Raw genomic sequence first — 253915 nt, 5'->3', positions numbered from 1 at the left:
CCCAAAGCAAATCTCAGGCTGCATGAACCCATGCAAACTTAAACTAAAGAAAACATTCTTTTAACCCTAAACTAAGTGAAACCAATGTGCATTACACAACTTTAGTTGCTAGACAGATTCCATGCTGATGGGCACATTACAAAGACAGCACTAAAATGTGTTCTCCATTAAAAGGGTCTGATTTTTCGAGTGTGGGTGCTCAGGACTTTTTAAAAAGTCTGGTTCCTTTAACATGTCTCAAATCAGGCACCCAAAATTGAGGCACCTGGAATCAGTAGTCACTTCTGGAAATGTAGGCCACATAGATTAGATTTGAATGAAATGTGGGAAGTTGATATTTACCCTGAAGAAGGAAAGTGAAAGACATTAAATGGATCATTTTAAAAGCTCTGGTATATAGTAGAAATGGACTCAGCCAGAACACTGGATGTGAACCCCTAAAATTTGCAAAAGCCTCAATCTGGATCAGAACTTTAGGGGCCAAGTCTATCTTGAAGGGTCTGAGTTGTAATACCAAATCTGGACCTTTGTGACCATGGCAGCAGTTCAGATCTGGAGACAAACTTCATTGTTCAAACCCTAGCTGATAAAAAGAGGGATGTAAATGAGATGAGACAGAAATGCACTGCACTGATAGAATCTTCTTGTGAAGAGAGACAGACCTAGTAGGGGTTTGACTTTGTGTGTGATTCTCTTTGAATCTGCTGATTTATTATTAAAAAAAAAAAGTGCTATAAGAGAAAAAAAGCATATTAAAATAAACAATAATTACAGAAGTTATAAACAGATCCTCTTCTGTACAACTTCCATTGCCATCCAAGAATGAGTTAAGTCATCTGGAGATCTATCTAATTTAGAGTTTATAGTGCTTCCCATCACCATAATGTCCGAGCTCCTGGTTCAGGCTTACAAGCAATTCTGTATCACTATTGAGTCAGTTGCCTGAAAGTACCAATATTCCCACTGTGCCGTGCTATTTAAGTTATTTTGCATACCCAAAACCTAAAGCCAGGGTGCATTGGGGTAATAGAAAACAGAGGATCCAGGACTGTATTAATGCACTGAGCTAGTGGGAGTAGGATGCAGACATACTATTTAAATACGTATGGAGTGGAAAGGTCACCCTATTATGCAAAAGAAATATTGCTGAGAGACCACTTGAGAGAGATGCATAGTTAGTTTGGGGAATGCAACCATTTCTCTGAGCCAAATTCACCTATGATGTAACACCAGATGAGTTTCAACGTAATCACAGTCGGGATGAGTTTGACCTTGTGTTTTTAAAACTTAGCCACTCTTTAGAAATTTTAGTTGTTGTCCTTAGAATATATGCTGAATGTGGACTGTGGCAGGGGAGGGCATCTGCATCTCTTGCTTTTCCTTCACAGACTCTTGAAAAATCACGGCGGTTTATCTTCAGATGAAATGTAAACACATGTAACATTAAGGTCAAGCATCTATTTGGAAACAAGTGCATTGCACACTTTATCTGAATTAATTAGATAAGAAAAAATACCAGAAAAACTATTTAAAATCCTTGTACAACTGTTTTCTTCGAAGGGTAAAAAATCAAGATAAAGGACACAATTCAGGGTTTAAAATGGGCTTTCTATGAGGTTTGCAAGAGCTTAATCAAAACCCAGCTATCCTCAGACTTACTGGGAATACAGTATGAGAAGAATGTCAAAGGGAAAACAAAGATGTGCAAACATTAGAACTTGTAGTGGGGGAGGGGAAGGGGGAAAGACCAGCTGTGCGATATATAATAGGCTTCAGCATCTTGATTTGCAGTGACTGCATTTCATGCTTGTCACAGGCAAACTGGCATTTTAAAGATGTGCTCTTCACTGCTTTTTCATGTCAATATCTTTGTTCAGGTTATCTGAACTGATGACAGGAATTTCAATTAAAGGAAAAGCCTCTCCTTACTATACTGAGCTGCACAGGGTGGGGGCAGAGGGAAAATGGAGCAGGACTAGCTCTGGAGAGAGTTTTTCTTAAGGCGTCTTGCTGACACACAACAAGATAGCTTAGGAAGGCCTGGGGCAATGCATTCTAAAGTATAGCTTATTGTTCCTTTAACAAGGGCCAACGTGCCATCATCTTAATACCTACTGCCTATGGCCACATACCATAACAGGCAGGGGGGAGAAGAGTTTAATAAGCCCCTGTCTAGCAAAGCAGTTGCTCCTTTGGCTTAGCGCTCAAGAGAACAGCAATCTGGAGCCATACCCAGGTTCTACATAGCTGTGATTCAGGGGTGGTGAGAGAGGATGGCTATGCATGCTTGCAACAAAGGTCAGACTTTTGCCCTAAGAATGTAAGCAATGTTGCTGGAAATGAAAGGGATTATAGATCAATAAGGTTAGGCTGGGAAGAACTGGGATGAAGGGTTTGTGAAAATCTCAAGAACAAGAGAAGTGAGAAATAAATAAATCTGAACACAGAATATAGGTTCAGGAGAGAGAGAGGATACAGGCTATGTCTTCATTACATGTTAAGCATGGGGTAAGCAATCACAGAGTATATTAATACATGGTAGCCTAACCTGCAATAACACAGCCACAGTACGGTGGTGTCCTGCCGCATCCTCATGGGTGCTGTATCTGGCCAGGACAGCAGCTAGCTGGGCATGTATCCCAAGATTCATGTAGCATAATACAGTCTTCAATCTCAGAGCGTTGTGTCTGCCCACTCTGGGGATTTATGTGTTTGTGTGGCCAGGTGGCTGCATGCTATTACATGGCTTGTTAGTGGGAATGGTTCTGCTGTATCAAACACTGGGGATGTGTGAAGCAGGAAAAACTACAAGCAGGAAGCAGAGAGGAGGAAGGAGCTAAATCGAGGCAGATTGGGAGTCCATGTCCAGTCAGGAGCATGTAGCACTATACGTGAAGCCAAGCCTTGAGTCAAGTCCGCAGAGAAGACAAGCCCTCAGTGAAAACTAAAACCACCCATAGATCTAGATGTCAGCTTGTTATCTGGGTAAAATAGGGAAACATTTTTTCTTTTAAATATATGTGGTGGATCTCAGCTACCAGATTCTGATCTCTGTATCTACCTGATGAGCAAACAAAACTAGAAGAATGGGTTGTTTTATTCCTTAGAAATGTAGAAGTCATATTCATATGTCACATTGTTTTTATGGGAAAATCGAGATGACAATTGGCTTACTTTTTTTGCACCATTTCATTCCCCCCACCTTCTAGAAAACGCTGAAAAAATGTCTTTCATTTCATCATATCACCTCCAGGAGGCTTTTAAGGTCAGTGGAGATGAGTCTCAAGTTTCCATTCATATGTTACAGTCACGTAATTTAAACAGAAAAGTGCATTTAGGCTTATGCAAACTACTGTCTATTAAGATTCAACAAGGCTTTGCTGACTCTTGTGGAAACAGCCAAAATGACATTTAGATACTTAAAATCAAGGAAAATTAGACTCCACACTTGATCTTTAGGCCAAATTCTGCTTTCTGTCTGTGTAAATCTGCTGCCATCAACTCAAGTTTTACTAAAAAAAAGTGTATGCAAAAAAAAAAAGTAGTAGGTTTGGGGGTTATTTTAATCTAAAAAACGTGTCTATTTTCCTCCGCAAATAACTCAAACCCTGGCGACTAGCGTTTCCTCAAATAAGAAACAGAAAATCACCAGTCACTAATAATAAAAAGACAATCGCTTGACTCAGTGAAACGTTAAGTACATCCGAGATCCAGATTCACCAGTACTCCACTAAGATGTGTGCTGCCATGCAGACTTCCGGCACCAACTCTCATTCTAACCAGGGATAATCAGTCTACCATCTTTTCCTCTTCCCTCCCCTGCCTTTTCACTGTGGCAGGCTGCAAGAGGGGCCTCAGTGGGAGCCATGATCTGCTGTCCTTCCTGAGCCTGTTCCTCATCTTTGTGAGCCTCAACCTCTTTGGCTCTCTATTTTAGTGCTCAAAGGAGCAGATAAAGGAAGCCCATTAATGCTTTTTAGGGCAAAAAGGGTATGAACAGAAGGGAAGAGACTGCCCAAGAGAGAAAAACTGCTGCAGGAAATCTCCTCGTTCCCTAGCGGTAAGACAGGCTTGGGGTGGATTGAGACAATGGAGAGCCACTCAACAGCAGCCTGGCCACAATGAGAGAAGCAGCGGCTGCGGGGTGGGAGTTGAAGAGGGCTGCTGACCATTTGAACCATCCCCTTCTGGCCCCAGTGAGAGAAGCTGTGGCAGCAGGGGGGAGGAAGAATATTTTCTGGAAGTAATTTTTTTCCATTATTACCATTGGTTGAGACCAAACGTGGACAAGTTCAGCTCAAGGGGAATGATTTTGGGTGAGTTCTGAACGGAGAACAGTCTACAGTGGGCGCTGAGCTGCGCTGTCTCAACATTTATTTTGCTGTGGAAGTTTGAATTCCCAGCCGCTATCTTTGTATCAGTGCTCTCTGCACAGGGCCAAATCCTGAAGTCCTTACTCAGTCCTGGGAGATTTGCCTGAGTAAGGGCCTCCAGATATGGTCCCTCATGTCTAGAGGAGCAGCACAGTATGGTCTACATGTGCAGTGCATGTAGAGTTGCAAACAGATACAGCACTGATTGCAAGGGCTTTGCTCAGGTCAGCTCTGTGCTTTTATCAAGCACTTATAATGCTCATTATTCAACCCCTCCCTACCTCCATATACACAACTCACATCATGATGGCTTTAGGCCAGACTGAAGTGTGTTTTCCAAGACCTTCAATTAAGATGCTCACGGACAGTCAGCAGGTGTCAGTGTTGAACAGCAAAATGTCCTGAACCCCCCTAATTTCCAGGCGCTGATCACTTACAGAATGAATGGCAGACGTTGATACTGACACTCCCCAAAAGGGATTAAATGTTTCTCTTCTTTCTGACTCATCTCAACAGAAAAAGATAAACAAATATTTACCATCGGATGGGAAAGTAGTGGGAAAATGACTTTTCCCCCCTCCACAACATGCTGTGCAACATCTGCAATCGCATGTGTGGTAATTTAAGGGAAATGGGCGTGTGTGCAAGAATTGGCTTTTGAAGAGCACAAAAAATTACACTGAATTGCCCCAGACGTTGAGTCTTTCCTAGCATTTTGCATACCATTGGCTAGCTCCTCAGCAGATCTGCAAACCTTTATGTAATATGGAATTGTTTAACTGAAGTAACTTAGGAGTTCTTCATACCTTTGTCTGAATGACATGGACATTTAAAGGGTTTTGCTCAAATGATAGTGCCAGCCTTGTTCTCTCTTTCATATGGGGCAACCTCAACTAAATACATGCTAGGGCAAAAGTCTTCACTTCAGTCTGTATTGTGTATCTCTAATGCTGTTCTGAGCGGCATGGGACTATTGAACTAAAGAACTGTTGTTTGCCATCAGCAATTTTAGCCCTCTTGCAGATAAGCCAATACAGGGTTATATATATCACAGAAACTTGAATCACCTGACATTTTATCCTGTAGTGTGTGGTGTTTCGTAAACTGTATTACAATTGTAGGCTGTCACCTTAAATTTCAGGGTTTTTCCCCAGCCTTGCTTGCAGATTAGGATCTAGGCCTACCAGCAGTCAGTCTGAAAATACCTTGGAGCAAGTTGGGGTGCGTTAGGAAGCAGCCTGTTTTGTCTCTTTCTATTTTTGCGTTGTTATGTGTTATTGTTCTGACTTCTAAGAAATAAAGTAGTGTTATGTTGCAACCTTCCAGCAAGAGAACTTTATGTTTTTATCTAACTTCTCTGAGTGTATGCCATGAACATAACACAGAGGACAGTGGCGATAAGTGCATACACACACTGGCTAGTGCAAGACCACCCGATTTATGCTAGGGGCAGCCCCACACATAGAACAAGGGAATCTGTATTGCGGTTTTTCTGCAGGATCCTTTTAAATCCTGTGCTTGGCTACCTTATGAGTCTATCTGGGATGTGGGAGGAGAAAAATGGAAAATGTCTTACACTGTTGTGTCATGTCCCCAGGCAGGTCTATTTGTGCCCCACTAACATTCTATTGAGTGGATGGAATTTCAGACTTGCCCAAGTTTTTGTGGCTGGCTGACCCTAGAAACAGACCTACAGCCAAGATCCTCGATAAACCCTATTACTTCACTGTACTGGGGATTCTTCTTTAGCTGAAAAGGTAGAGATCAGTGTTTCAAGTAGGAAGATCATACGTTCTCTTCTCTATTGTGCTATTTAGTTCAGAGATGGAGCTAGACCAAAATCCCTAGACCCAAACATCCCTTGACTCTCATCTCTATATAATAGGTCAAACTAAAATCCAGATGCGAAGATCCCTTAATTATGGGGATGTTTGTATCTGGAGACAAACTTTGCAGCTTTGGGTGGCTTTCTAGTTTAACTAATAATTGTGGGGTACATGCAAACACCTCCTATGTCTCTTTCTCTTCCTCCACCAAATGACCAGCTAACAGACCTAGAGGCAGATCTCCCGTTAGTGTAAATTGCCATAGTTCCATTGACTTCAGCAGATGCTATAACTTCAGTGGAGCTGTGACAGTTCACACCCGCTGAGGATCTGCCCTCCCCTCCCCCCCGGGGCTGTCTTAGAGCACAAGAGCTTACTGTGGGGTTTACATGTGGGAGGCAGCCAAACAGTGAGTATTAGACACCTGCTTGCGTCTACCTCCCGCCACAGTATTTGTTATTCAGTTACACAGCAGAATCTGAGTTGGCTCATACTCAGGGAAGATTGTTTATATCGCTACATACTTAATAACTTCCCAGTGAATGAATGGATATTTCACCTCCTCCTCCTCCTCATTCTCTACCCACTCTCTGTATTTTTCTCTGGTTAGCATTATCATTTGCTAAATATATCACAACACACTTTTTGCCTTTGACTGCCGTTTTAAGTCCTTAGTGGGGCTTCCTCCATTCTAGGAATTTCACAAATCACCAATGAGTGGGATGGTAAGTGGGCTGAATAACAGCTTCTTTGGCTCGAGCATTGCATCTGCCATAGCAGAGAATTAGCACCAATGAGTGGCATTTTCCCTCTGTGCCACAGCTCATGAGGATCCGATGAATTCATAGCTCTATGAAACGTCAAGGGAGTAATCATAATATTTTACCTTTAAATAGCACCTTTTAGATGAAAGATCACCAATTGCTTTACAAATTATGTACAACTAGCAACAAGTTTAAAACTGATAAGAAAGAATGACTTCTATAAAACACATAATTAGCCTGTGAAATTCATTTTCACAAAATATCGTTACCCCCTTTTTGACCTAAGTGGTTAGCCAAAATTCAGAGACCTACAGGTTGCATATGTTAGAAGAAATTGATGAGTGGGGGTCAGATATTTATTTGATGCAATCCTGTTTACTTATAAAGAATGTATAAAGTCCAGTTTCCTTAAATACAGAAGGAATCAAACAACAGGAGATAGGTCCTTCACTTACAGTTCCAAGCCTCTTTCAGCCAGCACTTAACCCAAAAGCGCTCTCTCTCAGCTCTTTCTCAGCATTATGCTACCACTGCCTCTGTCACTGTGACCTGGTTCCACAAAGGGACTTAGACTTTTAGGTGCCTAAAAAAATCACAGGAATAACAATGTGATCCATAAAGCCTGAAGTAGGCCCCTACATTCCCTATGCAATAAATGGGGAAAGACAGACACCTTACTCTGTTATCCACAATAGCCAGTATACCAGATGGAGAGTTTCACCTAAACTAGTCAATAGGAGATGAGGATGAGCGGTGTGTTTCTTAAGCACCTCCTCTCTCTTGGAGATAGACACCTAAGGCTGGGCTGCTCGGAGATGCCTATCACTGCTTGTGATCCACAGCCAGGAACCCCTCTTCAGGAATCAGGTGGCTTCGACTCCCTACGTTGTTTCTTGTGAGAATGAATTAGGCACCTGACACACACTGCACAAAAGGGCCAGCGAAGGAGAGATGCTGCTGCTGCTGCCATCATCCTTATAACTTTTAGCCCAGTGGTTGGGATGTGGAGATTGAGGTTTAATTCCCCCCTCTGCTTGATGGAAAGAAAGAATTTGAACAGGGCTCTTCCACTCCTCAGAAGCATGCACTAACCACTTAGCTATGGAATTTTCTGCTCTGGGGCTCCCGCAATCTCACCTGTGGAAGCTGTTCCACTTTGGCTAAATACTTAGAGTCACAAAGCAAGCACGAGAATGACTCTGTAGCCCAGTGGTTAGGCCACTCACCTAGCAAGTTGGAGACCCAGGGGCCAGTCCCCCTACTCCAGCGACTTCCTGCTCTAGCCAGATTTTAAATGGGACCTGATCCAGTAAGAAGTCTCTGAGTATGCCTACCAGATTGGGCTCCCCGGGTGAAAGAGGAGCATGTATCTTTCCCAGGTTCATAAATCACTCTGAGAGAAGATAGGCATCTGGCTATCTGAAGTGAGGCAGCAGTGTACATACCCAGAGGCAGAAACTTAGGCACCTTTCAGAACTTTTACAGCAAATTGTAGGTACTGTGTGAGTTTAGGTGCCTACAGGATTAGGCAGCAGCTGGGCAAGAGTTTTATGGTGCTTAGTGGAGCCTAACCCTGCTTAAGTACCTTTAGGGAGGTAGGCCTGTGCCTGGTGCTTCCTTGCTGCCTTCTCTGTCTGCATCTGTGGTCTCTTTTCCGCAGCCACACAAATCTTCACCAACCACCACCTAGAAAAAAACCTCTACCCACACGGGCTTTGCATCTGTTTGGGGTGGAGGCTGCTATTGTTTAACCCATCCTATAACAATATAATTGAGGCTAGGGCCTTAAAAGGATTTTTTTTTTTAATGTTAGACATTTATAGTGATACTGGGAACTGCCACCATTGAATTAGAGAGGATATAAATCCTCGGAATTTTGCAGTTGTCTGAGGTTAGGTAGAAACTCTCTGTGTAGGTAGAGTAGTCCATAAATTGTTCATTGCAAGGTTTTTTGCACCTTCCTCTGAAGGATTTATGAGACAGCATACTGGACAAGGTGGACCACTGGTTTGATCTGGTAGTCCTATGTCCTTATTTGAAAGGACTTCTAATCTGGTACAACAGTGAATGTTCTGTTGGCCTGCAGCAAAAGATGAACAGATTATCCAGATCTAGTGTAAAGCAGGAGGAGGTGCAAGTAGCTGTTCTAGTTTTCTGAACCCACTGTGTCTTGGTGGCAGAAAACAATGAAAACCTTGCTGGAACACATAATCAAACTGTTTCCTTTAAGCTTGAAGTAAGACTCGTGTTTCACACGGGGAGTGAGTCTGATTCTCTTCTGCTATTAAAACAAAGGTTTAATAGTGGCATATTCAGGCTGCTACAGTCATGGAAGGATAGAGAAGTCTGTCATTATTTCTGTTATTACCTGAAAATCTTGGGAGGAAAAGTATGTTCACCTAGAAGATGTTAGGGCCAAATTTAGCCCTTGTGTAACTCTGTTGGATTTTCTTTTGGTGTTTGTGCAGTTGAATAAAGTATAAAATACATCATAGTGGTCAGTGTTCTGAGTCACATTACTGTTCTGTGAGTGAGTATGCTAACAGAAATGTTCACAGTCATTTGCTGGTGAAGTAACATTAATGAAATTAAACAGCAGCAGTGTGGAGGGTAATAAACAGACACAAAATCAGCCAAGTTGGGGTGATAGTGGATTAACGTTAAATAAACAACCATATAAGGCAAAATGAGTGAGAAGTTTATTAGTTATTCCGTATCTTCATGCCAGATGCATGTTAAGGGGTTTGCTATTACTTCTTTGAAATCACTGTTTACTGAAGTGCATCAGATAAAGCGAGTGTTTATTTTTTCCTCAAGGGGCTAGAACGCACAGATTCTGCCAAACTAAACTTATTCTGATAACCTGCCAGCATGCTAAATAAAGTTGTAACAACAAATACAGAAATTAAAAATGACCATCTTCAGTTCAGCTTTTTAGGACTAACACCAAGTTAATGATAAACTACTTGATAATTTACTGAGAACAGATTAGGGGTTTGAACAAGTAGATGAAATCCAAATAACATGTTAGTCTGCTATTGACCTCTACCTATGAATCAAGAGTAATTGCAAGAATTTTGTGAGGATTGCACTGTGCTCAGGGGCAATTAGGAGATAGATTGCTTTGGTAATTAAAGTCACAATCAGTAGGTAATAGAAGACCAGAACCCATAAGATTCAGAATTAGGGCTAGAATGTCTGTTCTTTTTGGCCATGTTAGCAAGATGTTACCTCCTTCTCACAGGTAATCTGATTGATCTGAGTCAAGTCAGGCATTTGGAGTCTGAATTAATTGCCAAAAATGAATGATGGCAATATGTTGCATTCTCATAAGGAAGATGTAAGTTTGGCACTGAAGGCACTGCTTGAAAAAGGCTGGAGGATACTAATGGCACACTACTCTGAGCAGTCTTTGCTCGGTCAATCCAAGCAACATTATTAAAGCCAGATGTGGCTGCATTTACAGTTCATTCCACCATTCCAGCAGGTGGGGAAAATACTGCAAAAGTGGGAAGCAAAGAAAAGAGGTTGGACAAAATCAGGAAGACTTGTGAAAGAGGTAGAAATCCACTAATTGAATAGTGAAGATAAATATAAACATTGCACAGCTCTTGAACTGCACCTCATCCAGCCTGTGCACTGAAACTAAGATCCTGCAAACCCGAGGCCTGATTCTGCACCAGAGAAATCAATGCTTCACGTTACACATGAATAGTCCCAATGAACTCTTCTGTGCCCCCAAACTCCACAAAATAGGGACTGTATAGCTTTATTTATGTTCAACACCTAGTGCAATGTCACCCTGATTACTTAAATAAAATAATAGGACAAATTACAGAATATTTTTTTTAATTAAGTTTTGTAATCTTTGAATAGTATGTTATAATTCTGGGAATGAATGGTGAAAACATGTTAATTCCACTAAGATTTCCTAAAATGTCACTTTCTTTTAGCCCATCCATCTTCTCCGTTGTAGAATCAAAATTCAATATGTTAGAGAGAAAAGAAAAACTTACTACCCAAAGAATTTCAGTACAATTGATTTGCTGCTTATCCCAAATGCACTTATTAGTTGCATTAAGAAGTGATGATAAAGTTAAATCAATTCATGGAAGATGCCCTGAAAATTCACCATAGATGATTCAATATTCATTTACACAATGCACTGGGCTGTTAGCACACTTGCTCCCCCACAACAATTCAGTACATTAGGACTGTACAAATGTCCAAACTGAATAGCTGTGAAATCTATTTTGAATATAAATAATTCTGAATGACAAATTATGAGCCCTATCCTGCAAACCCTTATTCACACAAAAAGGCCTGCTGAAATCAAAGTAAAGGCCTACAGGATTAAGGGCAAATTTCCTTCCTTGCATTCTAATAATCATTAGCCTCCCAATGTGGGAAAAACACTCTGTTGCATTCCCAGAGTTTTCAGGCTGCTTCTTCCTGTGCAATTGACTACACCCGTGTGCCATGTCAACCCTCTGTTTTCCTCCCAATAAACTTTGTTGGACATGGGTTGATCTTCAAAGGGAAATGGAGAAAGCCCACTTGCTTAAGTCATTTACACTGGCCTGAACAAAGCACTTGAGAATATACTGTAGAGCTTAATCCTTCACTTGAAAGGGAATGGACTAAATATTTAATGTGTTTACTGTGTTCAATTCCTGTGACTGACTCCCATCATCTAAGTTCAAGTCCCCGGTATCCCTACCGCAGAGGGATCTTTCTTCACAAATCACCATTACTTCCCATAATTCAAAAGAGGAAACTCTTTAAAATTTATACATATCTATATATGTTTTCATGCCATTATGATGTTGAAGTTGGGGATATTTTGACATTTTACTTGTACAAATTAGCCAGATTTTGGCTTTGATCCAGCAAAGCACTTGAGCATGTCCTTTAACTTTAAACAGTTCCATTAAAGTGACTAGGACTGTTCACATAGTTAAAATTATGCACATGCTTTGCTGGATCAGGATCTTTGGGACCTATTCATGTGATCACAGCTCTGAGCAAAACTTCAGCCACTCTGAAGGGAAAGAAGCTTCAGAATGGAAGTGTTCACAAAACATGAACTTGGTTATGATGCAAAACAAGTGAACAACCAAACAAAAATTAGAATTTGGCAGAAATGCAAATTTTTATAGGATGGGAATTCCACGATTTCACAGAGTTCAAATTTCCACCACTTTGGCCTTATTTGCAGCTGTTTTGTTCTTAGTAATTAACAGGAGGACTATTTTTGCACCTTGGCCACATTGGTGTATCATGAGAGCTTGATGCAATCAGTGTGTGGCCATCTTTACAGGGCTATGACATGCTGTTTTGATTTACTTCAAAAGCTTTTCAAACAAAAAAATCCAAAACCCTGAGCTAAAGCAGCCTAGGGCAAATTCACAGGGCCTGATCCTCTTTCACTTACACAAATTTGCAACATGAATGTAACTCCCTTGAGCCCTCCCTATCCTTTCATCAAGTAATTCTCATTTAGGTCAATTATATTCTGGGGTGAAAGATTCAGACCCACTGACCTAAGTGGAATTGCTTCTGAGCCAACCCAGTGTAAGAAGAACATCAAGCCCATCCATGATTTAAATGGTGGGGTAAATTACACACAGGGAGCCAGAACCTTAACTTGCATTAAAGTCAGTGAATCTTTGCTGATTTACATCAGCTAAGGATCTGGTAACGGGTGTAAATAGAGTGGAGAATGGGTGTAAGTGGTAAAGGAATGAAATGTCCACCAATCTGATATGCAGTGGGTGTGCAAAATGAATGTGATCTACCTACAGGGCTGGAAGGTATGGTGTATCAGGGAAAACAACTAACACCAAGATATAAATTACTGGGAGCAGAAGAGCTGCCTCATTGTGCATACCCTCTTATTCCCCGCCCTCCCTCCCCCTGCAATACCCACTGAATGCCAGCTTGGTAAAAGTTTTACTGCTTTCCCATTCACTAGTCTTTCCTGACCCTCGCACGTGTACCTTACAGCACTAGTTATATCACCTCTGAATTTGACCCAAAGACTTTAATAGGAACTATAGCTGCTTCCACCAATGACGTGTTTGGCCCATTCTGATCTGAGTTTTACCGCTAACTTGATTTGAATGAAGTGGAGATACTCTAGATTGACAGTGGTGTAACTGAGACCAGAATTTGGCCCACACTCTCTGATGGTGGACATCACTCAAGAAAGCCCAAAATAAGCTTGACGACTCAAGCTTATGGAGAAAGTCACACTGTGTGATGTTAACAATTGCTGTGTCACTGAGGCTTCCTTTAGTGGGTGAATTAAACAAATAAAACTGAAGAGCCATAACACGGTTTTCAGATAGAAACCTTTGATATAAAAGAGAAGTTTACTTGGGCCATATCATGCCCTGGATCCATGTGTGCAGTCCCAATGACATCAGGGGCAATGCTGTGTCCCCCCACCCCCTGCCACTGCCAGTACCGTACTAACAGGGCTGGGCTGAGGTAATACCATTCTTAGGTCATGAGGGAGGCTATCAGATCCTCTTGCCAGCCTCCCAAACTCCTGAGGCATGAAGAGATTCTAGCACTGGGCACCGCCTGTCGTATCTTACTGCTTAAACAATATTACAGGAAACAAATGCTTGAAATCCAAAGACAATTGAAATGCTAATTGCTTCTAGGAGGATGGTAGCTCAGACAGCTCCGCAGTTGCCTGACTGGTGGGGTGGTGGAGGAGCCCAAAGGTAGTTATTTTTCTGGAGAAAATTTGGATCCCAGTTACACTGGTGTAATCCAGATTAACTCCACTGACTTCAGCAGAGTTACTTTGGGTTTATTCTGGTGTAAACAAGCCTAGAATCTGTTTCATTCACTAGTACAGCCTAATGTGAAGAAACCCATGTACCTAGACAAGAAGTCAGCCACGAAATGTACAAATTAATCTGGGAAGGGAAGCAGCCAGACATCAACATGAATGCCACTATACTTATATTTTGAAGGAGGGCATAATTCCAGCGGATCATTAACGGGAGGCATATTCTTCCCTCAGTCCACATGCAGAACCCTGTGGGCTAAATCATGCAGTTGTTCCATGTGCCTGCCTTTTAAGTAACTGGGAATTTGTAAGCGAAAGGACTGTAGAACCAGTGCCAAAATTTGATGTCAAGAGACATTCTGAACACCAGTCACGAGCATGCTGTGACCCTAAATATACATTGCTTTGCCAACAGTAACAGAACAGTAACATACAGGACTGGAAGTTGTGTTGTGTCAGGGAAAACAACTAACACCAAGATATTAAAGAGGACTTTAATAACTCAGTCATAGGTTAGAGGTTTATTACAGGAGTGGGTGGATGAGGTTCTGTAGCCTGCATTGTGCAAGAGGTCAGACTGGATGATCATATTGGTCCTGTCTGTCCTTAGAGTCTATGAGTCTAATACATCTTCTATAGGTTGCTTTTCCCTAATTTCACTCTAGCCATTGTACCCAATAAACATATCATGCTTGATTATTGTAGATTTTTTTTTTTTTTTTACACAGAAGTTATCAGAAAATCTATACTGTATATGAAATCTGTAAATAAACAATGGATTAGTTATGTGTGTAATACTGACGGGAAGGACAGATTATGCAATGGCTGGAAAACAATATAATTACATGCATAAACAGAAGCATGCATCCTGCTATTATAAAGAATCAGCTTTTAGTGGAAAAGATTCTCATTACAGCCTCAAACCAATTCATAGATTTTTTTTTTTTAAATTTATGAACTTTTATGCAACAACTGTCAGCACATTTCTTTACGGAAGACACTGTTGTCGCCAGCTGTTACTCAACCACTAGCATTAGGGACATTAAAGGTGCAGGAAATGTAGTAGATCTTTTGCGTAGTTTGGAAGGAGTTGGTTTCCCGATTACCCTGGAAGCTAGATTTACTGCTGGGCAGAAAAACCACAATTCACAAAGGAAGAGAATAGTTGATATATGAATACCCACCTAAAGTCTGCTCATCAAAACAAACAATGTATTAGGAAAAACAGTCACTTGACGTCATTGCTTGAGGAAATTACTCATCAGAATACTGTATTTTTTAAAGTAACATGAAAAACACTAGAACTTTGTTGATAATTGGCTCTTATGCTTTGATATTAAGTCACTTTACAGTAGGACAGACTGTAAGGTCCAAATGTCTGGTATTGACTGATTAACTGCCTGCTGAATTTTCAAGGTTAACATGTCAGAATATTATTTGATTTTAACTGATGATGCTTTGTTTCCAGATGTTACTATACCTTACACAAGACTATAGGTCAAAGTGCACATGATTGCTAGCAGACTCAACATCTGATACAAAAGAAAGGAAGGTGAGGAAGACAGAAAACTGGGGCATGGGCAGAGGCAAGCATGCGTCATGCATGGCACAGCACATCATTTAAAATCTCCAGGGGCAGTAGCTTCCTTTTGATGAACATCAGGCCATTTACTAGAACAGTGAGATCTCCCTTTCCTTTTCCACCCACTGAGTTAATGATCATTACTATTGTGTGGCATGATTATCTGAGAAGATCCTGGGCCAAATGCTGTTGTGAAATAAACCCAGAGAAACGCCAGTTGCTCTATGGGAATTAAGCTAATGTATACTCTTGTACTGCAAAGCAAAATTTGGCACTATACATACACTGTAAGCTACAAGTAACAGACCATACAGCATACAAATTCCTCTGCAGATACACTTGTAAATTGGAGACCAGTGTGTATAATGATCCAGGATGTGAATTTTTTTTTTCCCAACAAAAAAGCCACTGAGTGAAATGCTGGCCCCATTGAAGTGAATGGAAGTTTTGTCACCAGAGGAGGAATGAATGCAATGGAGGAGGAACTGCTGATTTTGAGTAATGGAATTGGGATTTTCAAAGGTTTTGTTATTTTTCCACTAATTTGGTTGATTTTTGTATAATTCTAAAAAACCAGAGCACACTTAACATCATGTTGCACATTTTTACTGCACTGCACATTTCTGGGCCCCATTTCTGACATGACTCCTTTTTTCTTTTGTTACTTACAATTATATACTGAAGTCTAGTAAATTAATATCATTGCAGACTTCCAATTTTACAGCCAAAGATCCTGGCTCAAATGTTTTAGCCTCAGCTTTGCATCTGTAGCTCGGAGATACAGAGCTCAGATCTTCAGTTTATCAAGTACCCTTCTCAAGATCAATGACATTCAGGAAGATAGCCAGTATTGCCAGTAATACATCACACTGTAATGGCATGTCGCTTAGTAAGTTGGCAATCACAGCCAAACAGTTTCTTTGTGTAAACTAGACAAAAGGTCAGTGCACTGGCGAGCACACAGGAATGTCTCACTGCTACAAGTGACGTGCAGGACCTGGAAAATGGATCAGTCTCTAACTACAGTGAAAATGCAATCAGCATTTCTAATGCTTTGGCAGGCATTACAACGTTCTCTGCACGTTTCCACAGGCCACCCACTTTGGGCACCTTTTTATATGATCAAAGACAGAAGTTGAAGGTTTGAAATCCTTTTGATTTTTTTTTTAATTTAAATGTTCTAAAATGTGGATATTTCGTTAGAAAAAAACTTGGAAAAAAACCTATTCCCCTCGCCCCAAGGAAATGACTCAATACAGCAGAAACATATTTGTAAAATAAATAGATGACTTTGTGAGGAATAAAATAAATAAAACATCTCAGATTTACAGTTGTTTTGGCTGGATCTCCCAACACGCTCTTCTTTGTCTTATGGTTTTCTTCTCTGAATCTCATCCTTCCCTCTCAACTTTCCTCTTTCACTCTGAGTGCTGCATTTTTTTTAAGGTTGCTTAATTCAGGAAAACTAATCAATTGGTACAAAAAGTTCTGAAAGGGCTTTTGAGGGACTGCCTAGAATTTGATCAGTTTCAACCTATCTCAGGATACAAGAAACTCCCATTGAGCTTTCATCCTCCTGAGCGAGAATAGGATTCTGGGGTTTATATGCCCTGAAAAACGTGAATCGCAGTCATCTTCTACTACCCTTGTGAATGTTGGCAGCCGCTTTATAATATCCTTTAGGGAAAAAAAACCCTACAAAGTATATTGAGCATTAAGTATTATCCTTTTGTCAGCCTATCTGCAAACTTGTTCCTACACCAACTAAGGGAAAGATTCCTCCAGCCTTACTCAAGTGAGTAGTGAAATAAATGGGCCAAGCCATCAGTTCCCTCTTTAATGTTATACTATACTTGACATCAGTGCATGATGACGTCGGTAACTACTGTGGCCGATAATCACTTCACATTGGACTGATAGAGAAATGGCTTGAGATCCCAAAGGGGCATCCACGCTTTTTTGGAATTTACCTGCTTTTTGCAAAATTAGACGGCTTTAGGGCTGCTGTAACTTAAGATCACAGTACTGTCAGATAGCAATGAGGCCTTCGCAAAGTCTCAATATGCATCTGTTCCTGGAATTTACTTCATTTCCTTCCTGAAGTGTTTCGTTTCCTTCCTAGGCCATGCCATTTTATCCATTTTCTGCTTTTCTTATGCAGTCAACACCTAGTTTCATGAGGCTTGGACTGCAGATAGTAATAATTTCACTGAAATGAAATTTCATGGGTATATTATTTTCTCTTAGCAGTCACTAACTCTCCTTCACTGCATCTAGAAAGTATCCAGACTTCAGTAAATAATGGAGGATGCTTTACGGTGCATGTTGCTTACATGCCTACCTAAGTTACAGCTACAGGTTGTAACCAGTAAAATAAACAGACATCCCACACTCTTTACCTTAGATAGATAAACCACACAGGAAGCAGCATCAGTTTTGATTTAGGTGAGAGATGGCCCCAATCAAAATCCCAGAGCCAAATAAGCCTGAACTCTGGGGAAGTCCAGATCTGAAGCCAAATGTTGCAGCTGTCATTTATTTCCATAAAGGGCTGAACTGAAGTCCTGGCTCTAAATACCCTTGGAATTTTGGAGATATAAAGCCAGACCTGGATCTGGATCCAAACATTATGGCTTGGGACCATTTCTACCTTAGATCAGTTACCTCAGCTGGGTTAATAAATTCATTTTTCCCCAGGGGAATCCATTTTCAAACAATCCTCAGGTATTTGGTTTGTCACCAGCTTTTGTTTTTAGTAACACTCTCAATATACATGTGACTAGCTGACAGATTTCTTCACCAAATAGTTACTGAACCAACAAGAGGTGAAGCCATTTTAGATTTGGTATTGGTGAGTAATGAGGACCTCATAGAAGAACTGGGTGTAAGAGACAACCTTGGTAATTCAGTTTAAACTAAATGGAAGGATAAACAAAAATAAGTCTGCAATTAGGGTCCTTGTTTTCAAAAGGGCTAACTTTAAAAATTAAGATAATTAGTTAGGGAAGTGGACTGGACCAAAGAACTCAAGGATCTGAATGTGGAGAAGGATTGGACTTACTAGTCAAGGTGGCAGAAGCTATCTGAAGCCTGCATCTCAAGCAAAGGAAAAAAATTCACAGGGAAGGGCTGCAGACCAAGCTGGATGAGCAAGCATCTCAAACAGGTGATTAAGAGAAAGCAGAAAGCCTACAAGGAATGGAAGACAGAATGGATCAGCAAGGTAAGCTCCCTCTTGGAGGTCCAAAAGTATAGGGATAAAGTGAGAAATGTCAAAAGCCAAGCAGAGTTGGACCTTGCAAAGGGAATTAAAACCAATAGTAAAAGGTTCTTCAGCTATATAAATAAAAAGAAAAGGAAAGAATAAGTGGTACTGCTACCACGGCAGATGGGGTGGAGATTAAAGATAATCTGGGCATGGACCAACATCTAAACAAATACTTTGCCTCATTTTTAATAATAGCATTTTTAGCATAGCATTTTTAATAATGCTAATGAAGAGCTTAAAGGTAGTGGTGGGGTGGCTAACGGGAAAGAGGATATAGAGGTAGAAATGACCACATCTGAGGTGGAAGTTAAACTCAAACATCTTAATGGGACTAAACTGGGGGGCCTGGATAATCTCCATTCAAGAATATTAAAAGAACTAGCACATGAAATTGCAAGTCCAATAGCAAGGATTTTTTAATAAATCTGTAAACATATGACTGAAGTATTGCTAATATAGTTCCTATTTTTAAGGAAGGGAGGGAAGTGACTCAAGAAACTACAGGCCTGTTAATTTGACCTTAATTGTATGCAAGGTCTCGTAACAAATTTTGAAAGAGAAAGTAGTTAAGGACATAGAAGTGAATGGTAATTGGGATAAAATAAAACATGGTTTTACAAAAGGTAGATCATGTCACACTAACCTTCTTTGAGAAGATAACAGATTTTTTTTAGACAAAGGAAATGCAGTAGATCTAATCTATCTGGATTTTAAGGCATTGATGCAGTTCCATGTGGGAAATTATTAGTTAAATTAGAGAAGATGGGGATTAATATGAGAAATGAAAGCTGGATAAGGAACTGGTTAAAGGGAAGACTACAGTGGGTCATACTGAAAGGTGAAATGTCAGGCTGGGAGGGAGATTACTAGTGGAGTTCCTTAGGCATTGGTCTTGGGACCAATCTCATTTCATATTTTTATTACCGACCTTGGCACAGAGAGTGGGAATGTGCTAATAAAGTTTGCGGATGACTTAAAGTTAGGAGGTATTGCCAGTACAGAGGAGAATCAGAATATTATGCAAGAAGATCTGGATGACCTTGTAAACTGGAGTAATAGAAATGGGATGAAATTTAATAGTGCAAAGTCATGGATTTAGGGACTAATAAGAATATTTGCTATAAACTGGAGGTGTATCAGTTGGAGGTGACAGAGGAGGAGAAAGACATATGTATATTGGTTGATCACAGGATAACTATGAGCCATCAATGTGATGCAACTGTGAAAAAGGCTAATGCAGTGCTAGGGTGCATCAGGCAAGGTATTTCCAGTAGAGATAGGGAAGTGTTAGTATGATTATACAAGACACTGGGGAGACTTCATCTGGAATACTGTGGGCAATTCTGATCTCCCATGTTTTAGGAAAGATGAATTCAAAGTGGAACAGCAGAGAAGGGCTACTAGGATGATCAGAGGAATGGAAAACCTGCCTGATGAGAGAAGACTCAAAGAGCTTGGTTTGTTTAGCCTAAGCTAAAGAAGGCTGAGGGGAGATATGATTACTCTCTATAAGTACATCAGAGGGATAACAGATGATCTGAACCACCATTGGCCCAAGATTGTTGGGACACACACAGCACTCTGTAATCACCCCCTCCCTTCCTGACTCCTCTCACCTCTAGAAAGGCCCATATGCCTGGGGTCCAGAAGTAGGTGACCTGGGGCTAGACATGACTCTTGTATCCCCTATTCAGGGGGGATACGGAGCTGGCTGTCCAAGCCAGTCTTTCATCCCCTTTCTGCCACTGGATCTGGGCCAAGAATCAGGCTTCCAGTAGCATTTGTTGCGCTACTACAGTAGCCAAGTTTTAGTTTGGGGATTTTTTTTTTTTTTTTTTTAATGTCATGCTTTGAAGAAAGCACTGTGGAGTTATTTTTGTAAAAGTGTTTTCCATTCCCATGTAGTCCTTCAGGAAGGCACATTTTCAAAACAAACACACACTGGAGGCATTGGGCCAAACCTCCTCCCAGGTCCCAATTCAGTAAATTGACTTCACTGGGACCGTAACATTTGCTTTAAGTTAAACATATGCCAAGTTCTTTGCTCAATTGGGGATGGTAAAGAAGTCCACTCACCACAGGTGTGCCTCCTTGTGGCAGGGTCTGGGAATTAGGTTTGGCCCTATCTGGCACCCCCTTCCCTCAGTTACTGACACTCTGGCCCCTCAGCCCCTCTTTCTCCATGACTTCCTCTTTGTGACTCAGCCCTCCGGCTTCATCACTGTATTGTCCCCCACTCACAGAGAAACAAAGTTCCACTAGACAAGTTGTCCAGATGCTGCCTCAGACACTCTTCTGTTCCACATCTCCAGGTCCCATGCCCTCTTTCCAGTGGCTGGTAGGGGAAGCCACACCCTCCTTCTACACTGGGTTCCAGCCCAGGGAGCTTGTAGCTAAAGTTTGCACAGCCCCACTCCCAGTTGCTGTTTTCCTGGGCTTTTTCCTAACTGGCCTGCTCAGGCTTTCTTCCCCCTAACTTCTCTGAGTCGACCATTCTTTCAGAGCTAGGATCCTAGGGCTTATTTTCACCCTCCTACTCACCCCACGTTACCACTCTGCTCCCAGAGTATGCCTGAAAACTCCCTCTCTATAGTCTCTTCTTGTTTTCAACTTCCTGTCTTATAATCCTAGCCCAGTTCCTCCCCCAGCTGGACTTCATCTGCCATTAGGTCCTATCAAGCCCTGGTTCCCCTCCAGGTGCACCATCATAGATTAATTGGTCCTTTCTGGCCCCCCCATTAACTCACTCATGACTTGTGTGGCATGGATGCCCCCTCACAGAGTTTCACAAAGTTACTTAGCTAAAGTCAGAGGCCCGGATCCTCAGCCAGCATTAATCAGCATGGCTCCAGCTGAGGATCTGGCCCAATGCACTTCTTCTGGATTTATACCAGGATAACTAAGATCAGAATATGGCCTCTTATTTTGATTATTCAGTTGTTATAGCAAATGAAAAATTAAAGTCCATAAACCAGGTCTAGTCCATTGCATGTATTAGTGTCATTCACTAAAACCATCAATAAATATCCATTTGTTACAGAATTGTTTTGGGAATCAAAAGTTATCCCCTTATTAACATTTTGCAATTTCCTTAGCCCCCCTCAGTGACTTCTGCATACTTGCCTTCACACTTGTGCAGGGTCCAAGCATAATTTTGGGGGGCCCAGTACAAACTTGTAACATGGGCTCCTTCCCACACACATACCCATGTGGGTTGCAGCCTGGGCCAGGCCCCCCAGGGCCTCCAGACCCCGGTAAAGTATACCCTCCCCCCCCCCCCCCATGAGGGGGCCCTGCACTTCTGCAGTGCATCTTTCCTGTATCTATACACTAGAGGCCCTAACCTTACTCATCTGAACAGCCCTACTGCTATCCTGGGTGAGGGGAGCACGAGGTTTGTCCAGTCTCCGTGGTAACACCATTTGGCATTATAGTTCCATTTCCCCTTTCAACTCACTATATGCAGAGATTATTAACTAATTAATCCTCACAACACTCCTGTGAGGTGTATTCTATATCCTTTGTGTTTATAGATTCATAAGGCAAGAAAGACCCATTTGTGATCATTTAGTCTGACCTCCTATATAACACATGCCATAGGACTTCTCTGAATTAACTCTTGTTTGAATTAGAGTTGGGTTAGTCTCTGGGCAATGAGAGAAATCAGAAAAAGGGGCATGAGGGAGGTAAACCATGAGTAAGTGACGTGACAGTAAACCATGATAAAAAGTAACTGTGCCTTGCTTTGTGAGAAAACAATCTGTTCTGAGGTCTTACTTCACTATCTTATGCACTAATGTGTTTCCCTTTGACATCGGGTATTGCTGCTTTATTTACACATGTGCCATTTTGGACACCTATTTTATTTTATTATCAGTCAGTGTTGTTTGCACTCTTGTGTTACTTGGACTTGACTTCTTTTTCACCTGGTTCTCTCTCTCGGACTGCAGACTGGAAAAATTGCCAATGTGCACTGGGTATCCCACGTTGACAAATACCAAATCTGTTGTAAAGTTCACAGAGGAAGAATGCTACTGACTTTTACCTTCCAAGCTATAGCACAGAAACTGAATGCAAATGGAAACCAAGCCACTCACGCGTAGAGAGGGAAGTAAACATTGTATGCAGTAGTCGAATAGGAGTGATTAGATGACCTGTTCTGCACTGATAAATAGCACAAAAAATAAAATGAGTGCTAGCAAAATCCCAAAACTGAAATATGCTGTGGCAATCTGCTCCTGTGGATAATGTACTTACCTATTGTAGAAGAGACATGTAGCATGATCCCTGAAACACAGTTAAGTGTGAACTGCATTAATAATATAGCCTGAATCCCATGCAGTTAGTGAGTATATATTATAAGTAGGTGCGAGGCAGTAAGCCTACTGATTGGAACAAAAGCCGGCAACCTTGTTTGTAGCAGGGCCAAGGACAAGCCATTCGAAGATGAACTAATAACACAAGAATGGCTATACTGGGTCAGACCGATGGTCCATCTAGCCCAGTCCTGTCTCTGACAATGGCTAGTGCCAGGTGCTTCAGAGGGAATGAACTGAACAGGCAACCATCAACTGATCTATGTCCAGGCCCACCTTCTTGCAGTCAGAGGTTTAGGGCCACCCAGGGCATGGGGTTGCATCCCTGACCATCTTAGCTAATAGACACTGATGGACCTAGCCTCCATGAACTTATCTAACTCTTTTCTGAGCCCAGTTATACTTTTGGCTTTCACAATATCCCATAGTAACAAGTTCCACAGGTTGACTGTGCGTTGTGTGAAGTACTTTTGTTTGTTTTAAACCCGCTGCCTGTTAATTTCATCAGTTGACTCCTACTTCTTGTATTATGTGAAGGGATAGATAATACTTCCCTATTCACTTTCTCCACATCATTCATGATTGTAGAGACCTCCATCATATCACTGCTTAGTTGTCTCTTTTCTAAGCTGAAGAGTCCCTGTCTTTTTAATGTCTCCTTGTATAGAAGCTGTTTCATACCCCTAATCATTTTCATTGTCCTTCCCTGTGTTTTTCCCAATTCTAATATATCTTTTCTGAGCTCAAGCAACCAAAACTGCATGCAGTATTCAAGCAGTGAGCATACCATTGGTTTATATAGGGGCATTATGATATTTTCTGTTTATTATGTATACCTTTCCTGACGGTTCATAACATTGTTAGCTTTTTTGACTGCTGCAGCACACTGAGTGGTTGTTTTCAAGGAACAATCCATGGTCACACCAAGATCTCTTTCTTGAGTGGTAACAGCTAATTTAGACCCCATCATTTTGTATGTATAGTTGGAGTTGTTTTTCCAGTGTGCGTTACTTTGCTCTTATCAACCATGAATTTCATCTTCCACTTTGCTGCCCACTCACTCAGTTTTGTGAGATCCCTTTATAACTCTTTGCCGTCAGTGCTGGGCTTAACTATCTTGAGTAATTTTGTATTGTCTGCAAATTTTGCCACTTCACTGTTCATCCCTTTTTGCAGATCATTTATGAATACGTGGAACAGCATTGGTCCCAGTATAGATCCTTGGGGGACCCTGCTATTTATTTCTGACCAGTTACTCCTAACCTTTGTTTCCTATCTTTTAACCAGTTACTGATCCATGAAAAGACCTTTCCTCTTATCCCATGACTACTTACTTTGCTTAAGAGCCTTTAGTGAGCCTTGTCAAAAGCTTTTTGAAAGTGCAAGTATATGGTGTTGACTGGATTACCCTTGCCTGCCTTGTTCCCTTCAAGAATTCTCATAGATTGGTGAGCCATGACTTTCTTTTACAAAAGCCATGATGACTCTGCCCCAACATACTGGGTTCAGCTATGAATATCTGATAATTTTGTCCTTTACTACAGTTTCAACCAATTTGCCTTGTCTGAAGTTAGGCTTAGCAGCTATAATTGCCAGGATTGTCTTTAGAGCCTTTTTAAAAAATATTGAGTATATAATTAGTATTTAGACTTCTAGCGTTTGTGTATAAGCACGTGTACATTTTATCAATATTCACTTCCTTGCCTCCATGTGTGATACTTTAAATTTAAAGCAAAAACAATGTTGCTCTTTTCTTTGCTGCTTCTTTTTACCACTTCACATTAAGAACATGCTTAAATCCCATTAAAAACTTAATCACATTCTAAAGAGGGACTTTGCTGAATAGAAATGGATTTAAATATGTGCTGAAGTGCTTTGTTGAATCATGCCTATAACATGTTGCTCACTATGTCTCCACACGAGCCATCTTTCTGATGAGTTTAAATTCATTGGGTTGGTTTACTCACTGGGCTATGAGAGAAGACATATCCAAAATAAAGAAAGGGGAGTCAGGAAGGAAAATAAAGGCTTGAGGCACCCACAGGACACCAAGATAAACCATAAATAGCCCTAAGATTCTTTTTCATTTCTTATTTAAAAAACGGTGCTTTTGGTACTCTTGTGGTATCCACAACCCGCTCCGGAGGTGACTGCATCTTGCTGGAGGATGAAATGGTCTCTCTATATATGTATAGTTTGAAATTGAGAAAAGAACTTTAAAGGCAGCAAATAAACAATAAAACATTACATTATGCATATCAATATACCTTTCTCTCCCATTTAATTATAATGTGTAATGTGTGCACATTATAGCACTGTACTAATGGAACCGGCTACATTTCCTCTGGTTGTTTTTACTACTAGAAAACTGCAGTAATTCATTATAAAAACCATGTATTAGGGTCTGATTTAAATCAACAGTAGAAATGCAAGTCAAAACTAAAGCTCTGTCCTGAGTTCACCTCTCTGTGCTATGACATTACTGTACATATGGGTTGAATTATATGCTATTCTTGTTGTACACATGGAACAGATCACATGGCACATACTATACATATGGATAAGCTGACAAGCTGTTTACAATGCATAGGCAGATTAGGGTGATTTAAGGGTTGCAGAAAACCCTCCCAAAAACAAAAACCACCAAAACCATGGCAGCAAGTCTCAGCGCCTGGGTCAACTGATTCAGGCTTCTGCTGCAGGGCTAAAAATAGCGATATATGTCTTCCCATTCAGGCTGAAGCTCAGGCTGTGAGACCCTTCCCCTTCGCTGGGTCTCAGAATGGGACCCTCCCCGTTTTGGAGGATTGGGCCATATGGTGGATGTTCAAGAGTTTTGTATTTCTGTAGTGTAAGCAAAGCACAGAAATACGATATCGGGGCAGCTCAACTTTGACCATTATTTTGAAGTTTAAAAAGTTTCCTAAAAACGTACTGCTTTAATTTTCATGGCAAGCCATTTTAAGTGAATGGGATTTCTTTATTTGGCCACTCCTGAAACCCTATAAAGAAGTGGAACCAGAGGGCACTTAGACATTATAAAAGCGGAAGGAATAAATGGATTAGTCTTGGATTTTTTTCCCCCGGAAAGGGAATTGTCGTACCCCGATCACCATGGAATGAGTCAGTGGGTACAACTCCATTGAAGTCAGCTGAGTTGTGTTTTCTCAACACCAGCAGTGAATATGTCATGAAGCCCAACACCATTTGTTTTTCAAAGGCACTGCTATTCTGTATATAAGATTCCAGCATCTACCTTCCTAACATCCATCACTGAAAATAATACAGGAATATAAAGGCAGCTCAGAAAGGTCAGTCTGGTAAGACAGATGTGGCTCATTGGTGAAGGGCCTTGAATTTTTTGTTTTTCCTTTCTTTATGTCTCTACTCTGTTTTTTTTAAATTTTGCCTGGGGTGTATTTGCAAAATTATCATTTTGGGGGAGAGAGAAGGGATTTTTGGCTAAAAATAAAACAGGCTGTGACTAATGTGAAGCAACCTTCACAGTGTTAGGCGTTTGATATTCTAGTTTGTCTCTCAACATGTTTACACAGCTAGTTAGCTCCTGCTGAAACATATTTTCTCATGAGGCAGTGTGGTCTAGTGGAATGAGTATAGATCTCAAAATCAGGAACTCCCAAGTTGTAATTTCAGGTCAGGCACTTTGTAGCCTTGGCCAAGTTACTTAACCCTGCTGCATGTCAATTTCCCTGTCAGTAAAATAGGTTTAATGATACTTACCTACTTAGCTCACAGGGATGTTGTGAAGATTAATGGATTAATGTCTGTACTGTGCTTTGAATATGCAAAGTGCTGTGTAAATAGGCAGCCTTCTGGTATGGATGAACTTAGTGGGGGCCCATGTGTGGTTCAGAGGGTAGAAAATACACCCCTTAATCTGTACAGTAAAGGCAGCCATGGCTCCATTTCATTCTTTTCCACACCCACCTCTTGTTGGCTAGACTCAGCCAAACAGGGACTCAGAAATAATGTGCATGTGACCAATCACAGCCCACCAGTCCAGCTCCAAATGTAAATAATTAACTTGGAGGTGTGCTACAACAGTGCTCCTCACAGCACAGGAGGTACAATCACTCCTGTTTTGCAAAGGGCTTGTGAACTGAAAAGCCGGCACATTTCAGTGAAAATGTTTAGCCTAGAAGTGCACATGATACGAAAAAGGAAAAGGGGGAAAAAGGCACCGGTGCACAGGAAGAATCCAGAAATTTTAATCCGCAGGCAATTAATCAGGCAATAGGACTGCAGGAGCCACAGACAGAATGGCCAAATACATCTACCCTGAACTGTTCCAACTCTGATTTTTACTAAGTGTAAGTCTCTGTATTCCTTCCCCAAGCTGTGCTCCCTGACTGTCTCTCGAGGGTCTGACACTGCAGGGGCATGGGGCACTGCCTACTCAGTGGCCCCAAGATATGGTTATGCTAAGCCTCATCTGATTTATAAATAATTATGGCCCAGATTCAGAAAAGCACGCTGTGCCTAAATCCTACTGCGGCCAATGGGACCTAAGCCTCTCTAATGATATTGGCTGAGGTTGTAGCCTCCCATCTTGACAGTGTTATTCCTAGGCTCGTCATTTTGAATCAGGTATTCCATTTTGCATAGCACAGCATGGGGATTAGTGGATAGGCTTCACTTCTGAGCCAGAGAGACAATATTACATAACCGAGTGGAAACCAATCCATATAGCTGCTGGGTAATGCTGATCAGATCAAACTAATCCAACTGTAGGAGGCACTTGCTGGCAGCTAAATTGTTCTCTAACCTTCTAATACCTTCATTGTTGGCGTCTTCTCCCACTGTTAGGGCTGGTAACGGCTGTACTTGTGTTTTATTGTGTTGTTACAATGGTTTTATTTGATGGAATATTGAACAATAGCCAGGAAAAATACTCCGATTCAAGCTACAGCTGGCTTGTTTGTTTCCTCTTCATAAGTGTTGTCTCCTTCCAGAAGGTAATAAAAAAGCATAGCCACTCCCACAGAGTGGGGTGGATTGGCCTTGCCTGTCAAGTACAGTTGGGAACGTCCCCAGAACTCCAGGGGAATTTGTTTGGGGCCATTTTAAAGATTTGGGGCCTGATCATCTGCCCTCTGTAAGGTCACTTGGCTTTGCTACAGAGGATTACCCTGGTGTGAGGGAGCACTTGGGTGGTATAAAGCCACCATGGCCAGTCTTATGCCACTCATGCCCCAACTTCAGACTACCAGGAGACTTGGGCGCACATGGGCATGGGAAAGGGCCATGTCAGGGACTAGAGGAGGCAGAGCTGGAATGCAATGTGCTCAGATGTTCCTTGCCCAGCAGAACAATCCTTTGGGGTACATTCCATACAGTGTATGTTAGAGCAGCCCTGTGGCTGCTCTCATTTGCTCCGGGAGATGGCTGAGCCTCCTCGCCTGGCTCAGGATCTGGGATAATGTAAAAGGGTTTGTCTACACTGCATTATAAACCCAGGTTTATGGGCTCTAGGTTTGTGGAGTGTTTCTAAGCCTGAGCTTGAGTGTCCACACTGCACTGTAAACATGGGCTTATAACTGCTGAACCTAGACCTCACAGCCATGTTAACGACCCCATACTACACTGCGTAGATCTTCTGACTTGGCTCTGCAACGTGACCTGTGTCCACATTGCAAAATGACAGGGCCTGGATCCAAGTCACAGCAATACTTTGGCATCCTCCTAGCTGGTCCTAGGACCACGTCCTGAGCGTTCGCTGACCCAAGTCAGACTGATCTGTGTGTGGACAAAAGGAGGGCATGGGCTCAAATCTGAGAGACTAGGCTCAGGGTGCAGAGTAGGCATACCCAGTGGTTTAGTTTTGCCTCCAACACTCCTTAGCTGTGCTGATCAATAGCTTGACACAGCTGGGAGTTAAGACCAAGGCCAGTTGTGAAATTCCAAACCTGCCCTCATTGCCCAAAGGGTGTGAGTATTGGGTGGTTTTGGTTCAGTCCCATCTCTAGGTCTATACAAGGGGGTGCAAACTAATGTTAGCTATGAACAAAAATTTTCTGAAACCTCACAAATGAAGGTTTTGGTTCACATTTACTTATATAAAAACAAGAAGAAAACTCTGAAAGGCCTTTTATCACAATGCTTTTAGACACATTCTTTTCTGGATTGTGGATCTGAATGGCAAGGAAGTTTTAGCCTGGAGGGAATCTTTAGCCCAGTTTTAGAAACCCATGAAAACAGGAGTTGTTAATGGTTGTGTTGCTAGATGTTTGCTCCAGCTAAGGGCTCCCATATACAATCTAGGAAGATGGGCAAGTAGAAAAAAAAATTCTACAGATAAAGAAAGACAAAAAATAAGAATCTGATATCTGTTACTTCCAGCTCTACTAAAAATGAGCTGCCTTATGATGGCTGAGTCTTGATTTAACTGTTTAAATATCTGACATTAAACATTAATGTGTCTTAGCGTAATCTGAGCTATGATGACAATGCAATAGAAATCAGCAAAATGTATGGATTTAAAGCAGCCTTGCAAAATTGTCATGACAGTTTACCAGCATAGGCACAAAATCTACTCAGCTGCCCTTTATCATCACAATGATGAACTACAAATGATGAAATTTTACACGCTCATCAAAAGAAATTCCTCGCCTGACTTTAGCAGTTATGCGGAATGTTGAAAGTTTGCTATAAAGTAGCCACATATATAGATAGAGAGACAAGGTGGGTGAGATATATTTTATTAGACCAACTACTGATGGTGAAAGAGACATGCTTTGGAGCTTATGCAGAGCTCTTCTGCATAGCTATGGCACTCAAACACTAATATCTGTCTATAATGAATTAGGTTTTCCTTCTAGTAGGTTTATTCCTATAACTGAAACTTGCTTCTGTGGGTTTGCTACTGTATTTCATTAGCCAGAAGATATATCCAGGTCAGATTTGGTAGGTCAGCACAGAACCCCACTCCCTCAGCAGGATCTGCAAATTTAGGTCAACTAACGTACTTTGTTGAATATTTAGAACGAAAATAAATTGAAGCGACAATATCCACTAACTCTCCAGTGAGTTCACTGACCTCAGACCATGAAGGCCATGAAAAATATGTTAAGAAGATGAACAAATTCCATCTCAGTGCCCCTTTAGTTTAAGCATCTTTATGTAATCAATAGAATTATAATTTAATGGTATTGCACCACTTTGATCTTGCTTTTTACATTCTGACTAAATAATGCGTTTCGCAGGAATTTCATCATTTCGAATGCGCCCTCAGGGCCATTTTTTTTAGAAGTTGAAAAATGTAATAAACTGATGATAAACAAAATAAATCCTTTAAGAAATTTTCTTTGCAAGCCCTTAATCCTTTAGTTTTGGGGCTGTATAGACTGTTTCACTTGAACATTTTGGGCCCGACCTCTTTCAGCAAAAGGGGAAACTATTTCTTTTTTAGGGTAGGTGTGAATCTTTAGGGGCTGAGTTTCATGATCAAGTGCTGTTTGTTAGAGGAAGCCACATGGGGCATGTCTCAGCTGATTGGAAAGGCCAACCGTTATGACACCTGCGCTTGGGCATGAGAGAGAGGCTGTCATTAGTTGGGCATTGTAAGGCAAAAGTCCAAAGAGACACTTTTTGTTGTTGTTAAGTAAGGGCTAGGTTGTGTCTTCAAGGCCCCTGCATTGGGGGCAGTACAGAGTCTCACTGATCCCGGGAGAGTTCAGGGCAGGATTGTGCCTGGCCGGCTCTGCAAGCTGGTGCAGGCTCCTCCTTCTTCCACCCTCTCTGCAGCAATGTGTGCTCCACGGCACATATGGAGAGGGCCAGGCCCTTGTGCCCATGGGTGCAGGGGTTGCAATTGTGACTGGCTCTCAAGCTGGGTCTGCAAAGTGTGGGAAGTTCCTTATTATCCTGCCCTCACACACAAAAGACAAATCGCAAAATGGCCCTAAAGGTTTCCACATCGTCACTCAATTAATTTCCCTTCATGGAGTTAGGGAAGAAGGCGGGCAGAGGGATGGAGCAACACACCTTCACACGTTCCTCATTTTAAGGAACATCACTTAATTTAGTCCACAAGTTCCACATAAACTTGGTGTCCCCTCACTTCTACGGTTTGAGAATTATTTACACCAGAAATAAAGAACCATGACACTAAGACTACGTCTACCCTACAAGTCAAGGGGGTGATTCCCTAGCTTGTAAGATAGATGTAGATGAGAAAGAGCGAGCAATAATTTGACACTAAGGAAGGAATCCCATAGCATTTAATATCTGTTGCACTTGTAACTTGGAGCGAGAGAGTTTTGAAGGAGGTTAGGAGGTCTAAATTCCACTAATTCCTTCTGTAAGTAAGTGGAAAGTATTATGAGCCAATTTCTGCTCTCAGATACATGGTCTGAAGCCAATGTGAGTTGTACTTATGTAGGGGGAGATTTTGTCCTGTATGTTTATTTTGTCCTCAGCCATTTGCTTGGCCACACAAAAGTAGCAGGCCTTAGAAACGTTTGTTCCTTAGAGACAATGTACCTGACTATCTAGCCAGCAATTCCAGGTTTAAGTGGAAAATACTATATAATGATTTTATTTTGAAGGCCAAAAGTTGCCTGCCAGTTAGGCCACACACAGACCTGTTTTGGACTGTGAGCAAGGAGAAGAGGGCAATAGTAAGCAGGGATGGGCAAGGCTCCTGGGGTTAAAAATGGCGGGAAACAATTTTGGGGGGGAATAGTAGGGTGCACCAAACTAATTCAACTTCTCTAAAAACTTTTCTCCTGTTACTTAAACCAATCTGTTTTTTGAGGGTGTTGCAGTTATTTAAAAGCCACATTCTTAGCTAAAAATGGGACTCTGTGTTAAGCACTAGTGATAAAAGCCTCCCTCTCACCTCCCAAAAGCTAACTTGGGACAAGTGGGTCTCCTATATAGTATATGTATGCTGGGATACAGTTCTAAACAGTAGCTTTATTTATTTATCTGCACAAGGAAACTCTGGCTGCAATGTGTACTTGGACCTCTACATTTTGCTGCAGCAGTAATGATTATTGCACTCCCGCACTTTTGCATGTGCATTTTTTGTGTGGCCCCCGTGTTGACAACTTAAAAAACTGGGACCCAAATGGCACATTTTGTATATTACCAGTGTTTAGTGTCAGTCTATAACTGGATAATAAATTTTCCCATAGTTAATGAAAAGATGCCCTATCAACCTCTGGATGTGATCCAAAATCCATGAGCATAATTCAAACGATTATTTTATATAGCACAGAATAAGAGACTTGTAGAAAGACGCTGCCATGTAATTCCTACCAGGAACACCAGGAAGGTGTTCAGACTATTGGTGCATACAGGATGGCGGAATTCACCTCTATTTGTTCCAGTAACACACAGTTTGGAGAAGAGAATAAGGAATGCAAATGACTAATATTTCCGGAACTCTGATGGTATATTGATGGAACTGTGAAAATCAGGCCACTTCTATATAGGTGCCTAAATAGGGGTTTAGGAGTCGGGTTTGGAAGCTTTGGCAGTACTCTGACCAATTAATCTGACTAAGCCAATGAGAGTGTAGATTGTATTACCCCTTCAAATGAATGTCATATCAAAACAAATCAGTGCTACTGTGGGTACTATAGGAAAATCGAAGCACACTGAGCTCTGCTTGCTTAGCCATTCATTCCAACTACTCCATTCAACTGCATCACGCCTATGCCCTACTGATTAGCAGTGGAATGTTCTTAAGGGACTTAAAACACTTAAGGGACTTTGGGGGTCCGACTTTTGTTGGTGCCTAATTCTCTTAGATGCTTTCAGAAATTCCACCCTAAATCCATTATTAACACTTCCTGAGCAAACATCCTCTGATCATGCATAAATAAAAACCCTGCTGACTGAGAGAAGCCCAGAATACAAGCAAAGAACTTCCACTATCAGGGATATTGCTGTAAAAACCTTTTGCAGGTTTTCTTTCCAGGCACTTCTATTTGTTAGGAATTATGTAAACCCATTAGAAAAGAACAGTAGGTGATGTAATGCTCTGAGCAAAGATTTTTGGTGTCTGAATTTCACACTCACGAAAGGTCCACTTTTGACAATTCTTCCCCAGACCAGATATAACACAGGCAGTGGCAATACAAGTTTCCCTTTTCTACGCTGACCCACCGACATGCCACAGCACTAACATGGATGACCACTCCTAGTGGTGAGAGGGTAATTCGGTCTGTATACACTTCTTGTTTTCTCTGGTCAGCCAAGGGGTCAGTCAATGACAGTTGTGGTTGAGATGTTTGGATAATGGTCCACTGGGAATTGTACTGAGATCACCAAACTCATTTCACAAAGCCCACTGAACAGTCAATAGATGGTCACAGCTTTTGCTCACTATAATACTGACTTGGACTGCAGTATCATTGGTGACTCAGAGACAGATACATTTCCATAACCCCCATTACCAATCTCCTGAGCCATCTCATCCTCTTGGACACAAATAAGCATCAAACGATTTTCAAAAAGTTCATGACTGCATTATCTCACTGCTCAGCTCCCTCACGCCATCAATGCACAAACAAACTCTGAGCCCTGCTCAACCAACCAGTTCATAAAGAAAGTGAATAGACAATGGGAGAATGAAGTATGTATACACAAAGGGCTGGATTCATTTCACACTGGGACCGGGTCCCTGGCAATAGAAAGTCCTCTGGGAAGGTTGCAGCAGCTTAAGGGGGCCACAAGTAGAATAGGTTGAAAAATTGGGTGAGGGGAGGTTTCCGTAGGATATTTTGAGAAATATGAAAAAAAAATTGTTTTCATTTATATTTTCCATATAAAAATAAATTTTTGCAGGGCAGAAATCCAAATACTGAAAAATTTGGCCAAAATCCAAAATATTTTGGCTGAAAATCAAAATATTTCACTTTGGAAATGCCTGTCACCTGGGTGTTATAGTTTGGGTATCTCAGGCTCCCATTCTCCTCAGCAGGCTGAACTCCATGGTCAGACTACATCTCCCATGATGAACTATGGTACGTCCTCTTGGAGAGGAAAGGGGTTGCATCACTGGAGTTCCTGGACATGGTGTATCATGAAAGATGCAGACCTGCTGGAGAGTCAGGCCCATGGAGGAGAATGGAGACGTGAGGCAACCATACTACAACTCCCATGAGGCACGGCAGCAGCATTGCCAAAAGAAACGGTTTGGGTTACTGCAGTTGTGTCAGAAACAAAACAAACAAAACCCCACAAAAAGACTTTTTGTGAAAAATTTCATTTAGACAAAAACCCAGTTTCCTATAGTAGAACAGTTTCAATTGAAAAAATTTGACCAGTCCTAGCCACAACCTAACTTCCACCATTGGGACCTGTCACAAGCAAGCAACGCTCAGTCAATAGGCAGTGCTGGTCAATGAGGTGCTGGCTGATTAAGTACATTCCAATTCCCTACTCTGACAGTGGAATTCTTATGGAGCCCCCAGCAGAGGTTATATCTGTTCTCCATGGGCAGAGTGCTGAACAAGGTGCATGGCTATGGAAACACTACCCAACCTGCATTAGGAATGTATGCCCTACAGGGTAGCATTCTTCACTGGTGCAGAGGTGCAATTTGCAGATTCTTGTGCCAGCAAGGCAAATCCTGCTCACAGTGTATAAACTACATAAAGACATACAGCACACAACCACTGAAGAGGCAGAGTGAAAGGGAAAAGTACATTACATACTGTATATATAAAAAGATTTGTAAATGTCATTTGGTATGTTTGCGGGAAGGATGTTTGCAGATTTTGCTTTTTGTTATAGGGCCTAAAGGGGATTAGAAACCATTGTGTTACTGCCCTAGGAAATCGAATTAAAATGATCACAGAAGTGTATGAATTAATGCAGAATGAATTGTACCATAATGAAACACTGTACAGAGAGATACCATCTATGCCTGATGAGCAAAACTTATTCCTTACCTAATAAAAAATTATGTTTCCCTAGAAGTTATTTGTAAAATAGAGATCTTGCACTAACATTTACATCTCTCTCTTTTTGGACAATATTTATGTAAGGAAAACATGCTTAAGTCTTCTTGATCTAGGATTATGAAATATTGAAATGTGTTCCTATACTGATCATTACAAAGACTAAGACAAGACACGACCCATCTTCTGATTTGTAATCATGAATATCAAAGCCTTCTGTTTGTGCCAGCAGCATATCACAGTTACTTATATAAAGACATGAATTAACAACAGCTCATGACATTTTTATTTTAATGAAATTTAAAAAGGCAGTTATTAGATATACATACACACAATTGATTCTGTAACTGTTAGTCATAAATATATAACATTCAGAAGTACAAAATACACTTTATCCACAGCACAATTTCACATCAATAAAGAGTTTAAACAGATAAGTAACCAAGTGCCTAACTTGACAAGAAAAGCCCATTTTTTGGCATTATGTTAAAAAACATTAAGCAAACTGGTCCATATCCACACAGCTGTCAACCCATGAAAACATGCTCAAGTTTGGAGTAGGAGGCAAGTGCCCCCAGAAAGGTGATGGTATGCCTCCCCTTTTTCTCCTTTTCCCCATTTTTGAACACACCCTCCTCCAACTGGCAACAGTGAAAACACAATCACCTATATATATCTCAATTTGAGCACCGCCATGAAAACAAAAATATCTGACCTAAAAATTAACCCACTGGATACCTTGCAAACCAAGGAGCAACAGCAGTATGACACTGATAAGGCATTAATGATTAAGTGGCTGTATCACTCTTGAAAAAGAGTACACCTATGTATAAAAATATATGTCATTGCAATTGCAAACACTATATAACACTGTGCCAAAAGTAATTAGGAGTTAAAAAAAGGCAGTACTGCAAAAAGTATTTACAGTTTCAGACTGGACTTCAAGAAAAAGAAGGCAACAAAGCTAGTTATGGACACATCTGGTTAAAGTTTAATTGTAGACACTGTCAGTAGTGCCTTTAACAAGTTATGCAATACAATCACTCCTGTAAAATATTTAATGTCAGGAAACAGGATTGATTATATGAATAAGTAAGTAAATACCTCAGCATATTAAAATGGCCCCAATCTATAAACCTATTCATTGAAGTAACTTACTCAGCTTGTTAAACTATCATTTGTAGTTTCTTGCTCAATTGATTTAAAAAGTAGAATGCTTCAGTTCTGTATTTCTCACTGTTCTCAGAAACACTGTTTGCAATACAATCTGATCAGAAAACACAACTCTGCTTGCAGGTAGAAAAAAATCTGCATGTAAAATCCACAAACCATGCAAGTTGGCAGCTGAATTACAGCAGGAGTTATGCTAACCACACAAATAAAAAAGGACATAGTTTTAAAATGCACTTAACAACTTTAGTTATATAATGTCAGTTGTTCTATTACCATCAAGACACACACAGAGTATAGCTCCACTTATGCTAAACAGTCTTTGCTGCCACAAGAATTAGAATGAGAAAGATACTTCAAAAGAGATAGCCAGTGGCATGGAGGCAGCCAAGACAGTGCAGGCACCCTAGCGCACTAGTGAATGCTGGACCTGCCTGTTCACTTGGTTTCAGGATTTAAGGTTGCCAACCATAATGCACTTTAAGCACTCCCTTCTGGCTTGTTTGTGGAGTGAAACTAACAGCACCCTCAGAAAAGATCATCCACCTCTGCCCTTCCAATCTAGGGAAAGCAATGTAAAGATACCCTGGGTGCAATCAGCTGGAGGGGATGCAGGGAGAACAGAGAAACAGGGAGAAAAGCACTGGCTCAAGATATCAGAATATAAACAATGGCCCAAAGTGAAGTGGGTGAAAGCCTTGCACTCTTCTAGACTGGCCTTTAATTCCCTTTTGTAGCTACATGGATGGGGAGGACAGAGGACAAGAAACAGTCCTTGCTGTGATGCCTTGGGCATACTGGCTTCAAACTAGTAATACTGTATTTTAAAAAAATAGACATGCTTGAATTTCTTTTAACAAAGAACTTTGAACTGTACTACCAAATACTGACATGATAAAAGCCTTCTTCTACATACCTATAATATAAAAAGACAGTGATATGTAGAGAAACTCTGGGCTGGTATTGGAAAAAAACATTTTCATACCCACACTATTTTAGACTGAATTCAGGAACAACAAGTACACATACACGCAGCGCAACCTGTCAGGTAGATTGCAACATAGGAACACCATTTTCCAATCCATTTTTACTTTACAGAAAATCCTCATCTTTAAATTTAAAAAAAGCACTGAATGTATCATGCCAAGTGCATTATATAAAGAGAGAAAAATTGCTAGGCCACTCCCTCCTTCCCCCATTGTTAGATCTGTCGCAGAATCAGGATCATTTACTTCTCCTTTTACTATCATTCCCCATTGCACAGATGCTAACAGCTCATCTCACCCACACAGCCATGCATACCGTACCGGCATCTTTTATGAAAGCCAGTGAATTCAACTGATATGCTCACTACAGAGAGCAGAGCTTTTCTAGTCTGACTTACCGATCAGTTTTGTTCATGCTGTGTGTGTGGGATGGGGGGATTGCAAGGGGTGGCTCCAAGAGAATTAATATCCAGGTGTTAAAATAAATATTGCTTAAGTGCATGATTTCCTCAGCTAGCTGAGTACTCCCCTCATCTCAGGAGAAGAGGTGCCCATTTTAAAAACAGGATGTCTGTGAGGCAAGTATAGTCCAGAGATCTGAGGCCCCTACAGTTCTTTATCTAGATTAGAACTAGATTCAGTTATTATTAAGAAAACAAACAAGCAAAAAATACATACACACGCCACCCCTCCAATGGCACACAGGGCTGGGACTGGTCCCGGAGAATAAAGTGAAAAGAAAGATTCTCACTGAACACTGAAGACCACTTACTCCACTATGGGACGTACAAGGAAACAGAGTCGGGTAGGAAAAGACCCAGTCATATGATTGCGGTTGGGAGCAGTGTCTCGGTGGCCTGCAAGCTTTGGTCCAACAGCCTGTTAAAGTCTCTCTGGATGAGACCTATGGGGTCAGAGCAGGCCACAGGTTATGGAGATGGCTGCTCTCCATGGTATCATCCACCCAAGGCACCGCCGACAAATACCCATCTAAGACAATGCTGACAAAGTGAGGACTGCTGTATGCCGATTGTCCTCCCTGCTGGAAGACACCTCTGAATTCAGAGGGAGCTTCAAGTAGCCAGGTCATGGCAGCATGTGAGCTGGCAATCTGTAAAGACACTGGGCCTCTGGCTGGATGGCCCTGAGTTCTTGTAAATGTCCAGAGATCTGGATCCCTGGGCATACACAGGTTTAGGCAGCTGGACCCTATGCCCCTTTTCCAAGGGGGCTGGGCTGCAACCTTCCCCAAAGGATTTAAAAGCAGCTCAGCATATGGAAATTTTGAGTTTCTTGTTCAACGGTGATTTTTTCCCCTCAAGTGCAGACTATTTGGCCCTAAATCTTCATTGTACATCAGATCTCTGTAACCCAACCGATGTGAGAAAATAAATAAAGGAACAGAAATTCTAAAAGTTTCTGATGGATACGGTAGGCAATAAGCCAAAAGCAAAGACTTTAACTCAGTGCCATGGAAAAGCATGCACCATTCTGGATGGCCCGAGTCTCCAAAATGTCCAGTGAACCGAAACCCTTATACAGTGGGTTTAACAGAAGTAGGTGGATGCTCAGCAATTTAGCATTCAAGTGAAAATTCAAGTTAATGCCACTGTGTTTCTGGCAGACAACAGCTTGACTGGTTCCTATTACAAATTAGTTTTAACAACATTGTTTGGCACATGAAACGAACTAGCCCATTGCTCTCAATAAATGAGCCTAGATGACTGTTGTAACAGGGCACCTCTTTTAACTGTTAAAATGTCACGTTGCACAGGATATAAAAAAAAGTGTTCACAGAAAGGAAATGCAGCTGGTGCTAAAACAGTATTCTTGATATGTTGTACACTAATTTTTATAAAAGGATCTTTTGGGGATGCAATAATAGAAGACAAAAAAGAAAATAAAACCAGATAGTGAGAAAATGATAGAAATATAGACCTTACTTAATAAATTCAATGAAAAAAAATTACAGCTTGTATAAGTAAATATATGGCATAAATCAGAATTATCTGAATTAATCAATTAGTGTTATTTCTAAGTAAAGTGATGCAGAATCCTGCAACATCTAAGTTCTGCAATACATTGTCACCATTTTCGGTACACTCTGGAATGGACCCTTTTTATATGTTAAAAAAACCCCTAACAATACAGGAAATCACATCATACAGCACAAGATATACATACAGTACTAAAATGTACACATATTCAAGTTTAACTGGGTTAAGAGATGGAAAAAAGGTGCTGAATCTTCTGGTCAGAGAGGACTACATTATGCTGTATAATCAATCTCACATTCAAACTGACCTAAAAATCTCAAGAATCAAAGAAATCAGAATACGGAGTCTGTTTTCAGAAATTTAAGACTAAAGCAAGGCATTGAAACTGCACAGTAGACCCTGTAACTGGACGTTACCTTACCTTTTCTCTGTTAGTCTTTGTTACTTCATTATCTATTTAAAAATTACCATTCAAAGGGAGCATTAGGAATTGTTCACATTCAAATATTTAGAACTCAGAGATTTTTCACAATCAAGCTAAGTTTTTCATCTCTGAGGTAGATGGCAAGAAAATACAAAATGGATCTGTCAATGAACACCACCAAGTGGTGTCACTTCTTCATCAGCACTTGCACACTGGAAAGAAGAGAGAGCAAACTCCTATATCACTATCTGAAATATGAGAAACATGACTTCTTGTTAGTAGATTCTACGGTAATGCAACACAGAAAAAGCAGAGCCAAAAACACACTGAAATGGTTTTGTTGAACTTCATTTCACTGGGTTTTTCTGCTTTGTAAATTACTCAGAAAATGGTGGAAACATGCCCAAATCAGCAAAATCTTCAATGTTGTAATTGCCAGTGCCCTGTGTTGGATCTCCCGGCATAGGCAGCATGTCCTGTATAAGGAAAATCAAAGTGTAGTGTCAATTTATAACATGCTATCCAGGCACAAACTTGTTTTCTGTTCATCTTTTTAGCTTATGCCCAGAAAAGGCCAAAGGCTGGAAAAATAAGGTGAAATTCACCCCATGCAGAGGGTTAGCTTGAGGCCTCTGCACTGTTTAAGTCTCACTTATGTCCTATTTCAAGGGCTGAACCAGGACATAAGCAGTGGGTAGAATTTGTGCTCGCTCTCTGCACAGGTCTGACTGTCCCCCATGCTGCAGTCTTCACTGATCTAAACATACACCATTTATTACAGAGGGTGATTTGTGATAATATGCTAAGATAATGGCTCATCAACTGCTGAGAGATGATCACAGCACCTATTGCAAGGATGCCGTTTGGAGCAGCAGTTGCTTCCTGGTGGCTGTTGACAGCAACAAGTTAAACAGACATTTCAAACTAAAACAGAGAGTAAACACAAAGGCATGAGCTGCTTTGCCTTTCCAGGGGATGCTTCCTCAGCAATAGGCAGCATATATCCCTTGATGAAACCAATACATGAAGGGCTTTAACATGTTTGTGGTTTCTATCTACGTGTCTCAGTTATTCTTCAGAGTGGAGTGATGTAAAGTCAACTCAGGGCCTTTATATAGAGGATGGGAACGAGCACTGTGGAACAGAAAAACTTACTAGAAATGACTAATTATTCCTCTTTCCCTTCCCTTCTATGGCCCAATCTGGCAATATTCTGAGACCCTTCTGAAAAATGCAGAGAAGTCTCATCCCTCCCTGAAGCCAATGGAAGTTGCAGAAATTCAACACTACTAAGGAGGAGTTCAGCCCTCGACAGGAGCCCTTCCTCCCTTCCCACAACCTAGACAGCTAAATAACTGAGCAGCAGGCAGGGGCCATGGAGCATCATGTGATTTGTGTGTCTCTTAATATCACTGAGCTCCTTTTAATTTGGATCGTGCATCTTTTCTGAGGTGCTATGCTGGGAGCATTGGAGGGAGTCTCGCTATCAGAGTTCTGTTGGTATGTAGCTGAAGTATGGCTCCTGGTCCCAGCCCACATTTCCACTTCTTCCTGAGCAGTGTTCTGTAAGCAGGGGCTACGTTTATTATCACTGCACTGATTATCCACTGAAGAATGCTGGAGTCTTTCCTCCGGGTCAATGAGCGGAGCAAGCAGCCTCCACAGAGTTCAGAAAAGGGAGTGGAAGTCGATGGTAATTCTCTGGTAAAAGAGGAGTTTCAGGGCAACTGCTCCCAGATTTGGGAGGTCCCTGCAGGACACTTGGAGAGGATAAACCTCCTTTTCCCAGTCAGGGACAAAGCCAGGGGGAAGAGGTATCCCCTGCTGGGAAAACAATCATGCTCTCCTTTCAGCTCTTAGAATAACAGGCTCTGGCAGAACTTGGGTTTTGTAGCAGAACAGGGGCCATAATAATAATAATAATACAAAATCTAAGCAACAAACAATATGATAGCAAGTCGGCTCAAAAAATCTGCTCTCAGGAGGAGGAACTACCCTCATCCAAGTGCACCATAGTCAGGATTCACCTCAGGAGAGGGCAAACTTTAAATCTAACTGAGACTTGCTAGATCCCCGAGTGGAACTGGATGACGGGATGGTCTGAAGAAGCACATTTCCAAGCTGCTTTAGCCAGTCCTGCGTTCTTGGCCAATGCTACACATTTCAAAGGCTGCGCTTGCTACCTGTGGGGCTCTTTCCTCCCCCACTCAACCCCAGTGAAGGGGAAGTTGCAGCGGTTTTGTCCTGCTGAAATCTCCATCCCCTTTGGGGATTTTCTGCTGTTGAGGCCCTGTGCCAGGGACTACACTGGTGAAGGCCTTGCAATGAATCTGGCCCTTTGCATTTACTGATGTCTTTCCCTTGTGTATACCTACCCACGCGGCTCTTTTGTTGGTTGGGTTCTTCATCTAATTTAAAAGATAAACAGATTATAAAGGGATAAGGGACCCATATCAGCTTACTTGCTTTGTAATGTGCCATGCTTATCTACAGTGAATAGATATAAGAGTATTTAATACTGCAAAATAACAATTGACGATGATTATTTGCCACTCACATGGTTTCTTAATAGTCAGAACATTTTAAAAAAATTCTTTAGTCAGTATCTTCTCTGAAGAACCAGCCTACTCTCCTCCCTGACTTCTCAAGGGGAATTAGACCAAAGTTTAAAGGGCCACTGCTGGATGTATAGATCTGGGCCAGGGTATAAGGAGGGACTTCTAGCCATGGCTATCTACTGGTTTCTCCCTAAAATGCGTAGCCCCTGTGCTGAGGAAGCAGGAAGAAGAGAAAACCTTTCAAACCACAGCAGCTTCTGTGTGCTGGCAGAAAAAATGCTTTGAGTTCTACCAAAGCTTTCCTAAACCCAGCTAACATCACTATAAACTCCAGAGTAGCACACATCAAACTGAAGGATGATATTTGTCATGCACACTGTTTCCACACTGGCTGAGTTTGGCTAAGGTTGTTGTTAGGGTAAGAAGACACTGACTTCCTTGTGATAACTGTCGAAACAAAGAACCCTTGACTCTACTCACTTGGAAAACTTCAGTCTGACTGGGCTGCTGGTGAGAATGCTGGTCACTGCTTTGCTGGTTATGATGCTGGTTTTGCCACTGGGACCAGACCTCCGAAGGTCTCCCTTGGAATTGTCCACTGCTTTGGCCACTCTCAGCTGTAAGATTCAGATTTACACAGACAGTTCCTTTAAAAGGCGCATACGTGTTTTTGAGACTTTTTCTAGGAACGTCACCGTTCAGAAGTAAATTTTGTAACACAATATACTCAGCAAGGACCCAGTCTGGCTATTTGTGGAGTCTCTTTCTAAGATTTTCACGTTTCATAATATTTTGGACAGTTTCTGGCTGTTGTTGCCAAGTCAGGAAATGCAAAATTTAACATTTTTGCTAGATATGCAACTGTGTTTGAGCCACTGCTGACCCTTCAACAGCACTGCACAGCATTTCCTTAGGCTGAGATAGGAGAGGGAAGATGCGTCTCCAGTGAATTGCTCAGGAAGTAATACAAGTGTTTATTTTCAGTAGTGGGTGATGCATGTCTTGCTCTGTGAGTTAAAAAATGTATCTGGCACATCTGAAAACCATTTTTTCCCAAAACATTTCCCTTTTATTGCTTCTGTCTTTTATTGCTTTGCCTTTTTTCTTTCAGACACATAAATCCAAAATTTGGGGGTAACTGGTAGATCAGATTACTGCAGCTCACAACCACTGGCCAACTTCCTAGCCATTACTCCAGAGACATGTGATTCTGCATGCCATGTTACGCTAGACTCCTGACAACCAGAAACCAAAATTTCCACACAGAAAAATAGAAAGAATGGCAAATGGAAGTAGCTAAAATGCCTTACTCCACTGTTTGTCATTTCCTCATAACTTACAAGATCACAAACATCTCCACTTTGACTCCAGCCCATCTCTACTACCAGCTAAGAAATGTGGTATAAACAGTAAGCAGTTTCCCAGAAGACTAATGAACTGTAATGGCATGTTTCTGTCACATCTGGGATGGACAATTACAACTCGTTCCCTGCTGACATTACCGTAACAAATAATTCAGCTGACTCAGAAATCCTGCAGCCACACTACTGGTCACAACAAAGTTCATTTAAGTTACCCCCTTCAAAGAAAGCTGCATCAGTTTTGCTCAGTACGATGTGCCAAAATTTACTCAGAGAGACATATGAGCCGTCTGTTCTGCAAGACAGAGGCTGTCAGCAGAAGGTTCAGGCTGCTCCTCTCAGTAAAAACTGTATTTAGAATAGATCAGGAAATATTTCCCACCAGATGAACAGGTCCCTTGCCAAGTAGTTTGGGTCCCCAGTGCAGGTTTTCTTATGAAGAAAGATATAAAGCCCAATGGAAATGGTGTCATGAATAAACTCAATGGGAAGTTTTTCATTTTGATGTACACGTCCCTCTACATTGCTGCTGAGTCCAGGGAGGGCAGCATAATGCTAGTACATGAGGCCTAAAGAGTGAAAAGGGCTTAAAATGAAACTGGTCTAATTTCTTTCACAATGTTGCATGAAAAGCAAAAGCTAATAAATTAGCATGAAGAGCAAAAAGAAAAATTAGTGTTTTAAAATGCCATCTATGGTACTGAGAGTAACTTAGGGCAGGGGAAGCAGCTACTTCTGCTCCCAGTCACATCTGCAATCTCACTGACTGCAGTGGAATGTGGGCCACTATTTTTATTTTGTTTCTCGAACAGTCAGAATACAGTGCTGAGGAAACTACGTGGAACTCACTGCATTAATGGCTAGATCCAAAGCTCAATTAAGTCAGTGGAAAGACCCCACTGACTTCAGTAAGCTTAGGATCAGGCCCTAGCTGTAAACAAGTGCTGACTATGAACAACATGTGATTTTAAATCTTTTGCTTAGTGTGTGTCTATAAAACTTTTATGACCTTGGCCAAGGATAGCTGAGTGCTCTTTCTTCACCTTTTGTTCCTGGCAGCCTACCTCACACTTCTGATTCACTGACTGTCCTGAACTACCAGCATGTTGTGCTGGATTTAGTGATGTTGCTGTTATGTTTGCTGGCTGTGGAAGTCCTGAACTCAGGCCTCAGAATCAAACCATATTTTATACTCTCTCTAATTTCTACCGTTGACTACGTACATTCTCGTAGGCAACTTACTATCAAGGTCACTGTTTTAGAAGGTGCATGTGGATGTATAGGTAGAAAGGAATAGGGAAGTGTTCTTACTTCATTATTTTTGTTCTTATTTCACTTATTGATTTTTTTTTTCTGTTAAAGCGCTCCTTTAGGACCAGCCCATGCCAAAGGCATAACCTGAACACTTACTGAAGAGACTGTGAACAGCACAATTATCCTTAACAATTCTACTTAGCTATGTATGCAGTAATGTAAGCAGCAGTGGAGTTTCACATATCTCAAGTATGATCATAAGGCTCAAGTCTGAGGGCTTCCAGCAACCAATAAGTATGTTTACAACATCAGGACTGAACCCTCTCAAAAACATTCATGCATTAAGGAAGTGGCAATGTTTTGCTGAATTCTGACCCATGCACATGTTCTCATTGTTCCAAAACATTTGATTCTTGCCACCTGTCCCAAGATACTTGTGTTGTTGGATAGTTTCCAAAAATATCAAAACGTTGATTTTCCTGTACTCTTGTGCAGATCTAAGACACTCCTAAAGTTTATCATGCTGTAAAGGTATATGGGCACCGGTCCTTACAAAGACACTGCTAATGCTACTCACGTTCTGGTAGGAGTACGTACAGTGTGCACTTGGATTTTTTTCAGATTAAATTTTTTACAAAGTATAAAATATAGGTGAGGCCTCATATTACCAGCATGTATGATTACTGGCTGCTTTACAATTTTACAATCACAGCCAGATATGGAGCCTTCCAGACATTCTGTAACAGATCGTATATTGTACAACAATACAGTGAGTTTTGAGAAAGGGCTGGCATTAATATCTTTACTCATTTTTATTTGTTTTTTAAAATTGAAGGACACCAATTCTGCCTTCCATGTGTGTCATAAAACTCCTCTGACTGTATGTAACCACAGCTTTGGTAGATGACCAAATCTACAATCAAGTGCTTCTAATTCTCCATGTACTGGATCATTCCATTAGAATAAAAAAGAATCAAACAGCAACATGTACAGAGAAGGGCCAGTAGGATGTTCAGGGGATTGGAGACTCTATTTTACGATAGATTAAAGGAGCTTGGCTTGTTTAGCCTAGCAAAATGAAGGCTGAGAGGGGACACGATTGCTCTCTATAAATACATCAGAGTAAGCACCTGGCAGGGATAAGAGCTATTTAAGCTGAACAACAATGCTGGCACAAGAATAAAGAGGTCTACACTGGCCATGAATGAATTTAGGCAGAAATTAGAAGAAGGTTACTAACCATCAGAGTAGTGAGATTCTGGAAACATCTTCCAGCAGGCGACTGGGGGCAAGAAACCTAACTGGTTTTAAGATGGAGTTTTATCAGTTTATGAACGGTATTATGTGATGCGGTTGCCTGTGATAGCAGGGGACTGGACTTGATGATCGAGGAGACCCCTTCCAGTTCTATGTTCTTAGTTAGTAATTAAAACAACAAAAAATGTTGTTACTAAAATGGGGAAGGCTGCAGAAAAGAAAGCATACAGAGTATAGAGTCCTTAATATATATTTTACACTATTTCACCGTCTTGGACTAAATCCCAATCTTCAAATCACTGAAATATTTTTTTAAAATTTTAATTAATCAATGTCTGATGATGATATAATCCTGCCCAGGCAGAATTAGAGGTGCCCTGGCTATACCTGTTCTCTTATATACAGTCCAAAGATATGGTCAGATCTTAGCTCCTGACTAGATCCCATAGGGGCAAATCCTAACGTCTCTAACTCAATTCTCACTCATTCCTTACTCAGGGGTGAAAAGAAATCTACTGATTTAATTTGAAATCTTAAAGTCAGTGCAGTTTTGCGTGGGTAAGTAAAAGTAATGAGTAAAGACATTAGAATTTGAGGATTGATTGCTATTCTCCTACTACAATAAAAATAGGAAATGGACTATTGCCATGTTCTGCTTTTGGACAGTAGCTGAGAAAATGCACATTAAAAATTAGGCTTAGTGAATGTGAAGTGTTCTGCTAAGAAACACACTTAACCACAGAGAGCAGTTTAAAAAGGGAATTGTTTAAACACACAGTATGAATTGCAGAGGTAATCATCTGCGTGCGAATGGGAGTGAGGGCGACAGATGATCTGCACAGAACGAGAAGTGATTCTCAAGAACCCTGGGACAGGAGCAGTGACAGGTCTGTGGCAGGACACCATTTCACACATTCGATAGGTTTAAAAAAAACGTTCAAGCTCTGGACTGTGCCATTTTGGGACTCTTCTGAGTAGGAGCTGAGCTGCCTAAAAGGACGTTTGGGAGGGATTTTACCTCAGGAAGGCAGTGCAGTGCATTCTTTTGGATGGTGGAGGTGGAGCACAGAGGGAGTAGTCCCTGCACTCATGTCAGGGTATTGCGCCAAGTAAGAGGAAGCAGAGCTCCTTACCTTTTGCCCTCCCCACAAACCCTCCCCACCCACACAAAGGCCAGAGACAATCTCGCCCTTGGCATACATAAAAGAAGAGAGAAGCAGGTCTGACGATTTAAAATACGGTTAGCATTTCACTTTTATGTTCCCTTGTGAGATACATAATCTGAAACCTACCAAATCCTGCACCTCTGTTTGCTAGGCTAGAGTAGGCGTTTCCACTGGGGGAAGAGGTGGCTGGGCTAGAGAGAGGGCTGTACGATGATGGATCAGCTGGATAGGTGTGACTGGTTCCAATTCCAAAGGGTGACGATTGAGCCTTGCCAGACTGTGACGGAATTTGCTGAGGGGGGAGAAAAAGAAGAAATTATTTTTATTGCTGACATAGCAGCACAGCAGCATGATAGACCCAAGTTTTAACAGTGTAAAATCCACTGCTAAATAAACATTGCAGATAAGATTAGGCATATTATTTCTGTTTCAACCATATTCAATTTCTGTCAACATGGATTACAGCTATGTAAGTTTAATGAAAGCAACAGATTACAACTGAAAAATATAACAGGTCTCTTAATGATTAATATTCTCCATGCATTCAGAAAGAGAATTATTATTGTTGGTTACCTGCCGTAACTTGGGCTTTTTTTCACCTCTAATAGGGCATAGGAACTAGGAGCAAAGATTAAAAATATATAAACAATGCATCTTTATTTGCCAGATGTCCTGTTTTTATACTACCCCAGTTATCTGAATGCCTTGTAGGATATACCTAGTACTGTCAGATAATTAGGGTTTTCGATAATTGGGAGAGCTGGCGCAAGAGGCTTCAAAGTGAATGCAAAGCCTTCTGGGTTTTCTTGCCTGATTTTGGAGTATGCAAACCAGCTTGCCCAATGGATACCTGGAGCACTGTGAATATGTTCTGTTTTGCCTTGGGCAAGCAGTCAGCAATGAGAGTGCGAGAGACTTGGTGGGGATGCCCAGCACTACTCCTTCAGGCGAAAAATAACCAAACTTTGCTTAAAGGGGGTGGGTGCAATTAAATCAAGACCAAATAACACTGTCTACTTCTATAATGACTTTAGAGGATCTCAGAGCATGTTACAAATAATTAAAAAGTACAACACCCGTGAGATAGGTAAATTGAGACAACAAGTGGGTAAGTGTCTCGGCCGAAGTAACAAAATACATTAGCAGATAGCGCCAGTAATAGAACCCACTTACCAACAAAGCATTCCTTTTTCCCCTCTTAACCAGCCCACAGCTCCACAGAAGACTGATTTTTAACAAGTTCTGCTCTTTGAAATTAAAAGCAGTAACATCTCTAGATACATTTAATGATGTGCATCTTATAGGCAATCAATGCACTGAAGTGCAGCTAGTCTCTTGGGCAAATGAGGGGGAAAATAGATCCCAACAGGCAAACAACATGATGAAAATGCAATTCTTCAGTTTAGTTTCTAGCTAAGAAGTAATTTAGCTTTGAAGGTTCCCACAATGATAATGACAGCAGGATAGGGCATTTCTGTAAGACTTTATTGATTTTTTTAAGATGGTAAAACACATTCTGAGTTCCCAAAATTTGTCCTCTGGTGATGCAGACTTGACCAGGGCTGATGGTTTAGGTTAAGGGGAGATGTCACATTTTTTATCAGTAATCACAAATATCTTTTCTATACAATGTAAAAAATGAAAATATGTCTACCCATTATTTCAATTTGATTTGTTTAGTATGTGGAATATATCTGGCAGAGTAATTGATGTAAAGTGAGGACTGGTCAGCATGTATGTGAAACTAGGAGACTAAAATGGAAATTCATCTGCTGGTAAAATGTTTGAACACATAACTTCAAGTGCTTTTATTGACTATATAAGAAAATGGAATGTAAACAATTATTATTAAAACAGCATTAATAATAGTCTTATTTAAACCAATTAAAACGAGAGCATTTAGTGATTGAGTTGCTACTCAGCCCTTAACACACTGGCTTCTGCACAGGCATTTCAATGTAGTCAGAATGACAGGTGATTTGAAGACAGTATGTTCTACACAGACTGTTTATAGTGGAGTCTGGACACAGTCGTATGTCTGCAGCCTCCCAGCATGGATAAACAGACTTGGGCTAGCTCCACTTGAGCTAGCGTGCTAAAAATAGCAGTGTGGACTTTGTGGTTCAGGCGGCAGCTCAGGCTCTCAAGCCCACCTGGCCCAGGTCTGAGCTCTGGTGGCTACCCCAAGTCTTTGAGTTGCAACATTCACACTGCTATTTTTAGTGTGCTAGTTTGAGCAAAGGTAGCATGAGTCTATCTATCCGGACTGGGAGGCTCGCTCCCAGCTGCAGTGCAGACATACCCATTTAAGCCTCCATCCAGCAGAAACTTAATTTGCAAGTTTAAATGTACATAGTCCTGTTGATTTCACTTAAACACACATTTGTGCAAGACTGAGGCCTTAAACTGGGATTTCTGTGGTGGTCACCTATGTATACATACATACAAAATATTTTCCCAAATAACCCTAGTTTTCCTTTACAGTTATGCAAAGGCGCATCCGGCCACGAGCTTTTATATTTTGACCAGATAAATCAGAAATAGAAGAACTGATTTAATTATCATTTGTGGTTTAAAAAAAAAAAAAGTACATTTTACCAAATTCTAACCAGCATGTTTGATTTCTTCTTTTTGTAAAATCTGCAGGGGTAGCAAACCCTTACTTCAGTAAAAACCCTTTAATCAAACACACACACCTGTCCTGGAAATGGTGGACGACTCCCTGTCCAGGCAACTTGACTCTGATTTAACTGACGCGAGATCTGTGTCAAATTTTGGCCTGTTGAAGAAGAGGACTGGATATCGTTCACACCCGGCACGTGTACCACAGATGAGCTGAAGGGGAAAGAACAGAAAGTGACTTGTAGGTGATACTACGGTATTTATGATGCATAAATTGTATGCCAGACACTGAAATTTTGTTAATCATTCCATTAAGGCGAGTTTTCCAGATTGTCCGCATAAGGACTAAATGAAAATGACATGATTTCAGTATTAAAACTTTCACGCATTTTGAAATTCTAAAATGTCAGACTGATTATGCAGACACAGTGTGCCAAATTCCTCTTAGTTAGATCCATGCAATCTCATCCATAGGGCTTGCACAGTAGTATAACCAAGGACAGGATTTTAGAAAGAAGTGTAATTAAATTATTTTCCATATCGGTTTGGCCCCCAATTCAGGAAAGTATCTCTCCTCAGGACCACACTTAAGTATGTACTTAACTTTAAACATGTGCTTAAAGTCAGTGGTACTTAAGCACATGCTTAAATGCTGTCCTGAATCGAGGCTTCTGAAAGGATGCTGTTCATAAATATTCTTTAACCTGTTTCTTGTCAGTGTTGCATTCTTTCTGTAAAAAGAAGAAAATATGTGTTATGGAACAAAGATGTATGTTTGATTAGTTCCTTTTAATTCTTGTTTTCTCCCATTGGTGCTAAAAAATACCACAGAGTTACAAATCAAGGTGAAAGAATCAAACAAACTAGTCTCCTAAGCCCTGGAACAAAACGCAGAAAAACACAAATAGGAAAAAATGATTCCCAACAGAATTTGTGTAAGTTACAATTAATTGTTTCCCAGTTCTACTTTATAATGAAAATTATATTCATGAGCATTCCAGTTTACCTTTTGTTTGTTCAGTGTTCTTTGTATGGAAATATTTGGACATAGTGGCTATACTATCTATAAAACACACATTTGTACATAAATTTAAATACACATCCATCAATCCCAATATTTTATCTGAAAGAGAATGTTTGAGTACATATATCAGTTCTCAGGTATGGTCTGCACTTCATAGGTAATTTGTTGTTGGGTTTTGCCCAGGGATGGAAAGGGAGAGCATCTGTAGTCATTTTTTATCTTTGCCTCTCCTCTTTCTGTATTAATTATTGATATAACTTGCAAAAACAAATAGATGCCTGTCATGGATTCATGTATGTCTTTACGTTTCTGTATCAACTACAAACTCCATTTTGCTTTTGTAAACGCCATTTTGATTGTAAAACTGTTGTCTTTTTACCTCCATCTTGGACGGGATTCCAAGAGAAGTTAGCAGACGGCTAACAACAACAGAGCAATCAAGGGTCATTAACCTGAAGTGTTTCTCATTCACATGCAAGCATCTTAAGACAAGGAGTTAGCTGCAGCCCAAGGAATCAATTCAATTAGATGAGCTAGTAACCACGTAGTCCCTGATGGGGGACTTGAAGTCACTGAGGAAAGTCACCTGACAAACAGGACTGCAGCTATTTTGGAGGAGGAGAGGGAAACAGATCAGGACCAGAAGGTTGAGGAGAAAGGTTGAGAAGAGGAGGAATCCTGGTTCATCTGAAAAGACACTGACCAAATCTCAAAGGGCTCTTGGAGTGGTGGAGAAATTGAGGCAGGAATTTGCATTCAGGTTTTGTTGTTTTTTCGTAGATCTTGGTATCTCCTGAGCTATTTAAATGTAAAGTGTGTGTGTTTAGAAATTCTTTTGCAGAGTCTGTACTACTTGATTTCACTGTCACATGTCTCTGAAGAGGGTCACAGGAAGCCAGAGGGTTCACAGCCTGGGTGGAACTGTAGAAGCATGCAACAGCTATTTGGGAGTCTTGGGAGAGATGGCACTAGTTTCTGGGCCTAAGCAATTGGACGATGGGGTCCCCACTGCCAAGAAGGGTGTCAGGCATGGGATCTGCACCTGGAGTGTGAGAGTAGAGGCCCAGAGGCAGAGAGACTGTGTGCCACAACTCTGCTCAGCCCCAACAGACCAAGAGCATGTGGGACATAAGAAAATAAGAACAGCCATACTAGGTCAGACCAATGGTCCATCTAGCCCAGTATCCTGTCTTCCCACAGTGACAAATACCAGGAGCTTCAGAGGGAATGAACAGAACAGGCAATCATCAAGTGATCTGTCCCTTGTTGTCCACTTTCAATTTGTAGCAGTCAGAGGCTAGGGACATCCAGAGCATGGAGTTGCATCCTTGACCATCTTGGCTAACAGCCACTAACGATCTTATCCTCCATGAACTTATCAAATTCTTTTCTGATACCCGTTATAGTTTTGGCCTTTACAACATCCCCTGGCAATGAGTTCCACAAGTTGACTGTGCACTGTGTGAAGAAGTACTTCCTTTTGTTTGTTTTAAACTGCCTGCCTATTAAAATCATGGGGTAACCCCTGTTTCTTGTGTTATGAGAAGGAATAAACAACACTCCCTTAGTCACATTTCCCACACTATTCATGATTTTATAGACCTCTATCATATCCCCCATTAGTCATCTCTACTCCAAGCTGAAAAATCCCAGTCTTATTAATCTCTCCTCATATGAAAGCTGTTCCATACCCTTAATCATTTATATTGTCCTTCTCTATATCTTTTCCAATTCCAATGTGTCTTTTTTGAGATGGGGCAACCAGAACCGCACCAGGCTACTATACTGGATCCAAAGTTTGGGTCCAGTATAGCAGCATGTTGGGTGTCCTCATGGGGGAGCCCATCAAAGATTGTCACAAAGGTGTTTATCTTTGTGCCACTAGTTGATGTGGCAGATTACAAGCAAATACGAAGTTACACATTAAATTTCAAGGAGACCAACAAAATAAAAATAATAAAACATGCCAAATGTCAAGATGGCTCCTGGCAATTCACATGCTGAAATACCATAGAAGATCTAATTAAAGAACACTTGTGATATCATTACCAATTACAAGTTTAAGAACACACTGGTTTCTATAAGATTATATCATGTATTTTATTTCTAATTCATAGACCTCATAACCAACCGTTATTGCATTTGAATGGTTGTTCCTTTATTTTCAAAACCTGGGCTTGGTTCAGTAGTCCCCAAACTTTTTACCCTGTATCCCCTTACCGCTGTCCGTGTCCCTGTGGCCCCCCCCCAGCTGGGGCTGGGAGCAGGGCCACGGTTGGGGGGCTGCGGCACTCTCCCTGCCCCCCCCCCCCGGGGACTGGCCCGCTCCCGGCCTTGCTCCCTCAAACGTTCCTTTGTGGCCCCCCCCCACCCCCGTTTGGGGACCTCTGGCTTAGTTTAACCTAGGGGAAAACTCAGTTACAACAGTTACATGCACACACAGCTTGGGATTTCCTTAAACAGAGTTCATTGCCATACAGTTGCTCAAGACAGTTTCTCTTCGGTCACTCTAAACAACTGGAGGACAAAGAGGAACAGATTAGCCTTCAAGCAGGTAGCTTTCATGAATGACTAGACCATTTAGTACGGTCATAAATCATCTTGACTAAAATAGGACTAATGATAATAAAAAAATCTAACCACAATGGCTATAGATATCACAAGAAGCCATTGTAAGTGTGTGCTGATTCTTAAACTTCAAGTAGTTTTGTCAAACCTATAGTATCCGCTAGTAGTATGAAGACTCAAAAATATTTCAGAAGCTACTAAAACACCCAAATTATATATGTTTCAAAATTACCTACTGTAGACTTTGCCTACAGACTGATTTTTCCTGATGAACTTTTGTGTGGGAATCAAGTGGACGCAAAGGAAGAATAATTCATGTTGTAGTGGAAATGTGTTAGTGTTACCTGTATTCTGTCGCCACAAAATCATAATGTAATTCTCTTTCATGTACGGAAGCTCTTGATGCTGCAGTTGGTACAGTACCTGAAAGCCTTTCCTGAATGTCCTGGCTGGAATGGGCTTCCCTGAGAGTAAAGCTGTTGGTTTCCTGCCGTGGATGCTGAGGCCATCATTTTTTTATCCGCTATAAAAAACAATCAAAGAAAATCTTGGGAATGATGAAATAAACTAATGATTGTTCAGTAGAAAATAACATGTATACAAACTACACAGTGTGGGTAACATTCTCCTTTTTAATCCCTAATGGGAAGGTCCTATGGAATATAGTACGGATGAAACCAACAGGGCTGTATGGAAATTAAACAAGGTTCAGAAGCATTTAATAGCATTTTAAAATCACCCCATAGGATGTAATAGAGAATTCTTTCTCTGCTACTGAATACAATAGGTTGGCTTAAAAATTCTACAGAAAGGTAACCATTTCCTATTACTCTACAGGTCTTTTCTAGAAGGGATTGAATTAATGTTAATGGAGGTTACACATTTGCCTTGTGAAGGGACTATATCCTTCTGGATATACAGAACACATATTTCTTTGAGATTAAGGCTTATTCAGTGTGGTCTAAATTTACCTCGGCATTAAAAAGTCTTGTCCTATCCTGCAGAGCTACCAAATCTGTAGTATTAGTGACTGGGGGCTACTTGTTTCTTGTATAGGAGAGCTATTTTAATTATATTTTACTAGCTATTTTTTAAGAGGGTTCTAAAAGAAAGACCTCTATAGTTTGTATAGCGGGGTGCATAATTTTGTACAATCTACTCTCCTCAGCAGTAGTGGGAGTTATATTCCTGAGTCTTCCAGGCATTATAGTGGAATCTTGCTCACAAATCTGGCTGATTTGTGGCCCTTTAAATACACATTAATCCCACTGTACTCAGTAGGAATTTTATCTCTGTGAGGTCTGCAGATCAGATCTTTATATGTAAGTAGTAATTTAAGGCAAAACTGAGTCTCTCAAGGACACAGTGAAGCTAGCTCTCTTTACTCTCACAAAAAATGATGCTTGAGAGGGCCATGAACTAGGCCTTGAGTATCCTAATAGAATTAAAGATTAGCAAAGTCATACAAAGGCACTGTAAATGAGACACATACAGAGATGCTATTGACTTTTATATTCTGTTCTTATACTGTAATAAGCACGTTTAGTCTTGTGATCAGCCTCTTCGTTTGCTAAAACAACATAAGGCAAACACCCGGCCATCCAAATTTTTAATACAACGTTCTCTCTTGTGTAATTCTGACAGCTGACACACCAGGGATTGAACCAAGGGCCTCCAGTGTTGAAAACATGAGTGCTACAGCTTGAACTAAAACATGCCACCTTGGTAGCTGGGAGATGTAACAACTCATATCCTCTGCAGACCAGCACAGAGGCAGACCGTTAGGATACACTCACTAGTACATTGCGAATGGTATCATGACTGAGACACAGCATAAATTAACTTTGAATTTATATTTTGCTAGCCATCTTGACTGGTACTTTGAGAAGAAATGGCAGGTCTCTGGTCTGAGAATCCACTAAGAGATCTGAAACTCTTAGACTCAGTATACTATGGAACGTCCCTTCTGCAATGTTTGATTATATTATAGGGTTGCCAACGCTCCAGGAATTAAAGATTAATATTTAATCTTTAAAGATTTTTAAAGATCTTTAATCTCTAAAGATTGTCAGGAGACAAAACATCCAGGAATACGTCAAAAATCAAAATTGGCAACCTGAATTATACAGCTACAACTGCCAACGCTTCTGGCAAATCTCACTTCCCCTTTAACAACATAAAAGACCTGCTCCACCTTTCCTACTCCACCTCCACTCTATCTTCCCTCACCACCTTCAAGTGCAAAAAAACTGCTGACCTCTTCATAACTGTCTGCTGCCATACACCTCTGACAGCTCTCAAACCAGGCACACCCCTCCTTTTCCACTGACTTCACGTGATCCTCCCTTGGTGATCATCCTCTCGGGATTTAAAAAGAGTGGGTCAGATCCCTAGATGCGCTTCAGCAGCTCTGGGACACGAAGCTACTCTAGATGTTCTAGAACTGGCTTACCTCAGCCAGCTCAAGGATTCCCTAGATGAAGGGGAATTCCTCCGGATGGCACAGAATTGGCGTAGAGGTGATGTCGCAGCTCTTATGCGGGTGCTGGGACTGGGTGGGGGTAGCTCGGTGGTGGGTCAGCACAAAGGGGCTGGGATGCTACAACTGGGACTGGCAAGGGAGAATGAGGCCAACACTGCTGAGAGCCTGGAGCAGTCTGGACAGCAGAACCTCCCGCAGGGAGCAGGAAGGAGGCAGGTCAGGGGGGAAGCAGGGATGGGATGAACTCTGTGGGGAGTCCCGCTCACCAGTTCTCCCCCTGCTTCTCCCTGCTGAGCGGGGAAACTGCCCAGCTTGTCCCAAAGGTGACCAGCCAATCCTGGTGGCACTGCATTAAAAAGCTCTTTATCTCAAAATGGCTGCTGCTCAAAATGCATGGATGGATGAAGCGTGACGTTTTTTATTTTAATGAAATATGTGGCTGATGGGAGCTCTGCATCCGTCCCACTGTATCAAACCTGTCAGCCCTAAACTATTTTTATAAACCAATCTGGAGAAAGACGTCTAGTATCAACAGAATGCAAGCGTCTGCAAGCAGCACGCAGGTTTGTCAATATTGTTTTTGGACACCTCAGCACGTTGCTAACTGAGAACCATCCCTTTTTATCATTAAAAGAGTCCTTGATCATGGCTCCCATGAGATATTCACACAGGGAGCGCATCCAAAAAAAAGCACAGCTTGTAAATTGATAAAAATGAAAAGAGAAATGGCATTTCCAAGAGCACAACTCCCTAACTAACCTCACAGCTTGCCAGACCCTTAACCCTGACCTAGCCACACAAACAGTTCAGAGCTGTTTGAATATTAGCCAATAAAGCAGTCAAAAAGCAAGATGTTCTTGCTTGGAAAACATCGTTCCAGTGTTTAGGGTTGGAGTCTTGCTACCTTCCAGCAGACCCCCTTTATGGCCTCAGACACTGACTTCACTATAAGAGTAAACTGACAATGATGAACAGGAACAGCAGAAGCCTCAGAAACAGAGAGACAGAATATCAAGTCTACATTGAAGTTACAGCGCCTTCTCAGTTTGAAAAGGTCAAGCTGTACATAAGAAACCCATGCAGCGAGGTCATCTCCTTATACCTCTGTAGTTAAACACAATGGATCGTTTCCTCCCTCACTGCAAGATACTTGCACATTGATTTATTTAAAAGAAACGTAAAACTTTTTCACTCTGGGGGGAAGTGGGGAAGGTTCAGAACATCAAACAATTAAAAAATAAACAAAGGAAAATATTACATCTAATAGCAACACACACCTCTGAAAACAACATTTACAAAAATAGATTTCTGTTTTTAAAATTGCAAGCCAATCTTACACAGCCTTGCTAGCATTACTACTGCAATCCATCTCAGTGAGGCATACTGACACACACTGTTTCTGTATAGTTACCTTGAGAAGCTGGAAGATCTATTAAATATGTTTACTTACTTTTATGAGTTGCACGTCAAAGCGTACTTCTGAAAAAAGGATGGCTACTCTTCAAAACTGCATGGGAAAGATGTGGCTACTAAGTGAGAACAGAGGGTGGCTCTACGTGGAGACGAACAGCCTATCAGCCTGTTCTCTAACCGTCTGAGTAGTGTTCATCTTTTTGGGGAAATATTGACTTCCAATATATTCTATGCAGCGTTCTTTGAGACTCATTTGCCTAATGACTTCTCTGCCACAATGCTTTTCGTTTTGTTCTTTCAGAACAGTTTTATATTATGTAATAGCACTTAAAGTCAAGACTACAGTTTACAAAGACAGTATTAAAAATTAAATACCAGAGGCTCTCACTTACAAGCAGTTATTCCTGCAAACATCTCGGCAAACCTAGGATCCCTCTCCTGGGAGAAGATAGTGTCTGGCTTCTCTACTGGCTTTCCACCCTCATGAACATTAGTTGGTATATTTGGAACAGGTACCTGTTGTTGACATACACAAAAAAGAATGTAATTCTGTCCCCCATGTTTGACAAAATGAGCTCAAGTATAGTCAATGTGTTTTTGTTTTGTTTAGATCCTCAATCACTTTGTGTTTAAAAGATCAGAGACAACAGTATAAAAAAAATCTGTTCAGAAATATCACCTGAGATAAATCATAAGATGACAACCCATCTCTTTGATGTACTTCAAGCTCGGCTTGCTGTTGCTGAAGTTGTCTGCAAATACGAGAGGAAATGACTAAAGTTACAAAAAATAATTAAGAAACAAAAAGGAGCAGGCTTGGCTCTCTCCTTTAAATTCCCATAACAAATGGCAAGCAAATTTAACAGCTTTCAGAGTATCTGTTGACAAGCCAAAATATTTTAAAAGATTTTTCATTGAGAAAACTTCAAAACACAGTAATGTTCTTGCTGCGCATGACAGGGTTAACAAGGCCTTGAACAATAAAACTCCCATTGACTTCCAAGCAGTTTTTGGCTGTCTCCTGCATTCCTTTCAAACTCAATTTTTTCATAAATGAGATTTAGGATTTATTTTTAAATAATCTTTGCAGATTAAAGAACAATACGCAGGGCCTGGGTACTGTGCCTGCTGAAGTCAATAGTAAGGTGCCCAATGGCTTGAATAGATGCAGCATCAGGCCCATACCAAGCAACTGGTGGAAAAATTATTTCTTCATTTTATAATCTGGTAGATTTATGTACAGATTATGGCAATATGATTGTAAAATTATTACTAATAAAACTCATATAGTGCTTTACATCAGTAGATCTCGAAAGCATTTCAAAATCTTTTAGTGTATTTATCCTCACAATATCCCTGAGAAATATTATCATTCCCATTTTATGGATGGGAACCTGGGGCACAAAGAGGCTAAGTGACTTGCCCAAGTTCACACAAGAAGTCGGTAGCAGAGTACAGAACTGAACGCAGGTTTGTCAAATCCTAAACTATTGCCTGAACCGCTGGACTGAGCTTCCTCTCTAAATAAATTAAAAAAAAAAAACCAGAAGCTGATATCTGACCAGACAATATAAACAATGGATGGGCGGGGAAAGAGGCGGTGCATCAAAGCATATACTTCCATATTACAGCTGTGAAGAGTTTGGCAGGGAAATAATTAAAAAAAAGGAAAAAGTATTGTATACGAAACCATTCTTAATAACCAACCCCATTCAGCATAATTTGGTTCCATTCTCCTCTACATCATAATCCAGATTCTATTTATTTTCCAGAAGCTTTGTACAGCAGATGGCCTCCAGAAATAAATTATTTTTACATTTACTAGAAGACATCCTTGATAGAATCAATTTGTGTGGACAAATGCTGCAGAAAATGAGTAATTTTAAACATGATTAGACACAAAAGAAATAATTTAAATAAAAAAGAATCACTGTAGATCTATTAAATAAAAATTAGGGGAAACATGCCACAATGAGGAAGTACAATCTGCCAAAAATTTTCTGTAACTCCCTGAGACACGTCAGGCACTGTTACGTAAGCATGCCAAATTAGTGAAATATCAGCAGATACATTTGAAAACCATAATTCATTTGACACATTTATTGTCTATAAAGCCTTGTAGGGACACTCCTAATACATAATTAGTTAATCTTATTATCATTGATTAACTAAATTTGACTTACAAGTCATATGGATTAACATTTTACAAAATACATCATTTATAGAAATGCACAGATCTTTTATACTGTAAATTAATATATCCATGAAGGTATTTTTGCACCTGTATCTTCACCCAGTGTGTTTTTTAAAAAGATACAAACCCTCAGCACCTAAGCAATAACTTCACAAATATTTGAGCCAGCTAGAGTAGCTCATACTTCACGACATTTAGAAGTTCAGAAACCAGATCACTATAATGCCAAATACATTTCCAGAATCAATCTTTCCTCATTAGAGCTAGTATCTGATCCCACTGAAGGCAATAGCAATCCCCCCGCCCCCTTCCCTTCCCCCCAACTGCAACAGGATCAAGATTTTGTCTCTAAAATCTCTTTTACACAAGCCTTGACTTTTAACTAACTGTCTGCATCCCCAAACCAGGTAATTGGAAATCTTATTCTAAATTCTTACATGGCACCCACGGCCGGAGTAGGAGAATCACCCAAGAATTACGAACGAAACATCAAACACCTCTCTCTCTTCCTACTCAAAAGATCAGACTGTTCTATGACTAGATTGTTAGAATTGTGTGTGTTTTCCTGTGTGAGGAGCTTACCGAGGGAAAGCCAATTCAAAGAGAAGTTTACATTTAGTTCTGAATATGGTGAGGTCACTGGTCACTCTTCTCTCTGGATAATGAGTTCTATAATATAGGCCCTGCCACCACAAAATTCTGTCTACTGTGCTCCCAAGTTTCATATGCTGACAAATTTATGATTCCAGTAGAATGTAGCTGCCATGGGCGAGTGGGGGATTAAGGGGTATTGATCATGGAGGGAGAGATGATCCCCCATGTAAACAGGGCCCAAACCATGGATGTCTTTGAATACTAGGACAAAGACCGTGAAATAGATTCTGTATTTAATGAGGAGTCAGCCCTGAGACGGGAGCAGCTGGGTGGCATGTTCTGATGATCTATTTTGCTTAGCAGATGGACTGCTGTGTTTTGTACCAGTTGGAACTGTTTCAATGTGAGTGGCTTCATTTCTATTTATGGACTGCAATAACCAAGCCTGTGGGACAAAGGCATGCAACACCATGACCAGGGCTGTGACCATTAGAATGGGGACACAATCTTTCGGGGGCCAGTTGCAAGAAAATTGGAATGGACATTTTTACTTTCACACCTGGCATTGGCCACTGTCAGAAGACAGGATACTGGGCTAGATGGGACCATTGGTCTGGCTCAATATGGCCATTCTTATATTCACAGCTATTTGGCCATCAATTAGCACCAAAGGGAAGGAAGGGTGCAGACTGACAAATATCTGAGGAAAGATGCCCTTGATGATGTAGGGTTCCAGCTTTATCCAGCTGATCTTCATCCAAGTACAGTACTGATTTTGGCTAGCGACTGAGAAAGCTGGGAGACAGTGCTGTTTACGCTGAACATAAAGGAGACGCAGAGCTGGGTTTTGTCCGTGCGCTGCTGTCATTTCAGCCTGTGTTGGCTCAATGGGTCTCCCTACTGTTTATGCAGATGTTGAATAACATAAGGAAGAAGCTTGAGCCTTGGGGGACTTCTCAGATCAGGGCTTTGGAGGTGGAAGAACACTTCACTTGCCCATAATAAGTATTTGGGTTTGATCTGAGGTGAATGACCTGAATCACCCAAGGCTCAAGTCTCTTAAAGGTGGGAGAGGAGCATTTGATGTCAGTGATGACAAATGCTGCAGGCTACAACCCCTCCTTAAATTAATACTGTTTCTACAGAATATCAGCATTTATATGATTTTTTTTTTTTTGGGGGGGCTTCTGATGGCTTAAGACAATTTAGAGGTAAATTTGGCTTGCACTATGCTAATGGTTTCTTTCTGTCTCTTGGTTGCATCTAGTGACACTGGTTATGGCCTGAGGGGCTCAAAGGCAGGCGACCCATTCACTGTGGTCTAATGCTTACTATGACTTGTACCCAGCCACCAGTGATATTTTTCACAGGCAGGCAGACACCAAGGCTGTGATGTAGAGGTGACAGCAAGACCAGAGTTGGATTGATAGGAAAGTAGGCCATCTGTAAATAATACCCAGTGCTTTGGTGATAACATGCCCCTGGCCTCCTCTTGAAGGAATACGAGACTTCATAGACTGGAACTGCAAACCATTGAGTCTTTTTCTCAAGCAGGAAGAGATTACAGATGGATGGGTGGTAGCAGAGATAAAAAGGGGATTTCAGATACCAGGGAGATGAACCTCAAATGTCTGGATAATTTGTATAAATTCTGGGCTGACCCAAAATGTTAGATTCTTATCAATCTTAAAATCCTATTTTATAGTTGATTCAAATCCTAAACAGCTGGTGACACATGCTGTATAACATAGAATAATTTTTGTATCATGTGTAGCAAACAGAAAAGGTATTTCCCAAGTATTCCTTGGACCACGGGTTCTCCTTAGTAAGTTTATCAAATAGAAAATGAGTATGTCTAAAACAACCACTACTGCATGCAAAGGGATTCTTTATTCAGTAAGTATATAATACATGCTTTTCCAACAAACCTTCAGGAAGCAATTTAATCACTGAAAATCTACGGGGAATTTTTTCCAAACACCATTGTTTGGAAGATAAACACCCATGAAATTGTGTTAACGTGAAAGCTACTAACATCGTTTCAATTGCTTTTATTACAGACTATAAGGTGCATGTGTCAAATAGAACTTCATGTCTTTTCTATTCAATGTAAAGTGTGTTCTCTTGATTCAGCCGTAGATATACAAATGAGGCAAACAAAATAGCATACTTAATTAGCTCTGTTTGTTTGCCAGCACTTGTCTAACCTGGCACTCCTCCACCTCTCTCTATCTGAAGAGACTCATCAGTAACACTTGTTAAGCTACAATACAAAGTAAGTGCTACACTAGAACAGTTGCTTACAACGCAAACTGTACAAAATCCAACTACCTATAAAGAAACATTTAAATGCATCTTCTCTGCATTGCATTGTACTGTAAGTGAATTTAAGTTTAAAACCGGGTTTGGGTTTCTCATTTTGACTGCAAATGTTAACGTCTCAAATGCTCTTTTAGCCCTTTAAGAAAATATGCAATGTTTCGGAGACAAGCCAAACTCGGCACAGTTGAATCTTGCTTTTGGGATTAATTTAGATACTGCCTCACTGCCTGCCCTTTAGAACGGGTGATTATTACACATGGATCCCTTTAGTCATTAGATTTCCAGATCAGATGTGTAGCAATGGGACAAGTCAGGGTGGTTTTGGTTTTGGCAAAGTTCAATCATCTTGTACTGTTTGCAAGTGAAAGCCAAAACTGACCCTGTTTTTGATTTTAGGATTCATGGCTTAGAGGAAGCACTGAAAGATGATTTTTCTGGTTCAAGAGATGATACCCACATAGCAAGTGGAATATTGTCTGAATCAACTGAGAACTCCCCAGGTAACTGCTGGAATTCCTGGCTCATGATGGGAGACCCTGTGAAATCCTCACTGTGCTGAGGATGTTCTGTGAACCTGAAGGATTTAATTGCCAATACAGATTTATCTAAGCAAATATCAGAATAAAAGACTCTGTACAAGTTTCCTTTTGAAACTGGAAAATTTTGTAGTTGAACATGTATGTCTCTGTATAAACTCTGGAATCACTAGCTTATTATCCTGGTTTCAGAGTAGTCAAGAAGAATTCAAACTTTAGAGTGAGCAGTTTTCTTCTTGGGGAGAAATGAGTGGATGCAGAGTTGTGATATCATCCCTACTCTGTTTTTATTAGTAATAGATGCACATAGTCCCAGTTACCATTCTGAAAGTAAGGCTGTGTGATATCTTCACTATTATGGGCAAAAATCTCACTGAAGCAGCTGATTTCACAAGTTCTCTACTACACCTGAATCAGAATCAGTAATCTAGCACACCAGAGCAGTCCATTGATTCATCCAGAATTCTGTCTCTGGTGGTAATGTGCACCAGGATCCTTCTGAGGACTGCAATTCTACCACTAAAATATTTCAAGACCAATAGAAGTCTAGGATTCATAAATACACATAAAATTCATTCAGGCTCATTGAAAATGAAAACATCAAAATCTCTAAAGGTCGGAAAACAACCCATTTCTGCTGTATGTGCATAAAAAAATCAGAAACTGTCCATTCAGCCAGGGTACGAGGTTCATTCAAAGGCAGCTCAACCTGTTAAATAAATGTTAGTCAATTTTTTCTGGAACTCAAAGAGGAAGAAGATATGGGGAGGTGATGTGCAGGGCTCTCCTCTACAGCCGAACACAGTACACATGCTAAACATTAAATGCTTCATTTCTGCAGGAAGTTTCTTTTGGATGATTACGTCCAAAAGAAACCAAGCTAACTTTTTGTTTTTTTGGCAAGGTACTAAGTGAACATTTGAACCCAAAGTTTAATTATCCTTCCACACAGCAACTAAGCTGGGAAAGTCAACTGCTTCAAGTTCCAAAGAAATATTCTAAAAAACAATTATGACCACCACTGCCCTCTACAGTCCTATTGGAAAACAAACTGCATTGACAGGACAGTGCAAAATGAAAACTTTCTATTAATAGAGCGCACTGACAGGTAAAACAGATTTCCCTCTAAATTCAGCTGATATATAGATACATGTAGATAAGCAGATACCAAATCAAACATATTAATATAGTGTCTTAGCCTCGGTCATAGTGCCTATAAGATAAATACATGTTTTAAAATTAATACAGCTCAGTAAAATGAATACAAATTTTAAAATTAAAAAACTTAAAAAGCAAGATCAAACCTTCCTCCAAGATCTTTAACATTATCACCCTGAGACAAAATCCAAATATAAAACAACAAGGGTTAGAAATATATTATCTAAGCTAAGTCACATATTTTTTCTTGATTTTGTGGCTGATCAGGCAAACAGGGCGACAGCCCATACAATCAAAACATTTTCACGGCATAACAAGTATTTTAGTTTTTGAGCTGGTGTGATAAAAGGCATCTGAGCCAGAAATGGGGCTAACCAATTATTTTTCAGATGACCATACAAGTTATAAGAAAGTAGAGCATGTGATACATTTTCAATCTGGCCAGACCTGCATGGACAAAGACAATCATGTCTCTCAATACCAGCATACCTTCTTTCAAACTCTGCAGAGTTTGAAAATGCAGGGTCAAAAAGGCCCTCTTTAACATATTATTGTTCATTGCTTCCAAATATGGATATTTTTTACAGGACAAAACCACGAGGACACACTTGTTGTGTGAACAACTGTCAGATCCAGTTGTTTGCAAACATCTTCTGCTCCAAGTTTGATTAAAAATACAGACAGACAGACATTGTAACCAGGATTTTAAAAGGGACATTGTAGAAATATAAAATAGAAGTAAATATATATTTACCTGGTACCTTGTCTCAAACAAACAATTATGGCCAAATTTTTACGCAATCTTGTGCCAATATACTATGGTGATAGATGCATTATAAAATTTACAGACAAATCATAACCTGATTTTGCATATAGAGTTGACTGCATTTGTAAAAGAGAATATGCACCCATTGTATCTTCAAGTAAATCGGCTTGTTGGGCCCAGAGTTCAGGTGCAAATTACCATCTGTGCAGGCAAAAGAGATCCACTGATTCAGATACAATTAGATATGCAAAAATGGGCATGCAAATCAGAGGTTAATTCTGAAAAACTGCCCTTAATAAGTTGAGTGTCATGTATATACAAATGGCAAGGGAGCAGAAGTCAGTAGAGCTGTGACCATTTACTCAAGCTGAAACTCTGCCCCAAAGTATCCAGAAAATAATGTACCCATAGCGTAACAATAGCTAGGAAGCCTTACAGTAAGAACTGCACTTTGCACGTGTGTATGGAGGAGAGAAGATATAGGGGGAAAAATAGATCAGTGGAATACCACATTGATAGATATATTCTGTTCCTTCTCATCTAGTACTTAAATTTACAAGCTTTTTAAAAAAAATAAAAACAAAAAACAAGATTTTCACCTCCCCAAAGAAAGAGGGAAGGCAAAACATATTAGCAATATCATCTTGTATAAGAGAGAACATGGAAACATCATCTGTCAGACTAACTGCAACCAGTCTCCATATTAGGACAACATCTCTGATTTGTTTTTCAAAACCAAATAAGGATAGATATGACAGTATCCAGGTATTGGCACAATTTTATTCATCCCAGTATGTGCTAGTGAGCCAATATGGCTTGAAAAGGAAAATATGGAACAATTATCAACACTACTTAATCTATAGCTCAAAACTTAGATCCCTGAACTTTGGGAACAAAAACCAATTGTTTCAGTTGGCATCCAGTTATCAGCAATTGCCTATAATTTTATGTATGCAAATGATTATGTGCAATAGTATGGGTGTGCAACTTTTTAAAAATATATATATATACATATAAATATTTGGGCATGCAAATCAGGCAATTGAATAACCAGCTCCTTGATTCCAATACACAAGATTTGCTTGCTCCAAATGGGCAATATGTCCACTTTTTCAAGCACAGTTGTTATGTTACCAACAACGGTTTTATCTGGCAATTAAAGAGACCTCAGAGCCAATTCTAAACATTTATTCTAAGTGTTATTAGTCAGTGCATAACAGAAAATGCATACCACGATCTAGGAAATCCCCCTTTGCAGCCTGATCACCAACAACTTCCACTGGTTGACTCAGTTCTGAAGCAATTTGGTACAATTGTAGGACAGTTTCACTGTCACTTATGTCCTCCTTTTTCACAGAGGAACATCTTATTTTTAATAACTTTTTTTGCCCTTAAATTTCTAGTACATTTGAACATCTCTTCATCTGATTGGTACATCAAATTTTTGCTGACTTAAACTAACATTATACTTGTTTGTTAGGAAATCTCAAAAACAATATTCTTTGCTTAATAATTCTTGTAAAGGTTACATCTTTCTGGTAATTTTTAGCAAACTAGAATCTTCTCTTCTTAACAGGACTCCCAGGACACTTTGGGAACCTAACTCATAACCAAGATATAGGTTTTATAAACTCTGGTGCATAGGTTAATAGGTATGATGGGTAAAAATGGGCATTTTGAGGGTGTGGCTGGGTAGCAAGTGTCCAAGTCTGGATCAAAATGCTCCCCTAAGCAACAAGGTAGAATATAGGATGAGATCAGTTGAAACAGAGGAGAACGCTTACCGTATTTATAAAATCAAAACTGCAAAACCACAGGAGAATTTGTTGTGATAGCGAAACTATCAGTGCCCATCTACATTAGTTAAGTGCCTGTTCGGGATCTCCATTACACATTCTAAAAGATTTATAGGATAGATCTCAACTTTTCTTTTGAGTTAAAACTTGTTTAAAAAGCCCAGCATAGTCCAGAAGCACATTTTAAAATATTAGATTACTATTTTATTGTGAAAAGATCCATGACAGAAGAAAACATTTAAGAAGTATAAAGTAATGGTTTAATCCATCTCAGAGTAGCTTCTGCAGCTGCTGGCTCTCACACTCTGTGTTATGAGGTTATGTGGTAAATAAGGCCGCACTGGATTCTTAGGGGAACTTGTCATTTGGACGCAGCTCTGTAATACCAGTTTGGGGATTAACATTCCCCTAAAACAGCCCCTTTCTCATGGATGTAGTCACTGATTGTGCCCAGAATAATTTACACTCATAGTGATTGGAGCACATGGCTCTAAAGGACCGGGGAGGCATTAAGCTGCCAACCTAACACAAACTGCTGCTGTGGTCCTGCCAATGAAAAGAATTAAAGAAGCCGTGCAGCTTTGTAACCTCTGCCCCAACTCCAAATTAAGTGTTAAGTGCCAATCTTCTCCTACTATGGTCCATTCAGGAGTGACTCTAGCTAGCTGCCAATGGCTGCAAGGTAATAGGGGTACGTCAAGAAGAAGAGGACCCAGTCTAGAGCGTGGACACTGTTACAGTGCACAAGAGACAGGAAACTTGTTTACATGAGCTTGCCACCCCTTTAAGTAGCTCTGCAGCTTTCCCTTCGGGCTTACCAACTGGGCTAACTTTTTTCTAGTCTCACTACTGAACTGAACTGGATTTAGACTAGCTACCAAGAGGTGAAAATTGCCAACCCTCATTACTAATTCCTCAGGATATCCTGCTCTGGGCATATGTTCTGCTGCTGCAGGCTCTGCGCGAGGCTGTAATGCAGGGTGGATCGAGCCCGTTGGTTTTTTCTGATTTCATGCGTTATAGCAGGTATTTGCTTTTTAATCTGTTATGTGCCCATATGCTAATGACACATTGTATGTGCTACTACATACATTAAATGGAAACATTTATTTGTGAGCACTGGTAGTGTACATAATCCTACTACAGTCTGGGGTAAGGCTAAACGAATGCAACTACATATAGGTCACCATGAGAACCTGAGCTTGAGTTTTTTGCATTGATTATATCAACATGTTTTTAGATTAAATTCTTTCAAGAAAGCATATATGAATTCCATGAAAAACACATACTTAACATTAGTGTTGGTGCAAATGATGTATTCAATCTCATCAGAATAAGGATTCTGAAAAGTAAAGCTGCTGGTCCTGATTAACATCCACTCCCGGTTTTTGGTCCGAAAACGATACATCACAGATAGGACTTGGCCTTTCAGTTTAACAACCTGAAAAAGTATTAATAAAGGTTAGTGGGAGCAGACGGATATGTGATGTGGAAACAAATAATACACCACCAATAACTGGGGGATTTCAGACTGAAACTGTGCAAAGATACAGACACAATTGGGATGTATTCTTTATACAAACCCAACAACCCAAATCAACTTTGTGTTTGCAATTAGCCCCTTAAGAATTAAATCTACACATCCTGGATAACAAAATACTCTCTTCACATTTACATATAATGACCAATGGATTGTGTTTTTATCCCAATGGGAAGGCATTACAACAAGGCTTTAATGTAGATCACATATCAGTATATTCTGAGAAAAATAAAACCACAGCCTCTTTTACCAGAGGAATATTTACAAATAAATAATCACAAAACAAAATTTGCACAATGTATAAAACAAATGTCTAGACTAAACACTAATCTTCATTACGTTGCCTGACTATCTCTAGTTCCATTTGGATTCCTGGCTACCTGTCATATTAGCTTTTCTTCAATCATGCTAGAAGTCAGACACACTTCAATTGCAATGTCTAAATTTTCTATCAGAGGTGGCATGCCAGAACACCTGATTCTGAAGTACCTCTGTCTGAATGTGTGCCTACAGCCATTTAAATTCCTGAATGTCCACCTCCATATCCTCCCGAGTAAAGTCTATCAATATATCGCTAGGTTACATCCATTCTCCTTGGATGTATTTGAAAGACAGCATGGTCAAAGCAGCTTGAGCTCATGCAACTGTTCATTACAGCCACGTCTTTTGATGTCTGGATAGTCAAGACATATCTGCCCACCTTCTGGGTTGGAAGATTCTTTGTTCTCACGTAGTTCGCGTGTTCAGACACAACAAGCAAGATTTATCTGTAGGCTCCGAACGTGTCACGTACTCCCTCTTCTGATCACCACCACCCAAATATAAGGTTCTTCAAAAACATCTATTCTCTCTCTCAAGAAGCATTCATTCTTATCTCAACATGTGAGGAAGTCACATACATAAATCCTTAAGCTCTGAGAACAAAGGACTCATGGGACTTATGGACACATTGACGATAGGCCCTATGGCCAATTTTTAAACAGAAAAGCCCACTGACGTCAACTGAACTTTAGGAATTTTTAAGTCCCCTTTGTTTTGTGCTTTAGCTGGGGCTGAGGATCTGGCTCTGTGCCTCAGAGTAATGACCTGCTCCTGTTTTCCTTTTATAGCCAAATCTTCCATTGGACTTTCTTTCACTTGTTCTTAGCAGTGACAGTGAATGTTTTAAAATTTTGTCTATTTCTTGCCTGCACGTAGGTAGGCACAAAATAACAGTTTATTTACATTTTTGTCTCCATTGTACCATCGTCATAAAGGAAAAAAAGCATTACAGAATAGCACTGAATTCATCCAGCTGCTTTTAAACTCCCATATAATATAACAATTCTCCTATAAATGAGTGAGGGCTTTGAAGGAATCCCACGAGGAAGACTCTAAACACAGATGATATGAACAAGCACCAACAGGAAAATATTGGCCAGGATAAAGATGATGAAAATTCCAAAGTCACCCCACTAAAGAGGTGAGACAATTGCTGAGGGGTCCAGGGGGAAGAAACAAGAGAGATTTGAATGCAGAAATAAAAAGCACTGTTTGTTCCTGTACAAGGTAAAAGGAACAAGCTGGGAGAAGAAATCAGGAAGACCATTACAAAACTTTTCCAAGAAAGCCCTTGAGCAAGAAACTCTGCAATAAGAACAAAAACTACAGAAAGGAAAAAGTTTAACTGAAACGCTAGAAAAGACAGGAAGGACATGACAGGGACAAGATAAACTAATTAGAGAAAAGTGAAAGGCAAAGACAAAAAATCATGAGGCGGCATAGGGTGAGCACATTGCCCCGACAGATACTGCTGCAGGGAAAAAAAGTCTCTGTCTCCAGTGCGCTAGGCATGAACACACCTGAGTGGAATATATGTCTGCACCAGCTCGAAGAAGAAATATCACTTCTCCAGGTTTTGGTATGACTTACATCTTTTAAGGAGACTTGGACAAACAGGCAAAACAACAAATCAAGACAAACGACATCTCTAAGACTGGGAAACATTAGCGTGGCAGCGTGCCAAAAATTTCGCAAGAAGTAGGGGTGTAAGATAAGTTATTTTTATAGTAGAATGAATACCATGAATACCTGCTTCATTATAATACAACTTAAAGCATTTGTGACAAAAGACAGAGTAACACGTTAATAGTTTGTAGGGATTACATACTTATACCTAAACCAGAATTGGGATGTCTGGTAATATAGGGCCAAAATTCTACCCTTGGTTGCACAAGTTCCACTGAAGTCCGTGGTAGTTGTATGCGTGTAATAAAGGAAGAACTTGTCACAAGAGTGGAACTTCGTTCTACAGGGGATACAGTGGGGCTTTGATGGTGATGATGAGGTAGCAACATTTGGTCCCAAAATGGACCATCAGATCCCAAACTTCATGAACTCTGGAAAGCTTGGAACTGGATCCGAATTTTGTGGCTTGGGCCCATCTCTCAGTGTGACATGCCCAACTGACTTTAAAATAGAAATAAACTGAATAAAGTCTAAAGAACCTTTCCTTTCATAGCTATACTGTGATCATGTCATGTCTTGTCCAATATCTGATGGTCTGGCTCTTATTCAGAAGAAATGTTATGTTCCTTGAGGTCTGGCTAAGCCATTCACCTGAGCCACATGCAATTATTTTCTACAGTTGTACAGCAGGCTAGGTCATGTAATGCCTCGGGGAGGGAAGGAGGAGATTCTGTGCAAATAAATGCTGCATGTCCTTGTGGAATCCTAATCCTCATCCATTAGGGTTTGTTGGTTTATTAGTAGTCTGTAGCCTGACTTTTCTAAAAGGAGTTAACCTAGCAGAAACGTGGCTGCTGACAACAGTTGGATAGGGCGAATTGCTCCACCCTGATATTTTCAAAAGGTTGTATTTTAAACTGATCCATTGTTACACAGAAAGAACATAAGGAAGAGACGCAAACTTCAGTAATGTCTGGAACAATAAAACCTATTCATCCTACTGGCTATCTGAAAACTCAGGGTTAATGTTTTATTTAAAATACATCCTTTTGTAGTTTCAATCCAATAAACCATATCCTTTTATCAACAATTTTCTACCACCACACCCACTGTAAAGAATACAAAAAAGCTTATGTTAGTGTCCATTCTGAACGTTTTCCTAGTGGATATTAGATAGTTGTCCTCTGGAACCTTTGATATAGAACTCTATTTGTTGTTCTTGGCCTTGAGAACATATCATTCTGGCTTAATTTTCCCACCCTGATGAATGAATTTATCTTCTCAAGGAAGTAAAGGCTCTGAGATGTATGCTGGCAACCAACCAACAACTGCAAATCCCTCCCATTCTGCTATGCACCAACCTGCTTTTGACAGCGTCAGCAACTTAAAAATGTCAGCTTTACAAAGGATTTTAAACAAAGGCCACTGGAAATAATAGTTACCGTTTTAATAAAAAAAATTCTGACGGCCAAACTACCAATAACAAAACAAACTGTAGTGATCTATTGCTCTGCAATCTGAATTGAGCAAACATTAACTTTGTAATAATATATAAAGCATGAAAGTCTTTGGTGGGAAAAACCTAAACTGTCTTAAGACAGTGCAACACAAACAGGATAACAAGAAGATTCAAAACTAATGTTTAACCTCTTTTTTTTTTTCCCCTTAAATTCTTTGGAAATAAAAACCACTTGGTGCACAGCTAAATTGTTTAGTTCACTTTTAATCGCTGGTGGAAATAATAGCCTGGATTGCATTGCTACTGTACTGAATATAAATATTCAAAGAAGGAATTCTCTACTAAAAATAGAGGCAAATTGAGTTAGTGGATTGAACATTGAATGCAAAGCCTGGAACGACTCACTTTTAATCTCTGGCTCTTCCACTAGCTTGCTGTGTGACCCTGAATGAGTCACTTAGTCCCTGATCCATCAAAATACTTAACTATAAGCACGAGTCGTTCCAATGGAGACAATGGCTAAAACTCCCACTGACTTCAATGGAGCAGCATCAGGAGGCCCTTATGGCTGAATCTTGGCTATTCTATCTGGCTCCCATGTGGAGCAGGTGGAATCCATTTTAAGGCACTTGGAGTGCCTAAATGAGGTGACTTTTGATACGGTTTCTCACAGTATTCTTATCAGCAAGTTAAAGAAGTATGGGTTGGATGAATGGACTATAAAATGGATAGTGAACTGGCTCACTGAAGTCACTGGGTGCCTATTCATTAACTTCCCTGGCAGCTGGATTGGGTGCCTCTGGGTACGTCTACACTGCACTCAGGAGGTGTGACTACGGTATGTGCAGACATTCTCAAGCTAGCTTTGATCCAGCTCTCTCGCTAAGAAGAGCGGTGAAGCTGCAGCAGCAAAGGACATACCCATCTTCCTGGGCAGGCTTGTACTTGGCTGGCTAGCCTGTGCTGCTGCAGCTTCACCGCTATTTTTAGCTAGTGTGGGGATGTCAATACATGCTGCAATCACACTCCCGACTGCAACACAAACACACCCTCTGAGCTGCAGATTTACTGTCTATAAAATGGGACTAAGTCCTGTGCTCATTATCTTCCTCATATAGGTTTAGTGGTGTTTAATTAGTTTTGTGCCATGCTTTAAGTACATGATCAAGTCTATAAGTCCACTGCTAACCTGAATCCAGACTGAGAACCACTTCCATAGGTTGTGTGTCTTTTGTTACTTTATTCTGTATTTCATTTCTTTAAATGATTTATTACAAATTCACTGCTAGGTAAAACTGGGATCTCTCCACCGAAGTTTATGGAGCTGTGCCAATTTACACCAGCAGAGAATTTAAAGCATAGGATATATTACAGATGGTATTTTCAACAGCACTCAACACTGGCCTGTGTGCATTCCTATAGAAGTCAATGGTAAAATTCCCATTGACATTACTGGGAGCTGAGTTAGACCAGCCCTGAGTGTATCTGAAAATTCCTCTCTAGATATTTGTATGCTTGGAACTGTTTCTGATTAGCTGTTTTAATGTTTTCCTCTTAAATATTTGGTTTTAAAGACATGGAAATGGAGCCAGTTTCAACTCAAAAAACCATTCTTGCTGAAGACAACCCCTTGTAGTTCTCATTGACTTCAGTAAGATCTATGCAGGCATATCTGGAGGCAGTATATGGTTCTAAATGGGCCTTGAATATTCATTTTTTCTTTAGAAAGAAGAATGAAAAGAACATTTAAAACAATGCAACTTTTCTGAAAATGTAGCACCCTGAAGATATGTTTGTAATCCAGTTTAAACTACTGCTAGAGTAGGATTTACAGAGATTAATATTAATAGGAATTATGCCATATAATATCCCTTGCTTCTGGATATCAGAACTGACCCCTTGTATTGAGGAATGAATGCTAGGTTCTGTATAAAACTAGAAGTAAATAAATGTAGAACAGTACCTGTTGGAAACTCTCTCTCAGATGGCTTTGATCTTCTGGATGGCAGAATTCTAAAATGTCTTTTCCCAGGAGATCCTAGAGCACAATATACAATTGTAAAAATACAACGCCATGTGCTGATCCCACAAGGCTTTAGTTACAGAGAAATCCTTGCTCACACACGCAGTCACATTACTTTCAGTTGTACGACTCTTCTGAGTGAGGGTTTGCAGGACGGGTAACCTACATTGCATTTAGGCTGTTGCAAAGACATACATATTTTCTTTAAAAACAGTTAAGTAAATTTTAAATGCTTGTGAAAGGTGCCAGGTTGATAGCCCTGAGGACACTGAAATGCTCTATTGATCCATTAACATTCACTTTAATATACTGTTTTGTTTGAAGAACTTACAGTAAAGCTAATTCAAATCAATATGAAAAGGCAAGTAAAATGATCAGGTAAGGACAAGATGTCTTTCCTGTGAACTACAATTGTTTAGCTATGAGAACTCTACACTGTTATTTGTGACAAAGTTGTCATATAGAGCTCATTTGCTATCCAATTATATTACTCTAGTCTTTATTTAAAGGAGCAGACATGAGCCTCAAGGAAAATAAGCTTCATAATGGAGGTCTACTTCTTGTTCAATAAATTGATAGAGAAGTTAAAATTTACAAATGTAACGCTCACTCAAAGCAGAATTTATATTGCTTTAAGAGAAATGTCTTAATTTGAAAGAAAGAATCTGAAAATTGCCTAGGGTTTGAACGAGCTCAGTGCTAAAACTCACTGAATCCAAAAAGGATACAATGATATCCCCTGTACTTAAGGGGAAAGATCTTAATTCTAAAGATGTGTAAACAGTATGGCCAAATAAATAACACTATACATGAGACTGTGATAAGATACAGAATATGGACAGATGGAGATCGGCTGAACTCTTGCAAATTTTGGAAGTTACTTTTTATTTGCAAACATAGGTAGAGAATGTCCTTAATTAGTTCTAACCAATCTCTCAGTTTTAAAACTATGAACTGACCTGTGGTTGGTAGCCAATCACACTGATACATCTTGGATCAACAAATGTGATTATTCCATCAGAATTGTGTCTAGACAAAAACTCAGTAGGAACAGACATTCCATTCATGTCCATACACACAGGTGAGCTAGTTACCTAGGACAAACAGATAAATATAATTTGGAAAAGGAACAGTCACCGTAAGTAGAAGCTGCTTTTCCATGTAAAACAACAAAATCTTTCAGGTTACTGCCTACTATTTAAAGGGCCCATAAATAAAACAAGGACACAAATAAAACAAAACCGAAATGGCTTCAGTCTAGTTTGCAGCACAAACACATCAGTCCATTACACGCACCTTGGACTAACAGAACAATATGAAAACAAGCCTATCAAAGGTGTCCCACAAAGAAGGTTCTAACAGCTAACACAAGTAAGTTCCTAAAGTACTGTGACACAGTTCTCTCCCACTGGGCTCTTACGGTATGTCTACACTGGAAGTGAAGATGTGATTGTAGCACAGATATGCCTCCCCATGCTTCAATCACACCTTCACTTGCAGCACAGATAGAACTTTAAGGGCATAATTCTAACAGAGCAGATGATCACCATCAAAAGAAAAACAGATTTCCTGTAAATTCTCCTTAAGGTTTTTCAGAAAGAACGAAGCATTTCCAGGTTCCTTCTTCAGATCTATGCAGCCAGTCCAGTTAATCTACTTCTATTCATTTCTACTTGGGCTAAGAGTGAGAACTATCTTTGCTCTGATTTTCTCTTACATCCTACACAGCCAGGTCTGCTAATGAGGCACAAGCAATCTGTACAAAAATCTCTTTTTGGCCTCTGCTCTGTAGCACAATAGTATCAAAATGCCAGTTAATAGACCAGGGAGGTTACTGGCTGTCACTTTATGGTTTACTGCTTAGCGTGCGGTTTTAAAATGTGTACTCCTTTGTGATTATACTTTTCCCCTGGGCCACTGCTTGCCTGACTTTGCCTTCATTCACAGAGGGCCTGCTGGCTATTCTCTTATGGAACAGATGTTTCGACGCTCCACATGTTATTAATGGGATTTCTGGGCAAGAGTCTATTTTGGCAGCTGTAACACCTGCAAACTCCATAATTTCCTTCTCTTCACCATTTGAGTATTTTATATTTGAACATCGTGTGAAAGTGAAAAATGTCATAGCAATGCCACAAAAATATTGTATCACTCAGAAGACACTATCTGCAGAAGTGATAACATTTCCAGCACGATGCAGGCTGCTCATATGAACTCATATTGAAGCTGAAATGAAGTAAAAGCGATGCTCTAATGACACTGTCATTCTACCTTTAAGAGGGAACAATGCCATCTTAACAGATGGGCATGAGTGAAGGCCAACAAGAGACCATTCATTAGGATCAAACGTTTTTGCTAATGGCATGATTCCCAGACAGGAACATAAAAACAGCTTGCTTATTATGATTGAAAAGGTTCACCACTGCTACTCCAGCACCAGCTCAGAACATTCATCAGCAAGGAACGAAGGGAGGCAAAATACAGTATACACAAAATGCCTCAAAAGTGGATATAAAATCCTATTTACACCACTTTCTACGGACTTCTGCACATAGATCGGCCATACAGTATTTCAGGAATATTAAGTGCTTGTGCGTGTAGGATAAAGTTATGCTTTGTAAAGCATTTACTCGGGGCCTCTTGACGGCATTAACTTTACTGTTTTCAAATTAGCGTTTGCAACTACAGTTTTCCCAACCAATTAATTAGCCTTTTAAATCAGCAACTAGAGAATATCTATTCACATCGGTTTCCACCCCCAGATGTTTCCCTCTTGTCAGATGCTCAGGAAACTTCCAGAAAGCATCATTTCTGCAGCCCATCGACTACGAAGTGAGTCACTTGGCTGGAAGCAGACACCATAGCCTTGCGCTTTCTGTAACATGGCACAGACATTAATCTTCTAACCAGATCCTGTCAGAATCTTATATAAAACTGTACTACAAATTGACTAATGTTTTCTGCAGCTGTGTACGCAATAAAAGAGCATCTTTACCTGAAGCCTCCCTATTGCCACAAGGCAATATTTACTACCTTGTCCCACATCCGCATCTTCTTCTGGTATAGTCATTCCTAAAATAAACAACAGCAGCAAAACCACTGTTACTGCTAGGAAGGGTGAACAAACAGACTCAATCAGTTATAGTATATACCAAATATCAGCTTTAAAAGAAAGGTACAACATGGATTACACACCAACTTCATCATTTAGACTGTCTTTGTATTAAATGGATTAGTTTCCTTTATTATAAAATATCTAGCATGCTTTGTTATGCTGAAAGGAAATAGACTGAAAAACATGGGCATTTTATTAAACTCTATTTGTTTTCAGTTACTCAATGGGATTAACTATTACAAACATGAATAATATCAAAGCATATGTTTAGGCTATTTTCCACTCCAGTATCATCCAAATAGAAATGTTCTTCACGTGAGTGTTGTTTACATATTATTCTGGTAAGCTTTTAGTAAGTAGATTTCTCAATCTAAGTTTTGAGTTAACAACTTCCTGTGATACACTTTGGAAAAACTCTTCTATTGGTAACATTGTTAATTTATTTTAAGCTGTTTACAAGCTCTTTTCCCAATGCTTGATGGAATTAAGACACAGCAGAGAATGAATCACTTAAAAAGCAGTTTCATGCATTAGTGAAGTTAATTGCATAGCCAGCTACAGTTTCTGAAACAATCATATTCAGACGTTAACCCCAAAACATTTATTCTTCCTAATATAAGTCACTCACGCTGCATGCGTAGTGTAGCAGAGAACTGGATATAACTTTTTTTACATGATGCATGTGAAAAATGACTGGATATACTGATAATTTTACTGACGAGGTTTCCAAGATAAACTTTTCATACTAATAAGAACTCAATCTTATTTGACCACACAGTTTCTGAACATTACACACAGCAAGTATTTTCCATTTTCCCACAGTTATAAAAAGTAGTAAAATATACATGAATATGCAAGAAAATAATGAATATTTTGCACAATATACTCAATCACTGTTGTCACTTTGTTCATTGCTTGTAGTGAAGGTTACATTTTGAGACCCAAATTCTGACTCTCAGATTATAATTAGCTCTAATTTCACCTGTAGATCTCAAAAGGACTTTACAATGGAAAAGATTTATTGCTCCCCTTCTACAGATGGGGAAAGTGAGGCACAAGTGATTTGCCCAAAGTTATACAACAAGTTAGACACAAGGTGGATGAAGTAATATCTTTTACTGGACCAACTTCTGTTGGTGAGGGGGGGAGAGGGGGGAAAGAGAGAGAGAGGGAGAGAGAGAGTGTTGTGTAGCTCAAAAGATTGTCTCTCTCGAACAGAAGTTGGTCCAGTAGAAAATATTACCTCACACACCTTGTCTCTCTAATATTCTGGGACAGACACAGCTACTACAACACTGCATACAAGAAGTTAAAGACACAGCAGGAAATAGTACCCATGTCTCCTACTCAATGCAGCATCCTTCCTCTTAATGCATACACAGATCCTAATTTGGCCCTTACTGAGCTTTTACACATTTAAAACTCTGATGTTCCTGAATAAAAGCCATACACTTCCTTTGACCCATGCTCCCAAATTCCATGCAGAGACCAAGTTAGTATATGAATTTAAGGGTACACTTTAAAGGAATCACACATTAAATAAAGTGTTTTAAAACACATTGAGTTCCATTTGTCCATACTAGTTTTCAAATAAATAGTTTATTTTGCAAACTTGGAAAAGGCAATTTTGGTAATTTAGGATCTGATTCTCATTTTCACTAAGGATCCTTACACAACTTAGGCAGGGTAAAGAACTCTTAACATGAATATAAATTATATTTGCACCTACTTCAAGGCCCCTTTACACTCTGATTAAAAAGTAAAGCCTTTAGTAGAACAAATATGACTAATCTATAACAAATATAATTATAATCTCTGTTCTATTACAACTACATATCCCACGCAGCCTGAAGAGTATTCATATCCATATATAAATGAGACACACATTAAAACACAAATGCAACAAGGATAAAATGAAGCACTGATATGAAAATAGATATAGCAGAGACATGGTGTAGGGTTTTTGGTTTTGTTTTCACTGCTGTGTTTATGCACAGTGGAATAAGTCTTTCTCAAGTCATCATCTGAAGACATAAAGCAACTTAAAAAACATACAGGGACAAAGTCTGGCTACCTCTTGTGAAAATGCAGATAACTATATTCTGAAAAAGAAGGATCAAGCACACATACTTAAAGCTTTGTACACTGACAAATAAAATTCTGGAGTCAGGCTATTAGTAGAGGCTGGGCTCCAAAAACGTACGAAAAAACCTTTACATGTGCACACTGTATTTCCTCACAGAGGCTAAAAGTGGTTCACCTGGGAACTGTGTGAAATCTGCAGGGGATGTTAAGCAGAATCCATTATCCCTTTCCCCTATAATGCTGTGAACGATAAACTGAAAATAGAATTGTATGTAGGAAAAACCAATGTAATTGCCATGATGGACAAGGAAAGGAACAGAAATAGCAGGAGGAGCATATACATTCATCTCCAAGATTATTAATAAAACAGTATAACTTATTTTGAGCTGTGCATGCACAAATGCCCCCACCCACATGCACTATATTTTAAAAACATAATGAGGCACCTCTGCCTTGAGGAGTTTATGGGATTAATTTCCAGAGGTGCTGAGCACCTGCCTTTCCCACCGACTTCAATGGGACTAAAGGGTGCTTAGCTCCTCTGACAACCAGTCTCTTTAATCTAAAATAGACAAGATAAAAACACAAAAAAATGCAGAATTATAGGGCCTCATGCAAAGCCCATGGAGATCAATGGAAAGATTCCCAATGACTTTAATTAGCTTTGAATCAGACCCACAGTGTCAGTATAGAAAGGAGGGAAGAATCACTCATGAGGAGAAGATAGCAAAGTAATAGGTTTTTAGGAGAGAATATGCCTGGTGGACTGTTCCAGGATGCAGGGGCTGCCTGACCAAAGCTCTGATATCAAGAGGAAGAGAAAGAGATGAAGTGATCTAAAAGGTAAGAGGAAGGGAGGCATAAAGGGAATGAGACTAGAAACTGGAGGAATTGAGAGAAGAAATGTAAGTGGGTGAGATTATGTAGGGGCTGGATACTGGGGACCAGGGAGCCGAATTTTATGCAAGAGACAGAAGCCAATGACAAGATTCCAGGTTGGGGAGCAGAGGGGTAAGGATGACACAACTGGAACAACAGGAGAGGAAGCTGAATTTAACAGGTCAATTCTGGATAGGCTGTAGGGGAAAAGTAGGGATTGCCTTCCATGGGGACACTACTGTAAGTCCTCAGTTGTGAACATCACATCAAGACAATCTTGCAAATCAAGGTCTTGCAGCCACTATTCTTTGCTCAGACAGGAAAATCAAACATTTTCAAATCTGGTGCCCAAAATTAGGCTTCTAAGTCCATATTGAGGCACCTAAACATAAGCAGACTGTTTTTTAAAGGTGCTGAGAGCATCTACACTTCCCACTGATTTCAATGGGATTTGCTGGTAGTGGCTCAGTACGTCTGAAAATTAGGCCACTTATATTTAAGGGCCTAAATATGGATTTAAGATCTTAAACTGAGCCAGTCAGGTTGGATAATGTTGGTCAAAGGCTCCCATTTTTCGAATGGTGTTTTCAATTTTAAAAGAAAAATTTGAAGGCATTTTTTCTCAATTTCAATGAACTTTCTTATAGCTTCCTTAAGGACACAGCACACCACGAAAGAAGACAAAAGCTATGCAGCTGGATGGTTTCCATTTCTCATCATCTTTTTGCTGATGTGTTCAACAACACTTCCCTTTTTTGGAACTTGGTTCAAGTCCACGACTGCCCAAATAAATCCACAGCAACATAAATAATTTCCCACATTAAACCTAGCTAAGAAATGCCATTCCTGATGGAGCTCCGTGTTGGCAAGTGGAGCTGTTGTTCTAAAAAATCACTGTTTTTTTTGTTTGCAAGGTGGATTACATTAAGTCCGTACAACACACTGGAAAATTCATTAGCTGGTTTATCCCACAAGACACACTATGCATAAACCAACTGCCTGGAATTAATCAGTACACGACCCAGTGAATTGCTAACCCTTGCCAAAGCTTCTAGAGCAAAAATATGACAAAATGATTACCTGCTCGCCTGCTCTAAATAATTTAGGTGATATTACTAGTAGGATTCCAAGCAGTATATTTTTGTTCTGGATGGAAATCATTTTCCCTACTCTCTCACTAATGCTTATAAAGATGCTACTTTACACCACTGTGAACGTGCGTAGGGGATCTGTACATTCCCTATAATATATTCTCTACTAAATGTACTCAGATAAGGATAGGTGAATAAGATCTATGCACTGGTCCCATCACTACTTCATCTAACTCTTAGCACAATGTGATTGGTTAGAATCTTGCATTTGCCTAAAAATTAGTAACTCCAAGAGTTCCAAAATTTGTACCCAGGAAATAGCCTATGAAACTGGCCTCTTAAAAACAGCAATAAATTGAACACACATTATTCACATTCTTAACATGTACCATTAGAGAGCTTGTATTTCTCAACACCACAACATATGCTTCTACTAATAAATAAATGTAGCACTACACTTGTCCCTGTTAACATCAACAATTTACAAAGCTAAACATGAAAATGAAAAAAAAAAAATCACAAATAGAGCATGGCAACCAGAGGTCATGCTTAATTTAACACTTGTGCACTAACAAGCAATTTCCCATAAGGTAAAGGCATGTGTTTATGTGGACATAAGGAAGTAACTTTTGAAATAATGCCTGATGAGCTTCCAACTTGGTTCCAACAACAGAATGCCTTATCTCCTGTCATCCCATAACCCTGTACTCCATGTGTATGTATAGGGTGCAGAATAATGACTTGTGGATTAATGGTTTTACTATATTAAACAGGAAAATAGATATTTTATGGTTGTTCATAACAGTGGAATTAAAAAGTACATGATGTACCATGCATGGCTACACCTTATTTTATACCTCCATTAATGTGCATGACACTTTATAAGATCATAATGTCTCTTGAATAGGTGTATGCAGGAACCTAAGTCCCCAAAAAACCAAAAAGGGCCAAAAAAATTGTTGGTCTTAAGATTGAAAAAAGAATAATTGTGAAAAACTCCAAAGACCACTGAGTTGTTTTTTCATAAAGCATTAAACCCTACAGTGCTGTAAAGAGTATTCAAGCAACTATTTTGTTTTGTATTGTAAAAAGGAACAGTTCTGCACAAACGTCTAGATTCAGGCCAAAACTTTAAAATAACCTAACTACTTTGGCATTTTGTGGCTAAGTAGTTACTGTAAGTCTGACATGGAAGACTAGAAATGAATCAATAATTGCAAGATAAAAAGCTAAAGGGATAGACAAATAACAAAAAAAAACCCAAAACACCACCCAAAAGAAATAAAGAATTCTCTATTATTTAAAACTTTACTAGGATTTTCTATCTTAAATGCACCAGGGTACCCATCTATTTGACCCTTTTGACAGCAATGACTTCCCTGCAGTTTTCCTTTGGAAACACATTGGTCCTGGATTTGATTTACTCCTTACAAAACCAGTAACATGCTGACATGCTGTAGTTTCTCTCAACTAAATATTTTCCGTTGATGGTTATGTGATGAATAAAAATATTAGGAAAACATCATGTGGACTGCATAAAATTTATTTCCTTCCAGGAATATGATGCTTTAATTGAAAAAAGGCAAATGCTGGGCTTAAATTTAATTTAAAAATACAAGATTGGAAAGAAATAGAACTGGTATGTTTTGTACGTTTGGTTATTAGTTACAACACTTCTCATCAGTCAGCAATCAGAAGCACAGGTTCTTATAGCCAGTTGGCAGCAGACAAAACAAAAACAGGATCAAAAACTGGAAAGGGTAAAGCTAGATTAAAAAGTGAGTCTTTTTCCCTTACTGAAAATATTTCAGCACTGTATTTCACTGTTTAATATAACATACATCACATACAATAAGCAAATAATACAACTCACTGGAAACCATAGTTTGGATTTTCCAAAATAAATTTTTTCATTTAGTGTTTGATGAACAAACAGCTTTGAGAAATTTACCCTGTGCAGACAGTCTGCACTAGGCCAACATCCCACTTGCTCCTAAAAATAGATCCACATTTTCCCTACAGTTACTTACCCACAAGCCAAAGACTGATGGCCAGGTTATATAATTTGTGATCCTACCCAGTTTAGGAGTGGTGTGGCATTGCATTGCCCCATGGGGAGCCCTAGTTAGGACTGTCATGCTTCCTCCCCCGAGAGAACATGTGGAGAGTTTGCAAGCTGCCCCATACCTTGGGATTGCACAGCCTACTCCTCCTAATGTGCCTAACCACCTTTCCAAGAAAGTGTGAAAAGGGTGGGTGTGGGTGACTTCTCCTGGAGGTGCACACATGCAAGGACTACAGAAGTCCCCAGCTCTCCCATGGGGTGCAGTGAACACTTTCTGTTCTCTCCCCACACCCATGTAAGGGCTAGGGACAGATGGTCTGATCCTGAAAGAACAGGTAAACCTAACTCTGCCTTGAAAGTAAAAAAAGATTTGGGGTCTGACAGACCATCTAGGCACAGGGGCAATATAGTTATTTCATGATGGCAATCAACACTTGGGACTCAGACCTGCAGTCCTTATTTAGATAAAGCACCCCATTAACTTCAGTGGTGAGTTTTGCTTGAAGGAAGACTGAAGAACCAGTCTGACCAATTCTCGCTGTTAGAATTTCCTTTATTCTCTAGACAGCAGAGAAATTAGGCTCTAAGGCTTGGTCTACACTTACCTGAAGATTCAGTGGCAGTCGACGGGAGTTACGCAAGCTACGCAGAGTAGCTTGTGTAACTCCAGTCGACTGCTGTACTTCTGTTCTGTGCGGTATCTTCACTGCGCTGCGCCACTTGAGGAGGTGGTTTCAGTATGTCACCTTCCTGATTGATTGAGCGCGTCTACACTGACCGCTCAATCGATCCAGATAGGTTGAGCTAACGGTGGCAACTTTGCTGCCATCAGTGTAGACATACCCTAAACTGTGACTCTTTGTTCCACACTTCCCTCCCTAATAGCACATTTCAATGGGGTGCAGATGTACTGGGAGTGTAGGGGAAGACCTTTCATATTATTTTAGGCCTAGTCGGGTAATTAAATATTGATTTCTCTTTAAATACCTAAAGGTCCACATCATCATTTGTATTCTGTGGACCAAATTCTCTGCTGAAAATCAACAGAATTACCAGAAGATAATTAGGCCCTGTACTTTTAAGAGAGGGATCCGTATCTAATCTCCCCTCCCACCCCAAACATAGTCAAAGTTAGCGCTAATTAACAAGATCAGGGGCATTTTCAGGAGAAGGAATGAATGAGCCTAAACTAACTGGCCCTCCAGGTCCCTGCTGAGGCATATTAACAGGGAATATTGTCAGAGAAGCTTGCCTACTGCTGTTGCTCATGTCGTACCCATTGTCTGCCTAAAGAGAGCAGTAATGTGTTGCCAACATACTATCAAGGGATTTCTGAAAATAATAATAAATACAACTACTACTAATAATCTCCTTCCCCTTGTCCTGTAATAAACCCCAAGTCCCAAGAATGCAGGTCTTTCCAGACAAAGGGGGTGAAAATGTTTTGATTATTTTGTCATTGAAAATAAAATGCTCTCATGTAACCCCAACCCAGAAGGGAGGCAATGCCAGCTGGCAAACTCATCCATGTTAAGTACATAGAAAGAAATGTTTATATTTTGTTCCAGAAAATTCTACTTAGATGGACAGCATAGCTGAGAGTCCAGCTTACAAAATCTGAAGGGGGCAGAGAGGCCTTTATTAGAGCATCCATATGGCAATGTATAAGCGTATGAAAATCATCCTTTCCCCCAGAATATTTTAAACACCTATTATTTTGGTGCAAACTTGTTTATTCTAAAGGCTTAAGAAAGCATGCAACAGCTAGGTGCCTGCTGCTCTCAAAATGTGGTTTTTACACAAGTAATTTCTTTACAGGGTAGAGAAACTTTAACAAATTCAATTTCCCCTGCATTTATGTTACTTTGTTTATTTTGCATATTATAACATTTCTAATGGTTAACATGCTAATAAATGCAGTTACATTGCCATTGACTACCCAAAACCTATTTAGGGGCCAAATTCTGCTCTCAGATAAAGCCATGAAATTCCCAAAGGCAAGAGGTTGCATGATACCCTTCTGCACAAAAAAGTACAAGGCAGGACACAGAGTAAACATGCAAAATTTACCACATGGAAAAGGAAACCCTCCTGTGCACAATCTGACCTGAAAAAGACAACACGTCATATGCTGTTGGTCTGAGCAGTGGGAATGTGGTTAAAAAGAAGACTGTAAGAGCACATAAAAGGCAACTGAAATCCCATTTAAAAATGCTAAAAGCCAACATATCTGTTGGATCACAGCACCTTGCTCATCTTCTCTGAAGGAGGTAACCAAATGCGGCATTGTTGTCAGGTTACTTTACGCCATATACTGTGTTTGACAGCACTTTGCTCCATTGACCCTGCTTACATATCAGGTTATCACTGCGTGGTCCACTTCAATGTGTCTTTTTCACCAGTGTAGGGTCTGTAGTGATGGGTGCCAATTAATCATCTGCTAAGGTGCTGCAACTTTCAGATCTTAACCACCTAAGGAATCTATGTATCCCATTAAGCATGGCTGGATGTGCTTCTCTGGGTATCTATTTTGTATATTACAATTTAATTCACTTGTATTTGAAAGTATCAGGAGAAAAAACCCTGAAAACTGAACTTCTCTTAAAGCAAAAAAGAACATTTGGTTAGAGGACTTCAGGCTTTTATTTACTCTGTTGGGAGATTAAAATGACTTTGAAACATTTTGACATTCACAGTATACTAATTTACATTGTATCAGCTTTAGCAATCTTATTAACAGCAGTTGGGAATGCAAAGAGGGACTTTTATACTCCTTTGTGGTTTCAAAGTATGACATGTGGTCTGAATTAAGCTGGTTTGAAGGCAGATGAAATTCCAAAAAGATGCATCATTTGAATTTTTGTACGTATCTCTCTCTCTGTGAGAGAAAGATGATAAACATTATATAACCTTTGAAAATATAAATTAGCAGAGAATCAGTAAGAAATATAAAGCTGAATGCTAAAATCTGCACTAACAAACAATGTATGGATTTAGTGTAATGGGATTTTTGGCACTCCTGATCTCTGGAGTCGCCTGAATAATGTCTGTGGTATACTCAGCCTATAGTCACGAAAGGGTAAGATACCTCCGGTTTTGATTCATGTCAACAGAAGTTGAAAAGAACCTCTTCAACTTCTGCAAATGGCCCTTCATTATGTTGGACTGTTTCCCTTTGTTCTCAGAATCCTCACATCCATAAATATTCTCATTTGTAATACTGAATTACAGTAGGTGAACAGGTTTTTTTATTGCATTTCAAAGCAGCATGCAGCCTTGTTTCCCAAAAACCCACATTCAAAACAGAATAACTTAATCAAGAGGCAGAGATAGTAATATTCTCTACTAAGAAAACTACTTTTAAGTGAGGATCCACTTACCTAAACTGAAGCCAACATTTTCAAACATGGACATCTAAAAATAAGCACTGGCTTTGGCTAGTTTTTCAGAGGTGCAGAGTACCTGCTATTTCCATTGGCTTCAATTAGAGCTGCAGGGGCTCAAAACCTCTGAAAATTGGACTATTTTAAGCTAGGGACCTACATTTGAAAATCTTGGCCTCAACTTCTGTAGTTATATGGTACTCTTATTCTGAGTGTGCAAGTCCTGAAGAAGACAGTTAATCTGCCATTTACATCACCGGTGGTTGTATGTCAAAAACCAGGGCAGTATATTGAAAGATTGAGAATACAGATGCACATGAAGTGACTTTCTGATTTCAAGGAAAGTGCAAGTGCTGCTTTCCAAACTGAAATATACACGGACTAACCAGTTGAAATCAGTCTGATTCCACATGACTGCTCTATGTTTTAAATTTGATTTAATTCAAAGAGTATGATCAGCTTTTCTGTAATGCTCAGCAATGCTAATTTTAGAATGTCATAATAAAACCTCATGAACCAGAGCATCACTTGCAAACCACAGGGAGCAAACTTGGTCAGGAGTTTTATGGTTCCTTTCACCTTCCTCTGGAACAAGTGTAGGAGACAGGACACTGATGGACTGTTGGCCGGATCTGGTGTGCCAAACTGAACAAACGTAGTAAATAAAAATTGCATAAGTGAGTTGAACACACTGAGCTACTGGTTGAGATGATCAATTTATCAGACTAAAGTTGAGATTTACAAAGGAGCGCATGGGAGTTAGGTAAATCCCACTGCCCGTGGGCTCCTAACTCCCTTAGTCTCTTTTGAAAATCCAGCCATAATGTCTAACTAGCAAATTGGTCAATAGATTCTAGAGATCATTTTTAATTTGGTCTTGCACACATTACTGTTGCCCTTAATGGAACTTTTACCTGCTGGTGGCCAGGCCTTGATATATCCAGTGCAGTGGACTACAGCATACTGTGCTTCTCCTTCTTTTACTGGGCCTAGGCCATTCCTAAATGAGAAGAAACAATAATTTACTAATTACACTAGTAATAATACATAGCACAGCTCTTACATAATATTCAACATCTCAAGTGCTGTATAAGCCATATCTAATTACAGGAAAGCATCATTTTATAGATGGGGTTAACTAAGGTAGAAAGATTAAGTGACATACCCAAGGCCCCTAAGGTCTCTGTGATAGAGGCAGGATTAGAATTCAATGGTGAGCTTCCAGTGCTGTGCTCATTCTACTCGGATGTGATCTCAGGCTATTTGTGAACCATGAGTCGAGTCTAACATACGAAGACTTGTGCAGGTCAAACTGGGAGATTTAGCTCCAGTGAAACAGACAACTAGAAAAGTTAATTATGACATACTGTAGTGGCAACTGAAACAAACTCACCTGTATCTTTTTCGCATGGTGGTTATTCTGTTCAGAGGTAAATGATCCAAAGGAGCATTTCCACACCTAAAAGGAAGCCAGCATTTTGAAAGGGCACAACCAGATAATATAAAAGCTTAGGGGGAGGAGGAGGAGAGAATTTGAATCCTTTTTAAAGATACATATTCAAGTAATATTGTGTGTTTGCTTTTGATTGAATGTCTTAGAAAATTCTTCTTTTCTAAGAAGTTGTTTTTACTAAAACCCACGTGTTCTGTTTGTTTGTATGTTTATTTTACTTCTTAGTGCCCCAGGTATTTTCAAGATTTAAACAATAAAGAAATACTAAGAAAAATATTGGCTCACAAAAGAAAATCCTACAGTTAAGATGAGGCTAAACAAGAAATAGAAGAGAAAAAAAAATAAACAGCCTGAAACAGAAAATTCCAGGATTGGTTTAAGCAGAAATGGACTGCAGCAGACCACAAACACTTTAAAAACAAGTATGAAAACTAGACAAACATACAACTTAGACCCTCAAATAAACCATCCAAACAAAATAATTCCAACTTCCAGAGGATTTATTAGCACAGAGAAATCACACATTATATACTTGTGTATTCATCAGTTACTTATGTATTGGACACTAGCCATTTGTATGTACACCCACATATAACAATGCTGCCCCTCACATGGTATAAACCTTTCTGTGGGAATATAAGATTGGTACATCAAATATCTACAAATCCTAAACTACTTACTCAGGTATTATCCATGTAATGCCACAGAAATTTGTGTGTATATACTGGCCCACAATGTTACTGTACTGAATAACCAACTCCCTGCTATTTGTGTTCCAAACAGAGCTGGGCAGAAAAAGGTTCTCCCATCCCACAAAACTTTCTGAGATTTCAAAACTTCCCCCCCGTTTTGCACTGGGATGAAACCAAAACCTTTCAAAAGGAAAAATAAGTCCCCCCCCCATCCAAAAACAGAGAGACACACCTCCTCCCTGCCAAGAATAGGCAATAGCCCAATGGGTAGGCCACTCACCTTAGATGTGGGAGAGACCAAAGGCTTAGGTTTTTCATGTGAATGTCTTGATCATTGGGCTAGACTGTCCATCTCTTTCTCTGGCCCAATGAAATATTTCATTATTTACAGAGTGGAACAGCTCCAACATGAGAGAGACCCAGCCCAGAATAGCCAATTGCCTGTTAGTTAGGGCACTAATCTGGAAAGTGGGATAGTCAGGTTCAAGTCCCTGCTCCAAATCAGGCAGAGCAGGGTCTAGAACCTTGGTCACCCACATCCCAGATGAGTGCTCTAACCACTGAGATATTAGCTATTCTGTTCTGTCTCTCTTACACGCTCTCTCTCACCCATCCCCTAACATTCCATCCTGGACTTGAGGAACTTGACAAAACTAACTTTGTCAAAACTAACACATTCCTACAAAAAGTTTTGGTTTTGACAGACGGGCATTTTCCAATAAAAAAAACATTTTGTTGGAAAACTCCTGACCATCTCTAGTTCCAACTGACTTGTACTAAAATCAGCTTTGACTACCTAATGCCTGACCAACAGCTGACTATTAATGATGCCAAGTAACTTTCTGTTTACAACTTTGACTTGTATACCTGTGTGTCATTATTTGTATTTCCAACCGCACAGTTAGTTGTGCAGCCACATGTAATTATCCTTTCAAAGCCAAATAAATGGTTTGAAAAGACAAAACTGAGTTTATTTTAATTTAAAAAAGAGGAACTATATGACAAAGAAAGAAGAAATCATGCAGCAAACAAGGCAATCTCAAATAATTTACAATATCTGAGATGTGTTGGAGTTCAGGTACGAAGGCTTCCTCCCCACTAAGATTTTTTTTGACTGATCACCGCCAGGAAGTAGGAGGGGAAAGAAACAGTAAAAAAGGTTTAGAATTAGAAACATAATGGGACTACTCACATGTGCAAGGTTACTCATGCACATTAGTGTTTGCAGGATCGGGGCCTTAGTAAGTAACTGTGATTTGGATGGTTGTTTTTAAAAGCTGGGAAACAACTGTAAACTGGATATTAGATCTGGCTCTGTTTGCTCAAAGACCTCATCACATGATCAATAAACGTGGGCCAAAGGATAAAGAGGTGCATCCTAAATGACGAACATCAGACTGAATAGTCTTACTAAGGCAATATTTGCCCGAATTAATTAATTTTATATCATTACAAATCAATAATAGTCTTAGAGGTACATGAGAGGACGTGTGCGATACTGGTTCCATAATTCCAAAGCCCAAACGTAACTCCTGTCGCGTAGTCAGATAACCAGGGGGTTAAGTTGCAGCTTTGAGCACTGTGGAGCACTGGGAGAAGGAGGCAGTGTGACAAAAGGAAGCATTCAAGCGGTTTGCGATACTGAAAGGAAAGGTGAAGCCTGATCTTCCTCCTTGCTGAACAGTTTCCTGTTCTATCACTCTGCTGCCAAGCCAACACTTGACCCTTTATGAATAGGGCTAGAGTCTTTCTGTTGTGCTTCTCAATGCTAGTAGCCAAATTTGGGCAGTTGCCTGTGTAGATCAGCAGGGCTGGTAGACTGTCTTCATCTCTACAGGAGCCATGTAGGGTCAGCATAATGTGGTCTATAGTACGTAAGTGACTGTCATATTTATACTACTGTTATGGAACTTCCAAAGCACTCTCAAGGATCTCCAGGAGCTTTACACACCAGAATTGATTAGATTTAATAATTATATGTAATTAGGATGTGTGTCACTTTAGATGTTCAAAACACTATGCAAATACAAATTAATCAGGCAGGCGGGTCTCAGGCTTAATTTTACCTTTGAACCTTTTGGCTAATTTCTGTCTTTTTAAATCATAAAAGTTTTTGCATCCTTTATTCTCAGCATACAAATTGGAAAGAGGCTGCAAACGCGACAGTGTGCTTGTCCCCTTCAAAGTCACATTGATGGACCTTTCACTATGTTATAGCTACTTAATGTTATTACTACAACTAATCATTTCTATTACAGGGATGCCCAAAGGCCACATTCAGGATCAGGCCCCATTGTGCAGGTGTCTCATGTTAATCACTTTCTTGTGTTAGTTGAGAAACTAACAACAGAAGAGTCACAGAAACTTACCAGAAATTTGAAAATTGTGAAATAACCCTTCCCACCCATCTCACATTTACTCATGTATCAGGAATTAACTAGTTGATCAGTGTTAAATCTTACATTGCTGGCTAACTCAGGAACTAAATTCCTGCTTGTCTGCAACCTATTTTTAGTATTATTGGCTTGTTGAAAAACAAAAAACAGAACAAAACAAAACACCCCAGACAGCCTAGTTTCCAGTCCACTTTTGAAGGCTTCTTTCCAGAAGTATTGATTTAAATAATCAAACTTGAAGAGACATTGGCTTATATTCCACTGGTTAGGATGGTCTGAGGCTCTCTGGAATAGCGCACAATAATGCACACTGGTACGGATATGATTTAATGACTTTCTTGCTAATTACAGGAAGATGCAAATTACAGATTTACATTAGATGCAAAAGCATGCATACTGGGAAGGTTTAATCAGAGTATGTCAGTACACTCCATATTTTTAAACAAGGTCAAACCTGACGAAGTGAGCCAAAATCCTGAGGTGTGAGAAGGGATAAGTATATAGAAGGAATAGAGAAATATGTACCTCATCCTGCAAATGAAGGAACGTCTTGATCCCATGCACATTCTCATTGAGGACTGCTGACCTTCCTTCTTTACTGTTCCAGTCTTCAAGTCCAAAATTCGCCCTAGAAAAACCAAGGAGAGAAATTCACGTTTGGTGCAGTATTTAATCTCAGATACTCCAAGCTAAAGAGACAGCAGGCTCATAAAAGATATACTTCTGAAGCAACTAGGGTCACATATTTAAAATAAATGGTCCTAATTCTTTTTTTACACAGTTATGCATTGCTGCAACCATTGATTTCTGAGAAATTATTTCTGATTTACAATGGTCTAAGTGAGAGAAGAATCACACCTAGTGAATTTGCTGTATGACCCAGTGTTTGCCTGCCTCGCTAGTTTGGGAGGTGAAGTGGGGTGATCTGAGGACAAAAGATGCAGTAAGGACAAGTGAAGCTTCCTGACTGGATCCATTGCATGTCTCTGGGTCAGGCTGCAGGTCTCTGGTTTAAAAGCTGCCTTTCTTCCCTCTCGCCCTCATTACCATTATTCTTGCACCTAGGCTGACTGCCAGAGGAGCACCTGTGGTGAGGCCCCACAAAGCTGCCAAAGGATGGAAAACAAGCAGCATGTAAAAAAAAGAAACAAACTAAGTGGAGGAAATGAAAGAACAGTGACAAAGACAGAGAATAAAGGGGGTGGTGGAAGAACAAGGACCGAAAAAGAGAGAGACAACAGCAACTGTGCCAAGGCATCCCGAGCGGAGATAGAGTAGGAGGAAGCTTCCATCGGTGAGTCTATCAGTGAGGAGGAGTCTCCAACAACAGATTCCAGCTGATAGGGGCAGCTACAGAAGCAGCCAAATCAGGAGCAGCTGCACTGAGGGGAGGGGGCAAAACCAGACCCAGCAGGGGTCGCCTCTTCACACTGTATCCCCCTAGACTCAGAACTGTGTAGGGGTCACCCACGCACCCACACACACACAGTGGAAACCAGAAGCCAGTTGATGCCTCCCCTTCTGACCATTATGTAGCCTTGGGGGAAAAAATATACAGAGAGGAACCAGCCAGAGATTCCAGCTGGAAGGAGCCGACTCAGCCAAAAAGAGCACCTTTGGACATTCAGGGTATGTCTACACAGCCAGCAGCAGCAAGCCTCTAAGCCTGGGTCACCAGACTTGGGCTTATGTGCTACTGTGCTAAATGCAGCTGCGTAGACGGCTCTTTGAAGTTGCAGCTCAGGCTTCATTCCCCTGCTTCACTCGGCTTCGGAACCCGAGCGCCAGCCTGAGCCGCAAGGTCTACATGGCTCTTTTTAGTGCTGTAGTCTGTCCATCTTGGCTCGGAGGCTCCTCGCCACAGGCTGTGCTGCAGACATACTCTTAGAGAGCTTTTGACATGTTGATTGGACTTCCTCTGTGCACATGGGCTGTTTGCGCCAACTCTCTCCTCCTCCTCCTCCTCCCTGGTCTCTCCTTAGCTTCACTCCACATCTACCTCTCCCTTCTCCCCTGCCCTGCCCCCCTCAATGTCTTTTCTCCCTTCACTTTCTCTTTCTATTTAGCTGATCCTCTCCTAACTAACACCATTCCACCCAAAAAAAACTAGGGCGCTAACATGACGTTTGCTGTCATCACAATGTTCACTCTGTGTTATATCCCTTTCCCCAGCCAGTCTCTGTTTTGTCTATTTAGACTGTGCGCTATTTGGAGCAGGGACTGCCTGCTGCTCTGTTTGTGCAGTGCCTAGCACAGCGGGCCCCATCCTTACCTAGTCCTTAGGCACGATCGTAATAAACATAATTAATTAGTAAGAAACAGAGGTGAACCAATGGCATAAATATACATCTATGTTCCCCTGAGAGAAAAGCATTAAGTAATGGTCAGATGCATAATGTCATGGAGAAATTTGGATCAATAGTGGGTTTTCATGATACTGCTTCTTGCCTGCTAAGAACTGACACAAATTAATTTTACATGAGCCACCAAACACCCACCAACAGGTAAAAAATTCTGGACATTAACACCACAGTATGGAAATGAACCAATGATACAGAGATTAAATGCTTCATATAACATTAACACTCTCTTCTCCCCCATTTTTTTCAATGAGTATCTTTCACTAATTCAGGCTATACAATTTTAATAGACAAGCTTTTAAAAAAAAATCAACTATTTCTTTTTGTGTAGCAAGTTAGCATAAAACAAGATGCAGCTTTGTTGGCATAAAACAAGATGCAGCTTTGTTGGCATTAAAATGAATGGAAAATCTAAAACCAAGTGTCTCTCACTATAAACACACGACTTAGTTTGGAAATGAGTTTATTTCCACAAATTAAGCTCTGAAATTACTGTCAGATATTTAGATCCACAGAATTATTTTACTCCCACAGGGAAAAGGAATTAATTGAAGACATGCACATCTGTGAATGGGAGTAAAATCTTTACAGAACACTTTAAAGATGAATATGGCAACAGAGAGCATTCCCAATTAACTATCACGGTACATTAAAGGTTGCTGCTGTAGGAATGTTATCCTTGCTAACCACGGCCTGCATCATGCCTTCAGGCACAGCCTTGAGCAAGGGATGGTACGTAAACCACACTAGCCCAGATGTAGGCCTGGGAGGGACTGTGATTCAGAGACACCCCTCAAAGGCATAAATTCTCTCCCTGCTCCTGCGGGTTGCAGAAAAATGGTGGTAATCTGATGCAGGCCCCTGCTAGCAGCAAGTTATGACACCATCTCCCCCAGCTCAGCTGTGCTGGCCGGTGTGTTGGAGGGACTGGGCCAAGCCTCAACCATTCTCCATCATCCTGCAGTGCAGAGGGATTTCAGTGGGGAGAGTCTTACTCCTCCATTCTTCCTGCACAGCCTGTTTTCCAAGCCACAATCTAGCCCCCCCAAATTAATAATTAAAGTTTAGAAAAAAAAAATCAGACAAGCAGCAAGTTGATTCACAGATAAAAGTAATAATATAAGAAAGTGAAGAAAATTCATTTTAGACACTGTAGAGCATGTGTGAATGAACTATTTCCCACCCTTTTGATCAGACAAATCAAGGAGAAAAGTTGCCTTCAAGAATTTTTTTTTTTTAAAACCCAGAAATAACTAATATAAATTCCTTCAATGAAGCTATTAATAAAAACCAGGAATAACTATGCCTTTAAAAAGGTAATAGAAATCTCTCTGCTTTTATCACCAAGCAGCATATGAAAAGTATATGAGCACCCACTACAGTAGTAGATGGCTACTAAGTTTAAAGCTGTCCATGTGTGTTCCTTTGGCACGGAGTGCTTCGACAGAGCATGCTCCCCAAAAGTCACCATTTTAACTGTGGTGGTTCACTTTGTAATGTCTTCAGAAGATGTGTCAAGGAATACTGAATGGGCCAGATCGTGCCCTGACTTACACCCCCGGTAACTTCAGTGACATGCATGGCAAGTGAGTCAGAAAATCATTCTGAGGAATAGATATTCTGACCAAGCAGCTTGTTTCAATTGTCACTCAAATGTTTATTAGCTTTGCAGAGCTCTCACAATACATGGTACAGCTTCTGTAACACAATCAACACAAAGTACTCGTTGTTTATTATTAGAGTTTATGAATGAACTTATAATATTAAAATAAAGGAGGTGGGTGGGTTAATTTTAAACAAACAGATTAAAGGGTCAGGCTTTCAGCTGGCCTTCAACTAGTCTCCAAAATTGTGCTCATGAATATAAACTCTCTGGGGCAAGAACTGTCTCCTACTAGCACAACCAGGTTGGGTTCTCTAGGTGCTGCTATAATACAAAAACAATAATAATAAATAGAACAACGTTGGGACCGCAGAGCATGTGTGAACGTCATCTGGGCTGATGCCTCCCTACCCAGCCTGAACATACCAATGAGTTTGTACACGAGCCCTGGTGCAGGAACAATTGTGGGCACAAGTTGAAAGGCTAGTTTTGAAAACATGAACCATGTGGCATTCGGAGTCCCACATGTTCTGTATATGGTGACATCTCTCTCTCTCACGCAGACACATGCCCACCCACCCAACTATAAGAGGGAGGTCTTGATTTTTAATAGTGCCAGTTAAGACACATGCTACCCAGATTACCTGGTTTTTTTCCCTCAATACTCTTGAAAAATATGCTTGGCCACACACACATCATTCCATCTTACAACCTCTTTTACATCGGTAGCATTCAGCCTTTATTAGCACTCCTAATGTGGAGAGTCACAAAATAACCAAGTCAAGCTGACCTGATGCTGTATCACAATGACTGTCATGATATTTTCTCAGTGTGATGACACAGGACTGCATCAACACAATATCACCAGGTACTGATGCAGCAAGAGGTACTCATCCCGCCCCCCCACTCCATTCTTGACTACGTGGATGGAGCAGCTCAGATTGCTCCATTCCTAACTGCGCAGGGGTTAAGAAATGAGGGTCCTGGCATATTTTACACTGCTGGATCCAGCTGGCACTCCCCGCTTCGTCTGGCACACACTTATCAGGCAGCTTGGGCAGCTCATCAGCCACTGTTGCTCTACCTGGTAGCAAGCACCTATCAGATGTGTGAATCTCTTGGAAAGCCACAGATCTGCTCATAGCTCACGGATCAGTAGCACCGACGGCCACCTCCTTTATCATCTCCAGAACTACAGTTTGTTTCAGTTGCTCACGTAGTGGACCCTGGAGTATCCCAAATTGCAACCAAGCCCATAGTAAACAAATCACAGCTGCGTGCCATATGAGCAGCTGAATACAAGACGACTGTAAACTCCATATTCTGATGATAATTCTGTCATAGGATCATAAAACATTCATCACTCTGTGTGCTCCTGCATCTGTTACCCCAATACAATTTCCCTGGTGATATATTGCTCATTTAGAATCGCCCCGCAGGAAACACATGTGCAAAATACACTTGATTCTGATGCTGGCAACAATATTCTGATTAAGAAATCTTTGCAGAATATTAATTTCAAATTACTACAATATAATACTATACACAAAATGTGCATCTTTTCTTTTTTTTTTTCTTAGTACATACTGTAGATCAGTTTGAAGAGAAAAGGTCCAATAGGGGTAACACATCAATGTTACTGTCTGGATCACTGATCAGCTTTTGCAGTAAACTGCTTATTGTGTATGTGGTTTATTTTAGTTTCAAACTAAATCCCACCCTCCCAGATCTAGCAAGCATGGTGCCTATTTCCCAGCCACACCGCTCTGAATGCCACTTGTGCCTCATCATCACTATCGTAGCTGCACAGCTTTAATTACACTGCAGTTTGCTTTGCAGAGAGAATGAACGAAGAACTGAGCCAACTGCATAGTAAAACATATACATTGCTTGGATTTGGACATAACTGATAACTTACTGAACGTTCCCCATTACAGTTCAAGTTCAAAGTGCAGCACTGCTTAAACCAGTGTGAAGCAAACTCACAGCCAAACCAGGGTTGCTTGCTCAGCATGCAGCAGCAATGTATCACCAAGCAGAGCCTGGGTCAGATAACCCCAGGCTCAGGTATTTCCACAATCCCAGCACAACTGCAGATCAGTCTGAAGAAAAGCGCTATCTGGCCAGGAACCCAGACTCCCTCCCCCGCTTTGACAAGGGATCAACCTGCTTCCAGCCTTGTCTCCACATCCCCATACCCCCCTGCACCCCGCCTCCAAAGTCTCAGATTCTGACTAACTGGTTCCGACCTTCAGCATGTATCCGGACTCCAGCTTCAGCATTGACTTAGCTTGTCTTTGGACTCTGACCACCCAGCTTCAACGTCTGGCCTGCAGCTGAACTCTGGCTAGGTTCGGATTCTGGTTTGGCTACGGACTCCGAACTCGGTAGTGACCCCGGCCCTCGATTCCTTGGCCAGGGCCCAGGCCCAGGCCCAGGCCCAGGCCCAATCCTATGCCTATCTGCAACCCATACTCCAATCACCAGGCCTGATTATTGGAGGCAGTGCCTGATGCCATACAATAAACCATCTGTCCCCTGAAAGCAAACCACAATACAATCCAGGCTCCTGATGTCAGTTGCTACTGCTGTTAGGTGCTGCCAAAATCATTAAGTGTGACAAGGGACATGGTTCAGAAGATGAAATATCTGTGTAAAATTAGAGAGCCATGCAAGGATCTCATCACTAATGAGAATGGCAAGTAACCAGTCCAAAGCAGTGACGATACAGGCCACAGACACGCCGATACTGAGACAAATTTTCGAACAGTTTCTAAAAAGGTTCCATAATGGTCACAGGTGCATCTGTATACAAGTACAAAAACCTGATCCTGGCATGTGCAAATGGGTATTTGTGCATGTACCAGCCCATTTTGCACATGGAATTGCCATTTTGATATTCAAATCCTTTTTTCACATCAGAATATTTGAGATGGACCTAAGCCACAAAGTTCAGACCCAAGTCTGGAGTTTCTCAATGTTCAGGGGGTTTCCAATCTGGGATTTTGGCTCAAGCCCATCTTTATACAATAGCTGCAGGCCCTTCAAAAATGTGGCCCTCTGTGTTTAAACGTTGCATGCCAAATTTTATAGGCTGATAATTAGACAGCCTATGATTTCTTACTTTTTCCTCATTCTTTCTTTCGTGCATTTGATTCCCACTAAAGAGCCCAGGTGGTTGAGGTAATATATTTTATTGGACCAACTTCTGTTTGTGAGAGATAAGATTCCCACTAGACAGCAAAACCTAATTTCTAATTCTGTAGCAAGCTTTTTTTTGTCCATTTGATTCCAAGATCCTATAATATGTCTTCCTACAGGCAGGAAATTAAGGATAAAAAGAGGTATGGCATAGTAGAAGGGTTCTTCTTATTTCTTCAGGAATCCTCCCTGCAGAATGTCCTTCAAGTGCAATTTCCTCCAAATGCCCTTTTTCATAAAGATACAAATTATCATCATCATCATCAGACAACATTATTTCCACAATGACCAGCTGAGGGATTGAGGGTCTGCTGCATGGCAGCGTAATACCCCTCTTGAGAACGAAAAGGCCACCTCTTCTCTAAAGCCAGGAGAGATTTCTTTTCTCTCAGTCCTCAGGAACGTACAATAGACAAGGTGCATAATGGGGCTTTCTACCTTCCCTGAAGCATCAGGATAGGTTGCTGTCAGAAGCAGAATCTTGGACTTGATGGAACAATGGTGTGATCTGGTACAACAAATCTTACATTCCCTTGGACATCATCACTAACAACAAATATCAAGCTTCACGTAGTAGAACAGAGAGTCTTGTTTTCAAAGGACAAAGTTTAGCTTTTTTACAATTAATCTCAGCCCCTTGATTTTCTAAATATTCCATTTTTTCCCCCTGTAAAGATAAAATAAATGACAAAATTAAAAGTTTGGTTTGGCCAACATAACAAAAGATGATTTTGTGCTCCAAGAAAATACTCCACATGCTGCTCAGGGAAGACAAATAGAACACAGGAATCTGCACCAAAAGAATCCTTATGAAAACCAAGAACATCTTTATTGTGGTATAATAAAAAAGAGCAAACCAGGATAGGGCTGCAGGAAAACAAGAGGAAATGATTAACAATAAAAGCAAAGTGATGGTCAAGTGACTGATGCTATCAGATGTGGTTCCAAATATACAATGACCGCTGAGTTTAGGAGTCAATGGAGAAAAAACTCTATTCCACAATTGAGCTAATTAGAATTTTAAAACCTTTAAAAGGTAACAGAGCTGATCTTAAAGATTATGTGCACTGAGAGGAGTCTCAACTAAAACTGCTAGTCGCAGCCCTACCATACAAAACAGCAATGGTCACAAATGAATTATTATTATTACATTTGTACTGCACTAGCACATCGAGCCCCAGTCATGGAGCAGGGTCCCATTGTGCTAGGCACTGTACAAATAATGCTCCCTGCTCCAACAAGTTTACAATCTAAGTAAATTCTTGGGAGAATTTCAAGAGCATGATACAAAATGAAGCACACATTGCGAAGTTCTCTCTATTACAGTATCTCAGTCAAAGAACATGAAAGGTTTGGGTGCAGAGAATGTGATAGAAGAACTCTCCTGCTTCACTGAAGCCCATGGGGAGCAGTATCAAACCTGTAGTATTCCTTATGAGTAAATGATTAATTAAGTTCCATAAAGCTGAATTTTTGCAGCATTGCTGAGCAATCAGAACAGATTGTCATGGCATATCTCTCTCTGGCAGAGCCTTGCTTATGTGCTGTTCATTATAACACCGCTTTACGCTCCCTCTGCAGCTCTCATCCCCTTTTCTCTCTTTAACCTGTGACAAAACAACATGAATTCTTGATTATGTTTAAAATACATGGAGGGGGGGCCATGAAAAATGCATGCTTCTTAAACACACTCTGAAAAACGACAAGCTGAAGAGACAGATAAAGTGTGTTAACCCTTGATGCTTGACTTCTTCACTGCAAACTTTTGCCACACACAACTTCTGCAAGATGAAAGTGGCATTCTTTGAAATGCCCGCTTTCCATTGATTCAGACATAACACGTACAAGATGATGCACAGAACACTAGCAGTGCTACATGTAATTGATATATAAGTTTTAAAGAAATATTCACATTTTTAATTCAGAAGAAAAAAAAAAAAGGTGTCAGTAGCACAATGGGTTGTACCCAAGCCTTCCACCCTGGAAGATGCAGGTTCAAATTCTAGCTAAGGGTATAATTAAAATGAGCCTCATCCCACAGGCATTTGGCCACCATAACCAGCATGAATACAGTCCTGCTTCAGAAAGGATCAGAAACTGAACAGTGAAGATGGTAAAGGAAGAGAGGGAAGGGCTGGTTCAGGTCAGCCCTGAAATGTACTGGCCGAGGCAGATGGGGGGGGAGGGAACTTGATAGGCATTATGCCTGACTCCTGCCAATGCTCTTAGTTTCTCATTTTCACGAGGATTAAATTAGCCCACAAATGAAAAAAAATAGATGAAAAGTTACAGCTAGTGAAAAGTAAAACGTTAGGTGCAAAGACCACAGGATTGTGTGTTTGACATGAAAATGATCATCCCAATGAATACAAATGCAAAATGAATCAACTTTCTTCACATTGTAACAAATCTGTAACGACATATGATTGCACAATTGTCACTGCACTGCAAGCCATGGCAACACAAAACCACATGGGGACAGCACAGATAGAACTCAGATCCTCCTGATCCAAAATCAGAGGTTCCTCCTACATAAGTGAGAATCTTCTTCAGTTGTGAGCATTATGGGGCCTATGAAACAGCTTAACAGTTCTAGTTCCGCCCACCAGGGAGCAGTGATATAGACACAGACCATACATTACAATATCATGAGTTCTCATTACACAGTGAGTTTCTCTGACTGCAGATGATAATTCCCAATAGCCTAAAATATGATTTACAAGGAGTCCTAATGAATTATAGCCATATCTGTACACAAATAGCATAAGTAAGAAATATACATGCTCACTGCTTGATATATAAAAAAGTACAGGCTGTACTGTTGATTTATTTTTCTTCACAACTACGGATATAATCTCTTAATCAATGAGTGGAGCAATTGTAGCATGTTAGCTCCAAATAAGTGAGAAAAAATCTCACCTTATCAAACCACCACCCCTTTAAATATGCTATGAATGAACACATGTTCTATACTGCACATTTTTCCTCTGTACTAATTAAAAATTCCTCAACTACCCATCACTTCATGATGGACAATGCTCCACTTGAGTAAATGCAAGCCAGCAAAAGCTGGCCTTCTTCACTGGCCCAGTTCTCAGTGGAACTATTTTAAGCTCTGTGTTGGTGTCACAATGTTTACCTCATTAATTATGACAGATGTTGTAGAAGCATTAATGTCATGCTATGGCATTCTTACAATAGAATGAAGTGTGGATTCATACCAACACCAATTAAAGGCAAAAAAAAAAAAAAAGAGTAACATGACTGAAATGCAGCAATTTTTGTAAATTTTTCTTTCCTCTATTGGCGAAAGGGAAAGCTGAGCTGTGGTAAGGGAATTGTAAGGGTTTTTCCAAATGAAGTAAAACAGCCCATATTGCAGATGTTTTCCTCATTTAACTTCTCCTTGCAAAGCTCTTAAGGCCAAAAGGTCTCTGTTGTGTCTGCCCTCACATTTGACCAATCAGTCTGCATGACGTAATTCTCCACAATGTAGGGCAAACATGCATCATCACAATGACATTAAATAGGAAACTATGTGGGCTTTTTGAGTCTTGCAATGGAGTTATTTTTAAAAGGGTAGTTTTAAATATCACATGTGAGCTTCGCAGCAGATAAAGCCTGCCAAAAGTGGAAAGGAAATTAGTAAATAATTCAAATCACATGTTTACAACAAATTAGGATAAAAAACAATAAAAAGGAGAAAAAAGTAGATCTTTTAAGGGCAATTCTGCATTCCACGTACACATGTAGGTTTGTACAGTGCTTAGCAAAATGGTCTCCTGATCTCAGTAGATCACAATACAAATAAATAATAATAGGGGTTAATGATTGCATCTCCCCTATGCAAAATGAGATGGGCAACTGAATTGTGTGTTTTATAATAGCTTCCAGATGAATTTCAGGGAAAGCCCAAGTAGGGGAAAATTACAATAGTCTAGCCTGTAGGTGAGCAAGGCATGAAAGACTGTAGGTCCACATCAGATAGAAGGAAGACTTTCCAGAGTTGGAGATGGAACCCAAGTCTCAGAGATGGAAATAACTTCCCCAAAATGCTTTCTTAACATGGAATTCTACGCTGGGATAATGCTCGGGAGTAACTTTATAAAAACAGTGTAACTCACAGATTAAGTGATATATATTAAACCTAAACCACAGAACAAGATGTGAACCACAGGCAGTTTTATGAACTGCATGAACATTCCTCCACCATCAAAATAAAATAAACAATAATTTTTAATAGAGGCAGGTCACATTCACATTAAACTCTCTGCCCGCTTCAGGGCACAACTGGAAGGTCTGCTGAGAAATACTGCTGCTAAATGAGCTCCGGTTTCTTGAATTTCTATTGCTGCTTTTACTGGGTCATCAAGATCATGTCACAAGTAATGTTCCTGGCTACAGGATTTTCACAGGTTTTAATTCTATTAAATAAAGACCAGCTTAATCTGGTACCAGAATGTATCTGGAGTTTTTCTGTCAATGTAAACTGAGTTTAGATTTAAGACTCTCTAATGATTTCCAAACTAATCATCAGGGGACACCAAGCCACAATCTGGGAGTGACCATGCCATGAGGTTCTACTCCACGGTGGCAGTCGTTTTCCATCAAAAAAAAAAAAAAAATGTAGAACAAGCTAAGTCTTCGAACAGGCTGGTGAGAGGAGAACCTGCCAGGAATGCTCACTGTTCTTTTAGCCCTGCCTTTAGCTGCTAGTAAATCATTAGCAGTAAGGGAGAGTTTCCACACTGACCAATGCTGCCACACTTGGTCCTTGCACAGAATTCCCTTTTAAATGCATGCAAAGCAATGGTAGCGCCCGGCCCTGCAGCATCAGTCCCACAGAGGACCTTTAATGTTATTTCTGTTGTTTCCATTTAGCTAACATAAACTTCAGTTTGTCCCTTCTATTGCGAATCTCTTTTTAAAATGCCTCTGCATTACTGAAGTGTTGTAAGCCCCCACTTTATCTAAAGGCTGGTCTTACATGTGGTCAGAAGCATTAAAAGATTAGACAGCTACAGTCTACTTTTCTGATGTGAAGTCTATGGCAAAATTTACGTTGACAATTAAGATAGATGTTTTGGCCCCGATTCTACACTCACTTACACGGTCACTCAGCTGACGTCAGTGGAATTACACTGGTGCAAAACTGGTGAAAGAGGAGAATCAGGCTCTTTATTTTTAAGCTATTCTTTCCTCATGAAATGGAGTTTAGAAGCTTTTTCTTTTAAACTTATCCACCGAAAGCGTTGGGTAACAGTGTCTTTCCCTCGGTCTCGCTGATCTGCCATTAGACATTTGTTCTCATGATGCAACGATTCTAGCTTGTGTTTCGTCATTGTGAGAATAGTCTCACTCTGTGCGCTACAAGAGAGCGTAGTGGGTGACATTTAGAACAGAACTCCCTTTCTTTCTTATGCAGCGTCCATTAAACTTATTTTGAAATAATCTCTCTTAATTCAAACATGGCTTGTTTTTCTAATCTGCCTCCAGAGAGTTTTATACTTGACAGAGAATCATAGAAAGGTGGGGCTGGAAGGGATCTCAAGAGGTCATCTAGTCTAGCTCCCTGTGCTGCGGAAGGACCAAGTACATCTAAACCATTCCTGGCAGGTGTCTGTCTAACTTGTTCTTAAAAACCCGCTAATGATGAGGATTCCACAACCTCCCTTCAAAGCCTATTCCAGAGTTTAACTACCCTCATTGTTAGAAGGCGTCTCCTAAAATCTAACTTAAGTCTCTCTTGAAGGCGAGTAAGCAGGTTACTTCTTGTCCTACCATCGTGGACATGAAGAACAGCAGTTCTCTTTAAAACAGCCCTTAACATATTCGAAGACTATCCTATCGCCACTCAGTCTTCTTTATTCAAGACTAAACATGCCTAGTTCTTTCAATCTTAACTCCTAGATCAGGTTTTCTAAACCTTTTATCATCTTTGTTGCTCTCCTCTGGACTGTAAATCATCCACATATTTCTGTGTGGCATGCAAAACACACACTGATCAAATCATCCACTGTAAATCATCCACATATTTCTGTGTGGCATGCAAAACAGGACACAGTACTCCAGGTGACGCCTCACCAGTGCGAAGTAGAGCGGATACATATGATACTCCTGTTAATATACTGCAGAATGATATTAGCCTTTTTCACAACTGCATCACATTGTTGGCTCATTCAATTTGGGATCCACTATAACCTCCAGATCTTTTTCAGCAGTACCACCACCTAGCCAGTTTTCCCCATTTTGATTTGTGCATTTGATTTTTTCCTTCCTAAATGTAATTCTTTGCACTTACCTTTACTGCATTTCATTTTGTTGATTTCAGACCAAGTCTCCAATTTGTCAAGGTCATTTTGAATACTAATCCTGTCCTCCAAAGTGCTTGCAACCCATCCAGGTTGGTGTCACCTGCAAATTTTATAAGCATGCTCTCCACTTCGTTATCCAAGGGATTAATGAAAATAGTTCACAGTACCAGACACAGGACAGTCCCCTGGGAACCCCACTAGATACAACCTCCAAGTATGACAGCAGACCATTGATAACTACTCAAAGTACAGTTTTTCAAAGTTATGTGCCCATCTTATAGCAATTTCATGTAGATCACATTTCCCTAGTTTGCCTATGAGAATATCATGTGGGAATTTGTCAGAAGCCTTACTTAAATCCAGATGTATCATGTCTACAGCTTCGCCCCTAGCAATTAGGCTAGTAACACTGTTGAAGAAATAAATCAGCTGGTTTGGCATGATTTGTTCTTGATAAATCCATGTTGCCTGGGCTACCTTTTGGCTTGGCTTACCTGCCTGTGAAGGCGCATAAGGGTGAGTAAGATCTCTCCCCACCACGTACCCCTGTGCAGAATGCCATGTAGGAGTAAACGGGTGTAATGTGCCTGCTACTCCCAGTCCCCAAACAGGTACGGGAGAGTTTAGGGGAAAGGAGGGGAGTGGGTGCGCACCGGCCAGTGGAACGGAGCCAGTGCAGGAGTAGGGGAGATAGCTGATGGCAGGGACCAGCAGCAAACAACTACTCCTCTGGAACAAGAGAGGAGTAGAGATGGAAAGGTGCCATGCCAAGGCACTATTCCTTTGTGGGGCTGCTCCTGGATCAGCACAGTAGTGGGTCACCCCCCACACTGTGTTTGCAGCATAATCACCATTGAGAAGGCACCAAACTGAAGTTAGTTTGAGAGAAAATTCCCCTCTCCACAGGGAAGATCTTGAGTCCAACATTCCACTTTCCCAACATCTGCGGAGCGCCCACGGAGAGCAGTGAGCACACAGGGATTACAGAGGACTGAAGGTGATTCTGCCGTACGGGGTGAAGAGGAGAACTTTGACTGCTTTATCTGCAATATGTTAATGAAAGCAGCGAACTTGGACATTTATATTAAGTATTCATGAAGTTTACAAAAACGTAGGAAAAAGATTGCTCAACTGTAGATATTTTCATCATGCTATGAGCATAGGAAAGTGAAACAAAGGAGACTGAATAAACATTTAACAGCAAAAAGCCGAAATTGATCCCTTTAAACATCTGTGATAACAGACGTACATAGATTGCAGTTTCCAAGTGGGAAATTCACAGTGTGAACCTTACAAAGAAACAACCACATGATGGTTATGTTCATACCCCAACACCTTCTAAAAAACTCCTTATTAAATGCATTTGCTGGACACCTAAAATTATTAAACTGCAATGGGTCCATCTCTGAGGGTTCAGTCAAAGCTACATCCTCTAGCCACCTTTACATCCAAATGTCAGAATTAGCAAAGTGGTTTTGAAAACACAACGGATCGTCATTTTTTCTCCCAGACTTGTCGCCGAATGAGGATATTAACTTGAAGTAAAACCCATAGCAATGAGGATGGCCACTGCATCGCTATATTTGTGCAGGAGTTTTTTTAATGAACAGATTGATCCACTACTCATTTGTTCCAACACTTGGGATTTTATTTTTCCAGCAACAGCCCCAGAGACCAGAGCAACACAAAATTCTCTTCAAACAAATTAATGAGATCAAACAGTTCCTTGTTCCAACATTTAAATTACAATCATTTGCGAAGTCAATTACCGTGGCGTCTCTTATCTCTTGGAGACCAGGCTAGCTTCTTCTACATGGCAGTGATAACGTTCTATGAACCATTTGGTAGCAAGTGGATTAGAAAGTTTGCGTTTTTGTTTGCTATACACCCAACACACAAAGCCAGATTCTATCCTCGGTTTCATCTCTGCAAGTTCACTGAGGTCAATGAGGTTACATGGCAGAAACTGAAGGCAGAACTTAGTTTTACAGTGTGCACGTTGGGCAGGACAGATGGACAACTTACTGTTAGCAGAAACCCTAAACTTCTACCTACAGTTGGAGGCACAGAATATTTAAAAGCTTTCTTATCCTTCTTATTGCATCCTAGTATAATCATAAAATAGGGCACGTCTCACCTGTTAACTCTGCTGTTTGGTCACCTGGGACAGGAACCTGCTCTAGCTGAATCAATAAATGAATCAACAGCAGCTGGAAATATTCAGGTTTGAGCTTCATTTTGCTAATGGTTTCTAAGTGGGATGTCCAAGAGCATAGACTTCTTGTTCTAATCTGCTGTTCTCATTCATCTGTTTGAGATTATCATGGAAAATGGCAATGCCTTATTTCTCTAGCCTAAACTAGAAAGCCTACCACTGAGCATAGAGAAGCTGAAAGGCGCTAACTCTGATACTAAGTTGGAACTAACCAAAGATGCAAATTCAAAGGCTATCTGCACCATAGCAACTTTCTTGCTACAAGAACAAATAGTTCACAAAGCTCTAGGTAACTTTTGCACTGGAAAAACGGCAGTGGCAACTGGCGGGGGTGTGTGGAAATGATTGCTTTTAACATTCTTTTATTTATACAATATGCCAGGAGGGTCATAAAACCCATAAGTTTGCTGAAAAATAGTCATCACATGCTGATTTGGTAGTGTCGGCCGAATGAGCCAAATCTCCCCCAGATTTCACAGTTTTAAACAGGATAAAATATCTTGCCAGGACTGACTACTTCTACAGCAGGCTGAAATCTGAATCCTCAGTGTTCACGGTCATCACTTTTGTAATCGTCCTTGGAGAGAATGTGGCGACTGTGCATTCCAACACAGTCCACATCCTGACCAAGAGGGATGGGTTAGTGTGGCAGCTTCTGCTTTTAAATACCTCAGTTCCCCGGAACCAGAGGTTTGAATCCTGGCATGGCTGACTCGTCCCTTCATCCTTCCAAAGCAGATGAACGGAGTATCTACAGGCCTGGGAGTGTTTTGGATGAGAACTTAAAAGTGGAGGTTCTGACTGCTCTGCTTGGACACTAAAGATTTCATGAAACTTCTCATGAGAGCAGTGTTTTTCTGTATGTAAGCTTCTGCTCCTCCTCCTTTTGGGCAACATGCTATTAACTGTTTAGTTGCCAGCATCCACTGCAGAGGCAGCTGCAGTTCATTGACATTGTATGAAAATAGTTTATGAGGAATAATGGCTTTACTTCAGGACAAAAAGGCATTACATAAATGTAAAATACTCTAACTACCAATTCGCTATTAGTTACTGACAAAGTCTAGCTCCTCCCTATGTGCCCACAGGCCGATATTGTCATTAGGTCAGGTCAGCCACCTGGCGATAAGGATCTATGGTCCAAGTATAGAGATCTACATTTGATTCACCTCTCCATCACTTCCCAGGCTGCAAGGCCTGGGAATCTTACAAAGGTACATGGAGCCTCAGAGTTTCACTGTGTACATAAAACAGCTCACAGAATCCAAAAGCGAAATAAACGATTGCCCCTAGAAACAAGATTACACACTGCCAGCACTATACCATCTCTGTGGTATGGAACCAGCCCTGATAAACATGTGCTCCACAGCACCAAATACTACAGAACAGATTCCCAAAGCAGCTTCATTACCGCTTTTGATTTTGCTGATTGTCTCACAATCTCAACAACAGCATGTTTATCTGAACAGAACAGAACTTGGTTCCTTTAAGGCGTTTCCCTAACATGAATGTGACACTTAAAAGCAGAAGGAAATCTAGAAGAGCTTTATCTTTGGCCACACCAGATAAAACCCACTAGGGAGTTCATCTTCGGAGCCAGTCCTGATTCCCATAACAGCATTCAAAGAAGACCTCCAAGGGCACCCACTATATTGTATTTTCTAGTGGAAAACTTTTTGCTTCTTCTGAATTTCAGGCACTGGAGTTTATTTTTTAGCAGGCTTGTTTGTATGGCCAAAGAATCTAAACCAATTCTAAACTATCACTGGATCAAGAAAAAAAATCGCTTCCAGTTATGGTGATACATTGTGGAAGACATACTGTAAATGAAATTTTTAAATTTTGTTTTCAATGGATGTGTCCATTGACTTTCATTTTCCATTCATTAATTTTTATTATTATTGGCATGGTACCATAAGAGGGTCAAACAGGGGGATTTTCCAGCATCAGATTTTGAAGTAGCTTCAAGTGGGCCTTCAGATGTACTCACCCACTCTTCCGTAGGCAACTGAATAAGGGTCTCATCCCCTGTTTAAGTCAGCAAGAGTCTTTCCATAGACTTCAGTGAGAATTGGATCAAAGCAGAGTCTACAAACATGAGCATGCACAATATCCACATATGCATCCACAAATTGTTGTTTGTGCAAAAGAATATAGGTGAACAAAGTCAGAGGACAGAGCTGGAAAGGTGACACTAAGTAGAAACAAGAGCCCTAACGCCCAGCAAAGTCCTGACTCAAGTTTTCAGAGAAACCTTATTTGATCTAAAGGAGACTATACAGTGTTGTTGTAGGCATGTCGGTCCCAGGATATTAGAGAGACAAGGTGGGTGAGGAAATGTCTTTTATTGGACGCACAGAAATTGATCCAATAAAAAATATTACCTCACCCACTTTGTCTCTCAAAGGAGAATTGGTATGCCTAAATTTCTCTCTCATATTGTGCCACTTATTGCCTGTTGAGCACTGATCATGTGTTCAGTGAGGTACAAAACATCTTCCTTACCTCCTCTCTGGTAGCCTTCTGGCAAACAGTATTCTTCTGATGATTTTGCCACTATTTAACTTGTTTATTTTCAAAGACAATCTGACTCTGTCTATAACACCTGGACTGTGTGCACACATGCCTGGGAACAGAGTCCTTTGCAACCGGACATGAAACTAAGTATGAATGCTGCTGCTGAAGCCATCATTGTATGGCAAATTTACCATTTCAGAAACTGTAAGACAGGCTCTCCAAGCCTGTTGTCTAGCCCCCCAAAAATACTTCCACAATACTAAAGAAATATATTTGTGCACAGCTGTCACAGAAGATATTTTCTTTAATTCTATAAAGGCATACAATCAGGCCAGAAAAAAGGTCTGTCACTGTTTCCATTATAAAGCCCTACTTCTAGTTATAAAATCTGGCTGTAAAAATCTATGCTAAGATTAAACTTGGCACATGAGTCCTCTGCCCAGAAGTAAAATTAAAGGTAGCAACTAAATTCACTTAATCACTGTTAAGTCACATGCCTGCAAAAGATATAGATGTTTTCTGGTTTTGATATTTTATTTTCCTGCAACTTAAATCAATTTCATTTCTAAAATGAAATGTTTCAAACCATGAGCTTAATTTTGATCTCACTTTCAAAAGATTTACAGCACTATAACTCCACTGAACTTAATTGAATTCTCTTGATTTACACAGTGAAAGATCAGAATTGGGTTCCATTAGTTCAGAATGAGGATTATTCATTTTTGGTGTATTCTCCCCCTGATCCAACTTTTTAAATAAAAACATCAGATCAGCCTAATATTTAAATTCCAGGTTCTGATAATATAATATCATTTTTGTCTACAATTGTGCACATATTATCAGTTCTGCATATGCTTCTGGTGTCTGCAGCCAATTCACGTGTGCAAGACGGGAGCATGCTCTATTTTATAGGTGTAGTTTTACACACAAACATGGGAGAGACCATCTTTAGACAGGCTGCAAATTTCGCCCTAAAACAATTAAACCCTTGATTTACTTTAATATCACCTGGAAGTTGTATGCTAATCTGATGCTGCAATGAAGGGAGCTGCAAGTGTGGACAGAGAGCAGAATTTTTCCCTTACTTTTTCCGGGAAGGATGGCACTGAACACAAACAATAGCTACTTTGCATCAAAACTTTTCTATATACCAAACTGAGTGCTGATGAGGGAGTTATTTGGATTGAAAAGGATCATTCAAAACCTCATTTTAAGTTAAAACCAAGTGGAGCTTATATTAAAGTCTTGGCAGAACATTGGCCCAGTTTATTTAAAGGTTTTGAATATTTCTTAAAGAGGAACTGCCTCTTTTGTGAAACACAACACACAGTTCAGGATTTGATCTCCTAAAGTTTAGAAAAACACTTTAAACACCCAATTTTTATTTTTCAAAAACAAATACTGTAATTAGTATTTTTCTTATTTTCTCTCCCCTCCCTCTATCACAAGTTCAGAGCCAAATTTAGGAACAGAACCCACATGGCCAGGCTACTTAGCACACTAGTCCATACCCTCCCAGTTACCCCAGTAAATCTCACTTTGGAAGAGGCATGAACTTGGGTGTTCATCCTGCAAAGTCAATGCACTTAATGGATCAGTTTGCATCCCTTTCAGACCAAGAAGCCCACCTCTTTAACCATTTGACTAAAAAGACCAACAAGTGGTATATGGTTAGAGACATGCCTCTTGTTAAATTGCTTCCAAAGAGGCAGTCATCTTGTGATTCCATACAGATATTTTTAGGCAGTCATCCTCCCAGGATTCAAGGACTTCGACACGGCTTTTAGAGACTCACAGGCCCAGAATCTCAGTCCCCTTACAGCAAATTTCAGTGGCTAGCTGAGGACTCCCCTGCATAGGCATGGGGAGGCATAAGGCCATGACAGTGCTGCTATGCTGCTCTCTCAGCCTTCTCAGGTGTAGGAGTCAAGGCTAAGGGAAGGGGGCATGGATGGAGCATGGTCAGTCAGGTCTCTTGGAGTTTGGCTAACCAGGTCTAACTCAGAGAAGTTCTAACTTACACTGCAGACCAGGCTGGCCCCAGAGATCAGGGACCCCTCAGCCATGCCGAGCAGATCTTTGATGCACCATGGGACCAGGCTCACAGGTTCACAAAAAGTACTTCAGGATAACCATATACAGGTACTGGAAATATTACTCAACCCTTTTCATACTCAGTAACACAGCCTACCTAGAAGAATTAGATTGACAAACTGGAAAGTAGATTGACAAGTCTCTCTCTGTCTGGCGATACACCCTGCATTACTGTATTTTAAAGTATATTCTGCTGAACATACTTTCCTCGGTAATTTGTAGGAGAGTAGGCATGTTATTAATTAATTGCAGCACTTATTCTTTCTTCATGCCTTCTCTATCCTCCAGCATTGTTTTTGATTTGTATTAAAACAGCATCCAACTGCAGTCAGAATCGGGGCCCCATTATGCTGAGTGCTATATGAATATATGACAAACTTTGAGTCCCTGATCCCACATCAGGATCAGCTAGTGCAGACCCCTGCATCTGTACAATATCATTAATTACAACTGGACTCTCCAAGAGCACAGGTTTGACCAACTAGATTTTAACTGAGGAGCCTTTTTTCCTGTTTAGATACAACAAAAAAGAAAAATACTTTGATTATTCTCTTGAATTTCTTCCCTCTTCAGAATTTACACACTCTAACACACATAAATGCCTTCTTTAAGAGCACCATTTGTCACTATCACATTTCAGTCCTTGTCTTTCCTAGCCCATGTTGATCCATACTTTATTGTTGCTACAATGTGTTATCAATTACCCTGCAATAAACATGCAGACAACTGCTCCATTCCCAGACAAAAAAATAAAAAAAAACTCCATGAGTATGAAATACCAGAAATCAACAATTTGCCCTTCATGTGGAAAGCCAAACAGATACAGCACTCAACTAACTCTCAAGAAAAATAAAGGGCAAAAGGCGAAGATGACCCTCTTTACCACTGGAACTTGTTTTTGTCTATTTAATTAGACACTTCCATGATGCCCGTTGCTACAACATCTGTAGCAGCTCAAATACCATCACATTTATGAGCCTTTGCAGAGAGTTATGCACCCATATGATCAACAACAAGCCAGCTGCCTTCTATGGTTTGGAAGACTGTAAAAGACCATTACGGACCTGACCAAGTGAATCAAGTGCTGAGTAAGTTTGTGTTTCTAGTTACACCTTAGATCAGTGGTCCCCAAACTTTCTCTCTCATGCCCCCTCCCTTGCCAGTATTAGAATGTGCCCGCGTCCCATCAGGCCAGGAGTGGACTTGTGGCTGGGAGCCAGGGCTCCAATGACTGGGAGCAGGGTCAGACCCTCCCCAACCCATTGTGGGGGATGGCCCAGAACCTCTCCCCCCCTCCCCCCCCCCCCGATGTTCTTCTGCACCTCCTAGACCACTGCCCTAAATAATGAATTACACTCATCTCTTCCATACCTGCAGTTTCAGTCACTGGGAAGAAGTCACTAATCATCTAAAACAGTGTTTCTCAATGACCAGTCCATGGACCAGCACCAGTCCCTGAGATCTCCCTGACACAGTATAGGAAGCTGGTCCTTGGTATCAAAAAGGTTGAGAAACACTGATCTAAAACATAGGTGGAAAGTCCTCACTATCTCTGCAACTTCGTGCCTTTAAACTAACTTAGACTATGGGAAAAATCCAGTACTACAGAAATCTCATACCATCTCTGTTTCCTCCAGTGACTACTCAGAAAATATTTGCTAGTCACATTTAGTGCTAACAGTACAGACTCCATGATGCACATGAGGGAGGCATAGGCACACAAGGATGAGGCTGCAGTCATTCTCACAGCGACAGAGAGAAGATGCAGCTCGGCAGATTGGCTCCTGGTTTCAGAATCCTCTTCTGTTGGAATGCACTCTCTGGTCAGAACCAGGCTGAAGTCCCAGCATAGTTTAGTTTGGGCTTTGGTTTTCTCCTTAGACTGTCACTGCAGCTTTATGAGGAGTCTCTTCTTTGGTTGAGAACAGTAGGATACCTTCTTTGCATCAGATTCATCTTCCTTAACCACCCCATTTCTCCTCTTCACATGGGATCAGGAGGGTTTCACTATCTTTGGGCGGACACCGTCAACAGTTCATGTCCATGGACTGTACATTCACGTCCCAGCCTCACCCTCCTTTATTTCATCTTTGGGTGCAGAAATCTAAGAAAGAGCTTACTCTTGTAAGTACCTCACAGTCTGTACATCGCACTTGTCAATGGCAGACTCAGAAACCCTCACAATGTGCAGTGGCCTCTCTATGTGCAGGGATCACGAACAGTAGGCGCTAACAGGGGAAGTCAGAGCAATGTAGTAATAGTACGGAGTATTCATACCCCAGTGCCACACACCCATCAGAGGTTACTGCATGTGAACTGATACAGGAAATAGTGCTGCTTCTCTGGCATGCTATTGTGTCTGTTCCCCAACCTCAACAGGTGAAAAAGGTGTTTATGGGGATGAGGAAATGCATATTTAGAAGGGGTGAGAATATTAAAAATCATAACTTTTCTAAACTAAACTTTCACCTGAAAATCCCCTTGTTTCCCTGCATGGCCCCTCTGTTCAACAGCTGGTGATCATGGAAGGATGTGGGGTTTTCCTGCTTCCTGTGGTGAACTGCACTTTTAGGAGGAAAATCAAACAAGCAGCTGGTTGGCTTGCAGTTTGCTTCTCTTTCAAGCCGTGCATTGCCCTTTGTTTTATATAAAACAGTAACCTTAGAAAACTGAGTGAGGCTGGGGACTGCTCAAGTGGTTTGGGGACTGCTCAAGTGGTTTGATAAAAATTAGCCTGAGGCAAACACTTCTCTGTATGGTTCTTTTAAAAAATATGCCCTCTACACCATGGAGTGAGTCAGGAGGGGCTGGTGTAGGGACAGCTTCTCTGGTTTTATGCCAACGTGCATGCTCAGCTGTCCATTTAGGGCGGCTTTAAGTCCCTTTATGCTGATCTAGTAGCTCAAAGGAACTTTTTCAGGGAGAGGATTTGACCCCAAATGGGGTCAGTTTTTGAATGTTTTTTTTCCTCTGTGCAGAGACAGGTTCAACCAAAAAGCAGCACAAGTTTAAAACTGCCTGAATATATCAAGAGTTGGCTTTTCAAAAGTGCTCAGCATTGGTCTAACCGTGCTGCCCTTTGAGCAGAGCTGAGCACTTTTAAAGATCTAGCCCTAGCGTTAAGTGAGTCTCTGGGATAATTGCTTCTTAAAGGGGAATGCGCTATATTAAGTGCTATCTACGAAGTACGCTATATTTTCATTAAACAAAGCGTGTACATTTTAGAGCTATGTGGATCTCAGCTGCTTGCACAGATTCCTGTCAACATTCGCTTGATTTTGATCCTGATGGATTTTCACAATTGAGTTTTGCTTTGAGTTTCTGACTTGAATAAAGTAAATCTCTGCCAAAACCACATCACTTCAAAACCCGATGGAAGCTGAATTTGGCAATCTTTTGATATGGAAGCTGTAAATTGTGCCCAGGTTCACTTGAAACTGGGCCACGGTCCTTTCAGTTATGAAACACAGAAAAACTTCCAGCAAACCAGAGTTCCTAAGGAAGGGAAAAGCATGCGAGTTTTGCCTTGTTTGGAGTTTTGTTGGAAACATTTTGCACAGCTCTAGTATTTTTCTTTAGCCTGAGTATTCCTCAGATATAAACATACAGCATAGTTAGACAAAAGAAACAGATCTACACACTCTAAGAAATCCTGGTTTTCTACTTTATAAGCTAAAATGGGATTTAGCTCCATCTACTAGTTCTAACACAGCCTATGCCCTATTAATGATGCACACATCTCAGATTTGTGGTACTCAGTCTTGATGGTTTTAGATGCCACAGTTACAAGATAAAGACATGCACATTTTAACTGAAGAGTAGAAAAGCACAAAGTATGTTGTAAATCACACCCTGTAGCTAGGAACGGCAAGTCTCTTGTTAAAAAGACACGTGATTCTGAGTTGCCAAGTATTAGATCTTTTGACTATGGTTCTTCTTAACAGACCACACGAAACTTTTAGAAGAGAGAAAAAAGTGTGAAAAACTATTTCAGGTTTCAAAATTGACACAGGCATAAAGCAGCTAAAAAGATCATAGTGTGAGGAAGAAAAACAATCCAGAATCCAGACCTGGGCAAGCCAGAAATGTGAAGGTACTGCTAAGTTAAGGGGGGGATCTACAAACCAAACCTGAAGTCAAATAAGTGAGGAGCAGATTCTAACTATACAAATAAATGAATACGCATACCAGTATCATTGCACAGCCAGCAAGACAACGGCAGCCTAAAATCATTGAACTGAATTGCCTTTATTCATAGATAAAAAAGGCTAAACTGAAGTAGGCTTTTTTCAGCTTGTTATAACTGGGATTTTGAACTTCAGGTGAGCTCAGAAGGGGACCATAATATAATGAAGCACACATCGGATATATCTGACCTGTCATAGAGTTTTCAGATGTACACAGCTGCTCTCTCAGCTTCTCCACATCGTCTGGATGAACCTGCTCATAGAGAGTGCTGCCAAACCACTCTGACTGCGGCTGGTTCAGTACCGGAGTAACGGAATCCGATACGTAGATGACTCTCCCAGTCTCAGCTGCAACTACAAACAGGAACCCATCTGCAGCCTCAAGGATAAGATGTTTCAGTTCCTTGCAAAGAAAAGATTTAATTAGAAGGCCAGCAAGAAGAGAGAATTAAAGAATACATCTGTCACCCTCAACACACAACACTTTGTGATTTGAATGACTGGTCAAATAATAAGTGAACCACATTTCCAATGCAGTACTGATATAGCAATGCATCCAAATTTGTCACGAAACAAATATTGTTCATCTCAGTAACTACAATATCTTTTATCAGATGATCTCAATGCACATTAGAACAATTAACCAAGCAGGCCTCATAACTCCTCTCTGTAATGGGTATCATTATAAAGACACATACAGACAGGGGAAATTACATGCGACAGATAATACAGCAATCCACCCTTATTGAAATGTCCTATAAAATTTAACAGGGATTAAATCAACAGGACTCTTTTGAAGTGTGATATGATCTTTAGATATTATACAAAATCTGTAAAATCTCATAAGGAATGATGTTCTTTTTTTTTAAACTTTCCCTTAGAAATCTATAGTAAAGACATAAGAGAAAAACTTATTGAAAGATTATTATTCTCTATTAAATTCTGTAGAAGTTTTCCACGTGGAAAAGGAGGATCACTACTAACCTCTTCCACTCCCTGAATCATTTGATGCTAAGGACCAGTTTTCAAACAGCCTCAAGCTGCGCTCTTTTTCTGCACAGAACTCAATGCTCCTATTCAAGGGCACCTTACCTTTTCTTTGTGCATAATGCTCGATTTTGCATGCACAACCTGGGCATTTAGTCACCCAACAGCTTCACTGGTGTGTGCAAATGCATACCATCTTCGGTGGAAGCAATCAGTCGTGCAAAACTGGTTGATGAGAAATGAAAAACTTGGCCCTATATTTTATTTCGGCTTCCTCAGATTCCCTTCCTCACACCCACCCAAATCTGCTGCCACTGAATCTTGTATAGCAGCAAGTGAGGTTTCTGCAGTGTCTCACTGTCTCTTTCATTGTCCACTTTATTGTTTTGATCAAATATTTAGTCTCTCAAATAAGGGTCTCTGAGTGCTGCTGTTTCAGAGACGTTGGCAGCTGTTACTCATGGTGGAGAAAGGATGCCTGACCAATGAGTGTCTGCACTAGACCATGCTGCCTACCATTGTACAGCTCATGTTTAATCTCATGCATTGATCTACATTGAAGCTTAGATAGCAAGATATGGCTTGGGGGAAATTCCAAGCTCCATTATGCGTTGGCGTGCCCAAAATTGAATGGAAGGTGGATGGTACTCGGTGATAAGGAAGAGATTTCAGTCTGATAAACTGATATCACTGCCCTAAAGAGTGATAACCACTATCAGGAATACTACTAATAAACTATCTCCTTCTGCTGACATGTATCTTATTTTTTACCACAGTGTCAGTGTATCAATTTCTAAAACACCTACTAAAAACCAGATGATTTTGTTAAAGAGGCCCACCTCCCTCTACATTAGCTGCAGCTTCTAGACAGAGGATCAAGTGATCCCATTTTAAATCCATTAGCACAGTTGGAGATACAGAATGGCACACACATTTTTTCTATGTCTCAACGAAAATGATACAATGAAAAATGACTAGTCTGTCCCAAAGAAGAGCAACAAGGTGGGTGCGGTAATATCTTTTATTGGACCAACTTCTGTTGGCGACAGAGTCAAGCTTTCAAGCTTACACAGAAGTAAGAAGAGCAGTCAAGTGACAATGAGTCCCCCCAAAGCAAATTTAGAGAGACCCAAGATAAAGTAAATAGAGACATGAGCACTGAGAGGTCAGCAGCTGCTGGTATTTGTCTAACAGAAATACATACCGCTTCAAGCCATGCTTTACATATGTAAGAATTTAACTGTTAAGTGCGAAAGTGTGTAAGTTACAGCCCTCTGAGTTCAAAAGCACCAGCAGGCATTAGGAGTTTCCAGTGGATAAGGCTGAACCTGGGCTCCCCTGAAATACCAGTTACATAATTTTACCTATAGCATAAAGGAAACTAGAGCGGAGTCTCACAAGTTCAGATCCATATTCTCCAATTCTGAGGTTTTATAGAGGGGGGGTCAGGGACCCCATATGGGGGGGGAAGGATACACTTTACTGGGGCCCAGAGGTGTGTGTGGGCGGGCGGCATGTTACAAGTTTGTATTGGGCCCGAAAAAATTATGCTTGGGCCCTGTGGGGCGGTTAGCCATATAGTTCAGATCCAAATCTGAATTTACTCCAGATCTGTCTGTGCTCACGTGTGCCCCCCTCCCTAAATAAGGCAAGGAAAACAATGTGAAGAACTCACCGTCCCCACTATCCCGCCTCTCACTGTAATAGGATTATTTAGCATGGAAAAAATAACATTTATGAAGCAACTACCTGTTCTGTTAGGAAAGAAGGCTTATATGCCCCATCAGTAGATTTATTTCCGGTGCCTCTCATAGACTTCATGTGTGAAACCGCCATACGCAGAATTGTCAGCTTGTCAGGTTTACGAGCCAGTGCACTGCAGGTGGGCACCATGTCCGACAGCTCAGTGATATACTGTGTCATCTTATTTCTCCTGCGTCTTTCAATTTCACTGTGATTCTCCCTAAACATTTAAAGAAAGATCACGCCAACAGAAAAAGCAAGACAAAATGAGTACAAGAATTTCCATTTGGTATTATAAATAATAATATTTAAACTTGTGTAGCATCTTTCAACCAAGAAGACCAAAGCACTTTACAAAGGTAAGCATTATTATCCCCCATTTTACAGGTGGGACAATTGAGTCACAGGCCGGTTAAGTAAGACTTGCCCAAGGTCACACAGTGAGTCAGTGGCAGAGCAGAGAAATGAATCCCGATTTCTGAACTGCCAATTCCTGGCTCTAACCCCTTAGACAGTTATGCCTCAGTTGATTTAGACCAAGGAACACAGGTGCTGTATTGTGCTGTGCTAAGGGCTGTCAACGTCAGTTGAAGTCCCAACCTTTCAAGAGATGATCTGTGCCTCCTACCATAAGGCCCTTAGTGAGATGTTGCTTGTATTAATATATAACCTGATCCAGCTACTGATTATATCAATGGGAGTATTTCCATGGATTCAGGAGATCAGGTCCAAAGCAAGCAACGGTTATGACTAAAATTTTATAATGGCGATATAGACCCCAATCTTGCAAAATCATGCAGCAGACCTCAACTCCTATGCTGGCCCCCCAAAACCTCAATAAGGTTCTATATGAGTGCAGGGATCAGACTGCAACCATATAGCAAGTAAATAAAATATCTAAAACAAATATTAAAAGATAAAGTAGGTCCTGACTCGCTAGACACTGAATCGGTAATTATATAAGAGAACAACTAACTATAATAATAAAATAACCATGACAATATTCAACACTAATATAGTGTTTATCTTCAATGAAATTTACAGAGATACCAAGAGCATCTTCACAATAATCCTATTTTACAGTGGTTAAATAACTTGACTATAGCTACAAAGGAAGTCTGAGGAAGCCAAAGAAAGCTAGAGCTGGGACTAGAACTCAGAGGAGCTTCTGAATACCAATACTGTGCACAGACAACTAGTGCATTACAAAAATACTTTCAAAAAACACCACCAGAAGAGCTTTGGTTTTAGTTTGTCTTCTATAAATGACAGTTATAATGATAAAAGGCCGTATCTTAAAGTCTTCACTCTGTGTTTACTCAGTCAAAACAGTCATTAACGTCCATGGGAGTTTTACCTGACAAATAATTGAGTTAAAAACTGTGTAAAGACTTCAGGATTGAGGGTGTGATTTTCAAAGAGGTCTAACAGAGTTAGGTATATAATTTCCATTCTTTGAAACCCCAGCCTTAGTCTACAGACATTAATTTTCATGGCAAGACACTGCTCTCAGTCCACCTATAAAATTAATACCAAATTATATCCAGTAAATTAAGGGATTTTTCCTCCCCTTCAAACTTCCCAATACCCTACAACAAGGAGGAGAAGTGACTCATTTCAATTTTATTTCCACAGTTCTCAGCCCTTACAATAAATATATTACTGAATTGGCAAACTGCACTTTAGGGTTTTTCAGTTAGCAGCTATCAACATCAGATATAAATTAGGATCTGTGACCCAGATCCTCAGCTAGCGTAAATCAAATAGCACCATCAAAGTCAATGGATTTACATCACCTGAGCAACTGACTTATTGAACCTAAGTCATGTCTACACTGCTGCTGCAGCAGACATCAATGCAGCGGCATTGATTGAACGGTTCTACACAGATGAAATCAGTCCACCTCCCAGAAAGTAGGAAAGCAGCGTAGACGGGACAGCGTCTCCTGTTGACATAGAGTCTTTAAGATGCTGCGCTGCGTAAACGTAAGTACGTTGACTTGAGATATGATAGTTAGGTTACATAACTAGAGCTGCAGTGTAGATCAGGCCCTAGAAAACGATACTGCATTACAGAGATGCGTTTCTTTATTTTCTGAAATGGCACCAGCATACCATACCTGTAAAGTGGCAGCTAACTACAAGCATGGCCAGGACGGGCGCCTGCTACTTCTGATGTCAAAGCAGCTTCTTCCACTGATTTCAATGAGCTCAGTATGGAATTTTCTTGTGGGATTACTGATTGAGTCAACAAGATGTGAAATTGCAGATGACCACATGGAGAATCCACTAACACTGATCGGTACAACATGCAGTATTAGAAAAGACTAATTTATTCTGATTTAGCATAATTTAGGGCCGAATAACTAGAGAGTGATTCATGGAAGCAGATTTAGCAAAACTCAATACTTTTCACCCCCTTTTCACAACTAAGCTTTTTTTTTTTTTTAATTTAGGGTAAATATCCCAAGGTGCAATATTTTTCTCTTTTAAATATTCTAGTAAATAAGCAAGATCATAGAACATCTAGAAAAGTGGGAATGCATTGGCTTGTGATGCTGTGGAAGGTGTAGAATGTGTGCAGGATATCATATGTAGATAGTACATGTTGGAGTCACTGAAACAGAATCAACACGTTTTAGGGTTCTGTCTCCACATTCACAATTCCCACTGAGATGAATAAGGCCCTTAGAGTAAAGCACCAATATGTATACAATTCAGACAAGTGTATTGCAACTTCAGCCCTTAATGGTTCAGTAAATTACAAGCTTTCCCTTTTGTTAAGGTTACCACTTACTTTGTTTACCACATTTTTTCTAATGGGGCATCTATCTGTTTCAGATTCTCAATAGTCTGTGAGTGAGTGATGTGGTAACCGTGTTGGTCCCAGAATATTAGAGAGAGATTAGATATTAGAGATCTGTGTAAACTCTAAAGTTTGTCTCTCTCACTAAAAGAAGCTGGTCCAATAAAAGATATTACCTCACCCATCTTGTCTCTGTGACCGAGTGAGCTGAATGACACAGCATGTGTGATGTAAAATGTATGTATACAGAGACCACATGTATGTGCATCTGTGTAAATAAGGGGAAGATTAAAGGTGTGTTACATTATGAAAGTCCACTCTTTTTCATGTTAAGAATTTTCACAGAAATGGTTCAAAAGTATATTATATATATTTTTTTTTAATTTAGAAATTTATTCCAGTACCTATCATGAAGGTATCTGGAGTGCTTTATATAGGGATTGCCTACATTAAAAAAATTACGTCGACCTACAGCCACCGTAGTGATTCAATTGGCGCTTGGTGTCCACACTACACTTCTAACAGTGGTGTACCCGCTCGTCAGGAGCACTTGCACCGACTGAAGTGGGGCACTGACAGCCATGTGGGGCTCACAGCTGGAGCCCCCGCCCCATCCCTGGGTGACAGCCCGAGTTGTGATCTGGGGGCGCAGGCTCAATTTCACAGCAGGGAGCCTGACAGCATGAAATTGACATTCTTGTCAGTTTCACGGCTCCAGCTGTGAACCCATGCTGCTGCTCTGAGCAAGAGACAGGGGGGAAGCTGACAAGAATGACAGCCAACAGCCAATGTAAGTAACGCAGTGTCTTCATGAACACTGTCATCCTAACTACACCAACATAAGCGCTGCGCCTCTCGTGGAGGTGGAGTTATGATGTCAGTGTAGCAGGCCACTTATTTTGGTGGAAGCAGCATTCTAGTGCAGACACCGACATAAGTAGGTTGATGTAAACTGCTTTACATCAACCTAACTCTGTAATGTAGACCAAGCCATAGTTTAAAAACAGAGAGACGTGGTGAGTGAGGTAATACCTCTTATTGGACCAACTTCTGTGGTGAGAGAGACAAGCTTTTTAGCCATATCGAGCGCTTCTTCAGGCCTGGGAAAGGTACACTGAGTGTCATATCTAAATGCAAGCTGGAACACACTGCTTAGCATAAGTAGTTCCAATATGTGCTAAGGGACCTTCAAGGTAGAGTGGCCCATTAACATCTCTCTTTTTGTGCTAATACTGCAGAAGTGTTAATGGGAGACACTACCTTGAATGGTCCCTTACAATATGTGCTGTCTACTTAGGGCTTGTCTAACACTAGCGCTTATGCTGGCAAAACTGATGTTGCTTAGCGGGGTGTTTTTTTCAGACCCAAGTGACAAAAATTTTGCTGGCATAAGCACCAGTGTAGACAACCCTTATACTAAACAATCTGTTCCAGCTTGCATTTAGCTGTGACGCTTGGCATACCTTTCCCATATCTGAAGAGTTCTGTGTGGCTCGAAAGCTTGTCTCTCCCACCAGTAGATGTTAGTCCAACAAAAGATATTACCTCATCCAATTTGCCTCTCTAATAACCAACATGGCTACAACCACACTGCATAGTTAAAAGCAATCACATACAGAGAAACCAAGGGACAACACGGCCCCCTGCATGGAAACAGTGACAAAATCCAACATTCCATGTTATTTATTATTTTAAAAGTTTCAAAATATTATAATAATCCATAGGTCAGCAAAGAGATTGACCAAACAAATAAACCTGAAACTGCCCTGAAACTCACTAAATTTGAGCTTAGTAGACCGCAAGAGGGAACAACATGCTTCTTTTATAAAGGGTCTGATCCTGGAAACTTACTTACATTCATGAACAAGTTTAGAGGATGGAGCCCTGGATTTATAATTCCTAACTGGTTTTTAAATAATGTTTTTGAGGGCATTAAATGTGGGTATTAAGGGGCTGATCCAAAGTCCCCTGAAGTTAATAGTGGGTGGAGAGTCTCCTATTGACTTTAATGGGCTTTGGATCAGGCCTCAGATAAGTAAACCCTACTGATTTGCGATCAGTCAGAATGGTATCATGTAAAATAAAAGGGGCAAAATGTACGTGATTTTCCTTGTTCCTACCTGGCCATCCTCTCTGCATCAGCAGTACTTTGATCATCTTCCCACCTAGAAACAAAATAACCAGCTCTCTAAGCTAAGGTGCACGGACTGAGAATTTTTGGATACGACTATCCCCTTCTTTTCTCTCAGCAGAGGATCTCTACAGAACACGCCTACCTTGCAAACTTTTCCTTATCACCAGAGATTTGATCATCATCATACCTATAAACAAAATATGGTAGGTAAATTCAAAAGGCTTATGCAAAACTAGAAAGTCAATACAAAGCAGAAGGCAAAGAAGACACTTGCAAGTGCAAACTACTATAAATTATACCATGAAAAGCATGATAAAATGGGAATGAGGGAAAAGGAAAGGAAAAAAGGTCTTTGCTGAAATTATTTGAATGACCAGGAACCTGTTAAAATCTCTCTTTTTGTGTATTAATATGTAAAAGGTCAAAATATGTCCCACTGGTTTCACACTTAAAATATTTGAGCCTTTTTGGTTTATTGCTTGAGAAAGTTATGAAGAACACCCATTGTAGAAAGCACCATTGAGCTGTTACTAACAGTAACCCAGGACACATTCGTGGCTGCACAGCAGAAGTAGGGTTATCTTCTGCAGGCTGTATCTATTATCCAGGCCACCCAGAGGGCAGTGATGACACATACACATTGTGGGAAGACAGACAGAGACATCCAAGTGCAGTACATTATTTGATGGACACCTTTGTAAAAAGCTTTAATACAGACACTGTACACTCCACCAAGTGTTCTTTGTGAGCACCTGGACTAGATCCTCAGCTGGTGTAAATCTGGATAGCTCCACTCAAGTCAATGGAGCTACAGTCGAACCTCAGAGTTACAAACACTTCTGGGAATAGAGGTTGTTCCTAACTCTGAAACGTTTGTAATTCTGAACAAAACATTAGGGTTCTTCTTTCCAAAGTTTACAAATGAGCATTGATTGAATACAGCTTTGAAACTTTACTATGCAGAAGAAAAATGCTGCTTTCCTATGTTTTTTTTTTAGTAGTTGACATTTAACCCAGTACTGTACTGTATTTCTGGAGTTGTGGTTGGTTTGGGGGTTTTTTGGTCTCTGCTGCTGCCTGATTGTGTCCTTTCGATTCCAAATTAGGTGTGTGATTGACTGGTTAGTTCATAACTCTGAGGTTCCACCGTATACTGATTTACACCAGATGAGGATCTGTCTCCCTATATGAGAAATATACTGAATTTAGTGCAAATGTCTGTCATTTCACAAGGTGTATGTGTCACCAATGATCTCTTCTGGATGGAATGTCAGACCTCTTTCCTTGTGCATAGATCTCAGAAGGCTAAATATTATTACACATATGCCACTGCTAACTTCCCTAAAGTGTATAATTGTTGCATTCTAGTGGCTGCAGCCTACAGAGGATAGAAGCCTAAAATCCACTATACAAGCAGGAGTATTCATGGGTTACTACCAGTGATTAATCAATCATGTTTCTTAAACAGGCATCCTTTCTGTTTATTGCCTGAGCAATTTAAAAACTCGTATCTTCTTCTCAGTGAATCCCATTCAAAGGTTATTATATAAAAGGAGGATATTTCACTAAGAGAGTGCTGTTAATATGCTGTCAGCATGCTACCATACAATTACAGTGCACTTTACTCTTGTAAAGTTAACTTTCCACAGACCCAAATATGGACATGCAATAAATAAATAAATAAATAAAAATAAAATGAATTAAAAGGTTATAAGAGAAAAACAATAGTTTAAATGGGTTGCAGGAGACATCCTCCCAACTCCCACAGCCCTTTTAATGTTCTAGGTAAATGAAGGAGTAAACACATGTTAGTGCACATCCATGTGCTTCCTGTTCTGTTCCAGATGTAACAAAGCTTCTGTGTTGCCTTCTATATCTGGTGCCCTTCTCAATGCCCTCCATCAAAGTGGAATTCTGCTTTTGCATCATAAGCAATAACAAAGAGTGTAATGTCTTTCTCCACAGAAGTAGTGGTCAATGTTTGTGTGTGTAGCTATGATCTCTTGCTAAATTCACTAAGAATTCTTCACCTCCACCCCCGAAATCTGGTTAAGCTCATGAGTTATACACAAAGGGCCAGCTCTTCAGTTGGTGTAAATACACCAGTTTTATGTATAGTGCCTCTTTTTTAAAAAAAGATCTGGACGAATAAACAGAGTTGTGTACAGAAATACAGCACAACTCTACAGACACCTACTAGATGTGAGAGTTCTTGAGGCAAGTATAGAGTTATACTCAAGTGTCAAATACAGACAATAAAACTTACTTTCTCTTATATGAAAAGGACTGAATATGGTCAATCAGGTAGCAAGAATTTATAATACATTATGTTATATATTATAAATTAAACTAGCCTAAATACTTCAGGTGACATCCTGGCCCAACTGAAGTCAATGGGAGCTTCACCTCTGTCTTAAATGGAGCCGGGACTTCACCCTTTTTCTAGTGTTCTCCCAATGGAAGTCAGGGGCATAAAACTTTTTCTGAAAATAAAGAGCATTAGTGCTCCAGAAAAGCCAATTTGATTTTCTATGTTGTGATTGTCTCTTTGCCGTGGTAAATGCAAAGGCACCAGACACTGTTTATTAGTGTATGTAATCCTTTGATTCTTTCACAGGCTACCCATGGAAAGTACAGCATAATTAATAACCTTTTCTTTTTTTGAAAACTTAAAAGGATCACCATCAACTAGAAGTGTAGTTAATTTGTTTTAGAAGTGAGTTAAAAATAGTTGCAAGTACTACATTTTCTCATGAGCCCCCCCGCCAGTTTTTTCAGTCTTATAATCACATTTCCTTTTTCACCGAGTCCCATTTAAATCCTCAAAATGGAGCTAAAGTAGGACTAAAGTGGCCCTTATTTTGTACTGACTATGCATGCTGTATTCATTCAAGATAAAATGCCACTTCTTCTATTTTACTTTTTCTTCTGGGATATGGTCATGCCCTGAAAACATAAAGGAAAAGGATAGGTTCAAAGGAGAGTGCCTGTGTCTCTAAATAGCATATGCTATTAAATGGGGAAAAAAGTATATGTTGCACTTTCTCCAAAAAGAGTACAGGTAAGATGCTGGAGCATTAAACAATTAAGCACCAATTCTATCTTCAGATGCGTAAGCACCTGAATTTAACATTAGACAAGAATTTGGCTCCAACAAAAATAAAAAGATAAGACTCACAGGTCAAATTTTCAAAGGCTCAGGCCATGGGTGTTATGCAAAGTGCATATGTATCACTATGCTCACAAACCCTATATTTACACACAGATATCTGCATGCACAAGTCAGCTCAGCATAATCATAATATTTTACTTCTGTAGAAGCTGCCTGAGGCACTTAAAGTACTTCACAGACATTAACACTCAAATTTTTAAAATACCACTCAAAAATGTGGACTGGGATACCTTTTCTGAGAGCTATTGTTGACCTTACTAGGTAAGCCATGATTTGGTTTTAGAACTTGGTTCTAACACAACATCACTGTCCGTATTAGGTAGGAAAACCATTCTGGAACCCTATTAGTGACAACTGTAAATGACTGCTCTCATGGTTTGTGTAATTTGAGTAATAACCAAATAGCTGTGGGCTTTTGAGTATACACGATTTGTCCCATATTTGTCTAATGGGAAACTGCAAACAATGTAACCAAAATTGAAATGAAAAGTGAATGAATGGCAATGTTACAACTTTCATTTTTACTTATTGGAATGCTAAACATTCTATTCTACCTAACTTTGCTATTAAGTTACTGCTAAAGATACACACACAATACCTTAAAAAACTAGGAGCTGGTAGAATATTTTAATCACCACATTTTTTAAATGTGAACTATCATAATCAATATAAAACTCATTCAAACAATATAAAACTTATTTTCAGTGGCAGAAAGACAAATTCAGCAATCGAGAATAATGAGAGTTCATTTCTCAAACTGGGAATATTGTAACCAAAAGTCACAAATTTCCTCATCAAGTTTCCATGATCTTTGTAACGTTTCATGTGATGATGCAGAATGCAATCATTACATACGTGTTCTGAATGTTTTAAGCGAACAATACAGTAAGCAGATTCAGCTGAAAAAATTTGCTTATCAAGTAGTTCCTTTAGGGCTTGACACTCTGTGAGCCGAGATCTAGTGCATATCAACCTACTTACTGGCTATTATGTGCCAGGACGTCGTTGCCCAATTTGCCAACACAGAAGATGTTGCCAATGCAGTTCAAGCCAATCAGTTGGCACTGGGAGATACCAAATACACGTTAGCCTATGTACTAATATTTACAAAACTACAGTCAGTTTGCTAGTTGCCTTTCTGCATTGAAAAAGCCAATCATTTAGTTAGGTAGTTATAAAAGCTCACCTTGAAAATTTGCTGGGACCTTCCCCATCTTCATCTTCAAAGTCCATTCTGAAAAAGAAAAATTTTAAAATAAATAATCATTACTTAAGGAGCCATGGGTTAAATTAACATTCTGTCAACAAAAATCAGCACTGCTGCTATTTTATTCTCAATTTTAAGTGTATTTCAATGGGCTTTAGGTCTGGCCCATACATACTGAAGTTCTCAGTTATCCACATAATACAGATGGAGGTAACAGCCATACAGACTTCCCCACACTATCCCACCCGCATGCTTTTGCCCAGGTCTAGAAAGTTCACATCCAAGAGAGAGAGGGAACAGTAGGCCAATGTCTACATCCATTTGTTTTTTGGCCTCTCTGCTAAAACTGGCTGCCAATTAGTCCCAACTGATTGTAACTGTGGTGGTTTTTTGACTTGCCCGCTAGACACTAAGATCACCAATCCATTTCACACAGGTCATCAGTCATCCCTTAAATGGTGATGACTTTCAATCACTACACACTTAGGCTAGATTTAAATGAATTAGTGACTTTTAGACACTACAAAGCTATGTAATAATACTATTACTTAAAACATACAGTATTTTTACATCTGTACGTTTCTATACTTTATAAAGGTGGGCAAGTGTTGCTATCCCAGCTTTACGATTGGGAGAACCTGTGGCATAACAAGAGACGAAAGGCCTGATTCAGACTGCACAATGATTTTACCAGTGTAACCTTATTTACTCTAACAACCAGATCCGATTTACACAAATGTAAGTGAGGTTTGATTCAGGCCCTAAGTAAGTGTCTTATTCATGGTAGGTTTTTCATTATCATTCCTTTCAATTAACAAATCATACTGTAGTTTTAGGGGTTTTAAACCCTTTTTGTGAGTCAACATGAATATTTCTAAGTTTTCTAAAATTTCTGACTGCAATAACACTTAAGTAAATTCCAGATTCCATACATCCTAAAGTTCTTTATGACTACAAATGGCATAACTAAGTTACAGCTAAGGCAAAAGAAAACTGCAAAGACTATTTAGGTGTTCATATTAAAAAATGTTTCACTGAATAAAAAAAAGATTTTTTAAATTGAAAACTAAGACTAGAAAGTACAGCACAGTGAGTTCTAATAACTCAAAATAACTTCTTTGAAAATAAAAAACAAAATATAAATGAACTATATAATGTAAGGGCCAGACACTATCAGTGAATACTACCGTACGTCTCAATTTTTATATCAATGACTCTATGCCCTCTAAAAGATTTCTTTGGATGGCAGTAATCTATGTACAATTGGAACAAAAGCAGAAAATAACCACTGGAAGTGAGAAACTCATTAGAAAAGACACATTACTACTTCCCAGATGATAAGTGATTGTTCATTTCTAAAGGAAGTGGTGATGAAACCACCTCCCCACAAAATCTCATAGAAAAAAAATGTGGTTTCTGTATTTAAGTTGGATGAAGCATGATTTCATCATCAATGTTTGCATTAAAAATTACGTTGTGCTCTTCTAATCATCACCAAGTTCTGTTTCAGAATCACTTTCTATATGAACGTTCATTTGTATTTTTGTGGAGCAACAGCGACCTCCAGCGGCCAGAAAAGCTAGCTCTACAGAGATGACTGTTTATGGCTAACTCACGGCCAATCTAGTATCCATAACAATGCTGCATTCAGTATGGGGCTCTTCAAAGAGTCTGAATTTGCTCAGATCAGCTGCATGGGAGATATTTCTAACAAATGCCATGTTACCTTGTTGAAATTGTCCTGTGATCCTCATTCCTGCAGTTGATTTGGACCCTTTCACCTATGTTGTCACCACTGACTGAAGTCAAAAAAGAGCTCCATAGAGGCACAGGGGTCGGTCCATGAACAGCCAACTGCAGGACCATTGTCTATAAAAGCAAATCCTTCCCTACCTCATTAGCAACTGAAGCACAATGGAGAGAGAGTCAGGTGTTTACAGCAGGTGCTGCACATTCCCTGCCCTAGAGGAAATCAACCGGAGAGACATGGGTCAGGGCTGGAGGACGCTTCATTGTGTAGCTCCTCCAATCCTTCCCCGTGTGGAAAGGTATGAAAGGGGCTTTTCCCTTTGTGGGTTTTCCCAGATCCCAACCAAAACACACTCAGGTTGGGTGTTGAGAGCTGGATTTTTCCATGAGCATAACATTCCAGCTTTAGTATGTTTGGTCCAATTTATTATTATTGGAATATGAAAACCTTGATAATGTATTAAGGGCCTGATCTTGCAGCCCTTATTCATGGGACTAGTCCCAACAGAATAGGTGAAACTAATCATGCAAGTATTTATCCAGCTAAATCGAGCTGAGTTCTTTAAACTACAAACTCTTTGGAGTTAGAGTGCCACTCGTATGTATAACAGCACCGACCACATTGTGTGTGGGCTACTGGAATGCAAATAAATACATCTAGGCATGTATATGGTGCTTATCATTGTAGTATCTGAGTGCCTAGAGCTGTAGTATCAGGCTTTAACATACTAGACTTTAATATATACAAATAGCTTTGTTAGGCTACAATGTAATTGAGTTTTTATTCCAAATGTAAAACAATGCTTTTTAAAAAAAATAAGGAATTTAACTTCATAGAACACTTGTAAAAATGCTGCACAAAATTAATATCAGCTCTGGTCTTTGTTTTCAAAATGAGTGCACAACAGAGATTTATTAACTATAGGACATGGAAAAACTCTGATCATCGTGAAAAAAATAGTGGGTTTAAAGTAAGTGATGCTAACTGGTTGCCTTCCACTAATGTGTATTGTTCAGAATGAGGCAAAACCCAGAAGATAAGGAATCAGTTTTAACCTTTAGCATAACACGGCACAGCATGTAAAAAATATTCCAACAAACTCACCTTACCCCAACAGACAAGATCCTCTATTCAGAAGGAGTAAATTGCATGTCAGCAATACAGCAGAAGTAGCTTTCAAGAAGACAAACGACATCATTTCAGAAACAATATCGTTTGTCTTCATTTAAAATTTCCATTTAAAAAAAGGGACTAAAAATATGCTATACTGGGCTCTCATACTGAAGAGACAAGAATAAATTTTGTTTTCTTCTTTCACACAGTATTCAGCTGTTGTGAAAAAGCTGGATAGTAATTATAAAATACTGTAACATTCGTTCAAGCAAGAAGCACAAAAAGGAGATGGGGGCAGGGTGAGTGGGGAAGATGGGGGGAAATTTTAGATAATGTTTAAAAGAGATGGCTTGAGGTGGCTATCCCTGAGGAGGTGGGTGGAAAACAAAGGTCCACATCCTAGTGCCCCAACACAGCAAAGACAAAATCACCCGCTGACCTGAGGCTAAAAACCACTGGAGCCCTAAAGGAAACAGATACTGAGAGGAAAAAAACAAAAGCCAGAAGAAAGAGACCTGAAATATGGCTAGTGCCTACACCCATAAGGGCTTTAAAAAACAGCACAGTAAAGGAAATAAATTTAAATAAGTCTACGTACTCCTACTGCACTCATCAATGGAATATCTTATGCATTTACCTTTTTTTATTCCCCATAAAACATTTGATATAATCCACAGAAAGGAAAAACATATTTCCTAGCTGTCACTGGAACAGAATCCTTACCGAAACACATTTTGGACAAAGATTTTAAATTGGTATACATTCAAACCCAGACAACAATTATTTTGCCAGAGTGCATCAGCAATTATAAGCGAAAAACAATTTTCAAAAAGACACCAAAAGTTGGGAAAGAAGGCCATATCACTGGCTGCATTCTTCTGTGTTTGATCTGAGGCATTCATTTCTAAAGTGCCCAAGGAGTCAGGTGTTCAAAGATGCATCACCAGGAGAGTAATGAAAGGACTAAACGTTAGTTACAGTTTTGTTCAAAGAGAAAGTACAATGTATTTGACACAGCAGGAAGACATGCCAGACATTCTTTCCCTCAAGGTCTGAATACATAGACTGAATAAAATGCTTTCCTCTCCACCACCTTAGGGAGGGCCTTCTAATCTAGAACTAAGATGCACTGATACAACATTGCCTTCTGTACAGCAGTAAACATAAAATAAACAAGTCAGAGAACTTTTATATTCAATACATTTTTAATAACTCACTTCTACCTTTTCTCCCGTTCTCCCGCATGTAAAAGGATACGTACAATGGCAAATTTAAAACTCAGGATCATGACCTTTTGATTTAACTTCCAAGTCAATATTTTGTATAACCAGCAGACCTTGCAATTTAGCAACATCAATCCTTGGCAGTCACTACTCAGTAATTAGCATTAGTAGCTGACCTGGCTGCCGCTCGGCAGTGAGATCATTTGTCTGGTCACGTCAGAGTCAAAGACAGTGAGACTCTTTGTACAGTAGCCATTAAAAAGATATTGAAGCTTTCTCTCTTTTAATAGATTCCAAGGCCAGAAGGGACCATTGTGATCATCTAATCTGACCTTCTGCATAACACAGGCCAGAGAACTTCCCCGGAATCCGTCCTAGAGCAGATCCTTTAGAAAAACATGCAATCTTTGATATTAATTCTTTTTTTTTTTTTTAGCATAAGCTTGAAAAGGCTTTCATGTTAAACAGTGAAAAATTGACTGTAGTTTTTTCAAAGGGATCATTTATGATTTTATAAGATTAACTGCTCACAGTTAGTTCAGCATCTGTGAAGTGGGCTTCCATGTAAGGCAGATAAAAGGAACAGATCACACTAGGGCTCCACACTCCTCATCTCACTGCCAATTTAATTCCAGGTCTAAGACAAGATCCAGATCCTCCTGTTTTTACTCACATATGGACTGGGACCAGCCCTCCTAGCTATTGACAGAACACTGTGGCTGACAATCACAAGAGGAGAACTGACAGGAACTGGGTCAGGGTCCTCTCAGGAGATGCCCCTTGGTGGAAGGCTCTTTACTCTTGATGAGTCCTTTCTTTGTCATATTTAAGGGCAAACATAAGACAGACCCATCTACATGTGTATGCCTTCCCCTAAAAGAACAGTGAAATCTCCAGGAAATGATCTCCCGACCACCGGCTGCATTTCATCTACCTATGAAATTAGTTATGTCTGGGGAAATAGAAGAAAACATTTTTCCCCTGTGAGACCCTGAGGTACTTCTACTCCACGGTGAGGACCCCCCAGATATTACAATGAGAGGGGCCACAGAAATAGATATGACAAAAAAAACCAACAAAATATTGTCCTTCTTAGGGACACAACATTGGGAATGAGCAAAAATGGCATGTATAAAATCACAATTTCCTTTTCCCCAGCAAAACCTCCAGCCATTTTAAGACATGAGCTAGAACCAAACCTTTCTCAGATACGGAGACATTTTAAGTTTTGGTTTCCAATCAGGCTCAGGATATGACAAGTTAAAATACCTCAAGAGATGCTGTAGTTGTGGTTTCTACACCCAGGATGAAAAATGGTAATACTATACTGAAAATTTAAGTAGAAAATGTGTAGTTGTGAGATTCCAAGCCCAATTTTCAGACTGAATAAGTTTGGATAAGTTTGCATACACGATCAGAATCACACTTTGCTCCGCTTATTCACATGAGTAAACCCATTGGTCTCAATGGGATTTTTCATCTGAGCAAGTTTTATATGATTAATGGTTTCAGGACCAGATTCCTGAATTTTGGATGTTTAGCCAGTCTGTAACTCCACCATAACTTGCCCACCGCTAAACAAAATACACACACACACCGGCAAGTTCAGTCTTACAACAACATTCATCATTATACATGGTGAAAAGAAAACCGAAACACAAGTAGCCAGTGTTGTGCCACAGGTCAGTACATGTACGCATTTAACTTATGAATGCAAACAGTTTTCAGTTTCACCTCTGAGAAAATGAAATAACTTACCCAGAACGCCTCTTTCCTCCTCTAGCAGGCATGGATCCTGCCATTCTCACCTGTCCCGTTGCCATCGGTGCAACCGGCAATGTCACCGATCCAGGAATATCGGAAGCCATTTCTGTGATACAGAATAAAAATCAGGTTATCCGCTATGAAAGCTGCAGCCAGTGATAATGATGTACAGAAGGCACTTTTAAAAACTATTGGTGCAGAGAGATCTTCCTTTTATTTTTAAATGAAGACAAATCCATCCTTTGTAGTTTAAGGACTATACGAATTATGGCAAATTCACTACACTCATGCAATAACTTCAGTTTTGTCAAAGACCACCCTGAGTGCAGTTGGAGAGAGACAATCACAGCACACAGAAAGCTCTGTATTTCATTTACCTATTAGCTCGCTGTGTTGGCCCAATCCTGCTTTTATGAAATACATGAAAGAACAGAGCCACAAACACCCCCACCCCTTCCTACCAAGAGGCACTTTAGCCTGATACACTGTACCTTTAATCAAAAGCTAACACCTCAACTGACTCTTATTGTTCTACCCTTTGAAATGTTCACTTCAGTCTTTTTAAAATATTCTTTTACTGCATATCATAGGAACCAGGGATCCCAGATTTTTGTCTAAAGCTATTCTCTGTAAGTCCTACACTCCAGTTTGACATGGTTCCAAATCATATTATTTAGTAACAATTCAAGTCTTTACTTTGAATAATTCTACCTGTTTTAAAATTATTTGTAAAACCACTCCACTGACAACTTTATCTGTTGATTTTACCCACTTTCAGAATATTTGTAAAAATCCTATTTTATATGTGCGTAAGTCAAAAAAGAAATAATGTTTGCTTTAAAAGACATGTAAGTTCTTCAGTTAGGAGTTTGCACTGAGTGATTGGAGTGTGAATGGCTGAGCAATTGAGGTGGGTGTAGACAGGGAGAGTTATTGAACAATTGGTCTAAGTAAGGGACGTCGAAACATGATGAAGAAAACACCAGCCTCACCTCAAACGTTTGAGGGAGGAAGAAAGGAGCAAAGATAGTAACTTTTACCACTCAACTGGACGAAGAGGAGTCCACCCTGATAACTTTGGAGTCAGCCCATGTCAAAGAACAAAATCTGATCAGGTTTGCAACAATGTGGGTGATTAAGGATCACACCAAATGCAGATGCATAGACTTACATGGGATCTTTTTTCCTATAAAATGGGACAGAAAGATGAAGGCTGGAGGTTCAGGTCTACATCACCACATCATCCAGGAGTACCAATGCGCATCGGCAGAACCTTGCTCCTCATCCTCGTGCTACAGTCACCTGGCCAGTGACTACCACAAGCACCAAGAGGCTGGTAACTATAACATCTGTGAGACCCCTATGTATGTTTGTCTGTCTCTCTGTCTGTGTGTACGAGTGTGAATGAAAGTACCAATTGAAACATGTGTCAGTGAAGTACACTTTATTAACAAGAATCTCTGTATTTGTAATCACTATGTAAAGCACAATATTGATATTGATACAATGTTGATACTGTTGTCCTGGTATTTACATTATTGATGCTATTTACCAAATTTCTGTATTCACAATAAATGTGGCTTCTTGCCTTATCCCCTGAAAAAGATTGTGATATTTGTTATTTGGATAACAGCCCAACTTTTGCTCCCTACCGCACAAGAGATGCCAATGAACCCTACCAGTCTTTCACAACACCTAAGCTTCCTTGCAGAAGTTTTTGGTTAATGCAAAACTACTGAAATGAATTAAGTGATGGTGCATAATTTACCCAGATTAGGCAAGCCAAAATTTTAAAATATATTCAAATGCAGTATGAAAAACCTATATACTGGTAATTGTGGGCAGCCATGAGTCTAGTCGTTAGAGCAGAAAATTGGGCCTCAGGAGATGTTCTTTACATTCTGGTAGCATTTAGAGACCCTGATCAGAATCAGTGTCCCAACGTGCAAGGTGCTATACAAAATTACAGGAAGACAGACATTTCCTGAAGAAAGTTTACATCTAGATCCTTATTCCTATCTCTATCAGTGCCTCTGTGCGTGACCTTGGGCTAATCCGACCTCCGTGCCACGCTTTTCGAATCTGTAAAATGGGGATATCGACACTTACCTTAGTAAAATGTGTTGAGATGACAGAATTTAGAGGCCTTTTTATTATCCACAGACAGCAATTGGATGGGAAACATTTTATTATACTTCAGAATGAAATACATTATTCTGTTTTTCTATAGTGTATTTTTTTTCTATATCATAGGTTAAGTATATGTCTTTGTGGAATCACTATAAATGATTTAAGAAATGAAAATTCTCTCTCCTTCTAAAGCATAGATTTTTCACAGACCATTTGCTGTAGCATGTAACTGAGATACACCAACCAATTTATTACTCTTCCCCTCTCCCAAAAGACTTGGTAGGCTGGAGCTTCTGGAAGGATGGAGAGGAATGTAGTGGTGAGAGTGAGCACACACCAAGAGAAAAAAAGAGACTGGGTAAGAAAAAGTGTGTTCTCTTTCACATACACACACAGCAGCTCATTACCAACTCCAAATGCATTCTACTCCAAACTTCAACATTAAATATTAATTCCAATATTTTAAAATTTGTATTTAAAAAAATATCATTTAGAACCACACATCAGGGTGGCAAAGGCATCTTTGGTCACTTGGTCCATCCATGCATTGCTGTAGCACCATTTCTAAGATTTTTAGTGGAAGTTTATTGCTTTGGAGAACAGGGATTGAGGGTTGTTCTCATTTTTCATTAGTGCCATATCCACGATGTTCCATAACAGAACGAAAAACGTCAGAGTACCTCTAGAGGTGGGTAGTTGAAATCCTATAACAAGGGGCTTCTACAGAAGTGAGCATAAGGAAGGCTGTTATGCTGCTCCCACTCCACAAATAGACCCCCTTTAAACAGAGATGAATCTCCCCCGGCAGCCGACACCAGTTTGAGGGACATGACATAAATCAACCCTAAAACACAGAAGAATCTGAGCCTATGAAAATTTATTAACAGAGAGCAAATTAGTCTAGAAATCCTGTTATTTTCCCCAACATCTTAGCACAAAAAAAAGTGTGACAGGGAAGCAGAAACTCACTGTTTTTAAACATTTTCTTTCATATCTGGAGAGCACTTCATTCCTGACATTTTATAAAAATCCATTACACAATAATGCACATTTTCAGTCTCATTGTTTCTGTTCACTGCTGTTAGGAATGTCTTCTAGCACATTTATTTTATTAGCTGAATGCCTTTTCAACCAAGTAGCAACAGAGCAGAGAACTTAAAACAACATGCTTCAAAAATGCATTCAAGGATTTAAAAGAGACGTGCCTACCGTATCATAAGACAGATATATTCTGTGGCATCTAATGCCTATGACATGCTCTATATATTAATGAGCATATCAGCCTATTTAACAATATACATGTAAACATATATTTTATGCACACAAATGCACTAAAACATAAAAGCTAAACCACTATTTCTGAAAATAAGTTATCTTAAAGCAATACTCAGTTCCGGCCCTAAAAACCCATGGCGAGTTCTGCAGCTATCGAATCCTGGAGGAGAGTGAGGTCTAACTATCCAGCTGTGTAAGAAATGCAGAGAGGGTAGCAATTCTAAGGGCCATGACTGAGATAACACACACCCCTCTGAAGGGAGCATTCACTACCTAATGACAGTATCATTACTGCACAGGGGAACCTCTAGGGTTAACACATCTGACAAGGGGGCATCATGTCTGCAGTATCCTGGGGAGCAAAGGCTACATTGCTACATAGATCTCCCCAAAAATATGCACTCCAAATTCTGACTGTGTGGAAACTCCATACAGGAGGCAGCCAGCAACCTATATATTATAGATTCCAGGGAGTCTGACTCGGTAACTGGTTCAGATTTGAACTTTTCCTCAGAAGTAATTATCTCCACACCCACTTGCCAACAGTCACCATGCAGTATCAGAGCCTCAATATTCATATCTCCTTCATATGCTAAAAAGCAGGTCCTAGGGCTCCACATGAAGCAGGGTGATTAGAAGTTGGATGGATCAGAGAAGCAGAGAGGACAGGAACATGCTGCCTCACAGAACGAGGTGGTCGTCTGTGGAAGCCACAGCCACAAGGAAAATGTGACTGGACAGTCTGCTTTCTCTGAAGCTGGACCTGCTGGCACTGAAGGGCACGAGAGACTAAGCTAAAAGGCTTGGAGATGTCTACACGGTACTATACTAAGGGAGACCTACAAATACAGAATAGAAGTAACCTGGCAAACAGGCCATAAGAAATACTGCTACAGGGAGCCCTCTGCTGTGAGAAGGAGGGACAGCAGAAAAAGGGACACCTGTCAGCGATCCAAATTACAGCAGTATAAACGTGGAGCAGCTCCATGGAGGTAAACTGAGTTATTTTGGTATAATGGAGATCTGAATCAAATCAGACCTGAAAGTGCATGGGCAGTGTTAATGCTGGTTGTGAAATGGAAGTGCTTGATGTGTGGTACTTGTCAAACAATGCCAGAAAGATAAAGTTCTCAGACGTGTACACAGCCACATACACAGTTGTTACTGGTGACGCAAAGAGAAGTATTTCATCAGCAATGTGTAGTGTGGCGAGGTGGGCCTGTTTGGCCCAATGGGTCTGCGCTCCCTTCGGCTATGCTGGTGATGTGGCTGGGTGGGAGCAGGGGCGGAAGGCCCAGTCCCGCCCTCTACCCCAGGCCCCGACCCAAGGACCCTGCGAAGAGTAGCCTCAAACAGCTTAATCCATGATCTACTACCTTCCCTGGGTCGCCTGTCCACAGCCCCCCCTGCTTGTGGTCCTCCTTCAGGCTTTTGGGGCCGGCTTCCCCATACTAGCTCCAAGCCTTGTAGCAGCTCTGCTCTACTCTGCTCTACTCCTCCATTCAACTCCCTCTCAGCTGCCCCTGCCTGCCTGAAACAGAGACTTTTACAGGCTGTGGCAAGTTCCTTAATTGGCTTCAGGTGGCCCAATTAACCTGGAGTAACCCTGGATGTGTTACTCAGGGACAGGGATTTGGTAAGCCTAGGACTGATATATATGCCTCCCAGCACCCACTTCCTTTAAGGGCACAGGTGCTGGCTTGTCAGTAAAAATTGTATGTCAAACTAGAAGTATAATTCCCCATTTATTGATACGGGATACCCCTAACTTGATCATCAAAAGGGTTCCTAGGTCAACAACTGCATGAGTTCAACAAAAGCACCCTCCTATAGCGATCAGGGCTGGCCCCGTCACAGTATTAAGAAATGAGCTGGTCTCTTTCCTAGGATGGGAATACTTCTTTTGCCAACAGAAATAAGGCATATCTAGCACACACAACATTTATTTAAAGTATGTACATAGGGAGTAATGGTCAAAGTGAAATATGTACATTGAATCCGACCTTGAAAGCTGCCTAACACTGTGGATACACTAGAGCGAAAAATACCTTTGCAAATACTTTAAACAGCTTTAAAAAACAGTTTCTCAGTTGTAAATTGTTTTTAAAGGTAAGACATTTGCTTTTGCATTGCAAATTCACAGGGTTACAAAAATGGAAGAATAGGCTTCCCACCCAGAATAGAGCAGTGGTATTCGGACCTGGTGAGTTAGCAGCAAGAGAGTGAATAGCTTACTGTCGCAGAGAGCAATTATATGACTTCAGCAGAAATTGGGATCCAGTTTCTGGATACATGTGGATAAAGAATGCTGAGATAGCTCAAATAATCCCTTCCGCCTGCCCTTTCCACGTTTCCCCTCCCTCTTTTCACCCCCTTCAGTCCCCTCCTTTCCTTTTCTGCCTATTTATTACCACTAAGTCTCTTTTTTAAATTGTGACCTCATCTTCCCATGTTATGTCTGTGTAATATTGTCTGATTTTGTGCTGTCTGCTCCTGCAGCTTTCTCAAGTTGCATAACTGCACACGTTATTAGATATCCTGTGAAATGTGCAGTATTTGGTAACATATACAAGCTGCAAGACATTTACCTTTTTGTACTTTTTACTGTTTGTTTCTTTATGAAAATAAATAAAATTAATCACAAAAAAGAAAATTCACAGGGTATTTCATTAACAGGGTACAAAAGGTAAAGTAATAAAAAAATCAGCCCAAAAAAGTATCCAGATGCCTTAAAATTAGGATTCAAGAAAACACTCATTTTGTAAAGAATAATCTCCAGTGACAGATTAGATGGCCTAATAGTTCTCTTCTATCACTGTCATCCATGAGCCTGATCCTGCCACCCATACTCATACTGAGTTATACATCACTCCATGAGCACTCCCATGAAGTCAAGAAGAATGATACTATTCAGTGTGAGTAAAAGTGACAGAATCAGCCTTGTGATTCTGTATCTAGAATAGATGCTGAAGGCATCTTTTCTGCCCCTCCCCTACCAATGGAATATGGCTGTTCAGTATTTCTTTGGTGTTGCACACTGGTCACGCCAAAGTGCTCTGGGATCTTTTGAAATGAAGAACGTTTTACAAAATATATGTTGTTTTTTAAAGTATTGATAAATTCCAGCTCCAAATAAAAGAAGTTTCATATTTGTCCCAGCTTTCATAATAAAGTTTGAGATCTGTTATTTACTAAATAGATTTGTAAATATATGTATGCGATTTTTACAACAACCCATTTAAATTCTTTGTACTGCTGAGAATGATCTAGTGTGCTATCTTCCAGTACAACAACTGAGAGCTTAAGCCTCAGCGATTTTATTGCAGCAAGATGACTGGATTGGACTGTAAGGGGGAAACACTGATTTTCTTTTCTTTTTAATTAGAATGTTACTTACCAGAGATGGGCCCCTGGACCAAAACCTCAAATTCAAACATCCCCCACGCTTCCGAGTATTCAAACTGCAGATCTGGATTTGAATTCTGAAACTTTAGCTCAGCTCTAGTACAAGACATGCTTATGGCTTTTAGACAGACAGACTTCAGAGAAGCACAGCTGACCAGCTGCACATATTTACAATTTGCATCATCCAGCTGAAGAGGAGATTCTGCTACTGCAATCAGAAACCTCTGCTTTTTGTGATGCTCTGAAATTCCCAAAGGGACACTCTCTCTCCCATCTAGAATGGCCACTATCCAACATTACTTTCAGTCAGTGTATTACACAGTCTTTGCTCCAGCCCAAGACACACATGACCTGCATAGATAACACTGGCCCTGATCCAAAGCCCACTGAAGTCAATAGCAATCCTTCCACTGACTTCAATGGGCTTTGGAGCTCTTCAACTTTCAAACCTTGAGAGACAAGTGCTACATTTGCTATTAAATATTAGGGACCACTGAGGATGCTCCTTACAGTGTTTCTATCCATCACAATTTATTGTAACATGTTATATTAGAACTAAATATCAGTGCATGACTAAACCTGAGAGATTCTAGTTTATAAATATAAATGTTACAGATTTGACTGCCAGTCCACAAACTGACTGAAATGTCAGCCATCTCAGAGCAAATCTTAATCTAAGGTTAACACACAAAATTAAGAACGTGTCCTGTCCCTTGAACTGAAACTGATAAACATGTTTTAGATGTTCTACAAAGGCAGATTCTAAAAACTTCTTTAGGTAATGGACAAGTACAGTTTTCCAAGTCATGAAGAATTAAGCTATACAACCACTAACCGATCACAAAGGGGTTTTACAACCTAATACAGGCATATATAAGAACAAAATAAAATCATATTTGTGAATTCAGAACTCACCAGGAGAAAACACAGCCACCATGAAGAATATTTCATAAAAAACAACACCTACAATAAAATCTAATTGTAAATTTAGTCACATCACTTTGGCATGTTAATTATAGAGAAAGAAAAAACCCAGAGAAATTCCACACAGCAGTACAAATGAAAAATAATACAACTATTTTACAACTTATTAATATTATTATGCATACATTCCATTAACAGATAGGTTAAATAGACAACAGATTGGAAAAATTTAACCGTTACATAGGATATGCAAAAGAAGCGATAACCTTTAAATGCTCTTAACTCAGCGCAATCATATCAAATCAAATCATATCAAATATCATATCATATCATATCAAATATAATAAATCCCACCTTGAGAGAAGAATTTCTTTCCTGTGACCAAAACCTTCTTGAAAGAAATGTTATCCGCATATGAGAAACATCAGAAACAGCTGGGAAGAAATGCAACTGCATTGGTATTCTGCTCAGAAAATGTCATCACAGATCTGTTTACCTTAACTGTGGACCATGATTCAGCTAGCAACCACCATCTTGCATACTGATCAATTTATTTGCAGCAAAATTACTAACATTTTCTATATTAACCACATAGATTCTGGAAAATAGTTAATAAATCTTTTTAAAAATCAAAATATATAATATGGACACTATTTTGTTACATTTTTCATTCCAGCAAAAAGCATGGTACTTTATGGAGCTTCTCCTGTTATCCTATTGTGCATAATATGACATTATATTATATACAATTATTAAATGGATAGTTGAGGTTTTTTTTAAAGTAAGAGCTTTAGGATTCACAGGTGAATGTTAGTTATACCTGAAAAATGTAAAACCACCGAAGTAAGTATGTGATTCTTAATGGATCTGGTCTACAGCATGTATGGTAGTATGTGCAGTCCTGGGCCCTTAATAAGAGTGCAGGACAGCTGGGGATCATTAGCAGTACTTCAGTAGCATTAGGAGATAGCAAAGAGTCCCTGCCTCAAAGAGCTTTGGCTGTTTTTTTGGGGTACCTCAATTTTTGGGTATTCAACTTGAGACATCTTAATGAGGCCTGATTTTCAGAGGGCAGGTGCTCAGCACCTTTTGAAAATCAGGGGCCTTAAGGGTGTCAAGCTGGACACCGAAAAATGGTGGTACCCAAAAATCACTAGTCACTTTTGAAAATCTTGGCCTATAATGGTAACCTATCAAGTGAAAGGATACTACATTCTTGAGGCGTGGATATGAACTACTACTTTTAAAATTAAAAACAAAACCTGCATTATTAAAGCATGAAGCTATTTATGTGCCAATTTTTGATCTTGGATAGGAATATGCAATTCTAACTGACTTCAGTGAGTGTTATGAATATGTATCCAAGGGCAAAACCTGGCTCAATAGACGCTTACTACTGTAGAAAGTTATAGGATACTAAATAAACAATGTATTAGAGCCAAGCTCTATAATGAAAAACACAAACTTCACTTATGAAACAGCAATTTTAGATAAGAAACTGCTTTACTTTGTAAAGACAGAGGGAGTTAGCATTATCAACAGAGGGAGTTAGATTATCAAAAACAAAAAATAATTATCTAACACTTAATATACACTTTACCACACTGTCCAAAGGAAATTAATTATTTTTAGTGCATTTATAGAAAAGGTATTTGTAGATTTAAACTGAGAAATTAGCTGCCAAACTTTTAAATAAAATGGGTCCATGTGTAATTCTACATTAACATTAGCTCACAATATTTCTACAATTGCACATACATTTTTGTATACAGCCTGTGCCTCTTTTCCCTCCAAAATTTGGCCCTAAAATGCATCCCTTGTCTATGCAATAGTGACTTGCGCTCGTAAATGAGCATGTGGTAGGTTTCTCCAAATGTACCACTTTTGCACACTGTGCAAAATAGATCTCTTTTCTAAACTGGGAAATATTTCTAAATTTTTGCTTTAACTATATTAATAGTCCAAGGTTTTCAAAACTACATCATCCACGGCTGGGTCTATATTAAAAACTTATCAATATGGGAACATTGGTTGTGTGTGTGATTTTTGGTGATACTGCTGTCTCAGCAAAAGCCCTACCGCAGACACAGTTACACCAGCATAAAAGTGCTTCTAACAGCATAGCTTACTTCACTTGGGAACCTGGAATAGGTTATGCTGCCAAAAATGCTCAAGTGCAAACCTGGCCAGACATTTTGCAGTGACTGTTTGATTCAGCCCATGGTAACAGTCATCAGTGCTGTTGACTATGTGAAATGGGAGGGTGGTTTCTTTTTCCAGCTGATGAGTGAGAAACACCTGAGTAAACTGGGGAAGTTGCCAACCAAAGAAGCGGATCAGTACTGCCAATGCCAGGAGTTTAAAAATCATGAGTCAGAACCCCCTCACTCACCTTCACCAAAATAAACATGATATTGTCCTAAAAATCTTGGAGTTTTTCAAAAGAATAAATCACAGTTTGGGGGGGGCTGTCTTCTGGATTTTAAACTCCCTATGTTCATCCCCAACATATCTGTGATGATTAAAGGCTAAAAATTCAACTTTATTGCATAAAAAATGGGTGCACAAATATGTAGGCACCAGCACCCATGTGCACCTGCTTCCCCACCTTCATCGCTGATTCACCTTCGTCTCTTCTCTTATTCCCATGCTTTTCTCCTCGTTCCCGGTTTTTTCATCCCTCTCTTCTTAGCATACTAACAGCTTCTAGCTAGGGAAAGGAGGCACTTCTTGTATCATGCTCCAGCAGACAAATTCCAACATGCCATGTCCCACCCTCAGGGTTAAGAGAGAATTTGCTTGGACTTCAATTGTTCGAAGGACAAAAGGATAAAGAAGAATCTTTAGTGTTATTGACAGTCGCCCTTTTGTGAGTGTAAGCCAACATGAGTGAGACTGTGCCTGAATATTTGACACTCAAGGTGTGTCTTCACTGCAGAGCTAATTCAATTGTTTACCTTAACTATGCTCCCATCCACACACAAAAACTGTGACCCAGATTTAGTGCAGCTTTCTGAAGGACTGTCCCCATTCTCCAAGGAAACAAAATAAAACTCAGAATTAAGACCGACGGTATGCAGAATTATCTCGGGTGATCAGCATCAGGGTCTGAGCACTTGGGTGAGCTTAGCCCAGGTGTGAGCAAACCACTCTGCAAAGCTCTACTCAAGTTACTGTGTCCTCACTGATGCTGCACTCCCCCATGTGTGGGCCTTATGGGGGCACATCCCATGGTTCTTAGCACTGAGATAAGATGAGCCTCTATGATTCTTTTCCAGTGAATTGTGGGAGGACGGGTCTGTCTTTCTACACACAGAGAGGCGGTTGAGGAAAGGTATTGGAGGACTATCAGCACTCAAATGGGCTACCCTGTGTCCTCACTGCAAAGCGAGCAGGTTACCAGCCCAAGTAAAAGCAGCACCCAGGCTTTAGCATATATCCCCACTCCCAGGATAGGCCAAGGAGCTTGGGTTAAAAGCTGCACTGAATGTGGACCACAGTGCTTGTGAGGATGGGAACAGAATTAAGGGCAACAACTGAATAAGAGCCCAGGTTAGCTCTGCAGTGAAGACATAGCTTGAGTATAAAATATTCAGGCTCAGTCTCACTCACGTTAACACACACTCACAAATGGGCAACTGCATGTGCAAATCAGGTAGTCACATAGCTAACGACCCAATCTGCATTCTCAAGTCAGGGTTTCATGTGCAATTCACTGGCCAATTTGCAGAGAGGCTGCAAAGTTGGCTTTGAAAATCTGTCCCTGGAATTGATAGAATCTTTAAACTACAGGGGCCGTTCCTTAGCTTGTGTAAAGTGTCATAACTCAACTGAAGTTAATAGAGCTATGACAATTTACACTAGCTAAGGATCTGGTCCCAGGTCAGCACATATCACAGAATATATTACCATACATAAGTACAATGGGATGTATATTTTCCACCTTAATTTGTCCTCGTTTTGTTGTTTAGACATTCAAGATCATTTGATCAATTATTCCCCGTTTAATATGGGTATTAATCACACTGTAAAGTATTAAATCAAGTGATGTTCCGTTGCAAAAAGTTTAGGCTCCCCACACAATGCAACATTTCCGTTTAAAAGAAATTATCATTCTCCCCTCCCCCAATGATATTTTGAATGTGCTTAAAATAACTGCATAATTACAAGTTGTGTGCAAGAGCCAGAAGACAAAGTTCCTCCAATAATTATTTTTGGTAAATTTTACATGCTCTATTAGAACTAACAAATGCAATATAGGATTGTTCCATCATGTATGCAGGGCCATCACCATAGAATCTCAATTTTATATGTCATGACTTTACCCATTAACATACAAACTGAAGCAACATAACAAAAACCCAAATTGTGCAAATAAGCACAAAGAGGAAAACTAAGGAAGTGTAATGAATCGTCTTCAATTTTCCCAAAGATAGATTGTGCTCAGTCCATTAATTCATCATTTAACATTTTCATTAATTTGTTTTGGTTGGCATTGCACCAGGAATTCACGTACAGGAAATGTGTTTTCCTTTTTAAAATGGAACACTTAGTAGATGTAATACAGCAAAACAGCAGGAGGTAAAGTGGAAATTGTAACACAAGAATATGCGAAAACTAAACATAATAATATTGCATTCAATTTTAAAAAATTACACAGAGTCCAAAGACCATCACTATTTATTACTTGAAAATGATGGGCAAGATTCTTATCTCTGTTCCACCAGTACACAAACAGCCTCAATAGAGTTACTCTGGATTTATACTTGTGTAATGGAGTTCACAGTCTCAATGTGGAAAAAAAAAAAAGATTATTTTACTGTACTTTGCTGAGATCCAGACTGTGCCCAAATCCTGCCACAACATTTCTACGATCTGACATTTTTTGTCTAGATAGCAAAAAACTCTCATGTAGGCCCTCTGTCTCCAGTCTTGATTGCTGTAATTACTTGTCCTTCTCCAAACCCCACCTTACTGTCTTGTTCCATCCCTCCACCCTATTATATCATGTTTGAAATTACCTGTAGGCTCTTCTGGGAGACTGTGTCTTTTAATGCATTTGGGAGGATGTCTAGCAAACTTTTGGGCTTTGTGATAAATAAATAATAATTGTTCAACACTTTATTATTCACAATTAGACTTTTTTTAATCCATCCACCTTTAAATTGTTTATTAAAAATGAATACTTCACTTTTAATTTCAGCATACCATCATCAAATCTGACCTTTAACTTTTCATCTCAGTCAGCATTAATTACTTTGGTCAACAGAAGTTGATTTAGATCTCTACCAAAAGTCAATTTTTGATCATTTGAATCCAGGGCTATATTTTTCACACAACAGACTCAGCTGTCAGTTTCCAGGAATTATTTTACAGCTGTCTTTAGACTATTTATGGTGCTATAAAGAAAAAAGAAGTCAGACCAATATTATTCAGTGCTGTTCCAAAATTTAAATCATAGTAAGATGACAAAACATCCCATTCCAAGAGGTGCTGAGTGCTCTCAATTCTATTAACTTCATAAAGCATAGTGAAAAGTAGTAAATAGACAATGAATTAAAGTTAATGAATAGTAAATTTACTTAAAATGTTGACTAGGACTGATTTTAACAAACTATGACAAGACACCAGTAACCAAATTTTAAATTTTGCTTGCTTACTAATTCATTTTGGGAACCAAACGATATCATGTGATTTATTTTATCAATTATAACAGAGTAGAAATAATGAATAGCGAAAGTCAGAAAAAATATTGGTAATCCATAAAGCTAAACCAATTGCAAACAATTCATCAAAGAACTGAACATATAGTTCTGATGAAATCATAATCCACTTGCAACTGATCAAGCAAAAAAGACTAAATTTACCATTTAAATTACTCCTTGGAAATTACTTGCATCTTTCAAATGATTTTGTAACTTATTTATTGAATCTGCATAATAAAACAAGTATGTTGCTGTATGGATGCATAACTTTTAAGTTTCAATCAAAATACCACGCTGGGTTTATCAAATACTTAATGATCAATATATTTAGGGTATCAGTGTGCACGCTTAGTTAACCAGGGTCTATTGTATTAAAAAAATTACTGTATCATTAAACAATATTTTACTGACTGCACTAGTGCAGTGTTTCTCAACTTTTTTGATACCAGGGATCAGCTTCCTACACTGTGTCAGGGAGATCTTAGGCTTCCTATACCTTTCTCAACCTTTTAAGAAGCAAGTACCCCCTAACTTCTGAAAATTTTAATAAGTACCCCAACACTCAAAAACACCCCAACACTCACAGGATTTTATATTAACAGACTAATGTGAGCCATATGTTGGAAGAACGGCTGAGTATATAAGACTGTGATATGACACGTGTCAGATCTAGTGTGGGTAGGGTTACCACCTTTACACCAGGGGTGCACAACTCAAGTATGTACCTGGGCTAGAGGTGATGTTGGCCAAAGCTAGGAGGCTTTGAGTGGCATGCCAATGCTGGGGAATATAAAGCGTCGTGCCAAAATTTTTGCCATAGATTTGAGAGGAGGAAGGGGTGAGAGAGAGACAGGGAAGGAGGGCGAGAGAGAGAGAGAAACAGGAAAAGAGGATAACTGGAAAAATCTGGGGCTGTCATAGAGCAGTGAAATTGACAAGTTTTCTGGACACTGGGCTTTGAGCCAGGGAGGGGGGCTGCCACCTGGGCAAGTTGCAGGCAGCTGCCACCTGGCTGCTATCCCTGGATGTGGGCGACTGCCACCCAATACGAGCTGGGGCAGAGGAGGCTTCCACGTTGGCTGGGACCCAGGGATGTGGGCAGGTGGCTGCTGCCCATCTTCAAGCCGGGGCGCTGGAGGCTGTCCCTCGGCTTGGAGCCAGGGCACAGGTGGCTGCCACCCAGCTGTGAGCCCAGGTCACGAGGCGCAAGAGGTTTGGATCCAGTGAGAAGCGGGGGGCTGCTGCCCGCCTTCCCCAGAAACTAGTGGCTGCTGCCTGCCTCCCAGCTCGGAGCTGGGACCTGGCAAGAGCCGGCAGCTGCCACTCACTTCCCAGCTGGGTGCTGGGACCGGATGGGAAGTGGGCGGCTGCTGCGCGCCTTCCCCAAAAGCTGGCGGCTGCCGCGCGCCTCCCAGCTGGGACTGGGTGGGAAGCAGGCTCCTGCCACCCGGCTTCCTCAGAAGTTGGCAGCTGATGCCCATCTCCCCTTCATTCTGTTTTTCCCTGAGTACCCCCTGCCTGTGTCTCGCGTACCCTCACAGGTTGAGAAACTATGTAGGTCGTATATTGTATCAGGGAGATCTCAGGGACTGATGGCAGTCCATGGACCAGTCATTGAGAAAAACAAGTAACTGCAATCCTGCTTGGTCAGCAAGTAGGGGATATTTATTTAACATTATGATGCTGAACTGACCTTTTATGTGTTTCCAAATCCCTAATCATCATCATAAGTCAAACTGAAGAGAAAATTAAAGTTCAGTTGCCAGAAAAGTCACTCTGCAAAAATGACAATGTTAGGGTTCCTTATTGAGTCTCTCCCCAGAGATCCAGATTGAGGTTCTTTAGTCTACAAAGATTCCCTCCCCCTCTCTCCCCTCCACCCCCCCCCCCAAACTCCAGTTCTGTAAACTTAGCCTGGGTTCAAAACATTGTGTCCTTTTGCCCCCTACATCACCACTAGTAAATAAAGACTATCTGATTAGAATTTAGCTGACAATTTTTCTATTTTTATTCTATTTTTCAATGAAGCAGGAAGCAGAGAAGAATCCAGCTCCCTTTTCCATCACTGTGACAACATTAATAAAGAGCAGATCTGTTTTAAGGTGCCATTTTAAAAGGTACTTTTTCTGACCACCACCACATTTTACCAAATGGTATAGTTAGGCTTAGAAGAATTAGATTTTTTAATAGGTAAATGTCAGTAAACGTAAATTTCACCATACACATACAAACCGACAAAAAAAAAATGTTTCCATCAATCTTATTCAAAACTTACAGAGAGGCAAAGTCAGAAAAATGCTGCTTAAGAACTTATTAGAGCTTGATTTACTTTGTATATTTTGACATGTGATGCTGACAATTTATGTTTTAATGGTTATAATGCTTTAATGTGAATCTCAACATCTACTGTCATTAAATGATGACCCCCTCTCCCCATCATTTACAGCAAGGATGAAAATTTAAAAATCAATCAAAATTGAAAAAAATGCTTAAAAATAATCAATACTATTCATTAAATTATACAAAAATAAAAATATAATTCTACCAAGCCTAGGTATAGTCCAGTCTACAGATCACAGGAAAGAGCTGGGAACCAGAAAGTCATGGATTCAAATGTGATTGACCTAAATCACCTAAAAAGGGTATTTCAATATTGTCCCCAAATTGCAGTTGCTGGAATCTAGCGATGGATTCTTTCAGTCAGACACCTAAATAGAGATTCCAAACCACTCCATTCTACAAAATGATGTGCTCTACCATCTCCTGTATCGACTCCTTTCAGTGTCTTTGTCAGGCTTTGGAAAATTATCTCAAAAAGACTGAAATTTTCTGCAGATGAAAAGATTTGGCCAAAGGAAGATTATTATTTTTCTGCCCTTCACTGCTCCAATGACATTTATGCTGTTAAGAATGCTAGTCTCTCTCCCACGCTGTCCCATATGAAAAGTGACACTGGTTTCCACATAGGAAAGATTCTAATCACCCTAAATATTAGCATTCTGTGGAACAGGCTTCTTCACCTTATAGCTGCATATGGTTGAAACTATAAATCATTTTTATAATATCAATAATTATGTTCTATCACGTTGGGAAAAAAATGGATACAGTGTTTGTTCCAGGTCCAGATTCTCTGACGTCTCTCCCTTAAAAGTGAAGTAAGTTTAGCTTCAAAACTCCTTTTACTATGTCAACTTTACTACTTTTGTCAGTACAACTTACATCTCTCAGGGGTGTGAATAAGCCACCCCTGAGCAACATAAGTTACACCGACCTAAATGCCAGTGTGGACAGCGTTCTGTTGGCAGGAGAGCTTCTCCCGACGTTGCTGCCACTGCTCATTGGAAGTGGATTAATTAAGTTGATGGGAGAGCTTTCTCCCGTTGGCTTAGAGCAGCTACACGAGAGAGAGTTTACAGCAATGCAAAAACACTGCAAAAAATACTTTCGGTATTTCTCTCTCCCCCCAAGCTATTAATACTTGTTACGATCAAGTTCAAATGCAATATAATTATGTGCATGCATATACATACAACCCCTAGGGCTCTTCTCTGGGAGAGTTTACCCTTCTCCATCTCTATGGAATGGCATCCTAACTCTCTGTAGGGCATGCAAACTCCTTAATGTCTGGGAAACAAGTGACTGTCCCACAGACTCCTTCAAACTCCCTTAGAGCGTGGCAACAGTAGTCTGCAATTCTCACAGCCTCCAACAGTTCTAATCCTCCTCTTCTGCAGTAGGGTGAGGGAGTCTGCAGTCTAAAGCTAACAAACTGGCAAAGTCCCTTGGACACAATCCTTACAGCAGACCCTTCTGCTGGGTGTGCTGCTCTGCCACTGAGTTTTTCAATCTGGCTCCCACTCCTTTTATTTACATATGCTTCACCTTCTCATTGGTTTCACTCAGTGAGTGACTCTGGGTATGTCTTGCTAGGCTACTTGCCCACAATGGAAATCACCCAAGTAGCTTCAAGCAACTGATGAGCATGCCTAGTACCTGTCACACCCAACCTGTCCCAACCCCTGGATGATTCAGGCCCATCAAGCTAAGTCATGTCACCGCCACTGAGCAAGTCTGCAGGCACACACAGTCCCCCAAGAACTATGCACCTTCTCCACTGTTTTTTCCTTTATTTACAGCAAGCATGTGGGTTACACACATAGTAACAGACTGTAAACCCTTCTGGGTTACATGTCAGCTGCTCAGGCTAGTTGGCCCTAGGACACAGGTGTAAGGCAATGAAGGATTTACATGGCAGCTTCCATAGTAGCCGCACATACCCTCTTAAACCGAATCATTTCCATTCACACAGTTACTGTCCATATCGAAACAGAACACCTTAACTTTGGAGTTGAGGAAGGATACTGCACAAAGAAAGATAAAGCCTTGTAGCACAGCAGATACTTTGGCAACTTATGAAGTCTACCTTGAGGGTGGGGTGACAGAGGGGGAGAGGGTATCAAAACATACGTAACAGAAGACCTTTATATCTCAGAGAGCCTCAGAGCATTCACTGTGTTAGGAACCCATGTCGGACAACAGCAAGTGGAGAAACACTGAATTTTATTTCCAAGGAATACAACTGACACTCGCCACACAAAGTGATTCAGGAAACTAGCCAAGAGGCCTCAGACTTGAGTAGCCCTCGAAGGCCAAAGAAGGCAAGTCTTCGCACATGCCCTTTGCTTGAATAACACCTGAAAACCAAGATGATAAAAATAGGTCAATCCTCTCAGAGCCAGATTCAGGCAACAGGTAAAAGTAGACCGTGGGCTTTGACCGTCACAAGCTAGAGTGAGTTGTCCTGTAAAGCCATGTAGCAGTAGCTGAATTCTGGGTATTGTGGTGAATAGCTCACTGACATAGCTTTGCAATGTGCAGAGGCAGTCTAAAAAGCAAATAAAATGTTAGGATACATAAGAAAAGGTGGGGGGGGGGAGGGAGAGAGAGAGAGAGAGAAAGTATTATCCTGCCATAATATAAATCGGCAGTACATTCCCACTGTGAGATGTTCTAGATGCCTCAGCAAAACAACAAACAGAAGAGGTCCAGAAAGAGATACTGAAAATGGTCACATGGAGACTGGAAAGATCAGGCTTGTTTTAATTTAAAGAGGAGACAAGCTAGACAGCGATCTGAAAAATACTGAACAATACCGACAAAGTCATTCGGATCCTTTTAATCACCTTTTCTCCCAAACCACCTAGGGGCATCTGGTGAAACTGAACGGCATCAAATTTAAAACTGATAAAAGGGACTCATGGGCTCAGTTGAGAAGGGGAGCTGACAAGGAGTCTATTGCAGCTCCCTAGCCAACATGTAAGTAAAAGCTGCAGGAGGAGCAGCTTTAACTTACAGCACTGGAAAATTGAGCATAGCAGAGCCTCGTTCCATCATGCCCCATACTCATACCAGGCTCCCTCCCTGCTTTGCACACACTCCCTACCTCTCCTTATGCTAGAGTGGAAAGTTCCAGTGTAAAAGGCAATAGAGCTGAGCTAGGAGGCGACAGTAAGGAAATCTTCCCAGGCAAATCTCTGGGTGCTTTAGTCTCACTTTGCACCACATAAGCAGTGCAAAGTCAACTTGGCACACTGGAGAATAAAGCCCAATTTATCATTTTTTTAAAACAATATAAAATTAGTCTCACTGCCTCAAGCTATTACTGAGGCCAAAACCTTAGTAGGATTTTAAACAGGATTAGACATTTATATGGATAATAAAAACATCCCGTGTACAGTAATAGCTGATAAGACAAAAAATGTATAAGGGATAGAATCACACATGGTTCAGGGCATAAGCCAACTAACTAGGAAAGAACTTTCTCTGTGGGCACTCGAATCCTTGTAATGGATAATTATGGAATATGCTTCTTAGCCTGAGCATCTGCTACCGGCCATTGTCAGCGGCAGGACACCAGACTCAGTGGACCACTGGTCTGATCTGGTGGGCCAGTTCTTATGTTCTTAACAATGGTGTGGTCCTGCCTCTGAAAAGTTTGCTCTGTATAGCTACACAAACACTTTGAGTTGTGCCAACCTTAGTCATCAGTGTAGGTCACTTCCAGTAGCAAATGCAGTCAGATGTTTACAAATGACAAGTTTTGCGCTGGTCAGGTAAGAAACATGAAAAACTGGAGTCTGAGCTCTGCAGAAGCAGTGCAGAAGGAAGAGTCTCTTGAATCAAGACTAAATTCCACAGCCAGTGCAGTTCTGACAAACCTCCAAGGCTATAACCACAGAAACTTAATGTTATCTGAAAAGATCTCTGTATTTGTTAACATCTGTAAGTGGCTGAAGAATAATTATCTATAAATATGCTAATACAATGCATCTGAGATTACTTATAAAATATATTTATTTTTCAAATCTTTGAGAGTTCCAAAATACTCCTCTGTTTATCCCATTCCCAATTTATTTATTTTGATTCCAAAACACAAACATAAAATGGATAAATAAAAATACAATTCAACTAACACACCTCAATTCGCACAAAACCTTATACCCCACACAAATAAAAATCCATGCCTACATCCTCTGAAACTTCAACCCTCTCCAGGGCAGCTCAAACAGACAGGCGAGCTGCCTGTCCTTATAGATTACAGATTTGGGCTATTCGGGACAAAAAAGAAAGAGTAAATTCACAATAGAAAACCTGCAGGTAGCTCACAATCACATACCATGAGATCCCCACAGTCTAGCACCTTCAGTGATTTCAACTGTGGCACTGTCACATAGGTAGAGAGATGTTTCTCCGCTAGGTCCAAAGCTGTTCAGGACTTTGCAGGTCAGAACCAACACTTTGAAATTCAAATTCTTGAAATAGCTGGTTTGAAATGTTGAACTGAATGCTTCACCGAAGAGCATGTGACTTTCTCCTTTCATTTAAATTCTCCAGCTAAGAAGCACAGATCCAACAATATATCCTTTGAATTTTTCAAAATTACAGTATGTTTTCTCTACCATCAAAAAACTGCAACAATTTCAGTTTTTCAGATGCCAGTTGCATAAGACTTAAAGGTAGGAACTATATTTCTTGACCCTAATGGATTCTGAAATAACAAAAGGCACACTCACGGAATGAAAACTAAATATTCAGCAGAGTTCATCTCTCATGTACCTTTGCATGAACAGGATTTTAGTAATTTCAAGGTGCAGCAATGCAAGTTTCGTGACTGTGAAAAGAAATCCTGTGTTTATTTGTTTTTCAACTTAATGTTATAAATGGCAGCTAAAATGATACAACGAAACAGAAGAAGTTAATTGATTCTCATTACTAAAGCAAACTGATACATCACTCAGAGCTCACATATCTATACATTTTATATTAATCTCTCTCTCTCTTGCTATCATCATCATCATTACATGAGCAGTTTGGGGAGTGGAGGGAAGCAAAAAACAAAAGGACACTGAGGGTGAAGAAAAGCGGTTCTGTTTTACTCCGAGCAAGCACCTTTAACTTTGCTCATGTTTAGTCAGTGACATTTGTACTCAGGACCTACCGCATTAAAAGCATGGGCCTCTGCTATTTAAGCTAAAGGAGAAACTCAGCAGCTGGTAACAGTAATAGGCTATTATACTTTATGTCAATTAGCCACTAGAGGGGGACACCGCACATTTAGCTAAAGTGTTACACACCCCCTGACCACTCTAATACTAACTTAGAGTACAAGTGCTGATATGGTAACACTTCTAGTTTGTAATTGCTCCCCCTAGAGTACAGAGATATTATAATTCTATATTAACTATTATTGTACATTGTAATAAAGGGATGCTGTGTTGTTCAAAGTGCTAGAGTATTCAAACAATTGGGCAAATAAGCTGAACCGTGCTCATTTGGTGCACACTCCCTTCCCCCAATACTGCATTCTCACAGCACCCAAAAGTCCCATGAAAGTCAATGTAAGTTTGGGGTATAGAATCTAGCTTCATATTGTCCATCTCAGTACTTGCCATAGAACTCATGGAACATTTTCAAGGTGACACAGTTGGTCAAGAAATTTCAAGCACTATCTCAAAGATGCTCTCAAAAATGAACTTTGTAAAACAACATCTTGGTTTGCTGACTCTCAGGTGCTCTCAGGCTGAAATTTATTTTCCTGACCAGTCATAAGGGTCAGCATCCACTGACTGACTGAATAGTAGGTTACTATTACATATGTTTCCACTTAGGAACTTAGACGTTTTCCATTTCCAAACAAGATTTTTCTAGCTGAAAGGCCTTTAAGGTCATCCTGCTTTCTCAGAATTAAGCAGTGTTCTCACATTACCACCAATAACAAAGATCCTGAACTCAGAAAGGAGCTAGCAATTTTGTTGATCATGCATGAAACAAAATAAAATCCAGCTCTGACGTCCACAGCTGTATTGGCTGTGCAGCGCTGAGAGAAGTAAAACTTGTTTTTGTCAATAAACAAAACAAATGTGATTCAGAGGACACAAAGGGGACAGTTACCCGCAGTGTCTAAGTTCCATTTTTAAAGCTCCTTTTATGACTGTAACCACTTTTCAGTGGTTACTGTTACAAGCAGCAGTTATAGTCAGTGGACTATATTGACCTCTGCCATGTGACAAGGCTATGAGCTTTTGTAAAACCCTAACCCATGTCAGGTGATTGGGGATAGGAAAAAAAACCATACCAGTCTCTTACCAGCTTTCCCGTGTGCCAGACTTTATTATACTGCCCCTCTTCAGGATGAGAGGTGTTACACTGGATAACACAGTCAATGATGTTAGATCTAGTTGTTATTATTTCTTATTATTTCATATTGCCATAATGTCTAGAGGCCTCAATCAGAATTGGCATATGATCCAATCATAAGAGGTTACTTTACTTCATCCAGCATCCTGAAAGAATTTGACCCTGATTTTTAAATATGGCCTGACCTCAGCCTCTGATTTTGCACCCAGACATAGCAGTGGGTGCAATTTTACAAGCACACAGCACTGCAAGTACCTTTTACTGCACTTGGACAGTTACCCACCTCACTAGACAGTAATATGGCTAGGTGGTATAAAAAGCATCTGTAATTATTTGTGACCCCAAAATTGGGTTCCTAATTATTTCTCGGAGCAAAACTGGCCATTTTTCATCAATAGATTTTTCATTTATTGTATATCCAATAGAAAGACATTTTGGTTTTTCATCCCCAGTAATACAACGGTGCAGTATTTTAGTTCTTTGCAGCATCAGTCATTTCTTGGCATGTCACACCCCATAAAAGATTTGCATGACACTGACAGTCAAACTCTACAGATACATTTTGAGTCTGCCAGTAAGCGAATACTACTGTTAAGTGTAAAGTAACATTTAAACAAGTACGTGCACCAGTAGCAAAGAAAAAACGACAAATTATAGTGTAATTAACATATGAATGAAGAGCCAGTTGTTAATTGCTATCTGTTCCAGGCGTTCTGTATGAGCAATTTACCTTAAACACCTTACAGTTTGTATGCTAATAAAGTCAACAACTAAACACTTCAACTCTCCACTGGCTTTATTAGAGAAAGATGATAACTTTGGTATATGATTTTATTTGTCAGGTGTGTTTGAAATTCAGTTAAGGAAAGAACTGGCAGAGCAAATCTGTAATTTAAAGTGCAACATTGTGACCTGTCCTTGAGCAAAATAGCAAAATGTATGTGTTCATAGAGGGCACATTTAACTTAACAGTCCCCAATCTTGGGCCAACTGATAAGAACACACTGCACTAAAACAGTGCTTTCCATGGAAGTTACTGGTAGTAGTAGCAGTGTAGTTACTGGTTAGAACAAGAAAGCTTCACCCTCCCTAGGGAAGATTGCTAATTCTTAGAGACAGGACTTTTTAAAATGCTGTTGAAGCACTTAAGAGATGCAACACTACAAGGCAAGCATTTGTTAACATAAGCGTCATTGAGAAGCAGGAACACTGCTGAGCATAGCAACTGTTAACTCTGCTAACTCTGGTAGTTACAGTCGTTGTACAAGATGGAAAGGAATTTGAGTAGTGAGGAGGAAAGTGAGATGAGAATGAGAGTGATCTGAGCCGAGAACAAAAAGGCAAGGAGATCAGGGGGGGAAAAAAAGGAAAAATGGAAAAAGCAGACAAAAAGTGAAGGACGATGGCTTGCAGAAATAGCTTCATAAAAGGAGAGAGAAATTTGAAGAAAGTTCTCTACCTCTGGAATATGAAAATGTTTCAGCAGTATTATATCTAGACCTACTTACAATGCAAAGGATTTTCCTTTGGATGCAGTATGAAGGCCTCCTTTCCCAAAGAAATACCAGTATCTCCTGGATACCAAAAGGAGCTCGTAGGTACCTGAAGATTATTTTTTAATGTATAACCAGGATACTGGCTGCCTTCAGCAATCCACATAGCTTGAGTATCATTATGAAGGGGTTTCCTAATAGGCAGATCCTCTGCTGGTGTAACTGGGTAGAGTCCCATTTACCTCAATCTGCACTGACAATCTGGCCCTACATGTCCCTGTTGATATTTAGAAGCGGACATTCCATTTGTCATGAATCGCTATTCTAGTAGGTTTTTGGGTGTAAATGGTTGCACTTACATTTATTATTAGGAAAAAAACAACTCCAAACTGCATAAGCAACACTGCATTGGGGACAGGGAGAAAAGAACAAAAGATACATAGTGAGAGATGGGACCCGGGCCACAGAGCATACAATCTAAATAAAAATAAAAAAGACAAAGAGGGAGAGAAACAGAGTCATTTTCAGAGGCACAGAAAGATTAACTGACTTGTCCAGGGTCGCACAGAAAATCTTCAACAGAGCCAGATCATCTAAGTCCTAGTCCAATAACTTAAACACAAGATTGTCCTTTCTCAGTTTACTAGCACTGATTTTATTAGCTTGTCAATTTTCATAAATTAGTGTTGAATTAATATCTTTACTGTGCTCTTCACTTTGTAATTATTTGAACTAAAAAGTTACCTTGTACCACACATGCATACCCCTTATCACAAGCCATTGAAGTAAAATAGTTGAATTCATCTTTATAATGACAAATCATGCCAGATCTCTCCTCCTAGTAACTGGCTGTATCAATAACCTTATTTTACCTTTGATTGTTTTAGAACTGCTGTCGTTTTTCCTTATCTACCCAAACCTTACAATATTTTTCTTATTGAAATAAAAAAAATCAGCAATATTATCTCTACAGCAAAACAGTTTTTTTATTAAGAGGTGCAGTGAAACTTTAAAGCTTGAAGCATCATTCGAAATGAACCATACAATTTTTTAATTTGTATATACAAACATCCTGAAATCAAAATTGTATTTTGAAATTCATCCCTTACTCTAATTTAGAAATATCAGATAAATAGATGCTTTTAATACAAGTTATTGCTTTGTAGACAGTTTTAAAATTAAAAACTGTATCACAGAATTGAGTCAAGAGGCACTGGAATAAATACATTGTATTATGACTGGATTAAGGACCAATTCAGCAGAAGGAAAGCTATGAACATCACAGGAGATCTTCAGTTTAACTAAGCCTATTAGCTAATGCTTGCTCACAGGGCAAGTTGACAAATATCACACAGAATAAGCATATTGTCAGGAATAGAATCCAGATCTCCTGATTCCCGGTCCAGTGCTTAAACCACAAGCCCAGTCTTCCTTGCTTTCAACACAGACCAGGTGAAACCACTTATGCAGGTGACATGATACTTTAGTCACCAGAGTTTGGTCCTTGGCCTCTCTGCCTGCAACAGAGCCAGAGGGCTTGTCTAGACAAATAGTTGGCATGCAGCAGTCTGGGATGTAAACCTACCCAGCACTAGCCTGCTGTGCATCAACTGTCCAAGTGGACCTTGCTGCCCTGCACTAAAAGCTAGATACTAGGGAAATTCTCGTGCTGAAAGTCCACATGGACAGCGCAGCCAGGGGAGGGATGACTCTCAACATCCTGGCTGCCCCCCACTGCCTGCGGGCAGCCTCTTGGTCCATCCGCTCTCTAGCCACCTCCCCACCTTCCCAAGGGCTGTGTATGCAGGGACACCGGGGCTGTGTGCACTGTCAGGGTAGCAAGTGGGAGCTAGCCCCCAAAACTTCCCTGTAGCCTCCCAGGGATCCCTTATCCCTGCCTCCCGGGTTGCGGTGCAGGTAGAGATAAGGGACCCCTGGGGCGCTGGAACACACTGCACCCCAAGCCCTGGGGATACACTTCCCTGCTCCGCAGCCAGGCTGGAGTGTGGGTTTTTTCCTCTGATAGCTTCATTTTATGTCAAACTTCGAAACAGACAGACAAAAATAAACAAAACCCAACCAACACAAAAACACCTTTCCTGGACATCCTGTTTTAAATATTCAGAATTGCAAAGTGTCATGTTAATAGTCTGACAGCCCTGGAGACTGACGTCCTAATTATCCTCAGAACAGGAGCACCCGGGCACCTCCTGCCACTGTGACAGCCTAGAGGTGGAGAGCCCCGTTCTCAGCTTAGATGGTAGTTCAGCATAAAGCCATCTCAGACTGCGGTCATGCTACAGAGACAGCCACCAAAGGAGCTAACTGTGCAGTTTGTGTGTGCTCCTTACGGCACCTGAGTATCAACAGCACCGCCACAGTTAAGAAACAGAGTGGGCAGTAGAGTTTCCCCACAGTGCACCACATTCCTAGGGCTAGAGTGTCGACATTGGGGGGCACTTTGAGATATGTTTACTCAGGTCTGTGCACTGCAATGTGGATGCCAGAGCTCTAGGGTCGAGCATGGTCAGAAAATTCTTAACCCAGGGTTAAACTGCAACGTAGCTGCTCAAGTCCAGGGTTCCCTGACACGGGTCAGCTGACTCAAGTCCCACTAACCTTAGGCTTACATTGCAGTGTAGACATACTTTTTATGCATGGTAGATTTACACCCCAGCCTGCCATTCACTAACTTTTTGTCTAAACAAGCCAAGCTAGTGTTGCCAACTCACATAATTTTAATCATGAATCTCATGATATTTGCTGTTTTTCTTAAAGCCCCAGCTCCTGGAAATAAGTGATTACATGAGAAACTTGGCTTTAAAAAAATAGTATTTAAGATTCTAGCCCTCCTGGTTGCAGAGAAACTCAAAATGCAACTCAAGTGCAGCCAAGAATCCACATTATAATTACGTATTTATTTTAAATGCCATGATTTTAAGCCAATCTCATGATTGGGGGGGCTGACTCATAAAGCTTTGAATTTTGTGATGCCAGCCATGGTGGTGGCTTTGTACCATGGACATTTAGGCTCAGATCCTCAAAAGGTATTTTGATGCTTAAATCCCATTGATTTCAAGCCACTAGGAATTGGATTACTCAATTTATTTCACACAGGCTGACAAACAGCCCCAACATTGGCTACAACTTTCAGTTGCTAACAAACTGAGCTAGATTGGAACCGGAAATGAAATCTCCTGAGCGATCCAGATCTCACTCAATCCCCAGAAAAACAAAATCAAATATTTATTTCATTAGGTAATTTATATTTTCATAGTATCTTGGCTACTACGAACATCAGTAGAATAGGAATTTAACTTCGGGTTAATTAGCTAAATTTGACTTGAAAGTAACAACGTGGACAAGCCAATATTCCTAAAAACGATACATTTGAAAAAGAAAAGCCAGATGCAGTACTAAGAGCAGACTTCACAGCAAGCACCATTTTATGACAAGCCTGCTCCACCACCACAGTTCTTGGTTGTTAGGCCCCATTTAGCTTGTCTTTGTTTAATATGCCAATCATGTATTATGAGGAAATAAATTATCTTTAAATTGATTCTTCGTGACAATCCAAATGAGCTTTGCCCACACTTGCAGCCTGCTTCACAGCTTTAGATACTCTGGTTAGTCATCCAGATCACGACAAGCCAACAAAATACCTCTACCACAGGGCCAGTATGCCCCCTCCCGTGGTAAAATCTGCAGGAGGGGGGAGAAAACCAGAGATTCCCTAATGGAATTTCCCCCCCATTGTTCTGTTAGTGGGGTATAGAGTTACACAGACAGAGAAATAAAGACAGCAGAATGAGCTGCAGGTTTCTCCCCCAAGGTTCACAGGGTATGTCTACACTGCAGTTAGACATCCATGGCTGGGCCGTACCAGCTGAATCAGGCTCTGCTTTAATTGCAGTGTAGGCCTTCCAGTTCAGGCTGCACCCAGAGCTCTGGGACTCTCCCACCATGCAGGGTCCTAGAGCTCAGGCTCCAGTCCGAGCCTGGACATCTACACTGCAATTAAGCAGCCCCACAGCCCCAGCCTGAGTCAGCTGGCCTGAGCCAGCCACAGGTTTTTAATTGCAATGTAGACGTACCCAGAGAGATTAGGGAATCCATGAAGAGGCCTGGGTCCCTGGACAGTATTGTTCCATTGGGGTCACATAATCAAGGTTTCCTGGCTGCTGCTAATCTCAGCACCTTCCTTAAGGCGGATTCCCCACTACACATAAGTAGGCCATAGAAAAGCAAATATAGCAGCAGGCTGCATTTCCTTTCCCAGGTAACTTCTGTGGAGAAAGATCACATTCTGCATGGACACAAGGTTCTGTGCTATTAGAGCCCAAGTAAGGAACAAGGCTAAGATCAAATTTAAAATCGGATGTATCTACAATTACAGAACACCTAGTGCAGTGGTTCTTAACCTTTCCAAACTACTGTACCCCTGAAGCCTGAGTCCCACCCCCATGGGGCTGAGGCATGTAACTTAGTTTCATGGCGCCCCTGTGGCTCCAGGCAATTGCCTTTCTTGCCACCCCTAATACCAGCTCTGCACTTGCGACCCCTCTAAACCCCCAGGTTGAGAAACACTGACCTAGTGTTTCCTTTTCTGATGTTATGTTAATGTTCCCCATATCATGATCATTTTCTTCCACGAACCTAGAATATGAGTAAATCACACATATTATATGACAGCCATAGATTCATGTCCTGCCTAAATTATCAGCTGTTATTAGAATAAAAAGCTAATAATATCAGGAATTATAATAATTATTAAAGGGTCTTCACAAATTAATTGCTCCATTGTCCTTCCCTAACACTATGGGCCAGGTCCTCAACTGGTGTATATTGGCACAGCTTCACTGAAGTCAACTTACATCACCTAAGGATCTGGCCCAACACAAATACAGCAATGAAATCCTACCACTGAGGCTACCATAACACACTGCCAAATTTGCAGTGGTTTTCTTTTCAGTTTGTCTGCATTGCTTGGTGATATATCTAAACACTAATTCTCTGTTGTTTGTATTATCATGATAAGGCTACAACAGAAACCAGAGAGAAGTCTTTATACCACTATATCTCCTAGTGTCCTTGGTAGATCACACATGGTGCTACAGTTCTCTATTTCTGTGGCTCAAAAACAACTTACTAGTCAATGCAGTAACTTTCACATGGAGAATTCGGGCAGTTGGCAAATCTGCCTTCCAGCTCAGGATGTCTGTGCTCGAGTCTAACCTGTTTTAGCTCACAAGTGAAAAGATGTTCTGTCATCTCAGCCCCATCACTGGGGCATACTGGTTCACATCACAAAACCACTACACAATTCCTCATGCTTCAGGATGATTGGCAGCCTCTGCTTAGACAAGTCGAGGTTGACAGGTATTTGTAAACATGGCTGGTACGCAATGTACGCCTTCATTAAGCTTGCCGCCTGCCGGTCTCACTTAAATCCAGAATGCATCCCAAAATGAACGAAGTTTATTTAAAATTCCTATAGGTAATCATCAGTCACAGCATGGAGGTACATCACAAGGATCTCTACACCTTTTAAGGCCTATTTTGCAGCTACATAGGTATCTATATTAAGACAGGGCAGCCTCTGAGGCCTGACATCAGATCTCCTATATGCCACAGGAATCTTTGTGACAGTCACCAACAGGTCAGCATGGAGGGTATTGAAGAGGAAGGGGCCAAAGATCCAGTAGCACTGAGAAGCTGTGGCCCTCGTTTTCCTATGTAGCCTGACATAATGGCTGGGAAGAAGGATATAATCTTGCATCCTTGACCCTAAACTTGGGAGGATGGATTTCAACTGCTCTTCACATGCGCTAAAGCTCACTTACTGTGGCTCTATGTGGGTGAAGTGAATTTCACCTTTAATGCATAGGATATTGTAGGTTGGGAGCTAAATAATATTTACTTAATAACCTTTCATCAAATATTGATTTTCATTGAATATTTAAAATTCTGAAATTAAAAATTAATCATAAGTGCCAAGCGTCAGATTCTAGTCAACTAACACAGGAAGCCAAATGCTCACTAAGTGAAATTCATTGATGACAATTCCACTAACTTCAGTGCCAATGCACACGTGAGTAAGAGGAGCAGCATTCAGTCCCAAGAACATGGGTGAAATTCTGCTGACCTTAATCAAGCAGAACTCCTATTGCTGCCAATGAGGGTTTAACTAGACCTCCTTGAAAACACAATAATTTGGCCATATATTATTATTAAACTATCAAAAATTAGAATCAAAACCACTATATATTTTTGTAAGCGTGCCACTCACTTGCCTGGAGTCCAATACAATTTCAACTGTCCCATTAAGATTTAGTTGAGGATTTTTTTTTTTAATTAAGCAAAGAACACTTTTATAATATATACATTGACAATTTGCTCAAAATTGCTTTACTACATGCTGCGTTCATTTAAACAATAGCAGGCATGGTATTTTATGGATGCTGAATGTATTTACTAATATTTTATAGATTTTCATTTGATTGCATCTACAGTAATGTTACAAAAAATGACCCCACCAAAAATCCAGAACAGGAAATGTTTATGAGTTCCTTCTATTGACAAAAATGGTTAAGAAATGTATTGGTGCCCCTGTACAGAAAAAAAAACCAAACAAACCATCCACACAAAAAACACTAACCACACATACATTGGTCAAGATGTCTTACTTAATATTTTTGACTCCAAGCAAAAGTTTTACAACCCAGTTATACATTCACCTCTCAACATTCCCTCCCCCCCCATGTACATATTGTTAACAGTGGAAATTCTGATAGCCTTCGCTATAGCAAGGCTAACGAAGGGCTGTTCAACACCTCCCAGTAATGATCTTATATTTCATCTCATATGAAATTCACTCTTTTTGCTGTATTACTCCAACCTATTTTCTGCTCATAAACCAGTATTTTCTCTTTCCCCCCAATTTGATTGTTTATGTTTGTGTAGAATGTTCATCTTCACCACCTACCCAAGAGAGTCAGTGTAAGCATGCTGAATTAACTCTAGGTAGATGGGCTACTGGAAACTGACAAGATTTTTTTTAGAGGTACACAGCAGTGCTGTCTAGGGAACCCTTTGGTTCAATATTGTCTTATGACCAAAGATTAAAAGAGTGAAAATGGCTCTGTGCCTGAAACAGATAGGCTCTCTGACATCCATGAACTTTCCACCACCAGTCAGATTTTGACAATTCTAGAGAGAGAAATGACAACTCTCTCCATCCAGGAGAGCGGCCTTACAAGCATAGAAAACTGAAGAAACATATGGCCAAAGGTATCCCTCGTGTTATTCCAATGACGTGAGTGGAGACACACACCCAGGGGTGAATTAGGTCTAAGGTGCCTACACTGGATCACACAGAAAACGGACCCTGAGCTGCTGGTCCCCAGGAGAGAAGGGGGCGTGAGAGAGGTTCTGAATTTGAATGCCTAGAGACCCGGGATTTGCCCCTGCCGCTGGCTGGTTACCCCTCCGCAGATGATAATCCCCCGATCCCTTCTCAGCTGCTACGCCTAGGCGAGCAACCTGCCCACCCCTCCCCTCTAAAACAAGGGGTACAGCGCATCTGTCGCGCAGGGGGCGCTCGGATTCAATGACAGCGGCCAGGATCTACTCCCCCTCCCCGGCTTCCCCACGCGTGGGGATCCCCAGCCCCTCGCCCAGCCCAGCGCCCGGCCACTCTGCACCAGCTGTGCGCGCCGGCCGGGGAATGGGCGTGTGTGCGCGCGGGGGAGGAGGTGCTGGCGGACGGGGGTCCCCGGGGGTGGGGCGGGGGACAGACTGACTCCCCGCAGGGCAGCCGCTACTCACCGGGAGGGTTTACGGCCGCCGGCGTTGCCATCTTGTCTCGGAGAGGAATTCAGATCACTGCAAAAAGGGGGGAGAGGTGCAGGGGGGCCGAGGGTCTAGGCAGCCCGGGCCGGCAGGGAAGGAGGAGCGAGCCCCCAGACACCCCGTCAGTCACACAAAGGGCAGGGCGCAGCGGCGACGGCAGGGCCAGCCCAACACCCTGGGGAGCGGAGCGGAGCGGGGCGGGGCGGGGAAGGGGGCGGCTCCTCGCCGCACAGCTCGGGCGGGCGGGGCGGGCTCTCGCTGTGCGCCAAGCGGCCCAAGATGTCTGATGCGCCCGCTTCGCTTCTGCTCATGCTCCGCGGCCGAGCCCGGCTGTAGCGAGCGCATGTGCCAGGCGCCCGCACATGTGCGGTGGGACGTGGGGAGGCCGCCGCTGCCCTCAGCCTGGCCCCGGACGCCCAGCCTCGCTCGTTCCAAGTCAGCCCGGCTCGCTCCGTCCCTCCCTAGCACGCCCGGCCCGCGGCGGCTTGCCAAGAAGGGGTGACGGCCCCACAGAGCGCCGGGGACTCGGCTCCGGCCCAGGCGGGGATCGGCGCGGGGCTGCTTCCCTTTGTGTGCCGGGCGCCTTGGGTTGGTGCCCATCCCTCCCGGCTAAAGCTGCTGCGCAGCCTGGGTCTGCCTCGGCTTCCTCCTCTCCTGGGCCTGGCCTGAGAAGCCGCCTTGGATGATTTGTGGCGCTCCCTCCTGTGTCGCATTTTGGCCTAGAAAATCCCCCCCCCCCGCGCTGAAAACAGCACCTGGGTGCGCAGGGGCAGGCGACGGGCATGTTAGGCACCAGGAGGAAAGGGGGAGATGACCACATAGAAAATACCCCAATCCCTGAGCGAAGGCTTCCCGCCCCCTGTCCCGCAGACACACACAGCTGGAATACTGCCTGCAGTTCGGGTGGCCCCATCTCAAAAGGGACATGCACATTGCAAAGGGTACAGAGAAAAGCAACAAAAAACGAAGAGGGGGCGTGGATCGGCTGCCATAGGGGAGAGGTTAAAAAGACTGGGACTTTTCAGCTTGGATTTGGGGGTGCTGGAACAGAAGGGGCCATCCCCCCCACACACACACTTTTAAAAGTGGGAGAGCCAGGCCTGCACACTTTTTAACATGGGTGTAGTTTAGGGAGCAGAGGGACATGCTGCCCACCCAAACTGCAAGCCAGGGAGCAGCGCTGGCAAGGGCTGCACTTTGGCTCCCCTGTCTGCCCAGGGTGCTAGCCTCTTCCCAGTGCTGGGCCAGCCCCCCTCAGTGGCCCATCCCCGCTTCCTTCTCTTCCCCCGAGGCCCTGCCCCCTGACCAGGCCTGAAGCTGGGCTGCTGTGGGGAACACTAGACCCTCCACCTGCCCTGGGCAGCACATCCAGGGGGCAGGGACACAGGCTGGGGATTGTTCTTGGGCACCCCAGGCCCTGCCCTAGGCAGGTGGAGGGTGAATAGCTCTGGCCAACTCTGAGCACAGCCCACACATCAGCATCCACTCCAGCGTGACCAGAGCATGGAGCCTTTGGGTGAAAGAGGAGGAGCAGGGGGTGGGGCAACAGAGGGGGCAGGGCCTTGGGGAGAGTTGAGAAGGGGGCAGGACCTCTTGACCCTCCCACTTCTAGCGAGGTTCTAGCGCTCCTGCTTGGAATAGAGACGACTAAAGGGAGATCTGATAGAGGTCTATAAAATCATGTATGGTATGGAGAAAGTGAATAAGAAAATATTATTGACTCCTTCCCATAACACAAGAACCAGGGTTCGCCCAATGCAATTAATAGGCAGGAGGTTTAAAACAAAAGGAAGTACTTCTTTTCACAACACAAAATCATCCTGTGGAACTTGTTCCCAGGAGATGTTACGAAGGCCAAAATTATAACAGGGTTCAAAAAAGAATCAGAAAAGTTCGCACAGGATCCGTCCATGAATGGCTGTTAGGCAAGGGGTGCAACCCTATGCTCTGGATGTCCCTGGCCTCCGTTTGCCAGAAGCTAGGAGTGGACAATGAGTGATGGATCACTAGATGATTGCCTGTTCTGTTCATTCTCTCTGAAGCACCTGGCATTGGCACTGTTGGAAGGCAGGATACAGGGCTAGATGGACTATTGCTCTGAACCAGAGTCAGGCGCTGACTCCCCCTTTTTGGGTGCTGGCAAGGGCGGAGTCTGGGAGGGAAGAGTTGGAGCTGAGGGGGAGAGGCGGAGCAGATGTGGAAAGAGGCGGGGCCACAGTCAGGGCTGGTCCTGATCGAAGTGCCAACTGATCCAGGGCACCAGATCACTGGCCAGGTCAGCCCCGATGGGTGCTGAGCACCCCTTATTTTTTTTCCAGTGGGTGCTACAGAGCCCCTGTAAAGTGCCTCAATCTTTCCTGTCTACTGATTGCATAGTTTACTCCTCTTTGAGTTTGAAAGGTGCTCTGTGCGTTGCAAGCTGCACCTCTAATTTATGGTCCCTTAACACATTAGGTGAGAGTCTGTATTAGCTTTGCATATTTCAATGCAGTGAGGGAACGTAAAAGTATAATAGTTCAGTACGTGGAGCTGTTGCAGTCCTTGTTCTTTTAGATTTGGCCTTTCTAGACACTTATACAGGTGTGTTAGGAGTTGCTCTAATGTCTTGAAAAATGCATAAAATTTGGAAGGGGGTTGTTTGCACTTATTGCCAGGAAGCTAATGTTGCTGACCCCTGCAAGTGATATTCTATCTAGGTTTAGAGCAATCCCATTTTTTGTGAATTGGTGACTGTTTCACAAGGAAGTGGTTGTCTTCACTGAGATGAAGAGGGGAGGGTTACAATAGGATTTTACTTAAATCCAGTGGAGAGAAGGCAGGTGTAGTTTTTAATGCAAGGTAGCTAGGTTATGTCAGCACTAACCCCCCCTGCCTGTGGTTGACTGCACATAGTAAAACTACAGGGCCTCATCTCCACTGTCTTTTTACAGCAGGATAACTTTTGCAGATTAGTTATCCCATGGTAAAAAAGCACCATTTTTGTTAGTGAAGACATAACCTTTTAATATTATTAAACCACCTGGGCTAAAATACTGAATAACAAAAAGTTATTCCATTAGAGCCAGATGGTTTCCTGATGATGAATTCTTGTAAGTTTTCCTTGATTCCTGTGGTGTTATAGTTCTGAGCTCTGAAATGCCATAGTGCTAATTGAGAAAATGAGGAGTATGGAAGAGGAAAGCGGGGGGAGGTGTACAGAGGAGGTAATTGGGGTATGGAGAAGGAGAATTGGTACCTAACATGTGAAATGCTAGCTGGCCTGTGTAAAAGAGAGAGAAAGATTCTGGGTGGCCTGTCTGAGACTGTGTACACCCTTATGTTCACCCCTTTTACAAGACTATGATACATTTTGTACAAAGTATCATTTGAAAACTCATAATTTGTTGATCATTATTGTCCTGGTAAAATGTGTGTGGCAACATTGTATGTAAAGTTATGAGATTCTACTGTATGATATTACTGAGACATATTCCAAGTCTGCAAAAATGGGCACAAACCAGTTCCTCAGAAGCAAAAGGCAAACTGATGCCTCAGCCAGGTGTCAACAAGAGAATGACCAGATAGCAAGGGAGCAGGGGGTAATAGGCACCTAGCTAAGAAAAATCCCTGAATATTGGGACTGTCCCTTTAAAATCAGGACATCTGGTCACCCTAATCAAATGAGCTATCACCAGGTCAAATGGCCATTCCTTGGCCGGAAAAAGGATGTGAGTGAGAAATTTATATCTTGGCGAAGAAACAGCTGGAGGTTCTCATCTCCACAGTCTTTCTGTCTCCTGAACCTCAGCTGGAGAGGATTTTCAAGAAAAAGAGAATTATAAGAAAGGGGAACACATACCCCAAAATCCTCTTCCCTCTCTCTCTGCCCACAGTATCAACAACATCTGAAGGACAAGGAAAGTAATAGTGAACTGGGGGAGGGATCCTGGCTGAGAGGAATCTATCCAGTAAGGCTGCTGAGACATGGTGAGAGAGAAACATTTTGATTGGAATTCACTTAGTTTATTAAATTAGGTATTAGCTGTGTTTTACCTTTTATTTCTTTGTAACCAATTCTGACTTATGTGCCTTATTACTTATAATCTATCTTTCTGTAGCTAAGCCATTGTGCTTGGCTTGAAGTGTTTGGGAAACTCCATTTGGGATAACTAGATTTGTGCATATCATTTTCTATTAATAAAATGGCACTTTATATGAGCTTTTATTGTCCAGGAGAGGGCTGGGCAGTACAAGACGCACATTTCTGCAGGAAAGTCTGGGACTGGGAGTTTGGTGATGTTGCTCTGCAGTGTAATTCAGGCATAGCTGGCTATACCACTCATACATGTAGCTGTGAGCAATTTAAATGCTAAAGGCTGTGTGTGAGCAGACCAGGAGTGGTTGCTCTCACAGCGAAGCAGTGTAAAAAGCATCCCAGGCTGGAGAATTGAAGGGACACAGCTGTTCAATGTCCAGATTGTAGCCTGGGTAATGTCACAGAGTGGAAGTTGTTTTAGTTTTGTTTTTAAATGAGGAAGATTTTAATTGTCTCACTGAAATACACACTTCAGAATCCTTCTGCAAAGAGAGGTTGATGGTTTTCCTAACTGTAGTTATTGTCCCATAAAAATACATCTCTACTAGGCTTTTTTACTATGTGAAAAAAAATCTATACAGGAAACTAAAACAGAAAAAAGAAACGAGTAGTTTTTGGCTTCGTTTTGTTAACACGTCTAAAGGTTTCTTTAAACCCAAGCTTTCTGTTTCAATAATTCACAGGATTTAATAGTGAAATTTGTTTTAAATATTCAATACATAGAGTAGAAAATGAGCAATATACCTTGTAAAGAGGTACTGTAAAAGCAATAGCATTGCTTCCAGGCGCTTAACTACATTATTTTTATTGTTTGGATTAAGATAGAGGAGTCAGTGCCTTGAATGGAAAAACATTAAATACAAAAATCTCCCTCAAAAGTAAAGTTAAGGATTATATTTAAACCCACAAAAAGATTTAGGAATTCAGAAGCTGAATCTGCCATTCTATAGTCCTCTAAGCAGAGCATTCACAGGAATTACATAGTACTCTGCCAGAACCAGTATTACACATTACCCACATTCTCAGACATAAACAGGTGGATCCAGGAACATTAGATAGCCTTAGTTCTTAATTTCCTTGAACTTGTGCATTTAACTATCATCATTTTTCTGCATGTTGATGTATCTCAATTTTCTTTGTTGTTTTTAAAGGTATGTGTCTGTAACTGAACAGGAACAAAGGCCAAATGATTTCTGTGGTTTGATCTTATATACCCTCTGTCTCTGGCCATGCAGCCTGTGGAAACTTACAGGAGCTAAAATGAAGTCCAGAGTCACATGGGCCAATCCTGGTAACTCTTCAGGTATGCCTTTGGTTTCTTCCTGGGCCCTTTGCTTCTGTAAAGGTTTTGATGGGCCATTAAGCGGGCTATTGTCCTGCTGCCTCTCTGTCTGGGGTGTGTTTTATACAGCATAGTTTGAAACAAAGGTACATCAAATATGTCCATAATTTCCATTACAGATATAATACATGAACATAAGTATTGCCATCTTTTTCAGAGCATTACATCCTTTCTAACAGTACCTGACATGGCAAATCTTACATGAATCGTTAAGATTTTGATATATTAATGTTACACAATACAGTGAACGCCCCCCCCCCCTTCAAGTCAGCCCGCGTGACAAATATCACCCCTGAAAATTCAGTTTTGAAATCTTGAAGGTTCAACTTCATAGCAAAACTTTCTACTGCAGTGGACAAAAAGGGCTTAAGTGAAATTTCAAGCACAATTTGAAATCCAATTTAGACATCTAGATGAAATTAGAGAGAAAACCTGTCTGTTGCATTATTATAATCAGACTTCTTAGCTGTGTTCTTTGATCTGTGCTCTGTCTGTAATTGAGTTAGATGTTGTACTGAATTCACTCAAAGGACTCAGATGGGTTTGTGCCAGTGTGGTACATATAAGGTGACACTCCTTAAGTCACACATCACTTGGAACACTACGTAACCTGTTCAAATTTGGATGACCAGATTCACCTAATTAAGATGGAAGTAATGGGATGAAGTTTAGAAAATGAACAATAATGAAAAGTCCCATAATATTTAATAAGGAAATGATAACCTTTATGCTTTTTTTTAAAACCACCCTTTAGAACGCAAGACAATTGTATGCTTGTTATAAAATTTTATAGGATGGATAAAAATAGACACAGAAATTATATTATACTGTATTGAATCTTGTAGGTTTTTAAGAGTAATTTCTTTAGAATCTGTTGGTTTCATTCCTATTAAATTCTGAAAGACTTTTTCCATTAGGAAAAATGAAAATGTCAGGGAAAACTTCCTAATGGAGAAATCTTAGAGTGTGGCATATTCTGCCAAAGGAAGTGGCAGAAACTCATTATTTGAGAAATGTGAACTGAGACTAGACAAAACAATAGAACATATTCTGTAGGGAAAATTCCTGCATTAGTGGAAGAATGGACTAGACAATCTAACAGAATTTTCTCATCTCTTACTTCTAAGGCTCAATGAATTCATCATATACTTAAAAAAATGATAGAATAGTTTATCAAACATGAGAAAAGAAATAGCTCGTACAAAAAATGGTGCATATACATTTTCTGCACAAGAATTGCTAAATGGGTGCTGCTTTTCTTAGCTCTAACATTGCTTATTGACACTCTTGGAGTCATTGTGGTTAAGTGGCATCATTAAACAGAGAGACTACTTCAGAATAACTAAGTTATGGCTCCAAAGGGGTAGCCATATTTCACTGTTTTGCTAAAAACAGACTAAGTTCTGTGGCACCTTAAAGACTAACAAATGTATTTGAGCATAAGCTTTCGTGGGCAGAAACCCATTTCGTCTGATGTATGTTGCATTCAACGAAGTGGGTTTCTGCCCATGAAAGCTTATGCCCAAATACATTTGTTAGTCTTTAAGGTACCACAGAACACTCGCTGTTAAGTTAGGGCTGACGCTATTGTGTATAGTAATAAACTGCAATAGTTTTCATGGCAATGACAGAGACACACGAAAGAAAGCTCTGTGAAACAACAGACTAAGAAAAGCAGAAAAATTGTGTAGTTCCACTTAACTGAACCTCTTGACATGAACATTAAAGACAGTATCAAGCCATAATGTTTGGAACTGTATCCAAGCTGCAATATTTGCATATGGGTTTTGGTTTGACTCACTTTAGAGACAGAGGACAGATCCAAAATGTTCAGATCCCAGTCTTTACCTCTCCAGTGCTTGGGAGTGTTCAGATTCCAGTTTTGTCAGATTTTGCTCTACAGCACTGTGACACTCTGTACCCTATGTACACCCTTACGGTGTGATTTGTGTATCATTCATGTTCACTCTTACAGTGTAACTGTGTATGGCCTGATGCAAAGTATGCCATGTAATGGAATGCTCATGACATACTGAACATTATTGTTGGGATAGCATGTTCCCTGCAATGTCTTACATATGTACAGGTATGAAACCCTGCTATATCATATCCCCAAATGTGTCTCTCAAATGGCTTGAATAGATGCAGACAAGCACAAAGCTGTGTTTCCACGCCCAGCAGAGACATGCACACAGGAACAATGGACTGGCCTAAGCACCTTTGAGCACTTTGGCTCAAGAGGGAAAAATCACGCCCATTGCCAGACATGGATGATCACCTGACTTCAGGGGGTGTGGAGGAAACTTGTTAAAAAGAAAGATACATCTTTGTCTTGGCTTTCCCCTGGAATCCATCTTCTAAGCAACACCAAAGACTGAGAGTCTACCCACAGGGAGGCGGCGCCCCATCACTAGGTCAGGGGCCGATCACATGCAGGAGGCTGGGCGTGGCCTGACTCAGGAGTGGGTGGTTCACACAGCAAAGCGGGGTAAATCGGGGCCCAGAAGTGAGGAATTGGGGTGACAGCTACACACCAGTCCAGAGTTCAGAGGAGGAATGTCACATGCACCAACCCTGCTAACCAAAATAGCATCATTTGACTTTAAAACTCCCCCATTTACATGCAACACTTTTTGCCTTAAAAATGCCATGTCCGTAATTCCATTTGGATAAATGAGTTTCTGCTGTTTCATGATCAGGCATCTATAACAGAGGCAACAGATGCAAGTTCTTCCATTCAAACACTGTAAAACATGAAATGTCATGGGTCATAGGACCTTAAGTTCCAAGGAATGTTAGGGAATTAACCTTGATGGAAGCAAAGGCAAAATAGAGGGGGAGGTGACGACTTATGTACCATATTAAAATGGAATTTTGTTTTGAACAGTGCCTTTGCAAAAATGGTAGCATGGGGTTCCATATTCAGTGTCTCTCAATGCTTTCTGGTTAAAAATAATACTACAAGTAAAGTTATGTTTTAGTCAAAGCCCAGCAAAGTCATTTTGTAATCTGAAAGGCAACCTGGATTCTTTCTGACTGACTCACACATGACCAACAGTAGACAGCCTGGTCAAGTTTTTCAAAGTGACAAAGGTTTTGGGGAGCCCAATGTGAGACACTTTAAAGAGGCCTGATAGTCACATGGAGGGCATGAAGAACCTTCTGAAAAATCAGACTCCTATACAAAGGTATGTCAAGTTGGGCACCCAGAAGTTGAGGTACCCCAAAGTCACTAGGCCCTTTTGAAAATCTTGTCCCTATCGACAGTCAGGTATAAGGTCCTGATCCAACTTCCATTGAAATCAATGACCAGACTCTCATTAGCTTCAGTGGTGCAGGATTGATTTTATAGTAAACAATTCTGTAGATTACATGCAAATGGAACCATTTAACTCACTGGTTCTGCAGTACTAACAGGAGTAAAAACATAGTCAAATGATGTATGACTCTAAATACAAAAAGGGAAGTCTATTAAGTAAGAAAGTACCTTGTGTGCATAGTCACTGTTCAGAGTGGAACTGCAGTAACATTTTACAAATGTCCCTTTTTTCTCCATTACCTGCTGTCATTCTGTCTGGAGTGGCTCATGACCATGAGTACCAACCTCAGCAGAGAATGTCAAGAAGCAAGGCAGATACTTCAAACTAGTGGTGTGTTCTATAATTAGATTTCACCAACTCAGTAACAAATGTGAACTCCTGAAGCACTATAACAGTCTTACCTTGGAACCACAGACAGTCACCTCGGTCATTCCAGTCTATTTTGCCACCTAGGCAAGCTGGACTTAGTGATAGATTGTTTATATACACCAAAGATCACAACCTATTCAGATTGCTCCCAGTTCCAAGAGACTAGTCACTTACCCCAGATCATTTGTACCTTAGCTCTCACACCAAAGACAACACTTGTAGCCAATCACATAATAAATCCTTAGATAGTTTGCTAACTAAGAAAAGAAGAAATGAGAGCGTTATTACAAGCTTAAAGCAGGCAAACATACACAAATGAGTTATAGTCTCTAGTTTCAAAAGGTGACAGAGTTGTAGTAATCTGTCAGCTCTGAATGTCTTAGGGCTAACCCAAGTTGACCTTAGGGATCTCTGCTTCCATTTTGTAGCTTTGGCCCAGTGAGAATTAAAACAGCAAAAGATGAAAAATTTTCTTGTCAGCTATTTTTATTTTCCTCTTCCAGAATTCAAGATGATGGGATGAGCCCTTTTGCATGTAGCCTCTGCTGGGGTGTGAAGGGGCAATTAAAGTTTTTGTATTGTGATGTCCCACAATGGCCCATTTAGTTTTTATAGGCCTTCTAGATAGGCAGGAGATGATCCTGATTGGGTTCACAGTTTAAGAACAAATATTTTTTTACAGTTACAAAGCAAAAAGCTTAAATATTACCTTACAGAATGTGATAAAGATATTAAGTGAAATTAATGCATGCAGCAACTTACAAGCAGGTCTAAAGGCTACACACGTTGTTTATAAGTCTAATACCCATCTTAACCATACTAACATACAGATGAAACAGACTAGTTTCCAGCAATGAATTTGTCCATGTTTGGCTAAAGCCTAAAGCCTTGGCAAGAGCTGACACCTGGTCTGCCAGCGTGAAGCCTGCTTTTTTGAATACTGTGACTGTAGCAAAATGTAAAGATTTACATATTTGTAACATCCCCACATCTTGAGAAAAATATTTTATTTATTATTTCTGGTTTTCTTGGTTTACAAGAATATTTCCATAAATTGATTTCCATAAATTAATCTGTCTGAGTTTTGTTTGACAGAATAAAACAATAGGACTAGAAGAGTTTTACATTTATGGCAATACCATTCGAAAAACATTATTTTATTATCATGATTTTTTTTTAAATGCCTCTGCCAAGGTACAGGAGGCTTTAGTTAGGTTGGAATGTGAATTTATGAAGAACATTTTAATGAGTTTTATAAACATTTTCTTCTCTTTGCATAGTTTTCTTTATCTCTTCAGAGAGCTTTGATGGGGATCATAACTGCAATAAGACTAAAACTGTGGAAAATCTCTTGGATTTAATTGCACTGAAACAACCAGAATCCTTGGTGATGTGAAAGGCAATTTCCTCTTTAGAAAGGGAAGAAACTATGATGGGTTTGAATCAAGCTACCCCATTCAGTTAAATATAGAGCAGCTGATAAAAGAGCAAGTATGGAAAGAAAAGGGCTGTCTGATAACCTGTCCTTTAATCAAATACGTGCTCCCTCTTTATTTAAAACATATTACAGCTCCACCAGGTAATGATTTCAAAAGAATCCTGAACAGAACAGAACATATCCACTTAATTGTCTAGTAATTGTCAATAAGTTTATGGCTGGCTCTACAGGTAATGATTAAGATGCTATGCAGATTCTTAGCAGACCCTTACATTTATGAGCTTGCACAAAATATTTTTAATAGCTTCTTTACTAACTTTATTTCTGAAGTTGACAAAACATGCATGTGCAACCATGGCTTAATGACCATATAGTACATGTTTAATTATGTTAAATATAATCTCAATTACATTAATTTCATAATTCATTTCTATGCACTTTTAAAATGATTGACTATCCCCAGCCATATGTTTTATGGTTCTTTTCCTTCTTTATTTAGATCTCCAGACATTTTTTTTTCATTTGTATATATCAGGGATCAGCAACCTTTTGTTAGTGGCATGCCAAGTTTTCATTCCCCCCCTCCCGGCCCTACCTCTTCCCCCTCTTCTCCCCCACATGACATGGGCCCAGTGCCCTGGCCAGGAGCTGCTCCCAGCCCCAAAGAGCACTATGCGGTGGCCACTCTCCTCTCCCCCCCACCACATGACATGGGCCCAGCATGAGTGTGAGTGCTGCTCGAAATCATCTCGCGTGCCACATTTGGCCATGTATACAAATGAAGTTATGTTAGCTAAGTTTACAGAGAAAATTTTCTCTGTATTAGTCCAATGCTATTAATTAATTGTAAAATACACACTAATTAAACCTTAACTTTCACCTAAATTAGATCATGCATTGCTTTTACTGGAATGCACAACTCAGCATAATGACTTTAAAACTCTTAGTGTGATGATTTGTAGTTTCATAAATCGTAAGACTGGAAGGGATCTCGAGGGGTCAACTGGTCCAGTCCCCTGCACTCATGGCAGGACTATGTATTATCTAGACCATCCCTGACAGGTGTTTGTCTAACCTGCTCTTAAAAATCTCCAATGATGGAGATTCCACAATCTCCTTAGGCAATTTATTCCAGTGCTTAACTACGCTGACAGGAAGTTTTTCCTAATGTCCAACCTAAATCTCCCTTGTTGCAGTTTAAGCCCATTGCTTCTTGTCCTGTCCTCAGAGGTTCTGGTTAAAGAGAACAATTTTTCTCCCTCCTCTTTGTAACAACCTTTTATGTATTTGAAAACTGTTATCATCTCCCCTCTGTCTTCTCTTCTCCAGACTAAACAAACCCAATTTTTTCAATCTTCCCTCATAGCTCATGTTTTCTAGACCTTTAATCATTTTTGTTGCTTTTCTCTGGACCTTCTCCAATTTGTCCTCATCTTTCCTGAAATGTGGCACCCAGAACAGGACACAATACTACAGCTGTGGCCTAATCAACACAGAGTAGAGCAGAAGAATTACTTCTTGTGTCTTGCTTATAACACTCCTGTTAACACATCCCAGAACAATGTTTGCTTTTTTTGCAACAGTGTTACACTGTTAACTCACATTTAGCTTGTGATCCACTCTGACACCCCCCCCCCCCGCGATCCCTTTCTGCAATACTCCTTCCTAGGCAGTCATTTCCCATTTTGTCTGTATGCAACTGATTGTTCTTTCATAAGCGGAGTACTTTGTATTTGTCCTTATTGAATTTCATCCTATTTATTTCAGATCATTTCTCCAATTTGTCCAGATCATTTTGAATTTTAATCCTATCTTCCAAAGCAACCCCTCCCAGCTTAGTATCATCTGCAAACTTTGTAAGTGTACTTTCTGTGCTATTTTTGAAATCACTGATGAAGATATTGAATAGAACTGGACCCAGAACTGATCCCTGCAGGACCCCACTCAATATGCCCTTCCAGCTTGACTGTGAACCACTAATAACTACTCTCTGGGAACTGTTTTCCAACCAATTATGCACCCACCTTATAGCAGCTCCATCTAGGATGTATTTCTCTAGTTTGTATATGAAAAGGTCATGCAAGACAGTATCAAAAGCCTCACTAAAGTCAAGATATACCACATTACCACTTACCCCTATCCACAAGGCTTGTTACCCTCTCAAAGAAAGTTATCAGTTATCAGATTGGTTTGACACGATTTGTTCTTGTCAAATGCATGCTGACTGCTACTTACCACCTTTTTATCTTCTAGGTATTTGCAAATTGATTGCTTAATTATTTGCTCCATTATCTTTCTGGATACTGAAGTAAGGCTTAGTACACACTTACTGGGCGGCAGTTGACACGAGATACACAAGCTATGCAGAGTAGATTGCGTAACTCCCTTTGACTTCCTAACTTCCCTTTAGCGCACTGTTTCGACTGCGCTGCACCGACGGGAAATGCATTCCCGTTGACACGGTGCTACGCCGTTTGAGGAGATGGTTTAATTGAATCGACTTCCAGATCAATTGAGCAGGTCTTCACTGCTGCTCAATCAATCCGGATAGATTGATCTGACAGCGGCGAATTTGCCACTGTTAGTGTGTGTACATACTGTAAGCTGACTGGTCGGTAATTCCCCAGGTTGTCCTTATTTCCCTTGTTATAGATTAACAGTATATGTGCCCTTTTCCAGTCCTCTGGAATCTCTCCCATCTTCCATGACTTTTCAAAGATAATTGCTAGTGACTCAGATATTTCCTCAGTCAGCTCCTTGAGTATTCTACGATGTATTTCTTCAGGCCCTAGAGACTTGAAGACATCTAATTTGTCCAAATAATTTTTAACTTGTTCTTTCCCTTTTTTAGCCTCTGATCCTACCTCATTTTCACTGGCATTCACTATGTTAGATGTCCAATCGCTACTAAGCTTTTTAATGAAAATGGAACAAAAAAAGTCATTTAGCATTTCTGCCATTTCAGCATTTTCTGTTATTGTTTTTTCCCCCTCAATAATGTTTTATTGTTACCCTTTATGTCTCTAAGTAGTTTAATCTCATTTTGTGCCTTGGCCTTTCTAATTTTATCCCTACAAACTTGTGTCATTTGTTCATGTTCATCCTTTGTAATTTGACCTAGTTTCCTCTTTTTGTAGGACTCTTTTTTGAGTTTCAGATCATTGAAGATCTCCTGGTTAAGCCAGGGTGGTCTCTTTCCTACACAGTGGGATAGTTTGCTCTTGTACCCTTAATAAGGACTCTGAAAAACAGCCAACTCTCTTGATTTGTTTTTCCCCTTAGACTTGCTTCCCATGGGAACTTTCCTTCCAACTCTCTTTGAGTTTCTTACCTACCAGCTCTCTCAGTCTCTCTAGAGTTCACTGATTTGTACTATTACCTTTGGGAATAAGAGAGAGATCCAGTGAGGATATTTTTGAATGACACATCAGAATGAATCTGCATGACCGAGAAAGTGAGAAATCACTGCATAAAATGCCCTGCTCTGGGAAAATTATCCCAGACTATTCTGGTGATTTAGAAATGGAATTTCAATTCACCATGTTCATGCACTTTGAATTCACTTGTTGTGAATGTTCATTGGTACAAAGGTTTATTCATACAGATCTCTGGAAAAAGTATATGAGGCCCACAGACAAAGTTATGTGACCAAATTTGTTTTGGGTGGAAGAGGAAGTACGAGTAGACTTCCCTCTTTTCCCATTCCTTTCCCCTCTAAAAGACTGTTGCTTCTTTGCACAGATTACTATCATCTGCTATCATATGCAAAGTATTGCCAGGTGGTGATGTGTGACAATGAAGTTGTGCAGGTTAGTGCTCTCCCTTGGTATCTATTGACACATGGGACAACCTATGCCTTTTTGGAAGATCCCACTCTCCTTCCACTGCTGCATCTCTTCCTCACTATGGGCGAAGTTCACCTCTGAGCAGGGACCCCAAGGCCTATAATGCCGTTTAATCCCACTTAAACCCTCCAGTTGGGATTTAAGTGGTGCATAGGCTTTTTGTCGAACCTCTTCACAGCAATGAATTTCACACTGTGTGTGTAGATGATTGGTGAAAGCAGCTACAAAGAGAACAGTAGAAAAGTGGTGAATAATTCCCCAGGCCAGAGCCCTGAAAGGAAACAGTTATGAGGATTCTGTTGTGCTCCTCCCAGGCTGGCAAACGCATGTGCCGTCCTGTCACAATTACCATATATCAATTGCTATGCTGAAAGGTGATGTGAGACAGAAAATTGGAGCCCAGTAAATTCCAGAAACATCCTTTCTATATTATCACAATAATACAGCCCCCTCAGGGATTTTTGTTGATCCCCAGAGCCCTGACAGGGGGACCTATTATGGCTAGGCATCTGTGCCCTTCTGCACTAGGACTGTGCGACCTAAAGAAGCCTCTGGGTAAGCTCAAAAGCTTGTATCTTTCACCAACAGAAGTTGGTCCAGTAAAAAAATGTTACCTCATCCACCTTGTCTCATGTACTCGGTGACACTTTTCAGCGTTACTCAAGGTGTCGAGGATGAATCATTATCTCCTGTTTACAGCACAAGAGAGCCTTGTCTGTGACCACCAGGGGAAACCTTCCCAAACTATCAGCTGCTGACAACACAAGCGCTCCCCTCTGTGCTCTGCAAGCCCCACTTTCTCTCTCTGTAGGCTAGCAATTTACACAACCCACTCGGGTAGCCAGTCCTTTATCTCCTGGACACCCTCACTGTGCACCAGTCCGCAGCCTTCAGGGAAGCAGTGCTCCCCAGGACACTGCTTTCATCTCAGTTCAACACTTTCTTTAGCACAAGGCACTAGACAGTCTTACAGTAAAACCAAACTGAAGTTTATTAAACAGACCTTGAGCTAGAGATTCAAATAAAAGCAAGTATAAGGGTTTGGAAATATAAGGTTACAGGTAAAAGAAAAACATGAGATGCAAACTACAGCCTATACTTACTAATGAGTTACTTTCTTGTCTAATAAAGTATCTCTCACCAAAAGATTCTTCCTTCCAGCACTTGTCTCATCCAGAGAACTGGGATCCATTTTTCACAAGACTTCCCGACCCCCACTGGTAATCGCTCCCCAGCTCTTCCTGTAATGAACAACAACTTGAGCCATTTCTTCTGCTCTTAATACAATTACAAGCCATTGCTTTTTAGTCTCCCTTCAGAGAACCCTCCTGGGGTTCGTTTGTCTTTGTTGTAGGTCAACCTGGACTGACAGTAAACAAAGTGACATCTCCACAGAAGTCCACTCTTCTCAGCACTGATTGGGTTAGCCCTGAGACCCTGCCTCGCCTCAGGTGACAAGTCTCACTTCAACAGCTTTGCAACCTAGTGTTCTACCTTTTATATATTCCATAAACTATTGCTCATGCAAACATCGCGCAATGACCATTACAATTAGCAGAACCTACACATGACCCCTTTCAGTATAATAAGGAGAAAATGGTCGGACGCAGATGTCATTTACCTGCCAGTACGTGTCTGTGTCACATACCCCCATGCTGGAATTACAGCCCTAGTATTCATGCCAATGACTGCTGTCAGTGGAGACAAGTGATGAAAGATTGCAGACTGCAGCATTGGATAGTAGATATATGAAATATTGCCAGTTAGTGCTTATACTGCAGCACAGCACCACAGGGAAGTACAGCTCCAAGCAGTTTCTGAAATGGTACTATACACATTTCATCCGTTTCTACACATGAAGTTAAATCACATCCAGCTCTAGTTAGTGCATCTCTTTCTGACACCTGTTGTCTGCAATAGGCAGTGTCCCTAGAGAAAACAAGGCTTTACAATTTTGCCTGGTTTTGGACTAAAATTATAATTGGCCCAGATTCAAAAGGTTCATGAATCTTTCACACAGGACTGGACTCGTCTTTGGGTTTGTAATGCAACCTGAAAACCAAGTTTTCCCGCAGGTTCAGGTTTAGTCACAAAAATTTCACATGGCTCTAGTATTCACAGGCAATGGCAGAAGCACCAGAGGGGCACTAAACCATCCAAAAAAGTATTTTATTAGGTTCTCTTCCTGACTCTCCCACTGGCCTGCTGAGTGACCTTGAGCAAGTCACTTCACTTCTTTGCCTTAGTTTCCCCATCTATAAAATGGGGCTAAATGATACCGACCTCCATTGTAAAGTGCTTTGAGATTGACTGATAAGAAATGCAGTATAAGAACCAAGTATTTATTAATTATTATTATTATTATAGTCATCACTGCTATAATAACCAGTGTACTCGTCTCATTCCCACTAAGCCAGCGGTTTCCAAACTATGGGTCATGACCCCAAATGGGGTTGTCCCATCATGGATGGGTTTGTGGCAATCCCAAGTGTGCGGAGGATGTCACTTTATAAAATGGCACATTCCAAACAGCATGACCTCACACACACTCAAGCAAGGTCAGACTGGGCAGAGGATGCCATTTTGTAGAGCAAAATGGTGTGTTCCATGCAGTGTGACCTCACCGGTATGATGCATGTGAGGTCATGCTACGCGGAGGACACCATTTTAAAATGGCATCCTCCACGCTGTCTGGGGTCACAGGAAGCAATAAATCAGAAAATGGGGTCATGCAGGCAAAAAGTTTGGGAACCACTGCACTAAGCACAACCACTGGGATTCTCCAAGGGGCCTATGGGACTTAGGTGCCTAACTCATTGAAAATCCCATCCTGAAATGAGAGTTGGGCAGCTAACAACCACTGGATACTCCATTTCCCCAGTGAATCTCTGAAGGAAAATGCTCTGAAACACCCCTTGAAATCTTTTGATAGGCCAATCCCTTCCCCTCCCCAGGACAGCCTGGTTACAGGGTAACAAAGACCATTAAGAAGATCGGTGTCTGTGGGGACAAAAAGTCTCCCATGACCATATTTTCTAGAAAAATATATTGACACAATAAGAGACCTTCTCACCATTATCATGTTATCTGCAGCCATCATTAAATATTAAGAAGGGCTGGTGAGAATATAATCCTATATTAACATGACATGAATTCAGAGACATATGCTAGTAAAATGCCCCTGTGGAAGGCAACTTACCCTTATCATTTTCTACCCAAGATAACAGCAAAATAGCCACTATCTGTGTAATTACCAGCTTGTGGATGGTACAACTCAAGGTCATATTGATTGGGTCAGGTAATTGCCTAGGAGCATACAGCCAGCTGAAAAACCACACAGCAACAATGCCTGCACCAGCTTATATTATCATTAAACTATTATTTTTAAAAAATAAAGAAACACATTTCTTAAAGTACCAGTGTTATCTCTAGAACATATTTAATGTCTATTATGTCTGTAAGCATAGCCTAAATCTGAATTTCCTAATTTTTTGTATCATGGCTAAGTACCAAATCTTGGTCCCTTTGAAATCAATGGGACCAGGATTTAATAACTCAACTTACTAAGGTCCACTTCTTAGTAAGATGCTCCCCAACACCCACTGGAATAAGAGTAGAGGAGAAAAATTTAGAGGTGTGAAATTTTTTCAGTGAATAATACATTTGCCGAAAAAGGCAGTTGTAGAGCAACAGAAACTATTAATGAATTAGAGTTGAATTCAGCAAATAGTTTCAGCCTACTAAAAAAAAAGAGGAATTTTTTTTTTTGAAAAATTTGAAACTGTTTCAACATTTTCAAAAACAAACCATTTTGACATTTCATTTCAAAACAAACTTTCATTTCAAAAGGTCATTTCAAATTGGTATTCATTTAGAAATGTCATTTCATTCAATGCAGACAAAATTTCTTTTGTTTAGGAAAGAAAAAAACAAAACAAAAAAAACAATTTCAGTTTAAAATAAGCAATTTTCCCCCTGATTTTTCAGTTCGGCCACTAATTAATTTTTTACTCAGCTTTAGCTGTAGCATTCACCTATGTTTACTCCCGTCAGAACAAAATACACAGGAAAGATGTGGTTTTACAAACTGAATTTTTGTAGAATTTTTGTTCTGTAGGAAATTTCAAATTTTTGGCTTATTCTGATTTAAAAAACCCCAAATTTCTAAATATCAGTTTTCCATGGTACAAAAATTCTATCTTCTGACCAACTCTACTCCAAAAAGTGTGAGCTGCCCCAATCATCCCACTGGGATCATGCAATGTTGACATTTGATTTGTGGTTACTAGTTTCAGCATTAGCTGCTTCACAGCTGATAACTGGCTGCATCTGCAAAACTTAACATGCTTATCTCACAAGCCCAAATGGCAAAACCATTTGCCCTAAGTTCCAGCTTCCCCTGGAACAATTTCTACCATACACTTATCTGTTGTCATTAAAAAAAATTTAAACAGTAAAAACTGAAAAGGCGGAGTCAGTGTAAAAGAAACCAAAAATAAAATCAAACTAAATACACCCATTATGTTATGTATTGTGCAATGCATATGCATTTACTAAAGGTCTCCTTTTTAACATTTAAATTAAGCTGCCACAGAAGTTCCTGTCTTACAGGGGTGCCACAGAACTGGCTGCAGAGCACAGGGAGTCGTGACTATATATAGCAAGTCTTATTTCCTAGATTGGATTGTCATCCAGTCTTTGTCCCTATAAAGCTCCCACTGAAATCAAATAGTCATTTTGCCTGGATAAGCAATGTAGCACTGAAAAAGCATATGGCAAAATTTTAGCACCTAAGACTTTTGTCCAGTCTATTTTTTTAAGAGGGTATGAATACCTTTAAAAAGCTTTTGATGTATTCTAGTGTTTAGCTGTACTTATTTATGGGATCTTTATATCATTTCATCTGTTTCTTTGGTTGTATGTTTTAAATGTTTTCTGATTTTAATGTTGTTGTTTGTGCAGTGACTAGAACACCAGGGTAGATAGGGATTAATAAAATAACATTTGTTATTCTCTTATTTTGTTGTGTTTGGAACATACCCGGCCCCTTTTATGAGTCTCTTTGACTAGAAACAAACAACACAGTTTTCCTGGGAAAGTTGGATCTTTTGTTTTAAACCAGCATTAGCTGACTGTTTAGTTCTTGTAACATTCCTAATCTTGAACATTAGTTTGTCTATTTCCAATGAGAGGATGCTACTTTGAACCATGTAGTTAAAACCAGCACATCACATACTACATCTTATCATAAAGATCCATTTTCACATGAAAAATGGTTTGTCAAAAGAGTACACTACAGCTTTCGTGTGGCTTAATTAAAGCATAAAGACCATTGTTCTATGGTTCTTTAATTTACATTTATTAAGCAGTATGCCACAGTGTGGGAGCGAATTAACATGCAGCAAAGCTTTCCATTCTCTTTATTGTCACAAGGGATATATTGGATTTCATTTTATTTAATATTTTAGTGGATGTACAGAGGCTGAGGGTAGGCAAGCTTGCTGCAAATTAAAAATCTAAGTAGAGCTGAATGAACCTGTTCTGGCAAGAATCACTCCTTTTTTGTTTTATATTCTTTTCTATCTTAATGACATTGAAAAGTGCCGCTCCCTAATTCTGGGGGTTAGTTTCAGTTTTTAAATCAGCGTCCTACAAGGATGGAGAGCAATACAATGTGAATAATCTATTTCATCCCATGGCTTTCACTAGTCAAAAACAGAAGGTGTTCTTGTGGAGCTCATTGTATACCTACAATTTGTGGGCAGGCTCACTTGTGTGTGTACTTGCACAGACAGCAGTATCCAAACGAGGGGAATTGGAAGTTAGTTTAATCATAAGTGACAGACATACAGAGGGCCCGGTTCTGCCACTAATACTCATTCCGAGTTGTAATTTACTCAGGGAGTAAGATTCTACTCAAAATGTATCAGAATCTGGCCCAAAGAATGCATCATTCGATACTATTTCAAGAGGCTATTTGGTACTAACTCTCACAGACAGGTCTTTATCGCCGTTGTTATGAACTTCTACAGCTCATGTAACACGAAGCTTTTCCATTAAAAATCAAATGCAAAGGGGTGATGTGCCAAATTTTAGCCTTGCTACCTGAGGAACGTCACTCCCAGATTTCATACCCAAATAACAGGCAAACAAACATAGGCAAATGTATTTGAGCTCAAGCCTCTTATTCACTTGAAATCAACAAGACTGCACATACAAGAAAGGGCTACAGGGTCAGTCCCTTAGGCTCAACAGAAGGTCTCAAAAAACCAAAGTAGGGCCTCTATCCTCTAAATCATCCCAAAGAATTGTGTGATCCTTCCTACTTCAGAGCCATATCCTACTGGCAGACACCAGGCAACGTTGTGGATTTCTACGTCTAAAGAGGGAGCCAGGAAAGGGCAAGGCCTGGGATAGCCCATTCCTGCTTAGGGTTTTTGTTCTTTTGCTGATAGCTCTTGGCAATAGAGCCGAGGCAAGTCACCACACAATCAACCCCTGAGCCTCAGGAATACAACAGGCCAGAGTCAACTTTCTTGCATCACCATAGATGAGTGATAAAAGGTTGCATCCCCTCTGTGCCAGTCACCTTCAAATTATACAAGTACTCTTTCCTCAAGGGAGTTGTCCCATTGATTGTACTGGGATTATTTATGTGACTAAGGATGACTCTCAAGAGTAAAGGTTGCAGGATCAGGCCCATAATTTGCTTTTAGACTTCAATGGCCGGACAGCATTTCTGTAGCATAAGCCAGCCTGAGGCAGAATCTATCAATGGTTAAGACAACCAGAGACTGCCAGACTTGGAAAGCTGTGTGCGCCTTTGACAGGAGTGTGTCCATACACTTTAAACACTACCAGGTCATTGAATTAAAATATACAGTGATGGAGTCCCAGGGTGAAATTTGCCGTATACTGAAGTCAAGGGCAAACTTCCATTGACTACAATGGGATCGGGTTTTACCCCAGAGGGTCAGTGCATTTAGTGATGGGAAGATGCGGGCAGATGTATGTCCACCTGTTATATCCCTACCTCTCAGCAGATGGACCCAAGCTCTTGACAAGTATGAAAGGTAATTTAAGTTGCAGTCTTGGACAAATTACCTGGAACCAAATATATGGCAATGCATTCTGTGTATCTAAGCATAGAATAGACCTAAGTATTCAGAGAGTACGAAACTGATACTAAATTGCCTATGAAGAACATACTGATATGCCAGAACAGTGATAATATTTTCATTCCTTCTTTTTCAGTTTCAGGCACTCTAACGTTTTCAAAGCAGTGATTTTAAAGGACAAATGAATTAGAAATTTCTAACATACATGGGGCGGTGCTCCATTTCATCATCATTTTAAAAACTGCCATTTTAGTTTGTATTCTTAAAGGAGGGTTTTGCTTTGCACTTCTTAAAATAAATGCTTGGTGAGGTTCATGTTAATACTAGGGGAAACAAAGGAAATTCTGTGATTCTTGACTGATGAGCAAGTGCTAAGACTTTCAGAATTATGATTTTGAAGCAACTCCTCCTCAGTAGAGGAATAAGCGTGAATTTAATGCAAATTAGAATTAGCATTCTGAGATATAAATTAAAACATGGAATGACTAAATATTGTATAATTAAAGATATAAGAGCCAAAATGGAAATGAGCTGAACAAAAAGTATTACCACCAATGGTACTGCACTGTGTATAATCTGTTCCTTTCTTCCTTAAATATATTTTCATCCTACTTCCCATATCAGCAGCACTCCTACCGTTGTAGGTGCAGAAGTGGCTGTGCAGTATCTAGTCATCAGTTAAATCTCTAATTCCATGCAGGTTGAGGTCCTACTCATTGAAAATGAAATGTCAATGAACTAGGGGCCTGATCCTGAAACTATTACTTTCATGAGTAATTCTTAGTTTTGTTAATAGTCCTGTCAACGCCAATGAGATTTCTTACTTCAATGGCTGCATACATCTGAAACTGTTTATAGATACTATAAACTCATAGACTCTAAGGTCAGAAGGGACCAATATGATCATCTAGTCTGATCTCCCGCACAATGCAGGCCACAGAACCTCACCCACCCATTCCTATAATAAACCTCCAACCTATGACTGAGTTATTAAAGTCCTCAAATCATGGTTTAAATACTTTAAGGTCCAGAGAATCCACCAGCAAGTGAGCCGTGCCCCATGCTACAGAAGAAGGCGAAAAACCCCCAGAGCCTTTGCCAATCTGCCCTGGAGGAAAATTCCTTCCCGACCCCAAATATGACAATATAAAGAGGGATTTCTTCATCCATCAGTGAAATGCAACACCCTCTCTAGAGTGAAATACTTACTGATGTAGGTAGTTTGGAATGAAAGAAGCAGTAACTGCATGATTTATCAGGAACATGCTTAGGAGCCTATTACACAATCTATGGATGCGGCTCTCCCTGAAGTCAAAGGCAAGTTGTGCCTATGGACTGAGAGCAGTATTTGACTCTCTCTGTATAAGATAGGTGCTCAAGGACAAAGTATTGCACTGGGGTCTTGGACGGAGCCCACAAACACTTCACACAACTGAACATATAGGAAATTTGTCCCTGAATTAAAAGATCTGAGCACCAATTTGGACATCAACTCTATGGGCCAAATTCAGCTCTGGTGAAAAGATGCAAGTCATTAAAGTTACACCACAGCTAAATTTGACTGTGTTGAGAGAGTTTATTTAGTTTTATTTATTGCAGTTAAATGTGAAAGAAAAAAAAATATTCACAAACATTCAGCATTTAGAATACAATTAAATCTTGAGCTTTGGCTATGTCATCCATATCCCACACACTTACAGTGGATAAATAATGAAGTTTGCTATTAAGAATTGTGTAACCAAGAGATCCCCAAGTATGAGGAATGCGGAGACAGTGGAAATGTTGTATTATTGTATTTGGCAGAAATAGAAAATATCTGCTCAGACAAGAATTTGGCTTGGATGTAGGCATGTTTGTTGACTTTGTACTGCTCTTTTGAGGCTGATGGAATTACATCTGATCAGAATTTCCAGAAATGTCTTTTTTTTTTAATTCCTAATAAACTTGGTGGGTTATGAAATAATGCTGGATGGCAGATGCAAAACACAAATATATAAAATATAGATCTTATTTATTTTATTAGACCAGGCATGATTCAGATGTTGCTGTAGGTTACATGTTTGGAGACAAGGAAACAATGAAAGAAGATACAGAGACATTGTTTTTCTTTCCTGGGGGTTGTATTATAGCAGTTGGGATAAGTAAAATGAGAGTCTGGATTCTGAAAATGCTGCAAGCATCTGGAATTGATTTCTCTCTCTCTATGGGTCACATTTTTTAAGAAGGGGTGTCAGTAGCAGTACAAAAATACATTTAGGTTTTGTTTTTCATACGGTGCTGCCAGTAAGAGATGGTCTGGTAAAAAGACATTTTCAAAGCATTACTGGAGATCAAGAGACATATTTAGCCTCAGCAATAGCTGAAATAAAGGATATGGGCCAAAACCGGAAACTTTTACAAATCCTCCCCACATTTTGTAAGAATTGGGTTCTAGCTACAGTCTACAATGAGATTTTGCAAAATCAAAACCATATCCAAGCCTCCTTTGTCTACCTCTGTTGAATCCTCTGGCAGTGGGAAGTGTATTGTCCCTATTGCATAAATTCCATGTCCTAGATGAGAAAAGTGGGTAAAGCATCCTAAATACCATCTGGTGTGTGTGTGTGTGTGAGAATATTACCATGAAACTCACTATACCTGATGAATCTATTTAACTATCAGTTCATCCAAGCAGATACTTCTATAGCCCTCATAATATTATGATCTGAATATTTCTCAGATTGGTTAAATATCACTGAGAGTGAAAACATGGAAAACTCTGTATTTCACTCATGTACTTATTTTACTGGACTTGGACTGGATCTAACTCCCAAGCAAGTCAACAGGAAGATTCATTGACCTCAGTGGGCTGGGCCTTTTTTGAAAAATGTTGCAGGTATTTGTTTATTTCTTGTTTCTTCAGAAGATGGTTTCCTTTTGTGGTGGGCTCAAACTATTCATTAGGTTTGAAAACCAAAAGCTATGCACAGAATATAAACAGAAGGAGAAAAACTAAGAGAAATCATGAGAAGGGGTCAAAAACCAAGACAACAGGGAACCTAGAAGTCACAAATGAAGGAGCATTGATAAAGTTAATCAGAACAAATCATAGTGCTTTTAAGATTTCACTCCTTTCAATTGGTATACACTAGTGCTGCAAAACCAGTATTAATTCTGTGCCTGTGGTCTAGCTGGTATGATCCATACACAGCCCCTCCATCCTCTATGCAGATTATCTATTGCCTGGAACAGAAGTTTCCAAGGTAGAGTGGTAGTTAGGACTATGGCTAGGTCAGAGCCTTTAAGCACTAAAACACAAAGATCATGATCCAGTCCCTACCCATCCACTGAACATATATGGAGAGCTTTCAGAGCAGCCTCTCAGTGGGTATTGTGCGGAGCCAAGATCACTAATTTCATCTTTCAAATCCCCCTTGAAGACTCATTTCTTCCAAGAAGTCCACAAATTACTGCCAGCAAGGATGTTGTTCTTACTTGGAATTGGAATCACAGCTCAAAGATCTAGCCTTACTCAGGGTCTCTCAGTATAGTCACAGTTTCTGATCTGTGCTGTCTGTTTAGATTGTAAACTCCTTGGGGCAGGGATTGGGGCTTTCTCAGTTCTGCACAGGGCTAAGAATATTGCTGGCACTTAAAGAATCAGAACCACATAAAATATGTTAAACTTTAAATGGAAAAAGGAATAAGGGTGTATACAATTTTGAAATTTACCATTGGAAAAAAGTCACTGCTGAGATTTTTAAACCTCTGTTGCATCCATTCGCCAGCATGTCTGACACCTCTAAGCACCAGTGTAATTTATAGAGCTGTGTATGGTCAACACATACCCATAAGCAGTGTATAATCAGACAGCTTCCTGTATTATAGTGGGGAAAAAAGAGCTACTGATTGTCATGTTGCATGGTACTCAAAGTTAAAATTTATTTAAGGGTGGATTTGAAAGGCTGGGTCCTGAGTTGACACAGACTGGTGCTGAGATTATGCCTACAGTACAACAAACACACATTCATTTTGATGAGGAGAGTGGGAAAGGATTCAACTACAAGATAAGAATCTATTAGCTAATGCTCAGCAAACTGAATTATAATAAAAATTCCTTGGGAGAACTCAAGGCATCTATATAAATGTAATATTTATTCCAACAGTCTCCAAATATTCCATTTGGGGTGATGACCTTTTGCCATGTAATAAACTAGAGAAACATATTTACAGCATATTGTTCAGTATATACAGAATCCAATGCTAAAAACATCTTTTGAATTACCTCTATTCTGCCTCGGGCTACCCCTGATACATTGAGGAGGCTGTTTCCTTTCAGAAAATGTTACATTTTCCTGAAGCTGCAAATTAGAAATGAAGAATTCCAAAGCAATAATTGACTGTTCAACTCAATCCAATTTGATAAAACCATTATTATTATTAACATTTATATAGGGCCTAGAGGTCAACTAGCTGGGGCCCCCATTGTGCTAGGCACTGTACAAACAGTCCTTGTCCCAAAGAGCTTACAGACTAAAAGACAAGACATAACAGACAGATCAGACAAACAAGGGGAACAGGGTGGGAAGTGGGGTAGCAAAAATAATAGGACATAGGCAATTTTTAGCTTATCAGGAGAGTAGGTTCCAAAACACTTATTTATAAAAGGGTTTTGCTGTTTCAAAGATATATGCATCACTCCAAATGTAAGCCTTCATCCCATGTACTATGTGCCTGTACTTACTGCTGGTGCCTCAGTAAGGTCTTGTCTTCACCAGAAAATTTTATCACATTTGAACATGATTGCAAAGAGCTGAGCTAGTGACATGATGCTAACTGCTACTGACCGAGCAGCATGGTGTGATTGTCCATCATATCAGACGATGACTGTCATGTTCTGGGTTGCAATTCAGACCAGTGAGAGGTTGTGTCACTGCTTTTCCTGTAAACTTGAGCACTTTAAAAGGTTGTGCTGCTGTAGCTCCCTGTCTCAATGTTCCCGGCCAGTACACAAACATGAACTGAGTGTCTCTATGTTGAGCAGCCATGGCTCAGGAAGACCGACTCTGGCAGCCTGCTTGTTACACTACAGTCACTACTAGCTAAGTGACCCCAACACACTCCCAATGCAGAATGTCCCTAAACCATCTGCCCTATCATGTCCAGCCCTCCCATGGAATGTTCAGAGGAGTAATAAGTAGGGCTCTACCAAATTTACAGTCCATTTGGGTCAATTTCACAGCCCAGAGTTTTTAATATGAGTCAATTTCACATTTTCAGATGTTGGCATCTGAAATTTCACAGTGTTGTAACCATGGGGGTTCCGACCCAAAAGGCAGGGGGCCATGGGATTAGCACCCTCACTTCTGCCCTGCTGCTGGCAGGGGCACTGCCTTCAGAGCTGGGCAGCCAGAGAGGTAGGCTGATGACCAAGCCAGCACCACCACTAGCAGCAGTGCAGAAGTGAGGGTCACAGTATATAGGGGGGTGGGTTACCATATGTCTGGTTTTCCCAGCAGTCTCCCACCCAAGTGGGGGGCTAAGAGCTGAAGCCACAGCCTCTCTGTATGGGTCGGGGGGCTGAGAGCTGAAGCCGTGGAGCTTCCTGCAGCCAGGGGAGGTTCCCAGAGATAGGCCCTGCAGGGGAAGAGGAAGTCTCATACCTCCCCATCCCCGGCCGGGACTAGTAGCTGGAGCCCTGTGCAGGGTAGGAGCCCCTGACCCTGATTACATAGGGGAGATCAGATTTCACAGTCCGTGATGCGTTTTTCACAGCCGTGAATTTGATAGGGCCCTAGTAATAAGGTCTGTCGTTCCTTTAAAATGAGACAAAAGCACAGCAGCTTGTTGCTTTAACTAGAGTTAAGAATCGCTTCAAGTCAAACAGCACTGGTTAAGTAAAACAAGTTTATTTTAATCTAAAAGAGAGAGGTTTTAAGCAAGTTCAAGTATAAATCAGAAATGGTTACAAACAAAAGTGAAAAATGCTTTTTAGTGACCAAGACTTCACAAAACTACAGTCTTGGGTCAAGATAAGATTCTTACCACACCTCCTTCCAGCAAGATGGCTTACCGCTCCCTTGCTCAGGATCTCCCACAAAGTAAACAGTGCTCAGATCCTTTGTCTTCTTATGTGAAAGATAACTTGAGTTCTTTGCCCCTCTCTTTTATAGTCCAGTGAACTTTTGAAATGTATCCTTTGCAAAGTTCGGTGCCCCTGAGAAGGTGCTGATTTCTTCCCTGTTCGTGTTTTCTACAATGCAAATTGATCTAATATGCTTCTAATATGCCAATGAATGGCCATTTGACTGCGATTGCCAATTGTCTGTGATTGCACCTGGATGGAAGCGCCAGCCTTTCTTTTGTCTGGAAAAAGCCTATTTGCCCACTCCCCACACGTCTGGTTCCATCACATTTTGGTAACATCACACAAAGGGAATTCAGTACTTTGTATTTAATGTTAACACATGCATTTTACAATGATATTAATAACCAGTGTGTCATTAGCTTTTGTATGAAACCTCACAAGGCACCTTTCGTAGAAATATTGCAGCAGTGTGTAGGGTCTGAATACAGGGGTGCCTAGGGTCACAGTGATTTCATGGCATCACGTGTTCTCATGTTACTATTCAGTCCAAACTATGAGGAGCAAGATTGCAAATACATGGCGCCCAGGAATATGCAGGCTCCCACTGAAGACCTGGCATGACACTTGGTCCTTTTTTTAATCCATTTTTGCATCTGTCTTTCTCATAGTGTTTACAACCATTATTGATAGTTGCTCTCCATTCATGTCTTCGAAGTTGTCAGTTTTATGCTTCATGAGCTGACCAACCCTCCTGATCTTTTGAAATTTCAGCTCATCTTAGAAAAAAAATCTTTTTGCGAGGAGCATATCATCGCCTGTTCTGAAAACATGACCTGTTCATCTAAGCTGAGCTTTGCTGATCATTGCCTCAATGTGGGTTGTTTTTCAAGGATGTCAATGTTTGCAGTGGACCTTCGGAATACAGCAAAGACAGTGCATCTGAAATTTTTCACATTACGTAACGTGTCTGTCCATGTTTCATACCCTGATAAAAGGGACTGTACCAGGGCTGCATTTTATATCCTCTGTTTTGTTGAGAGTTTGATTATGTGCTGGTTGAGTATCCTATGGTGAAGTCTTCCAAAGTCCTGGCTTGCCATTCATGTTCTATTTGATTTTTCTTGATCCAGAGAACCATCACTTGAGATTGTAAAGTGATTGACGCTCGTTAACGCTACATCATTGATGGTGATGTTAGGCTCAGTGGTTATGCTTGATGGCGCTAATGTAGAAGATTATGATTATCTTGACAAATACAGAGCATGACTCGTCCCTGCTTATATTGACTGATCAACAGTGGGTAGCATTGTGGCTAACATTTTGCAGCAAAAAATAATAAAGGACTGATCCTGCAAGCAATTCCTATATGACCTAAAGCTCATTAACATGATACCCATCACTAGTAGCCTGCCTAGTTAATACATACTCCTCTGAACTGGACTACACAACATAGAAAGAGAGAAACACTTTCAATATATTCATGTCTTGAAAATTCTGCTCACCAAGTAGAAAAAGTTTCATTGTGAGTGGAAGGAAAGGAAGTTTATTCATCAGTTTCTGCAGAATTTAACCTTTCATTAAAAAACATTGTTTCTGTTATGGTAGCAAAATGAATGAAAGAGAGAGAGAGAAAAACACACAGAGTCAAAGACGACAAGCAATTGTAGCTGGAAGCTACTATTAAGAGATTTGTCAGACATTGTTAAAGCACAGATTCTGTGTTACACTGGGGACTTAGGCTTTGGGCCAGACAAACTGTAGAGGAAGAGGTGGTTTTATGCAGCCCTACTGGGTGTTCTGTGAGCAAATCTTTTTATCTCTCTCTTTCAGAACATGTGTTGGTCTGACCCCTAGTGTTAAATTCCTTGTTACTGTGAAGAAACCATGTGCCAGAAAAATGATGTTAAGCCACAAGTTCTTTATAATTATGGGATCCAGGTTGGAACTTAAATTCATTAGTTGGATACACTTCACTAATCAGAGGTTTCATTTTAGTACATGGACTGATTTTGGCTGTTTCTTTCAATCATTTAAAATTATTTCTTTGCAAGATAGACAGACACTTTTCTGAGATTCAGCAGTGTATTACATATATGTTTAGGTAATGATTATCACTAATCATTTCTCTTGCATTCAGTCCACCATGAGTTTTAGTTCATTTGAAATGAACCACATATTTTGCTCTTTTCCTTATTGGCTGGATACTTTCTAGAACTACTTCCTTTCAAAGCAGCACAAAGCAGTCTTATTCTTTACAATCTGGACACTACTTCACTAATTCTGGTGATGGCAACCAAGAGATGCTACTGAAGAAACTCGGTGAAAACCTTCTCCACTTAACCCCACTGAAAGAAGAACTGAACTGGTTATAGGAAGAGATACACCCCCACAGAAAACCTGTTTCCCCAACATACCCCAATATATGAAATGTTCAGCTCCAAATTCCAACTTCACAGCTTTTCACCGCCTCGATAATGGGCTGAACACAAACCCCATGTTGAAAGTCTGGGTCTAGATGCAAGCTTAGCAGGTCTGGGGTGTTTCTAGTTATGATGTGCCTAGAGACATCAGCGTTTTATATTAGCCTGCCGGTGAAATAAGTACTATCCAGCACTGAGTTTCAGTCCTCATTCTAACGTACTACCCACTGTGCAATCCATTCAGCTTCAGAGCTAGGCAAATCATTTTCCCCCCCTACATGGTGCTTTAGTCTGCACCAGAGGGGTGTAACTTTTAGACTGCACTAGCATGTCATGCATTAACTGCCCCACGTGGACCCTATCCATGAGAAGTTCACTAAGGTGCGTTAATGTCATTCTATTTCAAACGGTACAAGTTTAATGCACACTAAGCAACTTTTAGCACGTCAGCAGTGTCCACGATAGCCAGTTAGTAGGTGACATGCTAGTGCGGACTAAAATTTACACCCCTTTGGTGCAGACTATAGCACCATGTAGGCAAGCCCCAAACAAAGTTGTCTAGACTCACAGTTTGTTAAGTGAAGTGCTTTGATCTATACCTTTGAACCATTGCTACACTTGTTTTGGCTCCTGGCTCTGGGGAAGGCTGCCTTTCTTCTTGTGGGATGACAGAGTAAAGAAGTTCAGCTGGGACACTTAAGCTCACAACTCCTCGATTTAGATGTGAAGGGACTGGCGGCAATGCTTTCATATCTGGAATTCGCCTGCCTCTGGTTCTTCTCTGCCCTCAGACTTTGGTCTGAGTGTGCTGGGGTTTGGGATTTGGGCTTTTTTGGAAAAGGTCCGTTCCTTAAAGAATTGTCACAATCAGAGCTTGCATCAAAATTGTCATTTTGGGCAACATGTTCTAGTGTTTCAACAAAAATCCCTTAAAACTGAACATTTTGGTATTTTCGCTTTCCAAAAACCATTTTTAATAAAAAATTGAGCATTTTTACCAAGTTTTGAAAACCTAGTTTTGTTTTGTTTTTTCTTTCTTTGTTGAAAATTTCAGGAAATTTTTTAGAAAAACCATGAAGAAAAATGTAAGTTTCCAATGACAAATAATTGGCATTTGTCAGTAGGTAATATTTTAATACCCACAGATGCAGCCAGCATTGCCTTTCAGTTCTGACCCATCCCTCCCCGATCTGCTTCACTTAGCATAATAACGATACAGCTTTAGAACACAAACATAAAATTGCATCTCTTCCGTGAAGGGGTGAGGGTGTGTGTCATAAATCTACTTCCAGTCCTGTGAATAATGGAGAGAGAGAAAAAAAACAGGGAGTGAACTGGAGTGTCTCTCAGGCATTAGCAGCTGACACATGAAAACTGCAAAATCCTACTGCACAATGAGCACTTTTGACCAGGATACTGTGTAAAAGCTGAGCTTTGCCTTTTTAAAGGCTTTCAATGAATATTTTATAATATTGGACCTCATCTTCAGGAGCATTAAGCTGGCTTTGTGTTCCACCACTGGCCTCAGGAATCTAGGAAGGATCATCCCAGAGTAAAAAGTGGTGTACAGCCAAAGTAAGACTTCATCCACCATATGCTTTCCTTGCTGCAGAAATAGGGAGGGAGGGGGGTGTCATGGTGACTGAACAATGGGCATGACTGGGAGGCAACTCTACTAGGCCAATCCTGGGGTAAAGCCATTGTGGTTCTTACTGTGGCCTGTGCTATACAGGAATAGGGTGACCAGATGTCCTTATTTTATAGGGATAGTCCTAATATTCGGGGCTTTGTCTTGTATAGGTGCCTATTCTCCTCACCTCCGTCCCGATTTTTTGCACTTGCTATCTGGTCACCCAATACAGGAAGTCAGACCAGATGATCACAATGGTCCCTTCTGATCTTAGAATCTATGAAGTCACTGGCCAGCATAAACTCAAAACAGACCTCAGGCTGCGGTAACGCAGCACATACTGGGAAGCATACACAGAGCAGCAATGGCATCGGGGCAGAACAAAGGGGATTGTATGTCACAGGAGCACACTTCAGTGGGAGCACTAGAATAGAAAGGCCTCTGGGTGGTGGGTAGCCTTTCAAGCACCATGTAATCAAACCGTGTTCAGAACAAGTCTGCACAACACCGTACTAAACATTTCAATGGTTGTGGCACTTTGTCTGTACCAGTGCTCCTATCATTGATACCAAAGTGATGCTGAACCAGTGGGGTTGGGGGTGGGGGAAAAAGGGGAGGGTGTGACAAAGTGAGAATATTGTTAATGTTTTCTCTGAATACTGTGTGAGCCTCAGTTTCCCCTATCTATTACTCAAGGATCTCAGTGGAGGGTTAAGGGTGTGCAATCATTGCAGAGACCACTAGAGGGCAGGTATGGCTGCTTTTAGCTGCCTGTGCAGGGATAATGACTGATCCCTTCCAAGGAGCCAGCTGGAGGTGTTGGAGAGAGGGTGGAAGTCAGCGCAGGAAAGAGGACCAAGGCAAGGGGAGGGGCAGAGGTAGGTCTGAGGCAGGTGAGCTAAAAGCAGGAAGTTCTTTTGGGAGTGCCCAGGGGGTAGAGCCCACGGTTGGGCTCTGGCCCCCTTAGGATGGGCATTGGTGTAATTTCCTGATTCCTGTGTTAACAAGTTCTGTTCTACGCTGTGTTCCCGCTGAGTAATCAATGCTGCTGTTTCCAAGCTGGCTGAGAATCACTTCTGACTGTGAGGTGGGGTGTGCATGGCCCCTTTGAGGGTGTGTAAGTCTTCCCCAGGCATCCTATCCAGCAGGGAGTTGGATAACTGCGAGGAGCTCACGGCAGAACGGCGGTGCTGAGCGCTCAGACCATCTCCAGGAGGCTGAATGCACGGGTGTGTGTGCGCCCTGAAGGGGGAGACACCATACTGGAGTCCTGATTGGCTTAGTTAGGAGCGGTTCCAGAGTGCCGAGCCTGTCTCTCCGTGACAGGGGTACTTTCCCCCTTCCAAAAGTAGACAGGATCTGTGAGCTAATAAGACTAAAACACGCGAGTCTTGTCTCCTAGCCCTCTAACCACCAGACAATGCTGGTTCCCGCTTACAGAGGATACAGAGTTTGTTCGATTCTAGCATTGAGGAGGAGTTGCAGAAGGTAGACACCTTCTTTGGAAAAGGCTGGAAGCATTACAAGGGCTTTGCTGTCCCACCGAACATCAGATCTGAATGTCCCATGAAATGGATCTTCGCATCACAGAATTAGGAAGGGTTCTTTTGCAAATCTGGGTAAAGAACGTCAGCCAAAAACAGTGTTCTGATATTTATCAATGGCCACCGTCCTCACTCGTCAACTTTGAAGAAGGGATGTGTTCTTTAAGAAGACTTTTGATGTTAATCCACCAAAGAGTGAGTGAGAGAGCTTGGTATCTACACCCAACAGGAAAAGACCTCAACTGCTATAATATGAACCATATCATGCCCTCCTCACCTCTGTGATTGGAGACTGTGGGAATCCGGCAGATCCTTAGTCCAGAGGGGGACAGGAGTGGCCTCAACACCATCAAGTCCCCTTTGTCTAACCCTTCAAAAGCTTCCCCCTGAGCATTCCTCGTAGTGTGGGAAGTGGACATGCTGCAGGAAGGACTAGGGAAATGACCCTGCCAGTGGCTTTGTACTCTCTCAGCCCTGTGGAACCCTCAAAAGTAACTTGCCCGTCTTTCCTCACTAGATGCAGTGGAAGATCCTGTCAGCCTGGCCAAAGGAGCGGACAGGTGGAGTGTGGAGGTGCAGGACTTCCATTTGTCTGGCACATGCCAGTGTGGAGGGCTCTAGGCCTGTGTTGTGCTTAGAGAATCCTTTGCTTTTCCAGCTGTACCTCTGTTTCTTCCATGGGGTAAGAGGAGGCAAGCTCTGACCCCACACCTTCTGATGCTGGAATAGCCATTGACTTGAGTGGGAACAGGCCCAGGCCTCTCAGATGGTAAGCAATAAACACACAGAGGCAGGGACCAGGGTTTTTTCCCCTGTGTTTTTATGACACTGAGCAGTATTAAATAAATGACAGCATTAACACTGCTTTTTGCTTTCAATGAAAGGCAGTTTTGGGTCACGGTACAAATGAGAGCTTAAATAGCTGCATTTATTAACTGTTACATGATGATATGGTTAAAGCCTAGTGGGAACTTATGTCTGTTTTCCATTTGTGGCAAGGCTTTAAAAGTGATTTTAAAAAAAAGCTTTTATTTGACAGATGAATCCTCATGAGTACAAATTAATAAAGATTAGTTCAATGCTGGACCATTCTTGATCACTTGGGAATAGAACAACTAGTCATCCTTAATGTTATTCTTCTCTAGGGAACAAAGCTTTTTGTTTGTTGTAATGAAGTGTTATAATTTAACTCAGCTTGGCTGGAGTGTAACTTTTTTCTAGATCTGAGAAAAAAAGTTATTATGCAGCTTAGTGTTTGAGTAATCTTCATGGCGTGTAGCAAATGACTGACACAACCCAAGATTCTTCTCTTTGGAAAATATACATTCCACTACTCTTTTGTTTCTTGAAAGTCCATTCAATGATTTTCATTAATAAAATGTATTGCCCATGTAGATTCTTTCTGCAGTTGTAATAGTGAAGAGTTCTGTGCATATAGGTTCCGTTGCTTCTGATCTTTGCATATTACCTGTTGATTTCTTTGGGAGTAGTGGATATTTTGGCAGAATTGTTGATTAGTCATATTGGATGCCTCAAGTTGATTTACTTTATCTCCAAGCAGGAGTGATCTTATTAAAATCTGGAAACTGAAACTTATCTTGGACATTATGCTACAGCTATCAAATCCGTACCTGTAAATCCTGATGAGCAATCTATTGGGTGGACAGTATCTCAGAGGACTTCATTGTTTGAATATGTTTTTCCCTCTCTCTCTCTCCTGTTATATTTAAGTGATCTTGATGTTTAAAAGCGAGAAGCCATTTGTACTGGATAAACTCAGGTATAGATGGGTATCTGTGCCAACGCTTCTCAATCTAGTTTTGATCAGAGACAGTCAATCATGCCAGATTGTGCATTGATTTCATGGCACAGACAAATAGGGACACACAAGAAACCAAAAATGCCCTATTCAAAATTTGATCCTAAGGCTTTACTGATGTTTGTGAAGTGCTCGGATACTAAGGCAATTGGGGCAATTTAAGTACCTAGACAGATAGAGGACTGTAGAGATAATAGGTTCTGGGTTAGATCAGGGCATCACCTACTCACGTTTGATATCTACTGGAAATCTTGGAGGATAATTTTTGGAAGTGATTTGTATCTAAAGGAATTCTTATTATGGTCCTACATATTAGATTTGCTTTAAAAAAATAGGTACAGTATATCCTACTGGTGCATAGTGCCATGCTGCAGAGGAACATGGCACCAGTGAAGTAACAAATGTTGTTGAGTCTCATCCAAAGCCCAATACTGAAGGGCTCAGTAGGTAAGGATCAGTTCCTTAGTTCAAATTCAAGTCCACTGGAACTAGAACCTTCCCCCTAGTCTATTGCAGAATGACCGGAGAATCATTGTACTCATTTTTTCCTCTCTTTCTCTAAATCTCAGACTGAATGCAGGTGTGGTGCCTGCCCAGGTAATTATCTCAGGGAGGCTCTGGAGACATCAGTCATCATTTTCACTTGCACTGAGTCCTCTTTACACTGGTCTAGCTGTGTAAATAGGCCTTAGTGCAAATAAGATTCAGACCCTCTTTCACCAAGTATTTTCAGCTTAGCTTTTTTAAATAAAAAAAAAAATCTAACCTAGCTTTCCTCAGGCTGTATTACAGAGAATGAAAATAAATAAAAGTCCAGCAGTTATTTCTTATTTATAGCCACTTTACACCACCCCTCATCCCAAAGGGCATAGGTACCCCACCTTATACAACAGGAAAGGTTGAAAGGAATATATCCTGTGCATCTGCCTCCTATACAGAAACCCAGGAGCATCCAGGGAAGGAAGGCAACATTTGCCCTCCACAATAAACCCTCCCATCTGGCACAATGAACCAATTCACGTTCCAAGCCCATCATTCTCATCTTGGTTTTCCCCGTCATAAATGTCTTGTGATGCTGAGTAACAAATATAATCTGAAGGTTATACACAGATGAGCCAGTTTAAAATTGTTATCCCTCATACAAAGAGTTATACATACCACAAGTTATGCACTGTTATTTGAGTGGTGTTCCAAGGAACATAATGGCATAGTTTTAAAGAAAGCTCAGGGAAATCATGTGCACTCATTATCTTTATGATCCATCCTGGTATGGGGTCAACTCCATATCTTAATTTGTTAATTTGTTCTGTGGTTTTTTTTTTCTTTTTTTTTTAATCTGCTCTTGTTTCCCAGCCATCTTGAAACAAAACTTTGTAGCTGCTACTTAACTTGAAATATTAAAACCCAAATCACATCGAGTCAGTAACTATGTGATGTATTCTGACACCAGCTGACAGGTGGAAATAGAAGCCAACAAGCTTTGATCTCCTCGAGAGCATATTTGAAATAAAGGGAAGATCCTCCTTTCTCCTCCACTTTTAACTAGCACTTTGTGTAATTGCCAGAGCCACTGACCTTCCAGAAAATGACTGATTTCCTCTTGAGCCTGACGATGCTACTGCTAAATTGACCACATGGATCACTGCATAGCAACAAGAGGCATTTCCTTCCATGAGAGATGAATTTGACTTCTGCTCATTGTTCTCTGCCCCTGTCATTTTGGAATGATACAGACCAGAATCAAACCAGTTATCTCCAATAACAGCACGGAGCCATCAAGATTAGCCCACCGGGGTTATTATTAAGCATCTGATAGATTTTCCAAGGCATTTTTATCACAAAACTACCACTACAATTGCAGGCTACAGTGGCAGTCTTGGCAGAGAACAAATGGGCCATGAAAGCTGAACTCCCCTCTCAGATGGAGGTGGGTGTCTCACAACCAGATCTGAAGAATATGTGGGCAGGGTGGGGCATAAGCATGGGCAAAGGTGGCACTGTTGTTGCTTATACAATCTGAACAGAAGCAGGTTGTAAAAGCATCTTCATACAAAACTCCTGTTTGCAGTCACATCACTTTCTCAGAGGTTGCATTTGTTTTGGTCCAGTCTTTTGAGTGGTTACTTTCAGCTGCGGGACAGAAAGTGTGATGTGTGTTCATCAAAATCTGTATGATTTTTTTTTCAATATGTGAACATTTTTCAGCTAAGAAATTACTTTGTTTGTTTTGGAATCTGGATAAATAAGAAAAAAAAATTTAAATCTTTGAAATTTCAATGACATCGCATAGGGAGAGCTAAGATCGTCACTCCATTTAAATGAAGAAGGAACTTTCTCTCTTACCTGTGCTACTCTTGACACCATGCAATAAAGATGGATCACAGAGGAGTGCTAGTAGATAAAGCCCTGCAAATCTACGGATATCTGCGGACTATTTCTTGTGGATTGCAGGTTGGATGGTCATGGAGGTTGGGAACTTTGTGACTTTCGGGGCAGGGCAGGAGCAGCTGCCAGCCAGGGGTGCAATGAACAGCTGACCAGCTGTTAGGTGGGAAGGCAGGGCTGACCAGCTCTTTGGGGTGGAAGGAGCTCAAAGCTGATGGAGGGCTGCTGGTTCCAAAACAACTGATGCGTGGATATGGATGGGAATGCAGTTAAAGCTAAAAGAGGGAGGGCAGATTGCGGGTTGGGCAAAAGTTTATTCCAGCGAATGTGGATTGGATGTGGATCCACATATTTGTATCCGCCAGGGCTCTACTAGTAAGAGAGTGATTTTTCTTTCCTGGCCTGATCACATGACTTGGGTCAGCATTAAAAAAGTTTAATCCCTATCCCACTGCAGGGTGCAGTGGCCAGTGACTCCAGGGGTCGTTTATGTTCTTGGCATTCATGCCTCCCATTCCTCCTCTCACCAATATACCCAACAGGTGGCTGAAATAATTTGCTTGTAGTCAGCATAACATTCCCATCAACTGCTGTTCAGTGGCTCCCTGTCTCTTTCCATATCTAATTCAAATTCCCCAGTCTCACTTTGCTCCCCCACTCACATATCAACCCTTGGTCCTTCCCTGTCCATCTCTCATGCCCTTATGTTTAATTTTAATAAAAGGTTTAAGCCCTACTCTATTTTATATCAGGCAGGTCATAAAATCACAGGGCCAGATCTGAGCACAGGATGGAAAGGGAAAAAGGTATTCCTTGTTCCTGGGGGTAGCAGGGCTGCCCAATTTCCTTTCAGACCCTTTTATCTCCTTCTCCACTAACAAGTCTGTGCTTTTTTTTCCACCCTGTGGCCTACGCTTCCAGTCTGCTACACATCTCCATCATCTACCATCTACTGCACAGTTCTGCCTAGATTGTTAAGCTCCATGGGGCAGAGATTGTCTTTCTAGTTGTCGCTGAAGTGGCTAACATCCTCGGTGACATAGAAATAAATACAACAACAACAGCAGAGACTCTGGGTATGTCTACACTACAAGTGCTACAGCAGGACAGCTGTAACACTCCAATACAGCGTAGGCCATTGGTGTGGTAAATCCACCCCTTGAGACAGAGTAGCTAGAATTCTTCCATCAAACTAGCTTTCTCTGCAGTGCGGGTTAGGTCAACCTAATTATGATGCACAAAGCACAATATTTTTAACAGCCTGAGCGCTGTAGCAGATCAACTTAAGTCTGAGGTCTAGACTAGGCCTGAGTGTTGGGTAGGAGAGAATGTGGCTTATGGGATGGTAAAAGGTTAGAGTTTTACTCATAATTCTGAATGGGAAATGCTATACACAGAAATGCTGGGGTTTAAACAAAATTTTCACAAGAAAAGAAAAAGAACTTACTTGATTCAGCTGGACTGCTTTGCAGATTGAATTCACAGCACAGATCCAAACTGGGTTATCCAGGAGAGATGTCTGCTCATCTCCACAGGCATGGAGGGCTCCAAGTGAAACTGGTGCAGGATTCTGGGATGCCATATATGAATTGGAGGCACAGAACTTCTACACACAGGCCAAGGAGCTAGCAGACTTGACACTACGTGGCTTATCCAGTTATTTTCCTCCTCCAGCAGAGGATACTAAAGCTTTAAGGATGCAGTGATGGCCATGAAGCATCTCTTGGTTGATCTGTGGTCAGTTGAGGGGGAAGCGTGGGATTCTTCACCCTCCCACATCCAGGACACGTGAACAGCCACTGCACAGCATAAGCTACATGGACTGTATGCTGACCTAGAAGGAAAAAAAACAAGGCTGAAAGGTATCAAATGGAAGCCTCACAGAATGAAAAGACAAATTTAAATGCAAATGGAAATTCTGATCGGTAATGACAACAGTCATGTGATATAACTCCGGGTGTGTAGCGAAGTCCTTTGTATCTATGCTCAAGAACTCAAAGTCACGTAGCCTGTAATCGAAGGAAAGGTCTAATGCTCATTTTAAATAGTTTGTTTTTCTGCTCTCCTGGTCTATCACAATTGGGCTTGGAGCTGGTGGTGACCTGAATCACCTGACTTAGTCAACCCAGGCCAAAGTTAGCTGTTACAATATCATTCCAGCTCTATTTTGAGCATAACACTCACTTTAAAAAAACAAAAGTCATCAACACTTTGATCCACTCACGCACTCCCCCATCCATTCCATTCTACTGATGGTTCTAATTTGTTTTACTTTTCCCTTGTAGTCAGATTCATCATTTTGAAGCCCACAGATGTGAATTGCCATCTGAATTTTTTTGTTTTCTGATTAAAGTAACATCATTTACTCCTGTGCCCCATTAAAAGTCAGTTTCTTGGCCTAGACTTGAATCCTGGGTCTGCAGCCAACATTTCCTGAGTAATTCCTTTTCAGTACTGGATTTTCAGACTGATAACTGTTTCATTTTGCACACATGCAAATCTGATCTCACACATCAAAAAGGAGAATACTTCATTTCTGTAGCAGACTTCCCTTTGGGACACAAGGTCAGACAGATTTTCCAGCAATTATGAGCCTTTCATAAAAACCACACATGAAAGAATTATTTTTCCAGCATAGGCTTTCTATAGGGCTAGGGAAAGAACTGACTACTGATCCAGTTAAAAGCTACAGTGAGTACATTCATTTTGGGAAATAGAGATTAATTAGTTATTGGAGAAGGATGGTCTTGTGGTCAATGCACCAGACAGACTCAAAAGCTTCCCAGCTCTCGCACAGACTCTTCCAGGATATGTCTATACTGCAATTAAAAACCCACAGCTGGTCCATGTCAGCTGACTTGGGCTAAAGGGCTGTTTAATTGCAGTATAGACATCCAGGTGGGGCTAGAGCCCAGCCTCCGGGACCCAGTGAAGTGGGAAAGTCCCAGAGCTCAGGCTGCAGCCCAAGCCAGAATGTCTACACCACAATTAAACAGTCCCTTAGTGTGAGCCCAAGTTAGCTGGCCTGAGCCAGCCACGGGTGTCCAATTGCAGTGTAGACACCTCTTGTCACCTTGAGAAAATCTCTTAGGGCCTGATCTAAAGCCCAATTAAGTGACTACAATTGACTTCAGTGGACTTTGGATCTCTGTTTCTCAATTCTCCACATATAAAATGGGAGGAATAATCCTGGCTTTCTTCCAGCCTTTTGTTTGTTTTCAGCTGTGCTGTAAGCTCTTCTGGGCAGGGACTATTTCTTGCCATGTTTATGTACAGTGCCTAGGAGAGTGGAGTTCTCATCTTGGTGGGGGCTATGGTTATAAAAAAGGATGCCACAATAGAGTAATCAGAGAAGTCCTAAACAATGTGTTCAAAAGCTACTTTGTGTTGTAAGCAATAGTCCTTCCTTAATAAGACTTTTTATATATAAATCTTCTTGAATTTGATTAATAAATGGATATGCAATACAAATACATACAGGGACTAGTTCACTTCTCCTATAGTCAGGAATTTTACCATGTATTGTACTCTTTATATGTCATGGCTGGAGTCATTTACAACCCTGTCCTGCTTCCCTGACATCCAGGTTAAAATTCAAAACTCTTGTATTGCCATTTGCCAGTGCAATCTATATTTCAGTTCACTTGTAAGAAACCTTCAATTAAATCATCATGAACAATGCTGCTTCTTAGGGACTCTGGTAATTCCCTACCTGGCAATCCTGCACTCAGTCGAGGGTTTATTGATCTCTCCCAAAAGGTGCTATTTATTATATTAGATATTAATTCATTGTTACAGTCATTAATATTTTTGGGGGGAAATGTTCTTAAGTTTAAAATGGGTTGTAAATAAAGACTGAGTAAAAACTGCTTCTTGTGCCCATTTTACTAGTTTTTATACTACCCAGTTATTCAGGGATTTGTTTTATTGCTAACACAATGCATTTTGATGTGCATTCCAGCATTCCACCAGAGTCCACTCTCCCCTAACTCTTGGTCAGAGGGGAGAGAGGGAGAAGGGTGGGGCTGCAGGCACATGGATGTGGATGGGAGGTGAAGAAGGGGCCAGAAAGCTGGAGAAGAATCTGAACATCCTCTCAATTCTGCAGCCTGGGGTGTCTTTTACACTGCTTCGCTGTGAAAGCAACCACACCTGATCTGTTCTCACACAGCCTCCAGCATGTAAGTTACTCCCAGCTATACTGCATGAGTGCTATGACCAGCCACTCTTGAATTACACTGCAGAGCAACACCAACAAATTTCCAGTCCCAGACTTTTCCCCAGAAATGTGGGTCTTGTAGTGGGTCAAAATTGGTTACAAAGAAATAAAAGGTAAGAACATAAATAATACATAATTTAACAAGCTAAGTGAATTCAAAGCAAAACCTCTCTCATCACATGCTTCAGCAGTCTTACTGGCTGAATTCTTTTCAGACAGGCTCCTTCCCCTTAGTCTAAAGCTTTTTCTTTGTTTCTCAGGTGTTGTGGCTGCCATGGGTAGAGATGAAGGGAAAGATCATCTGGGGCATCTGTTCCACATTTTTATATCTTTTCCTCTTCTTTGAGAATCATCTCCAGCTGGGGCTCAGGAGACAAAGTCTGTGGGAACAGGAACCTCCAGTAGTTTCTTTGCCAAAATGTAAATTTCTCACTCATACCCTTTTTCCACTTAGTCAGTTGATGGTCTATTTAATTTCATTGACATCTGAAGATGAATCAGTTTGCCTTTTGGCTCTGAGAAATTGGTTTCTGTCTGCTCTTAGTAATAACATACAGTAAGATCTTAACTTTACATACAATGTTGCCACATATTTTATCAGGACAATAATGATCAGCATGTTATGAGTTTTCAAATACCTCACAAGGCATACTTTGTACAAAATTTATCATAGTCCTGAAAAAGGACCAGATGACTGGAACATAGCTAATGTGACACCAATTTTTAAAAAAGGCTCCACAGGTGATCACAGTAATTACAAGCCAGTAAGCTTAACATCAGTAGCAGGCAAATTGGTTGAAACTATAGTAAAGAACAGAAGTATCCGACACAGATGAACACAATATGTTGGGAAAGAGTCAATATGGTTTTTATAAAGGGAAATCATGCCTCACCAATCTACTAGAATTCTTTGAGGGGAGTCAAACAAACATGTGGACAAGGGTAATCCAGGGGATATAGTGTACTTAGATTTTCAGAAAGCCTTTGACTAGGTCCCTCACCAAAGGCTCTTAAGCAAAGTAAATTGTCATGGGATAAGAGGAAAGGTCCTCTCCTGGATCAGTAACTGGTTAAAAGATAGGAAAATGGGTAGGAATAATTGTTCAGCTTTAAGAATGGAGAAAGGTAAACAGTGGTGTTCCCCCAGAGGTCTGTACTGGGACCAGTGCTGTACTGTTCAACATATTCATAAATGATCTGGAAAAAGGGGTAAAGAGCAAGGTGGCAAAATTTACAGATCATATGAAACTATACAAGATATTTAAGTCCAAAACAGACTATAAAGAGTTACAAAGGGATCTCACAAACCTGGGTGACTGTGCAACCAAATGGCAGATGAAATTAAATGTTGAGAAATGCAAAGTAATGCACATTGGAAAGCATAATCCCAACTATATAAATCCCAACATATAAAATGATGGGGTCTAAATTAGCTGTTACCACTCAAGTAAGATCTTGGAGTTACTGTTGATAGTTCTCTGAAAACATCCACTCAATATGCAGCGGCAGTCAAAAAAGCTAACAATGTTGGGAATCATTAGGAAAGGGATAGATAATAAGAAAGAAAATATATTTCCTCTTTATAAATCCATGGTACACCCACATCTTGAATACTGCATGCAGATTTGGTTGCCCCATCTCAAAAAAAGATATATTGGATTTGAAAAAGGTACAGAGAAGGGCAACAAAAATGAGTAGGGGCATGGCAAAGCTTCCATATGAGGCGAGGTTAATAAGACGAACTTTTCAGCTTGGAAAAGAGATGACTAAGGGGGGATATGAGAGGTCTATAAAATCATGACTGGTGTGGAGAAAGTAAATGAGGAAGTGTTATTTACTCCTTCTCCTAACACTAGAACTAGGGGGTCACCAAATAAAATAGGCAGCAGGTTTTAAAATGAACAAAAGGAAGTATTTCTTCACACAATGCACAGTAACCTGTGGAATTCTTTGCCACAGGATGTTGTGAAGGCCAAGACTATAAAGGGTTCAAAAAAAAGAACTAGATAAGTTCATGGAGAATAGACCCATCAATGCCTATTAGCCAGGATGCGCAGAGATACAAAACCATGCTCTGAAGTGTCTCTAGCCTGTTTGCTAGAAGTCGAGAATGGGCAGCCGGGAATGGATCACTTGATGATTACCTGTACTATTCATTCCCTCTGAAGCACCTGTCACTGGCCACTGTGGGAAGATAGGATACTAGGCTAGATGGATCATTGGTCTGACCCAGTACGGCCACTCTTACATTTTTATGAGTGAACATAGTGGTACAGACTGTCACACCTGGCATTGGCTTTGAGCAAGGGGTTATTTTCACCATCAACCCCCAGGTCCTGGCAGCATATCAGTGTCTCTCAAATTAGCCCATTATTCAGCCAACTGTTTTGCGTGTCTAATCCCCAGAGGAGCATGCCAGCTGGGGTACTGCATGTGCATGGGCTTGGAGTGTGGATTATAGGGAAGGCTGGGCAAAGGCATGCAGCATAACATGCAGCAAATCGGCAAGGTAATCATACCCTGTCACTAGATGACTGGCCCCTTTAGGAGGGAGCAGGGTCAGTACACCTGGACTGATTCTCTACCACCTAACTGGCTCTTAAAGGGAAGTGCCTGGGCCTTATAGAAGTGGGAATCAGGCAAAGGGCAGATAGGCTGCAGAGGAAAGACAACTGCGATCTGTGACCCCACTCTCAGTCCAGAGAAATAAGGGAAAGAAATACCCAAGGAACTTCTGAAAGAAGCTGGGGGAAGCAGCTAGAAGAGCTGCTGTGAGTAGGAGTTACTCACCTCTCCTCCCAGGACCTTGACTGGGGAAGGGGTTTGGACCTGAAAAGCCAGAGAAAAAAGGCTGAGGGCCAGGAAGAATAGGCTCCAGGTGACTAGAAAAGACTCCAGCCAGGAAAGCTGAAAGTGGCCTGCCAAGGCAGAGAAGAGTTGCAGGGATCAGACTTGGGGGGAGAAGAGAAGCCCCAGGACTGAACATTGTTTTTTGTTTTGTGTCAATAAATTAGATGCTGGGGACATGATTGGACAAAAATAAAGCCTGTGTGGGTTTATTTAAGGAGCCCCCGAGAAGAGACAGAGGCAGGGCTGCTGGAGAACCACACCTGGCCAGCAGGGAGCACTACAGAACAGGATGTCCACCTTTACATACCTTTAGACTGAATGCTTCTTGTAGCAGAGATGATCTTTCTCTGTGTTTTATAGCATCAAGCCCCCTTAATGCTTTACACATGATAATTGTATTAAATCAACTTACAAGTTCAGGGAAGGGACCAGTGTTGATACTTCTCTGTATACCGCTCAAGAGACACACGGCTTTGCGATGTTTCACATACCCACCCCACTGTTGGAGAGCAGAAAAATAGTGTCCTCCCCCACCCCCATTGAGGTAGTGTCACATTTTATACAAACCCAATGACACGGACACAAATATACCATATGTAGGATTTTCCCCTTCCTAATATGCATGAGTGTGCAAATTAGTACTACCCCAGCATACCAGTGAAGAAAGTGACTCAATCTTCAGTCTTTACATAGGTGAAAATGCAAAGTATTGTAAGCTGTACAAGAGTCTCATGGAGTTTGAGAAGGACACAGAAAGCTGCATTCCTGTTGTATCGCCACAAAAATCCCAGAAGGTCAGAAAAAGCTTAAGTGCTGCTGATTGACATACAGTGACTATCTTGAATGTGCTGCTCTGAGATGCCTGTCCTTGACTGCCTCTCTTTAAAGACTCAGTTAATAGGCCTGTAAAGTTTATTAACCCTCTTGGTTTTGGTGGGTGTTTTTTCCAGTGCTAACTGAATGGATACTGGGCAGCTGGGAATTCTCAGACAGCAATGAGAGGGTTAAAATCTACACAACAATTTAAAGTCATTCCAGGTCTTAGTGCTACAGTCACTTCCTGAGCAGCTCTTTACACCCACAGAACTCTGAACAATGACTGGAAGTGAGAAATGATTCCTTCTAGTCTTAAATAGTCTTAATTAGCTATCACTGCTATTAAACATTGGGACAGCTAAGTGGACAAAGCATTACACGTTCAGCACAAGGACAACAACTGGTTGTCACAAATTCACCACAAGCAGTTAGGGACAATTCACTCTAGCAGGTCACAATGCTAATGAGCAAGCCCAGAGATGAAATGGATTTTTTATCCCTAAGGAGGTTCCCATAAAGGTCAGAGTTGACATTGCCTGTCAGACAATGCTATAGAGTCCACATCCCTTGCTGAAGTTAGCTAGGGGGTAAAGTGTTACAGATGCTCCCCAAATTATCATAGCTGCACTTATCTCACTGGAAGGAAATAAAGACTGCCTTAAGGATGATCTTTTTAATGCTAGCACCTGTTCTCTTCTCTAGCTAATTATTATTGTTCATTATTGTAGAATAGTCCACCCCCCAAAAAATCAGGCAAGTAAAATGATGTCTGAAAGTTGAATTTGGGATGTTAATCCCAAAAGTTTTAAATTCCTGCTTTCTTCCCCTATATAATATCTGTATAATTTATATCTATCTATCTATAATACCTGTATATAATATCTGTACATGAGAATGGAATATTAAGTGTCAAATCTAGGCATCCCCCTGGCTTGTACTTCCTAATAAAAGGTTGGAATGAAATCACTGAATGTTCACTCAGAAACCTACAAATTAAGCTAATATATTTAAAAAGTAAGCCCCAAATCTCTTTGAAACATTGCATTATTATGTCACCACAGAAGGCATAAAGGGAACAAAGAATGCATACAAATTGCTCTGTAAAGGACAACAAGACAGGATGAAGGCTGCCACAGTCCCTTTTGCCTTTAAAATTGTATGGATGCAGTGGGTATTGATACAAAACCCTCTTATCTGGTCTCGAAAGCTGTGCCTCTTCCTTCTTTCATTATGAAGACCCAGTGGATTGCTTACTTAGCATACATCAGAGACTATAGATAGGGCGAGTCGTCACTGCAGCCAGAAAATCCCAGCACTAAATGAACGCAATTACCCTCAACATGCAGATACTTTGGAGCTGAATTGTGCTGAAGAGAGAAACCCTCCAGGTGATAGATCCATGTGTGGCTTGAAAGAACAGCCACTTCCACTCAGCTGAAAAAGCAATGCAGTAAGTGACTCTGATATTGCAGTAGGCACTCTGATATCGCAGCTTTGTTGTGAGAGAGTCTCTACAGTCCAGGAGCATTGTCAGAGTTTTGTGAATGTCTCATTGGTCGTCTTGGTTTGTGATCAAGAGAACTAATTTAGCGGACACGCAGTGATGCTAACTGCATACATCTTACATTGTGTGTATTGCAGAGGAGTGTTTGCTGTATGGTTCTGTGCCGAACTAGTATTGTTAGGTTTGTAGCTCTTTTCTATAGTCCTTTTTAACAGTGATTAATGGAGGATTTTGTCGCTTAATGTGATAGTGCACATCTATTTATCATATTTTAATTATAATGTAATTCATATGCTGGGGGTGCAGATTATTTTCCATATTATCACAATGTTTAGATTTAGATGAACTTTTTGACTGGCAAATGTTTTTTGTTGCAAGTGTCAATATTCTCCATATTCTGATGGAGAATAATTTTATTTGACTTTAGTGGATATGGCTAGTTTCTAGTGATAAAAGTACTGGGTTCCAGGTAGCAGCTGATTTTTGTTGGTAAATACTTACATTATGACAAAGTACTGCTTGCATCTTTGTGTTTTCACAGATTCCAATGTTCTTCTGATTCTACGTTCTGCCATAAGAGACAATAATTTAGAACGTATAGCTGAGTAACAACATGATTTAAAGTTTAGTTTATAATGAGAACATATTGGTTTCTCATTTTGTAGGTATTAGAGGAAGAGGAGTTTGGGTTACCATCACAGGCCTTCACTAGAAACTCAGTTAATCTTTAAAAGCAGATTCTACTGCACATCTTTAAATTTGTTAATTTAGAGCTAATACTGAACTAGTTTCCGGATACAGATTTGGTCTGTATCCTGTGGGGCTATGACTTTAGATACATTTGAATCTGGCCAGGGTGGTTACCTCTACCATTTTCAGTTGTGAAACAAATTTAACTCTTTAAAATAATGCCTTATACGTTTCTTAAAGTGTTACCAGTGAATTATAGCTAGAAATTCTAACAATTGAGTCAAATGTTAACATTAAGCAACAGCTGAACTTGTTTAAAAGAGCCACTAAATTCCACCATTGATTTTAAAAAACATAACTTTGGTCTAAAAGTCATCGTGTGAACTATCAGAAAATGAAGTTCCTCGCATTATAAAAGGGAAAAATGTATCCTGTTCATTATCTCTTTACTTCATCATATTAGTTCTGTGCAAATTCAGTGTAAAGCGATGTTTACCAGGAATTACAGCATTCCACTGACATAACTGAAATTTTTGTTGAAATATTTTGTGCAGGGGTATTGTTTAAAGCATATATGATGTTTTGATCCTTAGCAAAAATGAAGAAACTGAGAAATTCATTGAAATTACAGTTGAGGAGTATTAAGCCTCTCCCCTCATATGTAAGGTACATAAATCTTACTGTTTTTTTTCCACTTAAATAGGCATACGGCCAGTTTTTACGGCTGCTCCCTCTGAGAAGGCAATTTAGAAAATGTTCTCCATCCAGTCTAGGCGGTCTTGTGACATATGGTACAGTCAGGCTAAAGTCATTAAGGTGAATAATTAATAAATTAAAGTTATTCCTCAGTAATAGAACAATGAACTTTCAAGACAAATCTGCAATTAAAAAGGACTGCATCTGTATCTAAAGCTACTTCCCCACAGTGGGTTCCCTTCTGCTTACAGAACTCAGTTGTGCTTCCAGTCCCTCATCTAAAGGCCTGATTCAAAGTCCACCAGATTCTTTTCACTAATGGTTTTTGGATTAGGGCCTTTATTTTCTATAATAGAATCTCAAAGTGAGTCCATAAGCTTTGCCTAGTTGCCCAGCAATGAACTTGGAACATAAGAAGATTAAATATCCAAAGGCCTTGAATGTGACTTATAAAAAACTTAATATCGATTAACTATCCTGGATGAAAAGTAGTTATTTCATTTGTAGTGAGGAACACAGGCAGCCTGAACAATACCAGCAGACTCATTTTGAGGTGAACTTTGCTGAAAGTGAGACTTTCCAAAATGTTTTTTCCTAAACACAAAATTTGGGAGTGGGAAGGAGGGAAAATGCAAATAAGAGCAGATGTTGGGAAGATACTGTACTGGTAGTGAGAGAGTCACAGGAGAAAGTTGGATTAAAGTGACAATTACACAGAAGCTTGAAAACTGCTCAGAGTCTTTGAGTGTCCTGAACTAGGAACTTACAATAATTTTCCAGCTAGGATTGCTCAGGTTGGAAATAAGTTAGACATTTTAAGTGTAAATGTGAAATCTAATTAATCTTCAGTGTAGAAATTAGTGCTTTAACTTCCACTTTCCATTTTTAAGCACAACTTTGAGGGCAATCTTAGCAAAAGCCTGACTCATAGGTTGAGAGCTTTATTTCATTGTACCTTTTACAAAGGAATGGTTCCCAAGTTTAATTTTCATAATAGTTGTAGTAATTGATCGTCATAATTTAAATCACTGATCATCAACAACATTTAAGGAAATCAAGTCTCAGTGACTTTTTGAAGGGTATTTTCCTACAGCTGTCTCTCTTTACCACTTGTTTCATTTGCAGATGCATGAAATAGAGGCTCACGTACAACATGAAATGTGACAGCACCATCCTGTGGTTGGTGAACCAAATAACTGAACCAAAACTTCCCCTATAAAAATCATCATAAAGAGCATACAGTAGTTGGATCTATATGCCCAATCATTTCAAAGTGTCATTTAAAGGAGACATATCCTGTTTGCAATGAAAGCCGGTGGCACAGAAAATGCCATTAAAATATAGAATAATCAGCATATTGACTATATTCTAACAGTAGTAGAGAATTTTTCATAGCATTATTTAGTAGAGCTGTCATTCTTCATGCCTGCAAGAATAACGAATATTTGACACTAATGTATAGCCCAAAACGTAACACACACAAGTCATTTTTTATGTTGTAGGAAAAACAGATCCCCCTTCCTCCCATTTCTGTTATTCAAAGCTTCTGGATACTTTAACTGTCTAGATACTCTTAAACAGGTATAATTATTCTCATTTTGAAAGCAGAGAATTTGGAACCTTCATTATTCTAGTCTGCTGTGATCAAGGAGTGGTTTCAATCAAACCCCTCCACTGCATTTAGCAAAACATCTTCAAATAATGAAGCCAATGCTTCAAGCATCATTTAATTACCTTGGATATTTGGGAAGAAATGCAATTGTTTAATACTCCATATTAGCTACCATTCACAACAGATGCTTTCCTCTCCCCCACACATTGATTGGCAATATTTTTAGACAGCTGAAATGCTTGATTTCCCACCAGGAGTCCCCAGACCCACAGTGCATGAAGAGCACTGCACATGTTCCAGGAGGAATAAAGGGGTAAGAGAGAGCACTTTCTAAATGCTGCTGATTGAGCGGATTTGTGCGGTTTAAAAAAAATTTTTTACACTCCTTATTGCAAACAATAGCATAGCTCAAAATTTATATGCATCTGAAACACAGGATTTAGGAAGATTATACTATAGATATTTCAAATTACCTTTACATTGCACTTGTATGACCATGAATCAATCTCCAGGGATACAGAAAAACTAGCCTATACTTCCTCAGTCTTAGTTCCCTGTTCTCTAAATTCGTGTCAGGTTAACACGGGTCAATGCATTTTAAATAAAGCTATGAAATCATGGATTTTAATGAATTTGGGGATCAGGGTGCTATATTGCACCCCAAGTACCTGATCTTTCCACTGACATCTGGAGGAAACCCTAAAGTGATGCATATTTGATAATGAATCTTTAATGATTTTTCTCATCCCCTTTGAATTCAAACAGAAGAGAAAACTTGTGCACTAAACAGGAGCCTACTGAAAAAAATGGACACAGAGATTGACTCAGCATTATAGACATTTAAATTTCAAATCCAAGATTCAAAACCTTTCGGTGTCCAGTCTGCAAGCAAACAGACTTAATACTACAAAGAGGGAAGTATTCCTAGAATGAAAGCAAGCAAGCATTATATCCCCACTTCTAGCCACTATTCGGTTTCCTCATCCTATGCCCTGAACAAAGAACAGTATCTAAAAATGCAGATGCCCACAATTCTCTGGCTGGAGACAGAATCCCTTTTATTTCAAAAAGAGATTTCTGTTTGTTTTTCTAATATTTTCCTATTGGCCCATGGAGCTTCAGTCCAGGGTGATGGTGATAAAGAACTAGGTTTGGTTGAGAACAGAGTACGAACCAAATGCGTTTGCAGGAGTGGGTCTCCTCATCATTGCTGATCTCTTGGTTAGTGGGAGAATTCGTCTGCCGAGTCACACAGGTTCAGATGTTACAAACTAATCTTGAGGGAGCTGATTTCACCACCTATCTCCTCTGCTCCTCACACGGTTCCTGCTGGCATTTCATTCCTCCAAATCCTGGCTCCCACTCTGCCCCAGGTTTCCCACCTCCCTCCTCAGTCACCACCACCCACGTCTGTTTGGATTACCCACCAAAAATAGCCCCGTGATAAGAGCACTATAGTCATAGGGCCAAATAATTCTGCTCAGAGTTCAACTCACCCCTGTGCCAGCATAGTTAGATGACTAACTATGATGACTAACAAGCAACACCTTGGAGGTGGGTAGGAGTTACCGGTGAGCTGCCCCCTCAGCACCGCTCTGCCGAATCCTGCATCCTCTCTCGCCTGCTGAATGATAGCATAGTGGGATGTGAAGGTATGCACCGACGACCAGGTGGCAGCTTTGCAGGTGTCCTGCAGGGGCTCTCTCTCTCTCCAGGAAGGCTGTAGACGAGGCTTGAGCTCTGGTTGAGTGCGCTGTGATGGTTCCTGGAAGCAGCACCCTCGCCTGCTCGTAGCAGAACTTGATGCAAGATGTAATCCATGAGGAGATGTGCTGGGTGGAGACAGGTGAGCCTTTCATCCAGTCAGCCACTGTGACCAAGAGCTGTGTCAATTTCCAGAACGGTTTTGTACACTCGATGTAGAAGGCCAGGGCTAGTCTCATGTCCAGTGAATGCCTTCCCCTCTCCTCCTCCGAGCCGTGTGGTTTGGGAAAAAACATGGCAAGAAAAATATCTTGATTACAATGAAATTGGGAAACCTCCTTGGGCAGGAAGGCTGGATGCTGAATACTGTATAAGGGGGCTCCGAGGTCAAGGCCCTAATCTGGGAGATCCTCCTAGCTGAGGTAATGGCCACCAGGAAGGCTACCTTCCATGAAAGCATGAGCAGGGGGCATGAAGCCATGTGTTCAAAGGGGGGTCCCCATGAGTCTCGAGAAGACCAGGCTGAGATCCCAGGGAGGCACCGCGCCCATTTCTAGCCCATTTAGTTATTTTTTTCCAGCTTCTCAGTACTCCCCTCTTTCCAGTTAAGGAAATTACCATTAATAAGAAACAACTGTTAAAATGAGTTATACACCTATATCATTTATGCATTAATGGCCATAGAGATCACCCACTGTGGAATTTCTCTCTCTCTGTGGATGTTCTTGTTCAGAGAAACCCATAAATTTAAGAAAAACCTAAATAAAACCAATTCTCAACACATAGTAACTTATTACTAACATTATGAGTTTTGCACAAGCATCTGTTAATGTCTTGAGTGGACATAAAACTACTAAGAGCCCTACATCATGATTATGTTATCCTTTGCATATTTACCAGAGCGCACACATGTAAAGAGCTCTCAGACCCACTATCCCATTGCTGTGAGAACAGCATTAGAGTCTAGATTGGCGTTATTTGTCCTCACAGAGCATGGTATGAATACATAAAAGGTAACATCCTACTCCAAAATGGTGGCATACCGAAGGTGGGGGACGGGGAGGGCCACGCCCCAGGGCACCAGTCTGGGGGGGGGGGGGGCCGCTGCCAGCCAGGCCCTCCTCCTCGGAGCCACCCCTTGTCGCAGGCAGCCAAGGCATACTCCCAGCCCCTCCGCCGGGCGCAAGGAGAGAGCCACGGGGACCGGGGACCAGAGCCCGCCGCCAGGCAGACTCCACTGCCCCCACAGTGGGGGAGAGTGGGACATGGGCCCGCAGGACCATCCCCCCCCGCAGGGTACTGCTGCCGATGGGCGGGGACAATATAAGTATGGCCCCCGGGCACCGGAGACCCACGGTACGCCACCAACTCCAAACAGCCTTGTTTAATCCAGGAACAAACAGCAGCAGTTCGCAGGAGTATTGGTTCTATTAAGTATCTATATAAGTGGATAAAGATATTTAAGCCAGTTCTTCTGAAAATTGGCCCTAAAGTTTTTCAGTCACTTCCTGACCTGAGTGTAGCCATCCAAACAATGCTATATTATTTGTATAATAGTAATGCCTGGAAGATGCACTTGATCAGGAACCCGTTGTGTCAGGCACTAAACCAACACGTATCATGAGACTGTTCCTGCCCCAAAGAAGTTTATAATCTAGACAGACAAGGCCGAGAACAACTGGGGGAAGTGAGGTGCATTATTCCATTTTCCACAGGTGAACTTAGGTACGGAGCTACTATTTAGCTCAGTCACACAGGAAGACTGGGACAAAACTGGGATTAGATGTCAAATCTCTTGAATCCCCGTCCAGTAGGTCTACCACAAGACCACCTTCCTTTGCTATGTTACACTAACAATATTTCACCTACAAATGAGATGTAAAGTACCACTAACCAAGCATTAACAATCACTTTGCGTAAGGTTATTAGACTGGTTAATAGTAATTAAAACATAACTTATTAGTTAGCGTTTCTCTTTTAAAGACCCTGGTTACATGGATACAGTGCAAATCTAAAATTCTATAAAAATGATTATGGTTATTTGGCCCTGGTTATCCCATAATCATCTCATTTGTTATTAATTCTCATTGATTTCACTCAGAGAAAGTGCTCCAGTGCAAGGTTAGTTTTATGTAAAACGCTAGTCAGGTCCTGAAAAATGTTGAGAGGAGAGGAAAAAAGGATCAAGAAGGGGTAAAATAAAGGGGAGACAGCAACATAAAGGGAGAAAAGACAATAATTTGGGGGAAAACATTTAACTCTTTAGTGGCATATCAGTGTTGAGTTGGAAAGAAATAACTGATTATAATCAAGTATTTATTCATGGCAGTGCCCATGATGAACCAGGTGCTTTCCAGATATTCAAGAAGGGCTGGTTCTTGCCCTAAGGAGCTCACTGTCTCAGGACAGACAGACAGACAGGTCAGAGGAAGGGGAACAATCAACCCCAGAAACATCAAAGCACTGAATTACCATTTATGAACCAACACAATAGCTGTAATCCTCTGGGATAATATGGAGCAGGAAACATGTGAGAACTGAGAACAAAGCATTCTCTGTTAAGGGGATCCAGCTTTGAAACAATCTTCCAGAGGAGATAAGGCAAATCCAGAGTCTGATCATCATTAGGAAATGTTGCTAGGACCAATTCTCCAATTTATCAAGGTTGTCTTGAATTCCCAATCTGACCTTGTTTCCATTTTAAGCCTCAGGATGACACCACTCATTATACCACCCACATGCATGTTTTCCAGAGACCCCTATATATTGTCAAAAGCATCAGCTCTGTTAATTGTATTAATCAATTTGTTCCTAAAAATAGGTACACTAGTTTACATGGTCTGTGTGCGCCTATGATTCGGTTTGTAGGTTACTTTGATGTTTATTTAACAAGAGATTTTTATTCATGTTATATATAAAAATTGAATTATACGAAAAATAGGTACCGTCTCTTGGTATTTGTCGTGATTATTCTAGGTCAAGAGAGAACTTAAAATAAATTCAGCTCTTTTTACAGTTAGCTAGTTCTTCCCTGTTTGTAGTCAGCAGTATGTTGATTTTCCATCTGAACAAACAGTATTGGGATTAAAGATTTAATGCACAGAATCACTGCATTTTGAACAAAGTTTAGAATTCAAACATGCAAGGTTCTGGGCAGGCTGGCCGTGATGTGGTATAGGACTTAATCATGTGCTTATGTTCTATTGATATCAGTGAGACTTAACCAAATGCCCAAGTGCTTTGCTCCATAGGGATGGGCTTAAGTATGTGCTTAAATGCTTTGCTGGATTGGCACCAAAGTGTCCAGAATCTTGCATGACTGAGCACCGAGTGAAGGCTGAGAAAGGCTTTGATATTAAAACATCCCATAACAACCTGACTTTTGACCACATTTGAGTAAGATTTATTTTTGACAAAGGATCAACATAAGATACAGCCAATACATTCAGCCTAAGGCTAAATGGATTGTGTTGCTTAATGCTTTACAATTAAAAAAAACCCCACAAACCAGAAATGCTGCCAATTCAATTTTGTGTGTTAAGTTTTGAAACAAAGATACCTTGCTTTCTACATGAATGCCACTCATCTTGAGCAGTAAAATTATTCAGTCATTAAATCCAGGATTTATGCAGTCTTTAGAGAAAGTGGAATAAAACAGAGCAGGCATTGCTATGACAATTGTTTTCTATTTACATGGTGCCTTGCAACACAAAGGATCTCGAAGAGCTTCATAATCTATATCCTTAATTAAATGCAACCACCTCTGGGGTGGAGGGCACTGTACAGTCATAAAGATGAGTAAATTTGCTCACCAGAGAAAAATTCTATTTAAAACAATACAATGGGATCTTTCATGTACATCCAGATCTAGATAATGCCTTCAAATTTCATGCCATCATCTGACAGACCATGCAGACACCACAACTCTATTCTGAAGGCTGATGATCTGAGTCAACCCTGCAGGGATCTCAACCGATGGGATCTAGGAACTCAGAGTTAAGATCACAAAATCCTACCCACTTATTGGTGTAAGACTGACAGTGCACGCGATGTGGCTGGTCCATGTAGGAGTAAGAGCCTACTTTTACTTCTAATTAAGTTACTCCTTTAGTTCGTATGGTAGAAGGCTGTGCTTTTGTCGATGAAGGTCCCAGATCGGATCTTCCCCGATGTCCTGTGGTTGGCTAGGAGGAGTCTTACTACTGATAGTTTAGTGCTGAAGTGCTAAAGTCCTGACTAGTGAAACGCTTTAGTACAAGGCTGTTTGGCCGGAGGAAAAGGGTCCCATTCCCCAAATGAATACATTCTATAGTGGTAGGGTGTACTCCTATTTCAATTGGGAGCTGCTGTTGGACCGAATACAATCCTGCTTCTCCATTTGGGTGATGGTAGCTGCTGGCTGATGGAGTTGATGTTCAAGTGTTTATGCGCAGCAATGGCTCTTGGCAGAAGAGAATATTTGTGACACAAACAAGAACAGTGGAGTTAGAGTCAGCGTTTAAGGCCAGAAGGGCCCACCAGGTCACCTACTCTGACCTCCTGCATAGTGCAGGCCACCAGCACGAGGCAGCACCCACACACTAAACCCAACAACAGACATTAGACCAGAGTATCACAGCCCACAGGTAACTAAACTATTTGTGCCATTAGCAGAGACTAAGAGGGACTGGGATACACCAGCACCTGAGGACCCCCACAGTGGCAGGGAAATAGTTATGTGAGATATATCCGGATAATCCAGGCTAGTGACCTAAACCCACATGCTGCAAAGGAAGACAAAACAGCCCCTAAATCACTGCCAATCTGACTGGGGGGAAAATTCCTTGCCAACCCCACATGTGGTAATCAGTTAGACTGAGCATGTGAGCAAGAACCAGCCAGTCAAACATCTGAGAGAGAGAGAGAGAGAGAGAGAGAGAGAGAGAGAGAGAGAGAGAGAGAGAGAGAGAGAGAGAGAGAGAGAGAGAGAGAGAGAGAGAGAGAGAGAGAGAGAGAGAGAGAGAGAGAGAGAGAGAGAGAGAGAGAGAGAGAGAGAGAGAGAGAGAGAGAGAGAGAGAGAGAGAGAGAGAGAGCGCGAGCGCGCTCCTGGCCACCCCAAAGTCCTGCCCCACTTCATCCAGTGTCCCGTCTCCAGCTGTGGCTATCTGTGATGCTTCAGAGGAAGGAGATAAAAAGTTCAGAATACATTGTGGGGAGGAGGGGAGGGAATCCCTTCCTGACTACTGCAGGTGGGCAGCTGAAACCCTGATACATGAGCTTAGCTTATGAGTTCCTTAGTTTATGATTACCACCATCTATTTAGTATATATCTGAACTGCAGTTGTGGTCCGAAGACATTGCTCATGTACAATTGACCCCTTTTTACTAACTCAGCAAGTTTGCTCTTTACCTATATTCAGAGGCAGAGCTGTGTACTGACTAAAATAAATGTGGATAACTTTTTATTCCAGGTAGCAATGCAGGACCAGTCTAGATAGGGAAAAAAAGAAGTGAAATATGTTTTGGCTCATATATCATTAGAATTGTTAACAAAGTTCCATGTAGAATCTTTATAACTGGGGAAGACGACATAGGAAAACCCAGCTTGACTTTCAGATCCCAGGGTGGGTTTTGCTGGGCTGGCAGTATGAAAAAAACACTTTTTTGTAAACTGAAAAATATTGACTTGGAAATCATTGATAGGCCATCAACATGAAAGAACATTTTTAGAGTCACCATGCCAGCACTTCAAATTTGTTAACTACCCAATGGCTAAATGCAGTGAAACAGTTTTTAGAAATACATATTATGTCAGCTGAAAAACCACAACGTTTGATAGGAATAAGCAAGGTGGCCAGCAGTGCAAGTCATTGTGCATGCAGAATTTCCATTCATCTCCATAATTTAAGTGTTCTTCACATGGGATATAAAAACCCATTGTGCTTCTCAGCTAAAGCCCTGGAAAGCCAAGCCTCAAATCTAGATACAAATGTTATAATTGAACTATGAACTCCTGAAAACAGAATAATGTAAATGCTTGCATTCCCTAAACTACATTGGTGCAAATGTGTTACTATAATAATTAACTTCTTCTGACAATCTTACAGAAACTCATATTTTTATGTAACAAACCAGTACAGTCATGCTATTCCAGGGTGGCTTGTTAATAATGTCACAAGTTTCTCAAAAGCAGATCTGTATTCATCGCAAAACCCCTTACTTTTACTACTGCTTGAGAGATAGAGCTGACCTGTGCATAGCTAATTCCCTATTAAATTGCTAAGAGAGAGTTTCAAGGTCACACACACACACACACACACACGCTGCAAAGGCTATAATTAGCATCCAGCATAGCTAGACACCAAGAAAAACATGCAGTGTAAAAATATTGAATACATTCAGGAAATTACACCATACATTCAGAGGGCCTAAGGGGAAGCTAAGCTGCTTACAGAAGTCTTTCCCCTCCCCCACCCTCTTTTTCTAGCAAGGTTGATATTTTTGCATTTTCCTCTGATCAATACAGAACAGTCTATAAACACTTGAAGCCCCTGCTAAGACGTGTCATTTTAAATTATACTTTTCAATGGTCGCTTAAAGACAGTTTTCCCACAGTGCTTTACGATCTAACTGAATATTTTATCCTGCTGCCCATTACCATAGAATCCAAGTGCCTTTCATGTACAATCAATAGCACTAGCAAAGGCTCTAGTGGACTTCATTGGAGTCTCCGGCACTTCTTTTATGGGGTAAAAATTCTGTTTGGGGGTATAGTTGGAGGTTTTTTGGGTGGGGACAATTGCTTTTGTGTTTCCTTTGTGGGAATAGGATGGGCATTTGTATTGTTACTTCTAGTCTTGTCATGCGTTTACAATCATGTGTAGTAGCCTGCCCAAATGACAAACTACTTTCAAGATAAATTCCTCTGTGTGTGTGTGTGTGTGTGTGTGTGTGTGTGTCTCTATACAATATGCATATTGTATACACACATTTTGCTTAATCTGCTTTTAAAGTGTGAAATGTGACTTTTCTTAGTACTTCAATTAGACAACTGGCTACACTCTACTTTGGAAGGTTGCCTATAGGTTATGAACGATAATCTATATATATTGAAAATTTAAATGTTTATGTGGCAAGAATTCTTAATTGCAATTATCACAGAACAATGGGCCTGTTATAGCTCATTACTCTTTACAGTGTGACTATCTGACATGTTTTTAATGGCATGTCCAACATAAAAATCCCCCAACCATTTGAAAGGAATTATGTAAAGTGTTCCGCTAAAGACCGAATCCTGTTAATTTAAATTCATTGTGATGACTATTGTTCATACTCAGCCAGTGCCAATTAAGGTCACAATGACTCAGTCACCTCTTTGTGGTGTGGGAAAACAATTGCAATGTCATTTTTTTTTTTTTTGCAGCACTTACAAACGCCTTACTCACGCTAACCAGCACCTAAGTCAGTAACTGGCCCCTGTGCACCAGATCCTCAGCTGGCATAAATTGGTGTTGTTCCATTGCTTCCAGTTTAACCACATCCATTTACATCTGCTGAGGATCTGGCCCATTGACTTCAATGGGGCCACTCGAAGAATAAGGTTCTATTCAACATAAGTACGGGTGTCAGAGCATGGTCCATATTGTGCCTCCCTGTACCTTCTTCAAGACAAACTCACATTTTCAAAAGCACCTAAGTGACTTGGGACCCTACGTCCCAGTTTCAAAAGTGACTTAGGGCTTGTCCACACCATGGGGTAATGCGCTCTCTGGGGGTGTGATTGCTAAAGTGCATGAACGCACAGAACACTCGTTGGTCTGTGTAGACCCTGCTGGTGCATTTTAACACATGACTGTTTCAACCAGCTTATGTTAAAGTGCACTAGGGAACCGTTAGTGTGCCCCAGCGGGGTCTGCACAGACCAACTAATGCACAACTCAGCATGATTTAGAAATCACGTCCCATAGAGTACATTACCACAGAGTGCAGCCCTTAGGCATTTAGAAACCTAAGTCTCATTGAAAGTCACTTGGTGACTGAAAATTGTACCCATGGTGTTTTCATTCAGTTTTCTCATCAGCGAGAGAGTCATGAAAGCACAGCAAGATATTTATTTTAAAAACTTTTCAAAGCCTACTCATTGCTCACGTGAGCAATGCCTGATGGGAGTCTCCTAATGCAGTGGAGGGAAAGGATAGTCCAAGTGGTTAGGGCACTAACCGAGGACTTGGGAGACTTGCTCTGTCACAGACTTCCCATGAGACAGTGGGCAAGTCACACTGTCTCTATGACTCAGTTCCTCCTCTCTACAATGGGGATAGCAGCACTTCTCTGCCTCAAAGGGGTGTGAGAGGATAAATATATTAAAATTTGAAAGTACTAAAGTACCATGGTGAGACAGGCCAGATAAGTACCTTATGTAGAAGATATCCAGGCCATGTCAGAGGACGTTTTTCCTACTGTGCTGTTCTAGGGTGACCCTCTTTGGAGATAGGACAGAGAATTCAGTCAGAGTATAACGCTAGTAGTTCATGGGTAAAGAGATCTTCCTATAGGTTACGGAGGAGCAGTGAACTATTTTTACCTGCCTCCAATACAACGGTCAATGCACAGTTCCACTTTATGAACACTGGAATTTATTCCATTCATTAAAAACTATATGAAATTAACTTCATTCCATTCATTCAGTCCAGTATAGACAAACAAAACATTTATCTCTGCTAAGATCAGCCTTCAGAAAAAAGAGCTGGATGTAACTAGCATAGTGTAGCTCAAGTTTAAATCTGCCTGTAAAGATTTTTCTGCCTCAAACACTGTTCAGTGCTGTGTATCTGGGCATGTCACAGATGCACTTTCATGTTCATGCTACTCAGGATACTCCCAGGCAGCTTTAAGATATGGGACCACCATTTACTCCTATAACCACAGCGACTACTGACCCTGACAAGATTACATAGTCTGTATCAACAATCTGACCTAATCTTTATTGAGCAATTTCTGACATACTAGACACACTTGGTTTTTCTTCAGCAACAGACAAATACAAGGCTTTTTATACATTGATGCTAAGTATATATTTATAGCTAAATTTTCTGGCAACATCAAGCTGGCTTCCATTTTTGTGCTCCCATTTCTATGTGTGTAACTCAGACAACACATGCACCTGTTTGTTGAAAGCACACAACCCTCATTTGCCTGCACAATTCAGACAGATGGTTACCCAGCTACCTGATCTGAGCACACACACAAGTTTTGAACCTGTAGAACATCTGCATTTCCAATTTTGCAGGTACAGGCAGTTGTATGAGGAAAAAATAAAGGCCAGGACTGAAAACTGACCTTCAATGATGTATCCTTTAAAGGCACTGTATGATCACATGGCTGGAGGTTGGTCTGGTTCACAAGCTATGTGTTGCCAGTTCCTGGGGCTCTGCTGTTAAATGAGCTTAAACTCTGTACCCACATCTATGCCTGATTTGTTTCCACGTGTCCCTAAAAGAGACTGTCAGCTATTCACAAAACAGAGTAAAATAACATACTTTTGCTTGAATATCTTAAGGACTTGCCTTCACCACAGAGTTAACATGAGCATTGCCTCTAACTCAAGTCCCATTCACACACCAAAATCCTTAACACAAGTGTACTGGTGCTTCTACTCCAAAATAGTTGGAGTGTCAGATTATATAGGCTATAGCTCAAATTAGTACAACTCCTCAGTTGCTAAAACTGCTCTGTGTAGCTTTAGTATTATTTCTCAGCGTGGCTGCTGTCATCCAAGGTAGGCTAACTTGAGAGAGAGGCACTTGAGTGCTGTAGATAACTCAGGTTAGCGCTGCAGTGAAGACATGCCCTCTGGGTAATACTTTGTCATAATCCATTCGGTCTTCCACTCCATGTGCGTTTGGAAATCTTTAATGTGCCATTAAAGAAAATTTGTTGATAGGGGAATATGGGTTCGGGTTCATTGGATGTTAGTGGGGGAATGTATTGTAAACAAATATGAAATACACAGGAGGAGTTGGGAAGTTTCAATCAAGAGATGACCAAGTTTTATTTCTGAGGATTTTTATAGCCTGTCATGTCTTAAAGTTTCTTGGGTTTTTTTAAAGAACATTTTAGGTGTCATTGTTTGAGGATGGCATGCTTCCAAAGTATATTTAGACATTATAGATGGTAAAGAAACTCTGATCAGTCGTTCTTTACCGTCTATAATGTCTAAACGTACTTTGGAAGCATGCCATCCTCAAACAATGACACCTAATAATCAAGCAATTCTATTATATGGAGGGGGTGAGGAAAAGACCCTTAGTGATTCATGTAATGCCCATTATTAAATAATGGACCAAATGCCCTAGTACTTTTTTATTATTACTTATTAGTACTTTTTATTATTTTTAATAAGACAACATGTTTTAGTAATTAACATGAAGAATGTTTAGTGCTGGGCCAAGCCCTAGACTGATACCATTTATATGTCATGACATATAATTATATTAATTATGAATATAGGGTTTGACCCAATACTGCATCATGTGTAATTTAGAGATTTTTCAAAAGGGTTTATGAAGTTTTATCACTGACAAAGGGGGGCTGAAGGAAATGTCTGATCTACAGATTTTAAATGCACAAAACTGCACATGCTTACCCTGTAGGGATTGGACTATAGCCTAAAACCTCTATTTTTTTTTTTTTTTTTTTGAATTGTTGCCTTTTAAATTGGTGGGGTTCGTTACTTGAGGACTTTTGGGTTTGCCTTTACGCAGATCATTTGGTTCTGGAGTATCTTTATTTTTTAGTTTGAGGCCACTTAGTGCATCAAATTGATTAAAACTAAGGCAAAAGACATTTTAGCTGACTTCAAAAAAAGAATACTTTTGTAAAATGACCCAGTCTTGTTTTGCTACTGTAATACAAACAAACAATTCATAGTGAAAGGCTTACAGGAGTCTATCTGGTACAGCTATTGATTGGATAAATTAGCAGAACTTCTTTGTCACTCAACTCATTCATTGGTTTATATTCACAGATTCTAAGGCCAGAAGGGACCACTGTGATCATTTAGTCTGACCTCCTGTAACACAGGCCATAAGACTTCTATGAATTAATTCCTGTTTGAACTAGAGCAAATCTTAGAAAAAAACATCCAATCTCAATTTAAAAATTGCCAGTGATCAATTCTCTCTCAACCTCTGGAAAGTTGTTCCAATGGTCAATTATTCTTGCTGTTAAAATTTTACACTTTTTTCCCAGTCTGAGTTTATTCTAATTCTATTGATCCTAACAAAAAAGAAACCAAAATAGTAACTAAAAATGGAAAGTCAGTTTGGGCTGGACCTTCTAGAAAAATCTTTTTCCCCTAGAAGAAAAGTGCTTTTTATACATAAAGACATTTCAATCTACTCATTCAAACGAAGAGCTCTCTTTGCTGTCGGTACATTAGATTTACTTGAAAGGGCTTCATCTTGGCTGATGGTATATCAATCAGATATTATCTGTGCTCTGTGTAGAATTGTTAGATGCTATGCCAAAACAAACCTTTTTTTACAAAGTGAACATGAACAGGGTTATGACAGTTTGATTCTCAATGATGCATTGACAAGCTACTCATCTATCTGAAGACAGAATGTAATTGCACACTTAATCTTTTTAATCAAGCACTACACTTTGGATAGTCTGCTGAAGGAACAAAGAAAAACAATGGCAGTCTGTAATACAGGTCTGGAGTCAAAGCTCCTTTCAGTACAGTCTTAATTAAAGAGTAGCTCTACCTGCATATTTTAGAGAGAATAAATGTGCTTACAGCGAACAGCATAACCCTCGTAGCATATGATGGAATATCTGCACACATTCACAGAGTACATCAGCAAGAAAGCAACTTGCAAATGTGGACAAGAGTCCAGACCTTGTTGTTCTTGTGTAGACTGGAGTGAGGAAGAGGGGGAAAAATACAGTATGGTGTTAACCTTCCTTTGCACCCACCTCCCCACCCCAACCCTAACATTGAGTAGCTGCCAGCCCAGCCCCTGGCATAAATTAGAGCAGCCTTGAGGCTGCTTATCTTCATTCCAGTTTGCAAAAGCCCCAAAGGGCTGTTTTGGCAGCCAGAGATCACAGAGATAAAGAACCGTGCCTCCTTTCTTCAAGGCACGTCCCATACACCAAGGGCAGGAAAGGAGGGTGGTGCATACATGAATATGATGGCTCAATGCCAGCCATAGATCCCTCAGTGCACGGGGTATCTGTAAGGTGCTGAATCTATCAGTTCTCCAATTGCTTTGTGCCAGCAGAGCAAGACCAAGACCTAAAGCCATATTTTAGTTGCTGGGCAATTCATAGAAAGCAATCAAGAATTCCCGATCAGCCAGCTAAATATAACTACATATTCTCTAAGGGCTGGTCTACACTGGTGGTAGCGATCAACTGGAGATACACAAACTACATAATGTAGCTTGCGTATCTCACATCGACGTACTTATGTTGACATACCGTGGCGTCTTCACTACGCTGCGTCGATGGGAGACGCTGTCCTGTCACCGCCACCTTCCGCCTTTCGGGAGGTGGGCTAGTTGAGTCAACCAGAGAACACTTTGTGATCGACTAAGCGGGTCTACACAGACCCGCTCAAATCAATGCCTCTGCATCCATGCCTGCCATTACAGCAGTGTAGACATGCCCTACAACAGAATCAGTGCCCTCTGATTCCTGGAAGGGTAGTACAGTGCCAGCAGATAAGCTGAAAACCACTGTGCTATAGCACTGCAAATGCTTTTTTTTCCATTTGCAGAGCCCTAACATTTTTCAAATGGAGGTGCAGACTCCTTTGGAAATCTTAGACAGTCTGCTGACCCCCAGGGCACTGCAGACCACAGGTTGAAAGCCATTGCTATAGTACAAACACTTTAACAACATACTACACACAAATAATAGTTTGGCTTCTCTTCTTTTCACCATAGTAATGTGATCTTAAACTTTAATACCGTTCTTCAATTTTGTTTTTGGATCATACATCACTCAAGACAGTCTCTCTGTGACTAGATTTATAGCATTATCCCCATTTTATAGCTGGGAAAATGGAGGCAGACAGAGAGATCGAAGTATTGGTCCAAAGTCACACAGGAAAGTTGTGTCATAGCTGGGAATAGAATCCAGATACTCTGCCTCCTAATCCTGTCCTTTCACCACAAGGCCACTTTCTCCATACCCATGTTGTCATTACTTAAAGGACTGTTATGGAAAAATTATATTGCTTCAGGGAGTTGTACCCATAATTTCCTTTTAAATTCATTCTGCATTTAAAATCAGTTACAGTAGAAGCTTTCAGAGACTGTTCTAGAACTTATTTTTCTGGTCGTTATACATACGCACCTAACAGCATAATAATCCAATACAAAGCTATGGCATCAAAGCTCAGTATATTCAGAGGCTCATTTCATACCATGCATTTGGGACAATTGATCTGCATGCCTATCTTGAACACAGTGTGATTGCACACAGCAAGATACTTATTCACGCAAATATCATCTAGCTCTTACACAGTGCTTTCCATCTGTAAATCTCCAAACACTTTAGAAGTGACCCAGTAAGATGGGTAGCTTGTCATTACTGTAAATTACTGCAGTTGTAGAAGCATTATGTGCTTCCATTTAAAAACAAAAAACAAAAAAACCCAAAACTTGCATCTCTAGATGTTTGGCCCACACTCCTTTTTTGTTACTCTGTTTCAGACATTGCCCCAATGAAGCTGGAGAGGTTTTTAAAAATTATTATTGTTATTATTAGGGAGAGATGTTGGTTTCGGGTATCTGAACTGGGCCAATATTTCCTTCCAGAGCTTGTGTGGCTGGGAATGGTGCTATTATTTAGTACTGCAAGATTTTACTGTACAGTTTTATAGATGGGAAAGACATAGAAAGTTTAGGAACTAAGATATCCTAAGCCCTTTGAAAGAAGGAAAAAAGACAGCAAGTCTATGGCAGAGCTGTCACTCAGATCCAGGGCCCTGTCTTGACTGAGCTCTCCGCTCTAACCATTAGCTCATGCAGTCTTTCACCAGATCTTTCTTAAACATGCAGGAGAAATATTTGCAATCTGGTATGTTACATACTTGCAGAGTCAGAAGCTTCATTTAGTCTCAAATACTTATCAGGTTCCTTCACCCCAGCCAGCACTGTCAAGAAAATTAAATGTATTTCCCTTTGAAAGGCTCTGGTCCATTTGTAATAAGTCACCTAGCTTCTCTCAGAAGGAAAATGCAATCCATGCCACTTGGAGACAGTTAAAAATATGTTTATCCAGCTACCAACTGGAGCCTCAGCAACAGGATGTTTTTGTGCCTCAATCTCCTATGGAACAATATAGAAGGGATGTTTGGAAATGATTTGGCCTGATTTTCTATGGTGCTGAGTACAGGGGCAGGTCCCTCTGACTGCAAAAGTTGCTCGGCATCTCTGAAACAGAGCATCTCAGGCCATAATCATTCTAATCGTCTTTATCATTGCAAATTTAGAGTCTGTTTGCCTGAAAAGATACCAGACAAAAACTATTAATGAAATTCTCATGTCTCCCACTGCCAACGCCCCATCAGACCTAGCTCAAACTGGTAAGAGATTACCATCCAATGTAAGAGGGGGCAAAGACTAGCTAAACAATTCTCTAGGGGTTTTGCATCACGTAGAATCATAGAAGGTTAGGGTTGCCAGGGACCTCAGGAGGTCATCTAGGCCAACCCCCTGCTCAAAGTAGGGCCAACCGCAACTAAATCATCCCAGCCAGGATTTTGTCAAGTCGCACCTTAAAAACCTATAAGGATGGAGATTCTGTCACCTCCCTAGGTAACCCATTCCAGTGCTTCACCACCCTCCTAGTGAAAAGGTTTTTCCTAATATCTAACCTAGACCTCCCCCACTGCAACTTGAGAACATTGCTCCTAGTTCTGTCATCTACTACTACATCATTTGTCTGCACTTTATTACCTTCCTAAAATTGCCATTTATGTCAGATAGCACGTTGCAAACCATTTTGCCCCCCCAACCCCTCTTGCTTCTATTTCTAGTCTGGGATGCTCCTTTTCTCTCATTTTTAGACCAGTGGAGAACTGACCACTTTGACTAATAGACTGTTTTGGCTGATGTTTGTTTGGTTTCCCTTGTACCACATTTGTAGCACTTGTCTCTCTGTGTATCCAGGCTTTTCAGCTATTCTTTTGTACTGAGAATTTTTGCACTGTGCTTAGATACTAGGTTTTTTGGTCTTTCATCCACCCAGACAGATTTTCACAGAAAAACACACTCTGGCCATAAAACATGCCATGCATTTCTGTAAAAATATTTGAAGCATGAAAGAAAAATAGTTTGCATTTTTCTTTCCCAGCTTTGCCTGCAGTGAGAAATTGCCACATAGGAGAACTGCAAACAACGCTAACACTGATTAATTGGTAAAACGTCACAAAATGAGGACAACAGATACTTGCCTCATTCCGTAAAGTTGAAATAGCACACAACTGTGGTTTTCAACCTCTCATTTGCAGACCCCTAAAACATTTGCAGTGGAGGTGCAGACCCTTTTGGAAATCAGTCTGCAGATTGAAAACCACTGGCACAGATGCTGCGTATTTCCATTAACCTGGGTTCACACAATACCCACACAGCATTTACAAATCGTGGTTTAAAGGCCAAATTCCTTTATTTCTCTAGGAGTTTTTATGTATTGCCACTCAAATATTATTAAAGGCTAAGTGTACATTGAGTGTTTACAAGATCAGCCTTTCTTTCCTGAAAAATATATATTCTGCATTATGGGTTGTCTAGATATCATAAGAGGATGGCTATTCAAATCCATCTAGTGTCAGTATCTTCTACCTAGGACTTTGCATTTTGATAGCACCACAGATGAGGATCTCAAAATCCTTTACAAACACACGGGAGTTAAGCCTCCCAACTGCCCTACAAGTTGGTTAAGTATTGAAAACATTTTAAAAAAGCAGCAGGAGCATCCGATATTGCTGCAGAAACATATTGTCACATTCATACTTGAAAGAGACACTTCAGGGCAACCCAGTCTGACCTGTGCAGGAGACTCTAGTCTCTTCCTCCTTGAGCTGAGAGTGACTGGTGTGTCTAGCATTATTCATCAGTGAGCTGTTTGGCCATTTCAGGACAACATAATGATTTCAAGCCAGTCCTCCTTTGCCGGAAGGATGGTGACTTTAAGGGAATTAAATGAAAAAAGTTGGAAATATTTAACACATTACCAGAACCCCAACCCTCTTTACCAACATGCCTTCCAAATTGTCTTTTGGGGTAGAGGGTAAAATCATGAGTGCTCATATCCCACTTTGTAGATTACTGCTGAACCATGATTTTCACTTTTCTTTCTTTCTTTTTTTTTTTTTTTTTTTTTTTTTTTGGTGCTTTTCTTTGTGAGGCTGCTAAACGTTTTCAGATTCACCAGGAAGCAGAAGTTTAACCAGGAGTTATCTAGTGAACTAAAGCTTGGAAGATGGGAGAGGCTTGTTCTCCAGAGTTTGAGATTCAAGCAAGCAGAACTTTAGCTCTAATCAGCAGATCTTCCAAACTCAACAACATTTGAATAGACGGGGATCTAATGTACTTACCATTAACTCCTGGAACCTTTGCTTTTTTTTTTTTTTTTTTTTTTTTTGGGGGGGGGGGGGGGGTTGGGCTACGCAACATTTAGCTAACAGTGTCAAGTGCTTCATAAGTGAATGAAAAATGATCCACTATTTGATCCATTTAAGGGGGGTACTCACTAAATTCCAACCACCCCATTATTTTAAAAATATTTTCTTGAATCATCTTTCCCATTAAGATTATTACGTGACCCAAGTTTCTCAACATTAGAAGTCAGAGAGATGTTTGTACAATACAAGCCTTCAGTGCTTTCTCCAGACTGACTTATGTGTTTATCAACTTTTTGAGCAACCGCAAATGATCTCTTTAATCTTCAGAGGAACAATCAATAGCTGTGTAAAAAACTATGAGCTTTGTTAAAACACATATACTGGGGAACATTTATATCTCTTGTTCATATCCAAATGATCTTAATAGCATTTTAACTCATGAAAATTTGTTTACTTAAACTAATGCTAAGCCTTTTGAAGTACCAGTGTCTCAATTAATTCTGACTGAAGCAAGTCAATTGGAGCAATGGAATAAATATAAGTTAAAAACAAAAAAAAACAAAACAAAAAAGACACCTTACTGTATGCTACAGGTAGACAAAAGTAATCAGGATCACAGGGTTTCTGTGCCACTAAAATGGGAGTATTGATTTCCCCTTGAAAGAATTTTAAGCATAAAAGGATCATTCGTTTTTTAATGGAGACAGCAATGAAAGAACTGCTTTCTACACTCAGAAAGAGGTTCATCTGTCTGGATCCAACCACAATATTTTACTTTATAACCAGAGGTAATGAATATTTAATCAAAATTGGATTCTTAGGAATAATATGGTATGATTAAGTGTCCAGACTCCTATTTTATAGGCTTGAAGTTTAAATTAGTGGTGAAATCATTTGACATGCATCTGGGGGCAAAACTGGGAAAGAGGTGAATTATTTGAACCACCTTTATATTAGCTGATGAGATTATATTCACTTAGAAGTTCAGGATCAGGGCTGGCCCTGTAGTTTAGCAACATCATCTGAGGCTCTGAGTTTCAGTCTTGAGTCCAGCCTCTAATTGTATGGCCCAGCAGAGGTTATAAGCATTAAAGGAGGCAATATGCTCAGTTCCTAGGGCATATGAGCAAACTGTGTTATACATGAGAAACCCCTTTGAGTAGATGGTGGCATTGATGCACTGTATCTAATCCTCTTTGGTTGGAAGATGGGTTGATATCATGGGGAAAATTAATAGAGATGGGCAAAACCAGGATTTCCTGTCCTGAACCGGGAGGCAGGGGAAGAGAGAAGAGTAAAATCTCAATTTTCACAAGCCAAAAATATGAAAGAAACCAGTTCAGGTCAATCAAAATGTTTTAATTTTTATAAATTTAGACACCACCTCCCCTTTTATATTATAATTGGTTTCAATTTTGAAGCAAAGTTATTTCCAACCAGCAAACTGGAATTTTTTCTTTAGAAGATGTTGAAATGAAACATTAACAATTTCAAACTTTTTTCTTTAAAAAAAAAGTGAGTAAAAATTCTATGGAAACTGACCTTTTCCTGCAAAAGGATTCATTTAAAAAAAACAAAAAACCCACCAACCTGGTGTTTTCCAATGAAAAATGTTTTGTTGGGAAAAGATTCCAGACCAGTTCTAGAAACCAACTAAGGAAATTGGGAACCTTCCTGAGACCTAGTTACCTCATAACGGAGTTATTTTTCAATATTGATTAAACATGGTTTACAAAAATACAACCAAGAATTTTGGATTTAAATAAAATCCCCATTTTTTTTTTTTTTTTTTTTTTTTTTTTTTTAAATAACCATGGATGTTCTCTTGGGGAAGTTTGATATGAATACAAAAAAATAGAGTTTCTTCTCTAAATCAGATGGCTCCAGGCCCAATCTCCCTTCAGTCTCTTGCTACAAAGAGTTTCTGCTGTTGAATGTTACAGATTTCCATTAACTGTGCATGTGCAAAGGATTTTTTTTTTTTTTTTTTAAAACAGGCGACGTAGGTGACAATAGAACTGCTTCCAGGTCTGTGTGGAAGTGAATCTGATTAGAGTCTGTATGCAGGTAAAGCCCTTGTGGGCACCAATGAAACTTTAGATACAGTCACAGCTGAAAGTTAGACCCCCTCCTCCCATAACTGGAATGCTAACATGTGATTGAAAGCCTCACCTCTGGACAACTGGAAGGTATGGATGCAATTATATTCATGACATCCAGTGTTTTCCCCCCCTCCTGCACACTGCCTACATTTTATTATAAGAAATGGGAGAAGAATTTTTTATACAGGGAAGGGAGCTCTGGGCACGTAGGACAGTTCGGAATTTGTCTGATGGACTGTAATGACAGCGGCAGGTTGTGGGGGTGCAGATGCACTCGCTATGACAGATTGCTTCTGTTGCTTGGGGATTCTTGCAGAATGGGTCTTTCCTCAGGCCCAAATTTGATTTGCATGTAGTTACGCATCCCCATAAGTGGAGTTGCACAGCCTTTTGATCAGAAGTAAGTGACACAGCCCATTCCCAGCTGAGAGCTGAGCAAACCAGGTTGGATAAGAACTGACTTTAATCTTCATCAAAAACCAGAAACAAGCCACTCTGAAGTATAAAAAATGAGGGTTTTTTTGGTTTTCGGGTTGTTTTTCCTTTGGTCATACCCTTCCAGTTTCATCCAAAACATTTACCGGAACAGCCAAGTTAAGGACTTTAAAAACTCTCTAAAATAGGCACGGAGTATTCCCCATATTGATATCACTCATGTAAATAGAGAAGCTTAGATTAATAAAGCATGGGCCTCATTCCCCCCACTGACACTGGTGTGTATTTGGAGTAGCTCCACTGGAGTCAGTAAAGCTACACACCAGAATAAGAGCAGCCCAGAGGAAAAAAAAAAAACACCCCAAAAAATTGACCTTGCATCTAGTCTCAGCCTTTATATTTTGCTTGATTCCTAAATATCCACCCATCCCTTTTCCTTCCTTCATTAAAATAGAACGTAGGTGTTTTATGTGCTTTGTGATTGCTGGGAAAGATACAGCTACAGCCTCAAATGGCTGTTTTGGCACATCATAGTCCAGATGTCTTCCTGAGCCTAGCAGACATGGAAACTATCCCCCCAAATTGCCCGCACAGCAGACTCTCCAGCCATCTCTCAGCAGTGAGCACAGAGCTAGGAAGAATTCTATATGCCCCACTTCACCTGACGGTGGGGATACATTTTGACTTTCCCAAATCAAACAGGCAGCCAGATGAAAATGGAAGAGTTCTTCCTTGCTGCAGCTATTTAAGAGCCATTTATGAAATGAAAGAAATTAAGACTAAAAATAAAACAGCTGAAAGAACCACATAATAGCTCATTGAGAGTGGATAAATCTCTCTCACACACACAGCACTTCCAGATGCCAAGAGTATGGAAATTCATGTTTAGATTTATATGAAAACTCTAATTAACCACACCGTTAATGGTTATGCAATCCACCTGTAGTACATTCTGACTGGGGTTGTTTGTTACCGTGTCAATCTTGTTAGGCCTCAAGCAGCACTTAATTTTGAATGATTAATTTTTCTTCTCTGGATGAGAACGAGCATTGTCCAGATGCAACTCCTCTGCACTGTGGGGATGAGGTTGTTTAAAAGCGGATAGAGGAATCAGTAGCAATAAAGCACGTGTAGAAATTTTTCTGTGTGGCAGCTATAAGACGTTAGGCAAAAACGCCATCTCAGCTGTTGCAGTCCTCTAAAGAAAAGAGAGCCAGGGAATATCTTGCCTTCAGTGAAAATGAAAATAAAGGCAAAACTAAGCAGCTTTAGCCAGGTTGTCAGTTAGCGTAAGACAGCATTGCTCCTAAGGTCTTGCTCCTATAACCATACTCTGACACTGATTTCATTTGTCCAGATGATTTCTGTGACCGTGTCTATTTTGCCTGACTCAGCAGCGTGACAATTGCTTACTGCTCCTTTAATAAGGTACTGCACAGAACTTGGCTGCAGCAGGCAAGAATCGTGCCCTCCCAGTTCCGGGCTGCTCTCCAGCTTCTGGCATAACAGACAGGGGCCCAGCTCCAGGTAAGCTAGGGGCCTGTCTGCAAAACTAATCTATGAGCAGGGTTGAGGGCAGTTAAAGGAGCACAGGTCTGATTGGATGGTATGGGGATTTCCAGTGGAAGGGTTTTTTTTTTTTTTTTTTTTTTTTAATTATTAATATTTATTTATAAGGCAAGTCATTTGTACTCAGGGTTTCCCTTTCATTTGTCTGGTTTAAACACCCACCGGAGTTTTCAGCTAATCTGAAGAAATCGATAAATACCCATCATGATGCAGTCAGACAATGATTGGGTTAGGGAAAGTAATTTTCTGCAATTCCGAGGAGAGCATATCAGAGAAGTATGGGCTATTACAATAGGACTTCCTGTGTGCTTGCTGTCAGCCGATTGGCTGCATCACTAAATTGGAGCCAGGCATCCAATCTAATTGTCTAACACCAGTTGTGTGTGTGTAAGGCCTGCGGAGAGCAGAAAGGACTAGTCTCAGTATCACAGAGTTTGCTAGACAGATATCAGAGGGCTAGAGTGGGGCCATAAGGTATCCCTGTACTGGCTACCCATACTGCAGGTAGTAGTGTGGAGATAAGAGAGGAGAAAAGTCTTCATGGGGCTACTACATCCCTTTCCGGGCATGTTGCAGTAAGCAGGTGGGACATTCTGCACTCCAGCCCTATGTGCTGGGGAAAGTAGTCTTTCATACGTAGGGCTGATACATGGATCTTCCCCCTGGAGCAGCTGGAAACCAAGAAGCAGATTTGTGCACTGTACCTGTGGCAAAGCATGACTGGCCCCAAATTTGAACCAATCCAAGTTCATCCAGTTCTGTATTCCTGAATCGCGTTAACTGTTACTCCAAGCCTTTGGCATACTCTATATCAAAACTGGAAAGTTATATTCTCTTGGAGTGAAAGTCACCCCAGTGCAGTGAGCCCACACCAGGCCCCGTTCATCACTGAAATCCTCAATCAAGGCTCTCTGCACTACAGGGCAGTTCATCCTTACAAAAAAACCAAGACACCCAGCTGTTTATAAGCATTAATTTTACTGTAGGTTAATTGTATCCTCAGCTATGGTATTTACCTTTGTATACTAAAACTTTGAAGTTGATCCATTCCCTCTAGTTCTTCTCTTATTTTCCAATTTAAGTCACTAAGACTTTAGCAGTCTCCTAGTTCATGGAGATTTTGTTTGGCTTTTTCCATTCAATTTTGTCCAATCCTTTTTTTGCCCTACGTTCTCTTAGCTGGTGCAGATCACAGGCAGATCTGGCTTGTTGCTATGACAGAGTATATCCTGTGAAGTCTACCTCAACCAAGCCAAGAACTCCTCTGGTGGGTTATTAAACTAGCCCTAGTTTTCTCATTATCAGGTGGACATTGTGTCAGATGGTCCCAAGGAAGCCCCCAGGGAGTTTAGGTTACACTTCTGCCATTCTACTACAACATAATTGTGGGGTTTCATTTTGGACATGAGCTGACCCAACTGAAGAAGCCAGAAAAAACGTTTCATTCACTAAAGGCTCAGCTAACACTCTAAATATACAGTATCTGCAGCAACAGGCTCCTTAATTGATACCTGTGATGATTATTAGGCCCTAATTCAGAAAAGCACTTGAGCACATGCTTAAACTGTATTTAAACATCAGAGGAAGGGCTTTGCTGAATTGGAGCGTTAATGGAAGGGCTGATGGCAATGATTATCGAAGATGGCAGTTTGGGTGTATTGTAAATCTGCAGTCTGATTCAAGTATGAAAAAGCAGAGGCACCAGCAGGATACCAATAGCAACAATGATAAGTCTGATGTTGCCATCAGCACACAGGCTGACTTCAAAGAACTGAACATTTTTAGGATGTAACTGAACATAATTGTCTGCAGAATGCTTTGAACAGTGGAGTCAGTGAAATGTGTTGGTTGAGACATCATTATCTTATTATTTCTATAATACAAACATGGAGGAAGGAAGCAAGCAATCTAGTAACAGATATAGGAGAAATAACAACAAACATAAAACAGTCAGGTAAAGCTAGCTTTCTGCTAAGGAACCAGGCAGTGTGAGATAAGATTAATTTCATGGAATATATAGTATTCAGTATTAGGTCAGCAACAGAAACCAGGCAAGTGAGAGATGGTAGAACAAATGAGCTTGGTAAGGCTCTGAACCTGCAACAGTATTGTCAAGCCAAAGAAATGAATAATCAGTCAGGCCCCAAAACTCATGAGACTGGCTGAACAGCATGAGATTTTAAAAAAAAGTTTTCACATTTATTTGCCTACTGCTTTTTGTACCTTTAAGAGGCATTCAAGTCAGGTTTTCAAGCTTTTCTCTGCAACTATGAGGGCTAGAATCTCTTATTTATTTAAAAAGGAAAGCTGGAATTCCAATGATCACAGGACCTGAGGCTTTTTTTTTTTTTTTTTTTTAAAGCCCCACCTATCATGAGATTAGTGAAAAAACTGATAGAATTGGCAACTGTAACAGGTTCACTCACCGCTAGGGCAGCTCCTCATAGCTGCTCTGGGGATTAGCTCCTTCCAGGTCTGACACCCCCTTCTGTTGCTTGTTCACAAGCCCTGCATTCTCTTTCTCTGGAACTCCAGGTACTCCCTCTTTGTAGTTAGGCTCTCCAACCAGGTCATTATGTGTGTCCCCCCACCAGAGTATCCAAGGATCTGCAGATCAACTGTACAGTTGCCTTTTCAGGCCATCCTCTAACTGAAGAGGATGTCAGCATATTTCCTCCATGGCAAATAGGGAAACTCAGGCCTGTTCACTACCTTGAATTCCAACACAGGGACCCTCTGTTCAGCAAACACAGTCTGCTTAGTCCCAAACTCTGTTTTTCCCCTATGCTTCTTTCTACTTTTCTCCTATGGCACACCCCCATAAGGGTTCTTGCTGGAGTAACTACACCCTACAGCCCCTTCTTGCCTCAGCTTGCTGGCTTTGTAGCAGCCCAGCCTATACCTGCTCAGCTGAGCTTCATCTTCCATTAGGGCTTGCCTAGCCAGCCACAGGCACAGCCTATTAGGTTAATTAGCCCCTGCCCAGTTACCTTTACACTTTCAAGTGAGGTGTGGAGTGAACACTCCATCACAGCAACACTAATAGTATAAATCAGGGCCTCTATTTAAAGCATGCATCCAAGTTGGTGAGGAATCCCTTTTTTAAACACAGCAACAATTGAGGACCCTGGTTCAGAATTATGAGCTGTAGTATTTATTACACGTTCAGAATTCCAAATTTCCATCTGAATAGCAATGCTTATCCTAACTGTCACTGTCTGTTATACTGAGGTGCTAAATGAAGATGTACCCTGTCCTTTGATATCACCGAATCTTTGTCTTTTCATCTCCACGGGGCACTTGGATTACTTCTCCTGGTCACCCCTTAACTTCATCTGAATTTTGCTATCTACTAAAATAGACACTTCAGTTAACTTATTTCTATACTTGCCTCTGGTCTTAGGGACATATTGTATGTGGAGTAAGGCCATCGTGTGCCCCTTAGTTCCCCAGACCCTAGAAGGATTTTGATCCTCTCATTTCCCCAATACCTCCTGGAGCATTAGATCTCCAGCACTAGTCTTCCATCGTGTCAGTAGATCTTCCAGTGGAAACGTATGGCTGTCTTGTCACTATACCTGATATAATAATACACCAAAATAGGCAGAGATAATCCAACCATCAGGGGAGTGAATGGTGCTGGTCCATGTGCTAGTTACTCAACAACTAGCAATACTTGGCGATTCCTCCCCCATCACGAGTATTACATATGCTGCTTGTACTGTTTAGTCTTGATCACATGAATATTTAGAAGTTTTTCATGCTTGAGGACCCTGGCACAAATCTTCCTCATCATCACTTGACAACATCTATACCATTAAGCATTTCATGTCCTGGCTCACACTTGCCAGTATTTGCAATTGTGCTCATCAGCTCCAATATACGTTTTATTTTATCCTGCTGAGTTAAACCCTTCTGTTCTGTTCAGCTGCAGGGTGTTTTTCTGTAAAGAAGGAGTGCTGGGGTATCTGGATCCTTCTGCTGTTTACTTTCATTGGCCCCATTTGGGTCACTTCCCCTCAGATTATGGTGACCTTCACATATGATTATGGCAACAATATCTTAGTTAAATATATGGGCATGGTGTTCAGAAGGGGTATTTACAGCGTGGCACTAGATTAAGAAATCAGTAAACTATCCTTGTACATCAGATATGTAATGGTGCTGTCTTGTAGATAACTCCTTTCTTTCACACTAGTGTCTGTCTCCTGTCTGATTCTGAAGAGAATTTAGGGTCTGGTCCTCAGAATTGTTTAGTACCCTTAATTCCTATGTTACAGGGATGGTAAACAGATCGGAGACGTCAAACTGCTTTAGCCAGTCCCTTTGTGGTATTTGGATCCTTGGGAGTAATAATGAAGTTTCTACACTGCCAGGTTTTCTGTAATTCCCCAGCAACTCCAATGACCAGCAGTGAAGAACATTGTCAAACAAATGGTAACAAATCCACCATGCAATTCAGAGGAGCACAAATAGCAGACAGACACAGTCCTGTATGGCTGGATTTCCTTGTTCAGGAAAGGAACATTGGAAAGGAAAATCAAGCCCAAACTAGCTAGTCACTTACACCTCCAATTCCAGACAGCATCACTATTCAGGACAGCTCTTAACTTTACCTGCAGGAAGTCAACTCAAGGTTAAGTGCTTTCCTGAATTGAGCCTTTAGTCTCAGTTCACCTTCTCTTAATTCTTATCCATTTGGACATTAGATCAAGAGCAGAGCCAGACTCAGCTATTAGCCAGGATAGGCAGGGATTTCTGTTGCCAGAAGCTGGGAACAGGATGGATCACTTGATAATTGCTCTGTTCTGTTCATTCTCCCTCAAGCACCTGGCATTGGCCACTGTCGGAAGACAGGATAATAGGCTTGATGGACCATTGGTCTGATCCTATATGGCCATTCTTATGTTCTTAATACTGCCTTTGAAAGTCTTAATAGCACAGCTGTAGAATTACTGTTCCAAACCAGATTTTTGGAGCATGAAGATGATAAGGTTTCATATCTCAGAACTTTTCATTGTGGCTTGGTCAACACTAGAAAGTTTTACTAGTAAAATGTTACTCCTATCGGCACAGGCTTGGCTGTATCCACACTCAGATCTGAGTCCTGCTAACAAAAGCCTGAATTTTTGCTGGCATAATTAAACCAATCTTCAACCAGTATGATTCTACTGGCAGAATGCCTGTGTGGACGCAGAAGTACCTGTATGGATGAATACAGTCCTCCAGCAACAAACCCACAATGCAACAGTCCCTGCAGCAGTGACCTTTCTGGTCACATTTTTTAACTGTGCTGCCCAGGGGTCACAGTGACTGGAATCTGACCCTTTAAAGCATGTTCTGTAAATACCCTTTACCTGCCTGCCACCTCTACAGCTACATGATTACAGCCCTGGCTCCAGATGAATCTCGTGCTGCTGCCTGCTCCAGCAAAGAAGTGCTAGAGTTTCTTGGCCTGTCGTGGGAGAGCTGTGCAGGCACAGCTGTGGAATGCCCACAGGAACAAAGACCCATCTGCTGATATTGCAGAGGAGATGCAGAAGCTGGATTACAGCACAGACAACAAACAATGCTGGGCAAAGGAGAAGAAACTATGGCAGGTTTACTAGGAGACAAAGGAGGACAACAGGAAGTCTGGTGCTGCTCCCAACAGCTGCCACTCTTATGAGGGGTTCAGTGCCTCAGTGAGTGGGGATTGCACCCTGGTCCTGCAGGCTGAGGAGAAGCTGAATGAGGAGAGGGGTGTATGCTGGGCCAACTGAAAGCCAGCAGTTCTTGGAGACCTGGCTGAACTCAGAGAGCAAACTCATCACTGGGGAAAGGGACTCCGGTAGGTGTCATTTGCTAACCTCAGTATTGCACACCATGCTTTCTCCAGGGCCCTTGAAACGTCAACCTCCCCCCTTTTTTCCTCTCTCCCTCTCAGAATGGCAGCAGACTGTGCAGGGAACAAAGGAATTCTGTTGTAAAGTGGCCAGTTTATTTTAAGAGCATGAACTGGCAGTAACAGGCAAAACTGACAGAAAGAAAACAGGAAAGAGACATACTTTTGCCGGTGCTTTTGCTGTCATTCAAAATACACACTTCTGCAGGTGATGGTTGTCTGTAACCTAATCAAATGCAATACTGCAAATAAAAAACCCCCCACTTGCACTGATTGGAAGCTATATGCAAACTAATCAGCAACAATTCAAACGACATGATTTTGCAGAAAATGCATTGGAAAATGATTGGAGACAGGTTTTGAAGTCCAGAACTCATTACCTGCCATGCTGTGGTTAGATGCAGGAAAGTGGGAGAAACAGTGTGTGGGGAACTGGTGGGGAGCTGGCTTGGACAGGCTCACATCGCTATCAGGCAGTCCCAGGGGCCCTCTGCCGCTTGCGGACATGTGATCTTTGCTCAGACATTTCAAGGCAAAGCAGCCTAGTTTCTCCTGCCAGGGTAGGGCATCTTCCCTACCTCTTTCCACAGACCTCTAGGGGGATCATTGCTATGAAGAGGCTGGCATCATACAGACCCAGGTAACCATGCGCCCTCTTGGGAAGCTGCCTTCTCTGGGTTTTTGGTATCTTCACGAATGACATCCACCAGGATCACAACTACCTGTAATGTTTAACAGTCTTCACTGCACAGGCCCTAAAGTTACCCCAGCCCTCATGGGTAAAGTGTTTTAAAAGTGTCCCACATATACTCACCATGTTGAGTGCTGTTAAACTCAGAGGCAGCACTGATTGTGCACCTGTCTGCTATTATTTTTATGCAGCTCCACATGGGAAAAATTGTAGGGAGTTGGACTATTTACCTTCTGCTCTCTGCTAATCCATAAACTCTAACCATGGTTCTCTCTGCAGCTGTTTATCAATGAGCTCAGCTGGGGTATCCTTGAGATCCAACATCCCTTCTACATCTGCTGAGAGACTCACCAAGATAACGAGGGAAAAGAAGTGGACAAGAGAAGACACATTTTCTGAACTGGTCAAAACTTCTGAGTCTGCAGCCAATGAGATTCAGGAATGGTGGGGCCATATACTGGTTGGAAGACAGAAAGATCAAGGGGTGCCCCAAGACATCCCACAGCTTCTCGAACAATAAACACAGATGCTCAAATTCAATAGGCAGCAAAACACTCACAGGGCAACATCTCAGCAGACACCACACTGCATGGACAACAATGCCTTCTGCTGGGGCCGTAACCCCCCTCCTCAACACACCGGTGTTGCAGTGTCCCTTTCACTCAGCATCAGTGGACAATATGGAGGACTGCTTTGAATACACCTACACTGACCTGTGATGCAGCTCAAAGCAGCTGGCACCTTGCACTTTCTTTGAATGCATGCTGCCAAAATCACTAGGGTGGCAGGAGTATTCTGGCAGAACTTTTGACAGTAAAACTTTTGAATGTAGGCACGACCTGTATCTAGGAATATTTCAGTGCATTTGTGACAAGGTCCCTTTGACATAGCTTATGCTAGCTCCAGTTTCTTTCCCCCAGTCGAAGCGTGTTTGAATGTTACTGAACAATAAGGCATTGTTTGTGGCTAATACACGACTAGCTCCAAAGTTGCAGATCTTTAAAGAATTCTTGTTCTTTTCCAGCAGAGGGGTTCACCTCCTTCACCCAACAGCCTGGCACAGGGTGGATGCCAAGGGAAATTTCTCCCACCGCTCACTCTGTAAGTCAAATCAGGTCTTCTCCTTTGGGTTCCCAATATCAATCAATTGCATTAAGAGCTAAAGAATTTGCAAGCTACACAACTGGCTAGCAAACACCGTTCTGGGCTCAAGCCCTCTTTGCTCATGAATTTAGATAATGGGGGTGAGAGGAGGAGTCTCTTAGATGCTAGCGTGCGTCAGCCCTGCACTAATCACACTATTCTGAGCACCGGGGCAGGCGATGCACCTTCAATTTAAAAATCACACTTCCAGTAACACCTAGAATTGCTGCAGCTGAAAGAGAAATTACAGGGGGAAAAGTTTGTTTTTACTATTTTTCACTTTGTTTGCTTTCTGCATGTGACAGCACTTTGACTGTGAACAGTTTCCCTACCAATTATCTGAGTCTTTTACCGAGTAATAGAGAAAAGAAAACTGTTTTTAAAACAGGAGAACGTAGGGGCAGGTCTGGCAGCTGAAATTTTTTTTAACAGCAAAAAATGGATTACATTTCAAATTGACTGTGCTCTTTTAACACTATTTGCCTTGTAAAAAAATTAAAACCACCACTCTTTATTAGCCTCTCAGTAACAAACACTAATGAGATAAATTAACAAACCCGGGCATCACCATAGAAGAGCCAGACCTGGGTTCCATCTCCATCTTTGCCTGCTTACCCATAACATTTGAGCAGCTGTTACCTCCAGGGGTGAAATCCTGCCCATTGAAGTCAATGGGAGTTTTGCCATTGGCAACAATGTGTTATTTTCCCCATGTTTAGTGATGTAAATCAACTGTCCTGCTATTTGACAGGTGTGATTGTTTTGCAGGTGTACGATGATGGTAGCAGTAAGCACAAACCCCGATGAAGAGAGACATAAACAATGGAGGCACCCACACCAGAGCCCGTGTATGTTGATGTGGACAAAGGACTAACATTAGCGTGTTTCGTCTTCCTTTGCCTTTTCTTGATCGTGATGATTATTCGCTGTGCAAAAGTCATTATGGACCCTTACAGCGCCATCCCAACTTCCACATGGGAGGAGCAGCACCTGGATGACTGATAGAGATGCTACTGGAAGCTTTCCCAGCACAGCCTGGAAGGCCTTCTCATTCAGAGAAGGTGAACATATATTAAACCGAGATACACAGGGTAGTGCAAATACCTCTGACTCCGTATTGATTAAATTTTCTTGCATAGCAGGTTGTAGACATCATTGTGCCCCTGTCTGATGGTACAGCCTACTTCTATGTTATAACCTTCACATTTTAACAAGAGAAATTATTATTGTAACTTGAATAGCACAAAGATCCCTTAAACTTTTTCTAATATGAATCTCAACTTGACATTCTTTTTCCTTAAGGAATATTGTCTGTATTGTTTCCAACGAATAAGGGGGTAGGTACCTATCAGTACTTGGAAAAGCATAAGAGTGTTTGAGATTTCTTTGACAATGGGTTGCTTACAATATGTTTGTCGTTTTTTTTGGTGGTTCTCAGGGCTATGACTATGCCACCCCTTGTAGGTGTGCAACATCTAAGGCTATGAAAAATGCCACATCTTATAGGTGTGCAAAAGTCTCCTGGGAATTTCTGCCCCTGGGATGTCAGTGAATATAAGTACTAAAGAGGCACATACAGTGGAGTAGAGAGATGTGTACAGACTTATTCTTGGCTGAGTTCTAGACACACACTTCCCACTGTAGTATTTTAGAAATGTACTTCCAAGGGTCAGAATTATGAAATACACAGAACTTGTGGTGATTTTCAAATGAGATGTGTAATTGCTCCCATCTTTTATGTAGGGCTGTTCTACATTACAGATTTTGTCAACCAAAGTCAACTTTTTGCACCAAAACAGTGGTGGTGTACACACTACAATCCGCTCCCTCCCCCCCCCCGACTCAACGTCCCAGATTTTGCGACAAAATAAAACCACCTTGACAAGAGGCATAGAGCTTTTTGCACCAAACTTTTAGCAACAAAGCATCAGTGCAGACACTGCCCTTGGTTATGTCGTAATAAATGTCCTCCAGTAAGTGTCCCACAATGCCAATCCTGACTGCTCTGGCCATCAGTTTGAACTCAGCTACCCTGCAGCCATCCACCCCTCCCCCTTTAAAGTCTCAGGAATTTTTGAAATTCCACTTCCTGCTTGGTTGGGATGGAGAGCTCACATCTCGTCTTCCCAGTTGACCATGGCAGCTCCATGCACTAAACACTCTCCCGCTTGGAGCACATCGGAGCTTCTGGATTTGATCAGCATCTGGGGAGAGGAAGCTGTGCAGTCCCAGCTCTGCTTCAGCCAAAGGAACTTTGATATCTCTGGTTATTTTTCTCGTGGCATGGCAGAGAAGGGCTCTGAATGGAACATACTGCAGTGCTGTGCAAAAAATCAAGGAGCTGAGGCAGGGATACCAAAGGTTAGGGAGTCAAACCGTCGCTCTGGTGCAGAGCCAAAGACCTGCCACTTCTATAAGGAACTGGAAGTCATCCTCGGCAGTCACCCCCACCTCCACTACCGAGAGTCCTGTGGATACCTCTGCAGGTCTGAAGGCAGCAGATACTGCACTCAACCACAGCAAAGAAGTCATGGGCGAGGAGTTCAACTTGGAGGACAATTCGGAGCAGGGGACTGGGTTGTTTGGTGACATGGGGAGTCAGGACCTCTTCTCACCCCCCCAGAGGGTTCAAGCCAGTCCCAGCCCTCCAGCTCTGGTGTGCAGGGTGTAGGAGAGGGAAGCTCTGGTAAGTGATTTTTTTTTTTAGATGATGCTGCTTGGTTACATGAGGTACAGCTGTCCTTTGTCTTGTTGCATTATACAGCTGGTTGAAGGGACAGCAATGCACAAGAGTAGCTGGGTTTGCATGTGCTTCCCATTCCCCTATACAGCTAGGCAGTGTGGTAGAAAAGTGTGTTAATGCACACTGAGATTTCACAGGAATCCTCCAGAGAGATCTCTAGGAAACTTTCTGGAGGAACTCGCCAATCCTCTGCTGGAGATTCCTCAGCAGAGCTGCTTTGTTTCTTCCCCCAATGTAGGATACTTTCCCGCACCAATTGACAATCACTTGTGCAGGGACCAAAGTGGCACACAGACGAGCAGCAAAGAAACCCAGTTTGAAGCTGCTCGCAAGGAGGAGCTGCACCCTACCATCCTTGCTTCCTCTCAGGAGTAAGATATCAGCTTTTATGGCCCCCACCGGTGGAAAATGGTGGCACAAATTGAAATTTTGTCCCTATCTACCTGCACCAGTATCCCAAACAATCACCCAGAACTTTTCCCCAGCTTGAGTGCCCCCACCCCCAGGCACAACTCACCATGCCCTGGTTGATTGTTGAGCTCTGAGCTTTCCAGGGGACAGTGAGAAAGAGATGTATTTTACAGTAATGAATCAATGCTGTTATTTCACTCACAATCCTGCTTCTGTTCATTGTTTATTGTGCTGCTATAGATGTGTCCTTGAGGGGAAACCCCTCCATGCCTGCCAAGCACCTGAGTGATACGAAAACAACCACGGAGAAGCAAAGAGGAGCTGTTCTAAGAACTCTTTCAGTCTTCTGAGATGGAAAAAAAAAGAAAAAAGGGCATGGAGACACAGTGTGACCAAAAATCAAAAAAATGATAGGCAGGAGAGGAGGGAAAACCAGGAGCAAGTGATAGCAGGTCATGAGCGCATAATAAAAGCCATGGAGGAGCAAACGGAGCTGCTAAAGTCACTCATAACTTTAGTGACTGAACCAAATTCATGCATGCTTGCTTGCCTTTCCTTGCAGCCAATACAAAACTGCTTTCCATGCCCTCCCCAAACTCCATCCACACATTCCTACCAAACTTCCAGCCCGTCTCGGTACCCTGTTCACTCCACCGCTTCAGACAGCTTCCAGAATGACAGCTGGACTTACACCCAGATGTCATAGCTCACACTGCCCCTCACTGCTTTCTCCCCTCCAGCCCAGCTGTTTGTGTGTGTTCTGACTAATTGTTAGTTAATAAAGACATACTCTATGTAGGATAAGCAGTTTTATTTGTCTCTTGCACACCATGTTTGCAGCTTACATTAATACACAGTGCAAGCTGGCTAGCAGTCATAGTGTGGCACAGTGCTGTTTACAAAGATACTTACTGGGATGCTCATTGTCAAAATGGTTCCTCAAGGCCTTCCTGATTCAAATGTTCCCCCTGTAGTGCCCCTCTAATAGCCCTGACATCTGGTTGTTCACAGTCAGCCACATGGCAATCCACCTCTGCGCTCCATCCAGGGGAAAACCTTTCACCCTTAGCTTCACAAATATTATGAAGCACACAGCAGGTGGCTATAACCAGGGAAATATTTTCTTCATTTAAATCTAACCTGCCATAAAAGCATCACCAGCGAGCTTTTAATCTGCCAAACACACATTTAATGGTAATTTGGCACATGCTCAACCTTTTATTAAAACGCGCCTTGCTGTTATCCGGGTTGCCTGAATAAGGCTTCATAAGCCATGGTAGTAGGGTACACTGGGTCTCCCAGAATCACTATGAGCATTTCAACAGCCCCATTAGAATCTTTTGGTCTAGAAAGAAAGTCCATGCTTGCAGCTTTCTATACAGGCCAGTGTTCCTGAAGATGTGTGCCTCATGCACCTTCCCTGACAACCCGTGTTGATGTCAGTGAAATGCCCATGGTGATCCAAAAGCGCTTTGCAGTACCATAAAGAAGTACCCCTTTCTAGTGATGTACTCCATCTCAAGATGATCTGGGGCCAAAATTGGGATGTGTGTGCCATCTACCACCCCACCACGGTTAGGGAATCCCATTGCTGCGAAGCCATCCACTATTCCACGCACATTTCCAAGACACTCTGTCCTTTGTAGCAGAATGTGATTAATGGCCCTGCACACTTGCAATAATACAACTCCAACAGTGGACTAGCTGACTCCAAACTGATTAGTGACCAACCGGTAGCAGTCTGGAGTTGCTAGCTTCCACACAGCGATCATCGCGTTCTTCTCCACTGAGAGAGCAGCTCTTATTCTAGTGTCCTTGCACTACAGGGCAGGGGTGAGCGCCATACAGAGTTCCATGAACGTGGCTTTGCGCATTTGAAAGTTCTTCAGCCAGTGCTCATCAGCTTAGATCTGCATTACGATGAAATCCCACCACTCAATGCTTGTTTCATGCACCCAAAAGCAGCCGTGCACCATGTGCAGATGCTCTGTGAATGCAAACAGTAATCTGGTGTAGTTTGTTTGCATGGCACACAGCAGGTCAGGTGCCTCAGATTCCTGTTCCAATTGGGAGCTCATGATATACTGCATGAGCAGCTGTGATATGTTCACAACACTGACAACAACAGTGGAGAGCAGTGCCGGATCCATCCTTTCATATAGAGATGGCAGGTGCACAGGAAATTAGGGCTGTTGAAAAATGCCACAAAACGCAGTCAGAAACACATGAAATGATGGGAGGGAAATCACTGCATCATGGGACGGTGAGCCTGCACCCATAATGCACTGTGATCCTCTCTGTCTTCCCACAACTCTTAGCAGCACAAGGTGGTGAGTTGCACAGTGGGATAGCTACCCACCGTGCACTGCTCTCACTGGCGAGGCTAGAGCACAAACTGTGGATGTGTTTTGGCAATACGAGTACTATGTGAACAGGCACAAGCACAATTATAGCACTTTTTGATCATCACTGTAACTTGCATCGACAACACTCTCTAGTGTAGACAAGGCTTTACAATTGTTAAGCGTCAGCCTTGCTCTTACCCATCTGGTTTGCACAAGAATAAAAGAGCAAAGAAGCAACATTCAGAACTTGCTACTCTAGATAAAATACAGTTATATTTTTTTACTGTAGTAAGAAAAAAGAGTATTTAACAACAACTTACAATATGCATTCTGCCTTGGAGACACTAAGCACCTTTAATAGATGAACTTTTCACAACATTTTAATATAAATATTGGCACAATTTCCCCTCTTAACAATTCATTATTTATTGCAGATAAGGAAGTCAGGGAGCTCCCAGAATATATTGTGCAGCTTTGAGGTTTGGAGGGAAAGGAATTCCCTCCTAAAAATAAATCCTAGATCTATATTTTCCAAAGACTTTCAAGCCTGTCTCGATTTCAAAAATTCCCCCACAGCTGCCTTCCTGCACCAGCTACTGGTTTTGCCCAAGGAGCTACTGTAGTAGTAAGGAGTTTACCCTCCAGGAGTCATGCTGCAGATGTTAGGTCTCAACTAGAGATCTCATGGATATGCCTGTGAAGAACCGCTTTCCACCAAACTTGGTGGTATCCATCTACCGACGCACAGAGAGGTATTTGGCTATTTGCCCCCTATTTTCCCCACTCCCTTACATGCTGCCAGGTGCTTTTCCATGAGAAGGTTGCCTCCATGTGTTAGGGTGCATTGTACAGGAAGGGGGTATTGGATGGTTGGAGTAAGGAATTAGGAATCAAGGTTCCTGGTCTTCTATTCTCAGCTCTGTCACGGACTTGCTACACGACCATGCAAGTCACTTCATTTCTCTGTGCCTCTGTTTACTCATCAGTAAACGGAGCCACAGTAATATTTGCCTGCCTCCTACTGTGCTCTGAAGCTTAATCAATATCAGCAAAGCCCTTGGAAATTCATAATAAAAAAGTACTGCATATAGCCACAAAGCATTAATTTATTATTATTATTTGTGAAGTTAGAGTAAAGGAAGTAGTTGAGACTCATAATAGGGTAGATTAAATTCCCCCCACTGCAAAGGAACCCCATAAAGTGCTCTGCACCATGAAGTACCTGCCTTAAGGGCCAAATTCTGCTGTTCTTACTCATACTAGTTAGCACCTTGCTCCATTAGTCATCCCACTGCTTTCAGAGGGACTCTGTGGAGTAAGATGCTATTCAACATGATTAATGGCACCCAAATCTGGCTCTAAAAGGTGTGGAGAGCATTATGCAGAACTTTTGCACTCGGATGAATTTCAGCCTCTGTTCATTTCTGGTACGCATTTCATTTGGGAGAAAGGAGTTTACTGTAGATGCTAGGGCCCACCTGGACAGCGCAGCTCTCTGTCCAGCTGCCTGAATTGGCTGAATTACCCATTGCCTATAATCTAGATGACAAATTTAGGTCTTGTTTCTGTTGGTCAATTATCCTCCAACTGGCTGTGGATTTTTACAAAGTGAATGAATGTTATTCAACATAGTTTTTGCAAACAAATTGCAATCTATTTTGTTCATGGGTAGGTCATGACGAGTATCTATTTCATGAGTATTTATATGAGTTGTTACCTAGGTCACATGGAATTGTTTCTGCTTCCTGATTGGTGGGCTCAATTCTGTCACCCTTCATCATGTTGAATAGCATCTTACATTGAATTTACTGGCACTACTTGCAGAGTACAACAAGAGCAAGTGGAGGCAGCATCAGTCCCTTGATAGGCAAGAGTTACTTTTTTGTTCGCAAGTTACTTGTGCGCATTCATCATTGCTCAGCCAATCTACAGTGCAAATGAGGCTTGTGACAGCCATTTTCAGTGTGAATACTCCAGTGAATGTTTGTCTGCACCCATGACACTTCGGCTTACCACATGGTCACAAATAAGACCCCAATCCAGCAAAACATTTAACTACCTTAGAGCTGTTTTTTGGAATGCGACTCAAGGGAAGATGCCCATGGCTATGTCTCTTTACTCCTAATAATGCATTTCTGTTTCAGTTGTAACCTACCTGCTTAATCCTTCTGTTGGTAAAAAGAGACATCCTCATGCTCATTAGGATTTCTATAAGCATCTACCTGTTCACCTAAGACCTTTCCCTTTGAATTTCATGTCTACATAAGGCTATTTCATTTCTTCTTTGATCATGCAAATTTCTGCATCCCACTCTGCTGCCACCTCAGTCACATAACACCCTCATCCCTCCAGATTTGCTTTGGGGATATCAGTAAAAGGCAACGTTAACGTCTGTGCCAAAAGCAAAAACATTCCTTCTTTCTTGCATTCTGAGTTTGAATTCAGCAATTTAGCTCCTGGCTTTTAATCAGCGCACATTATTCTAACGCACACATAATCCCAATCCCGCAGGCCCTATGTCGCATAGCTTCCCCTGAAATCAAGGGAAGTTTTGTGTTAGAAATGGCTGCAGCAGTGAGCATAGATAATCATTTAAACTGCGTGTAACAAGTGCCTCTGCTACTTCATTTTATTTTAAATAATTAGTCTATACTCGCAATTGCACTCAGAAAAACTAATCATCTTATAGTGAATGTGTTTATCTGATACAATAAATGGCTCCAACACAGAATTTGTTCTTGTCGTCTTTTAAAAATAAGGCAGTTCTGGTTCTCTCCTGGTCTTCACATCCATTCTCCAGGTCTCTACTGTCTGAATTGTTCATTGGGCTATAAAGGATTATATTGTAACCGTATCATCGACCCTGAGTAAGAGGTGGCAAGCAGAGCAGAAGATCAAAAGTCACAATTCCCTGGTCAGGGAGAAGGGTAAGTTACTTCACCTGTTTTCACCGAGTAGTTTTACTCCCCACATCTATATGGCTAGCAAGTGGGAGGAGGGACTAGCGAGAGCCCCTCCCACTGTCCCTGAAATTCTCTACATCCTTTTCTTCCAACTTGCTCACAGCCCAGAGTGTCAGACAAGTAGCCAGTGAGCTCCTCACCACACTGGAGTCACAATCTGAGCAGGTTCAAGCCAGGGAAGTAAGAGGGAACTAATTCCTCCTTAGCCCCTGTGCAGCTGAGTAAGGGCTGTAACAATCTAGCCCAAAGAAAGCTGTCCCCATGGTAGAATTAGGGGGGCAATTTCTAAGGGACATGGTGTTTTGTGGGCCAGAATTTCAAAGCTAGGGGTGAACTGGAACACAGTTGGTCTCACTGCCCCTGCAAAATCCAGCTTTGTGTATGTAGATCACCTATGCAATCGCCTCATCTGCCCTAAAAAGTGGCCATTTCCATGCATGTGCTTTTCCAGGCACAACTGCTGCACCCAGCTTCGACAATCTGGCCTTTTGTACCTTGATCCCTTGCAATGTTAAAACTATTGTATAAGGGATGGGGAGGTGGACAAGGATTCTGGGCAGGTGCAAACTCAGTTAACGTATCGGCTAAATTAATTTCATGGTAAAAAGAGATGACACTGGCTGAGCGCTAGCTCTCTGCTAGAACAGCTGATTTAAATGGTAAATCACGTGGGTCGGATTCTGTGCTGAGCTTCTGGGATGTGCAGCCCAGAGGAAGAAGGGCAAAGATCACTTTTATGTCTGGATTTTGGGAGCAGCTCCCAGCATAAATTAGAGCAGCCCTGGGGGTTGTTTTCATTTAAGGCAGCCTCAGGAAGGCTGTCGATAAACTGCTCTGCAGCCCAGTCTCCGTGGCAGTATGCACTACGGACACGTACCCTACTGCTCTGAGCACACCTCCTATGCCCATAGAACTAGTAAAGGGTACTTTACACTGTCTGCACCACATGGATTCTCTCCTGGCCCATGGGGCACCTTTACAACCCCTCTTCAGTGCCAAAGCAGTGTATAGGGGGTGGAGGTGGGGAGACTCTCCC

The 253915-nt window shown here is 40.8% G+C and overlaps 2 protein-coding genes across 7 annotated transcripts; one reads left to right on the top strand and one right to left on the bottom strand.

Annotated features, from left to right (window-relative positions):
• Positions 1-35130: 35130 nt before the first annotated feature.
• Positions 35131-164627, bottom strand: ARNT2 (aryl hydrocarbon receptor nuclear translocator 2). Of its 6 annotated transcripts, XM_067555706.1 has the most exons (22): positions 164489-164627; positions 133027-133138; positions 127162-127209; positions 117871-118084; positions 115324-115537; positions 91169-91271; positions 87496-87561; positions 87017-87102; positions 76480-76556; positions 74444-74578; positions 73425-73499; positions 67805-67956; positions 57829-57901; positions 57542-57665; positions 53678-53777; positions 50367-50393; positions 49737-49875; positions 47614-47658; positions 47167-47332; positions 42483-42619; positions 41820-41852; positions 35131-39920 (listed from the first exon to the last, which is right to left on the bottom strand). In XM_067555706.1, the coding sequence occupies exons 1-22, from the start codon at positions 164517-164519 to the stop codon at positions 39822-39824; spliced, it is 2256 nt and encodes a 751-aa protein (XP_067411807.1). In that variant the 5' UTR covers positions 164520-164627; the 3' UTR covers positions 35131-39821. The 6 variants fall into 6 exon arrangements, with proteins under 6 accessions (XP_067411807.1, XP_067411809.1, XP_067411810.1 ...); XM_067555708.1 differs by lacking the exon at positions 41820-41852; XM_067555709.1 differs by lacking the exon at positions 47614-47658.
• Positions 164628-245239: 80612 nt separating this feature from the next.
• Positions 245240-245663, top strand: CTXND1 (cortexin domain containing 1). The gene has a single exon (XM_067556110.1). The coding sequence runs from the start codon at positions 245240-245242 to the stop codon at positions 245417-245419; it is 180 nt and encodes a 59-aa protein (XP_067412211.1). The 3' UTR covers positions 245420-245663.
• The last annotated feature ends 8252 nt before the right edge of the window (positions 245664-253915 follow it).

The sequence above is a fragment of the Emydura macquarii genome, unplaced genomic scaffold (assembly GCF_026122565.2).
Source record: "Emydura macquarii macquarii isolate MOO-44397 ecotype Brisbane River unplaced genomic scaffold, CSIRO-AGI_Emac_v2 contig_1644, whole genome shotgun sequence".
Taxonomy (NCBI): Eukaryota; Metazoa; Chordata; order Testudines; family Chelidae; genus Emydura; species Emydura macquarii.
Note: the sequence above shows the minus strand (reverse complement) of the source record. Positions and strands in the feature narration are given on the sequence as shown.

What these genes read in the sequence shown, in the direction of transcription:
- CTXND1 (XM_067556110.1), top strand. Translation starts at nt 245,240, where the DNA reads ATGGAGGCACCCACACCAGAGCCCGTGTATGTTGATGTGGACAAAGGA.
- ARNT2 (XM_067555706.1), bottom strand. Translation starts at nt 164,519, where the DNA reads ATGGCAACGCCGGCGGCCGTAAACCCTCCCG. An exon ending in GGAGGAAAGAGGCGTTCTGG is followed by an intron (nt 127,210 to 133,026) that starts GTAAGTTATTTC and finishes TTTCTTTTTCAG; the next exon opens with AATGGACTTTGAAGATGAAG. An exon ending in TCCTTCATTTGCAGGATGAG is followed by an intron (nt 87,562 to 91,168) that starts GTACATATTTCT and finishes GCTTCCTTTTAG; the next exon opens with GTGTGGAAATGCTCCTTTGG.